This window comes from Dermacentor albipictus, chromosome 8 (assembly GCF_038994185.2).
Source record: "Dermacentor albipictus isolate Rhodes 1998 colony chromosome 8, USDA_Dalb.pri_finalv2, whole genome shotgun sequence".
NCBI lineage: Eukaryota > Metazoa > Arthropoda > Arachnida > Ixodida > Ixodidae > Dermacentor > Dermacentor albipictus.
Genome location: NC_091828.1, coordinates 106,944,445 through 107,232,802, shown reverse-complemented (window position 1 = coordinate 107,232,802; position 288,358 = coordinate 106,944,445). Strand labels below are relative to the sequence as shown.

Below are 288,358 nucleotides of genomic sequence, written 5' to 3'. Positions count from 1 at the left end.
CTCGCCGCTCGGTTGAAGCGAGAGGCAGCACGGAGGCCACTTCGCTCGCTGCTGCTGCCGCTATTCCTCCCGCAGCGTTCTTTCAGCGAGCGTCCGCGCTCATCGAGTGAGAGATGTTTGTGTTTGCCCGCGTGCGCGTGACGCCATGCTTGTTAGTTTATGTAGTAACCGAATGTTGGCGAGTTTATACTGCCGATAAAACTACTATATCATTAATTCGTGTAGCTGTCTACGAATTCGCTATGGCAGTCGATGCTTCGCCTTGCGGGCGAAACTGCGGCTTTTTTTTAGAGCGCAGCTCTTTGGCGTCCGTTCCTGGGTTTCGCGTCGTCGTCGGCGTTGTCGTCGGCCTCGTAACCAGCTCCGCCCCCCTTTCATCCCCCCAGCGCTAGCAGCGACCGTCTGATACCGCTGGATGCCGCTGACGCCGCTAGAGAGTCAAGATAACGTGACTGCATAGAACACCGTCGCCGCCATGCAGAAATAGGAGGAAAGGGTCCCCCCCCCTCTTCTTGTGTGGCGGATAGGGTGCTCTTCAGTTGCCGACGCGCCGGTTATTTCACGTAGGCCCCGGCACGTCGACGAATACGTGACCACCTTCCCACGGCTAGACCTGGTTCTTAGCGCTGCGGAAGCGAGGGTATCATATTGTTTGTGTCGGCATCGGCGGCGTTGTCCCTGGAACCAACTCCGCAGCTGGGGTTGACTCACTATCGGCGTCAGCGGCATCAGTCAGTCGCTGCTATCTCTTCCCTCCTCCCTTTATCGTGTTGTCCGCTTGCTGCGCGCGCTTCTGCCCCCATCGTTTGCCGCTGGGTGTACACGCCGCCCCCCTCTTCCTGCGAGTCTCCGGTTGTCAAAGCGCCGGCTCGAACTTAATTCCTTTCTTCGCTCCTCCTCCAATGCAACCCCTGTGCGGTGGCAATCAGAGAGCCAGATCGGTGGCGGCGGATCTGTATATGTGCACCGCCCGAGCCGAAATTGCCGCTGCCGTTCGCCACTGCGAAATTATCTGCCAGTTCTTTCTGAGCCATGAGCGAGACGACCGATGGAAGTCCTCCGTCTGCTGCTGCTGCTGCTGCTGCTGCTAAACGAGCTGCCAGAGCAGAGGCCCAGCGCCGTCGCCGTCAGAATCCAGAGGTGCGTGCCGCCGAAGCAGAAGCTTACCGTCGCCGCCGTCGAGATGATCCAGGAGTACGCGTCGCCGAAGCAGAGGCTAAGCGCCGCCGCCGAGAAGACCCTGCCCTTCGCGCCGCCGAAGCGGAGGCTCATCGCCGCCGTCGAGAGCAACCAGGGCTGAAGCAGAAGCTCATCGCCGCCGCCGAGAAGACCCTGCAGTTCGCGCCGCCGTAGCGGAGGCTCATCGCCGCCGTCGAGAGCAACTGATAGCGCATACATGTGTTGCTCGATTTCTTTGCCTCAATCTATCGAAAAGGTGAAACAGCTTATTTGCTGCGCTCAAATTTCGCATTAGGAAGTAACGTAATCGTCGGTAATTTTTTTTAATAACCTGCACACATTTGCCTGCAGTTGTGCTGTTTCTGTTTGTTGTATGAGGCGATAGGGAATTGCTTTTTCTGTGCGCAACCTTTTACGTTTCAGAGGGACCAGATGCCCCTGGAAATTGACTTGAAAACGCGAAACCAAGAAGCCCGATTTTTGTTAACCATAACAATATAGAGCCAACAGATAAGAAAAACAAAAGCCCAGCGTATGAAAAATTGTCTTTTTTTCTGGCTCTTTGCAGAGACAAACAATTTTCAATTGCATGTGGAGAATCGGCTTTTGTTACATGCAATATTGCTACCGCATAGAAATGTATGCTTCAAAATATTTGTCTTGATGTCTTGAAAAAGCTAAGTTTTTTAGACAACCTGTGCTTTTGCCACTGATGGCAGGTTGCTGCTACCTATTATGTACTAGAACTGACAGTCTATTGAAAAAGCTATCAAAGGTCTTCTTTACTTATAGACATTTGAGGCGTTCTGTGAAAACTTCGAGGCATATTTTACTTGGCTGTAGTTTACCACACCGTATTACAATAACTTTCTGCTGTTATGAATATTTTGGAGCCTTTTTTTACTTATTCCTGCATTTCCGTTCTGCTGTGTTCGTGAACGAGTGTGTTCATTTTTACATGTCGGTAATTTGTCCCCGCCCTATGGGCGGGAACGAATTGCGTCACTATTGCGTCACAACTGCGTCACGATTACGTTAGGCCTACAATCAGCACCTGTGCCGTCCCTGGCGTGGATCCAGGTCGTTTTCCAATGGGGAGAGACCTACTTGGAGATTGTGATTATTGATGATGATGATTACAATGATAGTGATGATTGATTATGATCTCCGCTTTTTCCCGCAACTTCCACTTAACTCGCTGCTCACTAGCATCCAAGAATGCGTCCAAACTTTTGTGTGGATTGTCTTTAAAGTTACCGCTGACCTTCCTGCGAGAGATTTTTGACACTGCTACCGTTTTACCTCAGGTAAACGCACGCCAAGCGACACGGGAAGGCTCATATTCAGAAGGAGGGAGTATGCATCGGGTAGTGTATTGTTCCCATTCGTAGGGACTTATTTCTAGTCAAACTTGACAGAGAACTACAGCGGCGCCTTGAAGACAGTAACGTATTAAAAATCCAGGTATATTGACGATTATCTGGTTATAACTGACTGCGACGAAGATTATTTGGATTCTGAGATTGCTAACCTATAAACGCATATCAAACAAAGCTTGCTGCCACTGGTTATAGTAACGCACGAATTGCCAGCTTCGGATAGCTGTGCGTGGTTCTCAGAAATTGTCTTTCATTTCCTGCGAGATCGCACGTCTTGAAAATGCGCACCTCGAGGACAGAATTCACCCCTCTACCCGACAAGTTGACAAGTTAGCGCACTCGAAACACGTAAAACGAAGTGTCGTCAGGTTGTGTTTTGATAATTCTTTGAAGAAGTCCTGCTGCCGCTCCGTTACTGACAGTTTGTCTTGCCCAGTTTGATTGCTTCTTGCATGCAAGTCACCATTCGCACATCGAAGTGCCTGTAACCGAAATTTTGCTGGAACAGTCGCTTTCACGCGATGAGCTTGCTAAAGCTCTGAACATTCTCTAGAATAGCAGCTTGGGCTTGTTGGTTTTCCATGCTGGTGTTAACAGCGCAAAACCTAGACGGGATACGAGAGGAGCGGACGACACCACCAGCTCTGAACATTCTTATGGGGCTGAAGTACTAAAGCGCCAAACAGACGACACAAGAAGAGGCACGTCTGTCTTGTGTCGTCTGTTTGGCGTTTTAGTACTTCAGTAACATGCGCCAACTAGCCTAACAAAAAGTTCTGCTGGAATTCTTATGGGGTCCGAGAACAAAATTTCCTCACTTGGCCCTTACTTGCACAATTTCGCACGGCCGGAAGAAGTTAGCAGTACACTCGCAAGCATAACAAAAAGACTTTTCTGCCTCATACGAATTGTCTATGCTTCGCAGTATGACCAAATCTTGCTGTAGCAATAGGCAAGGGTGCAATAGACAGCAGAAAGCTAGATATGTAACCTGCCACAGAGGGCATATAGCACATCAAATCCTCTCTCACATGGGGAATGCCACGTAGGGCAGACAAGTCGCTGCCCAAACGGTAGGCTCAGAGAACGTAAGAACGTACAAAAAAAGATACCGTAAGAACTTAAAAGTCGAGAAGGTTGACTAGCCTTGAGAACTGCAGCATGGGTGGGTGCACATGTAATCCGTTCCTTCAGAGTTGCGCAGTTCTGACACGTTCTAACTAGACCGATAGTTTAATCAGCCAAAAAAATATAGTCTCAGTGCGTGGGCATCTCTTCCCTATCTCTCTGATATAGTTCTTTTTCATCCTTTATGGGGTTTTACCTGCCAAAACCACTTTCTGATTATGAGGCACGCCGTAGTGGGGGACTCCGGAAATGCCGACCGCCTGGGGTTCTTTGACGTGCACCTAAACACGGGTGTTTTCGCATTTTGCCCCCATCGAAATGCGGTCGCCGTGGCTGGGATTCGATCCCGTGACCTCCGTGCTTAGCAGCCCAACACTATAGCCACTAAGCAACCACGGCGGGTCTCTCTCATGTAGTTAGCGTTGTTAAATGTTGTTTAACCCGCGCACGGCATCTGATTTAAGCCATTTGGGTGTCGTGTGTGTGTGGTGTCCATAGCCCCGTTTAAAGGGCCCCTCACCAGGCCCCATAGCAAATTTTGATTATACGCTGGAAGTTGTTACGTGTCCTCTATAGGGAGCGTTCTGCCGCAAAAAAAAATTCAGATCGGCTCAATAATAGCAGAGACAGAAATATTTCAGGGCCGCGAACCCATGATTTCAGCAGGTGGGCTCCACTGCATAGCGAGACTCCCTCTCCACCCTCCCCGTCTAGCCTACGCAAGGCGAAATTCCTTCCCTGCGTTCCCACATGCCGGACCTCAAGGATCGCGTGACACGTACGTCACGGGCCCCGCCTTCGCTATTTTTTTCTCCTCGCTTTTTTTATGCGTTGCATATTGCAATCACTCAGTTCAGCCCTTGGGCGCGGCCGGGCAGCCACCATTGAGGGTATGAGCCATCGTTCACTGCTGCGCGTCTCATGTGTGGGTCTATTCTCTGTTAAGTTTTCTATGTTTGTTGTTAAGTTGCCTCTATTTTTATGCGTTGCATATTGCAATCACTCAGTTCAGCCCTTGGGCGCGGCCGGGCAGCCACCATTGACCTTTAGCGCAACCACGTGGCGTGACGTCACGACAGCCGGAGGAAAATCTGGGCCCCAACTCGCGCCATATGCAACGCATTCTCGGCTTAACCAAGCTAAGCCTGGCCATTTTTTTTTTTTCAGCGATGCGCACTTCCGCTGGCGGCGTCGCGCGCGAGCTGTTATCGTTTCGCGCAGCACAAGATTTTGCGCGCTGTGCACGAGGAAACATGACTAGCTTTATAATTCAGTGCTAGACGAATACTGAGGCAGAACAAGCGGATCGCAGAGCATGATCACGCGCTGGAACACGGACGAAAACGGCATGGTTCCGGTGCCTGCGCACGTGACCGCACGACCGCGGGAACAAGCAGACGAAGCGCAAGTACATCTCTCTTGCTTCGGTGCGAAGTAAAGCAAAAAGCACGCAGACATTCCGTTTGTGTGTTTTTATTATTTCTCTAAACATCGATTCGTCAATTCAAGCAACAGATCGCACAGGCAACAGATGTTGTCTTGAATAATTCTCGAAGTCACGTGTCACCACGAGCGACGTCACACTGCGGACACGACTACGTAGGCGCATGGGCACGACTACGTCACCGTCCGGCTTGGAGCGCGGCGGCCGCGAGGAAAAGGAAAAGCGGCGTTCGGCTTGAAATTTCAGATCTATCCGCGGCGCGTAGCGATGCGATACTTCGCAGACACGATCATCATCGCGCAATGTATGCTCTGCGCTACTCAGCTCAAAATGGTCAGACCTGGTTAGGGGCCCTTTAAGATAAAAGAATTGTTGAAGTTATGGCATCTCTTGTACCCTCCTTATGCTTTCTTTCCGTTTTCATCTTACTTGTTTTTTTTTGGTAGTTCGCTTGAAGTAAAATCATCGGGAAATGGGTTCTGCCGACCTTTAACGTCGACATTCATAGCGACATGAATTCAACCGAATTGTTTCTTTACGATGTTGGTGCGGACGAAAAAAAAAAAAAACACTCGGAGAAACACTATAAATTCACAATTATCCTGTTTCCGACATCTCACGTGTCGGATATTCATGGAAGGTTTAAAAACACTCTTGCGTGGGCTTGTGTTGCTGACGGCTTCGGGACCGACATTCGAGACGTTATGCTCGCCGGGCTAACGGGCCAACGGCGCCCGCAGGAACCGCTAGCCAGCTGACACGTTGAGCTAAAACTCCCCAATTACTCCGAACCTGCAAACCCCGCCATCGACCACGACCGTAGTTTATGCGTTAGCAGACCCAAGCGGCCATGACAGGACGGAGACAGGCGGAAGGGAACGGTCAATACCATCCCCGAAACATTACGTACCGGCTTAACGGAAACTCGCGTCCTATAGTTAACAGTCGTAATGCCGTATAGATACCGCTCTACTTGTTCAGTGTGGCCCAATCCCCCGCGAAGGCCTTTTGCAAACCGACAAGCGGCTGTAGCTTTGTTTTTCGAAGCGTCATCGCATCCCAGGCCGTTTTCCTGCGGGTATAGGTCGGCCAACTTGGGTCACAAACAACCACCGGCGGTGAAGATGCTGGAAACACCCACCGCCTACCAAGACCGCAGACGAAGTCGCATTGCTCGGCAACGGCATGGTCGTTTAGAGAGCAGCTTGCGGTTTTTTATATATTGTTACGTCCAACCGCGTAAAAGGGACGCGGGGATCAAGAAGAGATGGAACGAGGAGAGCGAAGACTGTGCAGCGGCCATTCCTGTTGTTCGTAGCCTGCCGTTCCTGCTCTCGCACGCCTATATAAACCCATTTCCCCCGTGCTTGTAACTAATTGGTGGAAGGTGTGGGGTACACCTCGTAACCACGGAGCCTATACGCTGCTACAACTTCGCCGAAGCCGTCGACTTGCCGGACTTCCGCCACCCTCACCTGACATATGCCTGAGAGAGAGAGAGAATAAACATTTTTATTAGGTAAATGCAGCTATGCAGAGGGGTCCTCATTCAAGAATGCCTTGAGCTCAAGCCGCGTCCTGGGCCCTCGCAATCAGCCGTTGCTGATCCTCGAGGTCGGAGCTGGCCAAGGCTCTCTCCCAAAGCTCGTTAGTGGGGTAAGGGTTCGGAGGAATGAATGGTGCCGCTCTTCAACCCCCTACTATGTGCCTGAGGGACCCGGGCTCTGCGCAGAAGCGGCGTTGCGGAGAGAATTGAATGCGCCTGCCAGATTCCCGAAGGATCTGACGCGGCTTCAAGGCCAGCACCTGGCGTTCCGTGGCAATACTACCGGGAGCCACTCAGTTTCGGAGGAAAAGCCGGAGATGTCGACGAGTGGCTCACGAACTACCGAAGGGTGAGCCGGTCTAACGGTTGGAACTCGACCGCACAGTTGTCCAATGTTGTGTTTTTCCTTACCGACACAGCACTCGTCTGGTATGAGAATCACGAAGACACGCTCACTTCATGGGAGCTTTTCGTCGAGGAGCTCAGAGCGTGTTTTGGAGACTCTAGCGCAAAAAAGAAACGCGCTGAACAGACGGTTTCGCAAAGAGCTCAGATTCCCGGCGAGACTTGTACGACTTATATCGAAGTGGTGCTGAAACTGTGTAAAATAGTCAACTCGCAAATGTCTGAAGATGACAAAGTTGGACATTTGTTGAAAGGAATAGTCGAAGACGTCTACAATTTTATGCGAAGCATATTACGAGAGCTCAACCCAGCTCCTCAGGCGCGGCGGTGTCGCCTTGAAACCACGTGACACCGTGACGTCACGACAGAGGAGAAGTGGCTTTGGCTCAACTCTTGCAAGACGGGCTGGGTGTGAATCGAACCAGGGTCTCCGGAGTGTGGGACGGAGACGCTACCACTGAGCCACGAGTACGATGCTTCAAAGCGGTACAAAAGCGCCTCTAGTGAATGCGGTGTTGCCTTAGAAACGAGCTGTTTCTAAGGCGTGCGTCTCTTGCTCAGGCGCACATTTCGTTGCCGCGCCGAACGCTGCTTTGCTCGACGCTCACCGCGTCCAATGCGGGGCGCGTAGTCGCTGCCCTGTAGCCCATTGTCTTACACCCCTTGGCGGGTCGACGGGAACGCTGTCGCGTTCCACTCTTGAAGGCGAAGCAGTAATGCATGAGTTGTTTCTTCGTCTAGCCGAACCAAATTTAGCCAAGCAACAGCAGTTCACCAGGCTAAACAGTGGTTCAACAACTAAAATAAAGGCTAGTATGCTTCGCATCCTGGGCTTAACCTTACCTAAGCCACAGCCATTTTTTTTGATCGGCAAGGAAAGCTTGGATTCCGTGTCTTATGTCATTCGCCACTGCAGGACCTTTGAGACGCTGAAGATGCGACGGATAATACCGAAGTTTGGTCGCCTGGCTAATGTCACAACGGTGGCAAGTGTAGACCCGAGCTCGTGCGTTGACCTTCCATCAACAATACGGCAGATTGTTCGCGAAGAGTTGCTCCATCGGGAATAGATGTACCGTTGCACACCCGGCATCACTGGTGCGTACTTACCACACGAGATGAGAAACGCGGCCGTTTCAACCGCATGGCAACCCCACGGTTCACTCGGCGACCGTCGAGTATAGGCCTACCCCACAAACGAGAGGGACCATAAGCTATCAAGACCATGACTACAACCAACGCCCTCGCCGCACGCACGCCTCCAGGCGGCCGATGCCTAGCCATGATGAATGTGACCCACCTGCTGGCTATGTAGTCGACAGCAACTTGCGAGACTGCATGGGAGAACATCGAAATTTGCGGCATCTGCCGGTGTGTTTCCAATGCGGTGTCGCGGGCCACATAGCAAGATTTTGCAATCGTCGCCCAACAACGTGGAATGGTCGATCGGGGTCTTCAGCAAGGACCACACCTCCTGCGAGGACAACTCAACAGCCGTACACCACCTCTTGGTCAGCTGGCGTCCCCCCTGGCAAGGATTACTGGCAGAGAAGCTTTCGGAGCCGCTCGCCGGCACCCGACAGGAGTTTAACGCCACCGCCAACATCTCGTGCACCGTGTTTACTTCAATCTCCATCGCCAGCGCGCCGCTCCGCCTTGTTACGACTTTGAGGTGGTCCCGTAGCGCTCGTCACCCGTTTCGTGACAGAGCGTTGGTAGCGAAGGCTCCGAGTCAGGCGTCGGTGAGAATAACGAAAGGGATTTTATACTCTATATACAGGTCATCATATACAGGACAAGATCGGATCGGCACGGGGGCCGAGAGCTAACAGCAAACGCGACTGTTCCTGCTCGGCGACGTCCGGTGAGACTACATGGAAGAACATGTGACACATCACGTGACACGTGACACATCTCACTCCACTCGAGAGCGGCACTCGGCTCCCGGTGGGACGGTGGATCCGGTTCTCCAGGCGGCGGCGTCGGGGCTTATAAAGCCCCGAGAAACGATTGTTACTCAAACGGCCCAATACAAAGCCAGCACTCGACGGTCGTCCGAGAGGTCCAACCAGCGACAACGCTGGCCGCCCGCTTTAAGTTTGCCGCGCGCGGTGACTTCCAGGGGGAAGGAAATACGGCGCCGGGCTGTCTAGCACTGTGTTGCACGTTTGGACATGTCGCTCGCCGATGCTTCTCCTCCGGACGCCGCTGCCTGACAGCTCAGCATCTTGACTTGTCAAGGGAGAGTTAGGGCGCTGTGCCGTTCGGCGCAGCCCCGGGTTTGTCCAAAGGGCGTTCGCAGGATGAATTCTGCATCTTGTAGATTCGGAATCGGGGCTGGTGGTAATGGCACAACAGCCTCGCCTTCACAACCGGAAAACTAGCGAGCGCGGCCGATGGGGATGAGGTCGCTCGACACGTGCTATCGACAGGAATTCCCCCTGCAGTTGCTACGATTAAGAGCAAAGTGCATGTACTTGTTGATGATGTTTCTACAATGGCTTTAGTGGATACCGGAGCAACTGTGTCCGTAATGAGTCTCGGTTTTAAAGGTCGGTTGGGGCGCAAAGTTGTATTTCCGTGGGACCAGGCTGCAACGTTTTGTGGAGTGAGCGGCGAGTCGTTGCGCCTTGTTTGTGTGTGCACTGCTGAAGTATCCTTGGCTGGTGGAGTTTTCGCGACGGAGTTTTGTAGTTATTCCCCGATCGACGCACAAAGTGATTTTGGGCATCGACTTTTTGAGGCAGTGTGGCGCGACCGTTGATTGTCGCACGGGGGAAGTTGATGGCCATGTTTCGTCCGGGTTCTTAGAGGAGACTTACAGTCAAGGTGAACTTTGTGTGTCTGCAGATACTGTTGTGCCTGCGTACACCTCTGTGTGCGTGCCAGTTGTATGTCGCGGTGAAGGTCCAGACAGTTTCGGTGCCTCCGTAGAGCCAATGCATTTTAATTGTGTGAAGAAGAACGTTTTTGTCCCTCATTGTGTGGTATCCATCGGCGGCGGGCGTGCTGGCTTGTGGACGGCCAACTGCTCCGCAGAACCCGTCCTGCTTCCAGACGGCTTGAAACTCGCCTGCTTTACAGAATACACGTCTTCGTCCGTAGCCGTACTAACAGACCCGCCGTGTGAACCTGCTGACCTTCGCCACGTCTCAGACAAAAAGCTTCTATGATAAGCAAGTCCCTCAGCACAAGGGAGCGCCATACCTTGGTGAATACGCTTTCTAAGCATCTGTCAGTGTTTGACTTTGCGCAGCCGGAGAAAGCTTTCTCGATTCCCGAGTCACGAACACGCCATACAGTGGCGTAGCCAGAAATTTTGTTCGGGGGGGGCTACGCCACTGGCCCAACATATATATATATATATATATATATATATATATATATATATATATATATATATATATATATATATATATATATATATATATATATATATATAGCTGCACGTTGCAGCTCCGCCTCCTCCTTAAGAGGAAGCTTTAGCTCGGGCGCTCCTATCTAAACACATATAAAGGAAGAATTCGTTTTTCTCGGCAACCAGCGCACCAAATTTGATGAGGTTTGTTGCATTTGAAAGAAAAACTTAAGATCTAGTGACTACTGGTTTCGAATTTTTCATTTAGGTGGTCAATTATTTATTAAATATTGGCCAAATTTGAAAATTTTCAGAAAACGGAACTATCAAGTTTAAAACTCAGTGACTCAACAATGAAAAATTATATCACAATTCTGTGAATTGCATCTAATAGTACATCTACAGTGGACAAAATAGATATGTTACTCATGAATCTCAAAAAAATTTAGTATTGTGGAAATACGTCTTTTGCAGAATCCTTGTACACAACGTAACCAATTCACGTAAGATACAAATTGACACAGCAAACTTGTCCGCCTTGACTGTTATAATAAATGCCGTTTACAGAACCAAAATAACTGTTCTTCATGTATAGCTAATAATTTGTAAATGTCATGCTTCTATTTTTTCAAACTTTCGAATTTTTCAAAATGTTTTAAACAAAATTCAGGCCCTAAATCGAAGTTCTGTTTCCAACAGACACTAGGATATAGCTTTCTCTCTCAAATGCAACCAATTTCAATAAAAGCGATTAGCAGGATTATCTGGGAAAAGCGTTTCTGCGTTTTACAAGTATTTGAATAGGCCGCGTCGGATTGGGCCCGAGCTAAAGCTTCCTCTTAAACAATTTATCGAGGGATCAAATACATGAATAATAACTGCATTATCATTGCCAAAGATGCTGCAAACGAATTCTTGAAAGCTGCGCACTGTAAATACAAGTAAAATATGTATTTTTTTATAAAATATTATGCTCGTATGTGCCAAAAATTGTGCCCAACCTAACTGACGTCAATGCTTCCATGTTTTTTGTCTATTTATTAAGTAAATAAAATATCACACGAACTTTAGAACTATATCAGTTCGAAACCAGAAAAGCAGTGCATGCCGCTGATATGAAAAATTAAAAGGCAATGAACTGAACAAGTTGAGGACAAATATGTTAATGAAAATTTGTCATTCAAGAACCGTGCTGACATTTTTGTATATATGCAACGGCCAGTGAAAAATCTCAATGACGCTGTCGTTTGTTCTAATGTATTACGCAGGGGTAGCTGTCCCTTGTCGTGTATCGTGAGTAATTGCACCGAAGTTATAGTCGCGACAGAGAGCACGCATAAAAAGCAGGAGTTCTGCAAGGTATATGAGTGCAAGTCAAATGAATGAGCCAACAATGGGGTACCTTATTTAAAAGTAGTCTTCGTGAAAATTTAGACATTTGTCCTATTTACTAACGAGTCGCGTGATTCCCGTCTTATAAAACTCCTTGGGTTGCTGCTTCAAAAAGTCTGTATCTGGTTCCGTTGAGCTGTTTCTTTCGGTTGCCCCAAAATGTAGAAGTCGCAAGGTGACAGGTCTGAGCTGTATGGCGGATGTTGCAGCGTTTTCCACTTGAACTTTGCCAGTTTTCTATTAACCACATAAGCGACGTGGGGACAGGCATTGTCGTGGAACAAGATGACCCCATTCGTCAATTTTCCACGTTGTTCGTTCTTGATTGCGACACGCTGCCGTTCTGGCGTTTCGCAATATCGGAAACAATTGATAGCCTCTCAAGATTTAGCGAATTCTATCAGTAATGGACCCTGTCGATCGAAAAAAAAAAGTCAACAACACCTTTCCAGCGGAAATGATGGCCTTTACGTTCTTTGGGCGTGGTAAATTCGAATGTTTCCACTGTAAGCTTTGCCGTCGTGTTTCAGGCTCGTAGTAGTGGCACCAAGGTTGGTCCCCGATCACAGTTGCAAACAAGAAGTCGTCATCCTCATTGTGATACCCGATCAGATGAGTCAAGGCAGCGCGAAACTCCTCCGTCTTCTCGCGATGGATCCAAATCTTGGGGATCCATTGCGCACCAAAGAGCCAATAACCGAGAAGCTCATGAATTATAGCGTGAACCGAACCGTGACTGATGTTCAGAGGATCTGCCAGTTCATCGGTGCTTATCCTCCGTTCTTGTTTCAGCAGCTCATGAACCTTTGGAATTTGGGGGGGGGGGGGGGGGATGATTGCACAATGGTTTTGGCCCGGTCTCAGAATGTCTTTGCAACGTCCTTTGAACCTTTGCTCCAACGCTTCACAGTGGGCAGTGAAATGCAGTGTTCAACGTACACGGCAGCCATATGGTGATTAATTTCTGTTTTGGAAACACCTTCAGCTGTCAAAAACTTCGCGATACCGAGCTGTTCAACTTTTGAAGTGTCCATAATGTGACGCAACCACATTCAACCCAGTCTATCAGAGCATTAAAGAACATTTTTCACATCTGCGTGTCACTTTTGTAAATGAGACATGCCGTTCTCCTACGCGCATGCCTCGCAGGTAATGAGCCGAACCATTATTGCGTGGTTAGGGTAGGCTCACTTTCATTTGACTCGCCCTCGTACATTAGAAATGCGAAAATACGGCTTGATAAAGGACAAAAAAGTGTCACTGGAAACAAAGTTCACTGCATGTATACACGAAACCTCGCAACAAGATATTTAAGTATACATTAAAGTCTCCAATGAGTCTATTTATATAAGAAGACGTAACTGTATATAATGCGTCAAACAAGGCAAATAAACATGTTGCACAATCATAGATTCACAGAATCCTAGATTCCGCCCCCATTCCATCCACTCCCCCCGATGCATTGCGCGCGACGGAAAGCGATGCGCTTGCTCCCCGCTTTTCTCCTTTGCGCACACAAGACTGAGCCACCATCGTCGGCTCACCCATTCTACCTCCCCTCCTACGCTTTCACTCGAACATACAGCATGCAGCGCGTGGTCGCGATGTTATCACCCTTGGACTTTATACGAAACATGAGGGCGATGGCAAGAATGCGCCTGGAGTGTCCATATAATTGCTTTCGCAATAATATAATAAACGTATCCGGCAACTGAAGCGTCCCGTCGCCCATTACTTTCCGCAAAAGAAGTATCAAAATCGAACTTTCACCATGCGACAATTCGCTGCGCCGCAACAATGTATTTTTTTGTGTGAGGCCGAGGCACCGAAATGAAAAATAAAACGCATAGGAAAGTATGTTGGCCAAAATCGAATGCCTACTTCGGGCACCTAATGGGGCTAAGGAAGGAATACCGAAGAAAACATGAGACGTTTGGTCCACTGAGAACCATACGCATAATGCTCAGTATCCTACAGCGGCGAAACAAGACTTTCCGGAAAGGTTCCGCTCAAGGAATGCGGTGCAATCCTTCGAGTCCCCACACTGATGGCGGCGAGCGACCATTGTTTTTTTTTTTAGTCTGCTAGCCAGAAAGTGTCCAAAACTATGTCAGGTGAAAACGCACTCGGCCAGAGCAAACCGAACACGCACCGAAGTGCACCGCACGGTGGTCGGGGCCATACGACAAAAACATATGCGCTCTGGCTGGCTCTGGCAGCCCGCAGGTAGGGTAGCGAGAACAAAAAAAAATTGAAGAGGCTCAATCTGTCCTCGCGAATAAAAGTCAAAGTAGAAAAAATAAATAAGAAGGTAGTTACTTTGGCTGGCTTTAGTGTCTTGACATGGATATTCTGGCGTAGGTTAAAAAAAATGTTGATATTTTTTTATGTGACATGACGGCACAAATGAACCACCCCAACGTTTCGTCTCATAGGACCTCGCTGCCTGCTTTGTCAACTCGTCTGCTGGTGTGTTGATTTGGCTTGCCTCGTTGTATGTTCCGATGTAAGTCTTTAGAAAAGTCAGTGGACCTTTGGCGTCAAATATTTATAACAGCATTAAACCCACAATGTTCCGCAATTGAAAATCTAAAGCACAACTTTGGAAATGTCAATGCACCTTTCACATCAAGAGCTTATGAGATTTATACCTATAAAGTTTCGCAATAGATATCCATGCGCTCCATAGATTCTGTGGCCTCAGTGAGATGCCGCGGCGAGCCCGCTCACCATCAAAGTGCCCTTGAAACTTTGTGCTCGGATGGGACTGCTTGGCGTTATGTGACTCCCGGTTATGGGCGTTGCCACGAAATCCAGCCCGAGTTTGCAATCTTCGCGGTTAAATGTCTTTTCGAGCGTCAAAAAGACATTCTAGACAAAATCCAGAGTGATTTCCGGCGCCGGGGGTCGCTTTGGTTGGCGGTGCATGGACAACACGAAAAAATTTCGGGGGGGGCTGAAGCCCCATAAGCCCCCCCCCTGGCTACGCCCCTGACGCCATACTATCGATACGGGATCTTATCGCGTGTCGCCTAACGAGCGCAAGATAATCAGGGAACAAGTGAGTGACATGATGAAAAATGGAATAATACAAGAGTCCTCGAGTCCTTGGGCAGCTCCGGTCATACTCGTTAGAAAGAACGACGATAACTGGAGATTTTGCTTCGATTATCGAAGATTAAACGCCGTGACTAAGAAGGGTGTCTACCCGCTGCCCCGGATTGATGACGCCATTGATCGCCTTCATTCGGCCTCTTATTTTTCTTCAGTGGACCTGCGATCAGGATATTGGCAAATCCCGATACAGCCGGCAGACAGGGAGAAAACAGCCTTCATAACCCCGGATGGATTATTCGAATTCAATGTGATGCCATTTGGGTTCTGCAACGCTCCAGCAACCTTTAAAAGGTTCATGGACACCATTCTGCGTGGGTTAAAATGGAACATCTGTATGTGCTATCTTGACGACGTTGTTATATTCGGGCGCACATTCAGTGAGCACAATACGCACCTGGATATTGTCCTCGACTGCATCAAAAATGCCGGCCTGGTTCTGAACTCCAAGAAATGTAACTTTGCTGACCGTCAAACCCTTGTGCTGGGTCATCTTATTGACAAAGACGGTATCCTGCCTTATCCCCTCAAGACGGCAGCTGTTGAGGCATTCAGTACACCGCAGTCAGTGAAGCAACTTCGTAGTTTTCTGGGTCTTTGCTCTTACTTTCGCCGATTTATTCCTTGTTTTGCTCACGTCGCGTATCCTCTGACAAATCTGCTACATAAAGACGCCCGGTTTGAGTGGACACCCGAGTGCGAGTCTGCATTTCGTCAGTTGAAGTTCCTGCTGACCTCCCGACCTATTCTTCGCCACTTCAATCCTACTGCGCCGACAGACATCCACACAGATGCTAGTGGCGTCGGTCTGGGTGCCATCTTGGTCCAACGTTATGACGACCGTCAGCACGTGATTGCTTATGCAAGCCGCTCATGAAGCAAACCTGAACGAAATTACACGGTGACAGAGCAAGAATGCCTCGATGTAATCTTTGCAGTTCAGCGATTTCGCTCGTACTTGTACGGACGCCCATTCCAAGTCGTCACAGACCACCGTTCCCTGTGCTGGCTCGTGAACCTTCGCGACCCTTGTGGTCGCCTTGCGCGCTGGGCTTTGAGGTTGCAGGAATATAACTTCACTGTTTCCTACAAGAGTGGCCGAAAACATGCTGACGCAGACTGCCTTACCCGTATGCCGCTTACCACGACGGACTGCGACGCAGACGATTTCGATCGTCTCGTCGCTTCTGTGACATCCGCTTTTCCAGATATCGATGCATACAAAGCAGAACAACCGACAGACACCAAATTGGAGCCACTCTTCACTTCTGCCCATTCAAGCGCAACAAGCAGCTACTGTCTACGTGACGGGCTCCTGTACAAAAGGAACTACTCAAGCACGGGTGCACGCTTCCTTCTAGTGGTGCCGGAGCGTCTCCGGCCAGCAATACTTCAGGCTATGCACGATGACCCTACCTCCAGTCACTTAGGCACTGTGCGCACCCTTTATCGCATTCAAGAACGCTTTTACTGGCCTCGGATGCAACATTCGGTTGAGTTGTATGTCGCCAGCTGCATACAGTGCCAACGTCGGAAGCGCCCAACCGCTGCCCCGTCTGGTCTCCTCTAACCTGTGCCGCCTCCCAGCTCACCCTTTCGGCAAGTTGGAATTGATCTGTTAGGCCCTTTTCTAAAGTCATCTAAGGGGAACCGCTGGATAATTGTCGGCGCCGACTATTTCACGCGCTATTGCGAGACGGCGGCTATACCATCAGCCACCGCCACCGAAGTATCGCTCTTCTTACTTCACGCTATTGTTCTACGACATGGACCACCTGGTGTTATCATAAGCGACCGGGGACGTCAATTCACGGCGGATATCGTGGAAGAGCTTGTGTGTTTATGTAACTCACACCTCAGGCACTCGACGCCGTCTCATCCGCAAACGAACGGCCTGTAGGGGTTGGGGACGGACTTCGGGATGAAAACAAACTTGGGAGGTTTTATTTTACATTATATACAGAGAGGTGAGAGTCAAGTAACGGTCGTACAGTCATTACGGGCCGGCAGCAACTCGGACGCTGCGGCCCGCGGCAAGAAGTTCGAGAGAGGTGAATCAGGGAATGCTCTGGTCTCTCTGGAATGCTCCTTTTAAACCCTTCGAGGACTGGAAGTCGCGTCATGTTCGGCCAATGGGAGAGTCCGCTCAGATGACGCCATTTTCGGCCAATGGTAGGCGCCCGTGCGGCGGTGTCACTCCCGGCGGCTCCCTGCGGTCTTGCCTTGCTGACTTGCAATGCGCTCTTCAAAGGCGGACAAGGGGGGCCTTCAACTTGTTTGCTCGAGCGCTCCTCTGGAATGTGCTTTCCGCGTTTCTGCGCTTCTCAATTAGCTGTGCTGCGATTCGATGTGGTCTGGGGAACTCGAAGTAGGCGCAGGAAACAGCCCCACATCTAACAGGCCTCACTGAGCGTACTAATCGAACTATCACCAATATGCGTTCCATGTATGTTGCGTCCGATCACAGGAATTGGGATGAAGTTCTACCGTTTATTGCTTACGCCTGCAACACCGCCAAGCACGAGACAACCGGCTACAGCCCCTTCTATATGCTCGGCCGCCCCGGTATACGCTCGACACTGTCCTCCCTTTTTACCACTACGACAATCCTACGGTCGCCGACACGCTATGCCTCGCTGAAGAGTCTCGGAGACTTGCGCGTCTGCGGACTTTGGCATCACAAGAAAATTCCAAAGCCCGCTACGACGCACGACATCGGCCTGTTACGTATCACCCTGGTGATCTCGTTTGGCTTTGGACTCCCACAAGGAAGCGTGGTTTGTGCCAAAAGCTGATGGCAAACTACGATGGACCGTATGTTGTCATCGACAAAGTCAGCGAAGTGAACTATACTCTCGCGCGCCTCACGAACACTGGTAGACGTTCGGCTGGGACACAAGTCGCGCATGTCGCACGGTTGAAACCATGCATGCCACGACAAGCTAGTTGACTCGCCCAGTAGGCTTTGTCTGCGAGGAGAGGTATGTTACGTCCAAGCGCGTAAAATGGACGCGGGGATCAAGAAGAGAAGGGAAGAGGAGAACGAAGACTGTGCAGCGGCCTGTTGTTCCTGTTGTTGTTGATCCTGTTGTTCGTAGCCTGCCGTTCCTGCTCTCGCACGCCTGAATAAACACCCCTTTCCCCCGTGCTTGTAACAATATGTTTGCGTCGTTTTCTGTTTCCACCTGCGTGTGACCTTCACAAAGCGGTGAAACCTGTGCCTCGGCGACCACTAGTGGCGCACTCGAAGCATGGCACCCTATATTAAGCCACGCACCATGGAATTGAAGGCTGTTATATCTACACCCCCGAATTCAAAGGCAAAGTTTGCGCCAAGGGGCGCTTTCCGCACGCAGGTGCAAACGACGCAAACATATATAAAAAACCGCAAGCTGCTCTCCAAACGACCATGCCGTTGCCGAGCAATATGTGACTTCGTCTGCGGACTTTGGTAGGTGGTGGGTGTTCAAGCATCTTGACCGCCGGTGGTTGCTTGTGTCCCAAGTTGGCCGACGCGCAGGAAAAAGCGGCCTGGGATGCGATGATGCTTCGAAAAAACATGGATGCACGCGCTTGGGCAACAGTGTGCGGAGGGCCTTTGCCGGGGGCCTTGGTCGCACCGAACAAGCACACGGTATCTACGGCACTACGATTGTGGTTTAACTACGGGACCGGTTTTCCAAACCGCGATGTGTCCTGTGTAAAGCCGATACGTATTGGAGATCGGGGCTGGTATGGTAATTCCCATCCGCCTATATCTCACTGCTGTCATGGCCGCTTCGGTCTGCTAAACGCATGAACGACGGGCCGTGGTCGATGGCGGTATTTGTAGGTTCGGAGTAATTAGGGAGCTTTAGCTCAACGTCTAAGCTGGCGAGCGGGTCCTGCGGGCTCCGTTGGTCTGTGTATGCCGGTGAGAGCACGTCTCACATGCCATCCCGATGCCATCATCAACGCAAGCCCATTCACAAGAGTGTGCTTGTTTTCTCCTCGAACCTTGGATCGTCATCCAACGTGTGGCAAACGTTGTCCGAAACAGGATAGTTATGAATTTATAGTGTTTCACCTTTTTTTTTTCGTCCGCAACAACATCGTAAAGAAAGAATCTGGTAGAATTCGTGTTGCGATGAATGTGAACGTTAGAAGTCGGCAGAACCCCCCATTTCCCGACGACTTTTTTTTTTCCAAACAAACCACGCACAAAGAAAGAAAAAAAATGCATAAGGAGGGTACAAGTATGTCCTAACTTCTATAATTCGTTTATATATATATATATATATATATATATATATATATATATATATATATATATGTATATATATATATATATATATAGATATATATATATATATATGTGTGTGTGTGTGTGTGTGTGTGTGTGTGTGTGTGTGTGTGTGTGTGTGCTGGAGCGAAGGATGTTAGAAAGTTTCGTAGCCAGCGTTGGTTGGCAGGCAACCGCTGTCGGAGGCAGCTATCCTCGGCCCATGGCCTGACACTGCAACTTCAATACGTGCAACAAAAGTATTGTTGAAGTTTCTGCAGGACACCAAGCTCGACGAGCGGCTCTAGCAAGACAACTGTCTCATATACATAGGCACTCACCACTTCTCTTATCATCATCATCCATCCCAGTACTTTCACTCCCCTTCCCTCTTCCCCAGTGCAGAGTAGCAGACTAGAGCGCACTAGCTCAGGTCGACCTCTCTGTCTTTCCTATCAATAAATCCAATTCTTCTTCTTCTTATCTGAAACAGCACCTTACACTGACGACCCCCAAATGGATTAGACGCGGGGCGCGGGCTAATCTACATTTAAAAACGATAACTATATTGATGAGAGGGATAGGGAAGAGATGCTCACACACTGGGAACCGAGACTATTATGTTTTGCTGATTAAACTATCATAGTTAGAGCATGTCAGAACTGCGCAACTCTGAAGGAACGGATTACGCCCACCCGTTCTGCAGTTTTCAAGGCTAGCCAACCTTCTCGACACTTAAGTTTTTACGGTTTTTTTTTACGTCGTTATGCTCTCTGAGCCTGTCGTTTAGGCAGCGACTATTCTGCCCGACGTAACATTCGCCATAGGAACTAGGGGGCATTTGATATGCTATGCCCTCTGTGGCAGGTAACATATCTAGTTTTCTGCACTGACGCCAAGTGCCGCATGTTCGTTCTGCACGACGGCATCCTCTACCGCCGCAATATCAACCCTGGCGGCCCTGATTTGCTCCTTGTCATTCCTCGTTATCTGCGATCCGTCGCTCTCGAACAACTTCACGATACACCGACGGCGGGACACCTTAGAGTTTTGCGTGCACACGGCCGCATACGACGCCGGTTCTTCTGGCTGGGTCTCTATACCGCTCCGTGCGTCGTTATGTCGCAGCTTGCGAATTGTGTCAGCGCCGGAAGAAACGTCCCCTGGCACCTGTCCGACGACTCCACCCAATTGTAGTTCCCTCTGAACAGTTCCTTCGCGTAGGCTTTGACCTGCTTGGCCCTGTTCTGACCTGCTTGACCCTGCTCGAAGCCGTTGCTAAACTTTCAATCCAAGCATTCTAAATTAGTAAAAAACGGAATCGCCATGTCGTGCCTTAAGTCTTCCCTCACAAGATCCTGCATGCACATAATGAACGCCAGTTTTAATGCGCAGGTCCGGCGCCTATTAGAAGCAGGTTATCCTAATGTAGCGGTGGCCACTGTAGCTGAGCGCCTAAAAAAGTCGGTTTCGAGGGGGACGGACGTAATTACAGAAAGCAGTAATCGCAAAAAAAAAGAGTAGTGGCTATTCCGTATATTCATTCAGTGTCGCACAGGCTTAAAAAAGTTGCTAGTAGATATGATGTTAATGTTGCTTTCACTGCTCCCAATAAGCTAGGTAAGATATGCGCTGCCGTACAGAATAAAAACGAGCGGGTTAAAGGCAAAAAACGAACAGATATTTGTCCAGTGAAGCACAATAAGAACAACAGTTTTACAGAATGTCGTATGGGTGTGGTATATCAAATCCCCCTTAGCTGTGGCCAGTTCTACGTAGGGCAAACGGGACGGTGTATCAATCAGAGGCTAATGGAGCATAAAAGGTCGTTAACCGGTGGATCGCCTTCTAATCTTTCGCTACATTGCCGAGATTGTAACTGCAAGCCAAAGTTAGATGAATGCGCGATACTGTACAGGCATATGAATGAAGATACGCGTCTTATGGTAGAGGCATGGCATATCTATAATGGTGGAAGTGCGTGCGTGAGTCAGCCTTCGATTACTTTACATAAGGAAGAGATTAAGTGCCTTAACAGCTATCTCTCACGTAGACCAGCATGTGTACCCGATTGACACGCGGTGTTACCATTCTTGAGCATGCGCAGATGAGTTTTGTGTCTTCTTTCATTTTTCGCCTCAGTGCTCCCTTTAGTTGATAGTCGGCGTTCGTGTTGTCCACTTCTCTACTCTTGTGTCCTGTCTGCACGCCTCACTTCTAGTTTGCATATAGGCCCTTTTCCGACGACGACTCTAGGAATAAAGTCGATCGCCGTCGCTACTAATTACGCGACACGCTACGCCATAACAGGCATTGCCGACCAATTGCGCAACAGACGTCGCCGATTTTCTCCTCCACGACGTCATTCTCCACCACGGTGCACCTCGACCATTACCTACAGACTGCGGCCGCTCGCTCTTGTCTCGAGTGTTCGTGGACCTCCTCCGCTCTTGTGCCACTGAGGACAAGTTGTTCACCACCTACCACCCACAAACGAACGGTCTTACGGAACGTGTCAACCGAACAATCACAGAGGTGGGGTCGATGTACGTCTCCAACGATCACCGCGAGTGGGACGCCACGCTGGCCTGCGTGACGCTCGCGTATAACTCGTCGCGACATGACACCACAGGATATCCAGCCTTTTATCTTTTGTTTGGTCGCGACCCCACGTTGCCGTTTGACACCATCCTCCCTTCTGTGCCACGTCTTGTAACTGAGTACGCTCGTGAAGTCATCGATCGCGCTCACATGGCACGTCAAGTCGCCAGATCTCGTTTGTTCCTCGCAGCACGTGCAAATAGAGCGTTACCGCCGTTGCCAACGCGATGTCTGGTTCGCGCCGGGTGCGTGGGTGGTGCTTTGGTCACCATGTGGTAGGGTGTGCCTCTCCCAGAAGCTTCTGTCTCGCTACGCAGGGCCTTACGTAGTCCCACGTCAAGTTTACGACGTAGATTACGAGATTTCGCCACTACATTCTGATGCATCCTCAACTCCGACGTCTGCTGACGTCGACCACGTTTCGCGGCTGAAGCCATACTTCGCTCGCAATTCTTCGCCTACCATGCGCCGAGACGGCGATTCACCACCCGGGAGTCCTGTTACGGAAGGATGAAAGAAGAGAGGAAGAAGAAGATCGCGGGACGCTGGCTGCTGCGTGTTGTTGGTGGTCAGTCATCATAACTACTGTGACTCAATTTATACGTTATATTGTAAATACAATCTCTGGTATACTGCCAACATCCCACCCGCCGCGGTTGCTCAGTGGCTATGGTGTTGGGCTGCTGAGCACGAGGTCGCGGGATCGCATCCCGGCCTCGGCGGCCGCATTTCGATGGGGGCGAAATGCGAAAACACCCGTGTACTTAGATTTAGGTGCACGTTAAAGAACGCCAGGTGGTCGAAATTTCCGGAGTCCCCCACTACGGCGTGCCCCATAATCAGAAAGTGGTTTTGGCACGTAAAACCCCATAATTTAATTTTAATTTTCTCAACATCCCCGAACAATACACACACACACACACACACACACACACAGATATATATATATATATATATATATATATATATATACTCCCGAGCTACGCCTCTGAGAACATCGCGCAGTGAGGCTAAATTTAGCTCCGATTTCGACGTGCGTGGTCCCATACGTCATCCGAGTCCGCGGCGCATGCGTGATCGAGTAATGGCTTCTTTTCCCTACAGAACGACACCAAAGTAAGCCACGCGGTTAATACTGTTTCAAAGGTATAAGCGTTAACGCTATAACGTGTTTTCGTTACATGCGGTTTTTTGGTAAGTGACTCCCTCTGACTGATGTTAAAGACATTAACACCAGTCAGAGTCATCAGTCATCGTATTAGTGACGGCGCCCTGGAGACGCCGTCACTAATACGAAATAATGACAAGGTGTTACAACTAGTAAATCAAATTTATTGAAGAAATACAATCGCGCCGAGGCGCCAACGTCTAAAACAGCGCTAGCGCGCCCGCGCGAGTATTATGAAACGCCAACAAGGAATTTACCGGCCCACGTACGACTCTACGATCAAACTACACGTTAAACAACCCCAGGCGAGCTAGATAAAGTTATCCGGAGCCATCCACTACGCCCTGCATCGTAGCTTTAGTCGCTTTGGAACGTTAAAAACATTAATCACCACAAACCAAATCAATATATGCGGGCGTACATAAGAAGCTAAAAGACTGCATCGTAAGTCATATTGAGCCTTGCAAAAGCGTCGAAAATGTGTTAACTTCTGGTGGAGCTCAAAACACACCCTGAAATGAATCGCTTTTATGTCACAGGCCAGCTGCAGATGCGTCAGACGAAACTACATGAAACAATGAGAGCACATTCGCAAAAAAAGCCAAACAACGCACTAAACACCACGCAGAGCATGAACACACACTTTTTCCGAGCAGAAGGCGTGAACTAGGCTCAAAATAAGAGGTTGTGAGTAGCCGTGGCCCTTACTTCACTAAGCCGTGCGTTCTTTGCCACTTCCTCGAAGTCAGCCCGCTCGATTCTGCGAATCCCCGCTTCTATTTGCGTTGCGCCAGCCGGACGGCAAAGCAAAAAGCTTTTTGCCCTCGCTGTCTCTTTTGCGGCAACCGAAGGCGCGGCAGCATGGCATCGCAATTAAGTTCTCGGCCCTACACATTCTATTACGCTAACGCATTCCGTCAGTCCGCCTGCTGTACTTTCGTCGCGCAGGCCCAACAATGGAGGTCGGCGCGCGCTGGAAAGAAAAAAAATATCTAAAAGCGCGGCGCCTGCTCCGCGCTGGAAAGAAAAAATATACAGAAGCGCGGCTCCTGCTTCCACGTGACAGAGATTGGCCAATGGGGGAGCGGAGAAGGCTGGGGCAACAGGAGGCGTGCGAAGTGAAATGCCTTGTATCTGCACAAAATTGCGTAATGTGCGACGTTAGGTCATCTAACCGTTAATGTACGGTGTAAATGTATATGAGCGGCAGCTTTATAAGTGATAAGCAACTATTGAAAAAAAAATGGTAGGTGACCCTAATTTCAGTCTTAGCTGTCACTTAGTGGCACTATATAGTACCTTGGCGTTGGTGCTCTTTAGGTGAAATTTAGGAGAACGCAAAGCACGAACCGAACTCCGAGGAAATTGTTTTCCACTAATTAGCCAGTTAAATATGAGGCATTATTTTGTGTGATGTCATTACTACCCCTTTCTACTTCCGGGTTTTCAGAAATTTCACCAAAGTCGTCCTCACGTGGCGGGTGTCTAAAGCCTACGATTCTGTGTTTTGTTGTGCGGTATAATCAGTGATTTCTAATTAATTTTAATTATTCCAGACACTTCAGTAATCAACTTGTGACTAAACTTATGCTCTAATATCCTATCTACGGGTATAATGAAATGCATAAATTTTTTACTGTGCTATTTTGGCCTGATTTATATTGAATTTCGTCCCCAGTCGTTTCGGGAGGCCAACCGGAAGCGCTGCGCAAGAAACAAGAGTGTCACTCGATGCTCGTGCCATTAAAAAAAAATTCGGTACCCTTCCACTCTGTGAAGAAGGATGACCAGCGAAGCTGTGTGTTTGGGCCCCTTAATGGCGAACTGCACCTCCGTCGCGGGTCGGCCAGGCATTGCACAACTTCCGGGATCGGCCCCCGTACGCGGAATTATTTTGCTTACCGCGCCAACAGCGGCACGAAAATTTCCTTGGACGCATACAGCTCCGCCAGGCCTGTGGCATGCGGCGTGTTTCGCGTCCCAGCCTTGGGATGGCGCCACCATCGAAATGGCGACAGCGCACCGCCGGCAGCGGTAATCGAAACGCCAGCTAAGCCTTTGTTATGTAAACTTTATTTGCAACGCATCAAACCAGCACGCACTGAAAAACATTTCTATCTGAAATTATAAACTTTTCGAAGCAAATTCAGCTTAAACGCTGAAAATTTTCATAACGTGACTTCTCGAATGGTTAACTGCAAGAGAGGGAAACCAGGCATTCTTGACCAGAAGACGAACAGTCGCGACAGAATTCGTCCTTGTGAAAGCTACGTGTTTCTTCTCAAACAGGAGGCACTGGCTTAAATTAAGTTGCACTTTATGAATATTGTGAATGAAGTGCCGTGACATCTTCACCTACAAAATTGGAGGAACATTAGCAACATACCAGCTAGCGACGGCTTTGTGTGGTAGGATGTATTTCTTGATTCAACAGCGGACAGCTTGTGTTCACCCGAAATGTGTGGCGAGAGTGTACGTAATATCTTTTTGCACACAAACAACTATGCATGTTACGCACCAGTAGATGTTCTGAAACGCTATTCACGTGATTTTTATTTCATGTAAACATCGATCATGTTATAATAACGCTGTTGGCGGCAAGTTAATGTGGTTAGCGTCGTTATTTCGTTCGGCCTATGCAGCAGTGCCAACCTTCATAGGTAAATGTAGAAGCTAATTCTGAGCCCTAATATATATACATATATATATTGAGATTTGCCTGACCAAAGCAAGCAGGCAGCGCAATAGCAATAGCAGACGACACCGGCGTCGGTCGTCTGCTGTGCGGTAACTCCTCACAAGCGTCATTGCGCTCTCGATACACATTTAACTTGCTAAGCAACAAGCAATTATTCAGACGTCGCCTGTCATTTTCAAATTTAGATTTTAAGCGAATAATATTCAACACAATATCTATTATTAGTGGGTAAACATTTTTCTCGTATCAGTGCAACTACCGCTAGAATCTAGACGGCGCTAGCGTCGCCTGCGGAAATCGACCCCGTTGGCCCTATGGGAATGTCACGGGCCTGACTCCGCTGCAAAGAGGAAGATTGAGAGACTGTTCAGAAAAACACGCATTCATCGCGTTTAGGCATTCCTATCGGGATGCATAGGACTCCTTCGATAGTGCATGGTGAAGCGGCAGCCCTTCTGAAAGCTGATATACGCTCACGCTTGTCTTACTTTTCATCACTACCTCAATGTGCTACTACAGATATGTCCAGATTGAAAAGGAAATTTATTCACCCGTAGGCACACTTACAACAGTGGTAGGAACGAAAAGTACAGTACGAGGTACATCACATGTAATACATCATACTTGATGTAAACAAAAAAAGATTAACAAATGAAATAATAAATGGTGTCGTCTTGACACTGGCTTTGCCACACACAACAACAACAACAAAACTAATTACCACATCCACGTAAAAGCATTATTGTCGGCCTCGAATTTATGAAAGGTACTCGGGCCACATACTGACACAGCCTGAACTCGGGCAACCGAATTGAGCATTATTCTGGCTGTAGAGAGACTTTGCCTCGGGAGACGGTTATGTACCGCGTAGACCAGCGGCGAAGAAACTCGACTTCACCAAGTTTGAACAACTGTTCTTCAAGATGACCCCATATTAACACCCGTAGTTTCCGCAATCTGGGGTACATTGCTCTATTTGTCTGCCGAGATCGTTCTGCGATGTTACGGAAGCACCGCAAAATGTAGCTAGCGCTGTAGTAGACGAGACTCGCAAACCGATCTCGGCGCTGTGGTGGCCGCACGATGGATATTCCGAACATTCTTACAACTAGCTTCCAGAAGGTGCGTGCTACAACGCAGTCCTTTACTACATGCGCGTTGGTCTCTGTTTGTGCGCAATATATACATTTATCATTCGCTACCATATGCCAGCGTTTAAGCCTGTCTTTTGTAGGTAGAATGCCCCACTGATATTGCCAATGAAAGTCCTTCACTTGAGAGGGCAAATCAGGTGAAAGCACAGCTGTCCATGTTTGTGTAGTAGCTGTCCGTGGAGGCACAGCTGTCTCACACATCATTTCACAAAGCCTGGAAACTGGTGTCGCACGCCACTTTGTGATTCTTAGTTGTACAAGCTGGCTTTGCAAGCGCGCAGCCGCCGCATACTGCGGTGCTGGCGTTACCGCCGTCGGAAGCAAGTTGCCTGTACTCTGCAGCATAAGCGTTCGACAGTAATGGCCCAGCCAATAAAGGAACAGTGGCCTACCAGGGTACTCATCATCATCAAGTAGATCACATGTACACTTAGTGCACAACAGCCTACCGAATGTAACTATGCAAGGCAAGCTCCATCCTCCACTGGATTTTGGCAGACGCAAAAATTGCTGCGCTACGTATTGCGACTTGTGTAGCCAGAACCATGAGAAAATAAGTGAGTTTACTACTCGAACTGTTGGTGACGGCGGGAGAGCTACCCTTTCAGCAAACCACAGTTTACTGCACAATACGTTCTTAATGAAGAAAGCCCTTTCTGCCAGCGGCAGTGGCGACGCAGTCACTGCTTCTGACTGTTCTTTAATGGAGCTGACAATTTCTCGCCGCGATGTTTTAACCTGCTCCTTGCGTGTTAGAAAAAGTTTATTTCGACAAGAGACGATACGAACACTGAGTCATAGTCACGGCACAATTCCACGCGGACGATAACATGTAAGAAACAAAACACAGCGCGTTGTCAACGCGAGTAGTGTCCGAGTCCTCACGCACCAACATGTAAACACGTATACCCACGGAAAGGCACAGTTACACATACACTAAATGAGGAGCAACGAGGAGAAATAGTGCATAAGTCAAACCTAAGCATGCAGCAGATGTTGACGACACGCTTTTTAACCTGCCTATTAAACCAAGGTTGGCAACCGGTCTCTATAAAAGTGTGTCGCCTTTGGTCGTAAAAATAACTTTTGGAGACACCGTTTCAGCGTCCTCATAGGAAGCGACACCTCTCTTTTATCCACTAGAAACATTTCTTTGTTTGAAAAATGAAAGCATCAAGAAATTGGGTGGTTGCTTTCGTACATTGGGTTTTGACTGAACGGCCCCGGTAGTTTTTATTACGCACCGCGCGCGGTCGCTCTGTCGTCTGCTGTGCTCGCGGACATCTTGACTACGAAGCGAAGGTACTCTAGTACACTGTAGCGAAGGCTACGGGGGCGGGGCTTCTGCACACGACTGTATTCGTGCGCAGTGTAGTCCGGGCGCGCTGGGCACCGGTTTCGGTTTCGCCAACCTCACACAACCTCTTTACATTAGTCGAGGCAGATGCAATTAACTCGGCGTGAATGAATGTTTATTCGCATACCGAGTTTTCAACAGCGAGCATCGCAACCCTTGTCGCAGCTCCGAAGCAGCCGTATGGCGTCGATTAGGAATTGGACGCGCAACCAACGCTGGCGTCGGTAGAGCAGGCGCAGCAGTCAGCTCGCTCGGCCCTTTCTTTGTTCAGTGCTCACGGAATGAAACGCGTCAATTTAGGGCTAAGTAATGAATGCGCGCACTTTCGTTTCCACCGGCTGCAGATCGTGGGACATCGACGTAATTCTGGCGCGTTCACCTACGTCGGAGTCCTCGTCACCTTTGGTGACAAAATTCCTTGCGACATGACGTGGAGTTCTCGTCTAGTTTGCACATATGCAGGGTTCTAGTAAACGCTCGTTGTCGCGTTTCATTCCGTGAGCATTGTACAAGCCGACGGTTGCGATTCCCATATTGGTTCGCTTGGTTTCCGTGCAAACGCTGAACAAACTTATTTTGTGTGCTTCAAGAGTCTTTCTTTTTTTGTGTGCTAAAGTTGGCCACCAGCCTCTAAGGGAGTTGATTAGTTAGCGGGACAGCCGGCGACAAACACTCACCAGAAGACGCGGGCGGCATTTTGCGTTTGATGAATGTGCAAAACGTGCGACACACTCGGGTGTGCGACAACGCGGAAGAGCAAACTAGAAATACAGTAACATACCACGACCGGTGAATGTTACGTATAGCTTCAAGTTACGTGCTGTAAAAAGCAAAAGAAAAGTATTGTTTTCTATTTCCCACCTAAGAAACCGAGAGCAAAACTGCAGGCCTACTTCCAACAGCGGCGAAAGAGACGCGCTTAGTTTCCGTAGCTTTCGCTCCATGCATAGCCAAGACAAATTGTCCGTGAGATGGCGGCGAGGAGTTACGGAGTCGCCATCTGTCGGAAGCGCCTCCCTTGCGTAGTATGAGGGATCACGCTGTGGCGCTCCCCGTATACGTTTCTCTTACGGCGCTCAATAAAAACACCAAGAGGCAGCCCTCCTGGACATTTATGTAGGTACTCTCAAAACGAGGGAAGTTTTTGACTGTCGATGTAATAATCTTAGGCAAACCGAAAGCACAGACTCGTTTACAGACGCCATCTCTTTACCGAATACGTACAGTGAACGCCAACTACGCGCGGTCGCCGCGATGGAGTCTCCCGAACCGGCTTCTTCCGTGTAAGGTCGGCAATCGCTGAACGCAAACTATGTGAAATCTGTTCTTATAGTGGGTGTTCTGTACAACCAAATGGCCCATAACAGAACGAAGCCTCAATGCGTGCAGCCATCACACGGGTTCACGGCGACCGACTGCGCATCTGCATGCATGTCCGCGCACAAAGTTTGGCTTTCGCTGTGAGCGCGTTTTCGTACCGTGCCGTGAGCTTTAGGCCGCAGCATATGAGCATTTCCCAGAACACTAGCAACCATTGTTGCGTTGACGCTATCAGAACTGTCCAAAAATAATTTCGTTATAGAAACTTCGACGCCTACGGCGACTGTGATGTGCCGTCGCGACAATTGAATCTTATTTTTTTTTTGTCTTCGAAATTCTTGCACATTTCGATATTATTCCTCACGTTGCGTCGCACAGTATATTTATCGGTCTTGACAGCGTGCGATTTCCCTCTGCTTTTTTTTGTAATCCAGTACATTAATTCATAACACAAATATAACCATATGCCATGCTTTTCGTTAATATGCGTCTTAGCGCTCCTTTTCCGTTCCAGAGAACTTGTTAGTATCTAGCATCAACAAGTTCATAGGCCAAACCGCCCTGATATTAGCCGGACAGCGAAAAATATGGTCCACGCATAAGAATGCCTACTTTCGTATACCTTATGCTACAGATGGTGGCGGGTCTTGCGGTCTAGTTCTGCAATCGTGCTCGCTCCCTTGTCGAACTAGGCTTGCTTGTTTTGACAAGGGTGCTAGGGAAGTACAGGGCCAACAAAATGAATTTTCACTTTTCACTGGTGGCACCCGAGACCGCCCTGCCCCGGTCGCACTCGGAATGGGCTGGGACGCCTGCGCTTGCCTCAGTCTCCTGTCTCCTCAGTCTCCTTCTCAGTCTCCTCCTGAGTCTCCTCCCTATAGACGAGGCAACCTAAAGTTTGCCCGCGCGGCACCAGCGCCGAATGCTCCCCTAGCGGACCGATGGAAGTTTGGAGGGTCGTCGCTGCGCTAGCGCGCGCCTGTGTTCTGTACGGCGGGAGCGCTCGTGCGCGTGGTTTTTGCGACGCCGAGTGCGACCTCATTAGCCAGGAAAGGTGGCGCGCAATACTGATGTGTTGTTGATTGCCACATCAGCCTCGAAAACACGAAAGGTCCCCCCGCAGGGGCGTCTGCGTAAGCAGGCGTTTGGTGTGTTGCGACACCACGTACCCGAGCACACGAGGATTGGACCCTCCCGCGTGTAGCCGTGCGCGGCTTAGCCGTGTCCGGGGAAAAGGGGATCCTGGGGGTTGAGCCAATGCCGGGTGCTTGGACCTTTACGGCCCCTCGGCGGCGGCAACACACCTCTTTGGCCTCTGCTTCACGCAGACGGCACCCCCGGACTGACCCACCCGGGGGAAATCGGCAGTCGCCTTTTCCTGTCCCCCTCTCCATCTATAATCTTTCTTGTGCACCTTTCCTTCTCTCCACTCTTTTCCTTATCTTTTTTTCTACTCTAATTTCCTGGCGGCGAGGGTTAACCTTGTGTGGCTAACCAGCCTTGGTTACACCATGTACGGTTATAGTAGTGGCGTACAGCTGGCGTTCGCAAGTCTTGAGATACAAGCCTCGTGGCGTCCCCATGTTGGGCTCGGTGGTGGGCGGCTGGCGCTGCTGCCGAAGGCAAATACTTTTATGGCTACTCCATCCATTTCTCTAACTGATCGTCCTCTAAAAAGGGGGCGCAACGAAGCAACCACTCGATTTTTCTTCAAGAGCTACGACAACTTTGCAAAGTACCATGTATTCCACAGTGACGGCAGTATAACAGCCAGAAAACTATCTCCCTTCAAAGTTTCGAAGTGCCTAAGAGACACATTAGGCCCAGGATTCAAAGCTACAAGGATGGCTAGTGGCGACATCCTTCTGGAACTGAACGACAAAGAACAACTTAAAAAGCTTACAGACCTCAAATTTATTGGTGACATAGCAGTAACTGTCACGGCGCACCGTTCGATGAACAGTGTTCGTGGGGTAATCTCTGATGAAGACATGATTGATCTTAGTGAGGAAGAATTGCTTGAAGGTTTCGCAGAACAAAATGTGACGAAAGTTCAAAGAATCATGATCCGTCGAAATGACACCGAAATCCCTACAAAACATGTAATCCTTACATTCGGCTCCACCACACTACCAGACTCAGTTGAAGCAGGCTATGTGAAAATCCGTGTGAGGCCCTATATCCCCAATCCTAGACGTTGTTTCAAATGCCAGAGGTTTGGGCACAGCTCTCAGACATGCAGAGGAAAATTAACGTGTGCCAAATGCAGTTCTAACGATCATCCATCAGATAATTGTAATGCTGAATCACACTGCACGAACTGTGAAGGGGATCATCCTGCATTCTCACGATCATGCCCAATCTGGAAAAAGGAGAAAGAAATCATTGCGCTTAAGATAAATGAAAACATCGCATTCTATGAAGCACGAAAGCGACTTACATTTCCTCGCAACGAAAGTTTTGCCGCTGTGACGAGGCAGGGGGCCCTCTCACAACGGCCTAAAGAGCCCGCCCTGGTCACACGCAGTGAACCACGGGGGACTTCTTCTGCCCCCACACAGGCAGCACCCAGTGCTGCCAAATCCAACAACACGCAGACCTTGCTCTCGCAGGGCTGCATTACTGTGCAAAAATCGAGGCCCGAGACACGATTCTCAGAGCCTCGTGACCCCGCCTCCACCGCCTCTCAGAAGGAGATGGAGGTTGACGCAAGTACATCGGTGCCAGTGGCACCAAAAGACAAGCGCAGCTTGCTTGAGGGACGTAAAAAAGAAAAAAAGCCCTCGAATAATTCCACCAAAACCTAAATAACATTATCACTCTACACAGAACACTTCCAAAAACACCTTTGTTATAATGGATGACAAAAGAAAAAGGTTATGACAAAAGGTTATGACAAAAGGTTATGACAAAAGGTTATGACAAAAGGTTATGCAAAAGCCAGAGGGCTTTTGCATAACCTAGATGACGTCAAAGAATTGTTATCTACATATAAGCCTAGAGTGTTCTGTGTTCAGGAGACGCACTTAAAATCAAGTGACTCGAACTTTCTAACTCAGTTTGGAATTTTTCGTAAAGACCGTGATGATGGACATGCTGCATCAGGTGGCGTGGCAATAATAATATCAAAGACTGTTGCATGCCAAAATCTCCAACTTAACACGCCTTATGAAGCAGTAGCCATACGGGCTATTTTGCTTAATAGGCTTGTTACTGTATGCTCTTTGTACATCCCACCAGACAAGAGGCTCGACATTACTGAGTTTGAAAAACTAATAGACCAGCTTCCTGAGCCGTATATTGTGGTTGGTGATTTTAATGCCCATAGTGGACTCTGGGGGGACTCACGCTGTGATGCAAGAGGCCGCGTAATTGAAAAATTCCTTCTATCCTCTGCAGCATCCCTGTTTAACAAAAAGTTCCCGACTTATTATAGCATTACGCATAACACCTACTCCTCAATAGATCTGGCGGTTGGCTCTGCAACACTTATGCCATTGCTTGAATGGAGAGCTCTCACAGACTCCTTTGGAAGTGACCATTTTCCAGTTCTCTTAGAGGCAATACATACGTATGACCCACCTGTGAATCCAAAAAAATGGAAACTAAATGCTGCAAACTGGGCAGAATTCAAAGAGCTCGCATGTATATCCCTTGAATCCATAAGGCAGCTTGACATTGAAGAAATGACTGCCTATATAACTGAACACATTATTCATGCCGCGAAACAATCGATACCACAAACCTCTGGTAAAATAGTGAATCCTAAGCCCTGGTGGAATGAAGAGTGCAAGCAAGCACGAAAAGAACAAAACAAAGCCTGGCGTACGTTTTCCAAATATCCAACAGAAGAAAACCTTATAAATTTCAAACGTGCAAAAGCAAACGGAAGACGTATTCGTTGGGAAGCCAAGAGAGATAGCTGGAGAAATTATATCGGCTCAATAAACTCATACAAAGATAGCCAGAAAGTGTACAGTAGGGTTCGAAGGCTGAAGGGGAATACCACACTACCCTTGCCCGTGGTAAATGACACTGCTATATACTACATTAGAAGGGCAAGCAGATGCTTTGGGCGAACACTTTGAGCACATATCGAGTTGCGCGAACTACACAAAAGCATTCCTAACCTATAAAAAATTAGCTGAGTCAATACCCTTCTCCTTCCGAAAATCCCATAGCGATGGGTACAATTGCCCATTCACGATGCAAGAATTAAAAATAGCTTTGCACAACTGCAAAAACTCTGCGCCAGGATTAGACAGTATTAATTATGAGATGGTCAAGCACCTACCCGAGGAAACACTTGAATGCCTCTTATACCTGTTCAATAAAATTTTCTGCAGTGGTCGATTGCCGTCCTGCTGGAAGGAAGCTATAGTAGTGCCAATATTAAAGCATGGAAAAGACCCCTCCTATGTACAGAGCTACAGACCTATCGCTCTAACGAGCTGTGTATGTAAGGTGTTTGAAAAAATGACAAACCGCCGATTAATGTTCTCTTTGGAATACAATGGAATTCTGGATCCCCACCAAGCTGGTTTTAGACCAGGAAGGTGTACAACAGATAGCCTAGTTCTATTTGAGAGTTATATACGAGACGCATTTGTTCATAAGCAATACTGTCTATCAGTATTTTTTGATCTCGAAAAAGCTTATGACACTACCTGGAGGTATGGCATATTGCAAGACCTCGCGTCGTATGGCGTGTCAGGCAACATGTTTAATATAATAAAAAGCTACCTGTCCGAACGAAAGTACAGAGTAAGGGTGGGAACTGCAGTGTCGAGAGTCTTCGTGCAAGAAAACGGTGTGCCACAAGGAGGAGTGCTCAGCTGCACACTATTCTTAGTTAAAATGAACACACTACAAAAAACACTCCCACAATTTATATCCTACTCACTCTATGTAGATGATATACAGATAAGTTTTAAATCATGCAATCTGTCCATATGCGAGAGGCAGATTCAGCTGGGAGTGAACAGGCTTTCAAAATGGGCGGACAAGAATGGCTTTCGCTTTAGTGAAGAAAAGACGACATGCGTGTTATTTTCTCGGAAAAGAGGCATACATCCTGAACCGAATATTACGATGAACGGGTATGTGCTTAGTGTAAAAAAGGAGCAGAAATTTCTCGGCGTTATATTGGATGATAAGCTCTCGTTTGTGCAACATATAAAAAACATAAAAATGAAATGCTTAAAAACTATGAATATCCTCAAAATTCTTTCGCACCAGTCATGGGGAACTGACAAGAAATGCTTGCTCTCGCTGAATAACAGTTTGATTAGAACACGTATCGATTACGGGAACCTTGTTTACCAATCAGCTTCACGTTCTGTTTTAAAAATTCTCGATCCAGTACATAACCTTGGCATGCGGCTGGCCCTAGGTGCATTCCGTACTAGCCCTGTTCCAAGTTTGCACGTAGAAGCTAATCAGTGGAACCTAGACCGACAACGTAACTACTGTAGTTTTATGTACGCACTTAAGATTAGTTCCAACCGAGAACACCCGTGTTACAAAATGTTGAAGAGCTCAGAAACGCAAACCCTCTTTGCAAAGCGGCCATCATTAGCAAAGCCATTTCCACTGAAAGCACTGTCGCTATGTCAAGAAAACAACATATTGCTGTCGGACGTTCACCTGCATAACCCTAACGAGTTAGTAGCACCATGGGAATCAGTCACCATACATTGTGACTTCTCGTTCACCGAAATAAACAAAAAGCATACACCCCAAGAAGCTGTAAAACAACACTTCTTATCACTACAGAGTAAGTACAAGTGTCCAGAATTTTACACTGATGCTTCAAAAACTGCTGAAACAACATCATGTGCTGCAATTGGTCCAGATTTTGTAGCCCATTTAAGATTAAACAAATACACAAGTATCTTCACTGCTGAAGCTCACGCTATACTCCTCGCAGTTAAAGAAATAACAACAAAACAGATCAATCAATCGATAATATACACAGATGCCTTAAGTGTGGTCCGGTCAATACACATTGAAAAACAAAGAAAGAATCCAGTAATAAACACTCTCATCAGCAGCTTAACCTTAGCCTACAAGAGAGGGCTACATATTATAATCTGCTGGGTACCTGGCCATACTAGTATACCTGGTAACGAAGCAGCAGACGCAAATGCGGCCTTAGCAGGTCTAAGGCCCCAAATAGATTTAAGTTATGTACCATATACAGATATGAAACCTGTCGTTCGAGGAATACTGCGTCGCGCATGGCAAGAAGCTTGGGACACAGAAAACAATAACAAACTTCACATCATCCAACCCTACATTACCCAAACACCTGTATACCGGCATAGACAGGAGGAAGTAATGATGTCGAGACTGAGGATAGGACACACACATGCAACTCACTCATACTTGCTAACCGGTAATGATCCACCGGTCTGCATTAGATGTGGAAATCAACTCACAGTCATCCACGTTCTAATACAATGCCCTGGCATGGAAGCTACGCGATAAAAATACTTTCCTGAACTTTACCGCACCAATTTACCTATGCATCCTGCATTTTTCCTATCGGCTGGGCCGATGTTCCCCCTCGACCGGCTGTTAAGTTATCTTAATGATGTGAACTTTTTGAAGAATATATCTTACCGCTTTTAAACTCATCTTCTCTACGCTGCCTGAAATCCTACATGATCATCCTAAATTCTCCCAAGAAATGCAAGCCTCATGTTTTTAATTCTTAGGCCTTTACAGCCACCGCAGTACATCACAGGCATTGCAACCTACTATACCCGCTGACAGGTTTATAACATTCTACTGCACTACTAAACATCGTTGCTGGCGCTCTTTGGCCGTTGTAGCCCTTGCGCCATAAATACTAATTAATTAATTAAACACGAAAGGTCCTACGCCGCCCGTGAAGTTCTACAGATTTCCTGGGAAGTGGTACGAGAAGGACAGACGACAAGCATAGATAACTGCAGTGCGCCGAGTCAAGTAAGTCTCATACTTTCGTATTCGCGTGTAATATCTTGAAAGCGGAATAGTCATATGCCTGTTTTTAGTGCACGGCCGTTTGTTTAGTCGTGTCGCGTTGTTGAATTGTGGTGGCATCCGCCGTTTCTTAGCGGTAAATGCAGGCGTGTTGCGCCGCTAAGCTCTACGACGCGTGCTCGATTCCCAGCCACGGCGGCCGCATTTCGATAGGGGCAAAATGCAAGAACACCCTTGTTACCGTGTGCTTTGATTTTTGTGCACGTTAAAGAACCCCCAGAGCTTAAAATTATTCCTGAGACTCCCCATTACAGCGGGCTTCATATTGATTTCGTGGTTTTGGCACTTGGAACCTCCGAATTTATTTGATTGCACTGTGCCTTCCCTCGCGATTGGCATGGACGAGCTTAAGAGAATTATTTCCTTTTTCCAAACGCTGCAACTTAAATTACTAGTTGTGCAGGTAACGAAAGGGGCCGCGCGCTACTTGTGTGTGGTATCAGACCGTATTTAATGCAAGCCGCGGTCGTCGCGTGCGTCGGGAAGCGGCAGATCGGAAAGCAGCCGCTCGAGACGTGCGCGTTATGTTGGTTGTTTTCCCATGCTTTCTAAGTATCTAAGTGTGCAAGTATCGTAACTTGTAGGGGTAGCACTCTTGTAGAATAATATATGCACACAATCACAGGAACGTTACGTTTGCAAACATATTATTGGGAGTAATTTAATCCCCACAACAAATAGGCACACATACTGTTTCATTCATATGCGATGCAGATGGAAGCGGCGCCAAACAGACCAATGGCAATCACAACAGTCTTCTCAGCAGTCAGCACCACCGGGACATGTGCTTTCCTACTGCAGCGACGCAGCTCTTGAGCAGCGGCAAGACACGTGTGAAACAGACTCCAGAACAAGCCTTTGTGAAGTGACGGAACCGTCAAGAAGCAGCCCAATGGATCTGCAGTCATTGAGTAGTATGACAACAGAAGTTCCTGCTGCCAGTGTGACTTATGTTGTAATTGAAATAAATGTGGCTAAATTTCTGAACATAGTGCGTACCTCTAACTCGACGTCGTCTACGATCTTGTCGGACACCTGTGACACGCACTTGGCTTTCACTATCACATCACCGTCCACAATTAGTTCAACACCGTACACGTTCGGAAGCAGACGCTCCCCTATCGTGAGGTTGCCGCCACGAAAAAAAGCTGTCGGCGTCGGCAGCCTTCTTGAAACCGCACGGCAATCTTTGCATGGCTGTTGCGCAAGCAGGCGATCTGCCGCCGTCGAAAACGGAGCGCCGTGAGCACGAGCAGCGAAGAAAAGCGCGGACAACACAATGTAAACAAAGCGGAGACTGCGCCACGGCGCGACCGCCCGGCTTGACGCTTCCACATTGGGGGCGCTGTCAGGAGGCGCAGTAGCGCCGCCTGGCCATGGTTTTCTTGTCTATACGGAGACGGGACACGTTCCGCCATATTCAAATAGGTTGCACGTCCCTCTGTCGTGCTCGCACGAGCCCGTTCGTGTCATTTCTCGATAGTATACGTGTCGGACGCAGAGAAGGCATGCATCGCCGCGACCAAGCAGAGATCTTTTTTTAATTTTTTTTCAACATATTCTACGTTTGTAGGCCTCACAACTCCCGATGAACGCCAGTTTGGTTTCGGTTAATTTTTCGGTTATTATGGTGAGTTATCGCAAACGCGACCATTCCTGCTCGGTGGGAGAAACATATATATATATATATATATATATATATATATATATATATATATATATATATATATATATATATATATATATATTGTCACGTGGTAGTGACGGTGAAGAAAGAAGCAATAACACAGTAGCAATACTGTGAACGAGAAAACTAACTTTTATTGGGCGAACCTGTGCCCACAAAAACAGGCTACACTTATAGCACAACGATAGCGGCGAACACGGTCGGCGATCGTCGGAAAAAACTGATCAGCGGGTCAAGCGCGTCGGCTTTTATAGATCAGTCGTCGAATGTTCCAGATTATCTGATGGGACCCGCGTGTCTTCCACAAAGTTCTACACCATTCGTGTCACGCGATGAAATCTGATAACACAAGGTTCGGCGACAACAGACACGCGGATAGAAGCATCGGTAACTTTCCAGAAACTTCGGATACATGCAAGCGCGTCCGGCGCTGCGCGATAAGATTTGTTAGGCGGTGAAACCTGGTCGCCCGATGAATATAAATACATGTGTCAATATAACGAGAAGAAAGGGGGTTAGCCGAGGGGACCGATATTTATTAGTCATATCATAAGAAGCCAACACACACTGACACCAAGGACAACATAGGGGAAATTACTTGTGCTTAATAAATGAAATAAAGAAACGATAAACCAATGGAAATTAAAGTGGATGAAAAAAACAACTTGCCGCAGGTGGGAACCGAACCCACAACCTTCGCATTTCGCGTGCGATGCTCTACCAATTGATATTATATATATATATATATATATATATATATATATATATATATATATATATATATATATATATATATATATATATATATATATACTCCCGAGCTAAGCGTTTCCGAACATCGCGTGCGCGAGTAAATTTGGCTCCGATTTCGTATTGCGTGGCTGGACAACCGCTTCATCCGTGCACGGGTGTGATGCGTGATCAAGTGATGGTTTATATTCTTTTTTTAATCTAGCTGAAATTTTCCAAAGCAGACAACATACATACAGTATGGATCACGTCAAACAGCACTGTATGCCACACAAGTACTAGCGTAGGCGAGAACAATATCGTTGTCCTCGCGTTAGCGGCACGCCAAACGCGATGAGAAAACTTCGCTCTATTTCAGCTTTCAATTCCGTTAAATAGATTGCTATCCGTGTTTCTGTATGTTGTAAACTCACTAATTGACAACATTAGCTCCACCTGACCTGTACGAAAATTGTGGTCATGAACTGTTTCATTCACGATTGACAATAAACAATGGAAGCTTACTTGTCTGACGTGCTTTTTTTTCCACTTGAGGCTTCTTGGCCACCTGGCGATATAATAAAGATATCCATAGTCATTTTAGAGTATCGTACACACGAACACCGCTCCGACAGCGGTAGCAAAACACCCAAAACCAGCGAGCGTGCAGCACAACAATCCCCACCAGCCGCTACCGTAGCGGCCATATTGCTCACTACATAGGGATGATAATAGTGCCAGCGCCATCTCTCGGTCGCATACTTTAGTTCGGAACGCCACCACTACTCTTATCTCCGTTGCACTGTGGAAGGCACAGTTTCCCTTCTCTAAGTTTGTATAGGAGTTCTGCGGAACAGTTGTCAGATGGGGAGAGGACTTGGCACCTTTGAAGGCGCTTCGTCCATGAGCTTTCGTGTACTCATCAACCCAGCATCATTCGATACATTGACCCCGGTTCGCCCCCCTCAACCCGGGTTGACTGGGCGGGGGCTTTGGTTCGGGCCAACGGTCCTTCCCCAACAAGGGGGCTGTTGGGCTGCAGCACCACTGAGGGACTGCACTCAACACACAAACAGCCATATCGGTCTTACAGCACTCAAGCCTGACGGGCCCTCGGACTGCCTTGACGCAAAAGAGGCCAAAGCATACAACCATGGAGAGCACCAAAGCCGTCCGCGGAGCAGCGCGACCACCGAAGGGTGCGCCACCACCGGTTCCAGCTCTGGGTTCCACTGAGCCAAACGAAACCCCGTAGATCGACTGGCACACACGGCCGAGTCGAGCGACCTTAGGAGCATGCATCATAACTTAATGGAAAGCTTTCCGCCTGACTCATCAAAAATCACCGCAGGACGGGCCCACACTTCGAGAAACTTCTTCTCGCCCAAGCGGTGCCGCTCCCGGGTGAGATGGAACCAGACCTCCTTCCGTGCTTTCGCAAGCACTTCGTGAAGGCCCGGCGCCCTCCCCCCGAAAACTGCATCGCGGCGTGCCAACCAAACTTGGTAGGAGCCCTCAGCGAGGAGAAGCACGAACTGGTTGACCGCCTGATTAGGCAAAGGGTGCAAAAATCGAACTGTCTGATAAGGAACGCCTGGGAGAATAAAAAGACTAGCCATCCTACGGAGAAGTGCTGCAGGAAGCAAACACTGCGCAAAGGCATCAACCGAGTCCTCACGAGCGCCACAGAACGGACACACTCCACTAGCCGGGACGGCTGTGAAGGGCCTGTAGCCCAACGGCAGGCACCCTCGCGCCAGGCGGTATATGAACCTGGCTCGCCTAGCGTCGAGGAAACTGGCCGTGATGAGCTTTCAGTTTGGCCTGTGAATGAACAGGTCATACAGTTGGCAATGCGGGGGGAATCCTGAGGCAAGGATGTCTACTAATTCTTGGAGTGGAGCTGAAATATATCTTCCCTTTTATATGTAATGATGACAGAACACTTACGTATGTCATTTTAAGACGTTTTTTAACATCTTACAATGACATGTGTTTAGAAAAAGTTTATTTCGACAAGAGACGATACGAACACTGAGTCATAATCACGGCACAATTCCACCGGGACGATAACATGTAAGAAACGAAACACAGCAAGTTTTCAACGTAAGTAATGTCTGAGTCCTCACGCACCAACATATAAACACGTATACCCACGGAACGGCATAGTTACACAAACTAAATGCCACATGTACAAAATGATTTTTAATATATACAGTGTACAGAATGGTTATGTACAATGATGAAGTGATAGAACACTTTACACAATTTTAAGTGATGTGCACGAGATATGTATATACAAAAATGATCATGTATACGAGAGGACACACACGTGGAAATCACGGGCACCTGCATTTTATGTACGTTAAATGAATACTTCTGATGGTCTGGCTACAAGAACCAGGCTGGACGAAAATTCAGCCATACGCGTCCATCAGCCACCGATAGGAAACGACATGACCACTGTCGAAGGAACTCTTCTTCTCCAAGGAAGAACAACTCCTCCGACAGAAACGACAGTAGCTCAGAGTAGAGCCTCCCCATAAGTGGAAACAGAGCGCGGTGACGACGTCCCATGGCAACTGCCTCGCACCGGTTGCGCCATAGACAGAAAGCCCCCGCAGCAATTAAAGGTCGCGCGAAGCGGCCACCTGAGCAGCGACCAGATGTAATAAAGCGGTTAACTCCAAGGCCACGAAATCCAGTATGCACGGCCCTCCAAAATGTCCTGGCAACGACGCATTGCAGCAGTACGTGTTTATTGGATTCTTGAAGGGGGCAATTGGGACACTGCGAAGATGGGACAACGCCCCACCGCTCAAGCCTGTCCCGAGTTGGAAGCACTTGCCACCCTAGACGCCACATGAAGTCGCGTAGGTGGCCAGGCAAAAATGACGCCGTTATCGCATCCCACGACACATTATTGGAACGTGCGAGGCGCGCTGGGGGAACAAGAGGAAGCAGTAAGGCTGACATAGTATCTACTACATGGTTTTGGAGAACGTCTACATCAGGACATACCTGTTGTATGTGGCGATAAAATGCCACGGTCGTACAGTAAAATGTAGGTGCATTTAACACTTGTGGGCCGCGATTTAGGTGTACGCCCGGTAACATGTAGCGAATTTTAGTGCCAAGGAAATAGCAAGCGAGTTCACGCGCTGGACACTGATCATGCTGTAACAGACGGAGCAGAAATCGCAGAGCAAGCAGCCGGCAGCGGACAGACACGGATGGGAAGGCGAACCCGCCGCGAGAGCGTGGTTGCCCAAGCGACGCGCGACAGACCAGTTCTGTACGGCCCGACCACAAGAAGGCACCAAGAAGGGACTGCAAGGACCTAGTAACCCGTAATGGTGGCTGTACGACGTGACAAACGTACCACACTCGGCCGCAAAATATAGACTGCGCTAAGTACCTTCTCTCTGATAGGGGTAAATCATAACCTTGAACACCTTCCATATTTCGCCTTACATCTTCAAGGACTGAAAGCCACGCAGAGTCTGATATGCCATTCTTGGAGATCACAGTGATGAAAAATGATGCAAAGGTTGAACCTGCGCATGTAGCAGATGTTGACGACACGCTTTTTAACCTGCCTATTAAACCAAGGTCGGCAACCGGTCTCTATAAAAGTCTGTCGCCTTTGGTCGTAAAAATTACTTTTGGAGACACCGTTTCAGCGTTCTTATCGGAAGGGACACCTTTCTTTTATCCACTAGAAACATTTCTTTGTTTGAAAAATGAAAGCATCTAGAAATTGGGTGGTTGCTTTCGTATATTGGGTTTTGACTGAACGGCCCCGGTAGTTTCCACTACGCACCGCGCTCCATCGCTCCGTCGTCTGCTATGCTTGCGGACTTTTCTTGGCTGTGAAGCGAAAGCTTCGGGGGCGGAGCTTCTGCACATGACTGTATTCCTACGCAATGTAGTCCGGGCGCGCGGGGCGCCGGATTCGGTTTCGCCAACCTCGAACAACCTCTTTACTTTAGTCAAGGGAGACACAATTAACTCGGCGTGAATCAGTGTTTATTCGCAGGCCAAATTTTGAATAGCGAGCATCGCAGCCCGAGTCGGATTAGGACTTGGACGCGAAACCGACGCTGGCGTCGGAAGAGCCGGCGCAGCAGTCAGCTCGCTCACTCGTTTGTACATGCCGATGGTTGCCATTCCCGTATGGCTTCGCTTGGTTTCCCCGCAGACGCTGAACAAACATTTGTGTGTGCTTCAACAGTCTTTCCTTGCTAAAGCTGGCCGCCAGCCTCTTAAGGGAGTTGATTAATTAGCGGGGCAGCAAGCGACGGGCACTCACCACAGCACAAGACACGGATGGTGTTTTGCGTTTGATGAATGTGCAAAACGTGCGACACTCTCGGGTGTTCGACAACGGTCGCTAAAGTGTACTGTACCGGCATATCGCTACTTCGGTATATATGTACGCTGGCACAGAAAAATATGGTAGGCTGTATCAGGGACGCAGCAGCAGCAGGCAGGCAACGTGCAGCTACTTGTTCGTGCTGCAGGCGGTGTACAGGAATCAGATTTATTCACGCGTAAGAATGCCTACTTGCGTAACCTATGCTACAGATGGTGGCGGGTCTTGCGGTCTACTTTTGCAATCGTGCTCGCTCCCTTGTCGAACTAGGCTCGCTTGTTTTGCCGAGGCTGTTTGGGAAGTACAGGGCGAACAAAATGACTTCCCACTTTTCATTGGTGGCACCCGAGACCACCCTGCCCCCGTAGCACTCGGAATGGGCTGGGACGCCTGCGCTTGCCTCAGTCTCCTGTCCCCTCATTCTCCTTCTCAGTCTCCTCCTCAGTCTCCTCCCTATACGGAGACGGGACGCATCCCGCCTTGGTCAAATAAGTTGGACGTCCCTCTGTCTTGCTTGCACTAGCCCGTTCGTGTCATTTCTCGATAGTGTACGTGTCGGACGCAGAGAAGTGATGCATCGCCACCACCAAGCACGGATCTTTTTTAATTTTTTTTCAACATATTGTACGTTTGTAGGCCTCGCAACTCCCGATGAACGCGTTTGGTTTCGGTTAATTTTTCGGTTAATATGGTGAGTTATCGCAAACGCGACCATTCCTGCTTGGGTGGACAAACATATATATATATATATATATATATATATATATAACGAGAAGAAAGGGGGTTAACCGTGGGGCCCGATATTTATTAGTCATACCATAAGAAGCCAACAAACACTGACACCAAGGACAACATAGGCGAAATTACTTGTGCTTAATAAATGAAACAAAGAAACGATAAACGAATGGAAATATAACGTGGATGAAAAAACAACTTGCCGCAGGTGGGAACCGAACCCACAACCTTCGCATTTCGCGTGCGATGCTCTACAAATTGATATTACACACACACACACACACACACACACACACACACACACACACACACACACACACACACACACACACATATATATATATATATATATATATATATATATATATATGTGTGTGCGTGTGTGTTTGTGTGTTTGTGTTGTGTGTAATGACGAAGAGAGCCCCACGCGCGACTCGTGTTTCTTGGCCACTAAAGTGAGGAAGATAAAGAGATCGGTGTTGCTACCTTCCTTGCGCTTGCTCTTGCCTGGTACTGCTCGGTCGCTTTAGTGATGGTTTATATTCTTTTTTTAATCTAGCTGAAATTGTCGAAAGCAGACAACATACATAAGGTATAGATCACGTCAAACAGCACTGTATGCCACACAAGTACTAGCGTAGGCGAGCACAATATCAGCACAGACAGAGCACAGACAGCCATGTCGGTCTTAGAGGACACAAGCCTGACTGACCCTTGGACTGCCTTGACGCAAAAGAGGCCAAGGCATACAACCATGGAGAGCACCAAAGCCGTCCGCGGAGCAGCGCGACCATCCTAGGGTGCGCCACCACCGGTTCCAGCTCACAAACGGCCGAGTCGAGCGACCTTAGGAGCACGCCTCATAACTTTATGGATAGCTTGCCACCGGGCTCATCAAAATCACGGCAGGACGGGCCCACACTTCGAGAGACTTCTTCTCGCCGAAGCGGTGCCGCCCCCGGGTAAGATGGAAGCTCACCTCCTTCCGTTCTTTCGCAAGCACTTCGTGAAGGCCCGGCGCCCGACCACCGAAAACTGCATCGCGGCGTGCCAGCCAGACTTGGTAGGAGCACTCGGCGAGGAGAAGCACGAACTGGTTGACCGCCTGATTAGGCAAAGGGTGCGAAAATCGAACTGTCTGATAAGGAACTCCTGGGAGATTAAAAAGACTAGCTTAAAAAGACTATGGAGAAGAGCTTCAGGGAGCAAACACTGCGCAAAGGCATGAACAGAGTCCTCACGAGCGCCACAAAACGGGCACACTCCACCAGCCGGGACGGCTGTGAAGGGCCTGCAGCCCAAGGGCAGGCACGCTCGCGCAAGGCGGTACATGAACGTGGCTCGTCTAGCGTAGAGGAAATTGGCCGTGACGAGCTTCCAGCTTGGCCTGTGAATGAACAGGTCATACAGTTGGCAATGCGGGGGGAGGGCTCGGGTATGGAAGTCTACTTTTTCTCGGAGCGGAGTCGAAACTGATTAAACGCTTTATAAACAACGTACAGAGGATACTTAAGGAAGCGATAAAACGGACAATATGCGCCTCGCTAGAAGTTTACCACACACTTTTTAACCCACCTTTTTGTCCATGGTCAGCAAGATCTATCTTTCAAAGTGCATCACTTTTCTTCACAAAAGTAACTATCAAATACACTCTTTCTGCGTTCATATAAGATTCAACACCTTTCTTTTATCCGCTAAATTCATTTTCATGTATTAAAAATTGAAAAACGCCTCGAGAAATTGGGTGGTTGATCCCGTATAATAGATTTCATCGAACGGCTCCCAGTAGTTCCTACTACGCACCGCGCTCCGCCGGTCCGTCGTCTGCTATGCGGATGAACACATGCATCCACCAATAGGCGCGCACTCGGGACTGACGTCATGAGCCGGACCGCCGCTAACCCCGGCGGCGGAGAAGATGGCCGCCCGCGCTTCGAACTGGGCGAACTGGGCCAAGTCGCGTCAGCTGTGTGAGTCAGCATCTCGTCACAGTGAGTTCCCAAACTGTTTGCGATGGTCTACCATACCGGAAATCTTACTGCGAGCTCACGATGCAGCATTTGTGCCGAGTGCGTTTATTCTAAGCCGTGATCCGGCGAAGAAACATTGCAACGAGCATCGCTGACGCTGCGCTACGCTTCGCCTGACAACAGGATCCCGCGGCGAACGCTACAAACACACCCTTCGTGTTTGTTCCTGTTTTTTTTTTCCGCTCCCGAGTGAAGTTACGAAGTGAAAATTTTGTCAAAGTCTGGCGCCTACTGTCAGCGGCGGGTGTGTTCGCGTACTGTGTCGCTCCCCTTCTCGTGTTTGAATCCGATCCCGAAAAGCAGGCGACGCACAGTACACCGCTTCAGTGATGGGGAGATCCATGCGCTTCGAGAACTCGTTATCTTCTCGACCGTCGGTATCTCGTTGCGGCGAAAGAAATCGTGCACGCATGACCTCTGCGCGCACATCGTGGAGCTGTCATACTTCGTGCCGCGTCTTCTTTTCTCCGCATTTCGTGGGCGCTTTCGCGACGGCGTCGACAGTTTGCCACCCAAATATGCGACGCTTTGACCTCCCTCCTCACCTTGAATACTGTGCTTTCGCTGACACCGAGCATCTCGCCGACAAACCAGGTCGTGGCCTCCACGCTCTGTTCAGGCTCCCTGTTAATTACGCCAATGCGTGTAGCAGTGGAGGATCATGTCTCGTGAATCGCTGTTCAGAATGTGGCCACTCTTGTTCTTCTTGTCGAAGCTCCTTGGTGGTGTGGACATCGAGGCGACACAAGGCTCGTTCGGCACCAAAGGGTCACATTCCGATGTCACCTCGCTGGGTTCCATGTCGGAAAACTCGCACGGAATGCCTTGCGCGAACTGGCGAGATTGCAGGCTCGGAAAAAAAAGGTGAGAAGGGAAAGATTTTTGAAAAAGCAAAACCAAGAAATATATATTTTAAGCTATCTAACACCAAGAGTATTTATTTAAAACGATGAATAAAGCATTTTTGTTCCTTTCATGCCTTGCGTATTCAGGCCCTAGGTTTGTAATGGTTGCGATAAATGCATTTTTTTATCTTGTTCAATAGCAACTGATTCACTTTAAGGTCGGAAAAGGATTAGTAAAGGTGCCGTGTACATGTAAAAAAGCGCAAAAGCCATGCAGATCTGCTCTTTCTACTTTTGTCAGTTTCGCAATGAAGCTAAAGAGCAGACGACGGGCAGCGTTGTAGAAGACACGGGGTTAATTTTCTGTCGCGATCCGGCATGCGCTGTAGCACATGAGAGCTCTACTAAACCAGTAATCAAAATACAAAAGTCTTTATTTATACCCGGAATTTCGCGTTTGAGAAGTACGATTTCTTGAGTGGGGTTATTTTAGTCGCGGAGGCAATCGGCTGTCGCGCTTCGGTCATCTGGGCGGGGCCTCCCCTTTTTTCTAAATTTGTATCCAACTTATAGATCATCTAAAACTTTCCAAAATATCTCTCCATAAAGGCCTGCCTCATCCATGGAAGCTGACACACTTTTGTTACCAGTATTCATAAAGCCCAGCATCTTTGGCATCGGGTGCTTTAGGGAACCTTGCTTGAGACTTTGTGCTCAATTAAGTAACTGTCGCCGCCAACGGCCGGGATTTCAGAGCTTACGTCCGCTATGCATAGATCACATGGTGCGCCCTTTCTGACTTTATGAATGACATAGCCACACAGATAATAAACAACATTGTCCTGTATGTTTCCTCGAGCATAGGTGTGCTCATTGCAAGCACATTCCGGTGAGCTGTTTGGGTACAGGCAACTTTCGACGTCGCCTCAATGGCATTGCGAAGACTACTTTGTTTTGACTTGCAGGCTTCTCCGGTCTGCTTGAATGTGTCGTTGACGCCGACGAGCACAGGGCCTGGCACACCTTCCACACTCCCACGCAGCGCTGTTTTAACAGGTGCATGCAGGCTTAGAAAGCGGAATATCTGTGTGAGGTTGATTATAGTTGGATGGGACTCATCTCCACCGAAGGAAAGCACTAGTCCAATGTGTCGCTGAAAAAAAGATGGGTGAGCGAAATTCCCAGCAAACAGAGCAATGTGAATGCAGTCGCAACAGATGTGAACAGTGTGCCTTACCTCCAGTGGATCTTGATTTATCTTGGCTGTCAGAACACAGAGCGCACCTTGACGCAGCAGATGATCGATAATGTCTAAAGTCGACATCGGAGTTACTCGCAGCGACTCTGTCGTTTGAAGTGATGCAAGAAGCTTCAGGTTCTTTTGAATTGCATTTTGTTCTGTCAAGTTTAGCAGTTCCCAAAAGATCTTTGATGACCTGAAATGATTAGTGTAACAAGCTTATGGCCCTCAGTAAATGCGCACGAAGTTCAAAGGCGGTGGTCTGGTACACTATTTCGTCGTGGAATGCTCGCAAGTTTTTAATAACACAAAAAGAACAGCAGAAAAACAAAGTAATAGTTAGGAAGGGCTCCGCACCCTCCCTAGCTATCACTTTGTCTCTTTCTCGTGGTTTTGCTTGTTTCACTTCAGGCATGTTTGCTCACAAGGCGAGCAGCATTTTCCTGGCACACAAATAAGAAACACCAGCAAAACGTGGCACGCTGCTGGACGCGTGGGCGTCTCTGTCCGCCGCACAAACTTTGCTGCACCGCCTTTCACTGTCTTCTCGCGCTTCACTGTCTCCCTTCCTTCTGTCCCTTTTCAATAGATGTATTTTGCGCCAAAAAGTATACCTAGCAAATCTAAGCATCAACTTGCCCAAAAAGAAGTCCCTTTGCTCCGCCCGCCTTCTGGCCGACAGTGTCGCGCGCGCCGCCCCGCGGGCGCGACAGAAGGGGGACAGGTGACGCGGCGGAGCTCGGCAACTGAAAACAATCTAGTAACGTTGAGAGTCGCTATACTGAATGTCCTCTATAAGAAGCTGCTTTTTGCAGCTGACGACAGGCGGCGACACAAATTTATGCTGGTAAAACCCCTCAATCTCTCAAAGTAGCGCCAACCACTTCCCTCCTCCTCCGCTTGGCGCGGCCTCGACGGTGGCGCCGCCGGTGGTGGGCCTGGCGTAGCAGACGACGGCTAACACGCTACAGGAGGAAATCTCGAAAAGTTCCTTCGAGCCCTGCGGAGCAGTTTTTTCAATCGAGATCTTGCTTCGCCAGTCGGTAACTGGCCTTAAGAATGTCGACGCGATCATTTTTGTCGACGCGATCATTTTTGACATTTACGAAAATTTTTAAGATCGCCTATGGCAGATTACATAATTGTTGTCCTTGAGCTGTTCGAGGAGGCGGACATTCCTGTAGCTCGAGAAAGCGAAACACATATTCAATTAAACAGATCGAAATTCGCTAATGAAGCTCTTAATTATTTACAGTACGGCGCATATTGCAATTTGCCATTTGTAGGCGATGAGTTTGCAAGGCTTGTCCACTTGAAATGAATCTCCAGGATGACACCAGTTTGGAGACATTATTTCTAATAGTGTGGGACGAAATACATTGGCGTTCCAGTTACTTTTGTGCTTCAATGCATAAAAGAGCATTTTCGTTAAAAAGTGGAGCAACAGTGCATTCTTACGGCGAGTTTGATGGCGCATATCTCCACACTGGTGTCATTCTGGGAATTCATTCCTATTGGATACGCCTTGCAAACTCACCGGCAAGATCTTGTATATTCATCATACGCCCTCTGCAGGGTGTCCCAGTTAACTATCGTGCACCAACATTTAAGTATATGCAAATGTCACGTAGCTGTACAGAACCAAGGTTATGTTTGGCGCCGCTTGGAGAAACTCAAATCATTTTTGCATTCCGCCTAACTACACATATGTAGTCCTGATTTAAATTCTCAAGTATTGTGATTCGATGAAAAGTGTCAACGAGAAAATCGAGGGGCAACACGAAAAATTCCCGATACAGCTTTCTGTGGCTCAATACGTGCAGCATAAGTGTTTCTACTAGCGTGAAAGAAGCCCGCGAATGCACGCAATGTGTATCTTTGCCTAGAAACGTCTCTTTTTGCTGGTATTTAGGATGCACCAGTTTGTTTTGCAAATCGCGTTTTAGTTTTGCTGCACCAGGTCGAGGGCCTGCAAGAATGGGAATCGATGCTGCAATTTAGACACGTGCGCGTGAGCACGTGACGTATGTCGCCTGCGGTGGTGGTGGTGCTTGTCTAACTTCCGCACCAGCTTCGCTGTACATCCATTTTCACAGGGTGAAATGGGGGCGGACTCCGTTGAAATCTCCATGGTGGAAACCCGTTTCAGGCGGATAGCGAGTGCTGAAGTATGTTGTCGATTGTCGTTCACGCAAATACTCTAAGTTCGACTGATAAAATGTTTTGTGTGCAATGAAAATTTTCAAATAAAGGGCACACTTGGAACGTCACATTACGCATTATCACATCAAAAGAAGTTTGAGTATTTTGTGCGCAATCAAGAATTTTACGACAAGCTACATTGTTACCTGGAGCAACAATGACGGCTTTGAAGGATGTACTCAACACAAAAAGACTTCGTTGTGCAGGTCGACCAACAGTTACAATCACCTGTACCAGGACACGTTGTCATTCTGCAAGTGAGAGCAAGCAAGCGCATTAGAAGATGCTGTATTCACGAACTGGGAACGAACAAGTCTGTCGTCGGTGAGGCGCCTGGCGGATTGCTTCGCGAGCGTATTGAGGCAACCTCGTTATGGATCGCGCTCCGCAATTTATGCACATGCACCGTGCCTTACAGCGGCGTCACTCGTGCACTGATCGCGAACGGGGGTCGATCCGGATTTAACGCGATCTAGACCCCTGTGCTGCTCCGCGGTCACTGTCAGATAGCGGTCGCGTCCCATCGAGCGCGATCGCAAACTGACGTTTGCGCCCACGAGCGCAGTATTCTGAAAACGCTCGAAAGCATAAGGCAGCCCAATAATAATAAAAAACAGCTTTTGAAAACATTTTTATCGGCAATAGTAAGCTGTAACATTGAAATATTGTCCAAATTTAACCACATTCTGCAAAATGTGCATTTGTATACAAGGCATTACGTAGCTCTGAGAGTTGCAGACGATCGGCAGACGACAATAACTCGATGCGGATCGTTGGACAATGCAGCAGCGACCGCTGTTGAAAGCGATCGAGAAATCCGATCCGGCGCGGGCCCGATCGGAATCAGAAGTGCATGTGTGACAGCGGTATTACCCGTACGTATAAGCCGGAAGCAACCGGTGTCTCTTGCACAGCTTCAAGGACCAGCTCGGAACGGTGTCTGCGGATCCCTCTGGACGCTGCGATACACAGGCGCAGCGTCCCAAACGACAGCATCTCGAAGAGCTACCACCGAGCGAAGAACGCGTGAGCGCTGTCTTTACCAACGCGTTGTGCCGTACCGTGCAATACCACCGCGTGATAATACCGCTTTGTTAGCTTGCACTACCCATGAGATCGGCCCACGAGAACGGTCAGACAGGAAAGGAAACACCTTAAAAAGTGGCTGTGGCTTAGCTAAGGTTAAGCCCAGGATGCGAGGCATACTAGCCTTTATTTTAGTTGTCGAACCACTGTTTAGCCTGGTGAACTGCTGTTGCTTGTCTATATTTGGTTCGGCTAGACGAAGAAACAACTCATGCAGGCGAGCGCACGAGCTGAGACCCGGCTATGTAGCTACGCGGCCGCAAGCGAGCGCGCGAGTTGAGCCTCCGCTTTTGCAGCTGTTATGACGTCATATGGTAGCTACGCGGCCGTGCGCGGCGCAGCAAGGAAGAGCGTGGTTGTGCGGCTAGTATGCTTCGCATATAAGTCCTCGACACTTGCTTATAAGCTGAGTATAAGGTTTCCTTAGAACAAAAAATAGATATTTAGTGATAAACACGCAACTACATCAGATCGGCGAAAATGGGGGTGTTGACGGCGTCTGCACCCGTATTCGTTTTGTCCTTGTGTCTTCGGCTCATTTGGCCTCACCTCACGATGGAAGTTACCTTTATTTGTTTTGGAAGGACAACATATGCAGCTCGACCAATACGTCTCCCAAAACAGCTCGAATTGGTTTTTCTCCTCGGTGTCCTTTCAAGGAGCGGTCGACCGGCACTGTTCACGAGCGTTTCGGCATGCCGCTTCCACCCGGTATGCGACCGCCACAGTCGAGTAGCGGTCGACCTCGTGCAGTATGCGCAGCGTCGAGAGGAGAGGTCGACGATCGGGGGGGCCAGGGTCGCGGTCGACGTTACTTAATACGTCACGTGCAAGAAATTTGCGCTGTTCAGAGTCCTCGGTGTGTTCACAGTTGATGCGGATGCATTAGTACTTCCAGAAGGAGAAGTTCATCTCCGGGATTCTTGTGCAGGGGCGCCTCCTGTTCCTGCAGTGGAAAGTACAGAGAGAACAGTCACGGTCGACGTTGGACGGCTACCAAAGTGCGACATAGCGCGACAACAGAGGTACTCGCGGGGAGAGAGAGAAGAGAGAGAGAGAAAGCAAGGACAGGAAAGCCTGGGAGGTCAACCAGAAGAGCATCCGGTTTGCCACTCTACACTGGGGGGGGGGGGGGGGAAGGGGAATAGAAAAAGGAAAAAAGGGAGAGAGTGAGCACTGAGTGCGTGTGGGCGGGACACTCGCGGGGAGAATGCAATTGAAGCAAGCACCGACTAACGTAACGGGCTTCATTGCAAACACGCAATATACGAGGTGTTCTTTTTTTTAGTGCGTTAGCATTAGTAGTGTCAAAGTGGAAAAAAGTATGCGTCTGAAATCTGGGAAGCCTGTCACGTGGTAGAGCTATTATATATATATCGTCAATTGCCCTGCGGTCCTCGGAGAGTCAGTACGTGTGTCGAGTGTGCTCCTGACGAATAACATTGCAATGTGGCGAATGCGCATTATAAAAAAATGGATCCGATGTCTCAAAGAGATCTGACGAAATGATAACGTATTTGTCTCGCATTTGCTTCTATATAGCCACTGACGTTGTTTCAACGTTAACAAAAGTTTTAAAAACTCGCCCGTTACTTCTTGAGCTGGATTACTCTCAGAAGCGGTGAGCTTTTGCACAAAAAAATTGAAATGATTGACCAATAAAGTTTACCCAATTAACGGCGCATGTTGCAATTTACGAACTTTAGCCGGCGACATCGAAAGCCATATCCACTTGAAATAAATTCTGAGGACGGCGTATGTTTCGAGATGTGCGTTCCCAAAATTTGGAAAAATTATGCACTAGTGTTCCAGTAATTCTTGCAACAGCAATGTGTAAAAAAAATTAATCAAAAATAAAGCGGAACAACAGTGCACTTTTACCGAAAGTTTAACAGAACTCGCCACAACACTAGTGCTACTTTCAAAAATCGTTCCAAGAGAATGCGCCTTGATAAATCACTGGATTCATTTGCACACTACAATATGTGCGCGAAATGAATTGCTTGAAAACGTTGGTTAGGGAAATTTTGTTAATTAGTCAAAATACATATCGATTTCCATTGTATGTAATGCCCAGCTGTTCGAGTACTACAGCTCATAACTAAATTCGTGCGGTATGATAAGAGGAATTAAAAAAAATTATCTTAACATATAAAAGAAAAGATTAAACATTCTGTTAACATTACAAAAAAAGAATACCCGGTAAGTATTCAGCACAGCCTCTAGCATGCGATACATCATGATCTTCAATGGATAATAAAGCGCGAATGACAAAACACTTTCTTTTTCTGTTCGCGCATCTTGTAATCGACGACACGCGGTTCTAATTCATCCCACAAATACTTGTACTCTGTGTAACACTTTATGAAGCGTTCTACATCTTGCTCTTCCCCATTCCAACGGATCTAAGCTTTTTTTTGTTAGCCCACGACAGTAAGAAAGGTTGCTAGTTAGAGTGCTCACCGTCTCTGGTCGACCTGTTCCATGACTCTGGCTTGGATCGTATCGATCTCGTCCACGTTGTCACAAAGCACGCGCGCCAACGTGACCTTCCGCAGCTCGCGCAGCTGATCTGGAAATGATTGACGTGTACACGTGACAAAGCAACGCGTACGTTATTAGTATGCCCCAGTGCCGTGGACGTGCAAGAAAACTTTGCCTCCGTGCAAGCCACAGAACAATCGACAGTTCCCACGGCACTGGGACAGTGGCCTGGCACGTCTTCCATGCCTGAAGGTACAAGAGCAAGCACTGAAGCGGTTGCTAAGCAACGGCCTGTGGACTCTGCGCCAGCGTCTAGATGCATCGTGAACACTTTATGTCGCACGTGCTCGGGCGTTGTAATGATTTCTTGTGGTATTTATCTCAAATCTTTTTCCTAAGCACTTACACCGTGTATTCCAGCTAATGTTAGCCAAGCATCTTCGAGGAAAAAGAAAGAAAAGAACGGTGGAATATACAATTATAGAAGCTACAGCGCCAGGTCATCAGAGTTCTGGAGATCGAACTCCTTAGGTCTTAAGATCTTATCTTGCACTGTATTCGTTTAAGGGTTATTTTTTTCGCTGAACCGCATGGCTGACGTTAGCTGGGACTTGGCTAGCGTTAGCTGGGACACCTTATATATATAGCGTGCCCATGTAACGTGTACCCATATAAGGTGTCCCAGCTGCCATTTAGCCAAGCTCGTCAACGAAAAAAGACCGAAAGAAACACGGTGCAAGATACGATGTTAAAGGGACCGGTGACTGATTTCTAGGGACCCAGTTTTTTTCATGGCACAACGAAAAACTCGCTCTCTGTAGTGTTGACACCTGCAGCAACTCCAACAGCGCGTATATATTTTATAAAAAGAATTTTTTAATCTAAGGAGCTTCTGAAGAGGGAAGAGTCCCTCCTGCAGCAACGCTGAGAAGTGAGAGTGCTGCCAATAGCCGATATCGCAAATTTTGAAAGCCGCCCATCGTTCAGCTTTCACAGGAGTGGCTGCAGCTGTGTTTAACCACCTATATTTTGATCTTTTCAATCACTTTTGAAAATAAAAGGCTGGTACAATAAGTTTGCGTTGTTGTACAGGCATCTTATATTTGTGCGGCATCCTTATATTTGTTATATTTGTGGCCCACTAGAATGTCACAGGATAGGTCACTGGTGCATCTTCATGTTTTTGCTGCGTACCAATGGTCATTCTTCGCTACTGTTAATGGAGGGTTAATGCTATAAAGCCACATTTAATGGGAAAGAAAGGGCTAGTTTTACCCAATAGGAAGCTTTTAGTGGGCGGGGTTATCTCGATTCATGTCCTGAGCGGTTGTCTGTCCCTTAGAGACCCGTGGTCTCAAAGGGACAGACAACCAGCTGTTGGTCGCCAGAATTCTTATGGCCGAACGCCGTACGTCTTATAGTTGCACCTTGCACCGCGTTTCTTAAATGTTTTTTCTATGTTGTTGAACAGCTTGGCCGACATTAGCTGGGTCACGCGGTATGTCGACTTACATGGGAGCCGAAAAATGGTTTTGTCTCCATATGACAGGTTCACTTTACAAAACTGCGATATTTGTTTGTTTTACTTTTTTTCCTGGCTATCATTTATATGGTGGCATATTATTAAAAAAAGTTGTTATTAGAACACCATATTTCCCTTTTCCCAAAAATGTGATGCCCTGAGAAGGGCCTTTAGGATGAATAAAGTTTATTTATTTATTTATTTATTTATTTATTTATTTATTTATTTATTTATTTATTTATTTATTTATTTATTTATTTATTACATACTGCCAACTGCCTCTTGGCAGTCCAGGCAGGAGTGAGTGTATACAAAGTCGGCACTGCAAGTCAAAACAAAAACTTGGGTTACGAGGAACCATAAAAAAAGAATGCTTAATGATACAAACTATTGCGTCGGGAAAGGCAGCATGTACAAAATTACAAAAATAGGAAAATGGTGATTCTAAAACGAACACGCTTCATTGCAAAGATTGTACGGCAGCCACAAACGAATCAACCGAGGACATACAAGCGACTTCTTGCGGTAGAGCATTCTACTCTGCTATAGTTCGAGGGAAAAACGAGAAGCGATAAGCACTAGTTTTAGTCGGTGGCATCACAATCGTTGAAAATGAAAGACGTGCGGCACGCATACCTGTGGTGAAGGACGAGGCCAGGCCCCCGTTCTCGTACCAGAAGCGGTCGCCTCTGCGCATGCGCACGAACTGCTCGGCGATGAGGCACGCGAACGTGGGACCCACCACGCCACCCAGCACGGGCTTTTCCGCGATCCCTGCCGGGAACAGGTCCACGTCCTCGATCGACCTGCTCACGCGAAAATCGATCAGTGAATAAATGAATGCACGAATGAAGGAGTCAATCAATCAAGGTACCTCACGGAAAGTCTCATAGGGGTCGCTTTTTAATTAGTATTTACTAGTATATCAAGAGCTCGGTGGCGCAACCCACCGCCCCGTTCCAAAGGGGACGCTCATAACATCCATCCATCCATCCATCCATCCATCCATCCATCCATCCATCCATCCATCCATCCATCCATCCATCCATCCATCCATCCATCCATCCATCCATCCATTTACAGAAGTTAGTTAATTTTTTATTTGTTTACTTATTTATGGTTTTGTAAAAATGTTAATTCCTTTTTTAATAATCTGATTCCCAAAACTCGACGTTTAAGACTTCTTCACAGAACCTGCGATTGTTTCCACTGCATTCAATCGGCAAAAGCACAGCCTTTAGGATGCGCATATTAAATACAGATGGTACCATTTTATGGGGCCTGGCTTTGGACACTACCTATTGCTGGTGCTGTTGCTATTTTGGCCACCACGACGACACAAGACAGGTGTAGTCGAATGCCCCACCGTCTCAAGATAAAATGGTCTCCTGGCAACTCCTTTTTGTGCAGGAGTAACTGCTCGAGCTGTACGCTCAACTTGCTTTTATGGAGTACCCCTGTACACTGACCTGGATATTACATCTTAAGACTTTTTAAAAGGAATTTCCAACTTGCCCCGCTGCGTTGGTCTTGATCAAACTGCGTAGCAAGACATTTTGTAGTTCGGATCGTTCAATGTGGCACTTGGCCCTATTGCCTGCTGGTTCGTGTGTAAAACTTCATTAAAGTTTTACCATACCATACCATACCATGCCCGACCAATCAAAACGAACAGCCTTACTCATGGGCCTTTGGTTTACATCAACTGCGGAAAATAGTTGATGCATGACGCTGAAGCCGGGGCAGAAGCTGATTTCAGGGGCAAAATAAAATATCAAATGCTCTGATTTCGCCTCTTGAGCCAACGTGAAGTCGTATAGCGCGCAAACGTGGAATGAATGAATGAATGAATGAATTTCATTCACAAGGGATGGCTCTGTGACCTCTTCTGGGGTGCAGGAAGATGGGTAGGGTGTAGAGGGACAGACAAAAATTCATCAGCCCTTGCACTCTCTGAAGAAGGATGGCTAGCGAAGCTGTGTATCTGGGTGCCTAATGGCGAACTTCACTTTCGCCGCGAGTCTGCCCGGCATTTCACTGTCTTCGGGATCGGCCCACATCTTTTTAAGTCAAAAGCTTTACTGGCCGCGAACTTGCGTTTTCGTCGTGGCCGTGCTCCGAGGAGGCACACGACGTCACACCGCGTTCCTCGTCGTTGCGTTCGCCTCCGCTCGCTTAGTCAGTTGCGTCGCATGCCCGATAGCATGTCGGAGGAGTGAAAAGGAGAGCTCGCGTGCGCCGCAACCACTGTTAAAAGGAAGCTTTAGCTCGAGTGCCCCTATCTAAATACATGTAAAAGGAGAATTCGTTTTTTTCGGCAACCACTGCACCAAATTTGACGAGGTTTGTTGCATTTAAAAGACAAACTTAAAAGCTAGTGACTGTTGGTTTCGAATTGTTGAGTTAAGTCGTCAATTGTTTATTAAAAATTGGCAAAAATCGAAAATTTTCAAGAAACAAAACTATCAAGTTTACAACTCTGTAACTCAACCACTAAAAAGGATAATACAGTTCTGTAAATTGCATCTAATAGTACATCTAAAGCGGACAAATTTGACATCTTACACATGAATAAAAAAAACTTCAATCATAGGGAAATACAGCTTTTGCAAAACCTTTGTAACCAACGTAACAAATTCACGTAAGGTGCAAAATGACACATTGAATTTGTCCGCTTTGAATGATCTAATGGATGCCGTTTACAGAGCCGTGATATCGGTTCTTGATGCAGAGCTATGAATTTGTAAGATTCGTGCTTCTATTTTTTTCAAACGGTCAAATATTTGAAAACCGTTTTAAGAAAATTCAAGTTCTAAATAAAAATTCCGTTTCCAACAGTCACTAGGATTTAACTTTATGTTTCAAATGCAACAAATTTCATCAAAATCGGTCCAGGGGTTATCCCATAAATACGTTTTTGCGTTTTACATGTATGTGAATAGGCCGCGTCGGAGTTGGGCCCGAGCTAAAGCTTCCTCTTAAGGCGGCGGCCTGGACGGCGGCAATTATGATGAGCAGGAGGAGGCCTGGAATCGACATCGGAACGAGATGAAGAGGAAACGAATCGCCCAGGAAACAGGCGAACAGCGCGCAGAACGAATGGCTAAACGCCGTGAATATGCAATAAAGTGTCTGTATAAAACAACGTGTCGCCTTGTTGCAACAACTCAGCTAGACAACCAGACTAACCTGCACTTGCAATCGAGTTTAACCAAGGCTAACCATGCTATGCATTAGCTTTCGCCACGTATACGCTGGTATAGCCGAGCTAAGCCACTGCCATTTTTTTTTTTGCTTACCACGCCAACAACGACACGAAAATTTCCTTGGACGGTAGAATTATACAGCCTCACAGCAGAACGGAAGATGACGAAATTATTCATTCATATGTATCTATCGGGATACATAGGGCTCCTCTGACAGTGCATGGGGAATTGGAGGGCAATCTGAGAGGTTGGGGGTACGTTTAAGCATACTATTTTCTTTTTTTTTTTCATTTCAACTGGCAATTCCTTCGAACATCTTAATCTGTAGAAATATATATAAGATTGCTAGCCTTTATGAGGATATAGAGTTTTGCTTCCCGCTTTTGCCAGATGTCAATCACAAGCTTTTTAACCCGCCTATTGAACCAAGGTAGGCAACTTCTATATTTGAAAGTCTATCACTTTTGGTCGCAAAAATAACTTTTGAAGACACTGTTTCGGCGTCGCAGTATAACGCAACATATGTCTTTTATCTCCATAGAGATATTTATTTATTAAAAAATGAGAAAAAACATTGAGAAATTGGGTGGTTGCTCCCGTATAATGGATTCGACCGAACGGCCCCCGGTAGTTTCTACTACGCACCACGCGCCTCCGGGTTCGTCGTCTGCTGGCGCGGGTGGAGGGAGCGTACCGCAGGTTTCGTCGTAACGTCCGTAGATAAAACCATCTGTTTCTTTTTTTCGCAGAGACCTTATATATAGTTCGTCGGTCCTTACCGGCGCTAACGTGTACTGTACCGGCCTGTCGCTACTCTGTTATATGCACGCTGGTAGAGAAAAAAAAAAATATGGTATAGGCTGTATCAAGGACGCAGCCGGAGCGGGCTACGTGCAGCTTTGTTGTCCACATCGTTGTCCACTTTTCATTGCTGCATTTGTATTGTGATCAAGATTAATTAATGCCTTTTCGCACAATCAAAAGTTAGGACAACGGCGTGTTTTTAATTTATGAAAAGAAATGTACGCAAGGCGGTGCCTTGAAGTTTCCTCCCGCGGTTCGAGTACCTATAGAAGTGAACAAGAGATGGCAGCACCAGCGCTTGGGTCGCGCTAGTGGATATCTCTGGGGCGCGCAACGCTATCGGTGACATTCGGCCGTGTCACAGCCAGCGGAGTCGGGCTGAGTCCCTTGCGTTTCACGAGATAGCGATAACGTGGCCTAGAACGTTCGCGCGTCACCACTAGGTAGGTCACGTATGTTGTCTCAAGCAAGAAAACAAGCGCGTTGACGCCAACATGCGATGACTCATTCCATTTCCCGGACACACGCATCTTAGCTAATGAAGCAGACGACGGCTTGTATGCAGCAGACGACGGAAGCGAGAAGCGTTTTCCACGGAATAATCGTGCGCTTGAGCTAGCTGCTTTATTGATACTGTGGAGAAAAACTGCTTTGCTTTACCGAAAACCTTACGTTCAGCGCCTTCATTTCAGTTTCTTAGGCAAAGCGTCATGTTGGCCTCACGTTAGGAAAGCAAAATGCGACCATCTGCGGCCTTTCATTCGCGTCGCGTCTACGTCACGCATCGAAGAAAATGGCGGATGCCCAGAATAGTCGCCCTAGAATGAATGGTGGATTGCAACAAAATTTTGGAGCCCGTAACATGCCGGCGTTAATATAGAGCAGTTGCCCTGCGAAATTTCACGTTTGAAATAAGAATTGAATGCGTCATGAAACTCTCGCAAAAGTAGCCATGTCTGATTGAAAAAATAGTAAAAGCAATGCGCAACCAGCGGTGGCCGTAAGTGACGCATGGCTCAACATTTCCAACATTAGGGGCCCTCCTCCCCTTAGGCATCTCCCTTTATTTTGTTCTATACTGCCTAAAATGAAAATGAAAATTTTTCAGTCTATAGCCTAGGAACCGAATAAGGGAGGCAACAGGCGGTATACCACATGACTAAGCCTTGCCCCTCCCTTAGGAACAAAAAAAATGCCAGGTCAACCAAGAAGGTATGATTCGGCGAGCACAACTGGCAGCAGGATCCAGCGGAGCCCTGGACTAAGGGCAACCGACCGTTGTGCTAGAAGATGGACGATTCCATCTGAAGACCGCAGAAGACCAGCGAATCTACAGCTGATAAAGTTTTTCACTCACTCACTCCCTTCATTCGAGTGTATTACGTAGGGTGAAACCTCGCGCATGCATGCTTCCAAAGTTTCAACGAGGCCATGATTCGTCGAAGCTGCGTACTCACGCGTAGAGCTTCGAAAGCGCCTGCGCCGCGGCGGGCCCCACGAACTGCTCGAGGTCCTGAAATCCGCGCACCCGCTGCAGGCCGCAGTGGCGCCTCCACGCGGTGTACGGGGGCAGCCCGTGGTCGCGGCCCCTCTGCACGTTGAGCGCCATGAGGTCGAGCCCGAAGTCCTGGCCCTGCGGCTGGAACAGCCGGTTGGTGACCTCGGGACTGAGCTGCTCGTCCATTCCCGGCGCCGCCTGGTTGACCAGACCCAGCACGAGGCGGTCCACGGCGCCCGGTCGGAACAAGTGCGTCGGGTTGAAGAACTCCGAGTGGAGAGGGGTGTCTGCACGGAGGGCCGCGGGGTGGTGCGTCGAGATTGAAAACGTCACGACGAAGGCAGAATAAGCGGGATGTTCACTTCCGCGTCGGGTGGGCAGGGTGTGGGGGGGAATCGCTATGAGTCAAACGCTTTTTGTACTGAAGAGCTTGGAAGCTCGAAAATTCTCCTTTATGCAAGTCACTTGGTAGTAAAGGCAAAGAAAAAAAAAATACTTCACCGATTTATGTCATATACTGGCAAATGATACATGAGAGACAGCGAAGAAAGTCTGTATATATCAACGTTCCTTTTTTCTTCTTGCACTCAGGGAGATCATGGAATACCCTTCCCTCTGACATCGCTCTGATCGCCAACATGTTTCGTTTGAAAGCTGCCATTGAAAACCATCCTTCAAGTCACGCCACCTAACCTGACCCCCCGTTTTTGCTATGAGCCCACAGTTCAGGCTATGTTCCGTTCTGTGACTTTTTTTGAGGTATTATGAATAAACCGACTTCTCGCACCCTTAAAAATTCAGTTGTTCTTACTTTTCTTTCCGGTCTGCCAAGTCGAGACCCTCTACCCGCTCACCGTAAGACTGGCTTTGTTTTCTCTTCTTATTCTTTTTTAGGGGGAGAGGGGGGGGGGCTTGTAAATTGCATGTTCCTTTAAGTGGTACCAAGGCTTACAACGGCGTACAACGGCGTACAAATGCCACACAGAAAAAGAAAACCCCCACCGTTGAGCAGGAGCCTGTGCCGCTTGTCGTAGCGGTGGAAGGCGTGCGGCACCAGGCTGTGTCCGAACCGGAAGGCGGCCGCGGCGAACACGTTCGACACGCCGGGGTTCTGCGAGGGCTCGTAGCCGCGCCAGTGGCCCGACGCCGGCTTGAGGCCGAAGATCTGCGCCACGGACTCCCCCAGCACGGCGGGCAGGAACTCGGCCAGGGTCACGTGCTGCACCTCGGCGGCGACCACTCGCCGCGCCTCCTAGGAGCAGAGACGGAGAGAGAGAGAGAAGGAGATTCTTGATGATGGGAAGGAAAGGTTGGGGCACGGAGGAAGGAAACTAAGGAGAGGCCCTACCCCCTCCGCGCGCTAGGAGAAAAGTGTGGCGGAAATGACGTAGTAGGTTCTCATTTTTTTGCCGCTTTTTAATTTTTTTTGCTGCATGGCCACGCCTTTTGGGCCACAATGGCGGCGTTGTTTGAGCGCTCACACGTGTTGCTCTGGTAGGTTTCGTGCCGTGGCAAAGGCGCTGTGTGGGCGGGTTTGCGTTAGTCACCGTGTCTTGTTGCGCTGTGTTACCTGCACCGTGCTCCGCCGGATGTTGCGCGAGCGCGAGCGCTCCGCGCACGAAACCACGCGCAGCGCGGCGTGGTTTCGCGAAAGATGTAAACAAGAGAGGAGGGTGCCACAAAAGGCGGAGCATCGCCATGAGCAACGCCAACTTCCGGCTTCACTTTTGCTTCACAAAGAGTGACGTCAGGGCCTCTCCTTAGTTTCCTTCCTCCGTGGGTTGGGGTAAAGTGCAGCGCAGTAACTGTCTCTCAGCAGAGGACACCTCAACCGCGCTGCACAGGGGGTAGGGAATGAAAGTAGGGGGAGATGAGCAGAGACGGAGCGATCGTCGTCAACGGCTGTTGGCAGAGAGAGAGAGAGAGAAAATAATGTATAGAAAGGCGGGGAGCTATACCAGAGGTAGTTCCGGTTGGCTACCCTGCGCAGGGGGAAGGGTTAAGGGGGATAAAAAGAAAAACCGAGTGGAAGGGGGAGATAGAAAGAAAGGGAGACAAGCACGAACAAAGCGCGTACACTACAGAGCGGTAGGGGGCGGCATTCTTAGAGTCTGTCGGCAGGATTGTCAATTCCAGTGCACGGACGCAAGCGTCTCGCGGCACCCTCGAAATAAAACGGAAGAGAAGTGTCAGTTCAGCTGGATTAGCAAATTGTCGTAGTAGAATGCCAAAAGGGGGCGCGCTCTTAAAGTAAATTAAAATCATGGGGTCTTACGTGCCAAGACCACGATCTCATTATGAGGCGCGCCGTAGTGGGGGACTCCGGAAGTTTGGACCACCTGGGGTTCTTTGAACGTGTGCCTGAATCTAAGTTCACCCGCCGTGGTTGCTCGGTGGCTATGGTGTTAGGCTGCTGAGCACGAGGTCGCGGGGTCGAATCCCGGCCACGGCGGCCGCATTTCGATGGGGGCGAAATGCGAAAACACCCGTGTACTTAGATTTAGGCGCACGTTAAACAACCCCAGGTGGTCTAAATTTCCGGAGTCTTCCACTACGGCGTGCCTCATAATCTGAAAGTGGTTTTGGCACGTAAAACCCCATAATTAAAAAAAACTCATCTAAGTAAGCGGGTGCTTTCGCATTTCGCTCCCATCGAAATGCGGCCGCCGTGGCCTGGATTCGATCCCGCGACCTCTTGCTCAGCAGCCCAACACCAAAGCCACTGAGAAACCACGGCGGGTGAGGTGCAACTTGCGCGAAGGCTTGGTAGTCTTCGTAGTTAGTACGTACGTACCTGAAAGAGCTTCAGTTTGGCCTAGTTCGTACTTACTGCAAATCTCCTTTTTGAGGAGATAAAGATTCTGGGAAGAAGCCATGACCAGACTGCACGTGAACTGATGGAGGCGTACCACATAAAAAAGAAAGGCCATGATTGTGTTAGCGATTCCTCCATTAGGTTGTTTCAAGCGGAAATAGATTTTTTTGATAGTCGGTTGCCACGCTAAGCTGATGTGCATTCTTGTTTGCTGCGATCTGCGCATGTTCTTTTTGCCTATATATGCCCACTGGCTGCTATGAATAAAACAGTTGAAAGTTACCGCCCGTGCTGTTTATGTGTTTTCTTCCTCTGTCCCCTTCTTTTTTGCGGTCAATATGATTTGCAGTACCTGAAAGAGTCGCTCGTCGTCCCAGCCAGGATTGAGAGTCGACAGTTCGAGCGCCACTCGGTTGTGCTCGCGCATCCAGACGGTGTGCAGCGCCGTCAGACCAGGCTGCTCGTTGACTCGAGAGTCACCTGTCGGCGAAAGCGAGCGATCGATAACTTGTACCGTGGCCTCCGAGAGTTACCCCCGCGCGCCACGGTGGATCTCGGAGGCCACGCTTGTACACACTGTCTATAGAGTTCTCGCACGTACTAAGCGGATGTGTCTTGTCAGCTCGCCGGCTACGAATGGGAAATCGCAATGACTTGCAACTCACTCTATTTTATCTTATCTATTCTCCGTTCCCCCTCCCCAAGCGTAGGGTAGACAAACGGACACGTCCTTGGTTAGCCTCTCTACCTTTCCTCCTCTTCGTTTTTCCAGTTACTTCTGTGCTTCACTGAATAAAACAGCTTTTTCTTCAAAAAGAAAAGGAACTGGAACGCCGATGCATTTCGTCGGACATGTTGAAAATTAATACCTCGAAACTGGTGCAGTCCGGAGAATTCGTTCCAAGTGAATACGCCTTGCGAGCCCACAGGCTATAATTCGTACATTTCAATATTGGTCGTAAAGTTATTATTGAAATATAATTAGCGTAATTATGACAATTATTGAATTATTGTGACTCACTGTTGAAGCAATGGCCCCCTGATCGAGTAATTTACATCTACGATTAAAGTTGTGCTATCTGCCTGAGGCAATTTTAATAAATTTGGTGCGGCTACAACAAATCTTTCTTATATATATATATATATATATATATATATATATATATATATATATATATATATATATATATATATATTGTAACGATGTTAGTAAAACAAGGATATTTATTAAAGGCGAACTTGTGCCCACAAGTAAAAGTCACTGTGGTCGTGCAGAAATCTGCGGCAGTCGCGTTCTCCAACTGGGCTCGAACCGTCTTCCTCTTCTCCCCGCGTGACACCTCGTTCGCGTGGCGCATGCGAGCCGGGTCCAACTGGCTGCCCGTGCCACGAAGATCGCTGCCTGTTGTTGCTGAACACCACTGTAAGGCGTGCACAGTGCCCAGTGCAAAGGGCGCGCAACTTGAATGTCACCAAGTTTGTAGTGGCAATATATATATATATATATATATATATATATATATATATATATATATATATATATATATATATATATATATATATATATATGGTGTGCCAACTATGATGCACCATGATTTAAATAATATGCAAATGCCCCGTAGCTAGAGAGAACCTAGGTAATGCTGTTTGCAGTCGCTTCGAGATGCTCAGATTAGTTTTTGCATTCCGCGTAAATGCATAATTAGTCCTAATTTTTTAATCCACTTCTTAAATAGTATAATTAGATCACAAGTGTCAATGAGAAAATTGTATAGCAACATGAAAAACTCCGCGATACAGCTTTCTGTTTCCCAATACGTGCTACATAAAAGTGTTTCGCCTATAGTGAAAGAAGCCGGCGAATACACGCAAAACTTCCGCGCGACTGGCCGCTCGAGGCACTCTGATAGTTGACTGAGACAACCGAGATGCATGCAAAAGGATATAAATTTGGGCGTGTTGGTTACAGCTGGTTAGAGTTGTTGATAGTTTCAATGAAGATTTAGTCGAGAGTTAGCGCTCGTCCTGTCCGCTTCTAGTCTCTGTCTGTGTCACTTCGCGCTACAATCCAAGAATATGAGATCCATGTACACGCGCACATACAGATTCCGCTCATGAAATATGCGCAGTAAAGGTTCCTGAATATTTGACGCGTTCCAGGAAAAAAAAAGAAAGCCCAGCTGTTGCCCAAGGAAATTTCTGTCTCTCGCGAGCATTTCAGTAGAAAGATCGAGATTGGCCCCCCAACTACAACTTCCTATCATATATAGAGCAGTGTGTAGGAGTTGCACAAACCTGCCATGAAGCACTTGGAGTTCCGACCCCTCTCCTGACATTCGAGGATCTCGGCCTCGGAGCCCGGAGGCAGCAGCGGCTTGGACCACTTTGTGTCCAGCGTGCGAAGCATGCCTGCGCATCGTATAATGAAAAAAAAATTAAATTATGGGGTTTTACGTGCCAAAACCACTTTCTGATTATGAGGCGCGCCGTAGCGGAGGACTCCGGAAATTTCGACCACCTGGGGTTCTTTAACGTGCACCTAAATCTAAGTACACAGGTTTTTCCACATTTCGCCCCCATCGAAATGCGGCCGCCGTGGCCGGGATTCGATCCCGCGACCTCAGCAGCCCAACACCATAGCCACTGAGCAACCACGGCGGGTATCGTATAATGCGGTCGGACGGACAATTATGCCGCATGCAAAATGTTCGGTTTATAATAAAATCGATGCGTGTAATACATCGAGAAACGCGGCATACCAAAAACAACGAGCCAACTGCGGTAGACGACAACCTCCTCGCACAACGAAGCAAAAATACACCGCTGTTGGAATCGCAGGTAATTTGTATAGATGCGCAAACCAGTTACGTTCGCTCGTTACCGTGACGTCATTGCGGAGGCGAACCGTTTTTCAATAACGCCGTCCGTCGATAACCATACGCTACAATCTTGACGCGAGGAGGTGGCGAGGGCAAATTGTCGTGTCTCTTTTGTCGACCGAAAGTTAGAAGGCAATAATTCAGCAACATCGAGGTCAAATCTAAGTGCCTTAAAAGGTACGTCTATCTTAAGAATAGCTTTATTATTATTATTATTATTATTATTATTATTATTATTATTATTATTATTATTATTATTATTATTATTATTATTATTATTATTTCATACCATGCCAACTTTTCTTTTCTTTTCATCTGGGTCTAGTTCAGGCCAAGACTCCTTTCAAAACCGTACAAATACAGCCGCTGGACGATCTTTCAGAGCCTCATTTGTTTGACCCATCGATCATTCGTACTTAATCGCAGCAGTGATCGACACCAACTTGTGGAGCCAAGGTATCATGGATAAGCTAAATTTCGGCCGCTGTTATGCGAATATTTTATGAATAAAGTATCGCAAGCATTTCTGTTTGTATGTGGCTAAGATTATTTTTTAGTGCAACTGTGATGCAGAGTACGTGCCTGTCTGTTGCGTGACGTCAGAACAAAATCTGCGAAGCGTTGATAAACAATCGGCATGTTGAGCAATCAAACGATTTTAGTATAATTCTCCTGATGTTGGTATTTTTTGTGCTTCAAGTGCAGTATTTCTCATCTTATAAGCTTGGGAGGTCTGTCCCTTGCTTTCCTGATCTGGACGTTTTTTTTTTCATGCGTCAAAGTCATTGTTTCTTTTTTTCCGAGCTTAGCATTGCTGTGTCCTAGTTAGTTTCGCATAGTGTTCGAGTCATTTTCTCCTCCTTTTTTCTGTTGAACTTGCCACGCGCCTTTTATGTAAATAGCCCTTTGTAGTGTTGTTCCTTTTTATTTAATGTGTCCATTATCTCGTATTGTGACCACTTGTTCTGCACGTTCTGTTTGTCTTTGCCATCTTTTCTTTTATTAATTTCTGTAGTAGTCATTTTATTTCTTTTTTTACGTATCTGTGCGCCAGCACTTTGTTGGTGAGCACGTTGGAAAAATTACTGATTGATCGATCGATCGATCGATCGATTGATTGATTGATTGATTGATTGATTGATTGATTGATTGATTGATTTATTTATTCTCAAATACAGCGTAATCGCGTTGCACAGACCCCTGGCAAATATGCAGTTTTCTCTCAACATTGCCGCAACGGACAATGAATTCAAAGTCAATAGACAGATATCTCAGCCCGCTCATAGCCCATGCTTGCCCGCCAGACGACGCCATGACAGCTACAGACTGTTGCTTCTTCACCACTATATTCTCATGCACCGGCCAACTGCGTGTCAAATGTGCAGGGTGCTCGCCGCACGGAGTCTTTTTGTTAAGACGCGATGATCAGCACAGAATGTCATTTCTGTGCCTTTACTCTTTCACGACAAATCGTTAGGCCAGTTTCTTTTTTTTCATAAAGTGAACATCCTAGCAAAAAAAGTGTTCTGAAAGGTAGTTGCCATCGATAGGGCAAAGAAAACTCCAACTACCGCGAGCCTTTGCGGAGAGGTGATATCGGAGAGGCTTATCGCTTGCTGATGTGTATTGACCATGTGGAAAAAATATTTGATCAGCTAGAAATGTCTCAATGAAAGTGGCAGAGGCTTCAAAAATAATTTTCACAGAATGATACAGCGTCACGCTCAAAACTTCCACTTCTAAACACGGATGACGTGCAAGCGTGCACTAACCTTTTCGGAAGGACCTCAGCTGGTTCGTTTCCTCGGCCGTGGAACCGTACACCGTGGAAGCGTCGATGAACGCCGTCACCTGATTAGTGTGGTCACGTGCACCTGTAAAAGCCAAGGGCGCGATTTGAGTACATATATATCTTGTTTTTTCATGCCTATTAGCATACCGCACACCAGAGCACCTTCCTCTCTTATTTTTCTTTTTCTCCCACTTCAAGTATTTCCTTTTTCCCACAAACAATGTCACAGATGTCTAGCTTTCAACTAGGCCAGCTCTAAACTTTCAACATTGCACCCGAGCTTGCTCGTGAACACCGAACACGACCTATAGACTTATGACCTACGACCTATGACCTATAGAGGCACTTTGCGCGTTCGTAATGTGCGGGGAAAATGGCTTACAAGAGCAGAGAGCGAAGAGCAAGCTTGACCACCACTGAGAGACCCGTGACGAATGTCCGGTAACACCAATTAATCACCGTGTTGGAACGTATAGGTTTCTAATAAGGTGTCACTAGAAAACGGAACTATACAATGCACAGTCCCGTCCTATTTGTCGCACGACTCATCGTACAGGGAGCGTTCACGTGATGTCAAGGAAGTCATGTACTTCTTGTTCTATTCACAGTTTCCACGGCGCCCCTGGAGACGAGCTGATCAAGATAACGCACAACTTTCCACATTGCTGGCTGTACTCTATTACGGTGCCCTCAATGGCGCCACCAACAAGCTACTTTCCAACAGTCTGGACAGCTGTGCTTTTCGGGCGCTTCGTCCGTCGGACCGGTCGGTCCGGAGGTTACGTGCGTTTGACCACAAAAGAACGATTCGCACGAGCTTACAAGGAACCCGATTCTGTCGCACACGTCGCAAGACGTCCAACAAGCTACCAACAAGTTTCCGACAGAGGCGTAGAAACCACCCGATTTGTCGTACGACCGGTCACATACGCAAGAAGCTTAATAAAGGGAAAATGAGACATCCACCCAAACGTAGCGAAGTGCGAGAGTGCTGCTGTCCCGGACCAGGGCTAATTTTTCTTCAACTGCGAGGCTTTTCTTTCTAGGAACCCGTATGCGTTTCCTTTGTAGCATTTCGCTACGTTTGGGTGGATGTCTCGTTTTCCCTTTAGTAATTACCTCTGTCCACCTTGCGGGCTTCCGCAGAACTATTACAAGAAGCTTGTATGCAACCAGCCGTGGCACATGGTGCGTCACACTCCGTTTGGACGCGCACCGTGCGCGTCGCATATTTAATGCCAACTTTATCCCGCCTAAAGCACCTTAAGCTTCGTAATGTGGCGACACCCCCATCCTCCGCCTTCACTCCTCCTCGTTTCTCCTCTCTTTCACGCTCCCTATTCGACCGTGGCGCCACCTACACTGCTCGAGCGTAGCAACGGCGCCAGCATGCGCTCCTCGCCACTCCGCAGACGCTTCTCGAGCAAAAATGGCGCTGAAGGAAGGCGCCAGGGCCCACGTGATGCTATTAGGCCAATAGCGACACGGCCTCGGCCAGAGCGCGCGAGGAGGAGGCGGCATTCTTCAAAGCGTGGCACTACTTGCTTAGTAACTCAGGGGACCAACTGCAATGCATGCTCAGTGACCTAGAGAGGCATAGCCGGAGGGTGGGTCTAAAAATGAATCTGCGGAAAACTAAAGTAATGTTTAACAGTCTCGGAAGAGAACAGCAGTTTACGATAGGTAGCGAGGCACTGGAAATGGTAAGGGAATACATCCACTTCACGAAGTTTAAGGGGCTTTAATCCCGCCTACCCCTCCCCCCGCCTACCCTCGACCCCCCCCCCCCCCCGCCCGCCCCTCCGTCGCAGAGACGTCGTGTCGTACCCAACCTGCAGCCTCGCTTGGCAGCGGGCGCCGACCGGCTGAACTCCATGCAGGTGGTGTCGAACTTGCGGTAGAACTTGTCGCGCCACGACACCGCGATGGCCATGCACTCCGGGTGCACGTCCTCCGGCGACATCAGGGGCCGGCAGCACTTGGGCGGGAAGCCCGAGCGCGACACGGACAGCGTGGTCAGCGACACGTCGTGGTCCACCAGCTGGCCCCACTGCATCAGCATGAGCGTGGCCCGCGGGTCGTCCGAGCCGCCGCCCGGCCGCTCCAGGGAGGTCAGCGTCTGGCTGACCAGCCGCCCGCTGGGCAGCGGGGAGCCGCCCGTGGCGACGCGTGGTCTGGATATCCCTGCGAAGACGTGTCGCCGATGGCGGGAAACACTCCGAAAAAAATTGGAGGACGCTTAAGCTTCGCCATCAAGAGTGGAACGCGACAGCGTTCCCGTCAACCCGCCAAGGGGTGTAAGACAGTGGGCTACGGCGCAGCGACTACGCGCCCCGCATCGGACGCGGTGAGCGCCGAGCAGCGCTGCGTTCGGCGCGGCAACGAAATGTGCGTCTGAGCAAGCGAGGGACGCCTGAGTCCTAGAAACAGCTCGTTTCTAAGGCAACACCGCATTCACTAGAGACGCTTTTGTCCCACTTTGAAGCATCGAGCTCGTGGCTGAGTGGTAGCGCCTCCGTCTCGCACTCCAGAGACCCTGGTTCGATTCCCACCCAGCCCATCTTGCAAGTTGTTTTTATTCATGAAGTGCCTGCTGGGATTTATCGCTCACGGCCAACGCCGACGACGCCGACACCGCCGCCGACGACACCGGCTTTTCTGCGACGCGAGCTCCTTAACGCTGTCGCGTTAAAATTGCCAGGCTTAGCTTGGTTAAGCCAAGAATGCGTTGCATATTGCGCGAGATGGGGCCCAGCTTTTCCTCCGGCTGTCGTGACGTCACGTCACGGGGTTGCGCTAAAGGTCAACGGTGGCTGCCCGGCCGCGCCCAAGGGCTGAACTGAGTGATTGCAATATGCAACGCATAAAAATAGAAGCAACTTAATAACAAACATAGCAAACTTAAAAGAGAATAGACCCACATATGAGACGCGCAGCAATGAACAATGGCTCATACCCTCGATGGTGGCTTCCCGGCCGCGCCCAAGGGCTGAACTGAGTGATTGCAATATGCAACGCATAAAAGAAAAACTCGGAGCTGGGAAGTTCCGCGACTGTTCGAACTGCTTCGTACGGTTATGCTTTAAAAAGAATTGAACGAGAGGTTTAGCCGGAAACTTGATAGAACAGAAAATTGGGCTATGTCGAACAGCCTGAGCAAACTGAAGTCTCAGAATGACCACCAGAGATGTTGAATGAACGTGACTTCCGAAAATGCTCGAATGCTGATCGCCCATACCGTCGGCAGTCATCGCGAGATGAGTTCTGTCGTAATTTATTTTTCTTGTTGGCGCGTCTCTTCTCGGTACCACATTATAAGCCTATACGCTCCAACCTTATTGCTATGCCATCCTGTTATACATTGACGCGCAGCCTCCTTCTTAGTGCTTTCAAAGGTAGATTATACATTATAATTGGGAGACAGGTTCGTACCAAGAAATCTCGCCGTTTCTGTGCACCTGGTTGGTTTCCACTATGTATTTTTCCCCATAGCATCCCAGAAGTGTAAGAGCACTACTTCCCCACGAGGTCCCTAGATAGATAGTTTCGCGCCATTCTTCCATCTAGCAGAGAGCAAATGGAGGTTTAGCCTATATTCTAGTTGAGGTTACGAGAAAACGAATCGAGCAGGGCAGGTCATGTCATGCGCGTACGGCAGACAAGCGGTTAATAAGGGTTACACAGTGGGTACCAAAGGAAGGGAAGCGCAGTCGAAGAATTCAGAGAATTAGGTATAATAAATTTAGGAAATTTGCAAGCACAACTTAGAAATAGGTATAGCGTAAGACAGGGGTAATTGGCGATCGCTGAGAGAGACCTTCAACCTGCAGTGGACATAAAGATAGGCATAGTGATGATCGTTATGATCGTTACCGCCCGTGTCGTTTTTGTATTCTCTTCCGCTGTCCCAGTCATTATTTGTGGTCAATACGATATGCAGTAAACACCAACTAGGCCAAACTGAAGTTCTGACTCCAGACCGGTCGTGCACCGGAGAGCGCACCCCTATCAAACTGCCTCCTCACCCGCTCGCCAGCGATCCAATCACACCGGCGCCCGGCACCTCTCGCCCTTCCTCCTCGCCCTCACACCTCTCCGCCAATCAGTGGCGCGCTCGACCATTTTTCCCGTTCTCCCGGGTTTCAGGGAGGCATTAACCCCAAAAGGATTGCAGAATTAGACGCCTTTTCTTCTGCACAACCACTGTCGTCAGAATGGAATAAAGACAAGCGCGAACTTCGAATGGGATGGAAAGAAAGACAGAGAGACAGGACAGGATGGCGCTTGTCCTGTGTCCCTCTGCCTTTCTTTTCTGTCCACGTTCGATGTTTGCGCTCGCCTTTGTTCCATTTAGTAATGAACCAACTAGCTCAGCAACGCACTTTGTTGATCGTCATCAGAACTTGCCGAGGTGCGCCCACGTTCCTGTCTAACGCCATCGCATGAAAATTCGCAGCGCATGCGCAGAGCCATTATGGACGCAGTCTTGAACACAGAGTATAGTTGCAGAAGGGAACCAAACTCTCATTCAATGTTTCCACTGGATATTCGATACCTTCTCATCATCCAGCAGAAAGCGCCCTTGCACAGAAGGAGTTATGCGCCTTCATCAGGATTCTACTGGCGGATATGCACCGGTGACGAGGTACACACTATCTCGACAAAGAATTGGGGTGCCGCGGCAAATGGCGAGGCGGAGGACGTACCGTCGGCGTACCTGGCGGGCAGGAGTCTCACGAGCGTCGAGAAAGTGGCGCCCCACGACGGCCTGTCGAAGTTGTTGCAGGCGCCGTCCGGAGTGCGGTAGTGCAGCGTCTTGCGCGGGCACACGATGTCCTCGTCGATCAGGTCCTTGGGACAGAGGCGGCCCAGCGCAGTGTCCCGGACGTCGACGCACGCGACCGCACCGTGCACGTCGTCTGGCGCCAGTTTCAACCTGGACAAGCGTAGCAGGAATGTTAGAGAGAATGCGTGCACATATAACGATGCGTACGCTATCGGCACACATTTTCCGCACTGTCCCAACACAAATCAATTGGTAGGCGGGTTCTCCTTTTACATACGAAAGTGAAGTTACGTCACTCCCCGCTTCGTATGCTACAATTGCCGCTTCCCGGCAACTGCACCTTTGGAACCATTATCCTTACTGGGAAACGCTTGCGGCGAACGCTGTGCGCGAAGGCGAGCTTTCCGGTTCCTTTATTTTCGTTCCTCCGCACTGCCGCCGCTGTCGCGGATGCGAGCGCCATCTGCTGGTGATGCAAGGAACCCAGCGGCGTGCGCCTCCCGAGTGTTTGCCTACCGACACGACAGACCCATTGGGAGGTAGAGCTATACAGTTTCGCTGTAAAAAAAAAAGTTGCCGTTTCGCCCGAAAGGCTAGGCGTCGATTGCAATGGCAAATTATTAGACGGCTATGCGAAGTAAGTATAGTAGTCTTATTGGCAGTATTAGTTTGTAAACATTCGCTTACTATTTTGACCAGCACGGTGTCAGGGGCGCACTGCAAACATAGACACACCTCACTCGATGCATGAACGCGGGCGCTTGCTGTCAAAACGCTAACGTGAGGAATAGCGGCAGCCGCGGCCAGCAAATTGACCTTCGCGCTGTCTCTCGATTCAACTCTAACCAAGCGGCGAGAACATAGCGCACACGAAGGCATCAGGCCTCGGCGTGCCTCGGTTCCATACCCATTGGACATCACTTTAAACATAGGGCCCGCGCTCAGCCACGCAATACGCAGGCGCAGTAGCAGTAGGGCGCCTCGAGAGACGGCGCTAAAATCGCGACGCCATTACTGCAAGCTAGTAGACAACTAGCTAGGGTCACTGGGTGGGGTGAAAGAGGTTGGACGCGGACATCATACTTCAAAGTTGGTGGAGTTCCCAAGGAATGGGAATCGCATTAGAAGCTTTGTGTATGCGGTCCCTGTTCACTGAGCCTACTCAAGACCTCGTCCCTCATATATACACACGATGGCAACCGTAGTCATCCAACGAGTTTTTCCGAGTTGTTCTCGCTCGTGACCTTAAGCATGAACTCACAACTGGCACTGTGCAAGATGTCGAGCGCATTGTGGGTTACAGCTTATGCATTATACCTGCGAGCGATGTATTCGGTGGCGAACTGGGAAGCGTAGGCCGCGGTCTCGTACTCCCTGGCCCCGGGGCGTCGCCTCAGCCTGGGCCACGTGACGTTTTCGTACTTGGACTTCTGGAAGCCTGCGAGAATGAGTACACGCGAAGAGTCAGTTGCAAGGGTCACGTTGCTGGAAGACAGCGAGTTAATGCGGTCACGATGCGTGTTTAAAAAGCCTCTATGCGGATTGCCTGTCCTGAAGCAAAATTACTAGATAACCTGAGTCGATCCACAAGGGTACTAAAGCTTACGGAATATACCGGAACTCTGGAGCACAGGCCTTACCAGAAGGGTTACCGTCTTTTCGAACTGACCTCAACTAGCGTACTCGTATCTGCAGGTGCAAAGGCGTCGACAGGAACAATCGTTAGCGCATACGGCGGGTTCTTCCCGTGCTGCGAGAAGAATGACTCAACGTCGTAGCAAGGTTTATAACACGTTGAGGCTGAAGGAATCGTCATAAGTTGTCGCCAGCAGCATCACTCTGGCAATCTTATTGACGAGCTCCGTGAACCGTCTTTCAATGCAACAAATTTCATTGAAATCGGTCCAGAGGTTATCTCAAAAAGCCGTTTTTTGCGTTTTACATGTACTTGAATAGGCCGCGTCGGAGTTGGGCCCGAGCTAAAGCTTCCTCTTAAGACTTTATTCTTCTACATAGCACCTGGCAGTGTGGGCAACCTTAGACCATGTCATGGCCGCGCACGTGTTCTCCTGAAAGTAAGGTATTATGAAAGAAGCTAACGATAGTCCTAACCATCATAAACGCGCCGCAAAATGAAAATGCGATGTTCGACTGCCATAAGACAGGTGTACGCGCAACTTCTACAGCGCGCAATGCTGCTCCGGAAATAATGATGCAACGCGCTACGCAAGCGAGTCAAGGCGACCGCTACGACGAACAATAGACTCTGTTCGCGTGTCAGCGACTGGATACAAGGAAAGTTGGAAGCGACACATTAATGGAGAGGGGTTCTTCGCGGTCACTCACGGTATCTATTTGTTATTGCTTTCATTAAGGGTCGCGTATCTGCAGCGGCCCAGACTATGCCCTCTAACAAACGACACCTACACAGCCCTCAGATGTATAGTGCGGCGTGAAAAGCGAGTACGATGCGAAAATGGGCTGACAGCGCGTCATGACACTGCGTCAGTGACTCATTGAGCTCACATTATCGCTCGCTCGCTCGCTCGCTCACTCACTCACTCACTCACTCACTCACTCACTCACTCACTCACTCACTCACTCACTCACTCACTCACTCACTCACTCACTCACTCACTCACTCACTCACTCACTCACTCACTCACTCACAATCACAGCCATTTCGCTCACCGTGCTTCTGCAGGTACTTGACGCTCTCCCTCACTCCCTGGTGAACCGCCGGCAGGAGCAGGGTGACGTTGATGACTAGATCGCCGGATGCCGGCGAGATGGCGCTGTTCGGCCGGCGGCCATCGACGGCCTCGCAGGAGCCGAAGTCACTCCTCGGCGGAGGCCTCGGTATCTCCACGTTCCACAGAACCGAGGACGCGGACATCGCCAGCGCACACAGCGAGACGATCCACAGTTCCCTGCAGCGAAGAGGATGACAAGATCGAGTTAAGGAGACGCACACACACGCACACAAAATTCCGACAGAACACATCCTCCGGTTAAGCCTCGACGTTAGTGCGATTAGCACTGAAGCTACTTAGCTACAGACCGCGTATTGCCGCTGCCGAAATAATGATAGTGATCTAGGGAAAGGAAGGACGCTTCATGTATGAGGCGTGTATTGCAGCCGATATCCTCTCTCTCTCTCTCGCATCCGCGTGGACACACTGCGCCACCTGGAGTCGCCGCCGCGAGGTTTGCGCGTGGCGTGTGTCTGAATGTATTGATGCGGGTTCCATACCGCCCATTACGGTGAAATTTTAACGCGAGAGCGTTAGGGGCCCCGTGTTACAGAAAATCCGGTGCCGGCGTCGGCGGAGTGGTCCGCGGGCGAAAATTTCCGCATATATTTGCGCATATATGTATATGCCACGCATTACTACGTAACATGCGGTATATGCGGGTTATATTGCCACACCGTTCTATCGCTGAAGTTACTGGTGTGACTTGTCTTACATTCTAGACAAAGTTATTCCTCGGAATTTTTGAGAATGCCAGCCCACAAACAAACGTCACGAAACAGAACACTGACAGCGCATGCCTTTTATGTTAAGTCTACTCAGACTTTTGAACATTAAAAGTGCGAAACAGTAACATAAACGTGAACATTATGTAAGTTTTTTTTGGCGCGGCTGTTGACTAGCTCCGGGACGGGCCCGCGCAAGAGGCCGCGTTTCTACCAGAAAGCTCGCCATCGTGCGTAGCGTTCGCTGCCAGAGTATCCCGTTAAACAGTGCGGTTGCATGAGCTGCAGTTGACGGGAAGCGTAAGAAGCAGTCAGGGATCTTTGAATTCTATCGCGTTCCACTGTTAAAAGCGAAGCCTAAGCGTCCTCAGAATTGTTTTAAAGGATTTTTTTTTTGTCATTGAGGAGCGACACATAGCAAGTGTCACATACTCGGTGACCCAAGTGGGTCCAATGGTTTGTCTCAGCACAGCAGCCCGGTATCTTGCCCATTGGACCACGGGCTACCCAACGACCCAAGCTGGCGCGAAAATAGTCAGAAACATGCAAACGTATACCGGAGAGTGCGTCAAGTATCCTGAGAATGCTGATCGCATTAAAAGGAAAGAAATATTTTAAGCAGCAGTGTGTCATTAAGTTACGCTTCCGCAGTAGAAAAGCAGTCACTGTCACTGTAAAAGGAGGCAAATAGAAAAATACGCAGAATTCTAAAACAGGTGGCTACGCTTCCACGAAATCCCCGCGCCAGTTCCCTCCGACGTCATGGATTTTGATAGTGGCTACTGAGATCTGGTTAATTTCTTTCCCATAAAGTGTTCTAAAAGGAATGAATAACATAAACCAGGAAATTTTCGAACTTTCTTTTTTGGCGTCAAGACCACTGGTGCATCCAGAATGGAGCCATGGAGGCCTGCTGGTCTTTCCTTTCTTCTGAATAATGACGGACAACATGCCGTATAGAAAGGTTTCATGCGCAAACCAGCTCAAGAAAACACGTTTTGATCCAAAAACACTTGAACCAATCCGACGCTCGCTTCAATTGTGACATCTTGTGTTTCTACGTTTACAATAATTCTTTCTCTTATGCAAACAGCTTCTTAGCGTTTCTTGAACAGGATATATAGGCACCACCTTGGTACGTCACTGTCAAGCCCCAGGGTGACGTCACTTGGAACTTATGAAACTACCGCGGAACGTTTATGCAACATCGTTCCCTTTTCTCTTCGAACAGGACACCTGCTCGGGCTTGTGTTTTGAACAGCGCGAAGAAACGACGTAGCTGCACAGCAACCATTTTCGCACGTCTGTTTGTGCGTGCGTGGTCTAGTACGCAACACAGCCGCCACTCCCAAGGTCCCGAAGCCACGCGTCGTAGACCGTAAACAAACGAGCGCTTTCTTCAGAATCGCCTCACCCCACGTAAACATCTGAAGCATACGGATGCATTCACTGCGGAACACCGCCATAGTTCCTCGCTGCCCGCAGCTGGTGTCGCTTGCTACGGAGCTACCGAGAAAGCTTACACAGCATCGTTTTTGTGCACATCGGACGCGTCGTCTGCTCGGGCTTCTGCTTTGACGCAAGGAGCGCCAGCAGACGACGTCGCTTCGGAGCCGCCATCTTCGCTCGATTTGTTTGTGCGTGTGTCGTCTGCTAAGCAAGACAGCCCGCCACTCCCACCTGCCCAAAGCCGCGTGCGTCGCACCGTATTGTACGAGTCACTGTTGCGCGGACCGTAAACAAAGAAAGGAAGCGCTTTGTTCAGGACCATTTCACCCCGCATGAAACATGTTCGCCAGCAAACACACGCGCTGCAGGCCATTCACGTCGATCATTTCCTCCAATCTCGTCTCGACCCACGCCTCGCGAAGGCGCGGCGGTTAGCTTTCGGTTCATTTCTTTTCTCTTTTCCGCCTTCAACAAACAGCGCGTTCTCACGCAGTTCAGTCACCTACCGACGACCGCGGGGGAAAGAATTTGCTCTCATCGCACACTCCAGACGGACCATAAATGCTCGCTGCTTTCCCGTAGACGCGATATATTGTTGTCTCGTTAATAGCATCGAGGTCTAGCTGCCACCACCACCGCCGGTAATGCGAAAAGCGCGTGGCGCGCCACAAACCCACCTGAGCGCCGCAACGTTACCTTGGCCCATGCTTTTTTTTGCTCCAAGGGCACCAACCATACAGCTCGTCGACGCGAACTTCACATCTCGCCTTGCCTCGGCAACCCACCGCGAAGGACGAAGCTTTCCCGTAGGTGCAGACCGGGCTCTTCCGAAAGTCGGATGGACCGTCCGTCGCACTCCGCCATCTTCTCTCTCTCTCTCTCTCTCTCTCTCTGTCGTTGATATGACGCCCTTTCACCAACGAGCGTCGACCGTTAAACAGATCGGTAGATGATTTCAGTGACAAAAATCGCGTTCCAAACTGACCCTTATTTTGGATGCTTAAATTTGGTTGTTCGCGATTATAGCGCCATCTCGTGACAATAAAATACACTAAATTTTACCAAAAATGTTTAAAATAAAAGTGTGACATGCTTGAACCTGCAAAACAAGAGGGCGCAAACGTCTGTTAGTATCTAAAAGTTGGCGGCACATTGGTTCTCGCAACTTCGCATCACATTTTTAGCACTCACGTAGTGACGTGACTGTGGTGCGTCGGACCTTCTCCTCGCGCTTTTTGGATTTTAGTGTGCTGTTTTGTTTGACGCTGCGCGTGCGCATGTTATGAGTGCGAGAGCGGGGTGCGTGTGATAGCGGTCGTCTGCTCGCGCTTTTGTTCCGCCTGAGGTCCTTGTCCAATCAACTCACCTTCATTCTTGTTCTTTACTTCTCAGACGCAAGGGCTAGCCTGACGGGAAGAGGTGGTTGACTATACGGAGGGAGTCATTCTATTGTTCTCTTGCGTGTGATTTTTATGCCTGGCCGCCTTTATAGAACGGCAGGAGAAGTGAGGGTGACAAGGACTCGGCGCGGCCTGTGGCGTGTGTAGCAGACGAGCGCGGCGCGCTGCGGGAAGTGTCGTCTGCTATCCCGGGGCTACTGGATCCGGTTTTTTTCATTCACCTGGCTTCGATACAGTTGCAGCGACAAGTAACTCTTCCTCCATGCAAGCGCACGTAATGCTTCTGCCGTCTGCCAGCCTAAAATAAATAAATAAATAGATAAATAAATAAATAAATAAATAAATAAATAAATAAATAAATAAATAAATAAATAAATAAATAAATAAACAGGCACAGCATAAGTAAAGAAACAGAAGATGAAAACCGCAGTGTTCTTTCGTCTGCTACTTGGCATCGTTCCCCCCCCCCCTTTTTTTTGTAGCGTGCATCCGACCAAGATCAACCGCGTTGTCATGGGATAGCACGCAATAGGTAAGGAATATATTAATTTGATTCTCATTCACTCGTTAGCTTGTTCTCGAATGCAATAGAGGTCTCGAAGAATGCCCGCACAGGTCGAGGGTCAGAAAAGGGGTTAGGGCTTGCGAGCGATGCTTCATGCACAAAAGGTTTGATTAGTATCTAAATGTTGGCGGAAAAAAACGTTTGTTGAAAAAAAGTTTCAGTCAGAATACCAGCAAGACAGAGGACCTACGCAAGATGGTAGGGAATTCCGAGAAATATACAAGGAACAACTCCGAAAGTGGCGGAGGAGGCATTAAACATTGCAGGAAATTCTTCCACGCCAGGCCATTTGACGGGACGACTTGAGTCTCGTTGCCGACGGCAGAACGTGTTGAATACCGAGGTTTCGTATATATTCAAGAGGTGGGCGCCGAGCTTTTACGGTCGCTGTTCGCTTCTATTTTCTATTTCAAAAGTTTCAAAAGAAATAGTGCAGTCTTGGTGCGGGGCTTGAGCGCTAACACGCCGGCTACAAGCACGACTACTATGTTGGTGAAATGCCGCTAGAACGAATATTTCGTGAAAGAACGATTCAAATCCCCAAGCAAAATTACAAAATCCACGCGCCGATTTCCGATGCAGTAACTTAGGCGATCTCTCACTTACTCTCTTCCCCACTCAATCCTCCCTCACTCTGGCTGATCATTCGACACCAGAGGATCACTCATTTCCATCGTGATCATTAACACTCAATCACCCGCTGGCTCGCTCGCTCACTCACTCACTCACTCACTCACTCACTCACTCACTCACTCACTCACTCACTCACTCACTCACTCACTCACTCACTCACTCACTCACTCACTCACTCACTCACTCACTCACTCACTCACTCACTCGATTATCAATCGCTCATTCGATGATCATGCACTGGATCGCTCATACTCTCTAAGGTCACACACTCACTACGCCCAATCACTTAATCACTCACTCATTCACTCGCTATCTTGCTCACTCTCTCGACAACCACTCGCCCCTCTCATGACCCCTCGACATTTGTTCACTCCACGACTGCTTATTCAACAGCTCATGCCCTTACCCAATCACTCACTCTGCCACTCGCTCATTAAATTATCACTCCTCCCTTTGAAGATCACTGGACATTTATTCGCTCCATGATCGCTCCATGATTACGCACCCAATCACTCATCCACTTACACGTATCACTCCCATTGTCGCTCGCTTACTAAATGACTGCTCGACCACTCATTCACTCCGTGGTTGCTCACTCACTCGCTACCCATTTCTCCAGTCCCTTACTTACACCTTTTTACACTCACTCGATCAGCCGTTCATTCACTTGGTGATCACTCCATCACTCACTCGCTCCCGCAATGTGTCACCGCGAGAAGGATATCAGACAACTTTAAATGTGGATTCGACCGTTTACGAAAACGCACGCAAAACTAAGGGAGCCTCTTGCGCTGCAGACGTATGGCGAACGCCAAATGTTGTGGCGCCACCTGGTTTTAAAGATCAGCGCACTTTTGCAACAACAGTGGCGTCTTCTTATTTTTAGGTTTGACAGCGCCAGAAAGTACGGCTGATCTCGATATTGACGACAAAACATCGCCAATACTTGGTTCCGGAGGGATAATAGACTTAGCTAAAGCGGATTTCAAGTTTTATCGCTGTCGCGGTTTTGAGTCTTTCGCTGTCGCGAATGACAAGGCTGAATTCGCTCCGGAGCGATGAATGATTATTAGAGTCCTTTGGCTACATAACTTCAAATTCCGTGCCTGTGGCGATAAAAGTTAACAAAAACGAATTCGCCTTTCATGTAAACGCTTCTACTCGTCTAATCGAATGCCATCAACTGTTCCTCGGTAAATTAACGCTTGGTCACTTAAACAGAAGTTAAGTGGACGCAACACGCCTCGTTTTGTCAAGCGCGTAAAACTCGATTTGCCTGCAAAAAAAGTAAGACTCGCGATTTGTGCAGAATGCGGCACTACGACTGTGTCGCTTTGTGTCTCTCATGCATTCCGATGGGCTGTGGGGCGACATTCCTCTTACTGTTTGACCCGGCGTAACCGTACATCTAGTTCTGCCTGCATGCGCCGACGCGTTCTTCAGCCAGTGGTAAAATCCCCGCGATATGCATGCCGGTATAGACTAAAACATCGCCGAGAGTTCCGAATCATTCGTAGGGAGGCGACAAGTGCAACTGCAACGTTGAGAGCGCTGTAATCGTGATTTTACCGAAACGCCAGCCTGCCTCACTCGGCAAGAATCGCGTCACACCAATACAAAACGTTCAACGTTCCAAGGCGGTTTGTGCAGTCTACAGTGCAGCAAGTGTCCGGCGTGATACTTTCGTCGCAAAGGCTGAGCCTATCGCGCGATCGTTAGTCCACGGAGTCGCTTTCTTCGATAAAACTGCTTGCAGTATTTCCCACGAACGGTTCAAGTGTTTCCTTTAACTAATATTATCTCGCTCAGAAAAGGAGAAAAGTTGTTGTCGAGTCCTTCAAGCTCGGGAAATCGCCGCGGATCACCCAAGGGATCACACACTGGCGCTTACGGCACTTGTGGCAACTTCGCTCTTGCTTTGCAGCACTGTTTTAGTCAGGACCCAAAACACTGCTTCATAACATATGAACGAAGATAGCGGAAGATAACGTACGGGTAGCGGTATGAGCGCACCTGACCGACTGGGCTACTGGTGGCGACTCTGTCATCTAACAATGTGCTGGTTCTGCCCTAAAGGCCCTTGGCGACCTATCGTCGGCAGGAACGAGGGCCGGGGGGGGGGGGGGGAGCGTGACGTCACCCGCGTCGCAGTCCTCGTAATGGGAGAAATCTTTGGCTGTTGGTGCTGGGTACCACTGGGCCACTCATTCCGACCCGCGGGAAGAGGGGAACAGTTCAATCGAACTTTAAGGGGCTCGAACTGCGGCAGAGAGGCAAGGACCTCGAGTGGCCGAGCACTCAGTGGATGCCTGAAGCGTAGCACAAGGGCAACCACTTCAGAAGAACACGGGGGGTAGCGCCCGTCTCCTCGATGATAGGTACGCAATGTGACACAATGCACCCACATAACCTTCTTCGCTCGAGCCATGTCTGCAGTCCGAGAGCAGAAACAGCTGTGGCGGGTAAACGACGGGCGTCCGAGTAGACATAGCCCTCGGCTGCCTCCTTCCTCTCATATTGTCTAATCATTGCACCAATGAGCGGGCGCCTCCGCGCTAGGTGCGCGGTAGCGGTCAAGGAGGCTTTAAAAAAATGTTGCTGGGGTGGAAATCCGGAAATGACGCCCCAAAAGTGAAGCCGGACCACTTCCATCTTAGGAGGGGCACGATAAAACAATAGCGTGGAGTAAAGGAAAGAAGCGCGCTACTCTCCCCCCTCACGAGTTTAACACGGTCTATTTGGCGTTATTCGTAAATTGAAAATGTGCCGCAAGGGAAGACGTTAATTACTCTTTTTTTTTGCTATCTTGTTGAATTTGCGCTTCGGTTTCTCGTGGTATACGCCTCCTCGAATAATCCAGTTCGACGACAAGAATTTTATTATCTGCCGCAGGCAAAATTTTTCCTTTAATTTCGTAAAACATACAAACGATCACCCTGTATAGTTAATCATCCACGGCGTTGGGCAAACTTTCGAAACGATAATGCTACGAGTAAAACGGACATTCAAATCGATCGTAATAGGTGGTGTCTAAAACATGGCAGCCATGACGTGCTTGAGGCTCCGCGTTCACTTTCGGCGCCTGCAGCTCACAAAGGCACAGCCTACAAAGGCACAGCCTACCCGTGACAACCTAAGAGTTACGAGGTTACATGTGCGCCGTCACACACACAAAACGCAATTTGCGTAGGTGCGCGCCAGCCAATTAGGTTCGCTTATTTGCCTGACGTCAAGTGTTTGCGCATTTTAAAAACAACCGTTTTTCTCCGCACAGATTTCACTTTGTATTAGTGGTTTCAGGATGAAACGTCCGGGGCAAATTTTGTTGGCGATCCTCATATCCCAGCTCAACCATAGCTAAAGTTTTACCTTGAGACAACTAGCTTTTATTTTCCAGTTAGTCTGACATTATATCAACATCATAAACATGTGAGCGGACTCCACCAGGCTTGACTCTCTGTCAGAGGTAGACGGCACGGGCACTGCGTTTTTCGTGGGACGAGCTTGACTTTTTTTTTATTTCATTCTGAAGTTGTCACCGACTTCTAGATATTGATTCTGTCCCTCAGAGGCAAAGAACGAAGCAGCACACACCGCTGCCCGCGCAAGTGTCAACCGGGCCTCCCGGCACGAAATCCTATGACCCATCCCACCTACCCACGTCAGCGAAGGAAACCGAAACCACACCGCATACTTGCCAAGCCACTACTGCAGCGCTAGCGGCTTGGACGCCGGCTACATCCTCCTCCACGTCAAAAAAAAAAAACTAACGGAAGACGAAGGCGCCGACTACAGGCGACTCAAGAGTAATACTTTCACACACACGGCATCTTACTGCATCCCATCCGACCGATGCTATACAGCTACACCTGTCCACATTGCAACGTGCCCGACAGGGTTGGCACACCTTCTGCTGCAATGTAAGCACTCCCTAGAAAGCATCGCAGCGACACAACCAGCAGCAGCAGCAGCAGCAGTAGCACGCCCAAACCTCCTCACTGAAGCGTGGGAGGCTACGAACTCCAAGCCGGAACCTAGGACGACGCGCGCCAACTCGTCGGCCGGACCCGGCGGGCGGTCCAGGCCAGAGGGCTTCTGGAATAAGGGACGACCCTCCCAGCACCTGGAGTGACAAGTCACTGTTGCAGTAAAGGCTTACTCGTTCGTTCTTTCAGAGGCAACCATGTCGCTGGGCCGCGGATTTGCGCATACCACTTCCATCATACGGTCTCGCCCGCACGCCCAGTCAGCCGCCATTGCCAAGCTACGTTGGACACGTAAATGTGTGTTGACGTATCTAGCTTTTCAATTGGCCTTTCCTTTGCATTTCGCAAGTTTGTTTAAAAGGAACTCGTTAGCAATGAAGTTCTTTGTGAAACTCTTGCGGCTTTCGAATCTGAGGGTATTCAACAAATATTTTTTTTGAAAGCCGCAGTCGTGGCCAGAGCATGTTCGATGGTTCTTTAATGTAACAAGTGCAATACATCACTGTTGCGACTTCGGCTCCGTACACAGAAACCGTCCACATCCGCCGTAAAGTTTCTTGTTGCATGGCGGTTTCCTCGCCTTTAGAATTGTGAAGAGCTACGTTTCCATCGCAGCTAGAAACAAAAGACCAACCCTTCCCCTGCCGGGAAATGGGGCTAAGCGAAGCTTGTCCTCAGTGCACCTGGCCCTCGTCAAGGTATAACTAACCCACCGTGAAAGGCGCTGGTTTGCTTCGGCCCGTCGCTCCCTCAGCTCATGATCTCGTTGCTGTCGGGTTGCCTCGGCTCGTAAGGCTCCAACGGCTGGATCGGCGAGCCCTTTCACGGGCGAGTTCTCGTCGACCGCTGCCCATTCCTCGGGGGAACGCGCAACGCGTGGCCGTCCCATCCGTTTTCCCGAGACTGAACTGAAACGGCTCTGATTGGTTGCGAGTGCGGCGTGAGCGCGCGCCTGTCACACGACCTGAACTTATTTTATTTTCCTTTTTTCTTCTGCCCACCTTCTTCTCTTCATACCCCCTAAGGCAGAGGCTACAAGCACTCAACAAAGGGAAATGAATAGTGCATACATTCTTTGGAATCACGCATGCAACATACAGAACAGCATGCGTTTCACTAAAGAACAAGCTCAAAACAAGCATCCGAACCACATAACTGATGACAAGGCGCTCCTGCGTCTACATGCATTGTGGAGCACGTAGCGCTCCCCGCATACGTTTCCTAGTAAGGATAACTAATTCGCAAGCTGCCACGGCGACGGCAGCTTGACTGTTGCATAGGGTGGCGTAACTAAATTTTCTTACGTAAAAGAAGAACCCCTCTGTCAACTGAATTGTGTTGTGACAGCTCTATGGGAAGGTCACGTAAAGTGAGGTCTCCTGAAGACCAGAGTGCATACGAGGCGCGGCGAAATATCTCTTCGCTCTGGTTCACTCTTTGTAGGTGCACGAACTAGCGACGCAAGTCAAATCGCAGGCACCTTAGACAAATAGGTAAAGTGCATTTGAATGTCGCCACCTGAATAATTTCGACCTACGGCGCAATGGACACTCTATCTAATTGTCGTGTGGAGCTTTTGCTGTCCAACAACCTTCACGGCGTGCACTGGAGAACATCTTTTGGGCTCAGAGGATAGAGGTACGTATGCCGCCACACCATAGGAGGCTAAAGAATAGCCAGAGCCCCTACCGTGTTTTGTGGTTGTAACAACAATTTTTTTTTGGCAAATGTGTCTGTCTGCGTTAATACACGAAATACAACAAGGAAAAAATGAAATAAAGTCATGTTTTATCACGTTTTTGCTGCATCGAAGTGGTTTTCTGCAGCTTTATTCTTAACCAATCATGGAGGAGCAAGTGATGACGTCGGGATGGTGAGCGCCACTGGGCGATGATGCGGTCAGCAGCAATGTGGTCATCTGTTAGCGGGACTAAAATATTAAATATTTTGATATCGGTGCTTTCACCTACGCTAAAGGCGTCTCCAACCGTCAGTTTACGCAACCTTCATCGGAAAGCGGTGGCTTGAAAAGTGGTAACATTCTGCGTAATCCCAAACAATGCTGACTAACCAATTACCTGCAAAGTGCTTCGCATAGCATCGACTATTACAGTACCTGCGATGTGCTTAATTTTTTGAGGAGCAACGTCGCCGTACTTAGCCTTGTTAGCTGATACACGATTTCGAGTATTGCTCGTGGTGATGAGGCCACAATAATGTAGATAACCGCCAAATCCGGAGCTCCAAAACAAACTGTGGTATCGGAGTGAAATATTCTTTCCAGTGTCATCTTTTCGTACGCGATGAGGAACTTCGAAAATACGTGTCGGTACTTGCAAAAGCGTTGTCGAAGTGCCCAGCGCAAGCGACCATTTTTAAAATTTTTTACCATGACCTATCACTATATTTTCTTTTATTTGTCCTATTGTATACAACTGTACATAGTCTCCATCAAATGCTATTTGATAGATAAATAAAACAACCACTTAGTACTTCTTTCAAAGAACCCGCGCTTCTGCCGGGGAACCGGAATAGTTTCCCCGTCTCGCTAGTTGTTCGTTTGCCCGCGCGACACTGCTGCGGCGCTGCGAGCGTCAAGGACTCTCCACCTCTCCACCACACGCGCTGAGCCCAGCGGATCTCTCGAATTGTATGGGCGAGTGGCGCCCTTCGTTCCGTCTCCCCTCTGAACCTGACAAAAAAGTCTCGTGACTGCTGCGCTGGTGGCAAAAACTGAGCCAGCGTCGCGCAGTCTGTTCGTCACAACCGGTGCGCGGTTCGACCGTTGAATGCTACGCGGTGACTTGATCAACGAAGTTCGCAACATGGGCACCGTACACATGCTGTCCACCTTGACTCGGATTTCTTCGTCCAACGCCACGCCGATTGCACGGGTTTCGATGTCCACCGCGTCGAGCGCCAAGAAGCTTGCGGGGAAAGTTGCCGTCGTGACGGCGTCTACGGAAGGGTGAGTGCACTTTCGAGCACTTGACGACAATTCGCGACTTTCTTTATTGGCGTTCGAAGACGACACGCGTAGGAGAGCACACACGAATTGAAGCGAGCGAAACTCTTTGTTTCGTGGCCGAGTTTTAGCTAAACTTTTTCCGTTGCATCTTTTATCGCCGGCTTGCTTGCCGGCTGCGGCACCGGCGGATGTTGTTTGAGCAGCTGACGACATAGCGGGAAAGAACCCTGCGATAGAAGGATGCTTGCAGTTTTTGAATAAACGTCTGTGGCACGTCGGGCCAGAAACGAGGAGCGGCTGTTTCTTTTTCATCGTCGAATGCATCGGTCCGTGCAATTCGTCAGTTTGCTTTCTTTTTCTTTTTTTGTTCGTGACCATTCGAGTGCGTCCCCTCGCTTGACTGACGCGTGCGGAGAAAGTTGGACTTTGTTGCGCCGGTCCGAAAGTTCTTTTCGGTCCCGGTGCTTGGCGGAATGTTCGAGACGCTGGCGGGTGTTTGCTTATCGTGCGTACTGTGGTAACAGTCGGCGTTAAAAGTTTACGGGCCGCTGTATATGATTTTCAATTTCCGAGCAGTTTGTGACAGTAGTAATCAAAACAATACGAAACTACGTTGCTTCCACGCACTCGTACTGCCCGGGTGGCAGAAGTATTCGGCTTTAGTTTAGATACTGCGGTGCGTAAACTTTTGAGGCCGACTGTAGCGGACTCGGGAGACGGCGGTCTCAGTAGATTCTGCCCTTGATATTTTTATTTTTCTCGTTTTGGGTGTAGAACTTGCGGAATCCTTCAGAACGTTGCCGATTTGATAACCAGGGCTGCAGATAAGAACTCGGGTGCATGTGTCGAATGGAGCATAGCCGAGGCAGTACATATTGTGATGTGAAAGTTAAGACATGGTTAAGATATTTCGAAAAATCTCGTGCGTCTACAGCGTGCTCAACGCCGGAGTGATTTCAACAGAGCACAGACGAACGATTTCGTTTTGGACGCCGATCGGCAAAACACTTTCGGTAAGACAGACGGCGCGCAAGTCTGGTCTGTGCACCAGATGCGAAACACTTCCAACTTGGCCTGCTAGTGACTCATCTTGAGCGTAAGTACCCTCTTGTCTCATGCGAAATCCCTGACGCTGGATATACGTCTCGCTTGAGCTGAACTTGGCCTGCTTTGCATATTTATATCATTTTCCCGTTGTCAGCTGCGAGCAGAAGGCAACCGATAAACTTGGCCTGCTTTGTATCTTTCCGCAATTTTCCCAGTGTCAGCAGCGAGCGGAAGGCAACCGATAGCGAACTCGCCGGACTAGAAAAGGGAGACGGAGAGCTTATCGCGCTCTTCTAGTTGCGCCGTAGTTGACCTTAATTGTTATGCAACCGATCATATCAGCCTGGCGGTTTGAGATCAGAAACGAGATGAGTCTGCAAATCGCACACCTTGAAGGGGATTGGGAGTCGGGGTGTAATCCGGCTGGGAGACCGTGCGCATTAGCCGTTTTCTCAAAATAGACGATGCCTCATTGAAGAGCTGATCACGCGCTTGTAAAGCGGGAAAGCAGAGTGGTCTGCAACTATGTTGAAAGCAACTACGGTCTGCCTTGCCCGAAGTGTTTTGCCGATCGGCGCGCTAAAACGAAATCATTCGTCTATGCTCTGTTCAAATCAGTCCGACTTTGAGCACGCTGTAGACGCCCGAAAATTTAACTTTCCCATCTCAGTGTACTGCACGTGGTGTTGGTTTCAAGTCAAATCCGCGGATGATTGGACTAGAACGGCATAGCGTTTGAACTACTCTTTGCATACAAGCTATAGCATTTTGAACAAGCAATAGATTAGCGCTCTTGTTAACATTATGTCCAAGCATTTTCCTTTCTTTACAAAATCCAGAAATTTCAGTCTCTGTCAAAGATCTTACTGCCTTTCACATGTCTGTTATCAGTCGAGTGCCTCCAGGGTGTCATCGACCTCCGACTGAGTACGGAAGGATCTATGTAAGCTGCAAACGCCTAGGCGATAACGTAAAGCCAATAAGTCCTCTCTCTGAACCTGACGCCTCAGCTTTTTAGAGCCTTCCAGATTTCTCTTAGCAGCCCAGTCTTTCCTAGATGCCATCCCCCTCCGACTGGGTCTGAAATGATCTATACGACCCATACACACCTCGACGGTAACGTAAAGCCAATTACGTTCCTTCTCTGACCTAACGCTGCAGCTTTCTTTAGAGCCTTTCACATTCCTTTTAGCAGCCCAAAGTCTTCAAGATGACAGCGCCTGTCGACTTAATTGTGGAAAGCGCAGTTTACCCGCCGGCACGTTCTGTCTACATTGCTTTTGTCAATGTCGCCGTCTAACGAAAGGCGGTAATAAACCTTCATACAGTTACGAAAAGAAGACGCTACCGCGTACGCTAAGGCAAAGCTGTGTTTCCTGACCGTGCCCTCGACAAATATGCACCTACGACACGAAAGACGAAGGCATTTAGGGAGCCGTACGTGTCGGGGTTTCCTCGTCTTGACTAAAGATCCGAACGTTCTCCTTTCTTTTTTCTTTTCCTCCTTTCGAATGACTTCTGGGTTGTGACAACCGCTCGTGTCACTTTGTGACTTTCGTAACCGTGCGTATAGTCCTTGGTGCAACGTACCTGTCCCTCGGTTCCGCTTGTTCATTTGTGCGTCCGTATCCGAGTAGAAACACCCGACCCATGAGCAGGCCTTGCGTCATCCCGCGCAGACCGGCTCTCATGTTCAGGGATCGTATGATCTTGGGCACTCGCATGGATTTCGCCCACATTACAGGAGCCCTTAAGCAAGCATCCAAAGTGCGGGGCGATTAAGATCGTCGTTCGGAAATCGCCTTCGATTGCTTCGGTGGAAGAAGGAGTAATAAGAAAACCAGTCCCCCGCGCCTGTTTTGTTATGCAACGCCTTGAAATTCGTCCTTGAAATACACGCGGAGGTGGGGGAGACCTTGCGACGCAACGACGCGGAACGAATAGTTCTCGCAGTTTTACCTTCACACTTCTTCATTTATGTATTTTTTCATTTCTTTGTTTCTTCTGTACCTCTCGCTTAGCGCTGGGGCGGAAAATTTTCTCTTCGCCTATAGTACACTGCGTGCGGTGCTTCCAACGGCGTGAAATCTCGAACGCTGTGCTTGCGTGCAATGTGGGTGCTTTTGGAAAAAATAAAAGAAAGAAAGAAGGCGCTCTAAAGCAAGACGAAGAACAGACGATGAGCAGACGAAGAGCAGAAGTGCGCGCCCCTCTGCGCGTTAGGAAATTTCGTCTGCTTTCGGCTATACGTGGAAAGCACGATGAATTCATATTATTTTTGCTGAGTAACCTTCTATAGAAGCCGCTAAAGCGCCGTATCCTCTCAGTGCCGTGTTTGGAAAGGTGCGGAATCTTGGCCAAGAATGTGGGGCCGTAAGTGGGTCGGGGTGTTCGAAAAGATAAATAATATTCGCGAGGTATAACTATGCCAAAGTTCGGTAGTTCGTACTATCGAACGACGCAGGAATAAGATAGAACGACCAAAAAGCACTGTGGTGATGGACGGTGGGGCATAGATCAACGCGTTGCACGCCACAGACAAATTTTCGTTTCTTTTCGGCCCGGTCGCATAACAGAACGTTTGAATCAACCAATCAGTCGTTCAATCAATGCAAACTTCATTGAATGTTTAGGAAACTATATACAGCTAACTAAAAGTGCGGTTCGAAACCTGTGCTGTCTTGCTGCTTCGAAGTTTCATATGAAGCTCCTCGGGTTATTGTAACCGAAACTGAGCTTGCCTTGAACGCCTTCTGTCTGTCCTTCACAGTAACTTCTGTTTCCCGCTTTTTTTCCTTCTAATTTTTTTTTTCTGCTGAGCGTCGCTGTTGGGGTGTTATTAAACCATCGTCAAGGAAACGTCGGGAGGTGGGTTGTGGTGATAGAGATCAAGCTGAGAAAGACCTTGCGTGGTAAAAAGGGTTGTTTACAGGGCGTGCAATGGTTTCGTATCTGAGTGCGTGAGTCACTGTTGCCTTCTGTTTAGCTTCTGCCATAGGTGAGCCGTTTTGTTAAGAATAAAACCAGCGCACAAAAAAAGGCGGCAGCACAAAAGCAAACACGCAAGACAATACAACACGCGAAAAACAGATACGCGCGAGCACTTAAAAACGTGCAACTTTCCTCAAGGAAGTTCAAGTACTGTAAGGTTGACTCCGAGAGCACCCGCGCACACAAATTTTCAGACGAGTGGACCAACCTGACTAAGCACATTATTGCATTTTTAACGAACTTAAACGTGCATGACACTTATATGATCTGTAGTATTGTGGTATTTTAATTAATAGCCATGGATAGTCATTCTCCAGGGATGTCTTCAAAGTGACAAGCACTGTTTTATGGAACAACGCTGTTGGCCATTTGCAAGTGTTTTACATAAACGAAGGAAGGACTTAGTCGAGCACCCACCAAGATAACCTGAAAATAAAGGGGAAGCGGAATGCACCAATTATCAAGCATGGAGAACCTTTCTTTTTGTCGACTTCGTTGCGACATTTCTATTTTCATTTGTTTTTGCTAATGTTCGCTGTCTGCCAGGCGCTGCCACTCAAGCCCTTTGTGAGGCTTTGGTAGGCCTGATTTTGGTGTACGAGAATTGACATGAATAAAAGAATTAAATTGAATTTCAGGGCGAAGGGTCGGTGATCTAACAACATTTAAGGTGCACTCAGAAGAAAAGACTAAATCAATTTAGACTGGTAACGTATTGTTTCACATTTCTTGTTTCACTCGTTCGTGCGGAAAAAAAGTTAAGAGCGCTAGCACTGCGACGTCGCGGATTTCAAAGTAAATCTTGGTGTTTCGGCCGGTTTGACGCAGACATATCCCCGTATTCTCAAACGATCCGCAGCTAAAAGTTACTCCTCCACTTCACTGAGTTGAGCACAGTGCCACCCATGGACTGAAGAAAACGCTACACGCTTTTCAAGAAATGCTATGGAGTCTGAAGCGCAGTTACTACTTGTGTCGAGAGATGGAGCTGCCGTCTGCTGTCTTGTAGAGTTACTGTATATGCTCCCTGCAGGAGCACAGCAGCAATTAGAAGGTATACACTGATCCTAGAACGCCCGGCCCCTCCACTCGGCACTCCACCTCGACTGGATGGATGGATGTTATGAGCGTCCCGTTTGGAACGGGGTGGTGGGTTGCGCCACCAAGCTCTCTCTATTGTACTGCCTAATGTCCTACCTAGGTTCAAAAAGGAGAAAAAAAGAAACCTGTGAACTCCAACAACCAAATTTTCTGAGAAAGAGCGTAGAGTCGAGGATCGTTTCAGAATACCGGCACGCAATCTAGTCGGGGTACACGTCGGGGTATAAGCCTCGTGGAGAACGGACAGAGTCTAAGAGTCTAGAGTCTAGAACGGACTGTTCAAGTCTAAGCGAAATAGCTTGCGCCGTATTCAACATGTGGTGAAGGGGGGAGGGGGGGGACCTTTCTAGACATCTAGAAGAATTTAATAACCTCGTTGTGGGTAGCGGGAGCGTCCATGTGGCCGTAGGGAGGAGGGGAGTCGGCGCTCCTTGCAGAGGAAGCGCGGTCGGAGAGGCCACGCTTAGCCACGTGAGCAGTGTTACGACTTTGTACCGCTGCACCACGATTACGGCTTTGTGGTCCCGTAGCGCTCGTCACCCGTTTCGTGACAGAGCGTTGGTAGCGAAGACTCCGAGCCTGGCGTCGATGAGAATAACAAAAGGGACTTTATACATTATATACAGGTTATCATACAGGACATGAACGGGTCGGCACTGGGGCCGAGTGCTCACAACAAACGCGACTGTCCTCGCACGACGACGTCCGGCGAAAACGCGTGACACATCTCACCCCAGTCGGGAGCGACACTCTCTCCCGGTGGGTCGGCGGATCCTGTTTTTCAGGCAGCGCGTCGCTGCTTTTATAATCCCCGAGGAACCATTGTCACTCAAACGGCCCAATACAAAGTCAGCACACGACGGTCGTCCGAGGGGTCCAACCAGCGACCGCGCTGGCCACCCGGTTCAAAGTTCGCGCGCGCGGAGACCTCCATGCAAAAGGAGGTGCGGCGCCGGGCTGTCTGGCACACGCTGACACGTCCGAACACGCTGCTCGCCGAGGCTTCTCCCGCAGGACACCGCTGCCTGACGGCTCAGCATCTTGCCTTGTGAAGGGAGAATTAGGGCGCTCGCAGGATAGATTCTGCATCTTGCAGATTCGGAATCCGGGCTTGTGGTAATGGCACAACAGCAGACCCATTGAGCTTCGGGGGAGCACCCTCGACCGACCTTACGTGAGCGGGAAACCAGAGGATTGAATGATGTGGTGAGAGCGTATGGACTCGAGCTACTAAGAAGACTAGCCGCTTGCTTGGCGGTGCAACCCTTCTGAAAAGCCCTTGCTGCCGTTTTGGAATCGCTATAGATCTCGGACCCACGACCGTCTAGCAGGGCGAGGGCGATGGCGGCTTGCTCGGCGACTCCGGGGTCTGGAGTGCGAATCGAGGCGCTATTGGAAATCTTGCCGCTGGAGTCGACCACAACGACGGTAAAGTCTTCCCGTCACTGTACTCCGCGGCGTCGACGAAGCTTGCTCTAATGTCTCGTTGCTTGATCTGTTTGAGAATGGCTGCAGCTCTGGCCTTGCGTCTGCCCTCGTTGTGGACAGGATGGACGTTTCGGGGCACAGGGTCCACTTCGAACTTGTCACGAATGCACCTAGGGATCAGGGTACTGACCATCGGGAATCCCGCAGGGTGGTAACCCAGCTCTTCGAGGATGCGTTTACCCGGCGCTGTGGTGCTCAGGCGAGTGAGTTGCGCGCGTTCTTGGGCTTCGGCAATCTCCTCGTCTGTGTTATGTACCCCCAGCTTGAGGAGATCCTCGGTATAGGGGACCTGATGGGTAGCCCGAGAGCCCTCTTGACTACTTTTCGAATGAGAGCGTTGAGCTTGTCTCGCTCCGCTCTGGGTCAGTTGTGCATAGAAATCGTGTACGTGAAGCGGTATAGTACGAAGGCATTGATCAGCCTGAGGAGGTTGTTTTCCTTCATGCCTCGGTGCCGATTTGCAATTCTGCGGACGAGGCGGAAAGCGTTGTCCGTCTTTGGGATGATCTTGCGGAGAGCCGTTCCGTTCCCGCCGTTGAATTCGCCAAACATGCCCAGGACGCGAATAACGTCGACCCTGGGCATCGCCCCCTGTCACAAGTGGGAAGACTGATGCTGCTTTCGGAGATTGGCTTCCAATCTTTGGGTCTGCCTCCTTTCTCTTTTCTGTAAAGCAGAAGCTCTGATTTAGCGGGGGAGCATCGAAGTCAGTTGGGGCGGAGATACTCCTCGATCACGTCGATCGCCTCCTGCATGGCTTCTTCGACTCTGCCCTCGCAGCCGCTGGAGAAGCATGTGGTGATGTCGTCGGCGTAGACGGTGTGCTTGACGTCCTCGACGCGTGCCAACCTCTCGGAAAGACCAATCGTGCAGATGTTAAACAGTGTGAGGCAGATGATGAGGCAGATGAATTCGCCCTGCCATCTGCTAGCCGCCTGGTTAGCTCAGATGGTAGAGCGGCTGCCCCGGAAAGGCGGTGGTCCCGGGTTTCGAGTCCCGGACCAGGACGAATTTTTCTTCAACTATGAGGCTTTTCTTTCGAGGAACCCGTATGGGTTTCCTTTGTAGCAATTGCTACGAACAGGTGGATGTCTGATTTTCCCTTTATTCATGGCGCCCTGAGGAGTGCCCCGCCCTCCGAGGGGTACACATCTTCTTGTGTCTCTCTTTGCGTAATATTTTATTGGAAGGTGTTACGCTATAGCTTCTCTTAACGTTGTTTGCAACAGATCCGATGGATCTGCGTAATGTTATTTTCTGTATGTGAAGCTATTCGCAAGTCGGCAAAGTCTAGCTTAAGTTGGAGAATCCGCAAAGGGAGGTTGGCTTAAAAAAAAAAAAAACGGGGCGTGAAAGAACCGCAGGGGATCAAAATCAGTCCGGGGCTCCTTGCTACGGCGTGCCTCGTAATCAGATCGCGGGATTGCCACGAGAAACGTCGAAATTTAATTAGGTAAATCTTAATTTCAATGCGCCACGAAGGTTGCCGTTATCGCTCCCCATGTGGCGATCTGAACGCGTTCGGCTTGCCCTAAAAGGAGGGAGGGAGTGAGAGAGAGAGACAGACAGACAGACAGACAGACAGACAGACAGACAGACAGACAGACAGACAGACAGACAGACAGACAGACAGACAGACAGACAGACAGACAGACAGACAGACAGACAGACAGACAGACAGACAGACAGACAGACAGACAGACAGACAGACAGACAGACAGATAGATAGATAGATAGATAGATAGATAGATAGATAGATAGATAGATAGATAGATAGATAGATAGATAGAGAATGAAGACGGCCGCGAGCACTCTTTAACATAGGTATCCCCGATATATACAAACCACGGCGATCTGAACGCGTTCGGCTTGCCCTAAAAGGAGGGAGAGAGAGAGAGAGAAGACGGCCGCGAGCACTTTTTAACGCAGGTATCCCCGATACGAACCACGGCTGCGCAATCTCGAGCGGATGCTAATCGCGTCGAGTATACAGCATCCCTAAGCGGTCAACGACGCAAGCTCCAGCCCCCGTCGTCTTCGCATGCAGCAGCGAACAGAAAAATACACGAGAAAAATAGTCGCAACGCCCTTCGCGACGCAAGGTGAGCCCGTGCGCAACGTGGCGTATGTATACACGTCACGAAGTGCCTCGCTGTGTGCGTAAGGCACACGGCGTGCGCGATAGAGGAGGGGGTCCTTCGCAGCTCTGGCCTTGCGGGTCGAACGCACACGGGATCCAGCGCAGACTCGCGAGGATCGACCTTGTCTCGGCGCGGTCGGGGGACGCGGCTGGCGTCGAGGTGTACGCGTTGAATCAGCAACGGTATTCAGTAACGGTATACACTAAGCTTTGGAGTAACTGCATGCAGTAACTGTATACATTTAACGGTTATCAGTAACGGTATACACTAACGGTTCGGAGTAACTGTATGCAGTAACGGTAATCAGTAATGGTAATCAGCAACGGTATACACAGCGGTTTGTAGTAACTGTATGCAGTAACTGTGTGCAGTAACGGTATTCAGTAACGGTATACACTAAGCTTTGGAGTAACTGCATGCAGTAACTGTATACAGTAACGGTTATCAGTAACGGTACACACTAACGGTTCGGAGTAACTGTGTGCAGTAACTGTGTACAGTAACTGTAATCAGTAACTGTAATCAGTAACTGTAATCAGTAATGGTAATCAGCAACGGTATACACAGCGGTTTGGAGTAACTGCATGCAGTAACTGTGTGCAGTAACGGTACTAAGTAACGCGCTTACTAATAAGCAAATCGCCCCCGCAGGGGCGTCTGCGCAAGCAGGCGTTTGGTGTGTTGCGACACCACGGACCCGAGCACACGAGGGTTGGCCCCTCCCGCGTGTAGCCGTGCGCGGCTTAGCCGTGTCCGGGGAAAGGGGGATCCTGGAGGTTGAGCCGATGCTGGGTGATCGGACCTTTAAGGCCCCCCGGCGGAGGCAACACACCTCTTTGGCCTCTGCTTCACGTAGACGGCACCCCCGGACTGACCCACCCGGGGGAAATCGGTAGTCGCCTCTTCCTATCTCTCTCTTCTCAAACCTTCGTCTATATCTCTCACTTTTTTACCTTTCCTGTCTTCTTCTCTCTTCCAGTTACTTCCTTTCTCCACGGCGGCAAGGGTTAACCTTGTGTGGATATCCTACCTTGGGTACACCATATTTGGTTATAGTGACGGCGTACGGCTGGCGTCGTGCAGGCTTGGACACAAGCCCTGCCGCGTCCCCTCGTTGGGCTCCGTGGTGGGCGGTCGGCGCTGTTGCCGAACACACACACTTTCCTATGGCAGCTCAAATCTCTGTTGTCCATGATCGGCGTCTCAAAAGATGCCGCACCGAAGTACCGTTTCAATTCTCCTTTCGAAGCAACGCCCCATCTTTCCCCAAATACTATGTAGTTCACAGTGAAAGTAATACACCTATTAGAAAGCTTTCTCCATTCCTGGTCGCCAAATGCCTGAAAGATAAAATCGGACAGACATACAAAGCCTCCAAAATGTCTAGCGGGGACCTCCTCCTAGAATTAAATAGTAAAGACCAAGCAGATAAGCTGTCTGAACTTACCAGTATTGGCGAGGCGACAGTGACTGTTTCAGCCCACAGAACACTCAATACAAGTAGGGGAGTAATATCTGAAGAAGACTTTATTGGCTTAAGTGACGAGGAACTGCTGGAAGGTTTCCAGGAACAAAATGTGACAAAGGTGCAAAGAATAGTAATCCGTAGAAACGACCAAGAAATCCCCACCAAACATGTCATACTTACATTTGGTACAAGCGTAATGCCTACCTCTCTGGATGCAGGGTACGTGAAAGTAAATGTCAGACCATATATCCCGAACCCAAGACGGTGTTTCAAGTGTCAAAGGTTCGGACATGCTTCACATGCATGTCGAGGACAAACAACTTGTGCTAAATGCAGCTCCAACGAACACCAATCTGAGAATTGCACTTCTTCCCCACATTGTGTTAACTGCAAGGGAGATCACCCAGCTTATTCACGGTCCTGCCCTTGCTGGAAAAAAGAAAAAGAAGTCATTGCTCTAACTGTAAAAGAAAAAATTTCGTTCTTTGAAGCCCGAAAGCGGCTTTCGTATCTTCCGCGAAGAAGTTATGCCGAAGTGACGCAGGCGGGGGCAGCGTCACAGAGGCCTCCGGAGTCCTCCGAGCCCACGCGCAGTGGTGCCGCAGTGACTCCTCCCGCCCCCGTGGTGGAAGCAGTCAGTACTGCTCCACCCTCTTCGACGGCCCTGCAGACACCAGCCCCGCAGGGACCTAAGATCAAGCGAGCCCCAAGGCCCGAGACACGTGTCTCGGCGCCTAACTCTCGATCCTCCAGCGCCTCAGAGAGAGCGATGGAGGTCGACGCGAAAACCCCGGTGTCATTGACACCGAAGGACAAGCGCTCTCTTGAGCGCGGTAAGAGGGACAAGATCCCAATAACCACCCAAAATAAGAAAGCGATAACCTGAAGGTTATCGCTCATTTGTATTAGCCTTTTTATCCATGTCACCTATAATCCCACCTCTTAGTTTTTCGTAGTGCCAGTTTTACCTTTCAATTTCAAGATGGCTTTTATTATTCATTGGAATTGTAGAGGGCTTTTACACAACTTAGGTGACATCAAACACTTGTTAAGTAAATTCTCGCCTGTGGCCTTGTGCTTACAAGAAACAAACTTAGGCGAAAAGCACAAAAACATTTTAAAAGGCTTCACTGTTGTGCGGCGCGATCGTACTCAGGCGAACCGGCTTTCGGGTGGTGTAGCTATAGTCCTACAGAGTGGCATTGCAGCTAGAGAAGTTGCCATTAATACTCACTTAGAAGTCGTTGCAGTCACGGTTTTAGCACATAAAACCATTACCATTTGTTCAATGTACATACCACCACATTCACATTTTACTGTAAGAGATCTGGAGTTAGTTTTAAACCAGCTACCTAAACCTTTTTTAATAGCAGGTGATTTTAACGCTCATAACATATTATGGGGTAGCAAAACAACTGACACCAGGGGACAAACACTTGAAGATTTTATCCTGACTAACGAAATAAGCCTTTTAAACACTGGTTCGGCAACGTACTGCTCCCCAAGCACAGGAGGTATGAGCTGTCTTGATTTGGCGCTGTGCACTCCATCTCTGTTGATAGATTTTAAATGGAGTGTTATTAACAATCCCTATGGTAGCGATCATATGCCCGGCATTATTGAAAGAACATCTCCTTTCCCTACAGTACCATTAAGATCACCCCATTGGAAACTCCATCTAGCAGACTGGCCTCTCTTCAGCGAGAAGGCCAGTCTCGATGACATATCAGATGATCAAACAATAGACGAAATGAATGAAAAGATTATTGCCTCCATACTTGCTGCAGCAGAACAGACGATCCCGCAATCCTCCGGTTTCTTAAGGAAAAAACTAAAACCCTGGTGGACGAGTGAATGTACACAAACTAAAAAAGCACAAAACAAAGCTTGGGGTATCTTTCGGCGATACCCAACACAAGATAACCTCCTGTATTTAAAAAAAGCAAAGGCGAAAGCCAGGCACACGCGTAGGCAAGCCGAACGACAGTCATGGCAAGCATATGTATCCTCCATCAACAGCTCAATAACATCCAAAAGAATGTGGGATCAGCTTCGTAAATTTAGAAGCCAGTACGCTCCTTATACAATCCCCATACTCTCACCTCCAGGTACACAGACGAATTTAAAAGAACAAGCAGACATATTAGGGCAGCATTTCCATAACATATCAAGCTCACTAAACTACTCCACTGAATTTCAAAAGTACAAACAATCAGCAGAAAAACAAAAGCTTCCGACAGCAGGAAGTTCCGAGAAACCATATAATGCCCCCCTAACACTTTCCGAAATTAACAGAGTACTCACTACTGGGAAAAAAACAGCGCCAGGTCCAGACAGAATACATTACACAATGCTCGCACATCTATCTTCAAAAGCAGTTAAGACATTGCTCCGCTTCTTTAACATAATCTGGGAAACAGGAAAAATGCCGAATGCGTGGAAAAAAGCCATTATAATCCCTTTCTTGAAAGCTGGAAAGCATCCTACAACAGCTACCAGCTACCGACCTATAGCACTCACAAGCTGTCTCGCCAAGTCATATGAATCCATTATAAACATCAGATTGACGTACGTCCTCGAAACTGAGAACCTGCTCGATAATCATCAGTGTGGGTACAAGAAAGGCTGCTCCACAACAGATCATCTAGTTCGGTTAGAACACGAGATACGTGCAGCCTTTCTACAAAAGCAATATTGTCTTACAGTGTTCTTTGATCTCGAAAAAGCGTATGACACAACATGGAGGTTCGGTATTTTAAGGGATTTAGCGGATTTAGGGATCCGCGGCAGAATGCTTAAATGTCTAGCTGATTTCATGTCCGATCGAACATTCCAGGTGCGTTTGGGAACGGTGCTGTCCAGCGTATTTATTCAGGAAAACGGAGTACCTCAGGGATGCGTATTGAGCACAACACTGTTTGTGGTAAAAATGAACTCGCTCAATAATGTAATTCCATCTTCTATAATGCATTCACTATATGTGGATGATCTTCAAATTGCATGTCGTGCATCGAACATGGCAACCTGCGAACGACAAATTCAAATTACACTAAACAAACTAACGCAGTGGGCATCTGAAAACGGCTTTCGCTTCTCAAGTGAAAAAACGATTAGTGTTGTCTTCACACAAAAAAGAGGCCTACAACCAGATCCCATCCTTAAACTACAGGATGCCACACTACCCGTGAAACAAGAACACAAGTTTCTGGGTGTTCTGTTTGATAAAAAGTTGAACTTTCTCGCACACATCAATAGTATTAAAATCAAAGCAAACAATGCACTTAACATTCTAAAAATCCTCTCCCGGAAACGGTGGGGCTCTGACCGTAAATGCCTGCTACACATCTACCGCACTTTGGTGCGTAGCATATTAGACTATGGTAGCATTACATATGGTTCAGCCAGACTATCTTACGTCCGACGACTTGATCCTGTCCACAACTTAGGACTACGACTAGCATGCGGTGCTTACAGAACATCACCTATACAGAGCTTACATGTTGAATGTAATGAACCTCCTTTACAGCATCGCAGAGCGCTACTAACGTTTTCCTACATACTCAGAATCCGATCCTCACCACAACACATATGCTACAACATCGTCACAAAGTGCAGCTCACGCTTACATTACACAAATAAACCAAACATGATTAGGCCGCTTATCTTGCGATACGAGGAATACTGTCGGGAATATGACATCCCTCGGGAAGTCTTCCAGGTTGCCAGAAAGCCAGAACGTTTACCCCCGTGGTGTGATTTCACAGCGTTATGTGATTGGACACTAACACATCTAAAGAAAAGAGACACACCACATCAACACATTATACAAGAATTCCGCTCTCTTCAAGACAAGTACATAAAATACATAGAATTTTATACTGATGGCTCTAAAACGGAAAAACACGTGGGTGTAGGGGCTGTAACAGAAAATTGGGAAACATGTATTCGATTACCTCAACATGCCTCTGTCTACACAGCCGAAGTGTACGCGATATGGACGGTAGTTCAAAAGATCATTGCTGACAAACTTGAAAACACTGTCATCTACACAGATTCATTAAGCGTACTGAAGGCTCTACACATGAAATCCCAAAGTGAACCCTTGCTCGGCGATATTTTGAATGCATTAACGTCAAACAAATATGGCAGATCAATTAAGTTATGCTGGGTACCAAGCCATGTTGGAATATTGGGTAACGAAGCGGCGGATAGATGCGCATCAATGGCAGCGTACAAAAACATTCAAAATACAGCACTTCCATATAAAGACAGTGTCAATGCGATTCGGAAGGCCTTGACGTCAAAATGGCAACGCGATTGGGACACTTGTTTAAGCAACAAGCTTCATCTAATTAAACCTGTCATTGGAGAGTGGAAATCATGCAGTCACCAGCAACGATTCTACGAGGTGATCTTGTGTCGACTTCGAATTGGACACACACATCTGACGCACAATTTCCTTCTCCGAAAAGAAAACCCGCCAACTTGCGAAAAATGTAACGAAGCTCTTACAGCCATGCACATCTTAATAACATGTCCACACATCGATACACTGAGACGGAGGTTTTTACACAGCCTGTATAAATTGCACATCCCATTACACCCTACCCTATTACTAGCAGATGACCCCCTAGTGCCATTTCCTAACCTCTTCGACTTTTTAGAAAAAACTGGCTACTTACACCAGCTATAATGTAATGCGGGGTTACCTGCCCTAACGGTCCTTTTATTTTGTCTTGTGACTGGCGCAGCATGGCCTTAGTTGCCTTTGTGCCACTAAACCCAAACTAACTAACTAACTAATAAGCAAATCGCGTATAGGCAGACCACATTTATTTCGCTGTGCTTTGTTTCGCGAATAAGTATGTATTGTAGCTGTTCCAGATTGATTGCCGAACGTTGCCAAGTGCGTAAGTACGAAGCGTGCTAAGGAATAAAAAAAAAAAGAGAGAGAGAGAAACGCAGATCTTGCGAAGTGTTGGAACTTAAATGACGCGAATCCCGTTTTGAGTTACAGCGGAACTGACAGCGCAAAGCAGTGCATATAGACGCGCACGGCCTCGTCCCGCCTGTAGTTATCTTTCTGGGTCACTGGGGCGAACGCTATGCGTATGTTGCTTTTGTCGTATTAAAAATGTCCTCTTGCTTAGGGGAGAATGTTGATGAGAGGTGTGCGGGGACAGCGAATCGCGACACGTGTGTGTGTGTGTGTGTGTGTGTGTGTGTGTGTGTCTCTATATATATATATATATATATATATATATATATATATATATATATATATATATATATATATATATATATATATATATATATGTATGTGTGTGTACACACACTGCACTTCGGTTCTAGAGTTTTAGCCTGCCTAGTGTGCTGGCGTGCCTAATGTTTTAGCGTGCCTAGAGTGTTAGCGTGTAATAAAGTGCGCACGTTTCATACGTCCAATACTTTCATTAATTACCACTGGCAGCAATATGTTGGGTGACCCGCCGTGGTTGCTCAGTGGCTATGGTGTTGGGCTGCTGAGCACGAGGTCGCGGGATCGAATCCCGGCCACGGCGGCCGCATTTCGATGGGGGCGAAATGCGAAAACACCCGTGTGCTTAGATTTAGGTGCACGTTAAAGAACCCCAGGTGGTCGAAATTTCCGGAGTCCCCCCACTACGGCGTGCTTCATAATGAGAAAGTGGTTTTGGCACGTAAAACCCTAAATATTATTATTATTATTATGGTTTCTGGTTTCAAATACATAAAGGAACGGGTTTGAAGATATGACAGGTTTTGAGTAGATAAAAGTATGGTTATTTTCGCTGAATTATCTTCAAAAGATAGGCGTTTTCGAAATGTGAAAAAAAGGAACAGAAAAACGAATTTTCTTTTTTTTTAATTACGCGCTTTCAAAGGTGGCGACTACGTAAGTTATATTTCGGGCGTGAGAGTATCGAACGTAACTTTCCCAGCGCACTCTCGTTCTTTTATGCATTTCCCGTAGAAAGAACAAAAAACACGAAGCCGCGCAATCGTAAGAACGTTCGGAATTCCCACTTCTGGCGAGTCGTTCTATAGTTTCGTGTGAAAGTTACGGTTTTTATTTTTCGCCGACTTTCTTTTAGTGATAGTGGCGTTGTTCTGCGCGTGGATGCGCACTTCTCGTATCTATTTATGTTCTTGATTTCCTCATAAAAATTCACTTGCAAATTCAGTGATCGTGTGTGTGCGTGTGTGTGCCTCCTCCTGTAAATTGTGCTACGCGTCTTTCCCTTCTTATCTGTTTTTTTTGCGCGACTGCCTTGTTTGCTGGACGAGGTTTCCGCCCACGAATAAAATAGTTTTGGTTCGTGTGTGTATATATATATATATATATATTAACAGCATATACCATAGAGTATGAATCGATCGAGCTGTCGAGCTATATACCTGCACGTGGCGTGATCGTCCGAGGTAGTGGTGCATGCTGTGTTACAGATCTGTTCTGTACGTCGCATGGTACGAGCATGTGGCATGACTATGCGAAGTCTAATGCGGCATTATCCCGTCTTCTGTTTTTTCTTTCCTTTTTTTTGCAAAAGAACGAAAGTACTTTTTTTTCTCAGTCTCGTTCGTCTCGCCCTTTACAACGCATTCATCCGCCTTATACGGTAATCGTCTACTCGCAAATAGCGGTCGCATTCTTTTTCGTGCGATCCCCTTTTTACCTTTACCTACCTACCTACCTACCTACCTACCTACCTACCTACCTACCTACCTACCTACCTACCTACCTACCTACCTACCTACCTACCTACCTACCTACCTACCTACCTACCTACCTACCTACCTACCTACCTACCTACCTACCTGCCTACCTACCTACCTACCTACCTTTCCCTGTATTTCCCACTTCCCTTTTCCCCAGTGAGGAGTAGCAGGCTAGAGACACGCTCTACAGGCCGACCCCTCCTCCTTTCTCTCCATTAAAATCTACTCCTCCTCCTCCCTTTTTATAACCATGCTTTACAGGGCAAAAAGGGAACGCCCAGGCACGAAGCTTATATGCGTCATGCTGGTTTACCAACCTCAGTGATCGCTCTGTTAATTAAGCGATGCTGTAGACCTCGTACAGGAGGCTAATGGAGACACGTCACAATGATTTTTAAGTCTGCTAGAATTTAAATTCGCGAGAACGACTGCGGTGGCTGACTCAAATGCTTAGCGATTGGCGCTTAGATGTTTCGGGGGTTGAACTGGATCGGCCGTACACGAGTACTCTTGTGTGTTCGTTTTCGCGCGATGGTGGTGGTGGTGATAAACTTTATTGAAAGGGGGAAGGGTAAGAAGAGGGACGTGGCTGAGGGTTTGGGCTCAAGTAAGGCCCCGGGCCTGCTTAGCCTTCTCCGCCCAGTCCACCAGTTCAAGTTGTCGGTCGACGTCCCCGGAACTGAGCCAGGCTGTCCAGTCAGTCTCGCTGCTGACGGGGGGAATGAGAGAAGCGATCAGACAGTGAGAAAGATTTTTTTCCAATTCGCGCTGGCAGTTCACAGACGCTAGTTCTCTTCGCCGAGTGAAAAAGCTGTACAAGCCAAGAAATAGTTCACTACAGGCAGACACACCGCGGCCGATGATGCGCGTCGAATTTTTTTTTTTTCGTGCATCCAAGAGAAATTGCCGCGTACCGTAGCTGTGCTGTTGCACCTAAAGGCTACACGGCAGTTGTTAGATAGACCACCCCTTGTGAACTGACGCCGCGTAAATGTCACGGAGAACGAGCTAAAGGCATCTCCGAGTCGTTCCGCAGCACATTCAAGCAGCACGGTGCCGGGTCGGACATGCAAGAGAGGAGGAAAGGATGTGAGAGGAATATATTATGTAGGATACGGGAAAGGCTCACCGCCCGGCATTTCCTCCTCGCCTCATGAAGAATTTATAGTGTTCATCTTTGTTTCTTTCATTTTAATGCTAACAATAAAGATTTTTTTTTTCTGGCCTGTTCAAATAGTTTCATACGCGTGCATGTTCTCACGTCACCGATGACGTCAGGAGAAGCAGCTCTGGGCTTCCTTGTCAAGTTTCGGTTTCGTGAAGTGTTTGTCGTCTTCTCTTCTCTCTTCTTTCTTCTGCTTATTCCGTATCACTTCTGCGTACTTACGCGTACTGGACTACGCTATAGGCGTGACAAGAGTCGCAGGGTGTCATGCAAATCGTGCGTTTGCCGGACACGGTAAAAAAAAAAATCGCCGCCTTTGCTCCTTCGAGCGCTCTAACTTCGGTGCCACGCGGGCGCGGTATCACTGTAGCGGCATTAGGGAGTTTTACATTAGGGGACGCATGCGACTTGCGTACGCAAAAACAAGGGGCCATGGTTCTGCGCATGCGCAGAGCCCTATGTCTGGGTGTGCGCATGCGCAATACCGCCAACCCTAGTCCTTGCGTACGCAAGCGACTTGCGTACGCGAGAATTTTAGAGAGTTTTAGGTTATGGGACGCAAGCGGCTTGCGTACGCAAGAACAAGGGGCGACGTACTGCGCATGCGCAGACCTCTACGTCTGGGTCTGGGCATGCGCAGTACCGTGGCCCCTAGTTCTTGCGTACGCGAGCCGCTTGCGTTCCATAACCTAAAGCTCTCTATTAGCTTCCCGGTGAGAGGTTAGCGGCCGGCCGGTTTAAAAGCATCTCCGTCCGCGGAAGTTGCACACCGGTTTCAGCTTTTGTTTCATCACGGGCAGTCAGCGCGTTTCGTCTGACTCATGTTTCGTCCTGTGGTTGGCTCCCCCAGCTGGGCGCATGCTATGTTGGAAACACATTTTTTCTTCGTTCGTTCGTTCGTTCGTTTGTTGTCGTTGATCCTTTTTAACTACGCGAGTTAAGCCTTCATCGCGTTCTCTTTTTTTTCCACCTTCTCGTCTTCCGCGTTTGGGAACTGCCGCATATTCGCGCGTGTAGTGGCTGCACTATTTGTGTTTAGAGGGATAAGAGCTGCTAAGTACGCGCGAACAGATGAATAATTTTGCCCGGCATCGCACCGTATTCATTTAGATTGGTTGCACTCAAGAGAAGTTAATATTTGGCATCTCCGCCTTTGAGTAGATTTTTAATTTAGAGCGACTTTTCTTTATTTCGCAAGAAATGCTGTAAATCGATCGCTAAAGAATATCAAGTTTACAATTCTAGAACTTTGCAAGCAATAAAAAAAAAGACATCGCAATTTTTGTAGTTGCACTTATCGAGACGCATCTCGAAATTGATGCACTCTGCACCGCTCTCAAGTAGGCCACTAAATTCCGAGTGGCGTTCCTTATTTCCTTTTTAGAGCGCAGCTCTTTGGCGTCCGTTCCTGGGTTTCGCGTCGTCGTCGGCGTTGTCGTCGGCCTCGTAACCAGCTCGCCGACGAAGCTGCTCCGCCGCCGCGCTTGCGCGCTGTCGGCTCTCCGGGCGAGGGAGGATGATGGAAGGGAGGAGGAGAGACTGTGGAGGAGGGCTGGCTACACAAATGGCTCTTTGGCGTCCGTTCCTGGGTTTCGCGTCGGCGTTGTCGTCGGCCTCGTAACCAGCTCCGCCCCCCTTTCATCCCCCCAGCGCTAGCAGCGACCGACTGATACCGCTTTCGTGAGTCCGCTACCGCACTCACGAAAGACGTCGTGCACTTCCTGCAACTCGCATTAACCGTCCATCGATCCACACCGATGTTAGTAGAGGGGGACTTTAATGTTGACATAAAGACAAACAGCAATTTCCTAACACTTATGCGGGAGAACATCCCGTTCCTCTCGCTCGTAACGCGTCCCACGGCTGTGACAACCTCGCGAGGCACTTGTATAGATCTCGTCTTTGAGAATCAAGCATTGGTGTACCAAGTCGAACATATATCAGTCTATTTCTCCGACCACAAAGCTTCCTTCATGACTGTCAAGAACTGTTAGTGGAGTCTTTGTTAAAGGAATACGTGTGAAAAATTAAAAAAAAATTCTGTGATAGCGCATACATGTGTTGCTCGATTTCTTTGCCTCAATCTATCGAAAAGGTGAAACAGCTTATTTGCTGCGCTCAAATTTCGCATTACGAAGTAACGTAATCGTCGGTAATTTTTTTTAAGCCCTCGTAAATTTTGTAACCATTTCAGGTACACCCTGTAAGTGCATGCCTCGAACGCGTTCGTTTCCCGTGCCTCAACAGCTGCAGTTTGTAGGATTGCTAAATCTGTATTTGGTGCAGTGTTGCGAACCTGTAACCTTTGTGCTGTTAATTTTTTTTCTAAAAGCATACCGACGTTAGGCAATTTTGGTAAACACGACACCTGCCGTGGTTGTGCATAGTGGCTACGGTATTGGGCTTCTAAGCACGAGGTTGTGGGATCGAATCCCGGCCACGGCGGCCACGTTTCGATGGGGTCGAAATGCGAAAACACCCGTGTACTTGGCTTAAGGTGCACGTTAAAGAACCCCAGGTGGTGGTCAAAATTTCCGGAGTCCCCCACTACGGCGTGCCTCATAATCAGATTGTGGTTTTGGCACGTAAAATCCCATAATTTAAGTTTTTAAACACGACGACAGGGCCCCAAACCAACATTGCGCTCCCTGAAGTTTTTATATTTTAGTCGGTGGAACTAAACATTTTCTCCTAAATGCAGCAAACATTCATTCGAATCGTTTCAGTGGTTTTCTAATGAGAAAATCTCTGCGTTTCGAAAATGCATGGCACGATGCTTTTGCCCCTGGAAGTCGCCGTAGCCCCTGCGTAAACTCGTGTTCTTGGATCTAGCTGATTATCTTCGTTTTTTGCATTTCTTTCCCCTGATTATAGATATAAGCGCGTAATGCGTGCTTCTGTTGAATCCGCGATTAGTGACCTTGATTTACTTTCTCAAACACCCTATACTCGGAGCGATGTAATCTCTCTTATCGCTGTGCTGGTCTGCCAGCCTCGAGAGCTACTGATACTTCTGTTTTTGTAATAGCACTTAAGTCGCGATAAATGTTACGTATGGGATAACGTGCTTAAGGGAATTGCTTTCTTTATCTGCAAGGTCGGCTGCACTGCAGAGCGGCTTACGGACCATTATACGTTTTTTTTTTCTTGCTCTGTTTTTCAATGTGTGCTTGGCACTCATCTCCTGGTCTATATATTCTCGAAGGCACATTTAGTGTTTTCCTTTAATCTAGTCGACGGCCGAAGAAGATTGGTTGACTGATCAATGGTTCGATGGACTGGTTTTATTTTTTTCCCCTCTGCCAGTCTATTCTCGTACTTGTAGTTCAGTCTCTAGGAATCTAATCGATCCAGGAAGTCGTGTGGAGGGTTAACTTATCTTTGTCTTTTCAATGCTTACCTGTTATCGTTCTTACGTTCGGTGTTTCTTTTTTTTCTTCTCTTCGATTGAATCGCATAAAAAATAAAGGTCGCATATTGATTGTGTTGAGTGCCCCGGAACTGTACACAGCGCGCCTCTGAGGGACGCTGGGTTGGGAACCTCCGCATTCTTCCCATATACGAATAATAATACTAATACAATCTTAATTGTGCGTCAAAGGAAACAAAATACCCCCCCATCTCCCATCTAGGAAGACACCACAATACCTTCCACGCGTAGAAATCAATCTACGAGGGAGATTATTGAGGTCTACTATATATCAGGAAAAAAAGGATCGCGTTGTGTAAGCTTGTCATAGTTAAATTTGTATGACAGTGAATTTGAAGTTTTTAAGCCGCCTCATAGTGCAGCATTAGATTGCAGGATTTTGTGTTTTTGCCTGCGCACTGATAATGACCTCATCGATGGGAGGGCACGCGGCTATGGGTTGTAGTACATAAGTTTGTGTACGGGAAGGGGGGGGGGGGGGGCTTCGAATAAAGTTAGTTGGGAATTGAGCGCTGTTCTGTGTGTTCTGGCCTTCTGTCTTCGTTGTCTTGCGCTGCCCCTTCAAAACTGTCAACCAATACCAACTCGCCCAAATATCGATCCTTCTACAAAACAAAATACAGGTAGCAGGCAGGCCTGTCGAAGCCTCGGTGGGCTTAACTCATCGCTTGACTACCGAATTCGTCCCGGGAGTCGAACCTTCTACCTAGCGTAAGCGGAGGCGGAGCCGTTGTTGCGAATGATAACGCCCGAGCTACGTATGAACAGAGCCCATTGTAAAAAAAAAAAAACCATAAGTTTTTATTTACATTTATTCGTGCAGTCTGGTTTGTTTAGAAGGCCGACTGGTTTTCAGGGATGGGCGGTGTGTTAATTTTTCAGTCGCTATGTTACGGCGGCTAACTTCATCAGCGTTGTCAACTAAACATATCACCTGCTGCGCCCGCAGTAATTTACTATAATCACATGAACCTGCTGCAAACTTACAATAATAATACGTCACGTTTGAGCCGCGTAACTTGCTGTCAAAGCACGAAGGTTTCATGATGGTAGGTTTGGCGTCACAAATTTAACGACGACATCGAATATTTTATTATTATTACTTTCTACGTTACTGGTCGAATTTTCACTGAGACAAATTAAGTTGTGCAGATAGCTCACACGGTGCCGTCGCTTCGGGTGTCTTGAGAAATTCGTTCAAATGTTTTCAACGATAACGTTGTTACATTGACGACGTTATTTTTGGACATATTTTAAAAGGGCAACCTCTCTGAGATGTTTTCGTGTCGTCTGTGTTAATGGCCGGGCGGAGCATGCGCAGAGCGCGCCCTTCTGGAACGTAGTGCAAAAAAATCGCCTCCCGTCGTCTGTGCCACCGCACACGTCTGCTTTCCCAGGTGCAGACGTCTGCACTAAAGGAAGCGAATTGTGGCGTCGTAAACGGAGCCAGGAAAAGTGAAACGGTCCTGACCAGTGGGGTCGATCATGCCATTTAATTGCCGGTTCACCCTCCGCTGCAGCCACCGGCAGGGTCACGCTGCATCACGGCCTATATACCGGAAGTGTGCGCACGTGTAACGTGGCGTTGAGCTTTCGTCTGCTAGGCCGGAGAATAGCGGGATTGCCGGAAGCAAGGCTTTCGCGGTCGTTATCTATCGGCGCTCATGACACCTCTTGAACGGCCATTTCCTGGTTTCTTTCTTTTCTTTATCGCCTATACGTCTTCCACGTGGCCGCTTGAAGTCGTGTGCCGAAATATGCTAGGTGGCATTCATCAAAACTCCCGAGTGACAGACGATCTCGTGATTATGCGCGATGTGGCGCCTTATGCCGTCTGCTCGCATCGATGTCCTCTTGCACTTCGTGTATACACGTACGTTCAGACTGCTTGCACTGACAAGTCCGCTTGCTTACAGGCCCCCTGAACTGAATCTGTATGCCGTCTTCTGCAGCACGTCTGCTTGTGCTGTCGATTTCCTAGAGCCGTTTTGTGACGTAAATAACAAACAAACAAACAAACAAACAAACAGTGATTTGAACTACAATTACGCATTTCTGCTTGATCACCTCCTATTGTTGGCCTGCAGAATCTTTTCTCGACATGTCTTTTTACGTCCTCTGGGAAGTCTGCACGCCCTGGCGGGGCCAGCAGTGCCTTTCTTTCGTCCTGCTATAAGCCGAAAAGCAGAAGGCTTGCCGGAAGAGCGTCTGCTGTGATTATATGTATGCGAGCTTGGGGCATTTATAGCCGTTTCCTTTCGTCGCGTCGTTCCTTCAAGCTCCGGGAAGCCGTCCGCCGGGTAATGCGATGATTGTTGTACGCCTCGCCACGATGCGAAAATACATCAACGTCGCGAAAGCTGACAGGCAGTTCTGCTGCCACGCGCGGTGTGCGCGCTTCGTCGTCTGCTCAACTCGTCCCCGCCCCGCTAAGAAAACCTGTTTCTGGTCTGTGCACCGAGAACAGACGATAAAAAGTAAAGTACGCCACTTTCACAACAACGTGGAAGGGTGCGACGAATCGAGCAGACGACGCCTTCTCGCTGCATCCACTAGAACAGACGATAAGAAGTAAAAACGAAACGAAACCGACTATTTTCGTTTCGTGGCTTGACTATGCCACGTCAGTTCGCCTACGTACTCCGTCGTGCAGGCGTAGGGACCTTTTCCTGTTTTGACTCAGGGGAAAAAAAAAAAAATGTGTCGTCTGGGGTGTCTCCACGTTGAAAAATGATTGGCTGAGAAAGCGAACGCTTTCTGTGGCCAGTGCCACGGCCGAAGGCAACAACTCTATGCGCCTATACAATTAAACTGCCAGCTCCCTCCTTGCACGTGATTGCACAGGATAGTGTTTGTGCGGCGTTCCACAGGTTTGGCAAGTAAAACGGAGCGGGGAGGCTTTCGCTTTGTTGTAGCTCTTTAAGCACTGACACGTCCACAAATATTTTTTGTTTGTTTCCGCCGTTTTGATATGAAATAATTATTCTACGGTTTGCTCGCCATGGACTCAGTTCAAATTGGGATGCCGTGCATGGCAGGTTCTTGAATTACGAGTGAAAATCGGGTTGTATTGTGCGTCTGTCCTTTTGTCAGCTAGATGTTTCTGCCAAGTTGGATCAAACGTGTACGTTTTTTAATAGCAGCTGGTGTGACGAACAGCGAGCGCATTCCTCGAAAAAAATAATTTAAAAAAAAAATATGAGCTCTCTGAACTTTGGAATGTGCAGCCCGTTAAAACGCAGCTGTAAGTTTTCTTTTTTCTTTTTTTGCCCACCCATGTTACCATCAACTGCTTCATTTCTAAAACAGCTGGATTGGTAGCGTCGGCTGTAGAATATCAATTATGCGCACTCTTTTCACGAAAAAGATTTGATAAAAAGGTGACTTCAATCAAGTTGCGGGCTAGCTGTGTCGCTTTCTTTTAGCAAACGAAAAGGAAAATGGGCCTCGTAGTAGACGACCGTCTTTCGAAGCAGTCCTCACCTTATCTAGTCTCCTCACGCTCGCTGGCGTTGTACTTCACGGAAACAAAACGCCGAGTTCTCTTACTTTGCACTTTTGTGTGCGTCTTGTGCCATTTCGTCTGCGACCAGCCGCGGTAGCCCGTGGCTATGGCGATGCTCAGCTGAGCTCCAGGGTGTGAGTTCGATCCCCGGCCGTGGCGGCCGCGTTTCGATGGGAACACGCTCGTATGCTTAAATTTAGGCGCACGTTAAAGGGTCACAGGCGACCGAAATTACTGCGCAGTTCAGCACTACGACGTGTCTCATAATCAGATCGTGGTATTGGGTCATAAAACCCCAGAATTCAACCTAATTTTTGGCCCCGTGTCCGTCGTTGCAGAAGGTATTTTTCGGCCCGATTAAAAGTACAGCAGACGGCTTTTTCAGCTCTCTGAAAGCCGCACCGCACTGGACTTTCCGACCGCGTCTCTGGTTGCTGCAGCCGATCTTCGTCGCCGCGATTACGACAGACGATCGGATTCTTGACAGCGCCGAGCAGACGATTACGACAGACGATCGGATTCTTGACAGCGCCGAGCAGACGGCACGCCGTGAGTGCGCCCGGGAGCATGCCGGTCGCGTGGCCTTGCACTCAATCGACAACTTTCTTTTTCTCTTTACGTTTATTGACTTCCTTTTTATATATAAGTATTTCTTAGCTTGTCGGCGTCCTGTTGCGTCAATTTCTTGCGAACAGTCGCCGCGCTGTGCCGGAGGTGGGAGTGCGCGAACCGCCGTCGCGTTTCCTTGTACTGGTCGCTGCCGCGCCACCTGTCGTTTAACATTCGGGCAGCCGTCCAAGCGTTCGCCTCGTAAGCTCTTTATTGTTTTCACTTTCGCGAGCTGAGTCATTCGCGGGAGTCACGTGCGTGTCATCATTCGGACGTCTGTTGCCCCGATGCGAGCTAGCAAGAAAAAAAAACGCCAACAAACGAAAGACGGCTTATTCAGAAAGCGAAATCGTGGCGCTCAGAATACGTGTGTATCCTTAATGGTATAGCCTCCTCCTGGCACTGCCACTTAGACCCGTCACGCGAAGTACCTGTTTTTCACATTCGACGCCCTCCACACACCTTTCCGTCTAAACTCGATGACCGCGTGCACTGTAAAACAGTTTACGCCCTTAAAAGTTAATAAAGGTGTGAATGTGTCTGTAACTCACACCCTTATTCACGTTTAAGGGTGTAAGTTTTATAGTGGGGTGGTTGCGGAGAAATTGACGTGCAAATCGTCATCTGAAGCACCCATGTGTCCTTTCCCCAGACTCGGAGCCGTGACAGGTTTGCTTTTTGTCCGTACCGAGAGGCTTGCATACATAGGAACAGGTATTTTCGTTCGGTTCTAATGCTTCCTTTCCCCTGATTCAGGAAAGCTTAACTTTTCCTGACGCATCTGCAAGTATGAGCGGTATTACCCCAGGGCCTTCTAGCTCCACCTACCGATGCGCATTTGGGCTCCTCACGTGTAGTAGTTGTATAGGTTGTGCGGTAGACTGAACCAAGGTTGTGACAGGTTGGTGACACTGACGTCATTGGTTTCGGCGCACAGGCACCTTCTAGACTGATAGGCTCAATCATCATCCATCCATCAAATAACAATATTAATGATGATGATGATGACGATGGCCTTTGTCTAGGATTGTAAATTACGCAAGTAATTGAGATTTAGTGCGGGCTGTCGTTTCATTTCCTTGAATGAAAGCGCATGGGAGCTAAATACTTCTAATTCAGCTCACGGTGTCAGGAGCTCCTTCCCTATCTTGTGATGCCTTACATCATCGGCTGCTTACGTATCAACACTTTCTGGCAAGCTGCCATATTTTTTGCACTTATCCCCTGCACTTTGTTTCATGTAAGGGCAACTTTCTTGCGGCCATTTACCTTTAGTTGGAGGATATAATCCCTTTTAAAGTGGGTTCTTATTAATGACCATGGTGTGTTGTGAATGCGAGAAACTCACGGTTTTTTTTGTTTTTTGCTGGTAATGCCGTTGTTAGATGCCAGAAACAGGTTCTCCAGATACGTGGACAAAGTAACCATTTCCTTATCTCGGTTGTGGTTGATTTTGCTTTCACATCCAGGAAAATTGCAAATGCAACATCGCGGGATGGGTTGCCAAGTTGACACTGCATGCTGGATTTTGTTGCGATTTCAGCGCTGTTCGAAACATACTTCATAGTTGCCTTTTGTCTTCTCTGACCACACAACTGCCTATGTCAAATCGGTGTAAATTTTCTTGAAAGCGGGTGGTAGGAATATGGTTAAATTACTTCGATGCAGTTTTGCATGCATCTGACATTGTATCCTTGGTGAATGTGTTACGTAATCGTTTTACAGTTACTTTTGAGGAGAACTGAGGGCAGCCTTCTGTATTTGCATAAAGAGTCCCAGTGGGATATACTTGTTGTTGAAAAGAGCAGTTTGTGGAGGGGGGCGCTAGCTTGTAGGTATGAAGGAAAGAAAAGCAGAAGGCGGGGAGGTTAACCAGAATCACGTCCGGTTGGCTACCTTACGCCGGGGGAATAGGAAAGGGAAAACAACGATGACAGGGAGAGAGAGGACGCAAGGAAAGAAGGAAATTAGATTGTAGGTATGCGATGAAGGAAGGAACTAAAGAGGGTGAAAAGACAAGAAAAGGGGTGCACATAAGGACTAGTGTGTGGTCACCTCTTTTGTCCGTGTCTATTAAGCGCTTAATTGCTTATTTCGCCTTGCTATACATGTTCTACGGTTGATCATCTGACTGCTTGGCCTTGTCACACGGTTAGTAGTATTGTGGCAGACAGAAAACAAGCGGGATGACGTTACAGTTATTATTTATGTACACAATAAAACAGCCCTTCTGTTATAGGGGGCCACAATCACAGAAATAAACGTTGGGGTTATGCTTTCCAAGGCCATCAAAGAAAACTAAATGGCAACTCTGCGGTGAATATGAGAGAAATCACACCTCATTGTGGTCTCGGATCCATGATTTATACCATGTTCACCACATTGCAAAGCGCTTTTCAGGAGCTCACTCGACACAGGTTTTGCCTGCTCTTTGAAGAGCCAGGTGCAACTGATTGTGGTCCGTGGCAGATGACCCCCAGTCGCGCTATATAACACCACATGACAGGCTTCTGACACATGCTTTTTTTTTTTCACTTTAGCACTCCTAATGCTAAGGCATTAATAGAGCTGCGCTCGAGATAACAACCGCGTAACAACAGACAAATTTTGTTCTGCACTTCCTGGTGTGATGTCCCTTACCCAGAGTACACGTCAGTGGCCTTGCTTGTAAAGAGGTACCATCCCATATTTCTGCATCCCCGTGAGTAGAGTCCTGCTCCTGGCAGAGTCTCACTAACGGCAGTCTTTCATGAGTAAAATTGCCACTCTCGTCTAGGACTGCGATTGTTTACACTTTCCTAAACTACCTTGTGGAGGGCAGACTACTTCACCAGTAATTGACTCCTTTGAAAAGAGCAAAGTTACTTACTTACCTCTGGTGTTGTTTGTCCACAATAGCTTGCTAATAACAGGCTTTTTAAAGGGAAACTGAAGATGAATATTAAGTTGCACTTTGCCGGTAAATTATGATCCTGCAACAGCAAAAACAGTCATTATGGTGAGCCAGAAAATACACAAGAAAGAAAGACGGCCAGCAAAGCGACCCTGAAGTTCTCGCACCAGCTCGCAACGAGGTCACAAATTTGGACAGTGTCCGCTTGGGTTTAGCCAATTGTTCGTTGGGGAAGGAGTGTACATTGCATTCCAAGCTATGCAAAAGCTCAATCTAAGGAAATGGCCCGAATATGAGATGGTGCCTTAAAAAGTGGGATGTGCAGGTGGCATCATAGATTTCACTGTGTGGCTTCTGTATTTTGGCCTGTTTTTTGCAAGAATCACTCGCACGATGTTGCCAGGGTTGAATCTTTGCATGATTTTGTGCGGAATGTACCGTATTTCTTGACTGTAGTCTGGGGACTATGCATGTCTGAAATTATCAAAGGGAGGCAAACTATGCGTTGTTTGATAATTTTCTTGGGATCGTAGGCACGCTTCAAAAATCGAGGCTTGGCTGTGCTTGGGAATTTCTGCTATGCTAAATCACATTACCAGTTAATAAAAGCTGAAATCTAATAACAGTTCAATGAAGGAAGCGGGGTCTCAATCCTTGAGATTATGAAATTACCTTTTTTCTTTTTTGGTTGAAGATCAGTGCTAAAATAAGAAATACCGGCAGAGCCCATCCCATGACGAATGTCCACGTTAATGCCATTAACTTTGAAGCAGTATGTGGCGACACGCCATATGGCCACCGCAGAGACGCGGCATTTATGAGGCAAATATGGAATTGGTTGTCCCTCCGCAACTTTCTGTGTTGATGATGTGGCCATACCCTTTGCATTGGGCTGGTGTTATGTAACTCCAGGCGAAAATTAATAATGTAAAAAAAAGTGAGTAAAGGCTAAAGGAACAAAAACCCACATGTCTATGCTCGCCACGTTAAAAATAAGTAATGGCAAAAAGAAAGTAAATAAAGGGCAGAGGAACTAAAGGCATTACGTCTACGCATGCTGCACTAGAGATCAGCACTCCATCATGAGCCGCTGCTCACCAGTCGCTGCCACCGCAATGCCCGTTTCTCTAGTGTCTTCGTCGGGTGAGCAGAAACTAGGCGCCCTTTCTGGGCAGGCTGCACCATCTAGTGGTGCCGCTGCGAAGTCCGTGCGTAGCGCGTGTATGGATATATGCATATTCAAGCAAGATTGTCTGAACACATACATGACGTGGGTTCGGTGATTCCGCCCAGCATCGGAGAAACCTTTAATGGTATTTTTTTGTCATTGCAAGAGCGACACATACCCAGGGACCCGAAAGAACTTGCTGTTGGGCTAAGTTGGTACCACATCTCGGGTAACTAAGAGATCGCAAATAGGCACACTCGCAGGCACGCACACACCCACATACTTTATATACGTCCCCCACGCACAGTGACAGGTACCCAACGACCCAAATTGGCACGAAGGAGGTTCATTGGAGGGTGGCCCCTTACCCAGTGGCACACACCTAGTGACCCAACTTGGCGTTATATTTTCGTTGAAGAGCGATACAAACCCAACGGCCAACCCAGTGGCCCCAATTGGCTTGAAAGAGGTTTGTTGAAGAACCGCACTTACCCGGTGGCGCGTGTGACCCACGTTAGCGTGAAACAGGTTAGATATGGACAAACATACAGTTGTGAGCAATATGAAAGGGAGGAGCAAATTTTTTAAAAGCTACTATAACTCGTGATGCGTGGGTTCAAGATTTTGGAATTGATACATGTAGCAATTATAGTTTTCCTGTTGAGCATCTTGTTTCATTCAACAGATCTATGAAGGGCATATGTGTTTAGCCCCAGCAGGCGTTTTGGTGTTCCCTTTCATATTGCTGACTGTACGCCATTGTCATTATAATCACCAGGCCATATCTTAGTCTGTATTGCGCAACATCAGTTTGGAGCTTTATTGGCTTTATGTGCCCGCACTCTTTGGCCAAAGATGCCCTTGCGCCATTAAAACCCAGCAATCGTGTGCCTGCATATGAGTTTGCACCACTCTGTCGATTACGTGCACACTCGAGCTTCGTAGGCGTTCGCATTAGTTGGTGGCTGATCGCTTGCGAACCCAAACTCCGCTTCAGAAGCGGAGTTTCGGTCTGCGGGTGATCAGCCGCGGTAACTACCGCTACTGTGCACGGGGACCGTGCCATCGGCAACGTTGTTGCCGATGGTACAGCACATGTGCATGCGATCTTATGCCCGATCACCGATGTGATCTCCTGATGCAAACACTTCGAGGGCGAACTTTCTGCAACGGCTTGCTGCCTGCCACACCTATACCTGCCGGCTAGGCCTCACCAGTGCCGCCGCTTCTTCGAGGGCCAAAGTTAAGGTTTGGTGCCCAGTGAGGTTACGGTGATGATCATAATGCCATCTTCAGCATGCAACTAGTCACATCTATTAGCGGCTTGCAGAAATTAACCAGCAGGCAGGTATGCCTAACTCCTAGTGAAACTTTTTGTTTTCGAAATTTTAGCACTTCACACATTAGGGGTCGTGAGCGTTACACAAATAACTATGGTAGGCCCTCCAAGGTTTCCATTATCGCCAGCGACAGAAACTGGATTTCATACCAGCATCTCGAATCACTTGTCATTCAGACTACAGAAAAAAAAACACTGCATTGCAACGATGGCAACCTTCTGCATACACAAGATGTCAAGTTCGGGTATTAAAACGTACATAAGCTTATTGTTTTGAGCAATTAGTGTTTATGAACGAGCCTTCTTCATGGACGCCGATACGTCTACTACTTACTAACACCTTTTGGTTGGTGTCCTTTATTTTTCTTAATTGTGACACAAGTTATTTTATAACCAATTTAGGCAAAGTTGAAATTTTGTTGCAGTTGGTGTTCAATGGGTAGTAGTGTAGCAATGATTTCTGGCATTTGTCCTCACTAGGCTTGCTTGCTTCTCTTTTTTGCCCAGGATTGGTTACGCAATTGCCGAACGTCTGGCGCAAGACGGCGCCAAGGTCGTTGTCAGCAGCCGCAAGGAGGACAAGGTCAACCAGGCGACCTCACGGCTTACTGCGCAGGGTCTGGACGTAATTGGGGCGCCATGTCATGTTGGAAGTGCCGAAGATCGGGCCAAGCTAATCAAACTGGTGAGTAGCAATGACACACAAGGGCATAAGAGGCTTACTTACCACACAAATATACTGTTGTGTATAAGTGGCGGGGATGTCAGGTTAAAAGCTGCATAACAGCAGCTTGCCTCACCCTACCTTCCCGTGAACTAGGCAGCAAACGTGAAACATTTATTTTACATGCTTGTGGCAATAGTTATCAAGAAAAGAGATACGAGAGCAAAAATTTCGCAGCTGAGATAGTGACAAGAGAAAAAACGCATAGCTCTCGAGCAACACAAAAATTATGAGCATTCACAGAACAAAAAAAGATTGCAGCCATGTTCTCTTAGGGCATGGCTTAAGCATCGGTCTGTTATTTAGCTTGTATTTATGGAGTGTTGTGAGAAGGCAGTAAGGGAGTGCTTGATGGCCAGTATTTGCACATGCGGTACTGCTCAGTGCCCCTGTACAGATGCACAGAGTCATTGCAAATTACATAATTTCCTGACAGTTGTAGTGTTGCTGTAACTGAAGAATTTGCAGCACGTGTACACATAGGCTGCATATTTTGTTGCAAAATCCCAGTTTTCATAAGTAAACTTAAATAAGCCTTAGATTGACGAGGATCTGCGACTTGAAATCAAAGCATAGTTGCATGTGTTTGCAGGCTGCAAGCTTGGGTTATGCACTAGACAAAATATGGGTATCAGGTTTTCTGAAGAAATACGACATGGCAGGGAATAATTAGTGGGCATTTGGCTATTGCTAAGGAAGTTGTGGTCAAGAGTAAGGAGGCCTACTTAACTAATTTATGAGAGAACTGTAGCTTCAGTGTTTCTATGCCCAGTGTAAACTATGCAGAAGATGTTGCGGCCAGGTTTCAGCTGCTACTAATTAAACCTACTTTGCTTGCTAAGTTTCATTTGGCACTGGGATCGGACAGTACTGCAACTTAAAAGAATGTGTTGCTGGGCTATTTGGTTTATACTTGCAGGTTTAAACAAGTGCGCGCTTTGCACAAGGATAGAAGAGTGAAAAAAGAAACGACACGTACTACTCGCGACAGAAGTTTATTTAAAGCAGACAAGGGAAATATTGAACAAAATGTGAGCAAAGTGTGCAGAATGCTTCCTGCGTAAGCAGAAAATGCATTCCTAGTCATCTTCCAATCTAGCAACACAACCTAAGCACTGCAGATTTCTTTAATAAATGGTTGCTCACTGCTATGCAACAGGGCACGTGTCACTAATGCGAGTCTTTTTATTCTTACTGATTAAAAAAATGACTTTCATTATTTCTCATGCAAGCGTGTTTCTACTTTTTATCCTTATCCTTTATCTTAGTGTGGTGAAAGTGCAAGCATGCTTGTGTGTGTGTTAATACATGCAATGAGAGTCCTAAAGGATCAATTTGACTGCCTCGTTATCATAGGGCTTATCAAAGCATTGTGTGCTTCAGAATAGACAATGATAAGTTAGTATGAATTAAAACACATATGCTTAGTTCCATCATTTATGAACAGGAACAACTGTACACATCTGCAAGTGTGCATTTGTTAGGGTAGGGCTCACAAATACAGTGTAGTTTCTCATGTTACATACTATGAAGTACCACCAAAAGGCAAACAACTGTGGCACACCTTGCTCACAAAAGTATGGGTGATAGATGAGGCTGTTTGCAACGAAGGCAGCAGCTCTAGCTATCTTTTTCCTGTAGGCTTTGCATAGTCAAGGAAAGTGACAAGGCACCCTTTTCCTCTTGTGCAGCTGGTGGTTGTTTTATCTTTGCGATTCTTACGACAGCCGGCTTGCAAAAGGTAAACACCTTGCTGTTTCTAGTCACTTTGAAATGCTGTCTCGAAGGGGCCTGTTAGCATTGTTTTTGCGCGACTGGGGACTGTAGTACAGGATGTCGGGCTTGTTTGACTATGTTCACGCGGCTGTTTGTGGGTCAAGGGTTATAAGGAAAGAGGTGTCACAGTTGCTGCTCAAGTTAATGTGGAATTCTGAGGCTGTCGTAATGGTTTGTTTTGTCATCATTCATTAGTTGTCATTGCTCAAACGAGTTGACATTGTTCTCCAACATCAGCAAACTTTCTTAACTCTTACGCATGCACCACAGTCCACACATGGTTGGAACCAGTGCCAGCCTCTCTGTGAAGTCTCAACCCCATTGGCGCAGCAACAAAGCACTCGCTGTTACCTAACCCTCTATAGACAAGTGCCGACTACAGGCAACACACTAGAAAAATGGTTTTTGAGTATGGAGCTTTTGCTAAATGTTTTCGGCCTACACTGAATGATAGGCTACAAGTGCCACTTGACGAAATAGAGCGGGAACACAGGACTACGAAGAAGCAGTTTACCATCTGACTTGCTTTCTTTTGAAAACAGAGTCGGAAGAGAAAGACTGATGCAAGATTTTTGGCTACAGTAGTATCACACAGGTAATGTAGAACAAATGCAATGTACATGTGCACCTATATTTCACATCCGACGAGAGCAGTCTGTACATGTTCTACAGGAAGCCATAGGTGGTTTGGGGTGAAGCTCACTTCCATTGTTTTTCTTGGTGTTGCCCAATTGCTGCTGAAAAAGTTTCCGCGAGATAGTCTTTTTCATTGATATCCATATTGCCAGTGTGTATTGCACATCTCGGTGAAAAAAAAATAATTTTTCTTTGAGTATTTTGTTGTCTCTTCCTTAAAGGGTTAGGATCAACGTTTTTCAGAACATAGCGCCAACAAGGAACATGGTAAAGCAAACAAATACTAATATAGGAATGTGAAAAGACCTTGTAATGTACTAATTTTATAGAAAAGTCTACATGGCAGAGGTGTAATGTACATATTGGAGACCAAATGATTTTAGTTGTTCATCTAATCAAGAAATTTGGATTGACAGATCTTGTCACTAAACACAGTTTTTTGTAATGCTGTACTTGTGTGTCATTGCTTCATGGATTTAGCATTGCACTGACACAATGCAAATTATATTGCCAATTAAATAAGCAGTGTGCTGAACATTTGTCACCCAACACAGGCTTTTGTGTATTTTAATCAACCCAAGTTTTTTCAGTTGCTGCAGATTCTAATGATACAAATGCATTGAACACAATTCTGTAGCTTAGCTAGTCGGCTGCAGCAAAATTTCGTGGAACAGTTGTATAGAATTGTGCATTGTATGAACAGTTCACTGTAGTGCAGTGATATTGTATTAACAATGTACGTGCCATTGTGTAGCACACTTTAAAAGTAACATGACAATCTTAATTTCTGTATTGGACCACAAACTTTTGGGCTTCATGAAAAGTTTAGCAATATATATATAAATATAAAGCACAATATGTGACTGTGACTTTCATCTTTCTCCTCAGTATAGATCATCATCAATGCACATCATGTCTTCTCCACTGTAATTTCTCTAGCTTGGCTGGAATAAAACACTTCCTCATAATATATACGTATGAGTTTATAATCTTCTTTTATTTAGCATTTCCTGTGTTTCTATTACCAAGACAGTAAATGATTTCGTTGTTTGATCTTACTTTGTGTTCACTGTTCATGTGTATGTGCAGGTCATCGAGAAGCTCGGAGGCATCGACATTCTCGTGTCCAATGCAGGCACCAGTCCTGTCATGGCACCTGTCCTAGATGTGAGTGGACATTGAAATATGAATTCTGTGTGGCCACTCACACTACATATGTTATGGGAAAATGACAGACGTAGAAGTAGCTGGCTGTGCAGGAAAAAAAATATCTAACTGCCACTAAAACTGAAAAGCAGTGAGAAAGCCTATTAGTAATTAAACACTGTGGTAGAAAAAAAATGGTCACGCGAACAAAGTTAAACATATAGCGTCGGTAAGAAAATATGGTTAAAAAGTTAGTGTAAAAGGCAGACTCGCCTATGACTTCAATATCTTGCATATGCCAGTATATTGCTGGTGTCAATGGGCATTCACTTCTGTGCATTGATGGGTACAGTGAATATTTTAGCACCAAAAATGTGATCACACAACAGGAAAGACATAAAGACAGAACGAGCGCTTCCTTCCTTTTGTACAATTGTGTTTTTGGCACTAAAATATTTACTGTATTATCTGACATGGGGAGTACCAACTAGCCCAACAGCAAGCACTACCATTGATAGTTGCTTGCGTGCGTTTGCTCACCTGCTACCTGTCTGTGCAATTTTCTTGGGAATGGCAACCGGTCGGCTTATTGGTACTACTTTTCGTATATACTTCATGAAAGCTAGGTTCACCTCACTTGCCCCATTTTATTACTTGCTGTTCAATGACTGCTATGTTCGTTTGCGGAGCTGGGGGCTTGATTTCAAGCCACACACTGGTAGGTGTGGGGTGCAGAAGTGTGCATATTTTATTTATGTGCAAGAATTCCTGCCCGCTCCGGTATTTCCCACAGCCCAGCTGATGCTTTGGAACATCGCTCAATCAACTAGCAACTCGGTCTTCTCCCCATTACCTAATTGTCTCACAAACTTCAACCGAAAAAGAAAATACCTTGTTTTTGACTGTCTCATTTTGCCTGTGATGTTCACAGTTCATTTTTCTTTTTCATGGCACCTACGTTTGGGCCAGACACCAGAGGCTGCCTGGGACAAAGTGAGTTTCGCTTCGTGGTTTTCACGTCTAGTTGATAAAGGCCCAGTTGCATGTTAGTCTTGGTGGTGTCCCACGTTGTGTCATAGCTACAAGATTAACTATGTGACATAGACTTGTGTAGGAAGCACAGCATTTGAAGTGGCAAGGGAGCTTGCAACACTTTCTCAACATTTATACAAGCATGCCAGACATTTTAGCCCAAGTTTTTCAACATCATAGATGAACCTCCCTAGTCCTTGCATTAGTACCTGGGCCAACTACTCCAAAAGTATATGCATAAGGGGCTTATAATTTTGTGCAAACAACTTTTTCCCATTTCCTTGAAACTCTTGCAATTTTGAATGCTTGAAGGCAAACTGCAATAAAATTTTGGATCACATAAAAGGCATTGTTTTAAACACTGCAGACTGCAAAATTTGCATTTGATGTATGAGTGGATATTTCATGGAAAGCTAGCAAAGGAGAGGCATTTGTATACAAAAAAAGTATTGCCACCAAGACTGTTCACCTCAAATTACTTAGACACGTACAGGATAGAAAACCAGTGCAGCTTCTTGGCGTGAACCTTTAAGATCAGCAAGTGCCTGTTTCACACTGGATATCTCAGAGCCAGTGTTCTGAATCCTGCATATTATATCCGTGGACTACCAGGTGCCCACATCATCCACTAAGTGGCTATTTGAAGGCTGTTAATGAAAAAAAATTTGGCTATTACCAGTGCTACAGCTTTGCCAATATTATTTTAATAGCATGTTAAGGCCAATTTAACCAAAATGATGCTCCAGTGCAGTTGGCCTTTGACGTAGTGCAGTGATAATGTGATAAGCATCATGGCTAATAATCAGGCTTATTTAGGTGTTACAACGAAGTACTCCTCTCCTAAAGTAAAGTCTTGTGGTGGATTTGGTGGTGGCACCATCTGGTGGTGGAAAACATTATTGCTGCTCTGATACTATGGCCTCTGAGATTAGGTGGTGCAGCTGACTGATCATAGAGGCCATGCTGATACCAGAGCTCAGCATAACGATGGCTGGAGCAATGCTGTGTCTCCCTGTTTCTCTGTGGTGCTCAAGCACTCTCGCAGCTTTAAGAGTCCTGTCAACGATGATAAGGATATGGGAATTTGTAAATGCATGCAAGTCGTGTCTTGCGATTGCTGTGCTCGTGCCCAGCACGTTCAAAAGCTTTTCTTGGTGATGATTCACAAGTAGCCTCCCTCCAAGTCAAACACATTCCCCATGTCTTTTAAACAATGTATCAGTGCAATTTTAATGTGATCCTAAGAAGGGCTTTCAGTAGCTTGTGGTGCTTTAGGTAACATGTGTTATTCATGTTTTGCTTCCCAAGATTTTTGACATCAACGTGAAGAGTGCCTTCCTGCTCACAAAAGAAGTTGTGCCTCACCTAGAGAAGAGAGGGTGAGAAAAACATTCTTTTTAGCTCTGTTTGCTTGTTGTGTGCATTGCGCTGCCTGTCATGTCACTTCATGCATGTCACACTTCCTTTACTTTGCAGGGGAGGTTCTATAGTCTATGTCTCATCCATAGCTGCTTACCAGTCATTCCCCGTGAGTTTTCCCAATGTTTCAACCTTGTTTCTTTACAAAAAGGAGGGAACATCTTCTGTAGTCTCCTTGCACCATTCATAAATATTGATGTATGTATGGCAGCTTAATGATATCCTTGAAGGGAAAAGCATATGATCAGTACATTCTGCCTGTACCAACCTATGGTGTTGAAACATTTAGAAGACAAAGTGTTGCCATCAATTTTGAAGCCTGTTGCTAAAGTGAGACGAAAAAGCAGCTAAATTTTCGCTACATTTTGCTGCAAAGTCGCTAAAACAGGGTAGGGCGGTAGTGCGGTGCATTGTAAGCTTGTGCAAGGGAAGCCATAATTAGTGCCTGAGTTGAACAATTGAATAGTTGCAGTACTTTATTCCTGTGTACCAGTTATTATATGGAATTTGCTTGTTGTGCCCTGCTTCATTTCTGCACGTGCAGCTCCTTGGTGCATACTCGGTGTCAAAGACTGCATTGCTGGGCCTCACACGAGCGGTGGCAGAGCAGGTGGCCCCACTCAACATCCGTGTGAACTGCATTGCTCCCGGCATCATCAAGACCAAATTCAGCCAAGCGGTGAGCAGCTGTCGCTGCTGTTTTATTGCGATAGCAGTTATACAAACGCTACCGAGCTGCATTCGTGCCGTCAATGCCGTTGTGCTTTCCTGTTATCAACGGTGCATGTAGCAACCCACACGTGATGATTTAGAAGGCCCTCAGAGACATGCAGTGTATTTGGCCGCAAAAGCGACAAAGCCAAGTGGTCACATTGTCACACTCCACTCAGTTGGCTCTGCCATTTGAGGGTAGCGTTCTGGCTTCTGCTGCTGGCACGAGCATTGCGCCCGCAGCACACAGTAGTGTTTCTGCTAAGCCGGCTGTGTGCATGCCACTCAACATGGTGCATACGCCGAACGTGAAATGGACAGCAAATGTCAAGCTAAATCTGTGCGATATATTTTTGGCTGCTGGCAAATGCCCATGGTTTTCCTTCAGTGCTCTCGTATGCCAGCTAGGTGCAATGCTACTGGCAGCACTCATCGAGTCAGCTTTTCGAGACTCCTTCAATGCAACACGAAACCATGCTTTCACTCTTATTGCTTCGCGTTCAGGTGGAACTAACAACTTTTTGGTAACAACGCTTCTTGTAAATCAAGCCCCCTAAAATTTGAGCTCCATTCGTACGAGTTGTCTAACTTGACCTAAACATCTCGCCGTTTTCTGCTTACACTCCACCCTTCCTTTTTTTCTTTTCTCAGATTTAACATGCATCGCCGCCTCTTAAAACTGGGAATCAAAGAAACGTTAATTTTTCACATGTTCCCACTTGGTGATGCTGATTTGGGGGTGTGCACACTGCACCAACACCTGAATTCACACACCTACAAAATTTAGGTTTATTAGCTTGCTATTTTTCAGTAGAAGGATGGTGGTGCTATGCTGTACTTTTCAAGCAGTCAAGGCATCCCAGTTCTGTCTGCCCAACTGGTTTGTGTTACAAAGCACAATTTACACATTTCAAATCCCGTTGAAACCTGTAAATGCAAACTTTGTAGCAGAACACAAAATGGAGGATCTGCGAAATTCAGTAAGCAGGCTTTCCCGCACGCCTAGTTTGACCTAACCACGATGGCAGACCTTGGGTTAAAATCATTTTTACGATGCCAACATACAGGCTGCTAGTTTGACCTAACCATGATTGCAGACCTTGGGTTAGAATCATAATTAAGGTGCCAACATGCAGGCTGCTGACACTATTCCTCCTGCCTTCACTCCCTTGGACCATCCAAACTTTGAAAACGAGTGTTTCAGGTTTAACAGTGCTTCTACCTAGAACATGGCCATCTTAGTGCAAGTTAGCCAAGTGAGAAAGCTGGTTTATGGAATTTCGCATATTGCCTATTAGTTTGACCCTGTGAGGATTCGGATATGTCGGCGCATATTCAAGAGCTATTTGGAGGGCTACCATTAAAATGTGCTCGAAGCATCCATTTGATTTATCAAGCATTTTGCAACATGCAGTGACAAGGAGTTCCTAAAGGCCATGAGGTGTCATGTGTATTACATTTCTTTTGGAGTGTTAGCATGTTGTGACGTTGCTACAAGGAAGCACTTGCATGTTGTGCTGATTCAATAGAAGTTTTAAACTGGGGCCGTATTCTGTAGCGGTTCGCTTTGGAACCGGTTCGGTCTGGCTGTTTCCATTGGTCGGCGCTTCGTTGTCGTCATCCCTGGTGGGCGGGACGACAAATTTTGTTGTCACACAGGTTGTCAATTATCTGGAAAGGAACCGGTTCCTTGCTACGAGAGGAACCGTTGATAAGTGGTTCGCTCGAGGGTCGCGCGCGGTGGCGAGCATGATGTCGAGGGTTGCTAGGGCAACCGTGGCTGCCGGCTAGTCCGCGCCAGCTGACGAGCCGGCACCTAGACGATACGAGACGGAGACGGCAATGGCAACTCCTTTGGTTGTGCTAAGTTGTGGTGCTGGCGAGCGCCGAAAGACAACGACGCGACGAGAGGCGACGACGCGACGCATTCGGCATGGCCGAAGAATAGTTTCGAAGGCATTTTAGGCTCTCCAAAGACATAGTGTGATGTCTTTGCGGCGAGCTGGAAGAACATCTCGGACTTCAAAGATTTTGTGGTGTCGACACTACGATGAAAGTGCTGTGCGCGCTGCGATTTTTTGCCACCGGGAGCTTTCAACAGTGCCTTGGGAATGAAGCAACGATTGCACTGTCGCAGCCTTCGGTCAGCTGGATCATTACAGCCGTCGCCAAGGCCATTATGGTTGTGGGCAAAGAAAAAGGATGGGTTAGATTCCCGTCCACGGCGCAACAGAAAGCCGCCGTCAGCTAAGCTGGCCCAACGCACACGACGCCTTTGCTAGGTAGGAGTGCTCCTCAAAAAATGAAACGAGTATTTCGCGCTGCCTCGCTGAAACATGAAGACCCAGCCGCCTGTCCTCGTGCGACAACATTGTTTCGGTTTCGGCGTGCGAACAAGGCACACCACCTAGCGACTAAATAAGAAAACAACACAAATAAAATTACCAACTCCCAGTAGCCGTCTGCGCCGCTAGCTCACGTTTATTACTGAAAATTATATTTGCAAGTGTTCTATACAAAGCAATGTTTTTTATCAAACCAGCAACATCCTTCAATTGCTATACCGTCCCCCAAGTACAAACAAAAATGATGATGTGATCTTCTGGCAGACCACCGCTCGTTGATTGGTTCCCCTCACGCTGCCTCGTTCCACTCTTTCTCCGAGTGACGTAATCCACACGTAACAGCCAGACCGAACCGGTTCCAAAGTGAACCGCTTCAGAATACGGACCCTGAGCTACAACTCTTTCGCTTATCTCTTGCTTCTTGTATGTTGCAGCTATGGAAAGAACCGTCCGTAGAAGATGCCATCCGGACACAAGTCCCGCAGAAGAGGTGAGCAGCATTAGAAAAGAACAAGCTTTGCATGAAATACGTGAAGCCTGCTGTTAGCCAGGCTGATTGGTTATGCGACTTAATAGAGTGAAGAATCCAGAAATGGGACTAAGGATAAGATAATCGGATGACATGGGCACCTGGGTTGGCTGTTTCTCAGTTTGTAGTCATTTTTTGCTCTGTTTGCTGTATTAAGTGATCGCATTTCTATACATGTGTGGGCAGTTCTATCATAATTCTAATTGTTTTGATGTTCACAAATGACTATCACAGGAATCCAAAATTGGCTTGCAAGAAGCTTATGAAGAAATAAATCAATGGTGCCCTGTGCTGATTTGAACTTGGGTGCCGTAGATTTCCAGTCGATAATTTTACCTCTTGGCCACCCTGGCAATGCTGCAGCCTGGGAGCTGCTGTGACTAGCTGATGCCCACTAAGCTTTGCGTCTTTTCCATGGGATGGTGCCATGACCAGCGCCTCCTTTGTCTTCCAGCGCATTGTCATCCCAGTTTAAGAGGGTGCCTGTTCTTTTTTTTTCTTCTGAGAAGGAAATTGCTCATGTGGATCTGCAAATAAGTTCTCTGATATCACTCGAAACAGTGCGAGGTTTACTGCGCATTCCAAACTACTGTTAAAGGGAACATTTCAGTGAGTGGCTCTTGCATTGCTGGCGCTCCAGCTCCAAGTTCTAGCTGGAGCAGTGTCAATGCACTGCACAGGTGTTTGGAAAAGTTCTAATGCCACCCGCCACAAATCATCTGCGTCAAAGCATAATAACTGGGTGGTGGCTTATCTGACTAACTGCAAGCAGTTTGTTTCGATTGATGATTATTCCTCTTACGAACTTTCAGTAACCTCTGGAGTACCTCAAGGTAGTGTACTAGGACCTTTACTATATCTGATATATGTAAACGACATCGCTAACAAAAGTTCTTACCCTGTTCCAGTTAGACCATTTGCTGACAATTACGAGGTGTGACACAAAAAAAGCGGGACTGGTCCAATAGCTTATTGTACTTACTGAATCAGTTCTGTGACATTATCACCTTCAAAGTAGTCCCCTGCAGCGTTCACATACTTCTGCATTCGGTGCTGCCATTGCTGGTAACAGTTCTGGAACGAGGTTTTTGGAAGGCCCTTCAGGAGATTTTCCGTTATTGCTTGAACCTCTTCAACTGAGGTAAAATGGGTTCCCTTTAAGCAAGATTTAACTTCAGGAGATAAAAAAAACACGCATGGAGCCAAATCAGGTGAATAAAAAGGATGCCCCATCACAGTAATGTTTTTGCTGGTCAGAAACTGCTTGACAGATAGGGCCGTGTGAGCGGGTGCATTGTCCTGGTGCAACAGCCATCCATCACTCCACAACTGTGACCTCTTCTTCATCATTTTTTTCACGAAGTCTTTTTAGTACTTCAGTGTAGTAGTGTTGATTAACAGTCTGACCTCTGGGAACCCACTAAATCATTAGAATTCCATTAATGTCAAAGAAGACAATTAACATCGCCTTGAATTTTGATTTTGACATGTGTGCTTTTTTGGGTCTTGGGGATCCTGGAGACTTCCACTGCATTGACTGGCGCTTACTTTATGGGGCATAGGTAAAAATCCAAGTCTCATCACATGTTACAACAGATTCCAACAAATTTGGCTCGTTTGCAATGCGTTCTAACATGTCCACACACGTCTTTACGGCACTGTTTTTGGTCATCGGACAGAACTTTTGGAACAACCTTCGCACAAATCTTCCTCATGTCTAATTCGTCCGTTAAAATGCGCCGGACAGCTTCCCTATCCAAGTTAACCAACTGCTCCACTGCATGAACACTTAGTCTTCGGTCACCACGGATCACATCACGAACTTTGGCAATGTTCTGGTCTGTAATCGCTGACCTTGGGCGCCCAGCACGTTCATCATCTTCCACACTGTCCCTTCCGCCTGAAAACCGCTTATGCCATTCAAACACACGGGCATGAGACGAAGTTTCATCTCCATAAGCCTTGGTTAACATTTGAAATGTTTCTGTGGCTGATTTCTTAAGTTTCACAAGAAACTTGATGTTGATTCGCTGTTCGGTATTTCCATCAGACATTTTTCCGGCAGAAGGCAGTTGCACGTGTTCACTCAATGACGCAGCACTTCCAACTGGCGTGACTGGTACCGTCGAAACTGGCCGCATGAAAAGAGGTGTGTGGGATGACGTCAGCAAAACAGTTGTTGCCAACTCCAATCTTATTTCAAGCTACACACTTAGTCTCGTTTCTTTTGTGTCACACCTCGTATGTGTTGTTTAATGAGGCTACTTGCCACGAAGATCAATTAATGCTTAATTCTGACCTTCAAGTCATTATTTCCTGGTGAAGTCAGTGGGACATGGAATTTGAACAGAGAGAAAACAGTTTACATGTCCATAACAAGAAAGATCAATTAAATGTTTTGTTTATAACCTTGTCTCTGAATCGCTGACCGAAGTCAGGCAATATAAATACTGTACTTTTGGAATCGCAACAATCGGTGACCTCAGCTGGAATAACCACATTTCTAACATATAAAACTCGTCTTTCAGGAAGCTTTGCCCCCTCAGGCACAAATCAAAGCATGCTTCTTCTAGTACCAGGTTACTGGCTTACACTTCACTCATCTGACCGAAACTAGAATATGCATGCGTTGTGTGCGATACCTATAAGAAAACTAACATTAACACTTTAGAGATGGTCCAACATAAAGCTGTGCATTTATTTTTTCTAAATATAGACTAAGTGACTCTCCTACTAGCCTAATGAATGAAGATAATATTCAGACGCTACAGCTACATAGGAAAATACAAAGACAAATTTTTTTTTCGCTTAGAAACAACTTATCCCTCTACTCACAGCCACTTACAGCACGTCGAACATGGCATCGTCACACTGATTCTTCAACATTTTATAACACTTAAACTAACCTCTAAGTTTTCTTTCTTTCCACGCACTATGACAGATGGGAACAGCCTGCCAACATCGCAGTTGATAAGCACTGATTCTATTGAACGCATGTGTCTTGAATGTTAACGGTATTGCTACCCTGCCAAATCTTGTTACTGCTTTGTTCTTTTTTCTTTTAGACGCAAATTTCGTTAGTGCATTCCACATCTTAATTATTTTCAGTATTCGGCAGTGTTCGCTCACTTGTCAACCTACCTCTGGTACTTGTTGCCTTTTTTCTGGCAATAGTTGCAATTGCTTGTATGTGCATATCGCCTTTGTCCAGATGCCTTGAACTCCATCTGATACTGTTCTAATGTATGTCCAGCTATATTCCTTCAGTGTATTTTCAACTAATCTCATTTAGTCGTTGCTTTCATTTTTTTCTGATCAGTGCATAAACTGCAACGTGTTTGTATTCGTTTTTCATGTGTGCATGTGTGTGTGTGTGTATGTATATATATATATATATATATATATATAATATTCTCTATTTCAATTAGTAAGTACAAGTAATTTCCCCTGTGTTGTCCTTCGTGTCTTTGTTGGCTTCTTATAATATATCCTTCTGCTGCTTGGACCCCCGTTTGGGTCTGCAGTATTGTATAACTGGAGTGTAACTGGAAACTCTGGAGTGCACTGTGCATATTGCGTCAACTCTTGCGCCACATTACGAGCAAAACTGTGAAATGTGTTCTGTGCATGGCGCTATATGTCACACTTACAACGCTTACTTAGGAACGCACTTAACAGCAACATCTCTATGTGACGTATGTGATTTTTAGTGGAAACGCATAGCCGTCAGCTTGCCTCGAATTCGGGCTTGTTCTCTGATTTTGCAAACGTTCTGTCAAGGGTCACAAAATATACATTCTGTTCGTTTAAAAGTATCGTTCATTGGTCTTCTGATGACAAAATGACAGTAGAGGCATACCAGCTTCAAGTAAATTTATTGACGAGTTCCTGAAGTAGAGTAAGTTTGCCACAGAATGTGCGCTTTCTTTGGAAACATCAAAATCCATAAGCTGTGATGAAATTGGAAAGGTTGAGGTCTCGGTAATCGTGAAGTTGTACATTTGAATGATAGCCTCAGTAAACATTTTTTTATTATTACACTCAATGGGGGATAACCTTGGATGTTGTAGAAAGTGTTTTTCTGCCCATTTCCCGCAAGAAAACACCTTTCTTTTAAATATTTGCTAGGCTCCTGTGCCTTTTTTATATTCTATATAAATATTTAAAATTTTTTAATATATATATTTGCAAACTATAAATATTTAGGTGTCGCCCTTTGCAGGAACCTGTCCTAGAACCTTCGTGTGCAAGATATATCTTTCTCTGCCTTCTGTAAACAGCGCCTTCTCAAATACAAGCTTAAACATGCCCCATCCTCTGTTAAACTACTCACTTATTTCTAAATTCAACCAAAGTTCCAAGTACGCCTGTGTTAACTGGAATCCCTACACTCAACATAACAAAAAAACTTGAACGAATCCAAAGACGCCATCTGGTTTGTTTACAACAAATTTTCGACATTCGGCTCTCCAACTGAACTCATGAGGTCCAATAGTATTCCTACAATTCAATTGGTTCCAAAAAAAGTTGCGGCTCGAATTTGTCAATTACCTAATAACTAACTGGCAGTCGAACTGGCAATATATGCAAGTCCACTAATAGAGGCAAGTGATATGGAACTGGGAGGAGCGCCAGAGACTTGGTGGCACCTGTGCTTGGCACTGCGGAGTGCCAAAGCCGCATGGACAGGGCAAAAGTAGTGTACATTAGTTGTTAGTTTAGTTAGTAGTGTGTTTACATTGCTGCAGCTACTCTTTGGCATTTGTGGTTGGCTACTGTGTTTACTCATGTAAGACCTGCATTCCTATTCTCAAGGCAAGAAATCGAAGAAAAAAATTTATTTTGAACAGACATTTTTATCCGCTCATATTGTTGCTAAAGGTTGCTGGAATACTAACAGCATGGACGGTACCAAGGAGACCATCTTTGAAAATGTACCAATGAGGTAGTAAACTTCAGTGATGAGTGCGGAAGCGATGAGTAATGCAGCAGAACTTGATTAGTATTGCTGTATCCTAAATAAACTTGTGTACTGTGCAGACAGTGTTGGATTTACTCTGTGCACCAAGCATGATGTATGGTTTTAGCCCTACTCAACTGAGCGAAAAAAAGAAAAGTGGGTCTTGCATGAGCAAATATGGTATACTTTCAGGCGACTCAGAAACTACTGACAGTCATTGCTTCTCTCAGCAAAGTTCTTCACGTTAGTCGCAACTTATTTGCTGCAGGCTGGGAACTCCGGAGGACTGTGCTGGCGTCGTGTCCTTCCTAGTCTCCGACGACGCCCGCTATGTGACTGGGGAGAATGTTCCCGTGGCCGGCGGCTTCTTCTGCAAGCTCTGAGGACAATGTCTGCTGGTTACACGAGAAGCCTCTCTCTGAAAGTTGCACAAGAGCATTGAACAGAAGATGCCGCAAGACATTCACATTAGAAGTTTACCAACCACACATATAGCCAGTATATGCACATGTTACAAACACAGTGCCTGAGGCACACATCTAGGTTCCTGTTGCAACACTGAAGAATCGCAAAGTCGGCTATGTACAATAATCAAACCTCGATATTACCAACTAAATCTAAAATATCTCGCCAATATCAGCATTATGAACAAATCTTTTTTGACAGTGGAATGCAACTCCATTATAATCAGGTACAGCTATTATGTTGACTTGCAGGTCAAGTATATTGTGAAGTGTTATGGAGTAAAAGTTGAATTGACAGAGATGACATGAGTAAAGCTAGGTATGTATGCCACTGGCCATGAATGTTTCTTCACGGTTTTCAGCCAGGGGTTACAGTGTGTTAAACCAGCTAGCCTGTCAACTGCATCTAGTATGGCCTTCTGTTAGAGGGCGCCCGTTCAGTATTTGACTACCAATGAGAACCAGGTTACGGCACACAGACTATCCTAATGCATAAAGACAGAGTAATGCGTCTTGTCGGCCATTTAATTTCTTCAGACAAAGTGAAGGTATTAAGTTGTGCCTACTTGATTACCATATAGGAGTTTGCTTTTATGGGTCGACTGTTACGTACATTCAGCAGCTGAACTTTAATGAAAACCACAAGCACATGTTAAGCTGCATCTCTGTGCCTTGTGAATGTACTGTGGATGTACAAATGCTGTTGTCAAGCAGCAGCACTTGCTGACTGCCTTTTCATCATTGTCACACCGAGTGCACTTTGGCAGCCAGTATGAGTTCCTGGCTCAGAACATCAGCATTGAGGCATGCCACCAAGGAGCATGTAGCACCGGTCACCAGATTGTACATTGCATTGTGTTTATGAACATGAAAAGGCAAATTTCTCCTTGAGTATTGCTGTCGACAGCAAAAGGCACAGAGCCAGAATTTGGAAATCGCTTGCATGACCTGCAAATTTGCAGTTGACTGTGTTGTGTCGTTCAATTTAAGCAGAGATAAGTATGGGAGTAGGTTACACGTAAGGTTAATGTTTGTTCCACGGGGGGGGGGGGATCAAGTTTCTTTTTTTTTTGAGAGAGAATGTGTGCCAGTCGAAAAAGCAATTTAGCCAGCCTTGTATAAAACACCACTACAAGGATCTGCCCCTGCTGCAGATGTTAACAGTGCAGCTTGTGTCTCAAGTGGAGGGCATCCACAGGCAGACAGACATCTGAACTGGGCACAAAGTTAGAAATGTTAAGGCTTGAAAATGCATTATGGGACCTGCGCTGCAATCGAAATAGAGGTGTACTGCTCTAACTTCCTATAGGTCAAGTGACTGTGAACGTGCCAAAGGTTGATCCAGTCAGTATGCAATTGGCATGCATTTCAGAATTTGTACCATGTACAGGCGCCGACAAAAGTGGTATACTCCACGCAGCAGGAGCCGGAGCAATGGCAAACTGCATCACGACACCATCTACAGGCAGCATCTGGGATCGAGATAGCCAATGGGTGCCTTTTATTATCTGCAGACATATCGCTTGACTCGTGTTAATGTAGATGGCATTGCGATGCAGTGTGCCGCTGCTTCGGCTCCCGCTGCATGGAGTATACCACTTTTGTCGGCGCCTGTACTTTGCAGTACATGGCGTAGTGCGTGCATCAGACTTAGGATGGAGGCAGCCGCATCAAAACATAACGAGCATTTTTTTCAATGTTCTTGCATGTGTTGTTGGCAGCGGCCGTTTCGAAGGAGCTGCAGTTCTTCCAGCGAACAATATGGGAAAGTAGCAGGATTTACTTGTACAATTCATGGTTCCAGGGTGTGCCATCCAATGTTGATCTTTTTTGCTTGTTTAAGTTTGAGCAATGCAGTGTGAATGTTCCTGTTAGCCGAGTGAAAATAAAACAGTTGCTGTTCAAGTTTTGCAGTTGTCATTACTGGTCAATAACTAGTATGCTTTCGTGGCATAACGACCTAATTTCACGATACATGAAATAGAGAACCATGGCCATGAGTGTGGCACTGAGTGGCCACTTTGCTGCCTTTAATTAGTCTCCTCATAGCACTAGGGTCAGTACTGACCAACCACTGGCAGTATTAAATGGCAGCTTCATGCTTCATACCTGTTGTTTGCTTGACGATGTCAGTTCATGGCCTGGTTACCATCTACATGCCGGAACATTACCTCCATCATATGACATGGTCTGCTATATTGAATTGCAGCAAAAACTTTCTTACAGCAAAGCCTGTTTCATACGTTTCGGAGAAAAAACGTAATAAGCGAGAAAGCGTACGATCTTAAGCAACTATAAAATTTGGCAACTGTAGATGACATTGCTGGGGTCTGAGATGCGTGTTGTCTTTGCCGTTGTCTAGCTTTACGTTGGTGCTCAAAATTCAGCCTGTGTTGGCAGCTTCTTCGAGTGGGGTATTTTGGCGGGAAGTTGTGACCATGGTGTTAGAAGTATTTAGAAGGCACGTCACAACACCGTGGTTGTGACGTGCCCACCCAGCGCGAGTCGTTTGTGGCCCCAGATGCCGACGCGTGTTGAGCTGATGGAGCCAGAGATGCATGTCGTTTTCCTATTGCGTAGTGTTTTGAGACGGCGACTGGAAGCAAACGAAATCGAGCTGGTGGGTGATACCAACATACAATGCCGCAAAAACCAAACCTGAAAAAAAAAATTTCCTGTGGTTTAGCTCTGGTTAACCCTAGTTGAATTGCGAAAGCAAGAGCTGCATGGCCACGCTTGTGGTGTTAGCTTTAGCTCTATTGTATAGACACAAAACACTGTTCACGTAACGACTAGGCTAGGTAGCGTCTACGCAGTCTCATTCCGGCGCTCTTGAGAACCCGAACCGGTCTCTTCCGCAGTTAAAGAGTCACTCCGGGACGTGGCACGACTTCTAGCCGCATCTTCGTTACGACGCTTCTCGAGTTGTGCGGCGCGTACTTCTGGCATCTCTTGAGCACGTTGTCTCTTCCTCGCTTCGTTCTGTCGTTGTTGCGTCTCTTTCGCGCTCTCTATTGGCCTCGAGCTCCACCACTGGAAAAGCCGGCGCCACCGTCGGCGTGACGTGCTAGGAGGGATCACGTGGACATAGCGGCCGCGTCGGCTGCTTCGGGCGCGCCGAAGCGAGCTGAAAACGAGCTTAAATTCCCTTGTACGCTGCGGTTTTCATTTAGTGGCGAAATTTTCCCGCTTCGAGTGTCTCCTTTACAACGCTTGAAAGCACTACAATAGGTAGTGGCTGCCTTTGAAGGCGCGCGACATGGTAGGCTACTGCTCGGTGCCGCAGGGCCGGACGCACGTAACGGAGGCCGGTGTCAGCCTTATTCGCACGTAGCCGCAGGACAAGCTGGGTGAAGCTTAACTCGCGAAACATAAAACCGGTAAACAGTCATCGGCTGCAACTCGGGTATGCAGCAAGCCAAGACGCGAGGAAGATTTCTGCTACGGCACCCGGTCCGCGACGTCCTGACAACGCGCACTGAGACGCTCGCGCGAGTCCGCTACCCGACTAATGTCATGACGGTTTAGTCTATGAACTTGTGATATTATAGATACTGGCAAGTTCAGTGGAGTGGAAAGGCAGCGGTAAGAAACACATTTAAATAAAGCATGGCATATGGTCATGTTTGTGTTATGAATTAATTCACTGGATTACAAAAAAGGAGCAGCGGGAAATTGCGCGCTGAGAACGCCGATAAACATACAGTGCGACGAAAATCGAGAAATAGTATTGAAAGGTCAAATAATTTAGAAGAAAAAAAAGATTGCATCGTCGCGACGGCACATCACAGTCCCGTAGGCGTCAAGTCTCTACAATGAAATTATTTTTGAACAGCTTTGATAGCGCCCACGCAACAATGGTTGCTTGTACACTGTCAAATGCTCATATTCTGCGGCCTTCAGCTCATGGCACGGTGCGAAAACGCGCGCGCGGAGAAAGCGAAACAGTGCGCGGACAAGCATGCAGACGCGCAGTCGGTCACGGCGAATCTGCGCGATCGCTGCATTGAGGCTTCATTCTATTACGCTCAATTTAGTTATACAAACACTATAAGAACATACTTATCATAGTTTGCTCTCAGCGTTTACCTACCTTTTACGCAAGAAGCCGGTTCGGGAGACTCCATGGCGGCGACCGCGCGCAGTGGCGTTCAGCGTACGTATTCGGTAAAGAGATCGCGGCTGTAAACGATTGGGTGCTTTCAGTTTGCCAAAGATTATTATTTAGACAGTAAGAAACTTCTCTCGTTTCGGAAGTACTCACAGAAATGTCCGGGAGAGCTCGCACGTGGTGTTTTCAGTGAGCGCTGACAGCAAAACCTATGAGGAGCGAGCCACGTGATCCCTCATACTACGCCAGCGAGGCGCTTCCGATAGAGGGCGACTCCGTAACTCCTCGCCGCCAATAATGACTTAATACACAGAGGCGAATCGCATATATACATTCCTACATACCGCCCGCGAGGCGACACCTCTCCCTCTACCCCAGTGAAGCGGGCGTCGATGGCGGCGCCATCTGTTGGAGAGGGGCTGCGGCGTTGCTAGGCAACGGCGGTTCAAGGTTGTTCGTCGGCTACGGCATACGGCTGCCTGCATACGGCACGCGACGAGCCAAAATGGCTCGCTGGCTGGCGTAGTGAAGCTTTCGCTTTGAAAAACGAACTAAGCTCACTTCACGCCGCCTGCAGCAGGGAACGGCGGCACCTTTCGGTTATCGCCTGTTGTAAAAGCGTGCAGTAGTACGATTTCTACGGCACCACGCGCTGTCAAACCCGTGAAGGTGCTTAGCGGAATAAGATTTGGCGGCGATAGCTGCGAATCCTACGTGCTAAGACCCGGGAGGCAATTTGCTGCTACCGGAATAGGAAACCGAGCGGGCGGCGGGTGACCACTGTTGTTGATCGCGCGCTCCTCGCGCCTGCTCTAGTCTATATGGGGTATAGCATACGATCGCAGTTTCGCAATTTAATGAACGTTAGTTCCGAGATATTGTGTTATCCGGGAACGTACGAACCGCTTGAAAAGCGTGTTAGCGGGATGGTGTCAGCGATCGAGACGCTACTGTTTAGATCCTGAACATTTAAAATGATTTTGGTTGGCAGTCGTACAAAGCTAAAGGCATCAGGATCAGTTATATAGCATGATACGTGGGAAGACTAACAATTATCAAATAATGAAGTACAGCTATGCGAAACATTGCTTATCCCAGCAGTGACAACAGAAGCAGCATTCTGTGTCGTGATGTGTGTGCTGAAAATGTACTTTTGTTTCTGACATACTGAGGGTCATAAGCATCAGTATCTTCAACACAATTTCGCAGTTTTCAAAGGAAACATTTATTTACAACGTGCAAACTTACCATGAATGCAGTGGGGATCGTTCCATTGTGAATAGACAGGATTCCATATGTGAAAATGGGAAAAATAATGAGCCATCATTGAGAAGATTTTTATATAGAAATTATGTATTCTTACTCGTAATGTCTTTACAGTGAAAATGCTCTGCAAAAGTACAAAATTTCTTGGGAAGTCAACATACATTTCGATATAATTAGCATTACCTAAATATTAGTACACATACTGCAACTTTTGAGAGAAGGTTCGAGCTATGGCTCCGGTGATCACACTTACGTGCAGCAGTCAAATTGAAGGTTAATAAATTGCATGTGTAGATTTAGTTACAGCATAGCAGAGGTTTAGGTAAATGTATGCCAGAATACTGGAAGACAAGCAATGAGCGCTGTTCGTGGATTTATGATGTCAGCTTGTCTAAGGAAAACCTCGAAATTTCTAGCAGTGAGTAACAGTATTCCACGTATCTGCTAGCTCAAACTGCCACTGAAATACATCTTTCAGTATGGCATACATATATACGAGTACGTCAGTTATGCAAAAGCTCTGCATTGAAAAAAGAAATACTTCATGTCTGTTTCGTAGTAAAATGCGTGCTGGTGATATGCACGTTGGCTTCCCCCCATACGTAACTAAGAAAGGTCACGCGTTCAACAAATTACGTATGTGAAGTTTCAGCATGCCGTTGAGCTTAGTACAAATGGATGGATGGTCTTGGGATATAAATAACCGGTTTAGTCTGTCATCCCAGGCCGCAAGAGGGTACGGGAACACTGAACAAGGAGGAAAGATCACTGTCTCCGCCTATCTTTGTTGTCAGTCCTTGTACACTTTTTGCCGCCAAGAATGAATACCCGGATGAACAACACGGCCTATACTCTCGGTGCAATAAGGAGCTACAAACGTGGATAACAGTCACTGTCCACGATGTCAGCCAACCTGATGTACCGCCTAATCTGGCGCCAGCTGTCCGCGTCCAGTCCGTCCAGCTGCAACCGCGGGCCACCTCGGCTGTCTTCGCACACCGGGTGACAGATCACGTTCTCTTGCACGACGCCCGCTGCCTTCATGAAAGTGGCCATGTCTGCGAGCTCTTCCAGCGCCTGCTGAACAACACCGGCCGCTGTATACTCGTCAATGCAGGCGAACTCCGCGACCGTCCTGACCACGCCTTGACCACAGGACACCTCTTCTAGTGCCCTGGCGCATCGCTTGCTGCGGTTGACGCCCATGACGTAATGCGATGCCCGCATGGCCAGCGCCTGGTTGCGCCTGGTGACTCGCTGGACTGCTAGGTACTGCGGACACCCGTCGATGGCACTGTGGCTGAGCTCTAGCATGGAGTAGTTGCCGGAGAATCGCGGTTCCAACCCGCGGAGGAACGCCTTGAGCGCGGCGCGGTCGTTGTCTTCGACGAAGAAGCCGAACTCGCACAGGGTCGCGCTGTCCGCTATCGTCGCGGCCAGCAGTTGGATTTCGGCGTCGGTGAAGCGCATCTTGCGGATGCGCAGCGTCCGGAGACTCGTGTTCCGCGCTAGCGCGCGCAGCAGGCCTTCGCGGCCTCCGTAGACGAGAGGTCCGCTAGTGTGCAGGCTGAGGTCCAGCCTCCTGAGCGTCGTCGTCGTCTCCAGAAAGTTGGTCACCACGGCGCGCGCGTTGTCGTCGTCGAACAGCTGACCGCCGACCACTGTCAGAGAGAGCAAGCTGATCTGGGCGAATCGGGGCAGCAGGCGCAGCGCTTCGCCGGCCATCTGCGGGTCCCGGAAGTTACAGGGGTCGAGGACCACGTGCCTTATCAGGGCGGGATACTCGACCACGTTTTCGGAACACCCGTCCTTGAGGACGTAGGCGTGGTCCAGGCGGATGCGGTCCTTGGTGTCGGTCTTGCGGACGATGTCGCAGATGGCGCCAACATCTTCGTTGCGAATGCGCGCCAGCGTGACCACTCTCAGCGTCCTGTTGGCGCGGACGGCCTCGCAGAACGAGAGGCACTCGTTTACGGTGAACGTAGAGACGTCGACGGTGAGCTGCTCCAACGATTGGTGCCGGGCCAGGGCCAGGAGGCATCGAGGGAATCCGTTGGGCGCCTCGGCTTCGCGCCTCTTCCATTGCTCGCGGGACGTGAAGCTCCCCTGGAACGCCTCGAACCAGGACGTCCCGATGAGAGTGAGACGCCGCAGCGTCCGGTTCTCGTTGAGAAGCTTGGCGACGACGGTGAAGTTCCACCTGCCCAGGAAGAAGCCCGCGACGCTGAGGTCCTGCAGCGACCGGTTTTGGCAGACGCCGTCCACGATGGCGCTTAGCGAGGGCGGGTGGCTGGTGCAGCTCCTGCGCACCGTTAGAGACAGGATCTGGTCGCAGCGCCCTTCGCTTAGGTAGTCTCGGAGCAGGGCGCTCGTCTCGTTGGGGTCGCGGATCACGAGGCAAGCGCTGAGCGTAAGCCTCCTCAAGCTGGCGTTCTTCTTGAGGGCTCCAAAGAGCGCCTCGGCGTGTGGGAAAGGCATATGGACCTCGACCAGGTCGAGCGACGTCAGCGTCGACGTCGTCCGCAGGAAGGCCAGTAACTTGCCGGAAGGAGGTCTCTGCAGCTTGTCGTGCGTCCAGGCAAGCTCTCGCAGTCGGCTCAGGGAACCCACGGCGTCGCCTAGGCTGTCGACGAGCGGTTGACTTACGCGGTACACGGAGCGAATCCTGAGCGCCCTCAGAGACGACCCGGCCCGCGTGATGGCGTCGCGGGTGAGGTCTTCGTGAGCGCCGAACGTGCGGCCAGCGACGTCGACCGCGACGACGCAGCGGTGCGTCGCGAGGATGTCTTGGACGAGGGTCAGGACACGGGTTACATACTCTGTCTTCGTGGTGCCCGGGGCGTCGCCACCCGCGGAAGGGTCCTGTACGTCTGCCGCCGTCTTGCGGGCGTCGTATTGGGACGTCGCGGTGGGCTCGAGCTTGCTGGATTCCCACGGCGACTCGTACCACGAGAGCGACAGTTGCCCGGGCAGGATCTCGACGAGTTCGAGTCCCACCGACCGCAGAAGGTGGTTGAGCCCGTCGAGCTTGTTGAAGATGGCGCAGGGACAGTCTGGCTCGATGCCCGTGCAGTGACCTACCAAGTCGCCGTCGGCCGACTCTACCGAAGAAGGTCGCTCGCGTCTGGCGCAAGAAAAATGCCGGCTGAGCGTTTTCCCCATTTCTCTGGAGTCGCGGTCTCCAACCGTAGGACACGCTGCAGAAAACGTGTTGGCGACAACCTGCACAAGACGAGAGAACGGGAGAGGACGCCCGATTGAATTCGATGCCTGACAAAAAAAAATGACATTAACACAGTAAGAGAAATAAAGTTGAGCGGCAAGTTTACGCTTCCGGGATCATTTCAACCACGAGTGAAAAATTTTGAGCCGCTTAGTGGCGCGCGAGGTTACACAGAAACTGACCTTAGTGCATAACATTTACCGCGAGGTGCTGCCGTTGCGTTGTGGCCAAGGGGTTTAAAAAAGAATTGCGTGGATGTGACTAGGGGCGGTATCACTGGCGGCGTGGATCGCTTCTAGCCATTGGTTGACGGGGCACTGGGCTGACGTCACGCGCGGTCGGCCAGGTGCGGCACGTGCAAGCGCATGCGTGCGCGTGCGACAGCCGGCCATTTCGCTTTTTTGAAAAGATGTCGCGCCCACGCTGCGATTTTGGCGTAAGACAAATGCCAACGGATTTCGTCAGAACGGCCGGCACTTGTACTGTAATCTCAGATAAGGTGTAATCACCAATGTAAAGTACCGCGCAGGCAAATGCCAGAAAATAAAGCCAGCAAATCTCACGCCCTGTGGGAATCGACGTTAGGTGAAGCAGTTTGCGGGGAGCGTATACCAAGTTAACGAAACGACCATGGGAGCACCAAGACGTAGGTGGCTGTTTCTTGAGCTATGGGGAACCAGCGCTACGACAGTTTTGATGCATAACTAAAATGTGCTGACACCGTCCGCTAGGGAGGCTACGAAGATGGCACGACATATCCAACGATAAGAGACGCGCGCCTGTATCAACGTTTGCATAGCCCGATGCGCCCAGCCAAGTTCTGTCCATGGCCAGGCTCGTTGCGTTGTGCGCATGTGCTTTTACGTCCGAGCACGTCGATTCCCTGTCATGTTAGGAGCCGTGAAAAGCGTTCCCCAAGATGATCGGTGAATTTGCCGACACGAAATCGCTCTATGTGCTACTGGAAACTGTGTCTACCGATCACTAGGCTGTGTGTTACGGGGCTGCTGTTGGCACGCGAAGCTTCAGCGCTGGTTGCCCATACATGATCATCGTGACCTATCGTTTATGTTCGTCATAAACTCTTGTCATGCTATGCGAATTCTGGTACATGGAAGTTAACGAAACGACCATGAGACACTAAGACGTAGGCGGCTAGACAGATGCTGTCAAAGGCGGCAAATGTTCGCCAAGAAATGTTTCCCGCTTACTAATGGGATAACCGTTTTCCGCTCCAGTGCACGTGCTCTCGCACTGCGCAGAGCTGCGTCGATCTCGCATTCTCGATAACCCGCGTGACCCAACGAGACGAGCGGTGCGCGCATGACTGAACTGCAAAACAACAACAACGAAGCTCGACAAGATCAAAGATTGGGGCTACAGTTGATTCTACACACGATTCCAAGTACAATAGCGGGACTCCTCGCGAACGAGGACAAGCTAAAGAAAAAAATGACAGGACAAGCGACTGACCTTCAAAGTCGACCGCTTGTCCCTTGCCTGCAGTTCTCGCAAGCTCTGTCCTCGTTCAAAGCTGAACTTACCGCCACGTTCCGCTGCAGCCCGATCGGCAGCGAAGCGCGTTGTTCTGCTTCCGCTATACGATCAGTGGCGTAGCAACAGGGGGAGCCGGGGGGCCGTGGGCCCCGGGTGCAAGGGGCCAGTGAAGGAGGGGGGAGGGGGTGTCATATACGTCTGAAGACACCCTGAACTTGTTGATATCCTCGCCTTCCTCGACTACAGCCGGGGGGGGGGGGGGTGACAGAAGACCTATGGGCCCCGGGTGCCAGATGACCTAGCTACGCCACTGTATACGATAGCTCTGCGCATGCGCACTATAGCGCTTGCTCGGCAGCGGAGCCAAGTTCCTCGGTAGCTCTACACCAGTGCGTCGTCAAGAGGCAGGAGCGACGCACAGTCAGCTTGGCCGTATACAAAACTTCAAGGAACCAAAGCGGAAGCAGCGTCCGGCTCCGCCCAACCGATTCGCGAGAGCCAAACGAGAACAGCGTTTCGTTGCCGCCGTATATATAAGTGCTGCGATACCAGTGGCGTTGTCGCCGAGCGGCTGTGAGCGAGTTCCCGGGGGCACACAACTCTGAGCGGAGCGGAATGACGTATAACGCCGAGCCAACGCTATACTGGACGTCTAGAGAGAGAGAGAGAGAGAGAGAGAGAGAGTAAAACATCTTTATTAATAATATTTGAATGGCGAGAGCAGTGTGGGAGGAACACTCAGTCCAGGGTCCCTAAGATGATTCCGGCAATGTTTCGAGCCCGTTGTATCACAGCTCGGGGGACCTCGGGAGGTCCGTCGCTGAGGGCATCGTCCCACAGCTCTTTGTTGCGTAGGGGGTAAAGGAGCGAACGTCGAGATGACGCGCCATACACGCACGTGCAGCATACGAGCAGGTTCGTTCGGTATATGTAGCTATACCCTTGGTTCAGTTTGCTTGTGGCGTTCTCAAAGTGAATTCAGCCCCATTGGAAGTACTTGTGGTCGTACCACGTGCTTTTTCGCTCGCGCGGTGTACTCGTTGCCTACTACAGTGACTGCCATGTTCCCAACAATGATCACCCGTAGATTGACACCCCGTAATGTCCCAGACACCCGGCTCTCCGTGTACTTGATTCCCGTAGCATTTGCCCGCAGATTGGCGCTCGGTTGAAGCCTTGCGCAGGGTCTGCGCGTCAGTTTGTTAATCTGCTGCAACTTCGCGTCCTTGGTTTCAGCCGCGGGTCGTTCTGCACGTGAAGCCAGCACGCTTGGCGCAAACCCCCCAGAGGCGGCTCCCATACAAGGGATGTGAGAAGGCAAGGAAACCCCGAGAAATAAACCCTTAGGCAAGCAAACCCTGAGAAGTAGGCAAGGACAGCATTTGCGGAGAAACTGGATAAGCTGAAGTCCAAGGTGCGGTACCGGTACGGTCCTGCTGTTTCTGAAAAATAAACACTAAGCAGATATGTCAAGCGGGCAAACTACGCTGCGGAAGCATAGCCGCATTAATTAAAGAGCACCGTAGGGTCCAAGCGACGCTGCGGGGGCGGTCGACAGTCAAACGAACACTTCTGTGCTCGCCGCGGTAGCCTTGCAGCTACGGCATTTCTGGAGGTCGCAGATTTGATCCCGACCGCGGCAGCCGCATTTCGACGAAATAGAAAACGCACGTGCACTTAGATTTTAGGACACGTTAAAGAACACCACGGCGTCAAAATTCATCCGGAGTCCTCCACTACGGCGTGCCTCATAATCCGGCTGTGGTTTTGGCAAGTAGAGCCCCATAATTCAAGTTTAACACTTCTGCCACGCTGGGATGTGCCATGTGACGCGATGACAATACTCAGCCTTCTCAGAGGTCACGAAATATGGCGCTGAACAACGCCTCAAGCAAACGCCTCTCCCTTTGCGTTCTGTGTACTAACGCCGAGAGGCAGAAGTGGAGCCCGTAAGGTAACGTTTAACGTCAACGTGCCACTCTCGCGTTACACCAAACGTTGAAGAAATTAAGCTTTAGCCGTCAGCATCACCGCTAATTATCGTCAATCAAAGCGTTCAGCCCGTAAAGCTTCGCTTAGGTTGATTCCCACAGCGTAATTTTTGTTGTGCGTGTGTGTGTTCTGTTGCATTGCATGCATTGCAAACTTAAAGGTTATTTCATTCTTTTCGGGGTTTTCAGTTCTCTTCTAGGCCCTAGACGTTCGCAGTATACCTATGCTCGTATTTATAACCGTGTTGGTCATGAGCACTTATACTGAATCGTTCTGTTGTAAATCGCGACATGGGACTAAACAAAAAAAATGTTGAAATTTGTTCCACGCACAGAGTAGCGGCTCCTGACACATTGGGGTTCGATCGTCGCAGCGACAACTTCCCGTTCTCCAAAATAAAGTACTTTTTTTCTGACACGCTCTGCGGCGTTTTATAGATAGCCTCGACCTCTACCTGTCCTGTGTCCTGTGTCTAGCTGTCCTGTGTCTCTGTCACGCCCCTGTCTTTTTGAATTGTCGCTAAGGGCTCTGCCACTATGAGTCTACCTAACGTGACCATTTCTGTACGCTAAGCTAATTACATTTGCGACTATAGTCTATTCACAGCGGTCCGAAAGCGCTTAATTAGTTATCATTCATTAAGAGATCGAGACTAGCTGCTTCATCATGGGCAAATCGATCATGCGAGGAGTGCAAGTTGAAAAAAAAAATACTTGGAGGACGCTTAAAGGGACACTAAAGTGAAAAATGATTTCTTCTACATCACTAAATTACCTTTCTACAACACCAAAAACACCACTCTTACAACGATAAGACGTTTGGTAAGCCAGAAAAAACGCAACAACGAAATACGGGTGGCGACGCCTACGTAAGTTCCCGCACCTGGTGGCTGTGACGTCATGGATTTTGATGGCACCTTCTAGGGCCTACTAATCATATATGTAGCGGTACAGATTGACTGCATTGTGCTCTAAAAGAACCAAATATTAAACATGGCAAGTTTCGGGAACCTTTACTCAGCCAACGCGACCCAAATTTAAAAACATGCTTTGGAATCCCTGACGTCACGTTGACGTACCGGCGCTGGAGTTTCGGCGCGAAATTCGAATACTGATACTTGGACCTTCATTTTCTCATCTAATAATATAACTATTTTTTTTAAATGACTGCCTGCAGGGTTCTGAAACAATGCTTCATTAGTCTAAACTGATTTATTGTTTCGCTTTAGTGTCCCTTTAAGCTCAGTCTTTAAGAGTCGAACGCGATAGCATTTGAAGATGCCCGCCTGCTTCTCACGCAACCGTAATGTTTACCGGGAAACGCTGGTGGGCGACGCTACGCACAAAGGCGAGCTTTCTGGTAGAAACGCGGCCACTTGCGTGGGCCGATCGATCCCGGAGGTAATGCAAAGCCGCGCCAAAAAAAGAAAAACTTCATAATTTTCAGCCTTCTATTATAGTTTCGCATTTTTAATATTTAAGCCCGAGAAGATTTAACATCAAAGGCATGCATTGTCGGTGTTTTGCTTCGCGACATTTGTTTGCGGGCTGTTACTCTCAAAATCCCGAGGAATGACTTTGTCAAGAATGTGAGGCGAGGTACGAGCAACCTTAGTGATAGAATGGTGTGGCAATAAAACCCGTACGTACCGCATGTAATATAGCTAGGCCTGACACACACACATACCTAAACATATACGGAAATTTTCGTTCACAGGACGCCGACGCTGGATTTTCTGCGACAAGGGGGGGGGCGCTATCGCGTTAATACTGGTAACGTCCCATACTGCAACACCACCCGTTGCAACGAAGGTGAAGGCGACGAAGGGACTACTTCGGTTTTTGAAAGAGACGTGATGGGACAAGCGGCTGTGACAGTGATATCACGTACCACGCCAGATTCATAGACTCCAACGGACGATCTGTGTGTGCTGTGCTATGCGCTCTCTCTCCCTCTCTCCCTTCCCAATCCTTCATCTCCCCCATCCCTCTCCCATGTGTAGGGTAGCAAACCGGTTAAGCTAAACTGGTTAACCTCCCTGCCTTTCCTTCTCCACTTTTTCCTTCCTTCCTTGCAGCGGAAGGGCGGGGGGGGGGGTCGAGCCACGAAAACGCCGGACATTTGGGCAGACTTTAACAAGCGAGTTTGCTACGTGAATTATGCGGCATCCTTATAAACAAACCACAAACCAGAAGGTCCGTCCTGCCAACTTGCACATGCGCAGTAACGCGGGATCGGACTGACAATCGCAATCTGGTGGCTGGGAAACAAGTTTCACAGTGTCGCATATATCCCTTCTAAACGGGGGCCACTTCGCGATCGCTTCACGCAGCATAAGCCTGAACCTGCACTCGACTCCACTGATCTCAAACGCACAGGCTACTCCGCCGGTCACCGCGCTTCCCTGTACTTAATTTAATTATGGGGCTTTACGTGCCAAAACCACTTTCTGATTTTGAGGCACGCCGTAGTGGGTGACTCCGGAAATTTCGACCACCTGGCGTTCTTTAACGTGCCCCTTAATCTAAGTACAAGGGTGTTTTCGCATTTCGCCCCCACCGAAATGCGGCCGCCGTGGCCGGGATTCGATCCCGCGACCTTGTGCTCAGCAGCCCAACACCATAGCCACTGAGGCTTCCCTGTACTGGTAGAAGGATCTTTGTGTCAAAGGCGCTGTCAGTGCATATTCCTATCGCACTATGGATCGAAAGCAATGTATATGTACTCCACTATGCCCGCTGTACAGCAATCTGAAATAGACACTCGAAGACCCCATGTTGAAACCTCGCAGGCATGAATGTGCGGCGCGAGCCAATACAGGCTCACATACTTTAACATTCATTGGGGGACTTAAAAAGCCCGTTTCATTACGCATAACGAATAAGACACGTTATTGCACCCCCCCCCTCCCCCTAGAATATCCTACAAACGCAGCTTGAAAGCTACCTTTCACGAGCCTGCAGCGTCTGAAACAAAAGCACAGGTAATTAACCCTTTCCTTTGTTTCAGTGGTATAGTATCATAATCGTGGGGAATAACGCTAAGTCAAGCCCTTCAGTCCCTTTTCTCGTTCGTATATCCTGACTAGATATTTCGCCGCAAGATACCAAGCCTGCATAACTACCAAGCTATAGACTCGATATTAACCAGTGTTCTTCCTGGTCACTCTTCCACTGCTGGCATGACGTGCCATAGGCTGCCATGGTGACGAGCACAACAGGTATACCATATGTGCCCCAGCTAACGTTAGCCATGTTGTTAAAAGCAAAAAAAAAGATTCAAAAGCATGCGGATCCCACGCACTGATATTGGGAGTGTATATAAGCGAAGCTCTTTGTGCTGTTTGCTTTGATTAAATATAATTAGCGGTGATATTGACGGCGAATGATCCCACGCACTGATATTGGGAATGTATATAAGCGAAGCTCTTTGTGCTGTTTGCTTTGATTAAATATAATTAGCGGTGATATTGACGGCGAATGTCTGACTTCAACGTTTAGTCCAACACGAGAGTGGTGAGCTGGTGCTAAATCTTACATTTCGTGCACCACTGCCGTTTGTCTGCGCAGTACACAGAGCATACATATTGGAGGCGTTCGCTTGAGGCACTGTTGTACACGCCACACTTCACAACCTCCGAGAAGAATGAGCATACTCATTACCTCACATGGCACATCGCATCATGGCCGAAGTAGTAAACATTAATTTGAATTGCGGGGCCGCACGTGACAAAACCACATTTCGATAACGAGGCACGGCGAAGTGGTGCACTCCGGAATAATTTTGATTGACACCGTGGTGTCCTTTAAGGTGTTCATAAACCTTTGTCCCTTATTTTTCAGAAATAGCAGAAACGTGCCATACCATATTGTGTGCTTAGATTTATCCCGTTTGCCCGCAACCACTGTTTCTTGCCTTCTCACTTCGCCTTTTCTCTCTCCACCCCTTCACCCCCTCTCCCCCCGTGTGGAGACTGCAAGTGAAGAGTGGCAAGGCTGTTATTAACTCGTCTGGCGACTGCGTCGGTTCTACCCATTCTCTGCCACCTCTCCCCCCTCATCTCTACAGCTCTATATAGCTTCCCTCTGGACTTGTACGTTAGTAGGAAGGTAAGCGCTATAATTTCTGCAATGCTTTTGCGGGGAGTCACGGGTAATGACGGCTGTCAAGAGGCTAATGTGGGGACGCCCAGGGAGCTCCAGGGGGCATTGTGCACATTTGACGTGGTGCTTGCTGCGGTAAAGCTAGGGAAACTATGGAGCATGTCTTATTAGAAGGTGAAGACGTCTACCCAGCGGTCGATTTAGGCACCACTGGCCTCCTTGAAGCCCTTGGGTTCAGCGAGAGCAGTGGAAAAGTAAACATGTCCGCAATAGGGTTTAGTAAGAGGCGATTAGAGGATTGGTGGAAGAAAAGTAGGGAAACTACAAAAAACGAAGACCTACAAAAACAAAGTTCTCAATAGGCGGTCAGAAAATTTGATTATGGAAGTTCCACCGTGTTTTTTTATTATTGTTTAACCTAGGTAGAACATTAGGCAGTATAATAGGAAGAGCTTGGTTCCAAAGGGGACGCTCATAACATCCATCCATCCGTGGGGCTAAGTTCCGAACGGGTTTCTCGCGTTGCCTTTTCTCTCTGTGGCGCACCTGTCATGTGTACACACGATCTACACATGATAGCTACGGTGTTCAGTCTTCAGAGATCTGACGGCCGAGCATCATACTTTATTAAAATTGTACCTTGCACCGTGTTGTTTATCATATTTTTTTCTTCGAACTGATTGGCCATCGTTAGCCGGGACACCCTCTAAATGCTTTTCGTTGTCATCTCTCGAGCATACGCCATGTATATATGCTCTAAATGCACGCTCACCGACTAAAGCCTATGTGCACGAACGCGGTCTGTCAGAAAGGCGACACGAAATGGCATCACGATCGAAGCAAAACCCGACACACGAGCATTTGGTGGAAGGTACGCTGCTCGACTTACTTGTTATAGGTGGGCAAGTCCCCGAGGTTTACGCAAGCCGCCTGTGCCCGTCACCGCGAGGAACAGTTGAAAGTCGTTCTGATCAGTCAGTCGTGGGGGATCGCAGCCTTCATTGCCTGCCCGTGAACATTCCAATTCATGCCGAGCACCCCCTATTAGCCTTAACGCAGCCACAAACAAACGCCAAAAAAGCGAGTACATGCACTGGTATCTGTTGGTACGGTCTGCGCCTGCAAACAAGGGCAACAGTTCTGCTTGTTATCGATGCGGCCAACCTCCTCGCGATTGGCTGTCGATTGCTCTCCTCCTCCCTCACCCTCCTCCACTTCGCCACCGGGGCTCTTTCCAAGGCTCTTCTGACTCACAGTGACTCTCGCGCCAATTATGTATCTTATAGCCAGAAATGGCGATGATACCCCACTCTCACTACTAACTTTGCACCCCTTCCACCCTCCACCCCCCCGCTTAGCTCCACTATGCTGAGAGAGAAAGAAAGATTGGTCAATGGCGTACAATCAAGCGGGACACAAAAGAAGCGGACGCGACAAGATGCTACAGCATACAACCGAGACTCGCTGAAAGGGCAGGTCTGCACTATACAGGCAGGAAATCTTTTTAACAAACGGCATTGCTACTGCGCGCCACCCATCCTCTGACTAGGACACTCCATCTCTATCTTCGCGATGTGTGCATACTAGCGGAAGCAGTTGCCACTTTCCTTTTTGGCGCTGAATAAATGCTGAACTGCCTCGGAGGCTGGTCTGTTTAGGGCCTGCAGTGAAACCGACCTACATTATACGTGTGTTATCAAAAATGGGCGGCACTGTCATTTCCTACACAATTATCAGCGAGATAAGCGCCCAGGCTGTTGCTTCTCACGTCCGCAGCGGTAGCTGAGTAGTTATGGCGTTGAACTGCTAAGGTCGCGGGTCTGACTCCGACCCCAGGCGGCCGCATTTCGACCGGGGAGAGAGAGAAAGAGAACTAAACTTTTATATTCTGAGACAGTAATCCCAGTCAGAATCCGGTTATCCTAGGTGAGAGGATTCCTTATTCCAAGAACCCTCTGGCTTGAGCTGCCTCCTTGGCCCGGACGAGGAATGCAAAAAAAAAAAAAAACTCGCTCGTGTATGCTTGGATGCGGCTGCCCTCTATAAAGGACCACGGGTGGTCGAAATTAATCCGCGGTCCCCCTCTAAAGGCATGCCTGCTAATCACGCGGACTCAGCTCGTAAAACCCGATAACTTTACTAATTCTACGTGTGCGGGCCGTTGATGTGTGTCACCAGTCCACCATATCACGTCTAACAATAGGTAAATAAAAAGAGAGTCACGCCTTACAAGATGGGCAGATTGAACGGCGAGATGTTTGAAGGAACACATTTTTTAACTTAAATAAGTTTTGGGTTTCTTATACGTGCCACAAACACGATACGATTACGAGGCACGTCGTATAGTGGGGGGGGCACTCCGGATTAAATTTGGACCACCTGGGGTTCTTTAAGGTACCCCCAATGCAAGGCACACAAACGCTTTTTCACCTCCCCCCCCCCCCCGCCCCCCCGACCCCATCGAAATGCGACCGCCGCGGTTGCGAGATATAGGAACAAATTATCAGTATGTACGTGACTATAGAGCTATCGGGGGTATCGTATCGGTCGTCTCGTGATAATCGCTGATAAGTTATGGGCGAGTTTTCACTTTGGCGTATAATGCGACCATCTTTAGCATGGGCGCAAGAATTGAAAGAAAGAAAAGAAAGCAGGGCCGCTATTTTGTAGCGATGCCCTATGCCTTATTCTATGATATTCTTCCGTCGACGAATGACAATTCGGGCGTACACGCCCACTTTCCGAACCCGCGCAAGAAGTACCGACGGTTATTCGCAGCCGCCCGTGCACGTGAGCCCGGCGACGTCATTGTCACGTGACTTCCGTGACCGCAGAAGACTGCAAGAACGTGCCCTTTCTCAGTGCTGGCTGCGGGGGGCAGTAATCGCGTTTCGTTTGCGAGCGGCTGTTGCTGCTTTCCGGTCACCGCGATACCGTCGGCGAGGCGACAACAGGACTTACCAGATCGTGAAAGGCCTTGACCCTGATACACAGTACCGAATTCGCTTTTGGTCGCCATGGAACGCAGACTACCGCCTGTTCTCCCATGTGCCGACGTCGGCCGGATATACCACGAGGTAAGCGTCTGATGCGCAGCCAAACGGCTGCCTTGTAAAATTACGTCGTCGAAACCAAACAAAGTGAAAGTGTCTAAGGACAACGGAATCAAACGCGGGTGCTGTTGCTCGCAACTGAACGTTTTGTCAAGCTGTCAAGATTATACACCCACGTACAAAGGTACGCGAGGTACAAGATGCATCCTAGGCACAGGCGTAGCTAGGTCGTCTGGCACCCGGGGCCCATAGGTCTTCTGCCACCCCCCCCCCCCCCCCGGGTGTAGCCGACGGAAAGAGGGGTGTCTTCAGACGTATATGACATCCCCACCCCCTCCCCACCACTAGCCCCTTGCACCCGGGGCCCACGGCCCCCCGGTTCCCCCTGTTGCTACGCCACTGATCTTAGGAGTGTTAGCTCATGAAATGCACTACTTATCTGTTGCTCGGCGCGATAGACGTTCGTGCTAAACGCGCACTGGGTGGAATACTTAAGAATGCGGTATATAGGCCTCGACACGCTTTCCGCGTTGTTAGGAATTCATCTCTAAGCGGCACCTTGGGTTTCCCGAAACATGGCGTCGCAATGACAACGTTCGCACTGGCGTAGATTTATTTAGCGGTGGCTATACAAAGTTCTGCCGCACACCTCAAGGTCGCGGGTATAATAGGGCTTTTTCGAAAACTTCAGCGAAACTTTCCCGTCGTCATAGTTTTCTCGCACCTCACTGCTGAGGGGGCGGGGCGGATTTACTGTTCTCGTCGGATAGCCTTCACCATACCCCAGGTCCACCCCGTGTGTAGCACGTGACTGTAGGAGATAGGAGCAAGAAACGACGCGCAGCAGCTCGTGTTACGCCCGCGTCACGTGGTGCGAATTCGACTGCGTTTTCGAACTTGCGAATTCGCAAGTTCCGCGCGCAAATGGGCCTCCGCACCCTTCGTGCTTTTTCTACGTTCGGAGTGCTAAACTTCTCCGCGAAAACGCACGTGCGGCAAAGAACGGGCAACCAATCGCAACGTAGATCGGAGACACGTCACTGTCGCCTTTCTGCTTAATTTTCGTCTTCGTGAGGTAACGCATCTGGACAAAGAGAGCCGCCCACCTAGGGCGAAGAAAGAACTTTCTCGCTGTAAGACAATAAACAATAAACGTTAATTATAAACAATAAACGTTTCTTACAATAAACGTTAATTCCTCCGCCTCCTCCTCCACAAGGTAACGCACACACAAGTTTTCACGAAAACAGTTTCTAAGTTGCTTTACTTCGTTCTTACCGAAGCGAACTGACGCCAAGAATAATTCAGCACTCCGCTGTAGGGGCTCGCAAATGCGAAAATCGTAACTGCCCCGCTCTGTGCATGCGAAACGGTAATGCGAAGTTCGCATTTGCGGAAATCATAGCTGCGAAAAAACGCAGTGTGAAATCGCACCATGTGTACCTACCTGGGCTTTAGACGAATTTTTGTAATATAGACGAGCGGGAATTATCGCGCCACTGATCAGCCTATCAAGCTACTCAATATTCGCGCAACCACAGCTTCATTTGGGCGGCTTGGTTCGTGCTAAATAACCTACGTGCAACGCAACAACTTTAGAAAGAAATTAAAAATAATTGTTGCTGTGTAACTACGTTATTTAAAATTCATGCGTGCGCGCTTAGTTTCAAGTGCTTACCCGGCATATTTTTGCGGCCGAAACCCGCGAATGGCAGCGTGAACTTCACACTTGTTGTTGGTGTCGTCCTGCGTGGTCGTGTTTATTTTTGCGTTATCTGTTACAAGCCTGCGCTGCTGCGACACAAGTGACTACGCCATGTTGGCACTGGTGGACCCGCTAAAGTTGTATTTCAGGCAGCCGAGGGAATTTAAGTGCGCTTCCGAAAGGCGTCTGTTAACGGAAAATAATTAACGCCAAGAAAGCCTTCAGTAGTTGTCATATATTAATTTAGGTAACCTGACGTGTCAGGACCAGCTCTGTTCTTTCTGTCAATTCTTGAAGACTGCTCCTTGTTATTATCCTAGCATTAAAATGTTTGATGGCAAACGTGCATGGTTACCTATCTAAAAAAGGAAACTCTGCAAGCCATTTTGGTAGACGACTCCGACGTATATAGCCATTTTCACGAAACCATGGCTTACTTCTGATGTGGCCACTAAACAATAACCTATCTCGCTTGAGTGGCTGGGCGTCGTGGAGGTGTGGTTCTGGTGTTAAGTCCACTCTGTGTTCTGTACCTCTGAATATAAAAAAATGGCTGTGGCTTGGCTAAGGTTAAGCCCAGGATGCGAAGCATACTAGCCTTTATTTTAGTTGTTGAACCACTGTTTAGCCTGGTGAACTGCTGTTGCTTGGCTATATTTGGTACGGCTAGACGACGAAACAACTCATGCAGGCGAGCGCACGAGCTGAGCCTCCGCTTTTGCAGCTGTTATGACGTCATATGGTAGCTACGCGGCCGCGCGCGGCGCAGCAAGGAAGAGCGTGGTTGTGCGGCTAGTATGCTTCGCATAAAAAAATGGTCAGACTTAGCTTGGTTAAGCCAAGCATGCGTTGCATATTGCGCGAGTTGGGGCCCAGCTTTTCCTCCGGCTGTCGTGACGTCACGTCACGTGGTTGCGCTAAAGGTGAATGGTGGCTGCCCGGCCGCGCCCAAGGGCTGAACTGAGTGATTGCAATATGCAACGCATAAAAATAGAAGCAACTTAATAACAAACATAGCAAACTTAAAAGAGAATAGACCCACATATGAGAAGCGCAGCAATGAACAATGGCTCATACCCTCAATGGTAGCTACGCGGTCGCGCTCGGCGCAGCAAGGAAGAGCATGGTTGTGCGGCTAGTATGCTTCGCATAAAACGTAATAACTAGATAATGTGTTGTTGTATCACTTCCTTCAAGCGATAACATTGTGTCGGCTTGTTTCGTGCACCTGATTGCGGCATTTCGTTCGCTGATGAACCGTGCTCAGTCCTACGCGACCTATATTCCCGTTTTCCACCAGCTGACTATATTCTTCGCCGTGATTTTAATTGCCCTGATATTAGCTCGAACAGCTTAACTGAGCGCTCCAGCCTCTCAACGGACTTACTTGAGTCTGATCTTTAATTTTGTCCAGTCGGTATAAATCGCAACCACTGCGGAGCTCCGTTGTACAGCGCTTCTGGTACTCCGCAGCTCCAACAAATTGTCATGGGCAATATTTTTGAGCATTGAAAAAAAAAATTAGAACTTGCTCGCATCCTTGTCGTGCACGTAGCCATGCCAAGACAGCGTTGTTCCTAAATGCGATGTTTTCCATGTTGCCGTGATAAAAACAAGTGTGCGAAGCAACATGTCCATCATGAATGCGCATGATGGACACGTTGCGATAAACAGTGAGCGATATACCTTGATTACTGAACCTAACTGTTCTTCGCTTTACAGGGAAATGAATTCGGCAGAGGCACTTACGGCTGCTTGCGCGTGGGAATGCGAAGGCGTTGTATAGTCGCTTTCGTGAAATGCGCGATGTTTGTCCGCATGTCGTCGTGCACGTTGTAAACTTGTCGGCGGCGTTCCTTTTGAGATGCGATGGCGGGGGTACACATCTTGTCTCGTCTCCCAAACACTGGCGCATACCCACTATGGGGGGATTGGTCAAGAAGCAGGCGGTTTCCCGCGTGTTTAGAATTAATTTTACGCGCTCGTGATTTGGCGTCGGGAATGTTGTCGTTGTTGCTTCCCGTCACGTGTGTGGCTCCAACCCACTATGGGTCCTATGGGGTATGGGTCCTATGGGGTATGGGTCCTATGGGGTATGGGTCCTATGGGGTATGGATCTTATATCGAGTATGGATCTTATATCGAGTATGGATGTTATATCGAGTATGGATGTTATTGTTGTGTCGGCAGCGGCAGGCAAGCGGGGGGCCCCGACCAGCGAACGCGCGGCTAACGCCGGCGCAGTAAAGGAGACGCAGAGCGAACTTCTCCCGTTGAAAACCGGAACGAAGACTAGGCCACCCTCGGCCGTTTATTGCTAATAAAGGGTTCACACGCCAGATGACAGCTCCCGATTGGTCCAATGCTCATCACATGACAGAAGGGGGGTGCGCCATCTAGCTAAACAACTACAAAACATACATGTGCGATGACACATAGATCTGACAGGGGGCGACACTATACTACATCATCTCCCCCTGGAAACAAAGTAAACATACAGTGAAACGCGCACACAAGACGCGCACTTAAGTCCAAAGGCGATTTCAGTTCGTTCCGCCCATGTTCACACACGCGCACCAGTTGCACACAAAGCACGCACTTTAGTCCACAACAAATTCAATCCGTCCCCGCCCAAGTTCACGTACACGCGCACCAGTCTTGGGCACCAAAACACAGGCAGTCACTCAAAGTCGGACAAGGAACACGGCACAAAACTCACTGCACCGCAACAAGGAGCACTTTATACCTGTGTTAATGAAACATGTGGACTGTCTCCTAAATGTCGCAGCGAGGCCCCTAGCTGTGGCATTTCGAAGACGGCAATGCGCTCTACACTACATAAACAAAATCATCGAGCCACGGAGGCCGTTTTCTGTCACGATGAGGACGCGTGCGTACCTCAGAAGAACTTTGGGGGTTGCGACGCGTATCGGTCGACTTTAAAGACCTAGTCGCCCCACTACTATTTCCCTCCCCCTGGTTGGACAATTGAATGAGGTTGTCGCTCAAAGCTGGAGAGGGTTGCCCAGGAAGCTCCTCTCGACGTCCCAACAAGTCCTGGGAGGCTACCGATTCTCCTACGGAATCAGAGACGACTGCTGACTGTGCAGACCCGGAAGTGATAGTCAGACGAACTACTTAGCTGATGCTTAGAACTATGAGAAGACGCTGTCACGACAGACGAGTCATCGGAATGACTATCTAAGTTTGAATATGAGTACAAAAAATCTTTGTCACTTGTACACAATGTACTACCTGTTGAATCCTTTATCACTAGGGTTAACTTAGACACATGCCACGTCTTCCCGTCACTGAGTAGAAAAGTAGATGGTCCTATCTGGGCCTTGACCTTACGAGGTTTACTGTACTTAAAAAATCCTTTCTTCTTAAATCTTATTCTGACGGTGTCGCCCACCTTAATACGAGTTGCCTGAGCACCGCTACGTTTGTCTACGTACTGTTTAGTCTGCCACTGTTTCTGCAAGACCCTTTCTTGAACGTGAGACACAAGACTGTCCTGTTCCCGTGAATCTACACAGAGCCGCATGGTTCCATCCTTGTGCACCACCACGAGTGGAGACACCCACTCAGAAGCGTCGACGCGCTCGATGACGTCGCAGTTTTCGAGACGTCGCAATTCATTTGTGACCTGGTCACGGAGAGCCAGGGATAGTCGGCGTAATTTTGAAGATACTGGTTTCGCATCTTGCTGCCGATGAATTCTGTGCACAAAGTTGTTGACGAGACCCAACTCGTCACTGGAAAGGTGATCAAAACCCGGAGGCACACCTTTGGGGCTCTGTACTGAAGGAAGCGATGGTAGACGACATGTCAGCGACGTACCGTCGATCTGTATGCCCAAGCGTTGGATGGCGTCCAAACCCAGCAGCGATGTTCCTGTAGTCGTTACGTGGAACGTGACGGAGCATGACCTTTGAAAAAACTGGACAGTGGCTTGAAACAGGCCTTGAATGTCGATGCGTTGCCTGGAGAAATTCCTCAAGTCCACTGCTGTTTTTGACAGTCTGTGCTGTCGACCAAAGTGCTTCCCAAAATCCTCAGCAGTCATCAATGAGACAGACGCTCCCGTGTCCACGAGCAGCTGCATGGCGACGTCGTTAACCATGACCGGGACTTGTAAATCCCTTTTAGCTTCCAAAGTGCTCACCGTCAAGACAGACGCGGACGGCTGTCCTGCGGAAGTTGGAGACAGCGTCTCTGCGGAAGAGACGTGCTGAACAGTACGGGTTTTTCGGCATACGGATGCAAAATGGCCCAACGTGTGGCAGGCGTTGCACCGCCGGTTCCTTGCGGGACAGTTCCTGTATGTGGCAATATGCTTCGTGCTGCCACACCGGTCGCATGTACTGCGGTCGAAATTAGGGTCCTTTGCATCCTGTGCTTCTTTGCGGGTCCCGGAGGAGCCTCGCGGAAAATGTTGATAATCTGGGCGGCCTCTTGGAAGACGTCGGCCATCTTGGCGGCTCCTCAGAAAAAGTCGGCCATCTTCATGGCCTCCCGGACTGCGTCGGCCATCTTCATGGCCTCCCGGACTGCGTCGGCCATCTTCATGGCCTCCCGGACTGCGTCGGCCATCTTCATGGCCTCCCGGACTGCGTCAGCCATCTTCATGGCCTCCCGGACTGCGTCGGCCATCTTCATGGCCTCCCGGACTGCGTCGGCCATTTTCATGGCCTCCCGGACTGCGTCGGCCATTTTCATGGCCTCCCGGACTACGTCGGCCATCTTGGCGGCTCCCCGGAAGAAGTCGGCCATCTTGGCTCGTCGACGGAGCGCCAAGTTGAGCTGCCTCGATTCTCTGTATTTTCTCCGAGTCGAACGCGCGGTTCGCTCGATGTAGGGCTTCTAACGAGCGTCCAATTTCTTCTGCCTTGTCCAGGGACCAGGTTTCGCCATGGGCCAGCAACTTTTCGCGAACGCTGGCGTTCGCTATCCCATGTATGATTTGGTCTCGGACGCGCTCGTCATAGCTTGTGCCGAAGTTGCACTGTACCGCCTTCTCCTTCAATGCGGTCACGAATTCCAGGAAGCCTTCTCCCTCGAGCTGCTTTCGGCTGGTGAATTCGTGCCGTTCCCCCAGGACATTTGTTGACGCGGCGAACAGCCGGTCAAGCCGCTGCAAGAGTCTCGGAAACTCTGACGCTGGCGGGACCGCATCACTTGTCGTTGCCGCTGCGCCGGTCGACTGCCTTGCTGCTTCGCTTGAAGCTGATGCTGCGCTGGTTAACTGCCTTGCTGCTTCCTGCTCCTCGGCTGCGAAGTGCTTCCGTTGTCCCTCACGCCCGAGAGCGCTGACGAGCGCAGACGCTCGCCGTGCGTCCGTCCAGTCGCCGCCGCCGGCCGCTTCGAGGTGGGCCTGAAAAATTTTTTTCCAGCGGTACCAGGGAATTAATGGAGGGCCGGGCACTTCAAGAAAAACGGGAAGGTTCGCCGTAAATGCCATGCCGGGTAGCGTGCAGGAGGCAAGCCGGAGCTCGCCGCAGGAATAGGCAAGGAAGAGCAAGGGGGAGAGTAGGCCTAGGCTCGGAAGCCTCGCGACGCCAAGTGCGTCGGCGGCGTTTGCCGGCCGTGCAGACACGGAAGGGACGCTTCACTCACGAAGCTCGTTGGTTTCCCGGGGCTTCGGTCGGAACCGCTGCGGGAATCCCATCCTCGTCGCCAAGAGATGTTGTGTCGGCAGCGGCAGGCAAGCGGGGGGTCCCGACCAGCGAGCGCGCGGCTAACGCCGGCGCAGTAAAGGAGACGCAGAGCGAACTGCTCCCGTTGAAAACCGGAACGAAGACTCGGCCACCCTCGGCCGTTTATTGCTAATAAAGGGTTCACACGCCAGATGACAGCTCCCGATTGGTCCAATGCTCATCACATGACAGAAGGGGGGTGCGCCATCTAGCTAAACAACTACAAAACATACATGTGCGATGACACATAGATCTGACAGGGGGCGACACTATACTACAGTTATATCGAGTATGGATGTTATATCGAGTATGGATGTTATATCGAGTATGGATGTTATATCGAGTATGGATGTTATATCGAGTATGGATGTTATATCGAGTATGGATGTTATATCGAGTATGGATCCTATATGGGTTATGGGCCCTATGGGCTATGGATCCGGTATGGGTTATCGGGTACGTTATGGGTGATTGGTCAAGGAATGGATACGCGGAGCGCAGTGGTACAATTTCGTTAGCGCGAAAGGACCGTTAGCGCGTGATAGAAGACGATGACGACGGCGGCCTGCACACCATGAAGATTCGTTTTGAGGCAACAAGATGATTCGTTGTGAGTGTGCTCCGCACTCTCGCCTCATCCTCGAACATTATACAGTTTTGAACGAACTGGAAGCACTAATCCCATCGACATTACGTCTGGTGCGCTTGATATGGTATACGAGGTCATCGTGGTTTGTTCCTAAATTAAATGGCCGACGCACTCGCTCGCACATCCCTATACATGGAACAGTTATTCATGTCCTGCCGACTTAGGCTCACATCGCTATAGATTTATGAAGCTATCTCTTTCAATAATGCTCCGAAAAACACATTCCAAGTAACAGACTTAAACCGCTTGCTTTACCCTTGGGACAACCCAATGGTGTCCCCTGCGTAAATTGGAAATCTCCGTCACAAAATTACGATGCCGTATCCTATCCCTAAATTTTTATCTCTAGGCAGATCTGGTCTAGCGCTGTCCCCTCTGTCATTTTTGCAAAGAACCTGAAGCCGGCGATAACTTTTTATTAACCTGCAGGTGATTCGAAATCCACAGAAATACTTTGAAATCCCATTCCGAAAATTAGGCATTGCTATAAACACAGAAAACATTCTCTCCTTCGGGGCACCTACATTGGGTTTTAGCCACAGGAACGCATGCAGGGCCGCATGCAAGTTCCTTGGTGACACAAGAATACCTTATTAACTTCCTGATTTATTATTTAACAAAATTCCAATTTACATTAGTTTACTGATTTATTATTTTACAAAATTACAATTTAAGTGATTCAAATGTATTTATTACCTTCTAGCTTGCTATTCTCTCAAAAACACACGTTTGCCATTACTGTTTCCGTTTAACCGGCCAGCTTCTTGACCAGTCCCACCGTAGTGGCTACGCGCCATAATGTAGGAAGCAAGCAAGCCAGTCAGTGTTGAGTGTTTGCATATAGGGAAGACACGGTGCCACGTTGTGTAAGACACCGAGAAATTCGACATCAGTCCGAGCACTTCACGTGTTTTTACTCTGCGCCGTCGGCCATTATTTTTTTTTGGTAGACCACGTATTCTTAACGCTGCCGCCGTCTTTTTGCGAAATGCGGCATATAACGCTTTCGCAATAAACAAAGCAAAACTCGCCATCCCAGCCCTGCGAAAGTGGATGTCCGCCGAAGTTGCTGAAAACCACCGCTGCAACGGCCAAGGGTGGTATTGCAATGCTTTATGGCTTTAGAAAAAATGGTAGAAATGGGAATCATCGTAATCTTTTTACTGCACGCCGCCGCCCATAGCGTTGCTGCAACAACACTGAAATCAGTTGCTAGGCTGGTTCATCTATATATATGAAAGGCTTAGTGACGTCACTCCCCACGTCTCAAGCTGCCGTCGCCGCCGCAGCTTGCGCAACTGTAATCCTTATCTAGAGACGTAGGCGCTGAGCGCTATAGTGCTTAGCACATGTTATCGCTGGCGCCTTATCTATTATGTGGTTTGGGATGATATTTTTATATTCTTTATTGAATCGTAGGCTGTTCTGTACGTTGTATGCGTGATTTCAATGAAGGTATGGACTGTTTGCTTCGCTTTGCTGAGTGCTTGTAGCCTCTGCATTACGAGGGGGATGAACCGTTGCATTTGTGCTTGCTTAGGAGGGTAACGGGTCATCACTGCTGATAAATTTTGTTCTCGGACAGACACGAAAAATGCCAACCACCGAGAGGCTAAGAGCTTCGCTGTAAGACAAAGTCGAGATGCGTACAAGCGGCGGAGTATAGCCCCGAATGTGTGAACAAAAATGTCTCCTTCTTCCTAATGCGTTTCTTTGTGCAGCGTAATGACATAAACTTTATAATGTTGCGAACACCAGGATATGAAAAATGTTCAAAATTATACGCACTCTTAAACAAAATGACACCCTTTGGGTCGTATCCTGACACAGACCAATAATGATCATCTGTCTTGTCCGCGAGCCCGGAACTCGGAAGTCACGAACGGCATGCGAGTTATCAGCATGACAGAGCATTTTCTACCAGTAGCGAGCGCAGCATTTTCAAGAAAGGAAACGCAAGCAACACAGATGACGATTACTGTTATATGGCAAATATACACCCCAAAGGGTGTAAATTTGCCTAAGAGTGTGGTGAGACGGCCATGCATTATCTGAAATCTATTTGAAAGTACTCAATTCGCGCTCACTATTCGACTCGTAATCGACTTAGTCTCAAACTATTTGTCCCACAACCCTAGTTTTGGGGATCATGTCTGAAGATCGACGTTCAAGTTGCCAGTGGCGATTAGGCATCGTGTTAACTGAACGTTACGCCTTCCTTCACCCGTTCCCAGCCGTAGGCACATTTACTGGAAGGGGGGTGCGGGCAAAGTATGCTATTTGACCCCCCCCCCCCCCCTTTTGCAAGTGGGCACTTTCGGCTGCACGCCGCAAAATCCTTCTAAGCAGCAGCTGAGGCCAAGTTCTGTTTCTGGCTACAGTGGTCGCGTAGTATAGTTTGCTTTATTACAAGAGGCTGGCGAACATCAAATTCTGTATTAGCTCTCGCCGTCTTTAATCTCCTGTTGCGCTCCGCGTTCGCTCTTTCATCCTTCACTCGGTTACGAGGTACGCCCGCGCTCGACGCGGGAACGGGAGCCTCAGAGCTGCGCTGTAAAATAATTACATAATTATGGGGTATTACGTTCCAAAACCGCGATCTGATTGTGAGTCCCCCCCCCCCCCCCCCGTAGTGGCGAAAAGATGCAAAAGCAAAATAAGACCATAGGGTACGGATGCTTGATTATGTCGTGTTAACCCGAGTTCACACTAGACGTACATCACTTGCTCTGGCCGTGTGGTCGGACCCACGCAAACAAGGATCAAGACTCCGCCAGGCTACAAGAAGCATTACGCAGCACGGACCTGGCGGAGCAGCTCTGGGCCGTCCAGCGAGCCCACGATGCGGCCAGGTAGTTACAACTCCCGGTCCCAACGTGGGAGTAGCCCGCTCTATGGGACCTTGTTTCCCGTAGCTCGCAGGACCTTTCTATAAAGTTACTCCATCCATCCATATTGGTAGAGTGGCAAAAAAAAAGGTACCGCAATGCACATAAGACACCTGCCCTGTCATCTAGTCCTTTGTGTTGTATCCTTTGGTGGCCTATTTCTACCAAGATAAACAAAGATACGCTGACGCTGTGCACCTTCTTTGGTATGGTGTTCATAAAACTTCCTAATCTCTTCTTCAAACCAGATGAGATGGGCGTACGACTTCTTGCCCCGAACGTGGCACGCCTGCACAGACGGGAACAGTAGGAACAGACCCTGTCCGCTGGTCCAGGACGCCTTGCTGTGGAATATTGAGTGCCGGCAAGTGGGCGTGGAGATACGGGAGGACGACCGCTCGCCGGGAAAGCTGTGTGTGCTCTTCGACGAGACATACGAAGGTTTGCTCCACTGTTATTTGTTCAATAGAGAGCTTTAGCCTAACCGGTAACCCGGTATCTTTTGCGGATTACCGGGTTTGCGGTGGCGTAAACGTGAGATGGTGATTATTTATTGGCATCCCATTTTAAACGAGAGGGAGCACGACCGCTCGCCGGGAAAGCTGTGTGTGGCCTTCGACGAGATATACGAAGGTTTGCTCCACTGCTGTTTGTTCAATGGAGAGCCTTAGCGTAACCGGTAATGCGGTATCGTTGGCGGGTTACCGGTTTTGCGGCGGCGTAAACGTGAGGTGGTGATTTATTGGCATCTCTTTTGAAACGGGGAGGTGCCAAATAGTCACCTACCCTGCTTGAGTTATTCAAGTACGCTATATAAAGTTTTCATTATAACAGTATTGTGTGCATCTGCTCGTTATTTTTTTTTCACTTCCTCAAATATTCTGTATCTAGTATATTGTACCGCTACCTGTGCCTGTAACGGATGCGTTCGTATCAATCCCTTACCTGCTTTTTTTTTTCCACCAATAATCTAAGTGTATTTTGATTATCTCAACTGCTGGTAGGTTCATGCTTCCGACCACTTTAAATCCAGCCGCTTCTGCAAGGTGTACGTTACCTACGGGTCTCCCTGGGTGAATGGCTCCGGTATGATTCTGTCCTTAGGCAACCAGCTCTAGCTACAGATAGCAAGGCATTGCCCTTCGTGTTATCGTACAGATTTTCCCTTCCAGTTTGTTTCTTCAGCTTGTAAATTTCCATGGCCTTTTTTGTTTCCGTTCTTTGCGTCCAGCTCGCGGTCTCTGCTTCTCTTTGATGACTCCTGGTTGTCTATTCACGCTTTCAATTACCGTGTACTTGGTGGCCAACTTGCTGGACCTCTTTCTTTACCCCGCGCCCACGATTTTCAGGCACACATACTTGTGCAATTTAGGCGCCCATTTATTTTCATCGATGTTCCTAATTCTTTCTTCAAAACTAATTTTGCTTTGTGCTTCTCTGACTTCAAACGTGGCCCGACCCATCTCACCCTGCACTGCCTCATTTGTGGTTTTGCCGTGGGCTCCTAAAGCCACATGGTCTGCCGATCTCTGGTTACCTTCCAGCCCCGACAAGAAATCAAGTTTAAGCACAAAATGGCATTTTCAAACGTTAGCGCTGGCACCATTACTCCTTTGCGGATTCCACGCACTGCGTCATACTTATTAGACCCAAAGTGCTCCGTTTCATTATTGCTGAATTCTGCTTCCCCTTTATTTTCATATTATCTTGGTGGGTGCTTGAGTAAGTCTTTCCTTCGTTTATGTGTACGCCGAGGAGCATATATTGCTCTGCTAAGGGCATAACTTGTTGCTGAATTGACACCACGTAATTACTCGTCTCGTCACTAAAGAATATAATTCCCGCTTTCTCTGTGCTAAACGTAAGACCTATAAATGTGGCGGCGTTCCCACACATATTCGCAAGTGTCTGTCCGCTAGTAGCAGTATGTCTTCCGCGTACGTCAGTCCGGCGACCCTCTGTTGCACCATTTGCCAATTACGCATGCAGGATAGGTCAAACCCTAATGCGCTGCTTTCCAGTCGTCTTTCTATGCCCTTAAAAGAAAACATGAACGGCGGTGTAAACAGAGGACATTCTTGGTTCAGTCCTTGGTGAATTTACACCACTTCATTACATTTTCGGCCTTCCCACAGAATTTGTACTGTGTTCTCTGCATATTTATTTATTTATTAGTACCTCAAAGGCCCCATTGCATGAAGGGGTATTACATGAGGGGGTGGAATTTCAGCAGTACATTGTTTCTGTGGATGATCTGAATGACGATGAGTCGATCTGATCAACGATGGCGTTTGGCAGGTCATTCCAGTCCCTTGCTGTATGGGCGAAAAATGATGACAGATGCACAGAAGTACCAGCAGGGGGCGGGTAGACGGCCTTCCCGTGGTTTGTGCGATTTGAAATGCGATGGGCGGGACTGATAATGGAGTTCAGAGATGGATGATAAAAGAATTTATGAAACAGACGCAATCTGGAAATTTTTCGGCGGTTCGCTAAAGTTGTGAGATGATATGTCCGTCAACTATGGCTTCTTGCTTGAGAATATCCCATAACCATTCTCTGTTTACGTTTTCGTAGGCTCTCTTAATACACAGAAATGCTGTCCATAAAGGTCTATTCTGAGCTACTGAAATCCTTATGCACCTAATTAGTACAAACATATTATCCTCTCAGCGTTTACCTGGTCTGAAGTCGTTGTGTGTTTCCCCCAGTGGATCTTTCCCCGCCCACTTCGACAGTTTCGATTTTGTGACTTGCATTACCATCCTATATCCCCAACGTTACTGTAATTGGCCTGTAAGAGTTCGTATTATCCTTAACACCTTTGTAGATGAGGTTCATGTTGCTTTCACGCCACCTAACCAGAATTTTCTTTTAGTCCCTTGCTATATGGCATCAGTAAGCAGTGCCTTGAGATTTGGACTGAGGTTTTCGATTAACTGTCAATATTTCACCGGGTCCCGTGACCTTGTTATTAGAGACAATTTCTTGTTTTTTTTTTAGTAAATGTGTTCTATGCTAACTTTTGATCTCTCGGGCTTCTCTATTGTTGCTGGATCTGTTCGAGTCTAAACTCGGTTTTCTTTCGTGCCAAAGTTGTCCCTTATAACGTCTCTGATGTGCCACGGCGCATCGTCTCCTTCAATGACATTTCCGTATTCATCCCTTATAACCGTTTGCGAATTTTTACTTGAAGCTCCGGGTGCACTTGCATTGTTCCAGAATCTCTTTGGTGCACCTTTGTCTCTTTGGCGAACTTGCTCTTGCACATTTCTCTTGTACGAGCTCCCTCTATTGCCACACTCTTCACCGTATTCATTGCATCTAAGGAGCCGCTCTCCGTGTGATCATGGCATGAGTGCACCCATAGCCCCTACTGCAGACGACCAAGGGGCGCATGACCTCTGTAAAGGCCCCGCCGACCTCTGTAAAGGCCCCGCCGACCTCTGTAAAGGCCCCGCCGACCTCTGTAAAGGCCCCGCCGACCTCTGTAAATGCCCCGCCGACTTCTGTGAAGGACCTCTGTAAAAGGCCCCTCCGACCTCTGTAAAAGGCCCCTCCGCTTTCTTTAACAATGGACTTTCTGCCTATTGTCTCGACCATATGTGGGAGATTATTTAAGGCCGTTCTGGCCCACTCGAAACTCTGATCTAATCATTTTGTACAAATGGTATGAATACATCTATGCTCGTTTGCACCATCACGCTGCCCACTTTCGCTGTCGTTTTCCGATTCCTGCAGTGATACCCACTTCATGCGGTCCAGATCGTATCAATTGGGTGCTCTTGTCGTGGAAATGCCGCACAAAAAAGGCTGCGCGTTTACGAATAGGTCGCTGCCTCAAATTTACGCCACCAGCTAGTTCGCTCATTCACTACAAACCAGATGGCGCTTCGGTCCCGCCGAAGCACTCATTCGTTCGCGAATGCAAATGCAGAGAAGCATCGGCGCTGCCTTCGGATCCCGGTGCATTACTGCCGGCAGCACGCAGGCGAAGTGCGGGAAATGCTACGAGTGTCGCAAGGCAGGCAGTATTCATTCGTTTCGCAACACCTACATTCAATGGTAACCCTTCACGAAAAAGGCAGAATTTCGAGAAGAGAGTGGGTTTAGTCCATTTTTCATAAAAACTTGTGCGGGGTGCGTAAATCGCGAATGATCGGGTGGCACCTGAAAACTATACCCACTGCGGTTCGAGAACGTTGAACGTCACGTGTATGGCAAGCTGGGCGATTTGGTTAGTTAGCCTGCTTTGTGGTTAGTGGACAGGCAGATGTGGCATCCTGACGTGGATCTTTGTAGTAGAAACTCATCAGCTCGCAGTGTTTTGTGTTGACAATGGCTCAAGCACCGTAAAAACGGGTACCTATCGTGAATGACCACTTTGCTGTGCGCGATTTACTGTGGTTTCTCTCCTCCCAGGTTTTCTTCTTCTTGAGGCGATATGCCGGAATAAAATGTCGCACCATCATCTAATTCGAACCATGGTGCTGCTGTAAAGAAACGATTTTCCGCTTCTATTTTGAACAAAATATGGAGAGAGTAAAAGTGAAAGAAAGGCCATGGACGTTAACCAGAACAAAGATACGGTTTGCTACCCTACACTGGTGTGTGGCACAGTTCGAGGAAAAACGATAGCCAGATAGCATCACAAATTAATATTTAAGAGTAATACACGATTACACGTGGAATGTCAAAACGATTTTAGCATGATTGTGCTTGAATACAATAAAAAAAATCTGGAACTCAAGAAAAACATCTGATATATAGATCTTGATAAATCCTATTGTCAAAGATTAAAAAAAAACACACACACGTTAACGTCTAAGCTAGCCTAGGGTATTTCTTTTCCGCGCTGTGTTCAGGCTTGTCAATCGAAAGTTTTCAACATACTAACACGGCAAGCTGGGCGATTTGGTGATTGAGCATGTCCCAATGGGTTGGCAGCTCAACGCAGTCGAAAGACGTAAGCGTCGATCAGACTTCTATCGCTCTGCAGGACAAAGAAACCGAGTTTTTCAATGGCAAGATAGGCTAACACCCTTTCACCCTTGTAAGCGTCACTTTACACGTGTTTACATTTTCTGCACGTTATAGTCACTTGTCTGAAAAAAATAAACCAGTTGTTAGTCCGCGCTCGTATCTTGTGCTTCCTTTTGCCTTTCGTCCAGGTTGCGCTGCCCGCCCCTTAGGAACGTGTTCAACATATTCGCACACGCTTATCGTATGTAGACTCCATAAGCTGTCCCACTCGGTTCGTTGTGCAGTTTGCAGCAGGGAAGAGATTCTCCACCACCAGCTGTTCCTGAGTTTCCTCCTGCAGGAACACCGGTGCATCGAGTCGGTCACCTTGAGCAGGCCGTTTACCTTTGGGCACGACCAGCGCTTCTTCAATGCGCTGCGTGCCAACGGACGCGTCCGCCGGCTGTCTCTGCTGGGCCCCACCGGAGGGACCTGGGGACTCTGCAACTGCCGTCAACACTTTGTGGATGCTTTGAGCGGTATGCTGAAGCTGCAGGAGCTGATAATCTCGGAGGCAAGTGTTTCTCATGAGAAAAAAAAAGAGTATGTTTAAGTCGGCAGAACGACAAGCTGTGTTACAAGCAAGAGCTCTCGCTCTATATTGTGTGTGTGTGTGTGTGTGTGTGTGTGTGGGTGTGTGTGTGTGTGGGGGGGGGGGGTGCGCGCGCGCGCACTCAGGTCATCACTGTGTACTCTACAACTACTACTCGACAACCTGCAGGAACATGCCTGGCGATCAGCCGCAGGCTAACCTCTCCGGCATGTCGTTTAAGGCCTTGTATCTCTCCCTCTCTGAAGTGTGGCACCCTATACTTTCGCCAGCTTTGGCAGAGAGTAGCCTATAGCCATTGTAACGTGGAACGTATACAGATACACTAGATATGGTACGAATCCGGAATTTAGAAATCTCCGTACCAATCGTTACACCCACTCCGACTCCCCGCTCTTTCTTTCATTTTTCACTACGGTTTGTTCAACTACAAATTACAACTCCACTGCAATAACGACTACTGTATCCTATGGTATGCGGGCTTCCCAGTCGTGGGACCAGGTTTACATGCGTCGTTAAGTTTCCAGTTTCATGAGTTCTTAATATGTGCTAAATGAGAACATTAAATAGGTGACGTGGAGTTCCATACTTACTGTTTTTTTTTCACAAGTGTATTCCTGGATATCTTGAGTGTCCGATCGTGCTTCAATCTATACTTCTAGTGCCTAAGGTCAGGGCGCCTTGGGGGTCAGGCCCCTCCTACAGGGGCGGGGGCGGAGGTATCAAGCCCCTCCTATAAGAGGCTCGATACCCCCTCTCCCCTTCAGCTTGCCAAATGTAGCCCTGAGGCACCCATTCGACAAGCGCTTGAAGGGATTTTATTACCAGTAGTGCCAGTAAGGAAATAAATCAATTAAGGTAATTACGCTAATTAACTTTTAAATTACCTTCCGCCACATATTTCAACATACGAATTATAGCCGCTTAGTTCGCGCAGCATGTCTACCTGGAACGAATTCTCTGGACAGCTTCAGTTCCGAGATATTGATTTTCAATGTGCTCGTCGAAATGCACTGGTGTTCCAGTTACTATTGTGATCCAGTGGGTAAAACAGCGGTTTCGTTAAACATTACTGGAACGCCAATGCATTTCGTCGGGCCTGAAAATTATCTCCTAACTGGCGCTGTGCCGAGAATTCGTTCCAAGTGGACGTGCCCTGCGAACTCAGCGGCTGTAATTCGTAGATTTAAATATGTGACGTAAAGCAATCGAGAAGTTGATTAACGTAATTACGTTAATTATTCAATTGACATTTTATTTTTCGTAGGAGTAATGACCGCCTCATCGAATAATTTGGATCATCATAATCAGCCTGGTTACGCCCACTGCAGGGCAAAGGCCTCTCCCATACTTCTCCAACTACCCCAGTCATGTACTAATTGTGGCCATGTTGTCCCTGCAAACTTCTTAATCTCTTCCGCCCACCTAACTTTCTGCCGCCCTCTGCTACGCTTCCCTTCCCTTGGAATCCATTCCGTAACTCTTAATGGCCATCGGTTATCTTCCCTCCTCATTACGTGTTCTGCCCATGTCCATTTCTTTTTCTTGATTTCAACTAAGATATCATTACCTCACGTTTGTTCCCTCACCCAATCCACTCTTTTCTTATCCCTTAACCGTATACACCCATCATTCTTCGTTCCATATCTCGTTGCGTCGTCCTCACTTTAAGTAGAGCCCTTTTCGTAAGCCTCCAAGTTTTTGCCCCGTACGTGAGTACTGGTAAGACACAGCTGTTACGTTGCTCGTACCAGTTGTTGAATTCAGGAAGTACCCGCAACCAATAACGTTGTCACCTCGATTGATCGCGTCACTTTGTATCTGCTTGCGACATGCAGCGCAACATCTATCAAAACCTTATACGTATATATCATCACTTGGATATGCATTTTCAGTAGATCAGTTATCAAGAGGCACCATTTTCAATATGAATAGCCTCTCAGATAGAAAACAATCTTTTTCTTTTTTCCCGATTACGGAGAGCGTGAGCCATTGCTCAAGGGGGTATGAGCCATTCATTGTCTTACGTGACGCGCCAATTTCTCGTTGGGTAGGCATAGAAATGCTTACGCATTTAATAGCAAAGGAGATACGAGAATGTGTGTGCGTACATATCGTCGCGATGACGACCAACCAGGACAATAAATGTGTTCGTACCTTTGTTAAAAAGTATCTGTATCACCTCTGTGTAGGGCTAAACGATTTTGCTGGTCATGCAACTTCAGAGTGGATTGGCTCATGATTCCGTTTTCACAGCGAAGCTGTTAAGGGTTAGTCTCCCCACTATCGTGTCCGCGTGTAGGAAAAGAACTATCATCGTCAACAATGGCTCGAGCGTCGTCTTTTTCCATGGCTGGCTCCCTTGCCGCTAGTCATTCCGGCGTAGAATTTCACTTTTCTGTCATCATAATGGAGATGCCGTGTTTACGGGGTGTATAAGCCATTGCTTAACGGAGTATGAGGCATTCATCGTCTAACGTGACGGACAGATTTAATTTTGAAGCAATTCAATTTCGAACAATCGCAAGTGGCAGAGCCGGGCGGATGACGCTGACCACGCCCCCAAGCATACTCGAGACATCGAACGCAAGCGAAAACGGCGGACTTACCGTCACTGAAGTCCTTCTCTCCGTCACATCCGAACGTGTGTCTAACCTCATTAAGAAACGCAAGGACGTAACCAATAATTGAGAAAGACTTTAACGCACCGTCGGGATTAACCCAGTGATAAAACAGCGGGGCCGCACGTTTCAGCTTCTCTGGTGAACCATCTGTACGGAGTGCTTGGGCGTTAAATTTTTCTTCTTCTCCTTCTCTTTCCCAGTTCTCTTTTTCTGCATCTACGCCAAATAAGAAAGCAATTAGGCTGTTATTAGTGACATTAATAAACGATTCAATTCCTGTCCACCTGAAGGACGTCCTGGGTCACGATGCGAGAATGCACACGTTCGTCGATTACCTGGCGAATACGACCTCCCTGCAAGTGCTGGACCTGACCCAGTCGGCCCTTCGGGCAGCGGCACGATGCGCTCTGTACAGAGGTAAGTCGGCTCAAACTCTACTCCACAGCGGACAACGCTGCGAAAACGATTTATATTTGTATATGACCCCTCATCAGGCAGGGACGTCGCGTGGAGACAAAACGTGGTTCGTTCAATCGCGCGTTGACGATCGTTCTCTCGAAGTATGAAAGCGCTCTCTCAGATGTATGAAGACATTCCGATTTCGAGCGAATGGCCGTGCGCCCTTTCTCTTGAGTGAGCCCCGCTTCCTGCCGGTAAATTGACGCCACACGCGTAAATGACTCCGGGTCACGCATTCGGGTCACGCATTCGGGTCACGACTCCAGGTCACGACTCCGGGTCACGCATTTGGGTCACGACTCCGGGTCACGACTCCGGGTCACGACTCCGGGTCACGACTCCGGGTCACGACTCCGGGTCACGCATTCGGGTCACGACTCCAGGTCACGCATTCGGGTCACGCATTCGGGTCACGCATTCGGGTCACGCATTCGGGTCACGCATTCGGGTCACGCATTCGGGTCACGCATTCGGGTCAGGACTCCAGGTCACGCATTCGGGTCACGACTCCAGGTCACGCATTCGGGTCACGACTCCAGGTCACGCATTCGGGTCACGACTCCAGGTCACGCATTAGGGTCACGACTCCAGGTCACGCATTAGGGTCACGACTCCAGGTCACGCATTAGGGTCACGACTCCAGGTCACGCATTAGGGTCACGACTCCAGGTCACGCATTAGGGTCACGATTCCAGGTCACGCATTAGGGTCACGACTCCAGGTCACGCATTCGGGTCACGACTCCAAATGCGCCTGCAACGTCGCCGATTGTGGCACGTGATGCGTTCTCTCGGCTCGGTTGCTATTCGAGACAGAGGGGTTGAGAGAGAGTGCGCCTCTGGTTAGCAGTGAAGCTCGCCTCCTGTCGGCACGGCGGCTCCGCATTATGATTCCTTTTATTCCTCAGATAATGGAGAAATTTCGAAAGTGATTATGATAAAATGCTCCCTAGAGATCCCACTTCACAAGTTCCATTGTATAAAATCAAGATCCGCCTTCAACTCTACATAATTTAGTTTCTCCCAATTGTAAGAAATTTAATTCAGACTGGTTCAACCAGGTTCCTTCCATATTTCTCAACGGTTCTTTAATGAGAATGTTTCTACATTTTATGTGCATTTGAATGCGGAAATCGAAGTATGCCCTGAGGTAATATCCGCTCTACAATAAAAAAAGCGCCATCAGCAGCACTGTAGCTTTTTAACGTCGAGTCAACGTCGACTGTATAATACTAGTGCCTCTTGTAGGGGTCGAAAACAGCGTCGTTTAGATTCGGCGTGCATGTGGCGACCGGATGCTTATAAGTATCCGGTCTTTACATGCACGCCTTAACTTTACGAGTGATGTGTAACGTGTGTGCTAATCACAAAGACAGTAACAGCAGCCAAGTTAAGTTAGATCCGGGAGGGCTCGCGAGGAAAGCTTAGCTTTATATATATGTATGTATGTATATATGTATATATATATATGTATATATATATATGTATATATAATATGTGTGTATGTATGTGCATTATGAAACCGAAGTTACAAAATATTTACTAAATGGACCCTCATGATCTAACATTTCTTGTGTAAGTTGTAGAATCTAGTATTGTTACATGTATAATGTTTCGAGGTATGTGATGTAATATGTATCGTGTAAGTTGTAGTATGTAGTACGTGATGCATTCTTCGGCTACCCATTGCTGCTTTGTTTCACATAACGGTTGTGAAGTCAGATTTTGTATTACATTTATGTATAATGACACGCTGTCATTAAGTATTAGCTATACGGTGATGCTTTATGTAAGCCGTGATGCATTTTGTGGCACTATTGTAACCCACCCCTGTAACGGCCCAATCGGCCAACAGTACCTGCAAATAAATAAAAATAAAATAAAAAGTATATGGGTGTATGTATGTACTGCACAGTCGAAGAAGCCACGAAGATGTGCTTGTCCAAACTGGTCCCCCGTGACGGTGCAGGTTTGCTCGGGAACCGGAGCCTGAAGTCGCTGACCCTGCGCCACTTCTACGCGGAGCGCGAGGCGCTCAAGGAAGCCGTGTTCGCGTGCCTGCACGGACATGCCACGCTCGAGTCGCTGACGGTCCACTCGGACGGTCTCCACAGCTCTGCCTCGCTGGATTTCGTGGCCCGTTGCGCGGTCGCCAACAGGGGGCCGCTGCGTCGACTGCGGCTCGTCGGCTGGCCCATGGACCTGGAAGCCGCCGCGTCGATCGGCCAGCTGTTCTCGGGCGACTGCACGCTCGAGAGCTTCGCGTTCGTGCCGCCACGCGGCGCCACTGACAGCTTCCACTGGCCGGCGGCTCGAGACGCGCTGCCTCCAGTGGGACACGATCTATTTCCGGTGAAGTCTGCATACAATGGGGGATATTTATGTATTTCAATTCCTCCAGTGGGACACCATCAATTTCCGGTGAAGTCTGCATACAATGGGGGATATTTATGTATTTCAATTCCTCCAGTGGGACACCATCAATTTCCGGTGAAGTCTGCATACAATGGGGGATATTTATGTATTTCAATTCCTCCAGTGGGTCACTATCAATTTCCGGTGAAGTCTGCATACAATTGGGGATATTTATGTATTTCAATTCCTCCAGTGGGACACCATCAATTTCCGGTGAAGTCTGCATACAATGGGGGATATTTATGTATTTCAATTCCTCCAGTGGGACACCATCAATTTCCGGTGAAGTCTGCATACAATGGGGGATATTTATGTATTTCAATTCCTCCAGTGGGACACCATCAATTTCCGGTGAAGTCTGCATACAATGGGGGATATTTATTTTTCTCAAATGTCAAAGGCATTAGAAGGAGTGGTCAAACGAGACAAAAAAAATGCAGTTTCTCTCGAAAGGCGAAGCATCGGCAGTGATGACAAGGCTTAGCGTTGCGATGCGTTACATCTTGCGACGTAAAGATATCAAGCTTAATGTTGCGTTGAGCCGATGACACGTCTTCGCATTACGCGTGCGATGCTCTTACGCGCGTAATGCGAAGACGGGGGATCGTTCCCCACCTGTGGCAAGTTTTTTCATCCTCTTTCATTGCCATTAATTTGTCATTTGTTTACTCCATTTAGTAAGTACAAGTCCTTTCCCCCATGTTGACCTTGGTGTCTTTCTTTGTTGGCATCTCGCGATACAAATGGCATAGAAGCTATATTGCTGACTACTACATACTTATACCATTGCTGACCTAACGGTGTACGTCGAACGTTCCCTCAAACATGGCCCTGCCTTCAACACGCTCGTGTGGGGCTGTGCTCTGTTCAATGAACTGAAGTGGAGGCCGCATTATTAGGTAAAGCACAATCTTCCCGTTAGCGTCCGTCTGTGTTTCTTTCCTTGGCGCTCGCTACACTGGACAGAACTGTCAAAGACGGAAGTCGCGCGTACACAACTGCGCGCACTATGTCTCAAAGGAGCCATACGTGACAGAATATCTCTTCCGCGACTCCCCTTTCAGTTTGCCATTGACCGTGGATCCTCGCCTCCTCTCGTCTGCGAAGAGGGCGTGCGCTCCATCTTGCACGGCATCGGCGAGAGCCGAAGCCTGCGCGAAGTCTCCTTCAGCCTGTCCGGTTTCACGGCCAGCGGCTGCGAACTGCTGGTCGGGGAGTTGCTGCGCTGCTCCAGGCTGCGCAAGATCACCCTGGAGCCCCGGCGCTTCGACGCGGTCCGGGCCATCTGCCAGGAGCTCCGGGACAAGGGCCACGCCCGGGACCTCCTCCCCGCGGGTCGCAGGGACGTCTCCGGCACGCTCCTTCCCCAGTGGGTCAGAGACCGCCTCCAGTGCTCCCGCTTAGTCCTCGACCACAGTCGCATCTGGAGGGAAGACGTGGAGCGCTGTCCGCGGGGGATCTACGTGATGCCTTCGTTCGAGACGGTGACGTCACTCTGCGTGAGGGTGAGCACGAGTATGTCTGTTTGTCTCCGAGTAGAACTTGTTGCTGGGCGAGTTGGTTGGGATCTAAAGAATACATCGTTGCGCCAGAAAAGGAAAATAAAGACTTGGGAAGGAAGAGTACGAAACGACAGATTGAGCGCTCTCTTGAGGGTCTCTCTTCGTTTTTATGTATGGGGATGGGATGGGGGGGGGGCGAACTGGAATTGCCGAGACGGGATCGAACGCGACTCGAGTAGTGTCGGAATCGAATCGATTATCGAAAAGTTCTCCAATAGTGAGCAGTCTATTTTACCATTAGTACGGAAACGATCGTCACATCCTGGCACAATCACAACGTAAGAAAATTTCTGCCGTAAGATTGCACGTTACGACTAGTTGTTTAACAGGAAATCCGAGGACACCCAAGTATTTCTCATGAGTTGTGAATGCGAAAGCGATAATGCCTAATTGAACACCGCTGAGCGGGCCTTCGAGATTTTGACCATCTGACGGGATCTTTAGGTGCACTCTAAAGGTGCACTCTAAAGGTGCACTCTAAAGGTGCACTCTAAAGGTGCACTCTAAAGAAAAACTAGCGTCCCGTCACTTCCCCGCCATGGAAGCGCGGCGGCATTTCGATGGGGGTCGCTTTAGGAGAGATGCATGGAACGAATAACCGTTCCTCTACGGTATATAGTTGCAGAGTTTACACACACACGCGCACACGCGCACGCACTAAAGAAACGCGTCAGAGGACGGAGGAGAACAAGGTGGTGTGATGAAATTTATGAAACTTGCAGTGAGTTGGGGACAGGGACAATAGGGGACATGAAAATACTGCAAGTACGCTTTCCCATACTATTCGGCTGCCCTACACCAGACGTCCCAGCTTTCGTTCATCGACCTATTGAGCGAGGACAGGTTTGCAAGCAGCCAAGATATTATGTAATAATTAATGTAGCAAAAAACAAAACGAAAAATACGGGTAGTGGCGATGATGGCAGCATCAGCGCGTGCATTCATGTTTTGTGTACTCATCCTCGGGTGTTGTCCGCCGACTTCTGCGGGCCAAACGGTACCCGCGGAGAAGCGCGCTTGCAGCGTTTCGCATTTACCCTAATGGAGATAGCTGGTAGATGCCATCGTCGTTCAGCGGACGTAAAATACGTCAGTGTAGATCAGTCCATCTATAAACATGGGCGGGACTCTAAAAGTTGTTTCAATTATAGCAGCAAGTGTCCGTTTGCTGACGTGTGGGGCTAATCAAGGAGCTGGAAGACGAAACGCAGAGCCCATGGGGCGGGTATGGGGCGATCTACGGAGCAAAGCTTCCAAGCTCGATTTGCTTGCTGCCACGCACTGCTTTCCCAATGCCGCTGCCTCTGCCCAGGCGTCGTTTCTCTTCATTACCACATCGAACAGATATTACAACAACTCTCTTTGAGCAACAACGTGAAAGATTCTTTACTGGCATACGGAAGGGAGGAAGGAAGGAAGCAAGGAAGGAAAACTTTATTTGGTCCTGCAAGTAGTGATAATTAATCACTAAGCGGGCCGCTCCCACGTCGGTACCGGAAGGCCAAGCTTCACGGCCACATCATGAGCCTGCTGGGCAGCCCAGAATTGTTCATCCAGGTCCGGGCTGCGAAGTGCAGCCTCCCACCTGGACGCATCCTTGATCGCCGAGTCTTCAATTCTTTCGCAAGACCAGAGCATGTGTTCGAGCATACGGGTTATTCTTGTAATAGGTGAAAGTGAACAAATGACACGACGCGGATGATGCGATGAAAATGTTTACTACACTTCCTTTTTGACACCCTGGACAGGAGGTTGCAGGCGACTTCTTAAACAACGGCACGTGTCGGCTCATGGCCGAATACCTGGCCCGCACGACGGAGCTGCGAGAGCTGAACGTGGCGGTGACGGGCTACCGCCGTGTTTGGGGACGCCCGGAGGGCCCCGCCGTGTCGGGCAGCGCCGCCGCGCATAGCCTCGCCGCCTTCGTCGACTCCCTGGTGGCGAACGGCGGCGTCACTCGGGTGTTCCTCGCGGGCCTGCCCCTCGCAGACGAAGCGTGCAGGGCCCTGGCGAGGGCGCTGCGGTCCGGATGGCGCGTCTACGACTTGACCTTACTCCATCCCACGCGCGCTGTCGAGACGTTCTTCAGTGCGCTGATGGAGCCGCCGGGATTGAAGGAACGCAACCGGAGCCTGACGAACCTGCACGTTCGCTGCACTCACGAAAAGCAGACTGCGTGGTACAGTTATGCTTCTTCTCCTTTTTATGCGTTGCATGTTGCAATCACTCAGTTCAGCCCTTGGGCGCGGCCGGGCAGCCACCATTGAGGGTATGAGCCATTGTTCTTTGCTGCGCGTCTCATATGTTGGTTTATTCTCTTTTAAGTTTGCTATGTTTGTTATTAAGTTGCTTCTATTTTTATGCGTTGCATATTGCAATCACTCAGTTCAGCCCTTGGGCGCGGCCGGGCAGCCGCCATTGATCTTTAGCGCAACCACGTGACGTGACGTCACGACAGCCGGAGGAAAAGCTGGGCCCCAACTCGCGTAACTCGCGCAACGTGCAACGCATTCTTGGCTTAACCAAGCTAAGCCTGGCCATTTTTAATTCGATGCGCGTTTGATCTCATGTGGCTATAAACGTTAGTCAAACCTCGTTCAACGTACTTGGGTCGCGGACCGAAAAAAAAAAAAGATGTTTTAAATATTTATTCTTCCATGTATGGTGCGCAAACATTTCTCAATACAGTACGTATATGTAAGGTTATGTGCTTATTTGTAATATGGGGTTCCATTTTGATCCACGTAATGTGGCGCGCCTGCGTAAATTGCGCCCTTTTCGTACGCAAGTTTCTGTGCCAAACACTGCCAGAAAAAAAAAAGAGCGGGGTAAAATGGCCCAAATTACGCCAAGATGCCCCAGAACACCGCTCGGACAATGCGCGAGTATCGTCTGTCAGTGTCGCATATTCAAGAGTGCATCTGCCAGAGACGCACCTTTTCGTCTCCATCGTCCAACGATGTCGTCACTGATGGGCTGATTCCGTCAAACTCTGAACGAAAGACGACGTCCGCGCAGGTAGTGCGACTACCGCAGGCATACGGAGGCATGAACTGCCCGGTCTTTTCGTGTAAACAGTCTGAGAGCGAGAGTAGCAAATTATCTTTTCTGTTACAGTGTAACGAATTTTTAAGCTTACAACATTTCCAATCGCGAAGTACGTGTTTCAAGATTACTACCGATTTCACTTTCCATATTAGTTCAGTTACCCTTTAAAGATGGCTACCGTGGCCGCACACTTCGATGCAGCCATGCGAGTTCGCCGAACACATGAGCTGCCGAGTGTGTTCTGCAGCGACTGTCACTAAGAGTTCCCGTGCGACAGCCTGCGAATGACACTGTAGCTGCGAAATGGACTGTCTCAAAGTGACGCTAGACGTGCCCCTGGAACAAGAGTATAAGATTGGCGAACTGTCTGCGAACCGTATACTTGGTCCGGTGTAGCTGTAAACACAACTGCTTCGTAAATCGTACGCTATTATAAAAGGAGGGCGCGGAGCGCGTTAGATTAGGAACTCAATGAGAAAAAAAATTTTTTTTTCACTGACGGTGATCGCCGATGTCGTCCGTTTCAAAGCCCGCATCATAACCCGGATGCCTCGCGGCACGGACACCACCCCCACCACCACGACCACCACCACCACGACCACCAGTACCACCCCCATCATCATGACTTCCTTCCACCTCAGCCGACGTTGCGCGAGCCGCCGCCCGTCACCGTGCCGGCAGCGCTGGCGGACGTCGTGCGACGAAACTGCAACGTCGCCACGCTGGCGGCCCGCCACGTGACCGGAAGGAAGGCCGGCGCCCGCTGCGCCGACGCCCTGCACCAGATCGCCAGGGCCGACCGATTCGCCGTCTGCGAAAGGTACGCGCGGAATCGGGTATACTAGTTATACCGTAGTTTCGCACTAGTGCAACTGTGCAGACGAAATTGTGGCACTTGCCTTCTGCGGGAGCTGGAGAGAGAGAGAGAGAGAGAGGAAGGGAGGGAGGGAGCAAGGACGGGAAAGGCAGGGAGGACAACCAGACGATCAGCCGGTTTGCTACCATACACTGGCGGTGAGGGAAGGGGAAACTACGACGGAAACTGGAGAGAGGTGCCAGTTTCCGTCGTAGTTCCCCCTTCCCTCACTCCCAGTGTATGGTAGCAAACCGGCTGATCGTCTGATTGTCCTCCCTGCCTTTCCCGTGCTCTCTCTCTCTCTCTCTCTCTCTCTCTCTCTCTCTCCCGTTTTCTCATCCCCCCCGTCAGCAGCGAAACTGACTGGACAGCCTGGCTCAGTTCCGGGGACGCCGACCGACAGCTTGAACTGGTGGACTGGGCGGAGAAGGCCAAGCAGGCCCCAGGGCCTTACTTGAGCCCAATTCCTCAGCCACCTCCGCCCTTTCCCCTTCCCCTTTTCAATAGTTTACGACCACCACCATGACGGAAACTGTGCCGCTAGTTTCGGCGGCGGTTCGGCCAGCGTCGTAGTGATGGGACAGCACACCGATTTTGCCTCAAGTTCGGCCTTGTAGCTCCGAACAGTTTCGCGACTTCTCCAGTGTACGATCTAGCTCAATCTTACATTCCATCTGAAGTGCAACCATTCGTAATGTGAACTCGTATGCGCGGTGGATAATTTACTTCCTGTATCTGTAGAAAGCGTATAGTGCTTCGTAAGTTCGCCGAGATGGAGCGCATTAGATAACGCCACGGGGAGAACGTATTTGAACGCGCGTATAATTGGTGTCATTGAAAGCTTTGGTGTATACACTTGCACTCCTTGTAATGCAAATCAAGATTAGAGCCGGTAAATTATCCATGCCATGAAACAAAAAAAAATTAGGTATAACGTTAAAATACAGGAAGACAGGGGTGCGGATTCGAGAGCTAACAGTGTTAGCCAATATTGTGGTTGACATTACGATGAAGCATTCGAGTTGGGTAGGCTATGCAGCAATGCGTAGGGCAGACAACCGGTGGTCTATTCGTGTTACCGGAATGGGTGCCAAGGGAAGGAAAGTGCAGTCGAGGCTTGCAGACAACTGGATGGTGTGAGGAACTTGGGAAATTCTCTGGCATAGATGGCGTCAGCTGGATCAATACAGAGGTAATCGGACATCGCTGGTAGTGACCTATTCGCTCTTAAATTGACATAGATAGTTGACATAGTGTCATACATGGATATGTCTAATCTTCGTCATCGCTCCTAGAATCGTATACAGCATAGCGAAAGACGGCAAGCATAATTGTATGTGGAAACCTTAATGTATTTTCTTGTGCTAAAAAAACTACAAAGAAATGTTTTCATCCCATTTTTCCCGCGTTATTTCCCGGCCCTTACATCTTTATGCTAGACTTTCTTCTGTTACATTTTGTACGTAAGTGTCTACTAAACTTTGTTATCGAGATTGCCAGAGTGCGTCCGCAATGCCTCGTGTTGTGCATATGGGTAGAGACAGAGAAAGAGAGCATAAGCGACGTTACCAAGATCGAAACCACGGTAGGGGAATGGAGGGACCCGAAAAGAAGTTCCAGAATCATTGCGAATTGTCACAGTAGTAACGCCGTATTGTGTTGGTACAAATGATCAATACTGGGAGCATCGGGGAAAAAAGGTCCAGGCGTATACACGTACTATTCAGTTCGCTTGCCGGCTGAACGGGGGGATACTTGCAACCCCCGTAGACAATAGAGGTGCCGGTGACAGTCCTGGCATAAATCATAAATGGCAATAACGGCGACGGTATATAGTGACGCCTCTACCCGGCAGTGATGTTGACAATAGTGACATTTTAGTGGTCGCGATCGGTAGTGATTAACACGCCATCGACAACGTTCACGCAGAAACCCTGGACTAGTGGCCAAGGTACAGGAACTCGCGCTTTTGGACATCGACCACGACTGCGCCTGCCAGATGATAAGGGACAGTGCTCGCTCTTTGCTCACCTTGGACGGTTACATGCGGACCGCGGGAGTGGTGAGGAGGACGGTCGAGTGCCACCCGGACCCGAATGGCCGAAAGCAGCTTCCAGACATCGGCGACGACATCTGGGCTTTCGTACGGCGCTACCTGAGGGTCGCTGACGTACTGTAGTGTACTACTAAAGTACTAGCTATGCAGACACACGCTGTACGCACTGTACAGAGAAAGAACATGCACTGCCTGTGCGAGCTTGGTCCCAAAGATGTAAATCTGTGCCCACTGGTGTATATAGTGTTGGGCGAAATTTTATTTGCATTTTAATAAAGTGAAGCTTGACCTCCTTACCCCACTTCGCAAATGCTGTTTTGCCGAGTAGGCAACAACTCGGGTCTCTCTCTCTCTCTCGCCGAGTTTGTGAAGGAATTGACAACCTGTCGCACTTATAGTTGCTTACGCGCTGTAGGAAATGTCACAATGGGTTTTTGCCCATTCCCGGCCGTTACGCATGAAAGCGGCATATATCATTCGATATGTGCCGGAACACATAAGCAGACCAAGGGGCGAGAAGTCGAAAAGTGGGCGACAGAAAGTAGAAATAGACGGCTATAGTGAAGGCAACAAAAACGAGTTGAAGAAGGCTGATACGTATAGCGCAGTAATTGTGATAGTGACACCGAACGGTGCCTACAGCTGTACCCTGCAGGCTACATCCTGCTAAAGTTTCGGCAAAAAATGAGTCGTTTGCGCTGCCCCTAAGGGGTGGCACTCCGGCTTTCGACAAACTCGACTAGCTCCTCAAGAGGAGCTCCGCGCCAACGAAACAGGCATGGCGCGGACCCGCGGCTGGCCGAGCCAGAACTCTCCCGTTAAACCTGACTCGTACCACTGTTTCTTCAGTGAGCTCGAATACCTTCAGCCCCACCGCATGCGGCGTTACAGCGTCGATTTTTCAGGCGGCAGCGAGTGACTGCGATAGTGCCGAGCCAGACCCCGCGCTTCTCTCCCGTACGACCAGTCCAAATCGGATGACCGATGTTTCGGATGCTGTGTGGGGTTTCTCTCGATTGTTTGAACGTATCGCGCACCAGGTTGCAGCGATTGCGGCCACGAACTGCCATTTAATTGGTCGCCTGTCCCTCACTTTCTTTGGCGAGGTGACTTCGCGGCTTTACAGGAATGCCGCATACGGCCGCTGAGATGTTGACAATAGCGGCATTTGACTGGTCGCGATCGGTAGTGATTAACATGCCATCGACAATGTTCACGCAGAAACCCTGGTGCAAGTTGCTGTTCGATCGACTTGGCACCGAACAGCAACTTGCACTGCGGGATACTCAAGAAGCGGCGCTGATTAGGCCGTGTACGGCAGTGACGGAAATTCGCTGCCAGCATGCCGTCGTGGCAAGATGGTCGATAATACCTTCGCACCAGTAAACCGCCTACGCGATTGGGTGCGAGATCGGGCTGGACGGCAGTGACCGGAAGCCGAGATTATACGTTCTGCGGGCGACATGTCGGCAACTACCACAAACGCTTTGTTTGTTTCGTACGCTTAATGGACGGGCCGGACGGCGAAAATATCGCTTGTAGGTATCGACGGAAAGCTACAAACTGAATTCGCGCGTTCGAGACTAATCTGACGGCACTGTGCAGTGAAAAGTTGCGCGCGCATATCGCGTGACGCACATCGAACATGCGCGACGAGCGAACGCGAAACGCCTCCGCGGTCTCGAGCTTCGCGGCATTTTAAATAGGTGGTATGTGCAGCTCAAAGCACTTTTCTTTCTTCAGGTTAGTGCTATTCGCCTAATTAAAATTTTTGAAACAGTCATAACGTTGCCGGCTCATCACACAAAAGCATGTGTTGCGTGTATAGCGCGACTGTGCACCAGACTTGATAACAAACGCTCTCATTTGTGTGTGTGTGTGTGTGTGTGTGTGTGTGCGCGCGCGCGTGCAGAGTGCTATATACGTCGCTCTGCTCTTGCTACATTCTGGAGACACTGAGCTCAATGCTGGGCCTTTCGGTAAAGCTGAAATGGATTATTTAAAGAAGTTACAGAATACTATCTTAACTATAAGCTGGGTAAAATTGGCGCCAGGATAACAAACAATGATGCTAAGATGACGGAAATAAACAGCAAGCTTGACACAACCCAGGGCCATACATAAGCGACGTTATAAAATTCGTACAAGAGCAAGCAACCATATAATTAAGGATCCAACTCGTCGAGTAAGAGTTCTAGAAAAGAAAAATATAGGCCTCGAGAATAGAAGCCGTATATTAAACCTCGTGTTCTATGGGATAGATGGCAACGACCGGTCTGAAACGTGGGAATAGTCCAAAGCCTTGATTAAGGGCATCAGCTGCACTGCCAATTTTGGAATTGAAGTAAATTGAAAGGGCACATTGGGGTTGGCCGTTTCAATGAACGGAACAAAAGACCAATTATTGTAAAGTTTTCATATGATAAAAGAGGCCATTTTGAACAATGCAATCAATTTCAAGAGTTCACAGTACAGGTGCATGCGGAACAGGACTTCTCATTTGAAACTCCAGCATTGCAAAATAAATCCTGGGAAAATTAAGAACAACCACGTTAAACTAAAAGCCGACAAGCTGATCATAAATGGCAGATCATTTATATGGGACCATGAGAAGGAAGAAGCTGCATGTCTAAGCGGTGATACCCCGTTGATACTACCCGCGTTAATCGTGATTTAATTATTGCAGTGGTAGGTTACCGATGTATAATAAACAAAACAGATGAGTCTGCTGGATTGGTTGAGTCATTGAAGGCAGATATAGTGTTTGGTACGGAATCTTGGCTCAATCCATTCATTGATGATAAGGAGGTGTTTCCCAACAACCATGCTACTTATGGCAACGATAGGCCAAGTATTGGCGGGGGTGTTTTACTGTTAGTCTGCAATACTGAACGTCGGTCAGGATGCAGTCGAGTCAGTTTGGTGTACAGTTACATTGGCTAACAATTTTTCTTTTTCCAATGGGGCGTTTTATCGACCACCCAGCACAAATTGCCGTGTTTTGGAAAAACTATATGATATCGTTTCAGAGGCGTCTGACTGAATCGCTTTACTAATGGGCGATATTAATTTACCAGGCTTGAAATGGGAAATATGGTACGTGCAAGTGCTTGAATGCAATCCATAGTAATGTAGAAATGAAAAAAGAAAACGTGGTTGACAGTTTTGGCTTGATGCAGTAGTGTTCTCAAACTCACTATACACTTGCTCATACCCCAGATCTCTTTTGTAAATTGCCTAATTTAGTTAACAATGTTGATATCATTCCAGGAATTAGCGATCACCAGGTTGTGCTTGCATGTATTAGAACGAAAACTCGGCGCACAGGAAGGCGCACCAGTTGAATGGTATCCTTCTTTTATAAGGGCGACCATTAAAAATGTCTGATAAACCATTTAACCGTTTGCCTGTTTTTGAATGCGTAGTAGAGGAACACGATGTAGATTACTTGTGGAACACATTTGCTAATAGATTACTTGAACTTACCGGGGTGTTCATAGGAAGTATTGATTATGCTTAAAAAATGACCAAGCTTAGCTTGGTTAAGCCAAGAATGCGTTGCATATTGCGCGAGTTGGGACCCAGCTTTTCCTCCGGCTGTCGTGACGTCACGTCACGTGGTTGCGCTAAAGGTCAATGGTGGCTGCCCGGCCGCGCCCAAGGGCTGAACTGAGTGATTGCATTATGCAACGCATAAAACAAAGAAAGACCGTTGATCAGCTTTGGTAATTTGAAGCTAATTAAAAAAAGGGCGCATGTTTAAAAAATATAAAAAAGAACAAAATGAGAATAAACCCTAAACACTTCTGGCAGGACCTGAAGAGGTGTGGCGTGATCCTGTTCGGATAAATGAAGTTATTAGCAATGAACGCATTGTTTTTGACGATGTAGAAAAAGCAACGTGCTTAACCAGCTACTTTCAATCAGTTATTTCTAAATCTGCATGCGCAGTCCACAATTGTCTAATAGCAGCACTCCTCTTATGCAACCAATCGAACTTAGCGCTAGCAGCATTGAAGCTCTGCTTGGGAATCTTCATGAAAGTAAGGCTAATCACCCCAAAAGTATTTCTCCAAAAATATTAACACAGCGTGCTCACCCTGTTTCAGTTTATCTAATCTTCGAAAAATCCTAATCTACTGGTCAGTTTTCACAGGACAGGAAAGTAGCAAACGTAGTCCCAGTTCACACAGAAGGTTCAAGGCAGGACGTTACCAATTAAATATCTATTTCGCTCACATCAATTTCGCGTAAGATCGTGGAGCATATAATATACAAGGCTACAGTCAAGCGTCTAATGGACAACGCGTTTCTAACGAACAGTCAACACGGTTTTCGCAATGGGTTTTTCACGTACGATACAATTTCTTGAGCTCTACAACCATGATAGCTTCAGCAACTGATATGAGAGGGCAAGTAGACTGCACTTTTTTATACTTCAGCAAACCATTTGACACTCTTTCCCGTTGTTTCGTGAAAAGCTTGGCATGATTAGTATAGATTCAAGTGTTTGTAACTGGATTGAGAATTATACTTGTCACAGCGTTGCCGGTGTGTTCCCTTGAACTGCATCAAGCAAGATTATCTAGGAGTCACGTCAGGTGTCACGCTGGGGCCTCTTTTATTTCTTGTTTATTTCTGCGACATTTGATTTTTTTGCTTAATCGGCGTCGGGTTTAATCAACATGATGTTGTTTCTCTTCAGTAAAACTGATGCAAAACTGTCTAAGAGGCAGGGTCTTCTTTCAGGTTATTTGCGTCTCCTTCATGCCTGCCCCCTCACGAGTGTGTGATAATAAATCAAATAAAATGAAAAGCAATCGGCCCTCCTCAAGACATGCACAAACAAAAACGAAAGATCCTGTATGGACATTTGTGGTCGTTCAGCCATTAAAATTCGTTGATCAATCAATCAAAAAGCACATTGGAATCTGCCATGTCATCCTGACGCATCGAAGCTGCGTTTGAGGCGCGGAATTCTGAACCGGATACTGTTTCTCTATTGGTAGCCAACTTTTTCTTTTTTGGCCAAATAAATGTACATCGATTTCATGGAGAAAAAAAAAACGTGACCAGGCTTAGATATTTCTTTTAAGTTTGCTTCAACCTAAATCCGAGCCATAGCTCCATGCTGTACAACAATGTTGTTCATAGCCATATGTTCAACTCAACATCCACATCAACCAGTGACCTTTAATCATTCGCCTTACACGTATTTATGACATGGTATCCGGCGCGGCGTCATCCTTGGCAGCGACCGTCTCGTCCGCCGAGCTCCCTGGTTTCGCGAGAGTTCCGAAGAGGGCAGCGCCCTGGACACGGGCAGGGCGTTGCTCGCCTGCGGGGCAGGATGACCACCACCGCGTTCACATCGGTCAGACAGTGTGTGTCGTATCTCGGCCTCGGGGGGTGCCCTTTCGGCTGCGTACGCTCCTCACTGGACCGAAGGGGGTCGCACGCCCTCCGGGTGCATGGATGACGGCCAGGGCCGCGGCGACACGGAGGACCGCATGCGGGACGCCGATCACGCAGCGCTGCATGGGACTCACGATGCCGTCCTGGAGAAGCACGGTGTAGGAGTCCGTCGTGAGCATAGGCTGCCGGTCCCGGTTGGAGGCCGCCGCAGCGGTGCGGGCGACGCGGTTGGTGGAGGGCCGCCTGTGGGTCGTCACCCGCGGAGCGCAGTATTCTGGCGGTGTAGACGGCGGGCCGACCGTTACGTGCCCGTACTGCTCCGTGCAGCTGGCCACCCTGCCGCACGGTGCGCTCATAGGAAGGCGGTCCCGTACGCACGATGGCGATCTGGTTGGACGGCGTTGGTTGCCCGTCGCCGGCAGCCGACGGTGGCGGCGTCGTGCAGGTTGAAGCGCTCGGGGGCGATCGACTTCGTGACCGCTGTCGGTCGCCTTAGCTTCTTCTTCTTCTGCTTCTTCTGGTGTCCAAACACTGCCTGATATCCACTGCAGGGGATGGGCCGAGAAGAAGGTGATCATGATTCCTTATTTAATTGCGCAAACTCACTGGGGGGGTTAGGTCATGCATGAACAAGGCGGTCATCATCATCATCATCAGCCTGGTTACGCCCACTGCAGGGCAAAGGCCTCTTCCATACTTCTCCAACTACCCCGGTCATGTACTAATTGTGGCCATGTTGTCCCTGCAAACGTCTTAATGTCAACCGCCCACCTAACTTTCTGCCGCCCCCTGCTACGCTTCCCTTCCCTTGGAATCCAGTCCGTAACCCTTAAAGACCACAGGTTATCTTCCCTCCTCATTACATGTCCGACCCATGCCCATTTCTTTTTCTTGATTTCAACTAAGATGTCATTTACCCGCGTTTGTTGCCTCACCCAATCTGCTCTTTCCTTATCCCTTAACGTTACACCCATCATTCGTCTTTCCATAGCTCGTTGCGTCGTCCTCAATTTCAGCAGAACCCTTTTCGTAAGCCTTCAGGTTTCTGCCCCATATGTGAGTACTGGTAACACACAGCTGTTATACACTTTCCTTTTGAGGAATAGTGGCAACCTGCTGTTCATGATTTGAGAATGCCTGCTAAACGCAACCCAGCCCGTTCTTATTCTTCTGGTTATTTCAGTCTCATGATCCGGATCCATGGTCACTACCCGCCCTAAGTAGATGTATTCCCCTACCATTTCCAGTGCCTCGCTACCTATCGTAAACTGCTGTTCTCTTCCAAGACTGTTAAACATTACTTTAGTTTTCTGCAGATTATTTTCAGACCCACCCTTCTGCTTTGCCTCTCCAGGTCAGTGAGCATGCATTGCAGTTGGTCTCCTGAGTTACTAAGCAAGGCAATATCATCAGCGAATCGCAAGTTGCTAAGGTATTCTCCATCAACTTTTATCCCCAATTCCTCCCACTCCAGGTCTCTGAATACCTCCTGTAAACATGCTGTGAATAGCATTGGAGAGATCGTATCTCCCCGTCTGACGCCTTTCTTTATTGGGATTTTGTTGCTTTCTTTGTGGAGGACTACGGTGGCTGTGGAGCCGCTATAGATATCTCCCAGTATTTTTACATATGGCTCATCTACACCATGATTCCGTAATGTCTCCATGACAGCTGAGGTTTCTACTGAATCAAACGCTTTCTCGTAATCAATGAAAGCTATATATAAGGGTTGGTTATATTCTGCACATACCTCTGTCACTTGATTGATAGTGTGAATATGGTCTATTGTTGAGTAGCCTTTACGGAATCCTGCCTGGTCCTTTGGTTGACAGAAGTCTAAGGTGTTCCTGATTCTATTTGCGATTACCTTAGTAAATACTTTGTAGGCAACGGACAGTAAGCTGATCGGTCTATAATTTTTGAAGTCTTTGGAGTCCCCTTTCTTATGGATTAGGATTATGTTAGCGTTCTTCGAAGATACCGATACGCTCGAGGTTATGAGGCATTGCGTATACAGGGTGGCCAGTTTCTCTAGAACAATCTGACCACTATCCTTCAACAAATCTGCTGTTACCTGATCCTCCCAGCTGCCTTCCCCCTTTGCATAGCTCCTAAGGCTTTCTTTACTTCTTCTGGCGTTACCTGTGGGATTTCGAATTCCTCTAGGCTATTCTCTATTCCACTATCGTCGTGGGTGCCACTGGTACTGTATAAATCTCTATAGAACTCCTCAGCCACTTGAACTATCTCATCCATGTTAGTAACGATATTGCCGGCTTTGCCTCTTAACGCACACACCTGATTCTTGCCTATTCCTAGTTTCTTCTTCACTGTTTGTAGGCTTCCTCCGTTCCTAAGAGCCTGTTCAATGCTATCCATATTATAGTTCCTGATGTCCGCTGTCTTACGCTTGTTGATTAACTTAGAACGTTCTGCCAGTTCTATTCTAGCTGTAGGGTTAGATGCTTTCATACATTGGCGTTTCTTGATCAGATCTTTCGTCTCCTGCGATAGGTTACTGGTTTCCTGTCTAACGGCGTTACCACCGACTTCTATTGCGCACTCCTTAATGATGCCCACGAGATTGGCGTTCATTGCTTCAACACTAAGGTCCTCTTCCTGAGTTAAAGCCGAATACCTGTTCTGTAGCTTGATCCGGAATTCCTCTAGTTTTCCTCTTACCGCTAACTCATTGATTGGCTTCTTGTGTACCAGTTTCTTCCGTTCCCTCCTCATGTCTAGGCTAATTCGAGTTTTTACCATCCTATGGTCACTCCAGCGTACCTTGCCGTGCACGTCTACATCTTGTATGATGCCAGGGTTCACGCAGAGTATGAAGTCGATTTCATTTCTAGTCTCACCATTCGGGCTCCTCCACGTCCACTTTCGGCTAACCCGCTTGCGGAAAAAGGTATTCATTATCCGCATAGTATTCTGTTCTGCAAACTCTACTAATAACTATCCCCTGCTATTCCTAGAGCCTATGCCATATTCCCCCACTGACTTGTCTCCAGCCTGCTTCTTGCTTACCTTGGCTGCATGTAGGGGCATAGACTTGTACCACGTGCACCTTCAATTTGTACCTCTTATTAAGTTTCACAACAAGACCTGCCACCCTCTCGTTAATGATATAGAATTCCTGTATGTTACCAGCTATTTCCTTATTAAACAGGAGTCCTACTCCTAGTTCTCGTCTCTCCGCTAAGCCCCGGTAGCACAGTACGTGCCCGCTTTTTAGCACTGTATATGCTTCTTTTGTCCTCCTAACCTCACTAAGCCCTATTATATCCCATTTACTACCCTCTAATTCCTCCAATAACACTGCTAGACTCGCCTCACTAGATAACGTTCTAACGTTAAACGTTGCCAGGTTCAGATTCCAATGGCGGCCTGTCCGGGCGGTAACACGATAGAAAAAAGAAAGAAGACAGGTGGTGGTTTCACGTGTTTGATAGGACTACAGCCCGCTTTGTATTCGTCGTGCGGATTGGCTTTGCTGTTCTAGAGCGCAATGGCAGAATCCTCCATGAGGGATTACTGTACTGGGGGCGTGGTTACGAGGGTGCAATACGACCACGACGTTATTTAGAAGGAAAGACTCAAGTAACTAAGAAAAACAATAAACCGATGGACCTAATCCGTGCGACATTACAGTAAAGAGGGAAACTGGATAAAAGAATATATCTCTTAAAACAGAAAATAAGGATGCAGTGGCACTCAACCATGCCTTTCCAAAGAACTGAAGACGAAATTACAAATGTTCGTGCGTCTAAAGCCTGGCGTTGACTGTTTCCATATTTCTCTTACATATTTTTTTTACGTCTCTTAACGTTATGCCTAGCAATCTTCGTTCCATCGCTCTTTGCGCGGGCCTTATAACTTGTTCTCAAGCTTCTTTGTCAGTCTCCAAGTCTCTTCCCCATATGTCAGCAGTGGTAAAATGCACTGATTGTACACCGTCCTTTTCAATGATAATGGTAAGCTTCCAGTCAGAAGCTGGCAATGTCTGCCGTATGCGATCAAACCCATTCTTAGTTTTCTGTGAATTTCCTTCTCATGATCAGGGTTCCCTGTGAATTATTGACCTAGGTAAACGTACTCCTTCACATACTCTAGGGGGTGACTAGCGATCCTGAACTCTTGTTTCTTTGCCCGGCTATTTATCACTATTTTTGTCTTCTGCATATTAATCTTCAATTCCGCTCTTACACTCTCTCTGTTAAAGTCATGAACCATTTGTTGTAACTCGTCTGCATTGTTGCTGAATAGAACAATGTCATCTGCAAACCGAATGTTGCTGAGATATTCGCCATCGATCTTTACTCCTAAGCCTTCCCAGTTTATAGCTTGAATACTTCTTCCAAGCACGCAGTGAATAGCATTGGAGAGATTGTGTCTTCCTGTCTGACCCATTCTTTATAGGTATCTTCCTGCTTTTCTTGTGTAGAATTGAGGTAGCAGTAGAACCTCTGTAGATGTTTTCCAAGGTATTGACGTAAGCGTTCTGTACTCCTTGATTACGTAATGCCGCTATGACTGTTGGTATCTGTACTGAATCAAACGCCTTTTCGTAATCTATGAAAGCCATATAAAGACGCTTATTATGTTCTGCGGATTTTTCGATTACCTGATAAATGACATGGATGTGATCCATTGTAGAGTATCCCTTGCTGAAGCCAGCCTGTTCCCTTGGTTGACTAAAGTCCAGTGTTGCCCTTCTGCTGTTGGAGATTACTTTGGTAAATATTTTATATAATATTGGAAATAAACTAATGGACCTATATATTTTCCATTCTTTGACGTCTCCCTATTTTGTGGATTAGTATAATGTTTGCCTTCTTCCAGTTTTCTGGGAACCCTTGCAGTCCATAGGCACCTCGTGTAAACAGCCGCCAGTTTTCCAAGCATTATGTCGCCTCCATCTTTGAATATACCCACTGTTATTCCATCGTCTTCTGTCGCTTTTCTCCGTTTCATGCCTTGCAAGGCCCTTTTGACCTCATCTCTATTTATAGGAGGAGTTTCTGTATGCTGTTCCTTATTGTTTCGAATAGTGTGCTCCTGAGTCCTCTGCGTACTGTACAGGTCACTATAGAATTCTTCCGCTGCTTTAATTATACCTTCGAGATTTCTGATGATATTACCCTGCTTATATTTCAGTGCATACATCTTGGTTTGTCCTATGCCAAGTTCTTTTCTCACCGATTTCAGGCTGCATCCATTTCTTACGGCTTCTTCAGTATTTCTCACGTTATAGTTTCAATTATCACTTATCGTTGTCTTTGTGATCAGTTTGGACAGTTCCGCGAATTCTGTGTTATCTCTTGAGTTGGACACTTTCGTTTTTTGTGCTTTCTTTATTAGGTCCTTCGTTACTTGGGTGGGAGAGCTTGCCTACTGGTTGCCTGGTGCCATGCCTCCCACTACAATTGCTGCCTCTGAAGCCAACCTAGTTACGGTTGCATTCATTAGGTCTATGTCATCATCATCTCTCTGTTCTAAGATTGCATATTTGTTTGCAAGTACCAGCTTGAATTTGTCTGCTTTTACCCTTACTGCCTCAAGGTTGACTTGTTCTTCTTGACAAATATTGCTCTTTCTGTCTTCAAATTGAAATAAATGCTAGCCCTCACTAACCTATGACAACTGCACTTTACCCTAGCTATCACTTCTACATGCTTCACTATGCTGGGATCAGCAGAAAGTATGAAGTCAATTTCATTTCTTGTTTCACCATAAGGGATTTTCCAGGTCCACTTTCTGTTGCAACGCTTCTTGAAAAAGGTGTTCGTAATTCGAAGCTTATTCCTTTTTGCAAATTCTACCAACATCTCTCCTCTAGTGTTCCTAGAATCGACGCTGTAGTTGCCATTTCCTTGTTCCCCAGCTTGCTTTTTCCGAACTTTTGCATTGAAGAAGCCCATTACTATAGTATTGGCGGCGAGGAGTTACGGAGTCGCCATCTAGCGGAAGCGCCTCGCTGGCGTAGTATGAGGGATCACGTGGCGCGCTCCTCATAGGTTTTGCTGTCAGCGCTCACTGAAAACAGCACGCGCGAGCTCTCCCGGACATTTCTGTAAGTACTTTCGAAACGAGAGAAGTTTTTTACTGTCTAAATAATAACCTTGGGCAAACTGAAAGCACACAATCGTTTACAGACGCTATCTCTTTACCGAATACGTACCGTGAACGCCACTGCGCGCGGTCGCCGCGATGGAGTCTCCCGAACCAGCTTCTTGCGTGAAAGGAAGGTAAACGATGAGAGCAAGCTATGTGAAATATGTTCTTATAGTGTTTGTATAACTAAATGGAGCGTAATAGAACGAAGCCTCAATGCAGCGATCGCGCAGATTCCCAGCGACCGGCAGGTCTGGATGCTTGTCCGCGCACTGTTTCGCTTTCTCCGCGCGCGCGTTTTCGCACCGCGCCATGAGCTTTAGGCCGCAGAATATGAGCATTTGACAGAATACAAGCAACCATTGTTGCGTGGGTGCTATCAGAGCTGCTCAAAGATAACTTCATTGTAGAGACTTCGACGCCTACGGGGACTGTGATGTGCCGTCGCGACGATTCAATCTTTTTTTTCTTCTATATTCTTTGACCTTTCAATATTATTTCTCGAGCTGCGTCGCACTGTATGTTTATCGGTGTTCTCAGCGTGCAATTTCCCGCTGCTCTTTTTTTGTAATCCAGCGCATGCATTAATTCATAACACAAACATGACCATATGCCAGGCTTTTTTTAATGTCCTTCTTACCACTGCCTTTCCACTCTACTCAACTTGCCAGTATCTATAGCATCGACAAGTTCATAGACCAAACCGTCATGACATTAGTCGGGCGAGCGTCTCAGTGCATGTTTTCAGAACATCGCAGACCGGGCGCCGTAGCAGAAATCTTCCTCGCGTCTGTGCTTGCTGCATACCCGAGTTGTAGCCGATGACTGTTTGCCGGTTTTATGTTTCGCGAGCCAAGCTTCACCCAGCTTCTTGTCCTGCGGCTACGTGTGAATAAGGCTGACACCGGCCTCCGTTACGTGCGTCCGGTCCTGCGGCACCGAGCAGCAGCCTACCATGTCGCGCGCCTTCAAAGGCAGCCACTACCTATTGTAGTGCTTTCAAGCGTTGTAAAGGATACACTCGAAGCGCGAAAATTTCGCCACTTAATGAGGACCGCAGCGTACCAGAGAATTTAACCTCGTTTTCAGCTCGCTTCGGCGCTCCCGAAGCAGCCGACGCGGCCGCTATGTCCACGTGATCCCTCCTAGCACGTCACGCCGACGGTGGCGCCAGCATTTCCAGTGGTGGAGCTCGAGGCCAATACTGAGTTTGCACTTAACTTATCGCTAATTCAAAATCTTCATAAAACTGATCTACTTCCTCATCATCTTGACTGGATGTTGGAGCGTAGGCTTGTACTACCTTTAATCTATATACCTTCATATTAAGCTTGATTTCGACTACATCTACTTTCTCACTAACGCTGTAGAATTCGTCAATGTTACTCACTAGGTCCTTATGGATTAGGAATCCTACTCCGTATTGCTTCTTATCTAGGAGCCCTCTATAGCAGAAGACATGTCCGTTATTCAGCAGTGTATAAGCCTAATCAGTTCTAATCTCACTAAGGCCGACGATGTCCCAAACAATGATAATTCCTCAAGGAGTCCTGCTAAGCTAGCCTCATTCGACATGGTTCGGGTGTTAAACATTGCAAGGGTCAGTTTCCAGTGGCGACCTGTCCGGATCCAGAGATTCTTAGCACCCTCTGCTGCATTACAGGTCAGACCGCCGCCTTCGTCAGTTGCTCCGCAGCTGCTGGGGGCTGAGGGCAATTGCGTAAATGAGTGAGCCATGTAGGAGGGGGCCACCTTTCTTCTTTCGCGAAATAAATGTACATCGATTTCATGGAGAAAAAAGCGTGACTAGACTTAGATTATATTTCTTTTAAGTTTGTTTCAACCTAAATCCGAGCCATAGCTCTATGCTCCACAAGAATGTTGTTCATCGCCATATATGTTCGACTCAACAAACACTTCAACCAGTGAGGTTTAATCATTCGTGTGAAGCATATTCATGACATGGTGTCCGGCGCAGAGTCATCCTTGGCAGCGACCGTCTCGTCCGCCGAGCTCCCCGGTTTCGCGAAAGTACAGAAGACAGCCATGCCCTGGACACCGGTAGAGCGTTGCTCGCCTGGGAGCATGGGTGACCACCACCGCGTTTCCTTCGGTCAGATCGTGCGTTTCGTAGCTCAGCCTCGGCGGGTGTCCTTTCCGATGCGGGAGTTCCTCATAGGACTGAAGGCCATGCTGGGTCGCGCGTCCTCCGGGCGCATCGATGACGACCAGGGCCGCGGCAACACGAAGGACCGCATGCGGGAAGCCGATCATGCAGAACTGTATGGGACTCACGGTGCCGTCCTGAAGAGGCACCGTGTAGGCTTCCGTCGTGAGCAGAGGCTGCCGGTCCCGGTTCGAGGAAGCCGCAGCGGTGCGTGCGACGCGGTTGGTGGAGGGCCGCCTGTGGGCCGTCGCCCGCGGAGCGTAGTATTCCGGTGGGGTGGATGGTGAGCCGGCCGTTACGTGCCTGTACTGCTTCGCGCAGCTGGCCGGCTCGCCGTACGGTGCGCTCATAGGAAGGCGGTCCCGTACGCCCGATCGCAATCGGGTTGGACGGCGTCGGTTCCCGGCTGCCGGCAGCCGACGGTGGTGGCGTCGTGCGGGCTGAAGCACTCGGGGGCGGTCGACTTCGTGACCGCTGTCGGTCACCGTAGCTTCTTCTTCTTCTTGTGCCCAAACGCCTGCTCATATGCACTACGGCGGATGGGCCGAGATGAAGACGATGATGATTTCTTATTCAATTGCACAAACTCACTTAGGGGGATAGGCCACGAATCGGGTGGTAACATGATAAAAAAAGATAAAAAAGACAGCTGGTGGTTTCACGTGTTTGATAGGACTACAGACCGCTTTGTATTCGCAGTGAGGATTGACGTTGCTGTTCTAGAGCGCAATGGCGGAATCCTCCATGAGGGATAACTGTAGCTGGGTACTGGTTAACGGGGGGACAATACAACCGAGAAGATATTTAAAAGAAAAGGATCAAGTAACTAAAGAAAACAAAAACCGATGGACTGAATCCGTGTGACATTACTGTGAAGAAGGAAACTGGATACTGGAATATATAACTCATAAAAGAGAGAATGAGGAAGCAGTGGCACTCAAGCATCACTTTCAAAAGCAAAGAACTGAAAGACGTAACTACAAGTGTTGGTGCAGCTAACGTTTGGCTCTCGGGGTTTCCATATTTCTTTTACTGATGTCGCAAAGCAAAGACAAAAAGTCGCTAGTTTTCCGCCTAATCTTGCCTCAAGGTCGCTAAACTCCTCACTAAAGCTGAGTAACATTGAAATGTGGTTGACGTTCTGGAATAGTATATTATAGGCAAACGTGACGCAAATCATCTACCGAAGCACTTCATGTTTGTTTGTAGTGCCTCTGAAGGTGAGAAACAATGAGTTTAACGGCGGGGCGTCAAAAAATGCAAACGAAATAACCCATGCATTACAAGGGATATAACACATGTCAAACGGAGGATAAAAAGGAAACGAAAAGCTTGTTCTCAAGATCCAAGCGCCCAAGACAAGACATTGCTTCATAAGATAAGGCTCGACTTAAACCGTCTGATCAAGGAATCCAAGGAGAGATTCTTTAATGTGAGACTGAAAAATTTTCTTCATAAAGCACCTAGTAAATTTTGGAGATATGTGAACCCTTCTAAAACAACATAAAGATGAGGATGAAAGGATTAACTAAGAACGTACAGAACATTTCAATTCCTTTATTTTCCTCCGTGTTCCCCAATGATGATGGCACACTTCCGTACTTTCATGACACCGCTGACCGCCCTTCAGCATCTGACCTTCTCATAAACGAGGAAGGAGTCCTGAACCTTCTTCTGCGCATTAACATTAAGAAATCCCCCGGCCCCGACAGCATCCCGAATGAGTTCCTATATAGGTATGCTCCGTGGGTTGCTAAATATCTTACCGTAGTCTTTCAATCTTCGCTAGCCCAGGGAACATTTCCTACAACCTGGAAGCAAGCTAGAATGATTCCAATTCACAAAAGTTGGAGCACATCTGAGGTAGGAAACTACAGGCCTATTTCTCTTACGAGTACCTACTGCAAACTGCTTGAGCATATAGTTTGTAAACGTTTGTCAAATTACCTGGAAGCTTACAATTTCTTATCACCAGCCCAACATGGTTTTCGCAAGATGTTGTCTACGATAACGCAGCTTGTTGAAACCGTTGACGATCTTTCACAAACTTTAAATTGTCAAGGACAGGTTGACCTAATTTTTTAGACTTCGCCAAAGCGTTCGATAAAGTATCACATCCTAAACTCCTGTTAAAAAATGAATGAAATATTTAAAAATCCAAATATTGCTAAGTGGCTTACATCCCACCTTCAGTCTCGGGAGCAGTACGTTGAAATAAATAAAATTAAATCCATGCCCAAACCGGTTTTATCTGGAATACCCCAAGGCAGTGTCCTGGGTCCTCTTTTTTTTCTTGCATTTATTAATGATTTGCCTTCTGATATAACTGTTCCACTAAGGTTGTTTGCAGACGACTGCGCTATTTACAATAGGATGGAATCTTTAAGTGAGCAGTTAAAACTTAACAACAATTTACAAAAAATATTAAAGTGGTGTAATGAATGGCAAATGTCATTGAACCCAGTAAAATCAGTTTTTATGACCATAACAAGAAAGACGGTGACTTTGCGGTACAAATACAGCATCGGTTCACACGAACTAAAAAGAGTAACAGAGTATAAATATCTAGGACTAATATTTACTCAAGATTTGAGGTGGCATACGCATATAAATCAGGTGTGTAGTGATGTATCGCCAACTTCATCGTCATCTTCATCGTGCCTTCATCGGCACTGCCATGGTCATCATCAGACGTCAGCAGCGGAACACACGGACGCAGGCTGCAATAAAGCTGCGGTGCTTGCGGTGTTATGTCTGACTGATGTTAGTGTTTTAAGCCTAGTGCGACATATCATGTAGCAGGGCAAATAAAGTTTTATGGGGTGTGAGGCGAAGACTGTACAGCGCAACTCCTCAAGTGAAAAGCTTGGCATATAAGATATTAGTAAGGCCAATTATTGAATACGCTAACATTGTACGGGACCCACACACTGTAACCAACCGTCATAAATTGGACAGAGTTCAACGACTCGTCTGCAGATTCATATTTAATGAGTATCAGTGCGTGCACTCACCTACTGAACTATGCAGACGTACAAACCTCTCCGCTTTAGAACTAAGGAATAAGTTTGACCGACTGAAATTTTTATGCCTATTTATTCATAACCAGATTAAAACTATATTTAACAGATTTCTGTATAATTTCACCAGATAAACGCACCAGACACAAGCGCAGTTAATACATACAGCCGCCAGTTACACGGAATGATGATATTCAAGTATAGTTTCTTTCCGAGGGCGATCAAAGAATGGAATGAATTACCCAATCCGCTTGTCACACCTTCCTCTATAGTGCTTTTACTCTGGTTTGGAGAATCTTATTTTTCCGGATATGAATGCATCGTAGCATCTGTTTCTGATGCGTATACTGCGAATGTTTTGTCTTTGATCACCACTTGTTACTTTTTACAGATACTGCTATTGTATTGTTTCTTGTTCTACATATGTACCGATAGTATGTCTTTTTTGTTGTATTTCTATCCCCTCCTGTAATGGTCCATCCTTGGACTGACAGTATAAACAAACAAACAAACAAACAAACAAACAAAAACAATACCTTTATCATTGAATCGAAAATTACATTGGAATCTGCTACATCATACCGACGCATCGAAGCTAGTTTTAGGTGCGAAATTTAAGAGAAGATAATGTTTGTGCGTGGATCATTTTCTTCGCAGATGACCACCTTCCCTTCACCAAATAACTGTCCATCGATTTCACTGAGAAAAAAAAGCGTGACCGGACTTAGATTATATTTCTTTTAAGTTTACTTCAACCTAAATCCGAGCCATAGCTCCACGCTCTGCAGATATGTTGTTCATCGCCATATACGTTCAACTCAACATCCATTTCAACCAGAGAGCTTTAATCATTCGCGTGACACATATTTATGGCATGGTGTCCGGCGCGGGGTCATCCTTGGCAGCAACCGTCTCGTCCGCCGAGCTCCCTGGTTTCGCGAAAGTACAGAAGACGGCCGTGCCCTGGACACCAGTAGAGCGTTGCTTGCCTGGGCGCATGGATGCCCACCACCACGTTTCCGTTGGTCAGATCGTGCGTGTCGTAGCCCGAGCCCGGCGGGTGTCCTTTTGGCTGCGGGCGCTCCTCACTGGACTCAAGGCCGTGCTGGGTCGCGTGTCCTCCGAGCTCATCGATGACGACCAGGGCCGCGGCGACGCGGAGGACCGGATACGGGAAGCCGATCACGCAGCACTGCATGGGACTCACGGTGCTGTCCCAAAGAGGCACCGTGTAGGCTTCCGTCGTGAGCAGCGGCTGCCGGTCCCGGTTCGAGGCCGCCGCAGCGGTGCGTGCGACGCGGTTGGTGGAGGGCCGCCTGTGGGTCGTCACCCGCGGAACGTAGTATTCCGGTGGGGTGGATGGTGAGCCGACCGTTACGTGCCTGTACTGCTTCGCGCAGCTTGCCGGCCCACCGTACGGTGCGCTCATCGGAAGGCGGTCCCGTACGCATGATGGCCAACGGGTTGGACCGCGTCGGCTGCCTGTCGACGGCAGCCGATGGTGGCGACGTCGTCCGGGTTCAAGCACCCGGGGACGGTCGTCTTCGTGACGGCTGTCCGTCGCCATAGCTTCTTCTTCTTCTTCTTCTTGTGTCCAAACAATGCCTTATATCCACTGTATACGGGGGCTGGGCAGAGAAGAAGATGATCATGATTCCTTATTGAGTTGCACAAACTCACTCTGGGGGATAAGATATGAACCAGGCGGTAACATGATAAAAAGAAGAAAGAAACACAGCTAGTGGTTTCACGTGTTTGATAGGACTACAGACCACTTTGTATTCGTCTCGCGGATTGGTTTCTCTGGTTAACCTCCCTGCCTTTACCCTTTCCTCTCTCTCTCACTCTCTCTCTCTCGCAGATTGGCGTTACTGTTCTTGAGAGCAATGGGGAAGTCCTCTATGAGGGACAACTGTAGTGGGGGCGTGGTTACGAGGGGACAGTACAACCAAGAAAATATTTAAAAGAAAGGCTCAAGTAAAAAAGAACGATAAACCGATGGACTGAATCCGTGCTACATTACAGTGACGAAGGAAACTCGATACAGGAATGTATAACTCATAAAAGAGAGAATAAGGAAACATTGGCACTCAAGCATCCCTTTCCAAAGCAAAGAACTCAAAGACGTAAGTACAAATGTTCCTGCGGCTAACGTCTGGTGCTCAGAGTTTCCATACTTCTTTCACTGATGTCGCTAAGCAAAGACAAACTGTCGCTAGACTTCCGCTAAATCTTGCCTCAAGGTCGCTAAGCTTGCCGCTAAAACTGAGTAAAGTGTAAATGTGATTGACGTTTTGGAATAATACATTACAGGTAAACGTGGCGCAAATCATCTACCGAAGCGCTTCATGTTTCTCTATGTAGTCTCTTTCCAGAGGAGAAATAATAAGTTTAACGGTGGGGTGTACCTGACCTTTAAGTTACTGCTACCGTTATATATACATGGCATCGATGTTAAAGACGTAGGAGTATACGAAAATTACGGGTGGACCACGAATGCCCGAAGGTGACCACGAAGGTGACGACGAAATCCCTCCCCTTCTTGCTGACGAAGATCAGCAGGAAAGGGGGGCGGTTTCTACTCCGGCGGTAGAGGCATGCGGCGCCATCACGAGCGACCGCCTGGGCTCTACCTCGAAATCGATCTGCGATGCAGACACAGTGCACCGAGCTCTGATTGCACTGCTGCTGCCCCGCTTCCTCGCGCCTGCGCTCTGACAGTGAGCTTCAAAAATCGACGTCACAACATATACGACAAGGAACAGAGAGTTTTGGAAAGTAGAAACCGTTAGAACGACATACGGACAACAAGCTCTTCGTAACCACCTGCCAAGGCTACTAAATAGATTACGCAACGAAACCAATGCAATAGAAAGTACCTGTTTTAAAGTTCTATATAGTGATTTCTGTCTGCACTACATTGTTTCCCTGGCTTTCGCAGATTTTTCCTTATTGAAACTAACGAGTCCCACTGCATAGATTATATTCTTGGTTTTTCTTTCGTTTAGTTTTTATGAGAAATGTTATTGCTACGTCTTGTGTTTTGAATATCTTTTTGGCCCTCGTGTTTCGCACAGTTGCGATACCGTTATACCTATCATTACTTTTTGTCCTTATTGGTTGGAGATGTTTCTTACTATGCCCTGTTGTTAGAGTACTTATTTCTTCATTTGCATCGCATGGTTCACGATGCTAAATTTTCTATAAATGGCATTTCGAAACAATGATGTACTGCCTTTGTGTTTGCTAACGCCGCGCAAAGGCCAATGCGGAGCCTGCGGCTTTGTCAAGCTGTCCATGTGACAGCTTTTTCTGCATGCCTCTCGCCTCATGTACTGATGTGCTGAAGCAAATAAACATAATTGTCATTGTCAATCTGTCACGTCATACTAAAGTATCGAAGCTGGGTTTAGGCACGAGATTTCAGAAGAGCTAATGTTTGTGCGCTGACCATTTTCTTCGCTAATGGGCACCTTTCTTTTTTCGTCAAATAAATGTACATCAATCTCGTGCAGAAAGAAAGGCGTGACGAAACTTAGATTATATTTCTGTTATTATATTTCTTTTATGTTTACTTCAACCTAAATCCGAGCCATAGCTCCATGCTCTACAAAAATGTTGTTCATCGCCATATACACTCAATTCAACATCGACTTCAACCAGTGAGCTTTAATCACTCGTGTCACACATATTTATGATGGGGTATCCGGCACGTGGTCATCCTTGGCAGCCGCCGTCTCGTCCGCCGAGCCCCGGGGTTTCGCAAGAGTTGCGACGAAGGCCGAGCCCTGGACACCGGTAGCGCGTTGCTTGCCTGCGCGCAGGATGACCACCACCGCGTTTCCATCGGTCACATCGTGCGTGTCGGAGCTCGGCCTCGGCGGGTGTCCTTTCGGCTGCGGGCGCTCCTCATTGGACCGAAGGCCGTGCTGGGACGCGTGTCCTCCGCGCGCATCGATGACGACCAGGGCTACGGCGACACGGATGACAGCATGCTGGAGGCCGGTCACGCAGCGCTGCATGGGGCTCACGGTGCCGTCCTGAAGAGGCATGGTGCAGGCGACCGTCGTGAGCAGCGGCTGCCGGTCCCGGTTCGAGGCCGCCGCCGCGGTGCGGGCGACGCGATTGGTGGAGGGCCGCCTGTGAGTCGTCGCCCGCGGTGCGTAGTATTCCGGTGGGGTGGATGGTGAGCCGACCGTTACGTGCCTGTACTGCTTGGTGCAGCTGGCCGGCCCACCGTGCGGTGCGCTCATCGGAAGGCGGTCGCGTACGCACGATGACAGTCGGGTTGGACCGCATCGGTTGACTGTCGCCGGCAGCCGACGGTGGCGTCGTCGTGCGGGTTGAAGCGCTCGAGGGCGGTCGACGTCGTGACCGCTGGCGGTCGCCGTAGCTTCTTCTTCTTCTTCTTCTTGTGTCCAAACGCCGCCTCATATCCACTACGGGGGATTGGCAGAGAAGAAGATGGTCATGATTCCTTACTTAATTGCCCAAACTCGCTGTAGGGGATAGGCCACGAACCGAGCAGTAACATGATAAAAAAAGAAAAAAAGACAGCCGGTGGTTTCACGTGTTTGATAGGACTACAGACCGCTTTGTATTCGTCGCGCTGATTGGCGTTGCTGTTCTAGAATGCAATGGCGGAATCCTCCATGAGGGATATTGGGGGCCGGGTTAGGAGGGGACAATACAACCAAGACATTTAAAAGAAAAGGGTCAAGTTACTAAAAAAACAAGAAACCGACGCACTGAATCCGTGCGACATTACAGTGGAGAGGAAACTGGATACAGGAATATATAACTATTAAATGAGAGAATGAAGAAGCAGTGGTAGTCAAGCATCCCCTTCCAAAGCAAAGAACTGAAGACGTAATTGCAAATGTTCGTACGGCTGACGACTGGCGCTCGGGGTTTCCATATTTATTTTAATTATGTCGCAAAGCAACGACAGAAAGTCGCTAGTTTTCAGCTAAATCTTGTCTCGAGGTCGCTAAACTACTTGCTAAAACTGAGTAAAATTTAAACGTGATTCACGTTTTCGAATTATATAGTATAGGCAAACATGGCGCAGATCATCTACTCAAGCGCTGTTAAGAACGGCCCACTGACGTGCAAGTTTTGCCTGCCAGTTGCGACAGCGGGCGTAAACGTTTTCTGGAACGCCAGCGCAAACCTCTAGCCACAAGCGTCACTAAGTCGACTGTGTGTGGCGAACAATACGCGCGTCCTCGACTCTCCGTCACTGGAGCCGAGATGAGTTCGACGATGCAGGCTTTGTGCCAGGACACGACAGCGCCTACCCGGTCTGCCGCTAGCAGGGGAGTCCTCGAGGGAACGTAGTTCGTGGCCCCTTCCCACGCGCCGTTCAAGACGCAAGACAATGGGCAACCGGTCGCGCTGCGGGGCTCAGCTCGGAGAATAAAAGGCACCTTTTCTGACGCAGGCCCTGAGTTCTACGAAGTCCGTCTGACGTCGGTTGAGGGCCGTGAACCTGTGCGCAAGTGTGTGTGTGTAATCCCTCGCGCAGAGAGGATTCTCGTACACGCTGCCTGGCCGAACGTTTCCCTCACTTTGGGATCGATTGAGTACCGAGTGTTTATAAACCGCTGTTGTGCGACTGCTCAGGGCACTTTCTCTCGCAGTCATGCTACACTGATGAACTGCAACATCCTGATGTAGATGCTGTAAATAAACCCATATTCCTCATTCTCGATGAGAAGCAGTCCTTCCCTTCAACAACGTCCTCAGCGTGGATAAGTTGGACGATGCCATGGGCCAGCTACCTTCTAATTCATGCCCGACTCCAATCTTGACAACTGGTTACGAACGGTGGGATTGAGCCCCGAATCCTTACAGCGCTTCATTTGTGTCTGTAGTGCCTGTGAAGATGAGAAATAGTAAGTTTAACGGCGGGGTGTACATGAAATTTATGTTACTAATACCCTTATGTCTACATGGCATCGAGGTTAAAAACGTAGGGGTGTATAAGAAAATTACGAGTAGTTTTCCTTTAGACACCAAAATTAAAGAACTTGAAGCAGAATTTATCCTCGTAAAAGACGAACAAGACATTTCGTATGTTGCTATGACGGCCATGAATATTCCGTCATCTTTATAGGTGCGTGGCCGGTCAGCGCATGCACCTATCTGACAACGGCGCGTGTGTTTGCGCTGCAGAGTTCGCGTTGATGCGAGGCGCAGCACGATGGTCAGCAAGAAAGGGGGGGGGGGCAGTTCTACTCCGGTGGCAGCGGCGTATGGCGCCGTCGCGAGCCACCGCCTGGAGTCTATCTTCAAATCGGTCTACGATGCAGACACAGTGCACTGAGCTCTGATCGTGCTGGTGCTGCCGCGCTTCCTCACGCCAGCGCTCTGACGGTGAGCTTCCGCGGTCATCGAGTGAGATGTGGTAATATTTGCTTGTGCGCGCTTGATACCACGCTTGTTAATTTACTTAGTAAGCGAATGTTTACCACTTTTGTACAGCCGATGAAACTAATATCTTAACTTCATTTATCCGTCTGCTACATTTGCTATCGCAACCGATGCTTCGCCTTTTAGGCGAGATTGCGAGCTTGCTTTGAGGAATCGACGTCTTGTTTAACCAACATGATGTCGTTTGCCTTCAGTGAAACTGAGGCAAAACTGTTTAGGGGGCAGGGTCCTCTGTCAGGCTTTGTGCGTCTCTTCAGTGCCTGCTTCCTCTCGAGTGTACGATAAGTTAATAAATCATATCAGTTTAAAAGCTGTCGCTTCCCCCCATCACATATAGACAAAGAAAGAGAGATCCTGTATACACATTTCTGGCGTTCCAGCCAATTAAATGCCTTACTCAATCAATCGAAGATTACATTGGAATCTGTCACGTCATGCTGACCCATCAAAGCTGGATATGGGCGCGAAATTCTATACAAGTTAGTGCTTGTGCGCTGATCATTTTCTTCGCTGATGGCCACCTTTCTTTTTCGCCAAATAAAATGTACGTACACCGATTTCATGGAGAAAAAAAAGCCTGACCAGACTTAGATTATATTTCTTTTCAGTTCACTTCAAGCTAAATCCGAGCCACAGCTCCATGCTCTAGAATAAAAGTTGTTGATCACCATATATCTTCAACTCAACATCCACTTCAACCAATGAGCTTTAATCATTTATGTCACACATATTTATGACACGGTATCTGGCGCGGAGTCGTCCTTGGCAGCGACTGTCCCGTCCGCCGAGCACCCTGGTTTGCGAAAGTTCCCAAGACGGCCGCTCCCTGGACAATGGTAGAGCGTTGTTCGCCTGGGTGCATGGATGACCTCCACCGCATTTCCATCGCTCAGATCGTGCTGAGCTCGGGCTCGGGGGGTGTCCTTTCGGCTGCGGGCGCTCCTAGCTGGACTGAAGGCCCTGCTGGGTTGCGTGTCCTGCGGGGACATCCATGACGACCAGGGCCGCTTCGACACGGAGGACCGCATGCAGGAGGCCGATCACGCAGCGCTGCATGGGGCTCACGGTGCCGGCCTGAAGAGGCACCGTCTAGGCATCCGTCTTGAGCAGCGGCTGCCGGTCCCGGTTCGAGGCCGCCGCAGCGGTGCGGGCGACGCGGTTGGTGGAGGGCCGCCTGTGGGTCGTCGCCCGCGGAGCGTAGTATTCCGGTGGGGTGGACGGCGAGCCGGCCGTTACGTGCCTGTACTGCTCGGTGCAGCTGGCCGGCCCGCCGTACGGTGCGCTCATAGGAAGGCGGTCCCGTACGCACGATGGCAATCGCGTTGGACGGCGTTGGCTGGCCGTCGCCGATAGTCGACGGTGGCGGCGTCGGGCGGGTTCAAGCACTCGGGGGTGGCCGACTTCGGGACCGCTGTCGGTCGCCTTAGCTTCTTCTTCTTCTGCTTCTTGTGTCCAAGCACTGGCTCATATCCATGCACTACGAGGGATCGGCCGAGAAGATGATGATGATGGTTCCTTATTTAACTGCACAAACTCGTTGTGGGTGAATGGCCACGAACCGGGCGATAACATGATGAAAAAAAAGAAAGAAAGACAGCTGGTGGTGGTTTTAGGTGTTTGATAGGACTGCAGACTGCTTTGTATTTGTCGCATGGATTGGCGTTGCTGTTCTAGAGCGCCATGGAGGAATCCTCAATGAGGGATAACTGTAATTGGGGCATGGTTACGAGGGGACAATACAACAAAGAAGATATTTAAAAGAAAAGGCTCAAGTAACTTAAAAAAAAATAAACCGATTGACTGAATCCGTGCGACATTACAATGAAGAGGGAAAGTGGATACAGGAATATATAACTCTTAAAAGAGAGAACAAGGAAACAGTGGTACTCAAGCATCCCGTCCCAAAGCAAAGAACTGAAGACGTAACTACAAATTTTCGTGCAGCTAACGTCTGGCTGTCGGGGTTTCCATATTTCTTTTACTGATGTCGCTGAGCAAAGACAAAGCGTCGCTAGTTTTCCGCTAAAACTTGCCTCAAGGTCGCTAAACTTGTAGCTAAAGCTGAGTAAAATTTAAATGTGGTTGACGTTTTGGAATAATATAATATAGGCAAACGTGGCGCAAATCATCTACAAAAGCGCTTCATGTTTGTCCGCAGTGCCTGTGAAGGTGAGGAATGTTAAGTTTGATGGCGGTGTGTACATGACATTTAAGTTACTGATACCCTTGTATGTACATAGCATCGAGGTTATAAAGAAAGGATTATAAGAAAATTACGAGTAATGTTATGTGAGACACCAGAATTAAGGAACTTGAAGCAGATATTATCGTCGTAAAAGGATAACGAAACATTTCGACACTCGTTTGTACGTACGCTGTTATCACGGCGATGAAAATTGCGTCATCTTTATAGGTGTGCGGCCGATCAGCGCGCGAACCTACCTGAGAACGGCGCGTGTGTTTGTGCGGTAGCGTTCGCGTTGATGCGAGATGCAGTACGAAGGTGACCATGAATGCACACCCCCTCTTGCTTACGAAGAGCAGCACGAAAGGCGGTGTTCTACTCCGACGGTAGTGGCATATGGAGCCGTCGCGAGCGACCGCCTGGGCTCTACCTTGAAAACGATCTGCGATGCAAACACTGTGCACCGATCTCTGATCGTACTGCTGCTGCCGCGCTTCCTCACGTCACCGCTGTCAGTGAGCTTCCGCGGACATCGAGTGAGATACGTTCATATTTGCTTGTGCGCGCTTGATACCATGCTTGTTAATTTAGTTAGTAAGCGAATTTTCATAAAGTATGTAAGGCCAGTGATACTATTATCCTAACTTCATTTATCCGTCTACTACATTTGCTATCGCAACCAATGCTTGGCGTTTTAGGCGAAACTGCGTTTTTTTTTTGCTGAATTGACATCTTGTTTAACCAACATGATGTCGTTTGCCATCAGTGAAACTGAGGCAAATCTTTTTATGCGTGCAGGGTCCTCTGTCAGGCTTTGTGCTTCTCTTTAGTGCCTGCGTCCACTTGAGTGTACGGTAAGTTATTAAATTATATCAAATGAAATGCTGTCGCCATCATCCCATCACATATACACAAAAAAAGAAAGATCCTGTATGGGCATTTCTGGCCTTGCATCCAGTAAAATGCCTTCATCAATCTATCGAAGAATACATTGAATCTGTCACGTCATACTGACGCATCGAAGCTGGGTTTAAGCGCGAAATTTTAGAGGGGATAATAGAGAGTTTTAGAAGAGCGGCCCCAAAAGTTTTGGGGCCCCAAAGAAACAGCCTCGAAGCCACTGCGCATGCGCGAGACGGGAGCTGCGTTTGGGTTTTGCGTTGGGAACGCCATTTCACTAATTTAGCGGGAGCCCATATAGCGACCCCAAAATCTTTGCGTGAGCAAACATGGCGGCACCTATCGAAGCGACGGCTCTAACCTGTAGCACGAAACTTGGTTCGATTCGTGGTAACGCGTGAAGTTCGCAAGCTAGGAGAAGTGACTGCGGTTATCGCTGTCTCTCAACTAGCGTGTGTTATGAAGATTGATTCATTAGACGCCGCCGATTCCGAATTATATTGGGGATTTTATGGCTCGTAGGCCTAACACGGCCAATCTTCGCTGGTGAAGGCACGTAAAGTTGGTTTGCTCAATACTATGCGCAACTAATTGTTTGTTGCTTACAGAATGACCTCCAAGTTGCAATTAAACGCGAATACACGGAAGTCAAAATTACTATTCCTATCATAAAACGGTATATTTTATTTACTTCTATTAGCTTTCCTTTGACGCCGCAGAGGCGCTGTCAGCTCAAGACGCTAGTCGCAAACTGCAAAGCACTATTCTAAAACTCTTCACTCCTGCCAGCCCCAACGCTAACACCCGCAAAGCTCTTTGGGGCCCCAAACTATTGGGCCCCTATTCTAAAACTTTCTAATGTTTGTGCGCTGATCATTTTCTCCGCTGATGGCCACCTTCCTGTTTTCGAAATCGATGGACAAATAAATGTCCATCCATTTCATGGAGAAAACAAAGCATGACCCGACTTAGATTAGATTTCTTTTAAGTTTACTTCAACCTAAATCCGAGCCATAGCTCCATGCTTTACAAAAATGTTGTTCATCGCCATATACACTCAACTTAACATCCACTTCAACGAGTGAGCTTTAATCATTCGCGTGAAACATTTCTGAAATGGTGTCCGGCGAGGGGTCATCCTTGGCAGCGACCGTCTCGTCCGCCGAGCTCCCTGGTTTCGCGAGGGTTTCGAAGAAGGCCGCGGCCTAGACACCGGTAGAGCGTTGCCCGCCTGGGCGCATGGATGACCACCACCGCGTTTCCATCGGTCACATCGTGCGTGTCGTAGCTCGGCCTCGGCAGGTGTCCTTTCGGCTGCGGGCGCTCCTCGTTGGACTGAAGGCCGTGCTGCGTCGCGTGTCCTCCGGGTGCATCGATGACGACCAGGGCCGCGCCGACACGGATGAGCGAATACAAGAGGCCGATCACGCAACACTGCACGGGGCTCACGGTGCCGCCCTGAAGAGGCACGGTGTAGGCCTCCGTCGTGAGCAGCGGCTGCCGGTCCCGGTTGGAGGCCACCGCACCGGTGCGGGCGACGCGGTTGGTGGAGGGCCGCCTGTGGGTCGTCGCCCGCGGAGCGTAGTATTCTGGCGGTGTGGACGGGGGGCCGGCCGTTACGTGCCTGTACTGCTTCGCACAGCTGGCCGGCCCGCCGTACGGTGCGCTCATAGGAAGGCGGCCCCGTACGCCCGATCGCAATCGGGTTGGACGGCGTCGGCTGCCTGTCGCCGGCAGCCGACGGTGGCGGCGTCGTGCATGTTGAAGTATTCGGAGGCGGTCGACTTCGTGACCGCGTTCGGTCGCCATAGATTCTTCTTCTTCTTCTTCGTGTGTCCAAACAGTGGCTCATACCCACTACGGGGAATGAAAGAAGACCGTGAAGACGGCTGATCACATCTGCCACCGCTAATTTCAACCAAATAGACCAAATAAAGTTTTTCCTTCTCCTCCTCCTGCCCAACAAGGTGTGGATCTCTACCCCCCCCCCCCCCGCCCCCTTTAATGCGAATGTTTATCTGTAAATGGCAAACGAAATGTATGCTGCAATGCCAAGCTAAGCAGAACCTGCAAATCTCGGCATAAGCGGACAGATATATAACCGGACATATAGGAGGACACCTATAGGGCTGAGCACGGCTGGGCGATCGGGGCAGTACGTAGCCGACCATGCGCTAGAGGTTGCCTTCCATATGCAGAGCCAGTAGACTCGCATTGTAGCATTCTAGGGATTGTAGCATATAGCAAATAAAACAAATTGGACGTGTATCTGCGTGCTTCGCTGCAATTGAATTGCAAGCGCGGAAACGTGGTTCTGCTACCCTGGTGCGTCGCCGCATGTAAGACAATTTTATTGCACATACTTCATATAGGTGTTCTCAAGAAACCCACTGTTTTGACATTGGTACGTTTTCAATTCAATGTAGTCCTGTGCCAAATTCAAATAAGATTCCGCGTCAATCTGGGTATTTGGCTGCTGTTCAAGTTTGTTTTGCATGTGGCGCGAGTAAGAATGTGCTGACGTATTCTGTGAATAGGTTCAAGCAGGAGGCTATGCTGTTAGCAGGACGAACTCTGGTTAGCGTGGCTTGTACTGTAGCATCATCTTCCTACGAGTGCGGCTATATCGTTATCTAAATTTTTAAATCGAGCTAGAATAAACTGAAACGCAATATTTTCAGTCTATTACCATATCAACAAAGGACGTATTTACAGGAACCATATAAACAAACTAAACACGTTTATCTCGCAATATATCTTGAAATCTAGGGGATTTCTTCGTCCAATTTAGGGGAAAATTGGCTTCAGAGATTGGGAGCATTAGCTCCATAATTCCCAAGGCACGTGCAAAAGCAAGTTACTTTTCGTTTGTGTCGATCGCACTTCATTTTTTTTTCAACACTCATTTTGAAGCAATACCGTGCAGTGACTCCTTATTCACGCGTATGTTTCCGTAAGCCAGCTCGTTCAGGCGCTCAGTACGTTGTGTGATCAGTACGGTGACGTGTAAATGACGCGTGACCGCTCTAAACCAGTCACACGCGGGCAATGGCGGGGAAGCACGAGGATGAGGAATCCGGTGGGTAGTAGGTGAAAGGATGGCGCGCGCCATTCTTGCACCATAAAACTTTAGCCATGATAAATCTTGTCTGTCTATAGACTTCTAGAACTAAAATTCTGCGGTTCTGCGTGCAAAACCCACTATAATGATTATGAGGCATGACGTATAGTTGGGGACCGCGGATCAACTGGAGTCCTTTAATGTGCCACCCAATGCCACAGTTAGTACACGCGTGTTTACTTCTTCTTTTTTGTATTTCGCCTCAATAGAAGTGTATGGCCTTCGTGGCTGGGATTTGAAGCCCGCGCCCTGAGGCTTAGCAGCACAACACCAAGAAGGAAGGAAGGAAATCAACTTTATTCAGGTCCTGCAGGCCACGAGAGCTTTGGGCTCAACACCAAGAAGGTTGGGTAGCTAGCAGTAGTAGTAGCTAGTAGTAGTAGTAGTGGTCTTAGGCAGCTCGCGTAACACACCCGTAAAACTATCCGTAATTTTCTTCTACTACGTTTTAAACATCGACGCCATATAGATATACGGGTAGTGGTAACATAACTGTCATGTGCACTGCCCCCCCACCCCCCAGCTAAACTTATTGTTTCTCACCTGCACAGGCACTACATAGATAAACATGACGCGCTTCGGTAGTGATTTGCGCCACGTTTACCTACATTATATTGTTACAAAACGTCAATCGTAATTAAGTTTTACCCAGCTTTAGCGAGGAGTTTAGCGACCTTGAGGCAAGATTTAGCGGAAAACTAGCGACTTCTTGTCTTTGCTTAGCGGCATCATTAAAATAAATATGGAAACCCTGAGCGTCAGACGTTAGCCGCATGAACATTTGTAATTACGTCTTCACTTCTTTGACTTGGAAAGGGATGCTCGAGGGCCACTGCTTCTTTATGCTCTCTTTTAAGAGTTATATATTTCTCCATCCAGTTTCCCTATTCACTGTAATGTCGCACGGATTCAGTCCATCGGTTTAATGTTTTTTGAGTTACTTGAGCCTTTTCTTTTCAAGGTCTTCTGCGTTGTATTGTCCCCACGTACCACGCCCCCACTGCAGTTGTCCCTCATGAAGGATTCCGCCATTGCACTCTAGAACAGCAACGCCAATCCGCGCGACGAATGCAGCGCCGTCTGTAGTCCTATCAAACAAGTGAAACCACCAGCTGTCTTTCTTTTCTTTTTTTTTTATCACGTTACCATCCAATTTGTGCCCTATCCCCCACAGTGAGTTTGGGCAATTAAATACGGAATCATGATCATCTCCTTCTCGGCCCATCCCCCGTATACAGTGCATATGAGCCAGTGTTAGGAGACAAGAAGAAAAAGAAGAAGGAGCTATGGCGACCGACAGCCGTCACGAAGTCCACCACCCCCGGGTGCTTCAACCCGGACGACGTCGCCACCGTGGGCTGCCGGCGACGGGCAGCCGACGCCTTCCAACCCGATTGCCATCGAGCGTACGGGACCGCCTTCCGATGAGCGCACCGTACGGCGGGCCGACCAGCTGCACGGAGCAGTACAGGCACGTAACGGTCGGCTCACCATCCACCCCACCGGAATACTACGCTCCGCGGGCGACGACCCACAGGCGGCCCTCCACCAACCGCGTCGCACCCACCGCTGCAGCGGCCTCGTACCGGGACCGGCAGCCGCTGCTCACGGCGGTCGCCTACACGTTGCCTCTTCAGGCCGGCACCGTGAGCCCCATGCAGCGCTGCGTGATCGGCCTCCTGCATGCGGTCCTCCATGTCGCCGCGGCCCTGGTAGTCGTCGATGCACTCGGAGGACACGCGACCCAGCACGGCCTTGAGTCCAGCGAGGAGCGCCCGCAGCCGAAAGGACACCTGCCGAGGTCGAGCTACGACACCCCCGATCTGGCCGATGGAAACGCCGCGGTGGTCATCCTGTGCCCAAGCGAGCAACGCTCTGCCGGTGTCCAGGGCGCGGCCATCTTCGAAACTCTCGCGAGACCAGGGAGCTCGGTGGACGAGACTCTGCTTCCAAGGATGGCCCCGCGCGGGATACCATGTCATAAATACGCGAGACGCGAATGATTAAAGCTCACTGGTTGAAGTGAATGTTGAGTTGAACATATATGGTGATGAACAACATTCTTGTAGAGCATGGAGCTATGACTCCGATTTAGGTTGAAGTAAACTTGAAAGAACTATAGTCGAAGTCTGGTCACGCTTTTTTTCTCCATGAAATCGATATAGGTACATTTATATAGCGAATAAAAAAGGTGGCCATCAGCAAACAAAATGATCAGCTAGAGCAAGCATTATCTTGTCTAGAATTTCGCGCCTATACCCAGCTTGGATGGGTTAGTATGACGTAACAGATTCCAATGTAATCTTCGATTGATTGAATAAGGCATTTTAATGGCTGCAAGGGCATAAATGTCGATACAGGATCTCTATTTTTTGTGTGTATATGTATGCGGAGAATGCGACAGCTTTTGATTTCATATGATTTATTACCTTATCGTACGCCCAAGGGGAGGCAGGCACTAAAGAGTAAAGAGACGCAGAAAGCCTTACAGAGGACCCTGCCCCATAAACAGTTTTACATCAGTTTCACTGAAGGCAAAACGCATCATGTTGGTCAAACAAGACGTCGAATCAGAAAAAAAACGCAGTTTCGCCTAGAAGGTGAAGCATTGGCTGCAATGGCAAATGTAGTAGACGGTTAAATGAAGTTAGGGTAGTAGTTTCACTGGGCGTACAAACTTGGTGAACATTCGCTTACTAACGAAATTAACAAGTATGGTATCAAGCGCCCACTTGCAAATAGGAATATACCTCACTCGATGACCACGGAAGCTAACTGTCAAAGCACTGCATGGCGTGAGGTACCGAGGAAGCAGCAGTACGATCAGAGCACGGTGCACTGCGTCTGCATCGCAGATCGATTTCAGAGTAGAGCCCAGACGGTCGCTAGCGGCGGTGCCATACGCCGCTGCCGCCGGAGTAGAACCCCCCCCCCCCCCCCCCACACCCACCCCACCCCTTTCGTGCTGACGTTCGTGCTACGCCTCGCATCAACGCGGACTTTGCCACGCAAACGCACGCGCCGTTGTCATATAGGTGAGCGCCCTGACCGGCCGCACGCCAATAAAGATGACGCAATTTTCATCGCCGTGATAACAGCATACGAACGAACGCGTGTAGAACTGGCTTGTTCTTCTTTTGCGAGGATAAAATCTGCTGCAAGTTCCTTAATTTTGGTTTGTAAAATAAGACTACCTGTAATTTTCTTATACCCCTACGTTATTAACCTCGATGCCATGTAGATATACGGGTACTAGTAACTTAAATGTCATGTACACCCCGCCGTTAAAGTTAGTTTCTCACATTCACAGGCACTACAGACAAACATCAAGCGCTTCGGTAGATATTCTGCGGAACGTTTGCCTATATTATATTATTCCAAAGCGTCAATCATATTTAAATTTTGCTCAGTTCTAGCGAGAAGTGTAGCGACCTTGAAGCAAGATTTAGCGGAGTACAAGCGACCTTCCTTTTTTTTTGGTCAGCGACATTAGTAAAAGAAGTATGGAAACCCTGAGTGCCAGACGTTAGCATGGCATGGCATCGCAAGGGCTTCATTTTGGTCCTGAGAAACTAGGGACCGAGGGCAAAAGCCCCCAGGCTAAGTCGGTGGCTCCGCCCACGTAGGCACCGGTAGGCCAAAGGCTTTCCCGATGTTATGAGCTCTCCGGACGGTCACGAGTTGATCTTGGAGGACTTCGCTGGATACGCGCCGACTTCAGCCCTCCACACTCTTGAGACCCGAAGCCTTTTGGTTAGTGAACAGCCAGAACATATGACCAAATAGACATGGAGTACATGAGTCCACAACTTTTACATTCCGCAGAAAAGTCCTGGTCAGTTTTGTTAAGCACAAAAGGTGTGGGATAAGATTTAGTTTGAATCATTCTTAATATGACTGACTGAGCTCGGTTGAGCTTCTGATGGGAGGGGGGGAGGAAGAAACCTCCTGCCGTCCCTATAGTGTGAGGTCATCTCGTGAAAAGCGCTAAGTGGGTCTTTGTAGGAGCCGCAGTGATCCTAGAGCAGTTCCTGCGTGGCATGTGAGATCTCGCACAGCAGAGTGAGCTTGCTCGTTAGGATTCGTCTCAATGGAAGCACACAAGTTACGTATACACAGTCTTAGTACTCATAACTACGAGCAACTGGATAGCTCACACCTAATCTGGTTCCAGGCTCATCAGGGCCCCTCGCTCCGCCCCAATGGCTGCAATCCTAACGTTAGCCGCACGAATATTTGTAATAACGTCTTCAGTTCTTTGGAAAGGGATGCTTGAGTGCCACTGCTTCCTTATTATCTCTTTTTGGAGTTATATATTCCTGTATTCAACTTTCCTCTTCACTGTACTGTTGCACGGATTCAGTCCACCCGTTTTTTGTTGTTTTTGTGGTTACTTGAACCTTTTCTTTTACATACCTTCTTGCTTGTATTGTTCCCTCGCAATCGCACCCCCACTAGATTTATCCCTCATGCAGGATTTCGACATTGCGCTCTAGAACAGTAACGCCAATCCGCGCGTCCAATACAAAGAGGTCTGTAGTCCTACCAAACAGGTGAAACCACCAGCTGCTTTTGTTTCTTTTTTTTATCATGTTACCGCCAGGTTCATGGCCTATCCCCCAAAGTGAGTTTGTGCAATTAAATAAGGAATCATGATCATCTTCTTCTCGGCCGATCCCCCGTAGTGAATATGAGGCAGTGTTTGGACACTAGAAGAAGAAGAAGAAGAAGAAGAAGAAGCTACGGTGACCGACAGTGGTCCCGAAGTCCACCACCTCCGAGTGCTTCAACCAGCACGACGCCGCCACCGTCGACTGCCGGCGAAAGGCAGCCGACGCCGTCCAACCCAAATGCCATCGTGCGTACGGGACCGCCTTCCGATGAGCGCAGCGGACGGTGGGCCGGCCAGCTGCGCGGAGCAGTACAGGCACGTAACGGTCGGCTCACCATCCACCCCACCGGAATACTACGCTCCGCGGGCGACGACCCACAGGCGGCCCTCCACCAACCGCGTCACCCGCACCGCTGCGGCGGCCTCGAACCGGGACCGGCAGCCACTGCTCACGACGGACGCCTGCACGGTGCCTCTTCAGGCCGGCACCGTGAGCCCCATGCAGCGCTGCGTGATCGGCCTCCTGCATGCGGTCCTCCGTGTCGCCGCGGCCCGGGTCGTCGTCGATGCACCCGGAGGACACGCGACGCAGCACGGCCTTGAGTCCAGTAAGGAGCGCCCGCAGCCGAAAGGACACCCGCCGAGGCCGATCTACGACATGCACGGTCTAACTGATGGAAACCCGGTGGTGGCCATCCTGAGCCCAGGCGAGCAACGCTCTGCCTGTGTCCAGGGAGCGGCCGTATTGGGAACAGTCGCGAAATCAGGGAGCTCGGCGGACAAGACGGTCGCTGTGAAGGATGACCCCGCGTTGGACACCATGTCATAAATATGTGTGACACGAATGATTAAAGCTCACTGGCTGAAGTGGATGTTGAGTTGAACATATATGGTGATGAACAACATTTTTGTAGAGCATGGAGCTATGACTCCCATTTAGGTTGGGGTAGGCTTGAAAGAAATATAATCTAAGTCTGCTAACGCATTTTTTCTCCATGAAATCTATGTACGTACACTTATGTGGCGAGAAAAAGAAAGGTGGCCATCAGCGAAGAAAATGATCAGCGAACAACCATTATCTTGTGTAGAATTTCGCGCCTATACCCAGCTTGGATGGGTCAGTATGACGGGACAGATTCCAATGTAATCTTCGATTGATTGAATGAGGCATTTTAATGGTTGCAAGGGCGGAAATGTCCATACAGGGTCTATATTTTTGTGGGTATACGTATGCGGGGAACGCGACAGCTTTTCATTTGATATGTTTTATTAACTTACCGTACACTCGAGAGGAAGGAGGGACTAGAGAGACGCACAAAGTCTGACAGAGGACCTTGCCCCCTAATGTTTTGCCTCAGGTTCACTGAAGGCAAACGACATTATGTTGGTTGAAGAAGACGCTGTTTCAGCAAAAAGAAAAAAAAAGCTCGCAGTCTCGTCTAAAAGGCGAAGCATTGGTTAAAGATGAAGATGTGAAGGTTGATGATTGAAGATGGTGAAGGCTGATAAATGAAGTTAAGATAGTAGTTTCATTGGCCGTACAAACTTGGTAAACATTCGCTCACTAACTAAATCAACAAGCATAGTATCAAGCTCGCGAAAGCAAATATGAACACATCTCACTCGATGACCGCGGAAGCTCACTATCAATGCGCTGGCGTGAGGAAGTGCGGCAGCAGCAGTACGATCAGAGCCCGGTGCACTGTGTCTGCATCGCAGATCGATTTCAAGGTAGAGCCCAGGCGGTCGCTCGCAACGTCGCCATACGCCGCGGCCACCGGAGTAGAACCGCCCCCCGCCCCCCTTTCGTGCTGACCTTCGTGCTGCGCCTCGCATCAACGCGAACACTGCCGTGAAAACACACGCGACGTGCTCAGATAGGTGCGCGCGCTGACCGGCCACATACCAATAAAGATGACGCAATTTTCATCGCCGCCATAACAGCGTACGAACGAATGCGTGTCGAAAAGTTTTGTTCCTCTTTTACGAGGATAAAATCTGCTTCTAGTTCCTTAATTTTGGTGTCTGAAATAGCACTACCCGTAAATTTCTTATGCTCCTACGTTTTTAACATCGATGCCATGTAGATATAAGGATATTAGTAGCATAAATTTTGTGCACACCACGCCATTAAACGTATTATTTCTCACCATCACAGGCACTACAGGCAAGCATGAAGCGCTTGGGTAGATGATCTGCGCCATCTTTGCCTATATTACATTATTCCAAAACGTCAATCACATTTAAGTTTTACTCAGCTTTAGCTAGAAGTTTAGCGACCTTGAGGCAAGATTTAGCGGAAAACTAGCGACTTTTTGTCTTTGCTTAGCGACATCAGTAAAAGAAATATGGAAACCCTGACCGCCAGACGTTAGCCGCACGAACATTTGTAATTAGGTCTTTCAGTTCTTTGCTTTGGAAAGGGATGCTTGAGTGCTTGAGTGGATGCTTGAGCAGTGTATCACCTCGTCCGAAGTAGCACATACCCACTGTGTGGGGCATTATCGACCAGAAATCTGGCGTACTGTGCAAAATGCGCGATAAATATAAGTGAGCAGAGCTTATCGCAAGTAATCTACATCTTTTTCTCGTGTCTACGTTTATGCTTGCTTCCGACTCACAGTCGTATCACTGTGTGCATTCGCTATCAATGTACATATCTTCCGATTACAGTGGATTCCGACGAGCTCTGACGTAAACCAACGGATATGTCTCTCAAGAATGTCTACGATCCTATATATCGACACGCAGTGGTCTGACAAACATTGCGAAGGACGGCGACAAAGCAAATAAGCAATTGAGTACAATGAGTAAAACAGCTGGTCCTGCTGGACAGTTCACGGCAAATTTGAACGCGATACGAAACATTTCTCGTTCAAATCGAGTGCTTGCTTAATCGGTTTGCATATCAGCCTGTCGAAGATGCAGTAGCCCGAGCCAACGAAATCGAAATGGCTTGTAACCAGCATAAAAAATAGTTTTGAAGTTGCGGTCTCGTGGGGTTTCTTCGTAACGAGCTTGTGGCGTCAGTTCTGAACCACTTCCGGAAGGTGGGTTCCTGAAACAGAACCAGTTTAGCAGTCAAAACGAGTGAGAGGGTGAGCACTATAATTAGCCACTCGTATTATCGGCACGGTGACAGCGATGTTTCGACCGTCATAAACGAGCGAAATATATTTTTTTTTTCCTGTTTCAAAAATGTCACGCGTCATGGGATCCCTGAAACGGTTTTTGTCGTACGCTTGTAGTCTGTGGAAACAAATAGTTTTTTTCGACTTGAAACTCATTGCAGTCTTTGCGTCTGCCTGGCAAAGACGACCCCGGCATTCCCAAGTGGGCCAATTGGTTTGAAGGAACGTCTACATTTATTGCACTTGTGTATTCATCATTAGGAGTACGCAAATAACTATGCATACGTATGCTATTAAAAATAAGCTCAAGGAAGCGGTGCGTTTCAAGCGTTACCGATGACGTCATGAGCGTAGTCAATTGGATTACTGGCCCGAGTGACGTCACTCGTTCATTCTTCGCAGAGTGGGCACAAGCAGTGCCTCCTATATAGGAGGGATATATATATATATATATATATATATATATATATATATATATATATATATATATATACATATATATATATATATATATATATATATATATATATATATATATATATATATATATATATATATATATATATATATATATGCCTCCTATATAGGTCTGCTAGGCCTGTGCGCTCTGCTTGATGACGTCATGCATGCTACTTGGATCGAAAATTCTGTTGCCAAGGCCGGCGTGACGAAAGCGGTGACGTCACGAATCGAAGTGCACCGGCCTTCTGCTATCTAGGAGACGTTGGCCGAGGCGGCTCATAACGTGGGGTGCGGCTTTCGCTGCGATCACTAGCGTTGTAAAATTTTATAACCCTAAAAAATTTCGCGCTTCAGTCATAGCACCCAAATCTCTCTTTTGATGATCAGAAAGGTCCGCCCTACCGATTCACTACGTTTGTACACAACTGACAAAGCCTTTTCGAGGCACCTGTGAAGTTTTCGCATTACCTTAATGTGACGTCATAGATTTTAGCAGCCCGTAGTCGTGGTTCATTATTACGAGTAAGAAAACAAGCGGTATACTTCTTTAAAAGGTAAAATGAGACATCATCCGATAATCTGTTCAAGGCTTTGGCTGCGCAAAAATAGCACTAAAATGCAAAGCTATGCTCTAAAATGCCTGTGGAACTCGGACTCCAGGACAATAAAACAAAACGCACTACTAGGTTTTAGTCTCATTCCAAGCTATAACTTTGTTCTTGATTTGTTGATGCAAATATTAGAGAACACTTTCTTAATACCACTTTCGTACCATAGGTACATTCCATTTTTGGTTTTAGTAATGCACTTTTGTCGTGCAGCGTGCCCTAGTTAGGTACTTGCCCAATTATTTTGTGTGTGTGTGAAACCTCTTGTCGGAAGCTTCTAGAGAGTCATGTGTGCGTCCCAGATGACTAGTGATGCAAAACTCGCACTGGTGCAAGAAATAGCAATGATTGATTGATGCCTTAATTAAAGTTTACTGACATTCACGCCCTACTTCATGGACACGGTAATGGTATAAAAAAAGTTAATGCCGTTTGAGGTGTAATGAATTCTCCGAAATCATTTGGCCGTCGAATGCGTACTTTCACTCCCAATGCCAGCAGTTACGGCTTCACGCAAGATACACACAGTTTCTGAAACAAATTTAAATAATTCTGCATGAAACATGCGCATCATTTCCTTTTTTTAGTATTACTTCTTGAATGCAATCAATAAAGGGAAAATCAGTATCCACCCGGTCGTAGCAATTGCTACAATTATTAATTACTTCTCTCCACCTTGCAGGTTTCCGCAGAACTACTACGTCAAATACTTCTTGAATCTGCATAAAATATGCGCATCATTTCGTTTTAGTATTACTTCTTCAACTTCTTCCTCACCGAGTATATTTTTGGTTTTCGAGGATCGTTCAACCGACTTGCTGCGTTCCCTCAGCTGTAATAATCGTGACCTTTAATATGATTAAAAGCTTGCGTGCAGCACAACTTCAGGTATAACGGCGTTAAGAAACTTTAGCTTCTATAGACTCTATACTACTAGACTTATAGACTCTATATATGGCCTTCTGCTGCTGAGCGACCGATGTCCCGGGTTCAATCTCCGGCGTCGCCCGCCGCATTCCGATGATGGAAAAGTGCAAAAAAAAAAATGTTTCTGCACTTAGATTTAGGCGCACGTTGAAGAATTCAAGGCAGTCGAAATTACTCCGGCGCCGTCCACCACGGCGCTCCTAGGAGCCCCGTTGTCTTTTGGGCACTAAACCTCCTAAATCAGGCTCTCAACAGCGGTAACATGGCACGTGTTGCACGTGTACTAGTCGCAGTTTCATGCGAAGAGCTATTTTTTTATCTCCTCTTTGAACCTCTAACCATCGTCCCCTATACTCTTAAGCAAAATTACACCCTTCTGCCACACAACGATAATCGTCGTCTGTCTTGTCCGCATTTCCTTTCTTTAACGCGGCGAGCCCGGTACTTTCCAGCAACGAACGGCATGCGCGTTATCAGCACTACATGGCATTCCCGACAGGAAAGTAGCGGGCGCGGCGTTTTCAAGAAAGGAAACCCAAGCAAGGCAGATGACGATTATCGTTGTGTGGCAGAGATACACCCCAAAGGATGTAACTTTGCCTAAGAGTGTAATTGCTAAAAAATATATACAAGTAACCGTCGTAAGGGTGTCGCAAAACGCACCAGGTTGTACGCCACATGTGCGACACTTCATCGGATTTTGTCGCAGTCCGCCTTGCTGGCGGCGCTGGTGTAGTTCTTCGAGATGTAGTCTCGCAGTTTCGTCAGGGCGTCCACGCGGCTGTAGGGCCCGTCGATGCCGAGGAGGGCGCACAAGTAGCTAGGCGCGTCGAATTCCACGTCGTACGCGGCGACGCCGTAGCTCAGGTTCATGTAGTGCTGCTTGAGGTCGCAGAACTGCGCGGGGATTACGCGTCGAGTGTGTAGTTCGTGAAACCAAATGGACGTCGCGCTGATCACGTACTGCCGGCTTCAATTGAAAACGCGAAAAGCGGAGTGCATAAACGAATTCATAGTGCGCGCCGTCTAGTCATCACCATCACCACAGACAGGCACGCACATCCAGTTTGAGTGCGCTTAAACCACCTTAAACTTCGTAAAGTAGCAACACTCTCCTCTCCTCCGCCTTCGCTCCTCCTCGTTTCTCCTCTCTTTCACGCTCCCTCCTCGACCGTGGCGCCGCCTACACCGCTCGAGCGTAGCGACGGCGCCAACATGCGCTCCTCGCCACTCCGTAGACGCTTCTCGAGCAAAAGTGGCGCTGATGCACGGCGCGAGGGCCCACGTGATGCTATTAGGCCAATAGCGACGCGGCGTCAGCCTCAGCCAGAGCGCGCGAGGAGGATGCGGCATTCTTCAAAGCGTGGCACTATGAAGTTTAAGGGGTTTTAAGTGCGCTGGGCGATGATGCTGCCCCTATGCGGCAATAGTTTCGTTTCTGTTCTGGTTCTCTTTTGGTAGTGACTACAGTGACGGGGCCCGGCACTTTAACATCTGTACTACAGTGACGGGGCCCGGTACTTTAACATATGCACTACAGTGACGGGGCCCGGCACTTTAACATATACACTACAGTGACGGGGCCCGGCGCTTTAACCTCACCCCTGCAGTGACGGGGCCCGTCTCCTTAACCACAGACGGGACCGGCACTTTACATCAACACTGTAGCGACGTCAATGGCCGCACTTCTTTCAAACATTCTATCCAAACAACTTCGAGCACTTCACGGCAGGCAGTGAACTTTATTAAGGTCCTAAGGTCCTAAGGAGCGACTCCGAAACCCCCTTAAGAGGAAGGGGGCCGCCGCGAGCCGTTCCGACGTTGGTACGGGCAGGCCGTGCCTGACCGCCTCCTCCCACTCTTCTTCTGTGGTGAGATGACCGTGGTCCCGTAACGAGGGACACCGCCAGAGCATGTGTTCTAAAGTGCAGAATGGATCTCCGCAATCCGGACACCTGCCCCGCACGGACGCGGCGTTAGGTTGCCCCTGTGATCCACCACGGCCGCCGCAAACCGGTCGGACGAACCGTATTGGGCGACGTCGACGAACGCGACCGATCGTGGATCGTCGGCGACGGATCCGAGGAGTGCGGTCGCTCGGGCCCGGAGTGTGCCTACATTGCGTTGCGCGTGCACGTTGCGCGGGAACGGCGAGACCGTGACGGCCTCCCGCGACCACGCGTCGAGCACGCACCGCCTTTCCCTGACGGGTTAAAGTCCAGCGCCTCCAGGATCCGCCTCCCCGCCAATCTGGTCTAACTTCTGTGACCCAAGCTCATCGAAGGTGTTGTGGACCCCCAGCTGCATGAGCTTCTCGGTGCTGGCGCCTATGGGGATGCCAAGCACTTCACGGACCGTGGTATTTTATTCCAGTACTGTCCACAACACCACGTGAATTTCACGATGTCAGCAACTTCCGTGCAGTAATGGAATACATTGATTGTACACATACGGATCGAACGACCGCAATGGGTACTTGTCCATGAATGTGCAATCTTTTGCGTATGCACTGTAACACCTATTATGATTATAATAAAGAAAGAAAGTTCACTCTAATGGAAGGGGAACGGTAAAAGCACATTAAAAAAGGCACGGCACATGTTCCTGCTTGTGTAGCAGCAGACAATGAATATTCTACTGAATTAAGAAAAAGAAGCAGCGGGTAATTGCTCGCTTAGAAGACCGATAAACATTCAGTTCGATGAAATTTGAGAAATAATGATATTGAAGCTTCCAAGACTTTAGAAGAAAAGAAAAAGAAATTAAGACTGAATCATCGCGACGGAACATATCTCAAGTCGCTGTAGGCGTCGAAGACCCTAGCTATAACGAAATTATTTTTGAACAGCTCCGATAGTGTCCATGCAACAATGGTTGCTTGCGTACTGTCAAATGTTCATATGCTGCGGCATAAAGCTCACGGCACGGTGCGAAAACGTGCTCGGAGCGAAAGCGATCGACATGCATGCAGACGCGAAGTCGGTCACCGCGAACCCGTGCGATCGCTGCATTGCAGCTTCATTCTGTTATGCTATATTTAGTTACACAGACAGCCATCCCACTATAAGAACATATTTCACATAGTTTTCTCAGCGATTGCTTACGTTTCACGCAAACCGGTTCGGTGGAATCGATTGCGGCGACCGCTCGCAGTGTCCCAGCTTACTGTACGTAGTAGGCAAAGAGATAGCGTTTGTAAACCATTCTGTGCTTTCTGTTTGTCCAACATGATTATTTTAAAGGTAAAATACTGCCATTTCCAGAGTACTTGCAACATTGTTCAGGAGGGCTGCCGCGTAGTATGTTTATTTAGCCTTTATTTAACGCCGACTCATGTGAGGCGCTTCTGACAGATGGCGACTCCGTAAGTCGTCCTCGCCATAGAGTTTCCTACAAGAATTTTGTAGGAAACTCTATGGTCCTCGCCCCCAATACCGACATCTTTATAGTGACGGCCCCGTCGGTGTAGTGTTGTTGTTAAAGCGACGGGCCCCGTCACCGTAGTGTGGATGTTAAAGTACCGGGCCCCGTCACTGTAGTGCAGACGTTAATGTGCCGGGCCCCGTCACTGTAGTCACTACCTTCTCTTTTATTTGAAGGCGAGTCTCCGCATTTCGCGGCTACAAGTATGCCTCGTTTTGTACCTTGTTTTGGATTGCTCTCCGGCTGTCGAAGACTAGGAGGCGCCCGGCGCTCATGTCGTAGGTGAAGCCCGCGAAGAGGGCGTGGTCGTAGTCGTAATTCGTTGTCAGGGTGTTGTAGAGGTTCGCTTTGCAAACCTTGAATGAAGAAGAAGGATGTAGTACAAACAACAATTAGTTCTTGGACAAAAAAAAATCGCAAAATTCAGCGGTTGCAAGAACAGAGGGCTAGCGACAGCTGTTGGAGCGATATAGCCATGCCCGTAAGACGTCTTACTCTTTACGGGGCAGAACACTGCAAAATAGACGCACGCAGCTAATGTTTGCAGATGTGCACAGCAGCGCTTCACTCTAAGAACAGTTTACACTCTTTGACGTGCCCCTTCTGCCACACAACGATAATCGTCATCTGCCTTGATGCGTTTCCTTTCTTTAACGCTGCGAGCCCGGAACTTTCTAGTAACGAACGGCACGCGCGTTATCAGCATAGAACAGTTTACACCCTTTGGAGTGCCCCTCCTGATAACGCGCGTGCCGTTCGTTACTGGAAAGTTCCGGGCTCGCAGCGTTAAAGAAAGGAAACGCATCAAGGCAGATGACGATTATCGTTGTGTGGCAGAAGGGGCACGCCAAAGGGTGTAAACTGTTCTTAGAGTGTTGCGGCTGCATTTTGCAACAATGAGGTCAACTCGAGCACACAGATCTACTACTGTAATCGTAGTGTGCGCCGTAAACTAATACATTTGCGGACAGGACCTGGCTCTCTAATAAGGGAGTCTTAACTAGCCGTAAGCGTACTACTCGTTGCAGAGTACCGAGTAACTGGAGGCGCGAACGGCTATTAGCGGCGAGAATTTGCAGTGGCGCCCTCTCGCGAGTGACGTCACGGCCAGGACGCCGCTCGCTGCTGCTCACTCGGCCACCGCGCGCGCTCGTTCCCTTCGTGTATGCCTGGGGTATGGGTGGCTCGAGCCGTACTTATTGAAGGGTATGTCGGCTTCTTTCTGCTGCCATGCCTGAACTACAGTTTCTTCTTCAAAAGCGCGTGAGTCGACAAAATTTACGGCTTGGCTATCGCAAGCTACGTAGCGTTGGCAGGGTGTACTGGTCTTACAATGCATATATGCGCCGTGTCGGTCCATGAATTTTGCGTAAAACGAATGTCTGTAAATTCAACACGCGAAGTTGCGCAAGTGCGCTTCACTAAACACTTAACACTGCCTTAGTATTTAGCTATGAGAGATATTGCATTTTACATGGAAGAAAAACCTTTTTGTAATTGGCGTCAACCTGTTATCCGGGTTAGAACGACACTGCCCAGCCAAGCTGTCATCATGATTCTTATTACTCTGGTGAGTCGTTCTAGTCAGGTATGGCCATTTATTAAGGCGTAAAAAAGAGTTAGGCGCGCAATAATGCGCGCCTATATCTTTCTTTTACGCTTTAATAAATGCCCATACTTGACTGTTTCTTATGAAAAAGTTTGCTGCTACTTTCACAAACCCTCTCTGAGACGGGCCCCCAAAAAACGAATTGCTCATGGCTGCTAACACGACGGCGCGTCATGTAGAGTATTTACATAGTTAATTCACAAATACCATACTAGCAATCACTTGAGATAAAAGTTTCGTGGTTAAGATCGAGAGCCAATCAATTGCAAGCGATGAAATGTTTCATGGTGGCCCTCAGTAGCCTTTCTCGACAGTATGGCACACCCCTCACGCAACGGTAGTAAGCGACTGTCGGTATGGCGAGGAACCATTATGATGGCGAAAGCCATCAGTTCACTACAACTTCGAATTGAAACCATAAAGCATTTACAGCGCCAATTGGAATGCCTAAAGTATTCTCGAGGTACTACACCGCAGCTTAGCTTGCTTAGAAAAGGAAAATTCAGGCACCTTCTGCCTCACCATGTCTCGGTGCAGCGTTGTTTAATTATACAAACGGAGAACTATTCGCTTCGTCGGTACATAAAAGAAAACGTCGCAAACCTTCATAAAGAAAACACCACAAGCCTTACATATTTCACTTGATTTTTGACCCTCCACCGGGGAATTACGATATTTTCAATATGTCCCATACTACGCATGATTGACGCTTCGACTTCTTTCTGGCTGCAACTACACGGTCGAAAAGGCATATCTCACCAAAAAATTTGGGCCGAGCAGCCTGTGTCAGTTCGCCAAACAGATTCGTCATGTATATTACTCAAGCAACAAGCACCAGTAAATTTCTCAAGTGATCGAGTTTAACGTGTAGCACGGAAAAGGGAATATATATTGGTACATTCCTTTTCGTATTCTGCAGATAGCTGTAAGCCTTCATTAGCTTTACTTCCAATTAGCGCCACCTAATATAAACACGTAAAGAACCGACTAATTTTGAGAAGCAGATAAAGAAGCAAGTGGTGCTTGTAGAATCTAAACTGCAGTGTTAGTTAAGTCCTCGTGATACTGCCGAGCGTTTTTCTGAAGAAATGCAAAAAATTCGATATTATACCATGAGCCACTCGTAGTGAGCGCACCTGTTCTAGCGGAAGTAAAATCAAAGTAACTGTTGTAGAAGTCATATGTGACATACTTGTTGCACCGCAGCAGGTATGTTATCATAACTGGATTCTTATATGCTACGCTCTTGCGGTTGTCGATCCGCGCATGAGAAAACCCGCAATGGGCTAGTCTGCGCTCCTCCGGCTGGCACTGTAGCGTTGCCTTTGAGAGGTGCATTGTCGTCTAAGAAATGAGCTCCTTAAATACATTTTCGCGAATGAAGACGTCGTATAACTCTATTTGAGACGGCCGCCAAAATTATACAAGCAGAGAGAACGACGGCGAACAACCGCAAACACCGCAGAAAGCGCCCGGACAACGCCCGAACTGCAGCAGACGACAGGCGCGAGTTCGTGCCCTGACGTCACGCGAGCGGCGCTCGCAGCGCCCCTGTAGTAGGGTGCCTCGATGCCAGCGCCGCCGTTGGCGCTGGCATCGATTCACCCTACCCTGTAGTTCGTTCTCGGCGCTGAAAGAAAGGTGCACTCTAAGAAAGGTTTGCACCCTTTGGGGTGTATATCTGCCACACAACAATAATCGTCACCTGCGTTAATTCATGCGTTTCCTTTCTTTAACGCTGCGAGCCCGGTACTTTCCAGTATCGAACGGCACGCGCGTTGTCAGCATGGCATAGCATCCCCGACAGGGAAGTGGTGGGCGCGGCGTTTCCAAAGAAAGGAGAGGCATCAAAGCAGACGACGATTACCAATGTGTGGCAGATATAGACCACCAAACCGTGCTTACTCTACATCGCATGTGTAGGCTTCCAGACGCTGAACATGCAACGAATATTCCTGTACTACTGAACCGCGGAAGTTGCTCAAACTAGGTCTTGCGTTCGTGACAAAATGTTTTCGCAGAATTTCAAAAAACAGCAGCGCGCGAACAAATATCGTAAAAAATAACATTCACGACGTATTACTTTTATTTTAAATCTTCTGAAACTAACAAATATTAAAAGTGCGAAACAATGGCCTTCTTCGATTTTCCACTTCTGGCTACTCACGGGCTGCCACAGCCAGCCAGAGCGTCTTCGTTTTTCTCGGGTTGCTCCGCCCACCACGCCACGCACTTCCGCCGGGCGTTCGTTTTGCTGGCGCTGGACGGTTCTGGCTACCCACGGGCTGCCAGAACCTGCCAGGACGATTTTGGTCTGGCTGCTCTCAGGAAATGCTCTGGCTAGCAGATGACTAATAAAAGAGGCGATGGGCGCTCGCCGCCATCTTTGAGGGGACTTCACGGATTGCAACGCGGGTGCTTGAGGACTTAAATTTACCTCACTCAGCCAACTATCTACGGATTCCCTTACTTCTAGCATTATCTTTCTAGGTGCTAACGCTCCGTTCCGCATTGCGAACCGGTGTGAAACGAGCATGCAGTGGTTAATCAAATTATGGGGTTTTACGTGCGGAAACCACTTTCTGATTATGAGGCACGCCGTAGTAGAGGACTCCGGAAATTTCGACCACCTGAGGTTCTTTAACGGGCACCTAAATCTAAGTACATGGGTGTTTTCGCATTTCACCCCCATCGAAATGCGGCCACCATGGCCGGGATTCGATCCCGCGACCTCGTGCTATAGCAGTCCAACACCATGGCCACCGAGCAACCACGGCGGGTAACGAGCAGTGGTGAATCGTTTGAAGCTTTTGTGTGTGTATGCGTGTCTGTCCCCGGAAGGCTTCTTCGCGGCGGTGATCAGCAGCTCTCACGTGTGCATGTTATCTACATCGTGTTCCACGCAAGTTGTAGACGCTCATTCACACATTGCGGAACATTTTGGGTTCGTCTTTCTCTGGCGGCGTTCCTTTTCACATATCTCGCATATGTACATATCTCCTTTTTCTGCAGTTAGCGAAGGCGTTGCAGCTAGCCCGTGTTCGCTCCGTCTCTCCGTCGCATGCTTGGGTGGCAGCTCGAAGCCGATATGTGTTCGGACTGCAGGCCGTTGCTCTAAGAATGCACTGATTAAAAGGCACGCGTACAGGCGCCCAAATCTTTCACTGGCGTGCGCGAGCGTCGACTTTTCCGTGCGTCAGCGCCGTATGACGGGGCGAGGCTGGAAACAGCCTATCAGACGATGGTCCCAGCTGAGCGCGCTTTGCCCGCATGCGCATAGCCTCTCAGACTCTTTCCAGCGTCGCCCCGTCATACGGCGCTGACGCACGGAAAAGCCGCCGCTCGCGCACGCCAGTTAAAGATTTGGGCGCCTGTACATTAGACACGTACATTGGCTTATTGCTCTCATGATCGCGACCAATGTTGTTTTTCGTGTGAAACGTACGTTTCGCTCGTCACAGACGGCATGCATTTTTACTCGCCAGCCTCGTCCCCGGCTCCTTAGGGTGAAAGTGAGAAGCACCATCAGCCACAACAACCTTTCTGAAATCGAAGCCCAAGCAGGTCGACACGAAATTTTATGCGTATGAGACGTACCCGATAACCTGTTTTTCATGTCTCGTGAAGTGATGACACAACGCCAACTCATCAACGTCGCCGGTGGGCGACGTGATCGCTGCGAGCAGGGATCCACGGGCTATCGCTTTCGAGTATACAATCACTTACGCGCGAGCTCGCGTCTTGTCATCGGACGCGTCGGAGGCCATCTGTTGCGCTGCGCAAGGTGAGGTCAGCCCAGTGCGCGTCCTGCACCGAGTCGCGCGAAATCTCGCGAGAGTGATCGCATCCCGGAATGCAAGTACATATTTTCAAGATGGCAACGCATAAATGGGCCGACTACGCCTAGCGCTCGCCAGCCTCGCCGGGCGCTGCCATGCTGGTAGCGTTTTTTACATTCGGCCAGCTGTCCCGGCTTTGCAAACTTCGGGCAGGTTCTGGTTGTCTTGGGATCTCAGCCCACGTGACTTCCTATTAGGACCGGAACTAGCTGGCTGCCTTCTGGCTGCCGGCGGGCTGCTAGAACTGCGAAAATCGAAGAGGCCCAATATCGGTGCTCGAACCTAAAGTGACGTTATGTACTGGCCCAGCTCTCTTCGGGCAGCGCAGTGGCACACGTGCGATGCCATTACAGGACCTACGCGGCGTGTTAAAGCTTTTAAGCGTGTCAAAAAGTTTGGCGCACCTGCGTGTGTCGCGCCTAGGTTACCGCAACGCCACCCGAGGAGTCCAAGCGCAACGTTAATTCCTTGCCATCGCAGTGAGTGCTTCACCCTTCAGGCGAAACTGCATTTTTTTACAGCAAAGCTGCTGGTCTCTAGTTGGTCGAGATGCTTCGTGCCCGCGTGTGCGACCTTCGCCCACACAAAAATGTGGGCCGATCCCGGAGACAGTGAAAAGACGCGGGAAATGCAGCGTGTGCTGCTTCTCCAAGAGGACACCACATTGCGTCATCAGGTGACATCATCGCTTGACGAAGACGTCATCGCGGGAAGTCACGTTTGACGTGATGCCGCCGTTAGATTACGTCAGGCGATATCGTCACGTGACGATGCCGTTATCGCGTAGCGTAACGTTTGACGCGACGATGTCATACCGCGACGTTTCAGGTGATGACGTAATCAGGTTTCGTCAATCCTCTCAAACGTGACGTCACCACTTGGTGATGTTGAGTTTTGGTACCGTCGGTTGTTAACGCCGGATTTTCCGTTTCATGGACCATGTAATGATTTCTTATTCATAAAGGATACCCTCGCCCACCCTACCCCTCAGCACTTGTACTGGCTGTTTGCGACCGCTTCGCTGTACATCCTCTTTTCCAGGACCGGTATGGCGAGCAATTTTCAGAGAGGTGCCCGTTCCTGCGGCAAGCGTCTGCAAACGAGCGCAGCGAAAGATGAACGCGAGCGCGGAGTTCTCACGGCACTTCTCGTATTGTAAGAACGAGTTCTTCATACAGCTGGCATTATTATTTTTTTCTCTCTTTAGTATCCTTTCAAGCTAGATCCGCTCACACGTCTCCTCTCACGTCTCAGCGCACCCCTGCCAACACGAACCATACCGTCACCATATGGCACCGTTCACACATGGCAAAGTCGACGGCGAGCGCTATCTTTCCGGGACCGATTTCTACCGCGAGGACGAGCTTTCCCCTTTGGCCTCCGATGGCGCCCGCATCTCGGAGGTAATGCTATGTCGCGGCCAATCACAATGCGTGGCGGAAGGAGTCGCTGCGCGAATGTAAACATCCTGCTTGCTTTGGCTCCCAATCACGCCTGAATCTCGGAGGTGATGCTATGTCGCGGCCAATCACAATGCGCGGCGGAAGGAGTCACTGTGCGAACGTAAACATCCGGCTTTTAGAGATTGCAAATGGCGTCGAGCGGTTTCGTGCTTCCGTGTCGCGGTGGTCAACGCGTGGAGCTGCAGTGTCTGCGTCCTTGTGTGCGCGTCTCGTCCTTGTGTGCCGTCGTGAGCGGATGAAATGAGACGGTGGAAAGCGGGCGCGCACCCCCGGATAGACTCTGTGCCTGATCCTGGCGTACGGGAAATCATTTTCACGCGGTGGCGTGATTAGGGTAAGCGGCGTTACGTTTATAAGGTGCATCGCACGCGCCTTTCTGTTACTATAGCTGTGTACGCTCTGTCGTTTGAAAATACGCGCCAGAGGATCAACCGCGCTAGAAGTAACGGGTTTCTTCCGTTGCCGAGAGAGAGTGCGCGCGCATCATTGCCTATAGGTGGGCGTGTGGTGGCAGGATTCGCATCTGTACTTGTAATCCGTGCATCTGCGCTCGGCGATATAAAAAAAAGAAGCAGAGCACTATAGACCGCTAGCATGTCGTAGACAGCGAGTGGCAAGAAAGACCTTTCCCGCGTTTGACGGGTTGATGGATGTATGCTTTGAATAACAGGTTAAAGGCAGATGTCACTGCTCGGAAAAAAAGAAGTATGCGAGAGCGACAAGACTGCGATTCAGGCTGTAGCTGAGGTGGCCGAATTCTGGTTGTTTTGAAGCTCAACGACAAATACGAGACGGCAGAAAATAAAGCAGGACAGGCGCTTCACTCGCATCTAAAAGTTCAAGTGCTTTTTTTGTCCTTATTCCGACAGCTAAACTTAAGCGGTTAATTATTAAGGAAAACTGCATGGAACAGAGTCGCCATCCGCTTGACGCAGGCGAAGCACTTGCTCCGTTTTATTTTCGTGTTCTACCATCTCGTTCTTTTTGGCTCCGCAATAACATACCTTATAGATCCGACGCACATCTTGAAATCTGTAGGAGGCGAAGCTTTCGTGACGCGGTTAATCAAATGCCATTAATTGGCCCGATTCATCGCTGCGTCTGTGACGTTAAGGAAGCTGGTGCGCCGCGTACACGTTGCCTGTTTTTGTCGCTTCGCCCTCCCTCGCTTCCGGGGCTGATATGAGCGCTGTGCAGTGGAGCGTATCTTCATCGAAATGCCCTGCATCATCATCATCATCATCAGCCTGGTTACGCCCACTGCAGGGCAAAGGCCTCTCCCATACTTCTCCAACTACCCCGGTCATGTACTAATTGTGGCCATGGTGTCCCTGCAAACTTCTTAATCTCATCCGCCCACCTAACTCTCTGCCGCCTTCTGCTACGCTTCCCTTCCCTTGGAATCCATTCCGTAACTCTTAATGACCATCGATTATCTTCCCTCCTCATTACGTGTCCTTCCCATGCCCATTTCTTTTTCTTGATTTCAACTAAGATATCATGAACTCGCCTTTGTTCCCTCACCCAATCTGCCCTTTTCTTATCCCTTAACGTTACACCTATCATTCTTCGTTCTATAGCTCGTTGCGTCGTCCTCAATTTAAGTAGAGCCCTGCATACCGGTATGCCCTGCATACCGAAGGAATACTTCCTTGGGCCGCTTCTATTGTGAGCTGTAGCAGCGCGAGACCTTTACAACGAAGTCACCCGTACAACGAATGACTACCGAGGTCCCCAAGCACTTTGTTATAACGGCGTTTCAACTATAGACGCGTACTTGGGCCGGCGCGAAGTCTTGCAAGTCGGCAAAAGCGGTGCAGCTCTGGAAGAGTTTGTAGCTGTCGCTTGACGCGGGGTTCTTGACCTTGTACCAGCGACCTTTCATCGTGACGCCCACGGCCATGGAGGTGAACACCTGCTCTTTCTCCAGGTACTGCAGGAGAGCCAGGGAGTCGTTCTTGCGGCGAAGAAGGATAAGAAAAAAGACGGCAAAATCACCATCAGGCTGCGTACACATCCCTAAAAAAAAGCCGAATAAAAGAACGCTTTTACGAATTTCTCTCGTGCGCACTTGCACGAAGAAAAGGCATTCGAAAGGTTTGTCGCGTTAGGTGCGTGGCAAAGCAACAATGATAAACTATTGGTACTTTCGGCTGACGTCGGAACATTGAGAGCTATAGCGATGTTTAGCGGTGCACACCGAGCTCGTAGGCCTGTGTTCTAACGATGCGCTGGGCAACGTGTTGGCGTGATGCAGCATGAAAGGTAACTCATACTACTGGGCACCAGGAAGACCACGCTGGCATGTTTCGCAACGCTGGTATGACAAGGCATGTCGCCGGAGGCGTTGCTGTCGTCGCAGATAATTCTAAGGTCCCAGCCAACCACGACGGTGCACGAAATGGGACCGACAGGAAGCTATGTCGGCGTTAGTACGAGCCGAGTGAAATAAAGAATAACGCAAAGCTTGACGTGTACTGCATGTCCCGCTCAGACCTGCACGCACGCAAAGAAGGCAGCGTCGTGAACACAGCACCGAAGTCGAAAACGGTGCGGGCCACGTTGTCGCCCAAACACTGTAGGTGATGGCATCCGAGCAGGAAGTTTGGAAACCCGACGGCAAGGTTGTCTGTTGTTAAGAGTGGTGAGCTGCAAGGCAAAATTGCCACCCAATTACGACTGGGGGACAAGACGCGCATCCCCCACTCTCCGTCGCTGCAGCTAGGAAGCGTTCGAAGAAGCGGGCTTTGTGCTGAAAACCGCCTCCATCCACCAGCCCCATCGCCGTTGTGACGAAACGAGTTCGGTGGGCGAACTATGGTGCCGGAGCTCTCCAGCGCGGACCTGATCTGCTACGCATGAGCAAGCTGCCGCAGGAAAGCCGTTTTTTGTTGCTTCTCATGCCCCGATCGGGACGCGAGACAACGAGCTACCCACCATTGGCTCCGATACTTCCCGGAACGGCACCCCTCCGACGCCGGCGCCGGGCATCGGAATGTGTGTGCCTTTGTGTACGTAATCTGTTCTGCGGGGCGGCGGCAAGTTGACGATGAGTAAACGAACATTCGCCACCTTGTATCGCCGGCGGACCGAGTGTATAAAAACTGTTGTTGTGTGAATGCTGGACACACTTCTCTTGAGCAGTCATATTAGACTGACACACTTCTCTCGTGCAGTCATGTTGGACTGACACTCTTTTTCTCAGGCAGTCATGTTAGACTGATTTAATTTCTGTAAATAAACCCATATTCCTCGTTCTCGATGAGAAGCAGTTCTTCCCTTCATCAACGCCCTCAGCGTGGATAAGTTGGACGACGGCATGGGCCAGCTACCTTCGAATTCATGCCGGACTCCAATCTTGGCAACGGATCTCGAGCGATGGGATTGAGCCCCCAATCCTGACACTGTGCGCAAGGAAACGTAGATACGCTTTCGCATGAGCTTCATCTTAGTCACATTGTGTTTTTATTGCGAGAGCATTTGTATGGATGCTCCAGGCACATTTATGCCGTCGCCGTCGCCGCGAGGTTCCGCATTGAGTCCAAGAGCGATAAAATCGTCGCCGCGCGCCGTATGCTTTATGTGCGAGTGAAAGCACGCGAGGGTGAGCCGACGATCGCGGCTCAGTCGCGCGCACGCAAGGGAGGAAAGCGAGGAGGGAGCGCGCCGTCTTCCGTCGCGCGCAAGGCTTCGGGAGGAGGGTAGGCAGGGGAGGGGGCGCATTCTGCTCTGGGCCCGGCGCGCCCGCCTAGGCCACTTGAAAGCCATCTGCGACGGGGACAGCCCCGTTTACATGAATGCGACAGTGGCGCATCGCATTTCCAAGCGCATTTGGGAAAGGCGATGCGACGCCGTTTACATGTAGCGCCTCAACTCTCGCAAAAACGTAGCGCCACGTGCTGTCGTATAAGTGAAGTGCAACCGACTTCCGGTGCAACTGGTTTCCGGTTGTGGGCCGAGTGCACGTTGGTGGTTGAGTGCCGAGAAATAGACAGTTTTAGTTTAGCGTACGCAACTTATAGCGTACGCTATACGCTATAGTGTAGCGGACGCGAAGCAGCGCACGTTTTTTGCAGCTTTAGCTGGCCAGCGCGATCTTCGGATCTCGGAGGCCATTAGTCGTCGTTGCGGCTACTTTCCGACTATAGCGATAGGTAGCGCTGACATCTCGCATGTTTCTTTCATTAGGCTTCGCCTCGTTCGAAACGAGAAGCGATCTCGAAAACACCACAAGGTTATCCATAATACCCTGTCGTCGAAGCGGCCTGAGACTAAGCGAAAGCCGTTTACACATTCATCTGCTGCGAACGAAGTGAATTTTACAAAAGCAACGCCAAATTCAATTCGAAGCGGGCAGCCGGGACCGCCGCCATGTTGTTTGGCAATTCCTTCCCATCATTCCTAATGCGACGATCCTGCGTTTACATGCTCCGCGAGAGTCGACTCGCGCCCGTAAATCTACCCTCGCCTGGCGCATTAATGCGATGCGCCTTTCTAGCGCATTACTGCTGTTTACATGAATGTGATGCGCTAGAAATGCGATGCGATGCGACACTGTCGCATTCATGTAAACGCGGCTAGATCTGCCGTGCGCTGTGTTTTCACGGTTTAGTTCGCGTTGATGCGAGGCTCAGCACAAAGGTCAATTCGCTTGCTACTGCTGTCGCGCTTCCTCAATCCAGCGTTTCGAGTTTCCGCGGTCATTGAGTGAGATGTGTGCATGATTGCTTGTACGCGCGCGACACCACGCTTGTTAATCTACGTAGTATGCCTATCTTTACACGCTTATACGGCCGATAAAATTACATTTACTTCGCATATAGCTGCTCAATAATTTGCTTTCGCAATCGATGCTTCGTCTTTTGGGCGAATCTGCGACTTTGCTCTAGCAACCTTTTCTTGTCGCCACGAGGCGTCGTCACATCGCAGAGGTGCCTTCCCATCGTTTTCCAGACAGTTTCAGACGCGTTTCATTACTTGGGCTCGAAGATATCTCCTTAGCGTTGATTTGATCGAGTATGTCTGTAGAGGCTGGATGCTGTCGTTACGGAGAGTCAGGACAAAGCGATCGTGGGGATCAACGTTGATGGAAATAAATAAAGGTTATTATTATTATTATTATTATTATTATTATTATTATTATAAGTAGGCGACGCCCTGCCTGTGGCAGCTATTTTGGCTGCGTACTCGTGTAAATACATGTCCCTTAAATTGTCGTGTACACATTTCTGTTTGCCAATTCCTCCTCCGTAACAATATCGTGCGTGAATTGTGCGAGCTGGGTATAGTGTTGCTGAACCCAAGTCCAAATGCGCGTTAAGCGTCACATCATTTGTCTCCAAATAGCTCGCGTCACGTGATTGTCCGGAAATATCTATTAGCACTTTGCTGAGCTAAACTGCGATAGGCGAAAGCCTATCTATGCCTGCTTCTGTTGCTGTTGTCTGAACTGTTCTGCGAATGGACGCCGCCATGGCCGCGAGCATCGGATGCAAGCGCAGGGCGCGCGCTCTTCGGAGACATCCGACTGACTCGGCTATATTTAAACCGTCTGTCAACTTTCATGGATCACGCATTGTTCATCTAAGGCCACCTGTCAACTTTGATTGATCACCCATCGTTCACCTAGGGTCATCCATCAAGCGCTGTGACAGCTGTCACCGGCTGTGATTGATCACCGCTTTCCTGCGTCCACCGCGGACTGTGCACGGACGCTCACGAGCCACAAAAGGCTTACACCTTAATACGGCCTCGGCTCACCCATTGTTCGCCTAGGGTCATCCATCAATCGCTGTAACAGCTGTGATGGGCTGTGATTGATCACCGCTTTCCTACGTCCACCACGGAACGGACTATGCACGGACACTCGATCATGAGCCACTAAAGGCTTACACCTTAATACGGCCTCGGCTTACCCATTGTTCGCCTAGAGTCATCCATCAAGCGCTGTGACAGCTGCCACCGGCTGTGATTGATCACCACTTTCCTGCGTCCACCGCAGACTGTGCATGGACACTCACGAGCCACTAAAGGCTTACGCCTTAATACGGCCTCGGCTTACCATGGTGTGGCCGTACGGCGGCTTCACGCCGGCGGGGTAATGGTGGACGGACGCCGGCAGAATGGTGCAGTCGGGCCTGTCGGCGTCCCCGTACGGGATGTGCGCCATCGATATGAACAGATGCGGCGTGAATATGGACCTACGTCCATATTCCGGATATATCAAGTTCGTATCAGTTTTCGTATAGTTATCAATTCAGTTATCAGTTATCAGTTCGTATAGCTATCATATTCCGGATATATCAAGTTATATCAAGGATACATATGGATATATCAAAGATATATCAAGTTTAAATAATTAGGGATATAGCAGTGGTTCCTCAGAATATGGAAGGGAGAGAACGGGGTGGGGGGGGGGGGCAAGGGCCTCAAGCCACTTCCATGGAGACACCGAAATGACTGTCTAAGGTGGACACGGGCTAATATTCGCAAAACACTTATGCTAGAATTGCTCGGAAGATGAAATTACCAGCTAATCCTGATGCCGGGCATAATAATTGTGAAGATGGCCAATAAATGGCCAGTAGCTCGTGCGAACAAAGAACTTTTTGAATTCGGGCCCTGAAAACACCCACGGGGAGGGGTGCATAAGATCGAGCTCGGCCGGTCCTGCTCTAAATACATGTGGACGCAGAAAAATATTGCTCAGAAACCAGCGCACCGAATTTGGTGAAATTTGGTGTACTTAGAAGAAAATGTCTATGTGTACCAACTGTAGGCGAGTGAACTTTTGATTGAGGCTAATAATATTTAAGAAGGAGATTCAGAAAGTGCGAAGTTAAATATAAGCATGAAGTTTATGACCAAGTAACTCGGCACTAAGATGGTGCAAGAATTCTGTGACAGGTAAAGTGGAGAAAATTGGTTTATTTATGCACTTTCAAATTATACAAGATTTGTTGGTATGACTGTAGCAAAACCCTCATAAGCACCATAAAACTTTCACATCAGCTATATAACCTATATATAATGCTCCAGCCCTGAGAGGGTATCCCGAATTATTACAAAATCATATTGCTGCCAAACAATTATTTTTGTATCACATTTGGCCGCTTGAAAGGCTCTAACACATGCAGCTTATAGAACTGAAATTTTTGTGGTGCATATTTATTGATTATTAACTATGGCGATTCAGACTGTTTCTCAACTTGTCAGTGTTCGGCAATTTTTGTAACAAAACTAGGGGGCTTAAAATTAAAATTATCTTTTCTACAGTCTCTAGAATTTACCTTTCCCTACTAAATGAAAAAAATTGGCCCATCATAAAGGAGCTGCTATTTAAATACGTGGAAACGGAGAAATCTTCTTGCTCACCAATCACGGCCCCGATATTGATAAGGCTTGTCGCGTTGAAAAAAAAAATTCTAAGTATACCAACTGTAGCAAGTGAATTATTAATTGAGGTGACCGACATTTTTAAACATGAATATGGCTATCACAAAATGAGAAAATATCAAATTTAAAGTTGGCAACTCTGTGTCTCAGCAATAAAAAAAATATGAATATTATATCAACTGCTCCTGTTCATGCACGTGAAGCGGACAAAACTGTAGTGTTGCAAGCCATTCTGAAATACACAGCTAATCTGTGAGCAGGAGTTTCGCACACCCTTTCTAAATATACACTACCGCTTTCATGTGAGCCGTTAACACATGTAGCGTATAACATAGTGAAACATATAGCAAATTTGTTTGTTTGAGACGATATTTTACAGAAATGCGAAATATGTATTTGGTGCAGAGTTGCAAACTTGTAAACATCGTACTGCCGTTTTTTTTTGGGGGGGGGGGGGTCCCGATTCTCAACTATTCTTGGTAAAACTTTCGACCCCTATGTTAAAATTTTGCTGCGTTTACTGTCGATAGAATTGACATTCTTTTCTCCTAAAACCAATATACATTATTTAAATCGGTTCAGGGATTGCGTAATAAGAGCATTTATGCGTGCCCCTCGTATTCGGGGCCATGGACCACGTCAAGCCTTGCTGGCTTTTTGTCAACGGTCCTCAGCATCCGGTTGTATGTTGAAATAAACTTGATTTGATTTGAAAATATATTCCAAACAGGGAAATTTGAATTTTCCCGGAAGGAAAGCCTGCTCGTGATGGCAAGCTCTGATTTCCCTTCTGGCATCGAGGCACCCTACTTTCAATACGGCTTGCAATACCTAGCTGGTTTCCGCAGAACTACTACGTCAAACCCTAGTTTCAGTATAAAAAAGAAAAGAACACCGATTTCGGTGCATGTTTGTGATGGCACCGTTCTCTGTATCTGCACCATCACTGCAAAACTGCAAATATATTTTGCGCAGTCCAGAAGGTCGCAGCCGGTGTGTTTTAGTCGGCAAAGCAACCTCTGAGAAGTAAAATAAACAAACGGTAGTATTGACAACTCACTTCATTAGGCCCACAATGTAAGTGCGGCTGGCAACGTTGTCAAGGGCCATGGCGATGGCCATCAGCGACTGCCGTGGCCTAGTACCCGCCGTAGTAGCCAGGTGGTCATTGACTCGCTGCACCAGCCAATGGTACAGAACAACGCTTACAACTGCAAAAATGGTTCTAAGTAATCTATAGACTGTCGATAGAATTCTCTGGCTTCCCGTGCGTTTGTTCGATAGCAAGTGCAATGTGTCTTCTGATTATACAGAGGCGAAATGTATTTATTTATTTATTTATTACTTGAGCCGGAAGTTCCCAAGTAGGAAATGAGAAGAAATACATTATATAATCAAAACGAAGCGTGCGTACAAGTTCCTGGTCACATCGAAAATTACAGTTCGAAAATTTAACGTAATGCAGGATACACGGCAGGTTTAATACACCAGTGTGATGCCATTGCAATGCTGTGAGTATTTATTGAGCACCAAGAAGTGTGTTTGGTCTGCTGGTGATCTCTAAAGTTTAAAACTGTTTGCTTTCACAAAATCAATAGAAATCAGCAAATAAAAAGAAAACGTAATGTTATAACTATCTTGGCTATGCACAGTACACGACCCTAATTTAAAATTAGTGCACACTCTTGTAAGTTGTATGTATAAGTGGTATTTGTGAGAAAAATGATAGCAAAACGAAGCGTACATAAAGGCATCGCGAAGGTAAACACTTTAAAGTCAAGCTTCACCGAACGAGCAGTCGCTGCGAGAAGTTAGCACATTTAGTAACCTCTTGACAGGAACCGCCATGACTACTTCAGGAAACGAAATACGATGTAATATAAATGGTACTTCAATTAACCTTAGGGCCGTTAGAGCGCTAGAGAAGCATTATCTGAGGCACAGTTATTTGAAACAGTTTGAAAAACCCGCAGTACCCGGGACCTTATGCAAGAGGATTCTTGTTCTTCGATTCTGTGAAGTTATTGTTGCTCGTCGCAGCCACTGGCCGATTCTGGCGCTACGGAGGCACAGATTCGCGCGAACCAATGACGAAGGGCGAAAAGTGCGGAACATGAAAGGTATCCTTACATAATAAACACATACCCTTTGTGCGTAACATCATAGGTACGTGCTCCTAAATGTTTCCACGCCATGTGGAAACATTTAGGAACCTCTGTTTAGGAACCTCATTTAGGAACCTCGTTTAGGAACCTCAGAACCTCTGTCAACAGCAGTTCTTCTCTGGACGCTGTTGGCAAACACGCCTAGCAAGAGCCCTTGAGGACATCATAATTTATCAACCGGTCCATGAGGTGTTATGCTCTGTATCGAGGAAAATGAGCGAAAATAATCAGGGGAACAGGGCAGCTCAATGTTTGTTTGGTCACAACCGCGCGAATGGAACACTAAAGCCAGGGAAACCGTAGGCCTCGTTGATGTCAGTTTGCCTCGTACTGAAAAACGAGCGCATTTCGATGGGGGCGAAATGCGAAAACACCCGTGTGCTTAGATTTAGGTGCACGTTAAAGAACCCCAGGTGGTCAAAATTTCCGGAGCCCTCCACTACGGCCTGCCTCATAATCGGAAAGTGGTTTTGGCACGTAAAACCCCAAATATTATTATTATTATTATTGAAAAACGAGCTATAGCGTGTCATGAGGTTCGCCCCCTGACGGGATGTCCATGCTCGCAGAAGAATGAATGCGCTCGTAAGCCCAGTAGCATCATCGTCATCATCATCAGCCTGGTTACGCCCGCTGCAGGGCAAAGGCCTCTCCCATACTTCTCCACCAAACCCGGTCATGTACTAATTGTGGCCATGTCGTCCCTGCAAACTTCTTAATCTCATCCGCCCACCTAACTTTCTGCCGCCCCCTGCTACGCTTCCCTTCCCTTGGAATCCAGTCCGTAACCCTTAATGACCATCGGTTATCTTCCCTCCTCATTACATGTCCTGCCCATGCCCATTTCTTTTTCTTGATTTCAACTAAGGTGTCATTAACTCGCGTTTGTTCCCTCACCCAATCTGCTCTTTTCTTATCGCTTAACGTTACACCTGTCATTCTTCTTTCCATAGCTCGTTGCGTCGCCCTCAATTTGAGTAGAACCCTTTTCGTAAGCCTCCAGGTTTCTGCCCCGTAGGTGAGTACTGGTAAGACACAGCTATTATACACTTTTCTCTTGAGGGATAATGGCAGGGATAAAGCCCTGTAGCGCTCCCACTGAAATCAACTCTGAGCCAAGGCAAACTATCTGAAAACTCCGTGCATACCTTCAGTATAGTCAGCGCCGTGGCGACCGTGGTGTTCGACGTGGCTTGGAGGTGCATGTCGAGGACGCCGTAGTGGATGACCTGCCTTTGCACGAGCTGGTCGAGGCCTCTGTCGAACGCGGGGGTGGTGTATTCGGTCAACAGGTTGGCACTGCTACAAACAGAAAGCAAAGAAGAAAAAAAAATATAAAACGTCAGTCGGAGGTATCGCCCCAGGGCCAATTCACATTTCGATATTCAAGCACTTGCGAAACACATACGCACGCACAAATGTTTTCGTTAGACAACTAATGAGTCGACGTGAGTAAAATTTGCTGCGTTAACGAGAAAATAGCGGTATTCTATTCAACTGTAGGCAAGGTAATTTTGATTTGGGACGTCACATTTCCGACAACTTGCCGAAAATTGGCAAGCTTTCAAACGTTGAGGCAGGAAGTTTACAAGTCTGTGGCTCTGCACCAAAAAAAAAGAAAGAAGAAAGAAAGGTGTAGACGTTTTGTAAGTTGCGCTTAATGAAGCATGTTTTTCTTTTTGGCGACATCCTCTAGTTCTTTATGTACAGTTCTTGTATTAAAGCTTACTGTTTTATCATTGTATAACCTATCCAATTGTTTCTTGTTTGATTCTAATCGCAATTGATGGCATTGTGATTGTTACGCAACTGAGAACGAGAGGTACCGCTGTAGTTTCGAACTGTGGGACCTCTTGCTGGATGACGCCTATATATTGCAGTGCTGACGAAACAACAATCAAATTGAAAGTCAATCTGAAGTTAGTTAGTTAGTTAAATGGGGTTTAATGGCGCAAAAGCAGCCAAGGCTATGCTGCGCCAAACACGAGGTGTTCTGAAATACAGTTTATAAAGTGAAAGACTGTGTTAATAATCTATATTTTATGTAAAAATCCGGTGTCGTCTAAAAATTTACGGACGTCACAAAATGGGACTAGTGGATCATCGCCTAAAATTAGAGCAGGGTGTAACGGTATGTGTTGTTCATATAATTTGTGCAAGAGTGCTTGTCTGTGTGTTTCAATCTGCGTACATGTGAGTAATAGGTGCATAACTGTGGACAAGTTGTATGTATGCGATTTTTTAACTTGCGCGAAATCGTTACATTGTCTGCGAGGGTATATTAATTCTCCGAGTCGCAAATCAGTGGCGTACAGTTGAAACTCGTCGAAACGCGCGCACGAAGTTATGAGCCGTCTGCATGCCATTTTCAAATACGTACGACGGGCGCGGCCGTACAAAGTACACACTTGCTGGCCGAGTGGAAGTCCACCCCCCCCCTACCCCCATACCTTCCGCGCTGCCTACCCGCTTGCCTCTATATGTGGCGCGCGAGATTGAGTGCGGTCATCAGTTCCCCTAGCGGCCGGTCGCGAAATGCTTAGTTGCTGTTAAAGCCCCTGAAACTTCGTAAAGCAGTGACACTCTCCTCCTCCGCCTTCGCTCCTCCTCGTTTCACCTCTCTTTCACGCCCCCTCCTCGACCGTGGCGCCGCCTACATTGCTCGAGCGTAGCAACGGCGCCAACATGCGCTCCTCGCCACTCCGTAGACGCTTCTCGAGCAAAAATGGCGCTGGTGCACGGCGCGAGGGCCCACGTGATGCTATTAGGCCAATAGCGACGCGGTGTCGGCCACGGCCAGAGCGCGCGAGGAGCAGGCGGCATTCTTCAAAGCGTGGCAGCACTTTACGAAGTTTAATGGGGCTTTAGTTGCTGTCGGAGCGCAACGCCGCCGACCCCCCCTCCCTCCCTCTCATTCCCCCACGACCTTTCGCGCGACGGAAAACGGCGCGTTTGCTCTCCGCTTTCTTCGCGCGCGCGCGTTAGATTGAGCCGCGAAAGTCGGCTTCCCTCGCGTGCGTTCACTCGCACATACAGCATACGACGCGTGGCGACTCGTGTTATCACCCTTAGACTTTATACGGAACATCACGGCGAAGGCGATGCTGACGGCGACGGCGAAAATGCGTTTGGAGTGTGTATATAATCGCTATCGCAATAAAACAATCACCCACACACGCAAAGTTCTCGCCTCGCATAGTGTACAGCACCGTTCTAGGGTGCGATCTTGTACGCGTTCCAAAATAGAACGGAGGCGGTCCGTTCCACCAAGCCACACACGATTGGTCAATTTGAACGGTGACGAATGCTATGACGTCAATTGTGCCGTGATATCTGCTATCAATCATTCCGTGTCGTCGGCTATCGGACGAATATAATGGAACGGACCACCTATTTCGCGACGTAAAGAACGGACCGCCTCCGTTCTATTTTGGAACGCGTACAAGATCGCACCCCTAGTGTGCTCGACCATCGCCCCTAGCTACTCACTCGATGGCAAACGACATCCCGAACTCGGTGTAGGTGTTGTGCCTCGCTTTGCTGGCGAACGAGTCCACGTCCGGGCTCAGCCTCGCCGTCAGGGGGTTGTCGCCGCCCTTGTAGAGGGACTCGAAGAAGATGTACCCGCACAGGCCGTCGCGCGGTAGGTTCACACTACCGTCGTACGTCGAGCTCACGGTGCAGACGAGCGGATACACCAGCTTGGCGGGTCTCTCTGCGGCCGTGGCGCGGAGTTAGCGGGGCAACCAATCGGAAATTTATGCAGCAGTTAGACAGGCATGTGGATCACTATACGCCAGCCTAACAATGATGCAATGACAAACTACCAGACAGAGCATTCAGAGGGACGACCAGACAGATGGACGAACGGCGAACGTCCATCAGCCAGCCAGCCAGCCATTCAGTCAGTCGGTCCGTCGATCGATTGATCGGACGTACAGATGGAAGGATGCAGATGGACGGACGGACGGACGGACGGACGGAGTAATCAAACGGAGAGGAATACAGCAATAATCTCTGTCTGTCTGTCTACATGTCTTAAACGGACAGGCAAAACGATCAGATAGATCAATAATACGGACGAGGATTCGAACAATCAGCAGCTTGAACTGTGCAGACGGACAGGACAATCACAAGGACAGACAGCGCAAACAAACAGCAAGAGACAAAAGATTTATAATGGAACCATTCCATTGTCTCCGTTAATAAGTTAACGCGCACCTGAAAAGTATGCGTTGAAGATGGCGAAAAAAATGATGATAATTAGGAGCAGCATGAGCGTGCTGAAATTAGACAGTTTTAGTTTAGCGCACGCAACTATAGCGTACGCTATACGCAATAAAATAGCGTACGCTAAGCAGCGCACGTTTTCTACAATTTTAGTTGGCCGACGATATTTTCGGACCTCTGAGGCCGTATTCCGTCGTTGCGGCTATTTCGCGCCTGTAGCGATAGGTGGCGCTGACATCTCAAACGTTTCTTTCGTTAGGCTTCGACTCGTTCGAAACGAGAAGCGATCTCGAAAACACCACGAAGTTATCCATAATACTCTGTCGTCGAAGCGGCCTGAGACTAAGGGAAAGCCGTTTACACAGTCATTTCCTACGAACGAAGTGCATTTTACAAAAGCAACGCCAAATTCAATTCGAAGCGGGCAGCCGGGATCGCCGCCATGTTTCCCGCAAACTCCGCAAACCCCGCAAACACGCTAACGCTAACTCGTTTGCGTTGCGTACGCCCGCTATACCCGCTATTTCGTTTAGCGGTCAGCGCATGCGCAGTGACGACCCGCTATTTTTTAGCGTACGCAATGGAATAGCGTACGCTATACTAAAACTGTCTATTAGGTTGCTGACACCCAGAGGACACGAAGATGTTTTGCAGAGTTCTGCGGAGATGTCAGGAAACCATACCACTATAGTCGTTAGAGGCGCCCTAACCACCTTGAATCTCTTTAGACAGCGTAAAATTATCATTCTGCGATATGTACGACATTCTGATTGAAATTGAAAAGCACTAAGGAAAACGAAATAATGGAGTGGTTAAAGACAAATGTCTTCAACCACTCCGATTCGTGAGCAATACCACTAAGGCACAGAGGACAACACTGAAAAAGGGAAGCTAGTTCAGGTACGCAGGTCATTAAGATTGGCAAAAGACCTCAGGAACTTCCCGTTCAAAGTTTTCTCGTTTAACAAGGAGGAATGACTCATGAGATCTTGCACGAGTTATTCCCAACCGATTCTCCTTTGCAGAGCCTTTGGCATGTCCCTCAGGCGTTTGAGACCAGCCGCGAGGACAGAACACATAAAAACAAGAGCAAACATATTAAGATTCACTTGGTACTGACATTAAGGGAACGCAGCTAACCTCAGTAATTATTTTGTAAAAAGGCAATTCTGATAGTTTACGTTGGACTACGAACGCCCTTCATAAAAACGAAGCTGTTTACTCACGAGTTGAGGCACTTGAAGTGGTTGGGATGGTCGTGGTCGTAGTAGTTGTGGTGGTTGTGGTAGTTGTAGTGGTTGTAGTAGTTGTGGTTGTGGTGGTCGTGGTTGTAGTAGTGGTTGTGGTAGTTGTAGTGGTTGTGGTGGTCGTGGTTGTAGTAGTGGTTGTGGTAGTTGTAGTGGTTGTGGTGGTCGTGGTTGTAGTCGTGGTTGTGGTAGTTGTAGTGGTTGTGGTGGTCGTGGTTGTAGTAGTAGTAGTAGTGGTTGGGGTGGTTGTGCTGATTGGAGTGGTTGTAGTGGGTGGATTAGAAGTGGTGGTCGGAGTTGTAGTAGTCGGTGTGGTCGTCGTCTTGCTGGTTGTAGTAGTGGGCTCCTTTGTACCTGCGGAGCGGAGGCATCTGGGATTACTAGAAATTATTACATGTTCCTGTAGCCGCTGATACTTACAGGACACTGCGACATATGGATAGAAAGATAGCGACTCGGCCGACTGTCGGGCGCCTATAGTGCCAGCATTACAAATAGTCGAGATACCTTTATGCACAAAAATCGTTGTCTCATTTCGAAAAAGGTGTGTGGTGATGAGGTCGATAACATGCCTGCTACGTGAGCAAAACGAGAACAAGGCGGAAACCGGAGCCAACGTTTCGACAAGTGGACTTGTCTTTTTCAAGGCGACATATGCTTTCCTCGGCACAGTTCATATCGATACGGTTCCTTTAAAGGGGAGATGGGGTAAGGCGGGTGGGCGGGGCAATGAACGAGGTTGTGTTGGCGGCGAGATTGTAGAATTAAAAAGAGAGGTGTTCTATTCAACGTTGGTGGAGGAATGTGAGGTAGCGTCATGTGTCAACCAGTTGACGTGTCAATGTTAGTTTCTTTATTTCGTGGAGGGGGCCTGGACGATGAGGAGGGGGCGGAGTATCTGCTTTGTTGAAGGTCAGTGAACTATCGTCTCTGTGAAAGAGAGAATAAAGGTAGCGGCAGAAAATAGTGCTCGTGGGAAAAAATGTGTAAGTTTACCAATAAAAAATCAAAAGAAAGAAAGATAGAAAAATAAATAAGAAACCCACCTAGAAATAAAAATAACTAGGTGCTGCTGTCTATAGTTTGAAATTTAGCATAGCGAATTGATTCTAAAGCTCCGTTTGAAATGTCTTGAACTTCTAGATGAGGTATGATTCTCTACATTTTCTGTCTCGCGCAGAACGGAAATTTGACTGTAGGATGCAGTGTTGTTCATCGAAGTTATGGCCTGGTTGGTTAACATGCTCGGCGACGGCTTTGGGAAGTTTTTTAGCTGAGTTCGCGCGATGACCGTTTAACTTGAGGTTCATTGATTGTCCCGTTTCGCCGATATATCGTTCCTTGCAGAAGCAACACTCAAGCATATAAATCACATCGCAACTAGTGCAAGCAGAGCTAGTTTTCACTTCACGTGTAAGCTATTTGCGGTGCTTTTTTTAATTTTAAGGTCACCTTGAAGGTGCCTGCAGGTTTTGCATCTGGAGCGAGAACATGCTTTTAGTACCGGGGAATGATGTTGGCTGATTTTCGCGTGCACTAACATACCACCGCGGTTTTTTAAGGTCATTAGTGGGAAGCGTAAAGGAGGTTCATTCTCTGTTTGATCCCTAGCTGGACGAGCTGTTGATTTAGACTGACATGCTAGCTTTCACTTCCGCCTTGCTGCGTGTTTCCTGCGCTGCTAAATATTACAGTCCATTTCGGTCACCACGCCATTTCCTTTGTGATAATGTTGGACGATGATTTCGTCGCTGTGTCACATTTGTATCACGTCGTCTTCGTGTCTGCTCATCACGTGACTCTTGGGCGCGGGACGAGGGACTCCTAAGAGCGGGGGCTTCTGCTTGAATTCTCATTAGTTCCCGCGGCGTGAGTGGCTGCAATACTTTGCAGACACGATCGGCAGCAGCGCGTGCGATCGGCCCACCGCGCATGTCTCTTGGCGATGTGCTCAAGCCTGGCCGAAGGGGGCTTGAGGCGACAACTCAAACCTGAACTCAAACCTGAACTCAAGCCTGAACTCAAGCCTGAACTCAAGCCTGAACTCAAGCCTGAACTTGGCGACAACTCAAGCCTGTCGCCTGATGGCCAGGCCCTCAGGCGACAACTCAAGCCTGAGGGCCCTGAAGGCGACAACACGAACTAATTCTTCGGCAACGCTACCTGGTGCGCACCTGTCATGATGAGGAAAAGGAGGAGCACGACACCGCAGAGACCGACCAGGGCGAGCGCCAAGCACACCAGGAGCAGCTTCTTGTTCAGACCTCGCTCGCTGCAAGGCGAAGGGTGGTGAGAGTCGCTAGTAGATTCAACCTTGTCCGCGTACATGCTACATTTTAACAAGATGTGGTTCACCGGAAAGGCGTACACTCTTAAAAAGGTTGCACCCTTTGGGGTGTATATTTGTCCCACAGCGATAGTCGTCATCTGCCCTGCTTGCGTTTCCTTTCCTGAAAACTCGGCGCTCGCTACTTTCCTGTCTACAATGCTGCGTCACACTGATAACGCGCATGCCGTTCGTGACTGGGAAGTACCGGGCTCGCAGCGTTAAAGAAAGGAAACGCGGGCAACGCGGATGACGATTATCGTTGTGGGACAAGATTAGCTCCAAAGGGTCTAAATTTTTCTAAGAGTGTAAACAAATGTATGCCCTTTGGTGTGTATATTTGCCGCACAACCATAATCGCCATCTGTCTTGCTTGCGTTTCCTTCCTTGAAAACGCTGCGCTCGTTGCTTTCCCGTCGAGAATGCTCTGTCATGCTGATAGCGGGCATGTCGTTCATGACTTGGAAGTACCGGGCTCGCCGCGTTAAAGAAAGCAAATGCGTACAAGAGAGATGACGATTATCGTTGTGTGGCAAAAGGGTGTAATTTTGCTTAAGAGTGTACGGCGGCAAAAACGCTGGTGGCGACATCTGTGGATGCAGAGTAGCCAGAATGCGCGCAAAGCTAATGCTGTAGTGACTTAGTGTTCTGCTAAACTGCTGGTCTAAAGTGTTGGCAGTGACATATTCGTTTATGTGCAGTAGATTTATCGGCGGCTGCGGGAAATGAGGATGGTAGTCGCCTACGCTGAAAAAACCCACATCTGCGAATCGGCGCATATATGTATGGCCACCCATACTACCGCTACAGATGTTCTAATTGACGGCTATTTTCCCTACGGAAATACGATGTGAAACAACAAACGCTAGACATGTCCACGCCTTCGAGCGCTTCATTCCTTAAAAAAATGGAGAAGCTTTCTAGAAGCTTTCGATATATTCGCCAACCTTTACAATAATCGTCGATGGTTTCCACGCAATTCTTTCCGTTTTCCAACGAGCATCAGCTACAAGTCAGCGCTCGTCTGTTTCCCAATTCTCAGTGTGCGTATCGCATTGTAATACGGGGTTACTGCGCTAAAACGCGCGGACAGCAGAAGTAGAAGCGGACAGAAGGCGCGCATTCCCGTCCACTTCGGGAACTTCTACTTCTGTTCTACTTCTGTTCTACTTCTGTTGTCTGCGTGTTGTTTTAGCGCAGTAACCGCCGTATTACGAGACGAACTTCCGCCAACTAGCCCGACTTGCCGCTCTACTGCAGTTTTGTACCGGTTACACAGAGTGCAAATTCGCTTACGCTTCCACCACGAGCGGCTGGGCTTCGGAGGCGGCTGGCGAACGGATGCGGACGTGACGTTGGCTCCTCGCCGCGGCAGCGGCTTGCGTGCGTCGTGACGTCAGCTCGGTCGCTTCGCTGCGCAGTGATGACGTCGGCACTGCGTAGCTCGACGTAGTGGCCTGACTGTCTAGTCCCGCGGTAGACTCCTCCCCCTGCGAGACGGGCGCGAGCCAGTCGCGAATAATAATAATAATAATAATAGTAGTAGTAGTAGTAGTAGTAGTAGTAGTAGTAGTAGTAGTAGTAGTAGTAGTAGTAGTAGTAGTAGTAGTAGTAGCAGCAGCAGCAGCAGCAGTAGTAGTAGTAGTAGTAGTAGTAGTAGTAGTAGTAGTAGTAGTAGTAGTAGTAGTAGTAGTAGTAGTAGTGGTGGTAGTAATAATAACAGGGAAAAGAAGGAGGGGACACTAGGACAATAATCAGTTAAAGGACAGCTACAACGCAATTTCAGACCACGTAACAAGCCCGTATCAATGTAGTGTAGATATATGGGAGACGGTGGTCGTGTAATATCGTGTCTGAAATGCGAGCGGAAGCGTTACGGAAAGCTCGCAAAAGCATCCGTTTTGATGATACTGAAAAGAACGCTGCCATTACCGCTCTCCGGAAGTGACGCATGACCCTGAACGCGCGGCTCCCCGGCATGGCCTCCGAGACAAGGCGGCCTGCTGGAACGTAATTACGTCATAGCGACAGCCGCCAGGTGCACGCGTCTTCGGCTGTAGTTCAAAAGCTGCTAACCAGAAAACTATGCAATTATCGGGCCTGCGGCTTTGCCAAGATTGCTTCAGCTGTATGTTATATACTACGCATTTTTAACAGATTTAGCCAAAGTGAAATTTCGTTGCAGATATAGCATTTCAGCCTGGTAAAGTATTTCGAAACTGCATATTTTGCAGAACCAGGTAGACTAAGATTAGAGAAAATGAAAGTGAAACTTGCCTTTCTAGAATTTCACGGCTAAATCTCTACGCCTGAACATAAGCGTGTCCTCGCGAACTTCAATTTATTAATTGAAGATATTTTTCTCGTGATTGGGCCGTTTTGGAGCAGTAGCCCATTTTTAAGGCTTATTAGGCTAATTATTTTGTTCCTTCATAGGGTCAAGTGCATTTAGTTTATAACGTCACGGCAGGATAGTGTGGGGAATTGTAGGTGGTGGCGCCACCTGTCTACCCTATTTTGCGTACACGTACTCTTGCTTAAGAAGGCCGGATGTTCTGTTCTGGACACCGCCAAACTCCGCCATGTTTTCAGCTCCTGTATTTTCAGCCAATCAGAGAGGCCGCAGCAGCCCTTTGAGCCAATCAGAGCAGACAAGATGGCAAATTGGACAATTTTACTGAATTCGACAATGTTCGGAAAGGTATGCGTACCTTTGCGGCAAGTGTGTGGCCCTTTAGCTGATTGGAGAAGCGCAATTTGCTAATACAGGTGGATTCAACGCTTTCCTTTTGTGCCCCTGTAGCAGGGGCGTAGCCAGGGGGGGGGGGGGGGCTTATGGGGCTTCAGCCCCCCCCGAAATTTTTTCGTGCTCTCATGTGTCGCCGACCAAAACAACTCCCGGCGCCAGAAATCATGCTCGATTTTGTCTAGAATGTCCTTAATTCACGCTCGAAAAGACATTTTAGCGCGAACATTGCTAAATCGGGCTGGATTTCGGGGCAACGCCCATGCATCGGGAGTCACATATCGTAACGCAAGGAGCCCCACCGGGCAGAATATTTCAAGGGCGTTTTGAAGGCGAGCGGGCTCGTCTCGGCATCTCGCTGAGGCCGCGGAATCTACGGAGCGCTTGGATTTCAATTCTGAAACGTTGTGGGTGTAAAGTTCTCATAACATTTTGATGCGAAAGGTCCACTGACATTTTCAAAGTCGTGCTTTAGATTTTCAATTGCGGAACTTTTTGGGTTTAATGCTGTTGTAAACATTTCACGCCAAAGGTGCATCGACTTTTCTAAAGTCGTACATCGGGCCATACAACAAGACAAGCCAAATCAACATACTATCAGACAAGTTGACAAAGCACGCAGCGAGGTCCGATGAGACAAAGCGTTTTGGTGGTTCATTTGTGCCATCAGGTCACAGGAAAGAATATAAACATTTTGTTTCACCTGCGCCAAAGCATCCATGTCAAGACACTAAGGCCACCATTGTAACTAAGTTCTTATTTATTTTTCTACCTAGACTTTTATTCGTGAGGATATATTGAGCCTCTTTCTCCTTTCTTTTTCATTTTTTGTTTTGTTCTCGCAACCCGCGGGCTCCCGATCCAGCCAGAGCGCATGCGTTTTTTTTTCGTGCTGCATCGATAACCGCGCGGCGCGCTTGTATGCGCGTTTGTTTTTCTCTGGCCGACTGCATATTCGCCTGGCAGAGTTTTGGACGCTTTCTGGCTAGCATACGAAAAAAAGAAACAATGCATAGTCGCTCGCCGCCAGCACTGCGGCGACTCGATGGATTGCAACGCGTTCGCTTGAGCGCAACCTCACCGGGAAATTTTGTCTCGCCGGTGTAGGATACCGAGCAGTACGCGTATGGTTTTCTGTGGACCAAGCGTCACACGTTTTCTTCGATAATCGTTCGGTAGCCACACTAGGTGCCCAAAGTAGGCATTCGATTGTAGCCGACATGCTTTCCTTTGCGTTATTCTAATTCGCCACCCCTCGTCCACAAAAAAAAGAAGACATTACTGCGGCGCAGCGAATTTTCGCATGGTGAAAGTTCGATTTTGTTACTTCTTTTGTGGAAAGTAATGGGCGACGGGATGCTTCAGTTGCCGGATACTATTTTATAATTGCGATAGCAGCTCTATGAAGACTCCAGGCGCATTCCCGTCGTTGCCCTCATGTTCCGTATAAATAAAGGCCAAGGGCGATAACATCGTGACCGCGCACCGCATGCTCTATGTGCGAGTGAAAGCGTGCGGGGGGAAGGGGAGGGGGTGAGCCGACGATGGTGGCTGAGTCTTGTGTGCGCAAGGGAGAAAAGCGGGGAAGAAGCGCGCCGCCTTCCGTCGCACGCGATATATTTTGGGAGTGGAGGGAGGGGGGGTGCTGTGATCTGTGAATCTGTGGTTACGCAACCTGCTTATTTGCCTTGTTTGACGCATTATATTTAGTGACTTTTTCTTAGGTACGTAGATTTATTGGTGACTTATGCGTATATTTAAATATCTTGTTGCGAGGTTTTGTGCATATGCGCAGTGAACATTGTTTCCAGCGACAATTTTTTGCCCTGTATCAAGCTGTATCTTCACATTTGTGTATTCCATTGTATCTTCGCATTTCTAATATACAAAGGCGAGTCAAATGAAAGTGAGACAACCCGCCCGGCGCGATAATGGTTCGGTTCATTATTTTCGAGGCATGCGCGTAGCACGTACGCATCTCATTTACAAGTGACATGCAGAGGTGAGGTTAAATGTTCTTTAATGCTCTCATACACGGGGTTTAACATGGTTGCGTGACATAATGGACATTTCAAAAGTTGAACAGCTTGGTGTCGTGAGGTTTTTGACAAATGAAGATGTTTCCCAAAAAGAAATTATTCGCCGTATGGCTGCCGTATACGTTGAACATTGCGTTTCATTGGCCACTAAGAAGCGTTGTAGCAAACTGTTCAAAGAAGCACATGAAAGTTACAAAGACGATCCATGGCCGGGCCAAAGCCACCGTGCAATCACCCCCAACACAATTGAAAACGTTGTGGTTGCTCAGTGGCTATGGTGTTCGGCTGCTGAGCACGAGGTCACGGGATCGAATCCCGGTCACGGCGGCTGCATTTCGATGGAGGCGAAATGCGAACACACCCGTGTACTTAGATTTAAGTGCACGTCAAAGAACCCCAGATGAGGGTGACGACTTTTTGTCTGCAACTGTGACCGGGGATGACTCATGGTGCCGCTACTACTAGCCTGAAACAGTACGGCAAATCTTACAGTGGAAACATTTGAATTCACCCCTCCCAAGGAAAACAAAAGCCATCATTTATGCCGGAAAAGCGTTGACTTCTTTTAGATCGTTAGGGGCCACTATTGATCGAATTTTCTAAACCTGGCAAGACTCTAAATCGTTTCAGATATTGTGAAAGATCGGATCGGCTGCGTGTCGAAATTAAGAACAAACGACATTGAAAATTGAGCACTGGGGACATCTTGCTTTACGACATTGCCCGTTCCCACGTCGCTGATGTGGTTAATACAAAACTGGCAAAGTTCAAGTGGGAAACGCTGCAACATCCCTCATCCAGCGCAGACATGTTGCCTTGTGTCTTCCACATTTGGTAAAATTTGAAGAAACTGCTCAAGGGAACCAGATTCCTGTCGGAAGATGACGTTTAGTCATTTACAGATTTTTGAGGCAGCAACCCAGGGAGTTTTATGAGACGGGAATTACGCGACTCGTTAGTAGAACAAGTGTCTAAATACTCATGGTGACTACTTTTAAATAAAGTACCCCGTTCGTCATATATTCGCATTGGCTCACTTTCATTTGACTCGCCCTCGTATATGTTGCAGAACTCCTGCTTTTTATATGTGCTCTCTGTCGCGACTATAATTTCGGAGCAATTACCCGCAATGCACAACCGGTGACAGCTGCTCCTGCGCAATACATTCTAACAAACTAACAAAGGATAGCGTCATTGAGATTTTCCCCTGGTCGTTGCATATGTACAAAAATGTAAACAAGGTTGTTGAATGGCAGACATTTTATATATATATATACATATACATATACATATACATATATACATATACATATATATATATATATATATATATATATATATATATATATATATATATATATATATATATATATATATATATATATATATATATATATATATTGATCCCTCGACTAATGCCGACTAAGGCCGAGCTGCAAAGTGAGCCCCCCCCGAACGAAATTTCTGGCTACGCCACTGCCCTGTAGGTCTTACTTGTAAATTACCCGCTTAATCTGCAACATCTAATCAGGTATACCCTTACCTTGCGAAGCACTTAAAGGCAGGTAAGCCAGTAGAAGCGCAATAACCAAAGATGGTTGGCAAAACAGTGCAGAGTGGCCTGCACAAGCTCAACGCGACGTCATGGATGTTGACAGCGTCTGCTGGGGTCCGGTTGTTTTTCGGTTAAGAATGACTACAATACATCCAGAAGAAAACTAACTCTATAAAATTGATAAGATACTCGCCGCGGTTGCTCAGCGGTTGCTGGGCTGCTGAGCACGAGGTCGCGGGATCGAATCCCGGCCACGGCGGCCGCATTTCGACGGGAGCGAAATGCGAAAACACCCGTGGTACTTAGATTTAGGTTGCCCGTTAAAGAACCCCGGGTGGTCGAAATTTCCGGAGTCCTCCACTATACGGCGTGCCTCACAATCAGAAAGTGGTTTTGGCGCGTAAAACCCCGTAATTTAAAATTTATGAGACCGTCGCTGCTGCACATCGGTCTAAATATACAATGAAGATGCGTTGCAGTCACGCATCTCAAAGCCTATAATGTGCCAACCTAGCTCATTATACATGCGTGACGTCGGTTAATGACGAACGAGTTACTTTCTGCGCAGAGTTGCATACAAAAATTGCTGCAGGGAACGCCGGCGCTTGTGTCTGCGGGATTTGCAAAAGTATGGCTGCACAGCCAGCGCAGTAATGATGGGCACTACTCTGATTTGCCAAAACTTCGTCCGTCTGGGCCTCGACCGGCTTCGGGGCTTTGAAAATTGAGTATTTAAGAAAAGATAAAGCATTTCGCGACACAAGTGCAAAGCACTTCGCAATCATTAGGCACGTTCGCGGACTAATTGTCTTGTTGCGTTTAGAAAAATATTAGCGCTTGGAAATATCGAAGTGAGAAGCGTAATAAATAAAGCTACGAGAGCGTTTGATGTAACTAGCCAGACGATTACACAGCAATAGGCATGGTTCGCATGGTAATATAACAAAACGACCGCAGTGCATGCCAAAGTTCCCTCTAGTAATTTTTACAGGAAACTGTAAATTCTGTGGTGCAGTTTACAGAATCTGCAGGAGAAAAACGGTGCAATACTTACGCTCTGACGGAAGCTGCCTGAAGAAGGCATGACAGAAGAATATATGTATATATAATCGAGAAAAACATTAATCTTAAACGCAATGTTCGTTTAGCTGAGGAAAGATTGATTATTTCTTGAGAACGCGAAAAATGAAACTTATATTTATTGAATTTCGCGCATAAACCCGAGCAGCAACACACGTCTGACGTCATGAATCTGGAAGTATCAAATGTCTGAAATTTTGTTGCACTTGGCCTGTTCTGACACTTAGAAAAGCGTCGAAACCTGCTATGGTGGTTTAATCTACGGTTCGTTTAGAATTCAGTGTATTACCAATGAACAATTTTACTAAACTGGAGAAAAAGCTGCACAAATTCTCTGCGGTCACAGTGGGCCGTTGCTATTGACTTGAAAGCTTCGCCACTGGGCCGTGATTCGCTCTTGCCTCCTCACTTAATTACCGTGCGTTTCACACTGCATCAGTAACCGCTTTGTCACTCCAGGAACTTAACCTGCTAGCAGAAGCAGTGGCTAATACAGTCGACTCCCATTAAGTCGGCGCTTGCGAGAGTGCAAAGTTTTGGTCCGATTCTTCGAAATGTCGAGTTAACCGAAAGGTCGAATTATCCGAAAGGTCGAATTAGCTAACAGTGGCGAAATGCCAGTAAGACACCGTACTGAACGAACGAAGCGGACTGCTGAACATGGCGGCTTGTCTCGACACGAGAAGGGTGGGAAGAATATGGCTCCACGCGCTAAACACAGAAGCAATAGCGCTATTTGCAAAATTTCTTGTGTTTTCAAGCTTTTAGGTACCGCTGCGCGCATGAGAGGGCGCCAGGAGTGGAGTCGGTGGGGTTCGAATTAACCGAATCGGCGTTCTCTCGCGTTCGAACTAAACGAGTTTTCTTTCCATAGCAAAGCATGGTTTCTCGCTAGGACTTACCGGTGCATTCTAAATAATCGAATGAATCGAGGTCGAATTAACCGAAGTCCACCGTACACCTCTTAGTGTATCCGAGGAGGTAAGAGCCGTGCTCGTGAAGCATCGGTGCTAGTAACAACTAGTATTCTGGCTTTGGTGTTTTAGCCACATTTCGTGGACGGGGGCAAACTTCGGACGAAGAATGCACGTATCCATGACTGCGGCGACAAATATGTCATGGTGCTTTGCGTCGCAGTTTATATAGGTTTGCTCACCTGACAAAGCTGTGCTGCTCCGACTTGTGCTGCTTTCAGCACCTGCCGATAAAATGTGACAATTATGTAGAAGTGCCTGAACAGGACGCTGAAGCAGTGCTTTGATATCAACGATGACTCGCCTTGGTAATCGTCCTCTTTCAGTGCAGAAAAAGAAATTCTCTTGACCGTAGTTACGCGTCATTAAATAGACGTGCTCTGAACGGCTTGATAACATTGTTTAATAATATGTATACTGTGACTGCGTGTTAACACAGGGTACTTGTTTTTTCACTTTTACGAATTTATTTATTTTGCAGTATTTGATTGACTGACTTTTTTTTCACCGCAGAAAGTACAGAACGTGGCTCTTCTTTTATTTTTGAGTGGGTTTCATTGTCGGAATGCGTTTATATCACCTCACGTTATCATGGTTTTATTATTAAACAATTTATCGTTCTTGGAGAAGCTGATATGGCGCGATAGTTGCGAATATGTTCAATTTAGTCCAATCAATCAATCAATCAATCAATCAATCAATCAATCAATCAATCAATCAATCAATCAGTCAGTCAGTCAGTCAATCAATCAATCAACAGGACAGATAGGTTTGCGTATCTCTGGTGGCGTCGTTGTGCGCTGTCGGCAATATTGAACGAAAACCAGCAAGCCCAGCCTATAACTCCGGAATCGTACAGGAAGCCCAAGAATATGAAGATTTTCACGCGAAGTACTGAAGGTTCAAAATAAACAGATTTAAACGTTATTATGCCGTGCCGTCTCACTTCGATAATCAGAATGGCACCAACTACACAGAAAAGCGTTTTGTATAAATTTGCGTCTGTAATGTAAATACAGACTTCTGAAAAATATTTCGGCTTGAATGTTGCTATGTTAAAGGGAAGCTGAAAGGTTTTCCAGAAGAAATGAGTGAACATGTGTACATAATGGTTTTCAACCCTCCGAATTCGAATATCGTATCGAAATTGAGCGAAAGAAAGCGCAAATATATTTTATTTCGACGAAAAGTGCAGCAGCGGACACGCCCAGCTCGCGCGTCTCGTTTCCGCCTGTGATTGGTCGGGCGACCCGTGACGTCAACTTTAGCGACCGGCCGCTGCCGCTCCACATGAAGCGCGGTGCCAGGTAGTTTGGTGCCGTAATGGAAAATTAAGAGGTAATAGAAAATTCAGAGAGACTGCGTTTTTCTGAAGAGTTCGGCGTTGCTCCCTACATGTACGAGCCGATTGCAAAGAGCCGGCCTCTCGAAGAAGCAAACGATGCTGGTGCGAGCAGTGCTTTCGACGAGAACGAAAGCGGTCTTGGGATCTCCTCGTGTTGGAAATGCTCTTTGGTGAGTATGTTTTTTGCAAAGCGATCTAGTGATCTCGCCGATCTTTCGCCGATCTAGTGAGCTCGTTTCCGGTCAAACAACTGCAGTGTTGTGTTCCTGCATGCCTCCTCGTGGAACGTAAGCGAGGATGCGATCGTCGGAATTTGTGCGCTGTCCAAAGCTGTCGGCAACCTACAAAGACGGTTCAAACGCGTGAAAAGCTTCCCGGTTCATGCAGTACGGGTAGTGACCTTCATCTGTGCGCCATCCGCACATTACTCGTAACCGAAGTCGTAAAGGCGGCGAATTCCGTCGGCTACGTGAGACGGTCGGTTTCTCGCTGTGCGCGAGAGACGGGGGGAGCGTAGCGTCCTGGCATGCGCCGGCTTTCCAGCACATGCAAACTCTACATTTGCATTGCGTTATGGTAGCTGCGTGCAGGCTGTTTTACAAGACACGTGCAAATAGAAAATTCGCGGCGCTTTGCGACGAAACCTGCGTCGAGGGCGGGAAATAAACATGCACCTTCCGTTCAGCGTGCTAATATGAAGGAGCTCGCAGTAAATCAAAATCCAGGTTTGGGCGAGTTCGTGTATTCATAAGGCCTTCCAACACCAGTTATCATCAGTCAGTCCGCACTCGTGCCGTCTTTGTTTTCGTTGCTCCGATCTTTTCGCGCTGCGTTTAGAAAGCCTGCTAGTGGAAATTCTGGTGATAATCGTCGTCACGGAAGTGGTTGGAGCACACCAGTGTTGTTCTTGAGGGCTTGAAATTCTTTCGCTTTACAGCAGCCTCCCACTTCCTTAAAAGCTTCTTGTCTTGTGGGAAGCAATGGAAGACAACATCGTCGCGGCCGCTGGTGTTCGTGCAACCGTAGGCTGCACAGAAAGACGGCATGTTCGGCCCACCACATCAGTTGATGCTGCGCACGTTGACCACCACTCTACATACACACAGACGCACCAACAAAGAAATGCAGGGTCGATCGAAGCAGATTACGACGGCACGCACGCAGAAACAAGCACGGTCAGGCACGGTCGCGCGGGCTGCGAAGCAGCAAAACACTAAAGTTGACGTCACAACACCCGCGGTTTCCGGTCTCCGCTCGCATCGTCACCGTCAGCAGCAGCGCGCGGCATTCGACGGGGGGCGGAGCTACAGCGCAATTTCAACCGACGATTACGTCGCTCCTATTTGAAAAAAAACCCCCCAAATTTGACCTGCATGGTTTATAAGGTTCCCACATCCGTATATGAGCGTCTTATTGAATTCGACAGACTCTTCAGCTTCCCTTTAAGTACGATTATATAACCCAAGTCTTCTTGTCCCCCTTTCGCAAGGCTCACTTCTCAGCAGAACTGATGCTCCAGCAGGCTCTAGACTGTTATTGGAATGCATCACGTAACCGCACAAAAACAAGGGACAAAGAAGGAACACACAAGACAGGCGCGGATTCTTTGTCCCTTGTTTTTGTGCGGTTACATGATGCATTACAATAACGACCACCAACTAGCCCGCTTATCCCTGTTAAATAGGCTCTAGACACCTGGGACCTTGGAGTATATATCGCTTAAGCCTAACTTCACGCAGTGCTGTGTTGGCGCTTGGAATGCTACCTAATGGGCATATCCCCTAGCGCAGGTTCCCTCAGAGTCACAGAAGCCAGTCTCGAATACCTTGTGTACTGCAGGAACTCGAACCGATTGCTGGTGGCTGGAGCACGTCATGTATTCCGTGATTCATGGGTAGCTACTATTGGCGTGAGTGGTCGACGCCTTCTCTGTGCGGATCTTGTAGCGAAATAAGGCATCCAAGCGGCTAGCGAAACATGACCTTCGAGATTATTGGCGCAACTCGTACTAGTTCCGTGCTGCGGCGAGCTCTTAGCGTTCTCTGGAGGAAAAAAAAACCCTGAATCTTACTCATCTCGGGGACGTGGTGGCAGCCGAATCACGGCCACGGCTCAACGCCTTCTCGTTGTTCGAGCGGTTGTAGTCCTCGATGACGACGGGAACGCTGTCCTTACGTCGGACGTAGAAAGCCGAGTTCTTCTTCTTCTTCTTCTACTGCTCGGAACTCGAGGCACCCTCATTGTGGCTAATCCCCCTTCATGGGCATAAGCCACATTTTGAAGCCACAATAAGAACTACCTCTAGAGGCATGCTCCGTTGGCATTGATTGATTGATTGATTGATTGATTGATTGATTGATTGATTGAAAACTTTATTATTCCACCGAGCTGGGGTGCCCGCCTCTTAATCTACACGTAGGCAGGGGGGGGGGAGGGGAGAACGAAGCAGTCCCCGCGCGTTGAGGACGGTGAGTCTTCACGGCCTCAACTGCCAGGCGGATTGCTCGACGCTGGTCGTCTTCAGCCTCGCTCTTGAGCAAGACCTCGCAGGCTTCTTTACTGTCAATGTTTTCCTTGGCCCCTGGGCCATATTATATGGTCCAGCGTACCTTTCTGCTTGCAAATTTTGAAGAGGGCGTCGTTATAGTCCCTCGTCTGTGTTAAATAGATCCAATGTGGTGATGTATAATTGTTTCCCTGGAGGCGTCGCCAAATGCGAGCGTCCTCCACAGAGAGAGACCGATGCGGAGGCGGAAAGATTCTTCTTTCGGCTTTGTAATGATCGACAATTTCCCTGTATGTGATCATGCTATCGTTGGCATTGTTTCCTTCATGACGCACACCCACATTTTTTTATGCGAGGGGTAATGCCTTAGGGCATGCAGGAATGTGGGATGCGGGCGAACAAGGATGATTGAAGGAATGGAAAATACCCACAATTGGGTCTGGCCACACAACGATAAACGAAAGGAGTAGCTATCTTGTTGTCGCCTGTAACACGGGGTATGTACCATAGCTATCTCGCTCTTGTTCCCTAGTGAAATAGCGCAATCCACTTTGGGGGATCGGCCATGAATCGGGCGGCGAAAAGAACTGTATTTGAATGCATATTGAATAAATTGAGGCGAGCTAAATTATGTATCTTGCAAATGGGATTTAAAGTATCTACTGTTACATATATGAATGATCAATTATCTAAGTATTACATAAAGTATGTGAGCATATTAAGAGTAATGAAACATTCTAGCATGTAATTCCTTTCGTCTCACGCTGAAAGATGCAGAGGGCTTCACAAACGTGCCTGTGCCTGTAATTCAGTATGGTAGATCCAGAGGAAAGAATTACATGAAGAGTCAAACTCAAGCCGAGCTCTCGGAAGGGTTCTTCTAAAAATATTTTCCTTTGAATAATTATGTCAAAAACAAGTGTTGCAGAGTTTAACTCTCATTGCATAAACGACACAAATGCGATTGATCTAGACCACAGCTGTAGAGGTAAAAGTTCAGTAGGGGGACTCAGCATCCTATACACTCGTGATCATTATTTATATTTTTTTCAAGTAGAGTGCCATTTGTTGTTCCAGGGAAAATGGAGATGCGAGAAATCAGATGTTGACAACGATAATCGCGCGTAGTCATTTGCAGTAGTATGTTTTCTGAATCGCGCCGCAGTGATGAAAGGTAATGTAGGTAAAACTGGAATTATAGGACCATCACGGGATGCTACTACGAGTGCACCTGTATATGCGGTTAAGGCTAGACCTTTCCGGCCTGGCACCCAAACTAAACGAACGAGACGTCAGTGTCTTCGCAAGAGAATAGAAAGTTAATAATGAATCTGACAATTTCGATGTGGTTAGTGAAGAGCAGACAGACAGGCAATCAGTTAAGACGACGGCTGATGACAGAGATGATGATAATTTGAGTAAAGCTAGGACAATTGCCGATAATTCCGCTTAAAGGTAGGCGCGAAGTCAGGCAGCCGAATGGAAAACGACTAATTTAGATATGGTGATACAATGCCCACACCAGCCTTCTCTTCACAGACGAAAGCATCAGTTGCTATCCAGGTGTGCAAAGTGGTCTTCCAAAATAATATTCGAATATTGATAGGGCAAATGTTTAACCTGTCGCTAATATTGAATTTGATTATATTTTTCCAAACAATGTTAAACCGTGGACCCAATAATGCGTAATTAGTCGCGATTTTAAAAAAGATGAAACCAGCCATGACGAAGGAACAAGAAATAGAAACTTAACAGATAGTCTGTGAATCGTATAGTATGAAAGTACGATGATAACCGTCTTAGCATGACGCAGAGGGCGTCAGTTTATGGAGGCTGTTTAAGTGTCAGAAAACGACCTCCTCCACTCCGCCCTGCCCCTCCACTGGAAACTGGCAATCTTTTAGAAGGGCGAAAGCCATGTTTCAAGAAGTGTGTTAAGACTTGCCCATAAGCTCGTTTTATTCGATAAGGTGTTTGAACACTGTATGAATTCAATTCCTGGGTACATACCTTCTTAGTAAAGAGAAGCAGCCTGCTGAAGTCTTGGCTGCGCGATTGACGTGGGGAGGAGGGGGCGAGAGTGGGCATTGAAACAAACTCACTCATTCGGCAGCATTCGTTCGTATTTTATTATTTTCTTTGTGAACGCACAATACAACACACTTCACGCATACAAACAGTGCAGAAGCCACACAGCACGGCCCAAGAATCACAATAATGCAAATGCGGTCGTGCATAATGTACGCAGTGCCATTCCGTGCCTCATATTTATAGTGTTTCGGAAAGACGGCACTGCACAGTGGTGGTGTAAATACATCTGTCCTTCTTGTTCTCACCGTTCGTGCAATGCATATGTAAATAAGATTACTCTGCAAAGGAACTGGGGCACGGGAAAGTGAAACGAAGGCACAAAAAAATGATTGTTCAGCATCCAATAGCACTCCGCAGAATTGTGACAAAAAACTTACACCCGTTTTTTACCGTATAGAGCTCGGCTCGAACCCCCATTCCACAACTCCACCGAGTGGTGCACAAGCGCCACCCATCGGCTGAAGACAGCGCGATTGAATAACAGTGGCCTCCGAGATCGACTGGCAAAGGCGTTTTTCCTCGCCCTCCGATCTCGGAGGCTATAAAGTAACCTCTCTCGAGAGAGTTGCTACGAGTGCGAGTTGCTTGAGAAACGCACCTTCACTCTGCACCCGCGCATGATGAAGACACCGAGAGGGTTACATGATTTTGAGTTGCGAATCACCGTGGAGTTTCACGGCGCTGCCCTCGTAGATGTCAAGCACGCGTTGTGAATATATTGACACGTGCACCACCACGTGACAATATCTAACGCCGCAATATCGCAGCGACTGCTTCAGTTGAGAGGCGAATCTGCCATCCACTTTCCTGAGTTCAGGGGAGCGTCGAGTTGAGGAACGTTTTGGAATACGAAAGCCCCCGCCATTACTCGAACATCAGGGAGGATCTTTGCGATAGTGTTTGAAAGAACCAAACGGCAAATGATGAAACTGGTATTTTGTCAGAGGCTCGCAAGAGGTGCTGTCATTCAAAACTTCTGTGAAAGACGGACCCTATTCTTTCTCAGCAGCGTACAAAAAGCTTGATAATATATATATTTTTTCTATTTGTATTTCTGTAAGCACATAGAAGGGTACGGCTTACTCCACGCGGCGTGGTAGCAACGAAGTGATAATCAACAATACGCTTATAGCGGTACATCGTGTCTGATATTCGACGTAGGGTTGACCATGGCATCAACAGCAGCCTCAGTATAAGCTAACTGCTGATGAGAATTCCTTGCGAAATTTCAGCATCATCGCGCCTCATGCGGATTCATACTGTTCCAAGCTCAATAGCCAGCAGAAAAGCGCTCATGCAATAAAAAATCATACTCCATACGTCACTGAGAAATTTCAACACTGTTGCTTCAACGAAACTTGATGAAGAAGAACTTTAAATAATTCGAGAAAGTCGCGTTTGAATGAAGCGATATACATGCGCTATGCAAATGCATTTGTGAACGCGCCATTGTTTTTCCGTGCTCTTAGCAACAACGAGGAGAAACACGTGGTGTGCACTGTGTCAGCGAAAAGTGCACAGAGTTAATGTGCGTCTCAGTATGGGGCGCCATCTTTCATCTGCACAGGGGTGCGTCACTGGAATGGGTCCAGTCTTTGCCAAAAGAAAGAAGGTCAGTGGGACCATATGAGCGCTGTTTAGCAAGAGCTCTATGGCATGCGTCGTATATAGAAGACTCAAAATTGTGATAATGATGACGAAATGGAGAGGAAGAGATCATATCCTTCCCTAGAACATCCAAGAACGCCGATGTAAGGCAAGGCGGGCTAGACATCCTAAAGTCAGCTAGCAGCCGTCACGCGCGCCGTATATCTTCTGTTCTCAATACAAATGCCGTGCCCACCCATGGATACATCTATACGACGTCTTGGAGTGGTCATTCCAGAGAGCTGCAGAACCGCTCCAGAGGCCATGCAGAGCAGCAACTGAAAATTACTGGGGCATGAATCCGGTTCCAGTGCGCATAATGAAGCTTGATCATCACTGTTTAGATGCTTCGAAAGAGCTTGTTCTTGGGCAACATTGCCGCACGTTACTCAGAAGAAATGTTCGATTGCGTTACTGATCCATCTGTCAATCCACATTCTTCGAAATTTGATATTTGTTTTTAAAACACAGCCGTCACGTCAAACATCAAGTTATACCTTACGGTTTTAATGCCGTTTGTATTGCGCATGCGCGGAATTAAGGCATTTTAACCATGACTATAAAGCCTTCATTGAAAGCGTTGGTAGTTAGCGACTGTTTGTTGGCTGTATACAATACACGTAGGTATAACATCGTACGATAAATCACTGCTAGAGCCAGTTCATCATCGAAATGCCGCTCGAATGCTCTCTCACACATCTGCAACCTTATCGGAGCATTCTGAAACTATAATCTCTGAAAGATGAAATCATCTGACGTTCTTAGCTCGGACGTCAATCGTAAGAGACTATCATATATGCGACAATGAAACACATATTAAGTAACGGTGACAGAATATCTCACTCGAAATGGAAAAAGAAAAAGGCTCCCAAAAGTTTGTGTTGCAGCAGGGAGCATTGCACGAAGGATTGATCATTGCGTCCTAAAAGTAGCGCGAAAATTTACCACAGGATTGACCCCGCCTCAGACATCAGTCATGATGTCTGAAGTTTAAGTTGTGGCAAAACACAGGAGCAGAATTACACTAATTCTGTGACGTGACAGCGAACGGAAAGTGGCGGTCATCGCGATTCTGCGATATGGAGTATGAAGAAATCTACTAATGTTATTAAAACTTACACGCATCGTTGAACGTGCAGTAAATCTAACTCCTTCAACTTCCTAACACTGCGTCCTTTTATGTTGCTACCCACTGCACCACTGAACATAAAGCGTGCAGTAAACTTGCGAAACAAAAGTGCCGTGGTACAAGTAAAGGAAGAAAGCTGTATGATTACGGATGCGGAAGGCCGATAGGTAAATGGTACAACACATATTTACAAGATGAGATTGCTTTTAACACTGGAGTGTAGAGATACCCTGCACCTTTGAAGCTCTGTGAACTGGAAACAACAACAAGACATAAGAACAAGGGCTTGCCAGAAAGTATAGACAGCGTCAAAAATAGCAGCGTCAACGATGGACGATAGGGACCAGTAGAGACATCTTAGCGCAGCTAATTTACCAGACACAGGTTACGACGGAATTGGCACCAAAAAAGGAGGAGGCAGTTCTCACGACTACGTATGCACTATAAAGAAGGGAGTCCTGACGACTTCCTTTTGTGGGAGTAACTACTCTCACATTCAGCTGCATTTGGGGAGTTCCTGGGCTCACTAGGGATGGTCCACTGTAAAGGAAGCATTAGATTAGTATTTAGTGACTGATTACAACTGTGATTACAGCTGTGATTTTAACGCAAAAGCTTGGCGTAGACGTGTTTGCCAATACAGGTTTGCATACCGCGCCACATCGAGTGCTTTCTTTCTTTTCTCAGTTTAATGAGTCGTTCAGTCTATGTTGGTTTGATAACTAGTTCGCTGTTCTGGACAATGGACCATACTGTATATTTTCCTCGTTTGCGAAGAGCCATGCCAACGAACTCCATCGGAAGAGTGAGCACACTCCATCGTGAAACACATATGTCGTCAAAAATGGAGTGAAATACGGGACAAGAAGTTACTCCCTCACTACTAGTCACCGGAACGGCCTGGTTCTGTAGAGTGTAGCACAGCTACACTAAAAGAAAAGAATCCCTTGTTGCTTATATTGTTCTCCAGAAATATTCGCCGATTATTTTGCATACATTTCCCTTCACACTACATTCACTGTTTTACTATCTGCCAAGTTTCATATCGTGCTGATATGAGCATGCGGTTCTTGACCTGAAAGTACCGGTAGAGCAGCGTCAAGAAAGGAAATGCACGCATGAAAGATAAATATTTTGGGGGGACGAGATAACCCTCAAAGGGTGTATGTATTTATAGAGAGCAAAGGGATACTTCAGCAGGCATAGTCATTTGTCTAGTTAACACCAACTTGATGCAGAAAATCTGAGCTCTAGTGATGTAAATAAAGAATGTGAAAGCTATACTTTCATAGTCAGGGATATGTACGATACCCTGCACATGTAGAAGGAACACTTATTGAGTATTCCGGCCTTAATTACCGTTTATCTCTGGCATGAGGGCTTGCAAAAGTAATCCTTCCTGCAGTATAAATCTGCCTAAGATGTCATGCTGACGACACTTCATTTGTTAAATAGAAAAAAAATGCTGAAGCTATGGTTGCTTTTTATAACAATTACATGTTCCCTTTAAGTGTGGACGGTATTGTATGACGATATTAATATTTCATTCGCAGCCTGCAGTGATATCTGTGCCGAAACAGCACGGTGGTCCCCTCCGCAGTAGTTGAAGTGTGCATAAGCTTTTTTTTTTTTGTGGCAAGTACGACGAGTTGACTTTTATGTCACAGGAATACAAGTTATGTCGCAAGAGTTTAAATGAGGCAGTGTTGAAAAGTAACTTTTATCGCTTGCGATCATTAAGAGGCACTCCAACAAATGTGCCCAAGAAAGATATCACACAAGTCAATTATCTGCCACACTTTGTTCTTATGTATCAGGTATCACATTGTAGGTTACAAGTGGAGTAATTTCGTGACTGCAATTTGAATACAGCGATTGATGCGCCCTGCGAGCAGAGGTGTATAGACAACTCTATTTTATAGGAGAGTAACTGCTTCGAATTTATCTGCCTATCTTTAACTCCATTCTCGAGATTTCTTGTACTCACCGATGAATAACGTTATCTCTGTTTGCGCCATCCTAAAATGAACGTAAACTCGCGAGCAAGTTTAGCCACCAACCCGTCAACAAAAATTAAGGATTACTTCTTGCGCAGCTTCAGACCGTGGAACTGGGACAGTGCATTGTGCCACACGTGGACACACGCGCTTCATTTTGTGCACGCGTAGGCTGACTGACTGAATAAACTTTATTGAAACCAGCAAGAGATGGTGGCTGGGCCTAGGCCTCCCACGTGGGGACGTCGAGGTGTTGCCTCTTCGCCGCCTCGCAGGCCTGCTGGGTCGCCCAGAGTTGTTCGTCAAGGTTGGGGCTACGCAGGGCAGCGTGCCACCTCGACGAGAGGGTCGTGGGGTTAGTGTCGGGGTATTGGTGTGTACAGTCCCAAAGCATGTGTGGAAGTGTGGCTGGCTGTGTCTTGCAGATATGGCACGTGGGATTGGGGTAAATGTCTGGGTAGATCTTGTTATAAAGCTGTAACGAGGGGTAAGTATTGGTTTGTAGCAGGCGGAAAGTTGTAGCCTGCGCTCGGGATAGTTTGTTGTGTGGGCCGGGGAAGGTTCTACGCTCTAAGTAGAAGGACTTCACAAGATCATTGTAGCGTGTCAGGCGATCCCTACCGGTGGGGGCAGCCTCCCCTTCTCCCGCGCGGTTTACTAGGCCTCGCGCCAGGGAGTGGGTAACCTCGTTGAGGTTGGGGAGGTGCGGGTGGACGGTGCCTACATGAGCCGGGAACCAGACGAGTGTAACCTGATGGTCGGTTGAGCGGGGCGCTTGTTGCAAGATGCGCAAGGCTTGGTGTGAAATACGGCCGTTGATATAGTTGATAACGGCGGAGCGGGAGTCAGAGACGATGGTATGGCATGTTGGGTCTAGTGTGGCTAGCGCGATGGCCACTTCTTCAGCTTCCTCAGCGTGTGCGGTTACTAGGCTGATAGCATGGTGGAGAGAGCCTTCACGCGTGGTGACGGCTGCAAAGCGGGTACCGTGGGGATATTCGGCGGCGTCGACGAAACTCACACCGTCGTGGCGAGTAAGGGATTTGGTGAGAACCGTGGCACGTGCTGTGCGACGTGCGTGGTTGTATTCGGGGTGCATGTTTCTGGGGATAGGATCGGCGTGAATCCAAGCTCGTATGGTGGAGGGGATCTGGTGCTTATGGCCGTGTTGATGGTGGTAGGTGATGCCGTGCGAGGTAAGGATATGGCGACCCGTCGCTGTGAGAGTGAGTCTCTCCAGCTGAGAGCGACGTTGGGCCTCGATGAGCTCGTCCAGTGTGTTATGGACGCCTAGTTGAAGGAGGAGCTCAGTGCTGGTGCAACCGGGGAGGCCGAGGGCTTGTTTATAGACTCCGCGTAGGAGGATGTTGAGCTTGGTTTGTTCAGCCTTGTACCAGTTTAGATACGCAGCAACGTAGGTGATGTGGCAAATTACGAATGACTGGATTAATCGGAGCAGATTCTCCTCTTTCATACCCCCACGGCGGTTGGAGACCCGCTTCAAAAGTCTCATGGTGTTAGCTGTGTTCATCTTGATTTTGGCAAGGGCCATGCCATTCGCTCCGTTCTCCTCTATGAGCAAGCCGAGCACACGGATATTGGTGACGAGGGGTATGGGGCTGCCATCCGTGAGATGAAGCGCAATGTCTTCGTAATGGCGTTTAGCGGTGCAGCATTTTGGACGGCGGCCACGGAGAGTAGGCCTGTAGAGAAGGAGTTCGGACTTCGCAGGGGAGCAGCGAAGCCCCGTGCCTTGGATATAGGTCTCGACTGTTTCAATGGCGGATTGTAGTGCCGTTTCTATTTCGCCATCACTGCCTTTGTGGGCCCAGATGGTTATATCATCAGCGTATATGGTGTGGGTGACACCGTCCACTTGCTGCAACTCCTTGGCAAGACCGATCATGACAAGATTAAAAAGCATTGGGGAGATAACGGAGCCCTGGGGGGTTCCCGCGCTGCCCAAAGTCTGGGCGTCGGAGCGGAGATCCCCCACCGAAAGGAAGGCCGTGCGATTAGAGAGGAAGTCTCTGACGTAATTATAAGCTCGCGCACCGATATTAAGGCGTGAGATGCGGTCAAGAATGGTGGAATGGGCTATGCTGTCAAATGCTTTTTCGAGGTCGAGGCCGAGTATAGCTTTAGTAGTACGTGTTCTATCTTCTAGTATATGGTGCTTAAGTTGTAGCATGACGTCTTGGGTCGACAGGTGGGCCCGGAAGCCAATGACAGAGTGAGGATACGCTGCAGTGTCTTCCAGATGGGTGTTAATTCGCGTGAGGAAGGCATGCTCCATAACCTTTCCCACACATGAGGTTAGTGAGATGGGGCGAAGATGATCGAGGCTAGAAGGTTTGCCAGGTTTGGGAATAAGGATGACCTTTGCTGTTTTCCAAGCCGGCGGAATGGCACCATTACGCCAGCAGTCATTGATATAGTCTGTCAGGTGGGTGATGGAGGCATCATCCAGATTACGGAGGGCTTTGTTAGTGACCCCATCGGGCCCAGGGGCAGAACGGCTATTTAATTTATGCAGGGCGGCTTGGATCTCAGCGACACTAAAGTCTTCGTCCAGTGGGGGGTTGGGGGCCCCGGTGTAGGAGCCGTGAGATTGCACTGGGCCCACTGGGAGATACTTGTTGGTGAGGTAGTCTAAGACTTGGGCGCGGCCCTGTTTCTTCCTTTCTGTATAGAGAAGTTTAGTGAGGCGATCTTGTTGGGAAGATCGGGTGGCTTGACTATCGAGGAGGTGTTTGAGAAGCTTCCAAGAAGAGGGACAATGGATCTGTCCGTCAGCAGTATTGCACAGTTCAGTCCACTGCTGACGGCTCAGAGTGAGGCAATGGACTTCGATTTCCTTATTGAGGAGGGCTATTTTAGTGCGGAGGCGCCTGTTGAGACGTTGCCCCTTCCAGCGGGATAGGATGGATGTTTTAGCCGCGAGGAGATGGGCCAGTCTACTGTCCATGCGCTCGACGGGGGCATCGGTGGTAACGGTGTGCGTGGCTGCATTGGTATCGGAGTGGAGATTTCGGGTCCATGCATCAATGTCCGCTATGCGTTCCGCGTGCTGGTCAGCGGAACGATGCTTGCGAAATGCATCCCAGTCAACCCAAGTGAACTCACGGGGTTTGGCAGTAACTGCAGCTATCCGAGGGATAAGTATGGCAATGATGGAATGGTCACTACCGAGATCATGTTGTGTGTTGCTCCATTGAGCATTGTTGACGTTCTTGGTAAATGTCAGGTCGGGGGTCGTGTCGCGGGAAGTGGAGCTACCGAGGCGTGTGGGGAACGTGGGGTCTGTAATGAAAGTGAGGCCGAGGTCTTGGGAGTCTTTCCAGAGGTTTTGAGCCGCCGTCGTCGAGTAGCCATATCCCCATACCGTGTGGGGGAGATTGAAGTCTCCACCGATAACGAGGGGGTTGGTGCCAGCTACGTTAAGGGCCTTCTTGAAGAGGGTGAGAAAACGGCTTCGAACTTTGGCAGAGGGATGGCTGTACACGTTAAGGAGAAAAATACTTTCCTTACGTCTCTTGGTGGGGATAAGTTCAACGAGAAGGTGTTCGATGTTTCGGTCGTGGAGATTGTGTTCGATGGCGGTGATTCTCTTGTGGACGAAAGTGCAGAGGCGGCGAGAAGCATGTGGCGGGATGAAAGGTTGGTAACCTGGGAGGGTGACCGAATCGATATGGGTTTCCTGAATCATGATGACGTCCGGTTGCCGGGTGAGGGTACGAAGGTGTTGACGGATGACTGGCTGTTTGCGGAGATAGCCTCGGCAGTTCCACTGCCAGATAAGTGTATCTCTGTTAGTGTGGGCCATGATGGGGATTGGGGGATGCCGTCAGGGGCAGTGCTGGGGTTTGGAGGGTAGGAGGAGCGGGCATGGGGAGAGTTTGTTGGTGGGTTTCAATGTTTGTGACGCGCTGTGCCAGTGCGAGAACGGCGTGTTGCATGGATTCGACTGCGTTCTGGAGTGTGGTCATCGCGCTTTGAAGTGAGACTAGCATGTCTTTAACCTCTGAGCGCACTTGGCCCGTGGCTCCCTCTTGGAGGGCCCGCTTTTTGGGGGCTGGTGTCAATGGAGCGTCGTGGCTAGAGGAGTGGGGCGCTTCGGCGGGTGGTGTAGGGGCGGGTGTCTTGGATTGTTTAAGATCGCGAACCTCTTGCGAGAGCTTGTGAATTAGGTCGCGCATAATGGCATTTTCTTTTTTGAGGTGAGCTATTTCTGCGTTATCATTGGTGTTCGTGGACTGTGGAGAAGATGTGTTGCGACCCTCTCGCGAGGCGCCCTTAAGGGCTTCTGCGAAGCTCACCTTGTTAATAGGAGACTTGGCGGGTGGGGTAGAGGTAGATCTGGATCGGGAACGGCGCTGTCTCGAACGTGAAGGGGTCCGGGAACAATGTTGCCTCGAGCGTGATGGAGTCCGGGATCTGGAGCGGGGCTTGGAGTTCAAGGGCGGGAAGTCGCTTTCTTGAAGGGTGGCTTGCATTGCAGCTCGGCGTTCCCCAATGCGCTTGCGAATAACGTATGGTGTCTTGTAGCGAGCCGTACACGATTTGTCCGCTGTAAGATGAGGGCCGCCGCACAGTGAGCATTTCGGGTTACACGTGTGATCGGGAGGTGGGTTGCGGACTCCACAACCTCTGCAGATCTTGTTATTTGGAAAAGGACAGACATCCATGCGGTGTCCGAGGCGGCCGCATTGGTAGCAAATTTCTATTTGCTTGCGGAATAATGAGCATGGGATTAAGGTAGCTCCGTAACAGACCAGATATGGCACGTCGGGGCCACTGAAGGCGATAACAACGGTGGTTGTCGTTCCAATGCGTTTTGCGGCTAGTGCGAGGGGGTTGCGGGTATTGACGATATTGGCGTCGACTTGCTGTGGGGTATCGGAGAGGGGGATTCCGCGGATGACTCCCTTCGTGGTGTCCTCGGCGGCCGTCTCATACGCGTTAACATCGTGCGTGACCCCATTGACTTGAATAGATTTTATGCAGACATACCGGTCGGCGTTCTGCAGACTTGGTGTACAGACAACGATAATATTTTGTTGGGTGTTGGGGCACACCGTGTCTTGTATAATATCTGCTGGGCTGAGCTGTGCGGCTTGGAGAACGGCTGTAGTCACGGTAGGACTACCAATTTTGGCGATGTTGAGGGCTCCCTTGGGGCGAATGATGATCTTAATCTGGTTGGAAGGTAGCGGAGGCATGCGTCCAGCCTTTAGAACTTGTGCCTTGACTGGTGGCCTGGTCTTGGAACGAGAACGAGTGCTTGAGGTTTGGGTAGAGTCATTCTGGGGTGAAGAGCCGTCCCTCAGCTTCGCCGGTTGGCGAAGGCGAGTTGTTCGCCAGCCCGTCTCGGCGGCCACTTCGAGCTCCATGCTCGTTGCTGGGGCAGAGAAACTTGATCGGCGGTGCGGAGCTCGCTCGAGTGCGCGCCGCGCATCCGGTGCGCCCGGCGAGCACGCGCGGCGGCGGCCTGGGCGATTCACAAAAACGTTCGCAGCACAGGAAAATGTCCGTAGCACAGGGAAATGGAGTGTCCCACCTGAAAATGAGGCGTCTACGGAGTCCTGGTATCTTCACGGATCGACTGGTGTAAAAATTAGGCCACAATTCGCAAGAAAATGCTGCAAAATCATTTCACGAACACGGAGCCGACGCGAGCACGTCCACACTCCTCGGCGATCGCAGCGCCTCCTCCGCGTAGGCTGAGAAAAAAATTTGTTCCTGACGTGTGTGGTTTTTAAACTACTGCTCGCAACTGCCGCTCCGTCGAAAGGTACGAAACTCAAGCAATAGTATTCAAAATGTGGTACGAGCAGTTAATTCTGTTAAAACAGTTGCTGGCATCATCTTTGTTCTTAAGAGGGTGGCCTTCGTTATACCGTACAACGAGGCGAAGTTAGGTCACAAGCACCCTGTACACATCCAGAGTGACCCCGTGTCACCTCTGCAGTTTGTACCTCGAGTTTGGAGCGCACCATCGATGGAATGGCGCTTTACTACATTTTATCATGAACAGTGGCAAAATGCAGTTGCCGAATATTCATTCCAGTCAACACGCGAACTCGTTTCACAGCTGTTCTACGGAATGTAGCATCCAGTCATACATGAAAATTTCAACTTGTTCAACCAACATTAACGGAACTGGCACACATACTAGACCACCTCAAACAGCCAAACATCAACAAAGCGCTGATGAGTGTCTGTAAAGTCTCTCGGGAGAAATCAACACAGCCGCGGTCATCTTGCGCTTGAAAAGTACACTCTTTCAGCAGAGTCACGAAACGGTCCAGAAGCCTTACACACCGGCCTGTTACCAACAGCCAATTGCATAGACCACCAAGTACATCAACGAAACACTGCCCAAGTTCATTTGCAGAAATATGTCATCGAATATTCACACATTCTCAATTTTCTTACACTCGAAAGGTAGATTTTTTAACACACGTCTGGTAGAAATATGTCATGCTCTCACACGCCAATAGCTGCACGGTAACTTGTTACCACGAGGCTGTTGCCTATTCAACCGGACACGTTAACATTTGTGAAAAATTGTGACAAAAAGCAACCCAACCACAACGACCTTGCACTTAAAAGAAAGGCTTTGCCGAGAGACCGTCAATGAAAGCACACTATATCCCTACCCAGACAACGACATTTTACCCTCACCATGAAGGACGTCATCAATAATTTGCCAATGCGTTTGCAGTAGTTCTCGTAGAACTACTGGTAATTTTAAAGATCTTACACCATGAAAAGGAAGACCTTAACCGATAAACAGCCAAAACTCAACATTGACTGCCACTCTCTACAAACACACTAGTAGGCTACTTCCTCCACCAACCCATCAACAAAACATCGCCCAAGGCTATCACGATAGGCTTTGTCGAAAACCAATACCATTCACACTGAGCTTGCATAGGAAAGGCCATCCGTTCGAGCAAACTCATCAACCAACATTTCTTAAAAGCTGTTCGTTGACGGTTCGTGCACTGCCGAGAAGGTTGCTCTTAAAAAAAGGTTATTGTGCTTCCTCAATAGAGTGTGAATTGGTGTTCATCGTAGACTACTGGATACAGGTTGTTCTTTAACGTGCGCGTTGGCTAATCCACAGTCTTTTTACCCGCTGTTCCGAATAGGTCAGAGAACGTTTAAGCACACCGAACTTATTTGGGAGTTGTCATTGTTGTTTAAATTTGATATCCGCAACGGGAATGTGAGCACTTAAACAATGATCTACCAAGTGTTCATTTAGATGTTGATCAGACGTCGCCAAGACGCCATGAGCACAAAGCCAAAACAAGCAGCATGGCCTGCACAAAGCTGAGAGCAGGACCTTTGCTCTTGTCCCCACTGCAATCCTTAGCATGTAGGCCAGCGTGCCATCAACTTCTATACAAACGTTTTCCATCCGTTCAATCCTTCTGTCGAGGCGAAATGTTTGTTTCCCTATACATACCGCCCTGTCAGCATCGCCAGGCTGGCAACGGGAATATTTTTCGCTATTAGCTTGTGCAACAGAAGGCAATCAGCGCTTGTTCTTTGTAGTTGCAACCGTCCGTCTTGTGATTTTTTTTTTGTACGCTGATGTATATTCGCTACGTAGTACATCTGCACTACTCCACTAGCCCTGCGCCAGTATGAGCAGCTGACTGAGTATTACAATAAATACTTTTTTTACTCAGTCTATTTGGCATCGGTGTCCCTTGGCAGAAGGGCTAGCTTTCGGCACTCTGTCATTGCCGTTGGCGCGTAAAAGGTAAACGGGAATACGATATGTTTACGCTGCTTTATGCTAGGGCTTGGCGAGTGTTTACCGAAAGTATAGAGCGAGCTTTACGGAAACCACAAGGGCGGATGTACGGCGTGCTAGTTCACGGACGAATACACGACGTTACGACGGCTAGACATCGCATGATCCGCCTGCGGAAGCATTCACACGACAAAAAAAAAAAAAGAGAGAGAGAGAGAGAGACTACGAGCAGGGACGGAGCAGAGGAACTCTCGGTAACAAGACACCCTCGAACGTGACACAGCACCTTCTCCGAGAACTGGTCTGTGAAACTTATTTAAAAAAACTGAAACCTGTGTCTCTATCCAATGCCTCTGCAAAGGCTTCCGTGATTCTCTTCGAACAAACGTACAGAATATACGCGACTCGCCTGCTCTAAATGTGCACCTGTACGGGCGAGCTTACCGAATCCCAAAACGGAAGCCCGTCGTGTTTTACGGGATTGCAGCGATCGTGGCGCGCACGACTCGATGACCTCTCGCCAGGTCATACAAGCCGTCTGCGCTCCAAGTAAGCGATACACTCCGTCGCGTGAAGCGGAACCTTGGGCGAAAACGTTCCCCCTTAGCAGCCTGAAACGGCGGTATACCCCCACGAGAGCTCTCACCGAAATCGTGTATGGTTACAGGCAGCGCGCGCAAGGTGGTCGTCGTGTACGCGGTCGTACACGTCTTCAGATGTGGTTGTACGTTTTCAGCGACGACAGGACGATGTAGAGGACCCACAGGGACACCATGAAGACGCCGCTGGCGATGGCCGCCGGTCGAGGGCCGCCCAGCTCGGCCTTGCCGAAGAAGGCCAGATTCCGCCGCAGCATGAGCAGCGCGATGCAGGTCAACGAGAAGGCGCAGTAGATGCCCACGCTGAAGCCGAGGGAACCGGCGGGAACATTGAAGACGCTCCCCTGCGGTATCACACATGTTGCTGAAGAGTGTGGCTGACTGCAGACGAAGGTGCATGAGCGACAAATACCTACAAATGGCTACGGAATACAGCGAAACCTCGCCATAACGAATTTGGGGGGGAAGCTGAAAATACTTTGCTGCATAATCATTACTTCGTTACAGCCGTTGTTTGCCCTAAGGGACAACGTTGCTCATCGAGCTTGAGGAGGGGAGGGTGCGTGAGCACCCTGATAGTTGAAGAATGTAGCTTAACCGCATGTTAGAATATAAACCAGAAAGGCTTACCATGGTCTTCGAAAATAAAAGCAGCATTTTAATGCATTGGTTTGCATGGAAACTTCAAGGTAACGTTATGATTGCATCGTCATGTCCATTAGTTTGTTTTAACCCGTTTGGCTACTACAGTGTTTGAGTGTATTGCAACCGAATATTTCTTGTCCTCAACACCCGTGTGATGTGTTGTACTAGAAAACGGAGAACGGCGGGCATACAGACTTTACAGACATACAGACGCATTATTAATCTCTGTTGACGAAATGCAGCCGACATGGCCCACATCGCAAGCGACACCGCGCAGATCCATTCTCGGCCCACCCGAGCCACTCACTTTGATCTGCCAGTAGGCGGCCGACAGGACCCAGGGCAGACCCAGACCCAAGAAGACGTTGACGGAGTTACTTCCGGTGACGTTTCCGATGGCGTTGTCGGCGTACTTCTCCGCGCGCGCGGCACCTTTGGAGGCGAACAGGTCGGGCAGGGAAGTGCCCAGCGCGACGAACGTGATGGCCGTAATCGTGTCCTCCAGGCCTACGAGGCAGCCGAAGATACCGGCCAGGTCGCCGATGACGGCCGTCAGCAGACCGATGGCGGCCAGAGACACGAAGAAGGTCAGCCAGCCGCCCATAAAGCCCGTAGGCGGCACCAGCGAGAATAGTACCTGTGCGAAAACCGGCCGGTCATTCTCTCAAGAGCATGTCGCTGTAGCATACACAATGTTGTCCTATAGACCAGCTGCAGAGCTTGACGTCTAGACCATTATGCAGCGGTTACATATTTTACATTAATACAGTAATATAATTTAAAAAATAAAAGAGCAATATACCTAATAAATATCACTGGCAGGAACTTTTTTTCGGCAGGCAAGATTAATTGACCTAGTTGAGTTTTATCCAGTCACTTTCCAAGGATTGCTATTTGAAGCAGTGAAGAACTGGTAACGCGATCGGGTCCTGAAGGAACACTGATCGCAACTATTGAAGAGACGCTATAGAGAGAAAGATTAATTGTGTTTAGGCCGGGTAGACCTATCATTAAGTGCTTTACTTTCGTCTTTCGGGCGCCAAATACCTCGATTATATGAGAGAACGGAGGCCAACCGCAATCTTTTTTTTTAAATTTGCGTCACGTCGCAACTACGACGACGTCGTTGCGATGTCAGAAAATATACGGTATTTCCGCGCACTTTGGGGTAGTTTATTATGCAGGGGAAGTTCCGAGAAGTCGCGAGGTTGAGCGTAAGTACAGCTTAGAATGCAATTAAATCTTTCTTCTTCTTTTTTTATTCAATATTTACGTCCCACCAAGTTGATGCCCGAACGTAATTAATGGTGGCGTTGCCCATGTAGGCTTCCGTTTTTGCTTGTTCCTGTCTTCCTGGGCTTCCAAACCCAAGTTAAGACTAACCGAATGCTACAACCTTGCGATGTGCAAATCTAGCCGAAGTCAGCATGTCTCTTTATTATCCCTTCCGGTCAGAAATGACCTGCAAGATTGAAAAGAAAACACATGACCCCCGAAATCGGCAGCGCGACACCGTGCGCCGCCGCCGATCTCGGAGACCGTGGCTCACAATGCGCAGGGTGTCTACCAACCGGGAAAACCGGGAAAACCGGGAATTCTCAGGGAATTTGAACAGTCTGGAAAAACTCAGGGAAAACTCAGGGAATTTGTGCTTCCATCAGGGAAAATTAGCTGTAAGTTTATTGAAAGGGAACGAAAGTCGTGTTAATGCTGGCTCCAGTAACAGAGGAATCGCAACGAATCATTATTGACGCCGTGTCATCGGCACGATGTATTGCCAGAGTAGTTAACGATCGATTTTCTAGACGCCCGATTTTCACGTACTTCATATAGTCAAAGTATATTGCCCCGACTGCAGGTCTGAAATGGCATTAATCAAAGCCGCCACCGCCGCTATTTTGATTATCTCGCCGCCTCGAACCGGCACTCTCGCAGGCAAATCCGCAAATCCGTAACCACCACCGCGGCAACGTCAGGCCTAGCTGCTTCTATGTTCGCTATTAAGCTTCTTGCCGTACGGTGCCGTGTTTTTCATTGAAAGAATTCGCCGCTATCACCAATGGCACCGACTCCGCCTTTGTAATCCTAGCGATTGGCTTTGAAGCTCGCAGAGCACAGCGCGTTGCGTAATGCCAGTCTGCGAAAGTTAGCTTCGCCTCGGTACAGTAGTGTTAGGCGGTGAAGCAAGCGTGGGAAGGGGCCAATTGTCGCGGGACACAGTATACATTACTTAATTACACATGCGTGCACGTCGTCTTCTGTCACAGTACAAGCCCTGATATGCCTAAAAAGCGTACTGGCAGGCCTTCAGAGCTTTTTGAGACGTGCCTGTGGTAATTTTAGCCCTTAAAGGCAGTTAAAGACATGCATTAATTTTTTTCAGACTGCCCGTTTTTTTTCAATTTTTTTTTGCGGCCCCTCGGAAGTCCAAGAAATCAAATGTTGACTGTACAACTGACCAAGAGGATGCTTCAGATGATCCATGTGGTGAAAGCGTGGTAGAAGGAGGATGAGAACAGAAAGGACCGACGCACTGAGGAATTAACGGGAAAGGAAGGGTGCCGCCACCTTTTTGAAGGAGCTTGAGCTAAAAAAACTAAGTGATGGCTGATGCTGAGACACAGGTGTCCCTCATACAAACCAAAATAAATTGTTTATGCAGTGAAACCCAACACTGAGATGTTGTGTACGGGCTGAGAGTATGTCAGGACAGTTGAGGTTGACTTCCCAGCTGCTGAGAGAGAACCTTAGTTGTGACAAAGTTCAGGACCTCATACAGATGAGCTTGCTATCAGTTGATAGAAATAGCTGATATTAAAAAAATATTTACTTATGTATGCATCTCCTTTTCATTCGTATTTGAAAATGTTCGACTCAATTTGGAATGGGCTTTACCATTTCTTTCGCTGTGCATTTTACTAACACCTTCCTTCTGTTTTCTTTTTAAATAAAATATATATTACTCCTTACTATTCAAACTGGATTAAGTCATTTTTTTGTTTCAGCATGCTTACTAGAGAGTGACAGCATCGGGCAACGTGGTGTCAGCCTGTCTTGACATAAAACAAAGATCTGACTCATTCAGGGAATTTCGCAAAGGTGCTCAGGGAAAACCTGGAAAACTCAGGGAATTTGGAAATGTCAACTTGGTAGACACCCTGATGCGGTAGTTGGGCTCTTGCTTGGGCTAGTTGGTTCATGCTCGAATTGTTGAACTAACGGTAGTTCAACAATGAGACATGACAACAGCACATATACTCGACGCCTCCTCACCTTCCATCCGAAAGTGATGAAGTGCATGACGTAATCGACGGCCTCGGCGTTGTCGATGTCGCCACCATTGACGTTCATCGCGTCCTTTATCTGGCCCGCCCAGTCGGCGGAGTGCAGCCTCAGTTTGTCCACGTTGGTGTTGGTCATCAACATCAACCGGTTCACGATGGTGTTGAACTCTGCGCGCCGGAGAACGAAGCATCTGTTACGATCCAGCAGGCAGCACTGATACTACAAGAGGCTACATCTCTAGATTCATAGCTGTTTTCCTGAAAAAAAAAATAGTGAGTGCCACTTTGAATTGTTAATCCCCGCACTTCTGGCGTTTGTTGGTTTCTTTCATGTTTCACATAGTAAGTGTCAGTTAGTTGTTAGTACAATAGCATTAATGAATGGTGATTGGCTTTCGGTCGTGATGTCCACCCTAAACTACAGCGCGAGCCTATCCCGGAGCCAGTGCATTCATATATATATATATATATATATATAGGACGCATCATAGGTGGACGCATTCAGTAGCTCATACGGACATGACGTGTAGATATGGGCAGCATTAGTACATTATAAGTTCGTACGGGTGTTGCTAGGAAGCATCAGTATATGATGGCATCGAAATCCACGGACGACCAACGGAGTTGTTCATGTCGATGTGGAGGACATAGCCATTAAATGATGGAACACCATAATGGAATAGCATTACAGTCGTTCATATGTAGCATGAGGGCCTGCGAAATTTTCGAGCGCTTGCTGCTCCTTATACAAATGCGCCAATTAAAACTCCAAGCTCACTGCTTACAGTGAAACCAGAGTCCTTTAATACTTAAAAACGTATCAAAGGGCTCTGGTAAAACGCGTCCATTTTATGGTGCTGAAGGGCACACATGAGAAAAAAAAAAGTTAGACAGTAAAAACAAACATTTTGTGCGCCTCAACAGTACGATGAAACATTACTAAGCGCTCGTAATAAAGAAAGTAAAATCGCCGCTGGTATGGCCCGGTATAACGCGCTGACTCCGGGATTAGCCTATGGAACTTGGAGCAGTGCGCTTGAGAGCTGGTGACGGTTTCGCGTTTGTTGTATTCAAAAGACGTTTAGGTGTCTGTAGCGGACTCTGCTTTTTTTTCACTTGTAGAGAATGTGGGAGAGACAACGTAAAAGAGCGAAGCATGGGCGCTCGTTAGCCCTGTTCCACGACACTTCAGCACTTAGCATCGTGAATCGTGTGGTTGCTTGCCGTTATTAGCATGTCAGTGATGAGTGCACATAATGTTGGACGTACTCGTAAGCGCATTCTACGTAGTTGCGCAGCATGGGCCATAGTTTCATAGCGTCGTACCTTATTGTTACATAGCGGCTTGTACGTCTCCGCCATTACAAGTATAGTTCACGAGGAGCGCGAACACAGGCGTAGTTTATATATTTTTCTTCTTTTACGGCTAACAAGTTTACCACATTACAGACCCTTCGCCCCCCTGTTTGCACCACATAATGGTTTTCGGAGAGGTTTATACTTCCTCGCATAGTGCTTCCCGGGGAGGAGGTCTACCTGGAAGTGTCTGTACACGGCGGGGGCGAAGCGAGCAATCGAACAGCTATGGGCCTCTACACGTGCAAGCCCCACTGTCACCTTCGTCGCTGGTGATGGTGACGGTGGTCTTGGTCAGGTGTCCCAGGCCGGAGCCCGGCGACGCGTCGAACAGCTCGACCTCGAAGTGCTCGTCCTTCTCGGCCTCGAAGTCGTCCACGATGGGGATTTCGATGTTCTTGACCGTCTCGCCGTGCTCGAACACCAGCTTGCCCTCGCCGCCGTGGAAGTCCTCGCCGTCCTTGGCCGTCTGGCTGCGCGTGCGCCAGTGAACGTAGGCCGTGCCGTCGGCGCCCTTGGTGCGCACCACGGCCACCTGGGCCGTGCCCACGCTCTCGCGGACCAGCAGGCCCCGGCGCCGGAACTCGAAGATGCCGGGCTCTGCGACGCCGCGGCACAGAGAGAGATGCGACAGGGGGGTTGGAGGGGGGGACATCGCACAATTGGAGTGGGGGGGGGGGGCAGTCGCAGAAATCACTGCATGCGCTTTCACTAAAAGCAGGGAGAGGCACTAGATAAGCTGTGCCTAAAACAAGAACAAAAAATAAGTAATACAGCTTTTCATTGAAATAGTGTTGCGGATCGACTAGCTTACACTGGTGCAGAAGGAGGCGCGGAGGGACGCTTTCGGAGGCTTTAGAGACGCGCATGCCTCAAGGAGCGGCCTGACACACACATGCAAACACGCACACATATTCACACACACACACACACACACGCACGCACACACGCACACACGCACGCACGCACGCACGCACGCACGCACATGGACGAACGGGAGGATAAGACAGGACCAGACAAGAAATGGAAGAAAGATGCAAAGAAAGGCAAGGAGGTTAGCCAGAGGTGCTAAGTTCCGGTTGGCTATGCCAAACGGTGGACGGAATTGGGGTGTAAAAGAAATGAAAGAGAGCGAAAGGGGGAGCGTGACAGGAAGAGGACCGGACAAGACGGACCGAGGTGGGTAGGATGGCTATAACAGGGACGAATGCGGGCAGGCAAGCAGATAGGGACACAGGCATGCAGACTGGCACAAATTCACAAGCGCTGTGGCTTGCAAATGTACATGTCTGACTCGTTCATGTCTCACTCCGTTTTAGGTGTCCGCGGCAACGTTACAATTCAGCCAAATGTCTTTAAGTGAAATTTTCAAATTCGGGCGAGTCCACATCTTATCTCTTTCCTTTACGACGTCAAGTGCGCATCGCTGTGTAAACCAATAACTCTCTCGGGGTGACCGTCACACTCACGGTCGTCGTCGATGATGGTGATCTCCATGACGGACTTCCGACCCAGGGCGACCCCGGCTCCGTCGCCGGCGGCGGGCAGCGACAACCGCAGGAAGAACGTCTCGTCGGGCTCCCACTGGTTGTCGTCCACGATCTGCACCGTAACGCGGCGCTGGGTCTCGCCCGGCTGGAACATCACCATCTGCCGCAGCTCCATGTAGTCCTCGCCCGCCAGCGCCGTGCCGTCGATGGTCTCGACCCTGCGAGAGACGCCCAGAGCGCGTCACATATACTATACTGTGTTACGACCGGCCTGAAGAGGTACCGACCTACATAGTTCTCCCAGCCCGCCGCAGCTGCAGGGCTGGCAATCTACGGAGAAGCGACCTCCAAAGTCTTTCCACCCCGCTGCGGCGACTAGCTTTGTAAGGACGTCAACCGCGGATCGGCGCCACCATGTGTAAACGCGGGCGGTGGACTAAGTACTCTTAGTGGGTTCGCCGTCGCCGTCTCGGTTTTTTTTGGAGCGGGGGAACTCCTGGAAGGAGATGTTTTGCGATGCGGTCTCCCGGTATCAGAAGAGGTCACAGTCAATGGACAGACGCGGCGGCCACTGACTGTAGGGTCTGCTCTCGGATGAAAGAGGCGCCTGCTCGGGTCAAGGCGTCTGTCTGCGAGAACCCTCTCACCTCTGTATGTTCAATGAAACCTGTGCGGAAGTGAGTGTGTAAACCCTCCCCCTCAAAGGCGGGTCGGCTACGATGTCTTTGGACGCTCCCAGGTCGATGGTTGAACGGCCGTTTTCCCTCACCTTGGTATCTAGGGAGGACAGAGTCTACTTAAGCAGCCGTTGTCGGCTGTTCGGTGTGCATTCTCTTTCAGTCATGCAAGACTGATGAACTGTAACGTTCTCATGTAGATTCTGTAAATCCCGTATTCCTCGTTCTCGATGAGAACAAGTCTCTCCCTTCAACAACGTCCTCAGCGTGGATGAGTTGGACTACAGCATGGGCCAAGTACCATCTATTTCATGCCCAACCCAAACCATTACAACGGGTGGGCGACACATCAGGCGTTAGAGCGGGAAGCGGTTTGTGCGGTCAGAGCCATCGAGTTTTGTAATAAAATCGCTTGTGGTGAAATATGGTCCTGCCCTTCCCGCCGCGATGTGGAGCATTGGCTGCATGACGTTCCGCGCTGCTGGGCACAAGGTCGCAGGTTCGAAACCCAGCCGCGGTGGCAGCACTTCTGTGATAGCGGAGTGCGAAAGCGCTCGTGTAGTCAGATTTACGCCACGGTAGAGAACCTCAGGTGGTTGAAATTAATCCTTAGCCTACGGAAAACAATATAAGGTGCGTAGATACATCAAAATCAATGTAACATCGTAAGTACCTGCAAACCTGATACCTGGTACACATCGTTAGCAATCTAATAATACCTGGAGGAACGTTTGCACACGTAGAAATTCATGTGTTCTTTCTGTGTTAGAAAGAACACTTCAGCGAGAACCAGCAAAATGCTGAATTTCGTTGAACGTAACTTCAGGACAGCACCTCCCAAAAACTAGATAACTAATTTACACATATAAGATCCATATTAGGGTACCCGTCTGGGATCCGCAAACTAAAAATCATTTCTGATATGTTTGAACTCGCATGAAACACCACAGCCGGATTTATTTTTAATAGTGATATCTTTACTTCTAGTGTTACTACACTTAAAGATGACCTGGAATGGGAATTATGAAGCAGGCGCAGAAAAAAAAGATAAAAGAAAGCATGCGATTAGAAATGCTTTTCAATATTTATCGCAGCGTGCTTAAAGTAGGCCGGTAAATACGCCTTTTTTCCCTCATTTTACATCTAAGAGACGTGATCATCAGCGGAAAATAAGGGAAATTAATTGTGCAACGAATGTCTTTCATGGCTCCTTTTTTTTTCCGTGCGCCACCAGTCAATGGAATCAGGTGCCACAACAAACTGCTGGATGCCGAACTGAAAGGTCGCTTCCAGTTGCGTTGTTGGTGTGCACGGTAGTTGTTTGTTCCACGCCGGCCTCATGCAAACACTACCTGTACTCTCCCTTCTCCCCCCCCCCCTGCAAAAATGGTTTCGGGCGCTGTAGGTATTTCAAATAAATAAATGAATTAGAGAAGAATCGGAGCTTTGCACTCGGTGCTACACGCTCAATGGGCGAAACACGTGCGAAACTAAACGTACAATTTTCCATGTAAAAAATATGGATTTACAATTGTTCGTACTCCTCTCCTGCTATAGCCCTGTGTAAGGGCTGGCATTATCTGTGAATAATAAGTAAATAAATAAATAAATAAATAAAAATGCAGCACCGCTCGTATGCGGTGCGCTCACCTAACGGTGGCGGGGCAGTCGAGCTTTCCCTTGCGCCGTATGATCACGTCCACCTTGCCGGCCTTCTCGAGCACGGCGCACGAGCTGGCGTTGAACTCGATGGTAGCCACGTTCTTGTTCTCCGGCTCAGGCACGGGCTTCAGCAGTTTACCCTGCTCCACTTCGTCCGCAGCCTGCGCGTGAATAATAGTAAGCACAAAGTATACAGGAACTATGCAATCAACGTTCCTGTTGAAGGCAATGTCATGCTTAGTCAGTTACCCCAAACCTTTCCGTATCGGGTATTTGGCTTCCTAACCCCTTTCAACGCAGGCCAATGCCGAAGATAGTGCAGTCAAACCGAAAATTTAAGCAGTCCGACGCTCCTCCCACTCTCCTTACGTGAGGGGTGGCACGATAGAGTGCCGTGAGCAGTGACTCCATCGAATTCCCACCCTCAACCTTGAAGATCTTCGGAAGGCTTCAACTATAGGCGGAATTGCCTTCCGACGCTTTCTTTCAGCTTTGGTTACAGCAGCCTCACGAGGGAGCCAACGTATATGGCTTAAGTGGACCAGTGAAACCTTTATTGCCTGCGTATCCCCCATGTAACCACATTAAGTAATACATATTTTGCAAATGCCAACATATTTTGAAATCCGGACACTACACATTTGTTCTTACAGCGAAGCTATTAGCCTCTAGTTGCTCGGGATTTTTCGTCGGCTCGTGCTCACCCAAAAGCAGTACCGTCACCTAGCAACCGCTGCCGCTTAGACAGACCTCAAACAGGACCTCAAACAGGAGTAGCCCATTGTCTTACACCCCTTGGCGGGTCGACGGGAACGCTGTCGCGTTCCACTCTTGAAGGCGCAGCTTAAGCGTCCTCCAATTTTTTTGTTCTGTAACGTCTATTTTGTACAAATCTAGTTTATATCCTTCATAACACATTTAGCCTTCTACATATCTCTTTTGCATGGTCGTACTGCTTTTATGCGAGAAAACCGCATCGTTATAACGCATGAACGTTTTTCACTTCTTATTATTTTAGATGATTCTTATTCAGCTGACGTGTATGTGCTGTGACGTATGTATTAGGGTGTATTGTGCTAAGTGCCAGTATCAAGACCGACAGGTTTTTCGTGGGCACCATAGAAATCTATCTATCTATCTATCTATCTATCTATCTATCTATCTATCTATCTATCTATCTATCTATCTATCTATCTATCTATCTATCTATCTATCTATCTATCTATCTATCTATCTATCTATCTATCTATCTATCTATCTATCTATCTATCTATCTATCTATCTATCTGTCAATCTATCTGTCAATCTATCTGTCTGTCTGTCTGTCTGTCTGTCTGTCTGTCTGTCTGTCTGTCTGTCTGTCTGTCTGTCTGTCTGTCTGTCTGTCTGTCTATCTATCTATCTATCTATCTATCTATCTATCTATCTATCTATCTATCTATCTATCTATCTATCTATCTATCTGTCTGTCTGTCTGTCTGTCTGTCTGTCTGTCTGTCTGTCTGTCTGTCTGTCTGTCTGTCTGTCTGTCTGTCTGTCTGTCTGTCTGTCTGTCTGTCTATCTATCTATCTATCTATCTATCTATCTATCTATCTATCTATCTATCTATCTATCTATCTATCTATCTATCTATCTATC

At 48.3% G+C, this 288,358-nt stretch overlaps 6 protein-coding genes and 1 long non-coding RNA gene across 10 annotated transcripts in view; 3 read left to right on the top strand and 4 right to left on the bottom strand.

Annotated features, from left to right (window-relative positions):
- Positions 1 to 51,414: 51,414 nt before the first annotated feature.
- Positions 51,415 to 90,490, bottom strand: LOC139048961 (salivary peroxidase/catechol oxidase-like). 3 transcript variants are annotated; one of them, XM_070523962.1, is made up of 13 exons: positions 90,365 to 90,490; positions 75,940 to 76,178; positions 74,566 to 74,686; positions 73,169 to 73,398; positions 70,290 to 70,646; positions 68,443 to 68,544; positions 66,087 to 66,200; positions 64,144 to 64,271; positions 61,979 to 62,228; positions 60,936 to 61,263; positions 56,105 to 56,274; positions 53,926 to 54,034; positions 51,415 to 52,408 (listed from the first exon to the last, which is right to left on the bottom strand). In XM_070523962.1, exons 1-13 carry the CDS (start codon positions 90,463 to 90,465, stop codon positions 52,348 to 52,350), a joined length of 2,310 nt encoding a protein of 769 aa, XP_070380063.1. In that variant the 5' UTR covers positions 90,466 to 90,490; the 3' UTR covers positions 51,415 to 52,347. The 3 variants fall into 3 exon arrangements, with proteins under 3 accessions (XP_070380063.1, XP_070380065.1, XP_070380064.1); XM_070523964.1 differs by lacking the exon at positions 90,365 to 90,490 and adding an exon at positions 79,542 to 79,864; XM_070523963.1 differs by lacking the exon at positions 90,365 to 90,490 and adding an exon at positions 78,853 to 79,021.
- Positions 87,380 to 136,457, top strand: LOC139048962 (dehydrogenase/reductase SDR family member 4-like). Its single transcript, XM_070523965.1, has 9 exons — positions 87,380 to 87,727; positions 119,318 to 119,495; positions 123,036 to 123,113; positions 124,062 to 124,085; positions 125,433 to 125,503; positions 125,601 to 125,652; positions 126,088 to 126,222; positions 129,034 to 129,089; positions 134,357 to 136,457. Exons 1-9 carry the CDS (start codon positions 87,549 to 87,551, stop codon positions 134,469 to 134,471), a joined length of 888 nt encoding a protein of 295 aa, XP_070380066.1. The 5' UTR covers positions 87,380 to 87,548; the 3' UTR covers positions 134,472 to 136,457.
- A 3,407-nt stretch (positions 136,458 to 139,864) lies between these two features.
- On the bottom strand, positions 139,865 to 143,525 carry LOC139048960 (NLR family CARD domain-containing protein 3-like). The gene is made up of 2 exons (XM_070523961.1): positions 143,335 to 143,525; positions 139,865 to 143,151 (listed from the first exon to the last, which is right to left on the bottom strand). The coding sequence occupies exons 1-2, from the start codon at positions 143,347 to 143,349 to the stop codon at positions 140,800 to 140,802; spliced, it is 2,367 nt and encodes a 788-aa protein (XP_070380062.1). The 5' UTR covers positions 143,350 to 143,525; the 3' UTR covers positions 139,865 to 140,799.
- Positions 143,526 to 153,462: 9,937 nt separating this feature from the next.
- Positions 153,463 to 183,625, top strand: LOC139048959 (uncharacterized). The gene is made up of 9 exons (XM_070523960.1): positions 153,463 to 153,821; positions 164,987 to 165,179; positions 170,006 to 170,274; positions 173,225 to 173,351; positions 175,362 to 175,744; positions 176,872 to 177,312; positions 179,118 to 179,548; positions 180,947 to 181,237; positions 183,203 to 183,625. Exons 1-9 carry the CDS (start codon positions 153,762 to 153,764, stop codon positions 183,450 to 183,452), a joined length of 2,445 nt encoding a protein of 814 aa, XP_070380061.1. The 5' UTR covers positions 153,463 to 153,761; the 3' UTR covers positions 183,453 to 183,625.
- A 35,880-nt stretch (positions 183,626 to 219,505) lies between these two features.
- LOC139048957 (nuclear pore complex protein DDB_G0274915-like) lies at positions 219,506 to 262,066 on the bottom strand. The gene is made up of 14 exons (XM_070523959.1): positions 261,937 to 262,066; positions 258,703 to 258,744; positions 257,521 to 257,537; positions 251,423 to 251,616; positions 249,975 to 250,072; positions 247,780 to 248,154; positions 245,813 to 246,038; positions 243,472 to 243,625; positions 241,219 to 241,334; positions 238,825 to 238,963; positions 234,541 to 234,720; positions 226,074 to 226,208; positions 223,093 to 223,326; positions 219,506 to 220,359 (listed from the first exon to the last, which is right to left on the bottom strand). The coding sequence occupies exons 1-13, from the start codon at positions 261,938 to 261,940 to the stop codon at positions 223,120 to 223,122; spliced, it is 1,887 nt and encodes a 628-aa protein (XP_070380060.1). The 5' UTR covers positions 261,941 to 262,066; the 3' UTR covers positions 219,506 to 220,359; positions 223,093 to 223,119.
- LOC139048958 (uncharacterized) overlaps positions 232,519 to 288,358 on the top strand; it is a 137,097-nt gene continuing 81,257 nt past the window's right edge. For both annotated transcript variants that reach the window (XR_011508042.1, XR_011508041.1), the window contains exon 1: positions 232,519 to 233,097. This is a non-coding gene — a long non-coding RNA (uncharacterized lncRNA). The remainder of the gene's footprint in view (positions 233,098 to 288,358) is intronic.
- Positions 275,598 to 288,358, bottom strand: part of LOC139048956 (sodium/calcium exchanger 3-like) — a 68,030-nt gene continuing 55,269 nt past the window's right edge. The window contains exons 8-13 of the mRNA XM_070523958.1: positions 286,708 to 286,880; positions 284,360 to 284,598; positions 283,152 to 283,490; positions 281,524 to 281,702; positions 278,558 to 278,887; positions 275,598 to 277,949 (exon numbers count right to left, since the gene is read on the bottom strand). Of these exons, the coding sequence (XP_070380059.1) occupies positions 277,719 to 277,949; positions 278,558 to 278,887; positions 281,524 to 281,702; positions 283,152 to 283,490; positions 284,360 to 284,598; positions 286,708 to 286,880 (1,491 nt within the window). The 3' untranslated portion in view covers positions 275,598 to 277,718. The remainder of the gene's footprint in view (positions 277,950 to 278,557; positions 278,888 to 281,523; positions 281,703 to 283,151; positions 283,491 to 284,359; positions 284,599 to 286,707; positions 286,881 to 288,358) is intronic.

Bases quoted from the DNA above. Each gene is read 5' to 3' on its own strand.
- LOC139048959 (XM_070523960.1), top strand. From the start codon at position 153,762: ATGGAACGCAGACTACCGCCTGTTCTCCCATGTGCCGACGTCGGCCGG. The intron at 165,180-170,005 runs GTTTGCTCCACT...TTCGTTGTGCAG, and splicing joins CTTCGACGAGACATACGAAG to TTTGCAGCAGGGAAGAGATT. The intron at 173,352-175,361 runs GTAAGTCGGCTC...GTGACGGTGCAG, and splicing joins ACGATGCGCTCTGTACAGAG to GTTTGCTCGGGAACCGGAGC.
- LOC139048957 (XM_070523959.1), bottom strand. The intron at 248,155-249,974 runs GTGCGCACCAGG...TCCGCTCCGCAG, and splicing joins CCTTTTCCTCATCATGACAG to GTACAAAGGAGCCCACTACT. The intron at 241,335-243,471 runs GTATGCACGGAG...TGGCTGGTGCAG, and splicing joins CGGCGCTGACTATACTGAAG to CGAGTCAATGACCACCTGGC.
- LOC139048962 (XM_070523965.1), top strand. From the start codon at position 87,549: ATGCTACGCGGTGACTTGATCAACGAAGTTCGCAACATGGGCACCGTA. The intron at 124,086-125,432 runs GTGAGTTTCGCT...TTGCTTCCCAAG, and splicing joins CAGAGGCTGCCTGGGACAAA to ATTTTTGACATCAACGTGAA. The intron at 125,504-125,600 runs GTGAGAAAAACA...TTTACTTTGCAG, and splicing joins CCTCACCTAGAGAAGAGAGG to GGGAGGTTCTATAGTCTATG.
- LOC139048961 (XM_070523962.1), bottom strand. From the start codon at position 90,465: ATGAGAGCCGGTCTGCGCGGGATGACGCAAGGCCTGCTCATGGGTCGG. The intron at 76,179-90,364 runs GTACGTTGCACC...TCTTCGCTGCAG, and splicing joins CAAGCGGAACCGAGGGACAG to GGAACTGTGGATCGTCTCGC. The intron at 74,687-75,939 runs GTGAGCGAAATG...TCATTCTCGCAG, and splicing joins CAAGTACCTGCAGAAGCACG to GCTTCCAGAAGTCCAAGTAC.